Here is a 277887-nt window from a genome sequence, read left to right on the forward strand (position 1 = left end):
CTACTTCAGATTCAGCTCCCTGCTAATAGCTGGGGAAAGCAGAGGAGGATGACCCAAGTACATGGGCCCCTATCAACCACGTGGGAGACCCAGATGAAACTCCTGGTTTCTACCTTCCCAGCGCTGGCCATTGCAGTTATTTGGAGAATGAACTGGCAACTGGAAGATCAATTTTTCTCTCTCTGTAACTTTGACTTTTAAATAAATAAAAACATCTTTTTTCTTTAAATATTTATTTTATTTATTTGAAAGACAGGGTTACAGAGAGAGAGAGAGAGAGAGAGAGAGAGAGAGAGAGAGAGAGATCTTCTACCCACTGGTTCACTCCCCAAATGGTTATAACAGCCAGAGCTGAACCAGTTGGAAGCCAGTAGCCAGGAGCTTTTTCTGGGTCTCCCACGTGTGTGCAGAGGCCCAAAGGCTTGAACCATCCTCTGCTGCTTTCCCAGGCACATTAGCAGGGAGCTGGTTTGGAAGTGGAGCAGCCAGGACTCAAACATCCCATATGGGATGCCAGCACTGCATGTTGGGGCCTCAACTTGCTGTGCCATAGCACCGGCTCCATAAATTCATCATAAAAAGAAAAATACCCGTTCCTCTGCAGACAGAACACATGGCTGCAAGGACTGGTAGCCTCTTAGGACAGGTTGAAGCCATGGGTCCAGGGAAACCAACCTGGCACTTGTGAAGCTAATCTGGCTCAGTGTCCTGAACCAGCCTGACCATGGCAACTTCCAAAGGCAGACAGAGGGTTGTTACTCTGTGCGGACACCAGGAGGTCAAGATTGGCCTGAAAAATCGAAGGATAAAAACTGAAGATGAATGTGTGCAGAGTTCAGCTGCGAAAACATGGTTATATTTCTTTAACTCATCCTCTGCTCGGTATTTCTTTAAGCACCTGCATTCACACAGGGCTGGTGTCTATTGTTGCTGTTTGCTTGTATTCATTTGAGAGGCAGAGAGACAGAGAGACAAGAGAAAGATAGAGAGGGAGAGTTCCCATTTGTTGGCTCAAACTCCCAAATGCCTACAACAGCTGTGACCTGGCCGGGGCCAGGGCCAAAGCCAGGAACCAAGAGCATGATTCAGGTCAACCTCATGGATGGCAGAGACACAACTACTTGAGTCATCATTGCTGCCTCCTGGTGGGAAATTGGAATCAGGAGCCAAAGCCAGGGATCAGACCCAATGGGTGGCAGGGACCCAAGTACTTAGGCCATCCCAGGCACATCAGCAGGAAGCTGGATCGGAAACAGAGTATCCAGGACTTGAATCACCACTCCAACATGAGACACAGGTTATCCCCAGCAGCGGCTTAACCCATTATGCCACAACGCCTGCCCCTTACTTGGGTCTTAACCACTAGATCAAATGCCAGCCCTGTGACTACTTATTTATTATTATTATTAACAGATTTCTATCTTCTAGCACAAGGCCTTCTACAATGGCCTTTGTTTCAGTATTCCTCATTGCAAATGACACCTTGGAACACACTGCAAGTAGACAGGTTTGAGCTTCACCACTTGATGCTGCTGACCTTGCCTGATTGCATGGCCCTGGGCAAGTTATTTAACCTAGTTGGGACCCAGTTTTTCTCTCCTTAAGAGAGGAATAATAATAATAGCAACCTCACAGAATTGCTATAATGGTTGAAGTGAGCTGAGGCAAACACCGTGCTTGGCAAGTAGTTAATACTCCACGAATGGGAGCTATTTCTTATTCATTGTTATTTGTCCCTTTCCACTGGTATTATGATTGTAGCTACTTCTCTGGACTTCCATCTGTGCCATCTACCCAATGCACTACCAGCATTCAGCCCACAACAAGGTTATTTTCCATCACCTCACTTTTCTCTGCAAACCTCCTGCCCCTCCCTGCTTAGATTAAGACCAACCTTCAGTTTGTGGCCAACGTCAGGACTTTGGCTGTTACTTCAAAAGAAGCGAAGAGTCTCCGGGAAGTTTTGATCATAGAGGTTTGTAACCTGACTCTGTTTTTCAAGGATTACTCTGGCTGCTGACTTGAGAACAGACTGGAGGGGAAAGGGTAGAGGCTATGTCAGTTGTCCAGGCAAGGAAAGTGGCCGGGGGCTGGGTGGGCGAGCTAGCAGGGTTTCAGATGTACAGCTGCCCTCTGTACCTGCAGTTTCTGTATCTGTGGACTCAACCAATTGTGGATCAAAAATGTATTTTTAAAAAATTGCCTCTGTACTGAACACAGAGATATTATTTTCTTGTTATTATTTCCTAAGCAGTATATCATGACAACTATTTCCACAGCAGTTACATTGTATTGGGTTTGTATAAGTAATCTAGAGATGATTTAAAATGTATAAGAGGATGTGCACAGGTTATTTGCAAACACTATGCTATTTTGGATAAAGGGCTAAATATCTGCTGTTTTGGGGATCCACACATGTGGGGGGTGGGGTCAGGACTGTCCTGGGACCAATGCTGGTGGATAATGAGGGATGACAGAATTTCGACACACAGCCAACAGGATTTGCCAAGAGGATAGAAAGAGATGTGAGCGAAAGAGAATGAAGAGTTATATTAAGATTGTTGGTCATAGCAACTGGAAAGATGGAATTGGAACATAGTACATAATACCCAGAGGGGAAATTTTGAGAGATACATATTTCAGAGAAAAGATTGGTAGTTTCATTTTGGTAATTCTAGGCTTATGTGTCTGTTGGGCATCGAAACAGAGAACAAGCTCTCAGACCCCAACTATCCCCCTAGCCAGATGGGATTTCTGGTAGTTAATTCTTGGCTTTAGCCTTGCCCAGTGCTAACCTTTGTGGCCATCTGGGGAGTGAACCAGTGGATGGAAGATCTCTCTCTCTCTCTCTCTCTCTCTCTCTTTCCCTCTTTCTGTAACTGACTTTCAAATAAATAAATAAAATCTTTAAAAAACATGAGAGAGCTGACGTGGTGGCATAGCAGGTAAAGATGCCACCTTGCAGTGCCGGCATCTCATATGGGTGCCAGTTCGAGACCTGGCTACTCCACTTCTGATCCAACTCTCTTCTATGGCCTGGGAAAGCAGTAGAAGATGGCCCAAGTGCTTGGGCCCCTGTACTTGTGTAGGAGACCCAGAATAAGCTCCTGGCTCCTGGCTTCAGGTCGGCAAAGCTCCAGCCATTGTGGTCATCTGGAGAGTGAACCAGCAGATGGAAGACCTCTCTCTCTCTCTCTCTCTCTCTCTCTCTCTCTCTCTCTGCCTCTGCCTCTCTGTAACTCTGCCTTTCAAATAAACAGTTAAATAAAATCTTTAAAAAAAAATGAGAAGCTGCTGAGCATCAGGGTGGGGTAAATGCATTAGTGGATCAGTGTTCAGTAAAGAGGATGTCCCTTGTCTGCTTTGATAGCCAGCCTCCAAATGGCCCCCAATCCCTGCGTCCTGCTAACCTTGTGTAGGTCCTCCCCACGTGGTCTCAGGTTTAGTCCACATGGCCAGTGGAATACTTTAGAAGAAGGGGTAGGTTGCTTCTTCTTCTTCTTTTTTTTCTTTTAAGATTTATTTATGGGGCCAGTGTTGTGGCATAGTAGGTAAAGTCACTGCTTGCAGCGCCAACTTTCTATATGGGTGCCAGTTCGAGTACTATCTGCTCCACTTCCAGTTCAGCCCCCTGCTAACATGCCTGGGAAAGCAGCAGAAGATGGAGCAAGAGTTTGGGTACCTGCACTCACGTGGGAGACCTAGAAGAAGCTCCTGGCTACAGATTGGCCCAACTCTGGCTGTTGTAGCCATTTGAGGAGTGAATCAGTGGATGGAAGACCTCTCTTTCTCTCTGTCTCTTGCTGTCTCTCTGTAAAAAAAAAAAAAAAAAAAAAAAAAAAAAAAAAGAATCTTTTTTAAAAAGTGGGAAAAGGATTTATTTATTTATCTATTTGAAAGGCAGAGTTGCAGAGAGGGAGAGAGACACACAGATATTTTATTAACTAGTTCACTTCCCAAATGGCTATAACATCTGAGGCTGGGCCAGCCCCAAACTGGGAGCCAGAAACTCCATCCAGGTCTCCCATGTGGGTGCAGGAGCCTAAGCACTTGGGCCATCCTCTGCTGCTGCTTTCCCAGGTGCATTAGCTGGAATCTGGATCAGAAATGGAGCAGCCAGGACTTGAACTGGTGCTCATAGGAGACGCCAACGTCATAGGCAGCAGTTTAACCCCTTGCACCACAGCACTGGCCCCAGGGGGTGTATTAGTCCTTAGGATGAGCCATCCTGGGTCTCTTTCCTCAATCACTTACTCTCAGGGAAAGCCAGTTACCGTGTTGGGAGCAGCCCTACCTGCAAGTCGTCATGAAAAGCTGAGGTTTGCTGTCAAGGGCCATGGCTGAGCTTGGGATTGGGTCTTGCAGCCACAATCCAGTCTTCAGGTGCCAGCAACTCAGCGAACACTGACTGCATCTCGGGAGAGGCTCTGAGCCAGAGCCACCCAGCTAAACCGCTTCTTAAGTCCTAACCTAAGGAAACTCTGACTTAACACATGTTTACTGTCTGAAGCCACTAGGTTTGGGCGTTCATTTCTTAGGTGACAATAGGTAATTAACACACCTGCAAAGCCGAGGGAAAGGGGCACTCTAAGAGAATGTGAGCGCAGACTGCCACCTCATGCCCTGAGCAGACGTGAGCTCAGGCAGTGAACTTGCCTCTGCCCATGACTCCTAAAGTTCTTAGAGGAGAAAATCAAAAAGAGATCTGGGGTAGAGAGAGGGGTTGGCATTGGCACAGTCAATCGTGCCCCCTGGGTAAATTTGCCTAAGAGGGCTCCAGCCAAGCAAAGGGAACCCCAACAGCAAGGAGTCCCAATAGGGGCTGAGCAGAACCTCCCACCACAAGCAACCAATATCCAGACACAAGCCACACACAAGCAGCAGCTGTCCCTACCAGAAAGGGGCTAAGAGACATTACCCTTCTCTCTCTAGTCCATGCCAAACCCCAGCACCCAGGAATGAGACCCAGCAAAAGGAAGGGAGGCGCATCTCAGAGCCAATCCGGGACTCCTTCACTCAGCACCAGGCAGGTGCACACAAAGCCACCCACACTTCCCCTCCCCCCACTAACTGCAGCAATTGGAGGAAGGAAAGACTGACTGAAGCCCTGCCCTACCTCCAAGTCCCTGAAGCAGAAACTGGTCCCTAAGGCTGGAGAGGGTCGCCAGGGAGAGGGCACAGGTGATACAAACCAGAAATGGAGGCTGGCATTTGGCATGGTGGTTAAGATGCCACTTGGAATTCTTGCATCCCGTATCTGAGTGCCTGGGTTTGGGTCTTGGCTCCACTTCTGATTTCAGCTTTGATTAATGTGCACCCTGGGAGGCAGCAGGTGATGGCTCATGTGCTTGGGTCCCCGCACCCACACGGGAGACCCAAATGGAGTCCCTGGCTCCTGGCTTCAGCCTGGCCTAGTTTTTGTAGGTATCTGGGGAATGAAACAGCAGATGGAAGATCTCTCTGTCTCTCTCTCCCTCTCTTTGTCACTCTGCCATTCAAATAAATAAATATTAGAAAAGAGTAGAAATCTGTTCAGGATCACGTGGACACGGATTGAAATCCTGCTCAAGTCTGTCCTGACTCCAGACCTTCTAACCCTGTGTTGTGCTGCCCTTCCAAGGACTTGAGTTAAAGAAACAGAATCGTAGCCAGTTTACTGTAAAATCTCCATTCTGGGATCCTTAATGAGACGTGATTTTCATTGCTTTTCCATGCAAGATTTGTAATCAATTTCTGTTAGCTTTCCCTTTCCCCTCGCATGCTTAGGTATTGGATCCCTATAGCTTCAATAAGACATTTAGTATTAAAAGTCCAGTCAACCGTGGCTTAACAGGCTAATCCTCCACCTTGAGGCGCCGGCACACCAGGTTCTAGTCCCGGTCAGGGCACCAGATTCTGTCCCGGTTGCCCCTCTTCCAGGCCAGCTCTCTGCTGTGGCCCGGGAGTGCAGTGGAGGATGGCCCAAGTGCTTGGGCCCTGCACCCCATGGGAGACCAGGATAAGCACTTGGCTCCTGCCATCGGATCAGCGCGATGCGCCGGCCGCAGCGGCCATTGGAGGGTGAACCTACAGGCAAAGGAAGACCTTTCTCTCTGTCTGTCTCTCTCACTGTCCACTCTGCCTGTCTCAAAAAAAAAAAAAAAAAAAAAAAAAAGTCCAGTCAAATCCACTAAAAAAATTGCCATCTCATTTATTTTTAAAAATTTTGGACTTATTTTTATTTGAATAGTGGGGTCGGGGGGAGGTGCTACTTCCTACTGCATGAGCAGGAAGCTGGATGGGAAGAACAGCCAGGACTTGAACCCGCATTTGGATATGGGACACTGGTGCCACGAGCAGAGACCTATCCCACTGTGCCACAATCCCAGCCCCATGAAAGGGTTTCTTAACCTTTTCAAATCTCCATTTGGAAAGCGAGGTTGATAGTGGTATCCTGCCTGGCCCCGTGCAGGGCTGGAGTGAAGCTACACAGGTACAGTCGTTCTCAGTCTCCTGGGAGGAGTGGTCCCAGGACCCTCATGGACACCAAACTCTGGGTGCTCAAGTCCCTTGTATAAAGGTATGTAATTTGCATATAACCTACCCTCATTATGTCATGTACTTTAAATAACCTCTAGATTACTCAAAACATCTAACAATATAAATGTTGGGCTGGCCCTGTGGTGCAGTGGGTCAATGCCCTGGCCTGAAGCGCCGGCATTCCATATGGGCTCCAGTTCAAGTCCCGGCTGCTCTACTTCCTATCCAGCTCTCAGCTATGGCCTGGGAAAGCAGTAGAAGATGGCCCAAGTCCTTGGGCCCCTGCACCCACATGGGAGACCCAGAAGAAGCTCCTGGCTCCTGGCTTCAGATTGGTCCAGCTTTGGCTGTTGAAGCCATTTGGGGAGTGAACCAGCAGATGGAAGATTTCTTTCTCTTTCTGCCTCTCTGTAATTCTGCTCTTTTAGTAAATAAGTCTTAAAAAAAAAAAAAAAAAGATCCTACAGGAAGCTGGTGCCTAGGCAGGTATTTGGAATAAACCTGAGGAAATCCAGAACCTAGGAAATGAAGATCTCAAAGGTTGTCTCCATTTCTAGGTGAGGTTGGGACACAATCAGACCAGGGAACAGGAACACACCTCCTCGATACTTCCAAGGTGATTTATTGCCACACGCGGATTGTGCCAGGTACTGTGGGTGTGGGTGCCATCGACATAGAGAGCATTCCTACTCCCACCAGATCACGTGGGGGCATTCCAGAAAAATAGCCACTCACTATGCATGTGACCAAGTACTTCCCAAATGGTGGATCAATCCAGAGCTGTCGCTGAATTAACACCCATATTTTTGTTTTTAAAGAAATGAGCAGAAATTATATCAGGGTGTAATAGAGTCTCGGGCAGCAGAGCTGTTGTTCTGTATCTAAAGCCTCTGGCTCAGTGCTTCCTCCTCCTTTCAACCCCCCTCAGCAGTAGGGAGGTCTAGTTTCTTTTCTTTTTCTTTTTTTTTTCATTTTGACAGACAGTGAGAGGGAGAGACAGAGAGAAAGGTCTTCCTTCTGTTGGTTCACTACCCTCAATGGCTGCTATGGCTGGAGCTATGCCGATCTGAAGCCAGGAGCCAGGTGCTTCTTCCTGGTCTCCCATGCGGGTGCAGGGCCCAAGGACCTGGGCCATCTTCCACTGCCCTCCCGGGCCACAGCAGAGAGCTGGACTGGAAGAGGAGCAACCAGGACTAGAACCAGGCACCCATACGGGATGCCGGCGCCGTAGGCAGAGGATTAACCAAGTGAGCCATGGTGTTGGTGGAAGGTCCAATTTCACAAATGGGTCTGGAATTCTGAGCCCTCTGCTACGGACAACTATGACACGGATTTTGCCCTTGAGGGACCCTCAACCCAGTGGAAAACAGTCTCCAGCCCAGAGGTAGGTAGCGGAAACAGTGAAGAGGGCAGATGGCTGGTGGCAAAAATACTTCACAGAAAACACAATGGAGATGCACATTTTCTATTTTATACATTCTGTATTATACAAGCTTGTTGTGCCAAATATATGTAATTTAGCAATTCTGTCTTATTTTAAAGATTTTATTATTTATTTGAAAGGCAGAGTTACAGAGAGAGGGAGAGACAGAGAGAGATCTTCCATCCATTGTCTCACCCCCCAAATGACCACAACAGTCAGGCCTGGGCCAGGCTGAAGCCAGGAGTCTGGAGCTCCATCAGGGTCTCTCATGTATATGGCAGGGGCCCAAGTTATTAGGCCATCTTCTGGTGCTTTCCCAGGCACATTAGCTGAAAGCTGGAAGGGAAGCAGGGTAGGCAGAACTTGAAACAGCACTCAGAGATGGGATGCCAGCATTGGAGGTGGTGGCTTGACCCTCCGTACCACAACACTGCAACTGGCCTTAATTTAGCAATGTTAGAAGCCTAGTAAAATGTATCAAAACACATGAATGATTAGATGAATGAAATATAACGTGAAAATCCTAGCCTGAGAGAAGAAAACTCATATTTATTTATTTTAAATATTTATGTATTTATTCGAAAGGTAGAATCACACACAGAGAGAGGGAGAGACAAAAAGAAAAATCCCCAAATGCCTGCAATGGCCCGGGCTGGGCCAGGCTGAGGCCAGGAGCTCTGTCTGGATCTCCTGTGCGGGTGCAGGGGCCCAAATACTTGGGCCATCTTCTACTGCTTTTCCCAAGTTCATTAGCAGGGAACTGAAACAGAAGTGCAGCAGCCAGGACTCGACCTGGTACCCATACAGGATGCCGGTGTTGCAGGTAGTGGCTTAACCTGCTACGCCACAATGCCGGCCCAGAAAACTAATATTTATGGAGCAGTGCTTTCAACCGCTGGCTCATTTATCTCTTTTGATACAGCTGGAAAGGTCTCTTGATCTAGGTATTAAAAAAGGAGAAACCAAGGCCCTGTGAGGCAGAATGCTTTGCCCCGGTTCATTTTTTTTGACAGGCAGAGTGGATAGTGAGAGAGACAGAGAGACAGAGAGAAAGGTCCTCCTTTGCCGTTGGTTCACCCTCCAATGGCCGCTGCGGCCGGCGTATCGTGCTGATCCGAAGCCAGGAGCCAGGTGCTTATCCTGGTCTCCCATGGGGTGCAGGGCCCAAGGACTTGGGCCATCCTCCACTGCACTCCCGGGCCACAGCAGAGAGCTGGCCTGGAAGAGGGGCAACCGGGACAGAATCCGGCACCCCAACCGGGACTAGAACCTGGTGTGCCGGCGCCGCAAGGAGGAGGATTAGCCTGTTAAGCCATGGCGCCGGCCGCCCGGGTCATTTTTGCTAACAAGGGATAGGGCCTTTGACATTTCTGCTGTAGCCTTTTTCCATTTGCCAGCTCAGGAAAGGGTCAGAAAGCGAGGACAAGGGCTCCAAGCACATCTTTCATCAACCTTTGTAAATGCTCTGTATTTGCTATTTGGCTCTCCCTTGCTCTTCTTGACTGGTGAAGTTATCTCTTACATAAGGGTCTTTGTGATCATTATACACTGTATACACACATCATCAATGCATCACATGGTACCCCCACAGATATGTACAATTAAAATTATATTCTTTAGGGGCAGGTTAACCTGCTGCCTGCAATGCCGGCTGCCCCACTTAGGATGGCGCTCCAGGTGTTTGTCACAGCGGTTGAGAGCCTACTTGGGATCCCACATCCCATACCAGAGTGCCTGCTTTGAGTCTCTGCTCCGCTGTCCAGCATCCTGCTATCAGGAACCCTGGGTGGCAGCAGATGATGGCTCAAGGACTTAGGTCCCTGCCACCCATATGAGAGACCCAAATTGAGTTCTGGACTCCTGGCTTTAGGCTGGCCCAGCCTCAGCTGCTGCAGATGGTAGAGCAGTGAATCAGCAGATGGGAGATCCCTATCTGTCTCCCAGTCTCTCTGGCTCTCTGGCTCTGTGCCTTTCAAATAAAATGAAAAATTCAAAAGGGGGTCTTTGTATTTTTTGGGAAAGCTTGCTGTGGTAGCCTGCCTTGGGGACAGAGGGTGCTCAGCACACAGTGTGTGTGCATGTGTGTGTGCCTGTGCTGAATCCTGGGATCTGCCTGGCCCCTCTCAGACATGGTGCTCTCTGGGGCTCCTCCCCAGAGCCTGGTACCAGCAGGGACTTCCATGGCAAGGGAAGCCTTGCTATGAGGGGCTGTCGGATCATCAGATGCAGAGTCAGAAGCTTCCTCTCCCTGTATTCCTGACCTTTCCAGCCTGCTCCCCTCTGTGCCTCGCAGTCCCCTCCAAGCTCTTGCCACCCAGCTTCACTTCCCCCCAGGGCTCCTTTCCTCCCTCCCGGGGAGGCCCAAGGTTCTCCACGGGGTCTTGCTTAGCCCTAGGTGATCATCACTTCATCCTCTACCAAAGCGTGAAAGGGAAGGGAAAGAGAGCAGGGAGACTGTGGCTGCTGCAGGGTGGAGACACACTGGAGCCCAGGAAGTGGGCAAGTGTCCTCTAGAAGTCCTGGCCGCATCATTTCCATCGTCATTGTGGTCACTGTGTGTGTTCATTGAGTGCTTATCCTGGGCTGGCATTTATGAATTATTTACCATGCATCCTCTAGCACAACACCCAAAGAATGTCCCAGTGTCCAGGTCACATGGGCAGGCAGCGGCCAAGCCAGCTCCCCACCATGTACCTCCAGAGCTGCACCTTACACCCCCATGGTGGGTCCTCCTGCCTGCCTTCCAAATGCAGACGAACTCTCCTGGGGGCTGGTGCTATGGCATAGCTGGCATCCCATATGGGTACCGGTTTGAGTCCCAGCTGCTCCATTTCTGATCCAGCTCCCTGCTAGCGTACCTGGGAGGGCAGCAGAGGATGGCACAAGTGCTTGAGCCCCTGTACCCACGTGGGAGGCCTAAAAGAAGCTCCTGTTCTTGGCTTCAGATCGGCCCAGCTCTGGCTACTGCAGCCATCTGAGAAGTGAATCAACGGATGGAACAGCTCTTTCTCTCTCACGCTCCATCTCTCTCTCTCTGAATCTCTGACTTTCAAGTAAAAAACAAAACAAAACAAAACTCCCCTCACTGGTGCCACACCCCCTAGTATTCGACCCTCTCCCAGAGGCACATGATTTCCATTGGCCTGGACCCCTTAATCTGATTGATGTCTTTGTCTCCTCAACGAAGCCTGTGTCTCAGATAGGAGTCCTGACACCCTCTCGTCCCCACCTGCTAAGACAATGTGGGCTGGAAACTGAGTCAAGGCACCATCCAATGAACTCACCTGCCCCCTCAAAGGAGACAGGGTTTCCGCTTGCATGTTTTATTATTATTATTATCTGACAGGTAGAGTTTATAGACAGTGAGAGAGAGAGAGAGAGAGAGAGACAGAGAGAAAGGTCTTCCTTCTGTTGGTTCACCCCCAAATGGCCGCTACGGCTGGAGCTGCACTGATCTGAAGCCAGGAGCCAGGAGTCTCCTCCTGGTCTCCCATGCGGGTGCAGAGCCCAAGGACTTGGGCCATCCTCCAGTGCCCTCCCGGGCCATAAAAGAGAGCTGGACTGGAAGAGGAGCAACCAGGACTAGAACCAGGCACCCATGTGGGATGCCAATGCTGTAGGCAGAGGATTAACCTAGTGAGCCACGGCGCCGGCCCCCGCTTGCATGTTCGTTTCTGCCATTCCCATAGCCACACCTGCACCAGGGCTTCTGGACTCTGCTTGTTAACAGCTGCCCAGTCCCCGAGGTGTCCCCAGAACTCTGTGGGAGAGGTGCTTCATGTGGCAGGCATGGAAGGCAAGCAAAGGTTTGATCCCTTCACCAGGGATGCAAGCAGAGACCCAAGCTGGACCCCAGCCTGCACCCCTAGCGGCTCCTGACACGTCTCAAATTACATTGTCTCTCCCGGATTTGAATCCTCCCCCGCCTCCGCCTGCCCCCCAAGATGGCAGCCCTGGGAGAACAAAGGAGAATTTCACTTCTTTACTGAGCCTGCTCTGTTCATCTAATCATGATGTGATTAACTGAACTGTACCAGAGGCTGCTTTTTTTCTTTTTTTCCTATTAGACCCTCACCATTGTTCTCCCACTCAAAGCCCATTTTTCCTTCTGTTTGCTCCTTCTGCGTTGGGCTCGGTGTGTACCTACCGAGCTTCTGAGAGCAGACAGCATGAAAGGGGCAGGGTAAAAACAGCCAATTTGGTCAATAGTAGAATGGGAAAGTTTTGAAGTATGGAGGGGGGAAGGCACCCGGGCTGGAAGGAATGAGGCGGGCGGGGTGGAAGTCTTTCTAAGAGCCCGGCTTGCTGTGGGCCCATGCAAGTGGCGCTTCCTGGTTGGTGGAGACAGAGAGGGAACAGCTTGTTGGGGTTCTGTCTTGGCCAGTGCCTACCCCAAGGTTCCTGTTCTCTGAAGAACCTGGCCTGCAGGACACACGGTGGAATCTGGGTGGAGGCACCTCCTTGCAAGGGACTTCAGGCTGGCCCCGCTTCCAGAACCCTCAGCCTCTGCTAACTGCTTTCCCGAGTCAGGTCTCTCTGCAGCCACGCCTTCTCCTACAACACTCATTGTTTCCCTCTGTTCAGGCTCTTTCTGGCTGCTATTGATTGTTACTTTTATTGGTGCACAGTGCACCAAAGTAAAAATAAACAGAAGAACGGGTGCAGGGAGAGAGTGACGCCTATCTGTCCTGAGCTGGGAAAAGACGGCTCCAAGACCTAGGGGTCAGCCTCACCTCTCCGCAGCTATGGTAAGGAGGTCTGTCTGCTTCCCCCTCCAAGGGCGAGCAGCTGCACCCCCCCCCCCACGCTGAGCGCTTGGGGCACACTTCATAGCTGCTGACTGACACGGGGGCAGGACCGTCCAGGAAGCCAGGCCTGCCGCCCGGCGCATTTCCACACGCAGCTGCCCCAGCTGGCCAGTCGCTGAATCTGGTCCCGGGAAGGGCGGGCGGCAGCAGCTACTGCCGCTACACAGGCGGGATATCCCCAGAGCTGCCCTGTCCTGTCCCCACCAGCTCAGGCAGCTGTAGTACAGGTGCAGAGATGGGCTGAGACCACAATCCGGGCAGAACCGGACTTGTGCCTCCGAGGCTCGATGTCAGCATCTGTGAAATGAAAATAACCCTTATCCACCCCTTAGGGTTTACCTGTTTATTGCCGGTCACCGCTACGAGCCTAGAACGCGTGCCTGAGCTGTGGGAACGGCTCAGTATCTGCCTGCACCTAAATGGAGATGACCGGAGATAAGCCAAGGCCAAGGCCTGGCCCTTCTTTCTCCACAGTTCCCCAATTTGCAGGCTCCTCCCCGCCCCCCGGGCAGCCCCACTGGCCAATAGAAGCATGCGCTGGGGCGGGACGGGGCTGAGGGAGGGGGCTTTATTTCTGGTCTTGGCACAAGGTCAGCAAAAGCCCCCGGAGGGAGGGGGTCAGCAAAGACTCCAAGGGGTAGGCGGCAGTTTCGGCTGAGCCCTCCGGTTCCCTTTTTCTAAATCAGGAAATGCATTTTTCCCCCCACCCTCGCCGTGCCGGCGGAGAAAGGTCGCCGACCCCGGGCTGAGCTGCAGACCGCCGGGCATCTGGAAGCAGCCGAGCACGCGAGGCCCGGAGAGAAAGGCGGGGAAAGGCGCGGAAGGGCGTGGAGGCGGAGGGCGGGGCGCACGCCCGCCGGCGGCTCCCGCGCTCCCACGCCGCTCCACCTTAAGGGCCGGGACCCCCTTAAGGGCCGGCGCTCGGGGCGCGCGCGCGCGCTCTGGGGGCGGGCCCTCGCATGCAAATGAGGGGCGTGGGCCGGCGGGGCGGGGCGGGCGGGGCGCTGACCTGACGTCAGGCCCGCGGCCCGGGCAGTTGGCTCGGCGGCGGCGGAGCGGCAGGAGCGGCGGCGCCGAGCGGGGCCGCGCGGCGGGGCGCGGGGAGCGGCGGCGGAGGCAGAGCCGGAGCAACATGGCGCCGGTGGGCGGGGGCGGGCGCCCGGGCGGCGGGCCGGCCCGAGGGCGCCTCCTCCTGGCGGCGCTGGTGCTGCCGGTGCTGCTGTGGGCGCGGGGGGCCCGGGGCCAGGGCACCCCGCAGCGGGGCGCGATCCTGGGCATGAGGCTGGCGAGCTGCAACAAGTCGTGTGGGATGAACCCGGATGGCATCATCTTCGTGTCCGAGGGCAGCACGGTGAACCTGAGGCTGTACGGCCAGCGCCTGGGCGACATCTCCAGCAACCTGATCTCCTTCACCGAGGTGGACGACGCCGAGAGCGCCCACAACTCCACCAACTGCCTAGAGCTCACCAAGGACCTGGTCGTCCAAAAGCTGGTCAACTTGAGCCGCGAGAACACGTCCGGGATGCTGGTGGTGCTCACCAAGTTCCTCCGCCGGAGCGAGAACGTCAAGCTGTATGCGCTGTGCACCCGGGCCCGCGCCGACGAGCCCTGGGTCAAGTGGACGGACAAGGACTCGCTGCTCTTCATGGTGGAGGAGACTGGGAGGTTCCTGCCCCTCTGGCTGCACATCCTGCTGATTACGGTGCTGCTCGTGCTGTCGGGTATATTTTCGGGCCTCAACCTGGGGCTGATGGCCCTGGATCCCATGGAGTTGCGCATCGTGCAGAACTGTGGCACGGATAAGGAAAAGCGCTACGCACGCAAGATTCTGCCCATCCGGTGCAAGGGCAACTACCTGCTGTGCTCGCTGCTCCTGGGGAACGTCCTGGTCAACACGTCCCTCACCATCCTCCTAGACAACCTCATTGGGTCCGGCATCATGGCCGTGGCCTCCTCCACCATCGGCATCGTCATCTTTGGGGAGATCGTCCCTCAGGCCCTGTGCTCACGCCACGGGCTGGCCGTGGGTGCCAACACCATCGTGCTCACCAAGTTCTTCATGCTGCTCACCTTCCCGCTCAGTTTCCCCATCAGCAAGCTCCTGGACTTCTTTCTGGGCCAGGAGATACGCACCGTTTACAACCGGGAGAAGCTGATGGAGATGTTGAAGGTGACCGAGCCCTATAACGACCTCGTAAAAGAGGAGCTCAATATGATCCAGGGAGCCCTGGAGCTGCGGACCAAGACCGTGGAGGACATCATGACGCAGCTGCAGGACTGCTTCATGATCCGCAGCGACGCCATCCTGGACTTCAACACCATGTCCGAGATCATGGAGAGCGGCTACACCCGCATCCCCGTGTTCGAAGACGAGCAGTCCAACATCGTCGATATTCTCTACGTCAAGGACTTGGCCTTTGTGGACCCCGACGATTGCACCCCGCTGAAGACCATCACCCGCTTCTACAACCACCCGGTGCACTTTGTCTTCCACGACACCAAGCTGGATGCCATGCTGGAAGAGTTCAAGAAGGGTAAGCATGGACGTGGCGACCTCGGCCACGCTTCCGTGAGACGCCTCTTGTCTGGGATGCTTTGTGTCTGCTGGTCTTCATTCTCCGTGTCCCACTGCTTGTCATGTCTGTGCCCCTGAGGTGAACGGCACTGGGCCCGGTGCAAACAGTTCTTAAGTGTCGGCTGCCTGCCAGGTACTGGGCTTTCTGCTTTGGATGGATCAGAGCTGAATAAAGACACACTTGCTTGCTTGGAGGAGTAGAGTGAGGCCCCGGGGAGCTATTGGAGCAGAACAGAATAAGGCAAGTGCCTGAAAAGAGGCCAGCACCAGGGCGCTGGAGATTTAGAGTGTGGCGTGCAGTAGGGTGGGGAAGGCTTGGGGAACTGGAGAAACCATCACGGGGGGGGGGGGGGGGGGAGCGGAGAACGATGGAGAGGCTTGGTGCTGGAGGCAGAGAACTCAGATGGAGAAGCAGAGGGCGTGCTGGTGGCCCAGGTGGGCTGTTCCCACAGGCCGATCGATGATCAGATCCGAGTGATACCTGGGGGCGCGTGTGGACACTGAGTTTTTCCTGAGCCCGGAGCTATGGCAGGGGCATGACGTCACTGAGGTACCTGGCCCACAGAAGCTGAATTGGGAGGTCTCGAGTTGGCTCCCTGCTCGGAATGCCAAGTAACGCTTTCTGCTATTCAGCAGAAGCTCACAGATTAAGCTTGGGTTATTGTTCTGTCTTTCCCAGGCGCCAAACATAAGCTTGCCTGCTGTGTGTGTGGTGTGTTGGGAATCCTCAGCCGGCCCTGCATTGCCTGGTGTTTTTTTTTTTTTTTTTTTCTTGCATGGGTTCTTGGCCAGTTCTCAGGTAGCTAGAGAGGCTCTGGGAGAGTTTACTCACCAGCCTCAAAGCTCAAGGCACACACCCCTTTCCTTACTCGCAGCAACTTTCCTCCCACCCCTGCCACTCAGAAACCCTCGGAGTGGCCATAAACAAACCAGTTATGGAGTCAGAAACCCCTTGGCCCTAGGAAGTGGGAGGCAGAGAGGGAAGCGCTTTAGAAAAGAATGGGGGAGCTCATGGCAGACCTGGGGACTCGGCTTTTTGAAGGCCTGCCAAGCCTTCTGCCCCTGGGGTAGAGCTACTGGCCGAGGCCATCCATCAGGTGGGGCCTGGGGCTGGGAGCAGAGAGTGGCAGGCAGCTTGGAGCAGGCCAGGGAGGAAGGGGCCGGCTTGGCCAGGTTTGGTCTGAGAAGATGTTCAGGTCCAGGTGCAAGGGACAAGGCTAGGATGATGAGTTGGCACCCTCCGTTTTAAAGTTTCACAGGCTGACTCTCCACATCAGAGGTGAGGCCAAGGGGAGCCGGGTATGCGTGAATGGGAGACAGCCCCCACCCCTAAGGACTGGAGGGACACAGGTTCTGGGGGAGCTTTGTATGCACAGAATCTGTTTCTTCCAGGTATGGAGGGAGGCAGAGTGAGGGTCTGTGCCCCACCCCCAGTAGCCTCTGGGTTCCCGCTGTGGTCTTTGGGTCTTGCTGGTGACACACACAACCTATCTCCCCCTCGAGATCTGGATCCAGCCAGTAGGGATTGGCCTGGCCGGGCTTTCTAGCCCCTGATCAGCAAGGATAAAACCTCTTGTGTGGGAGTTTCCTGGGTCTTGGCAGGACCATCTCTGCGCTCTGACTGGTGAAGAAGTGCACTTTCATTATGCTGGGAAAATAGAGCTGACATCACCTGGGCTGGAGCACTGCTGGGCTGACCTCTCCAGATTCACAGTTTAGTCTCCTTAGCAGAGGCCTGGAGCCCGAGGCCTAGCACCCAGAGGAGGTGCTGGGAAGGTTTGGTAAAAGCTGGCACGGGTGTGATTGCCACCCCCAATGAGCAGGCCCTAGGGCCTCATGCTCTCACTTCCTGGTTGGGCGAGGGGTAGGGGGCTCAGCAAACCCAGCTTTGTCCATCGCCACCCTCCCCGGTGTGGCCTTTCTTGGAGCCTTCCATCTGGCATCTACTTCTTTACTTTGAGGCCACCCAGGGCATGGTAGAGCCCTCCTGTGCTTCTGCAGCTTAAAAGATTTTCTTTACATGTCTAGTGTTTGGGAGGCTTCTTTTTTAGCTAAGAAAAACAAGTGAGCAGGATCTGCAGCACAGCCAGTGTGGTTAGCACCCCCCAGAGCAGAGCCCAGCGTCCTCAGAGGGTCTCTCCTGGACCCTTCACCCTCTATCAGCTCCTTTGGGGTGTTTTCACCACCCAGTGCCAGGTGGAGAGATGGGTCTTCCGGAAGTGGCGAGCAGATGAATGACTGGGTGACTCTTTGGCAGGCCTCCGTGCTGTTTGTTCCTTGAGCACACTGGGACGCTCCCATCCCGGGGCCTTTGCCCTGGCTCTTCCCTCAGTTGGAATGTTCTACCCCAGAAGTCCGCAGGGCCCGCTTTCTTCCTTCCTTGTGTCCCTGGGAGCCTGGTCTTTGCAGCAAGGCCTTCCGTGTTGGGAACCACACCCCTGTCCCACCCTGAGCCTCCCTGGCTCCCTTACCCTGTGCTAGCTTTTCTGTCTCCTGGCACATGGCACTCTGTCACATTTGTGTGCCGGCTGCCTCCTCCCGCGAGAATGTAAGCTTCAAAGGGCAGGGCTCTTGTTTTGTTCTCCACCCAGCTCTAGGCCCTAGGGTGGTGGTGGTTGGAAAGTGAGACCTCCATAACACATCACTGAATGAGAAGATGAATGAAGGAATGACCTGCCTGCCTGGGGAGAGAATTAACCCTGTTCTAGAAGTGTTCCAGTTTTGAGCAGTGGACAAGGGATGCAGAGAAATGGATGTCCTGTAGTTAGTTATCAGGGGCCGGGTGTTTCCTGCTGCACCAGGAGAGACAGGAGGAGCTCTTGCCAAGGGCCCAGGAACCAAGTTTGAGGCCTTGACTGTGGTGCTTGGTTTGCCTTCCTTGTGCCTCAGTTTCTCTGCCAGTGATCTTTGGCCATCAGGAGTTTACCCAGCCGAACTCATTAAAGTGAGTCCTGAATCCCCTCCTTCCCTCTAGGGGCCAGGGCTGAGCTAACCCCGGAATTCAGGAACCCACCCTGCTGCTTCCGCCTCCTAGGCTGAGGCAGTTTGCATTAGCTGTTCAGGGAGGTGCGTGCCACACGCGAGACCATGTGAGCAGAGGTGCTGCCCGAAGGAGGCGGTGGAGTGGGCGAGCTATTCTAGCCCAGCAGGCTACTCAGAGGCTCCTGGGATTTGAACCTTGGCCCTTAAACCTCGCCTAGAACTGTTTGTATTACTGGGTGTTGTAGATGGGTTTGTCCAGAGCCTGGAATCCTAGAACAAAGGTGCCCCAGGTCACTGCTGGCCCCGTGTGCCTTTTGCCTCCTTTGCTGATGCTCTGCCGGCCCCTGAAACAAAGTCATGAATGAGTTCTCCCTGTGGAGGCTGTGGAATGTGGGCGCGCTGGCCCCTTGTGGCCCCTACCTCTCAGCTCTTGCCCTTGCCCTTCCCTCTGGGGGTATTCCTGCCCCTCCCAGGATGTCGGCTCATCTTTAGCCCTCTTATCGTTCCCCACCCACCTTATAACCCTCCAGACCACTGACTGCACAGAGGTGCTTGTAAACTCCACCCAGCTCAGTCCCCGACCCAGGAGGTGCCCATGAACTTGGTACTGCGAGGGAATGGGGTGTAACTTGTAGGGTGGGAAAAATCCTTGAAATATGTTCATTAAAAATCCCCCACCACCACCACATTTACATATGTGCCACATTGGATTTTTTTTTTTCTCCCCACTTAGTAGCTTTATTCCTGGGACAATTTTACAAAGTTGAGAAAAAAAAATACTGCCTGACTTTTGCCTTCCCTTTCGGTTCCTGCCATCTGATGCACCTTCGGAATTTAGCGCTGCCGCCTCACCCCCACCCGTCTGCCTGTGCATTCATTTGTTTGAACTTTTGGCAATTCATGTGTCAGACATTGTGCTGGCTTGGGGAATCAGAAATGGATAAAACAGCCTTTTTCCCACACCTCGCAGTCTAGCCAGGAGACAGACAGGTAAACAAAACTCACACAGCTCCCCGATAGGGTGCCACAGGGCTGAGGGAGGAGGGTCCAGCCCGGGAGATGCTCATGAAGTGAGGGTAGCAGCACTCCGGAATCATTCCAGAGATGGGCAGTCAGGGCCAGGAGGTAGTTGTGAGCGTCTGAGGTTTGCAGCTTGGGGTCTGGGTTGATGATGTTGTCATTTAACCACAGTAGGGAGAGCATGACCAAGAGGCCTTTTGGTGAGGATGGAGGGAAGGAGGTGGTGGTAATAGCAGTGCTGTCGTTTGCTGGGTGCCTTCTCGGTGCTCAGCACTGTGCAGGCCAGAGCTGCTCACACTTGAACGTGCACTCAGACCACCAAGGCTTTTTATTAAAAATGCAGATTGGCACTCAGTGGATCTGGAATGGGGCCAAAGAACCTGAATTTCGGACAAGCTGGCCCTGGACCAACCAGTTTGTAGAACATCTAAGCAAGTGTGCAGGTGCGAATGTCCACGTGGGTCTCAGCAGTGAGGGCACGGCGAGGCTGAAAGGTTTAGGAGTCAGGTGAGAACACGCAGAACGTGAGTAAGAAAGTGTCCAGGACGGTGCTGGGGAGTGACAGCTGCAAAAGCCTGGTGGAAGTGGCTCCTTCCAGGAGACAGAAAGGGGCTGGCATTGTGGCGCCGTGGGTCTCGGCCCCTCCGCTTCCAATGCAGCTCCCTGCTGATGCTCCTGGGAAGGCTGTGGAAGGTGGCCCAAGCACTTGAGCCCCTGCTGTCCACATGGGAGACCCAGATTGAGTTCTGGGCTCTTGGTTTTGGCCTGCCCCAGACCTGGCTGATGAGGCCTTTTGCAGAGTAAACCAGAGGATAGAAGATCTCTGGCTGTCTCTTTATCCTTCTGCCTTTCAAATAAATGAATACATTGTAAACAAACCCCCTGGGAGCATGGTATAGGAGAGCCTTCCTAGAGAAGGCAGGCCAAGCACATCTGTGGGATGGGACAGGAGAGCCACAAGGTGCTCAGGAGGCTTGGGCTAGCTTAACATCTGATCTCCATCAACTGCACTTGGAAACAGTCTCAAGTCGGTGGGTGATCTCAAGAAGCTGCCCAGGGGCAGGTATATCTGAGAGAGTGACAGGAGCTGCCTGCTCCTGGATGGTGCTCAGCACAGGGCAGAGGGCCCAGCGAGGGCAGCTTGACAGAGAGCCGGCCAGGCTCTTTCTCACTTTCCCTTTAGTGCAATGCTCCGTGGGCAGGGAGCTCGGGCACTGAGCAGGCTGGGCTGTGCCAGGCAGGGGCAGCTGCACCTCTTCTCCTGCCGGCACCACGCACGCAGCCCCTGGGCTGGTTCCCAGCAAGGAGCCAGAACCCACAGCAGTCTCACCAGTCTATTTAGGTGTCTCTTCCTAAAGCTCTGGTGTGAATTGGAAGGCGTGGCCTTGCAGGTAGGTCCTAATGAGAGCTTCTTGGATCGCACACACTGGCGGTTGCTTTTCAAGTCTTGTATTTTTAATTAGGAAACCCAGTTCCAGTGGTTTCCTGCATACCTCCGGTCAGCATGGGAAATACTGAACAGATGTTTAACCTTGAAAACTGACAGGTGCATGCGTGGGAAAGCAGCAACCCTGGGCTGTTCTACAGAAGTGGGTCAGGGAGGGGGAAGACGCTCCAGACGTCCATGAGGGGACACGTCAGCTGGATCACCAAGGGTATGACATGGCCTTTTCCCCTTCCGTCCCTCTTGTCCTGGGAGAACTTGCACAAGAAGAGCCCTTCTTGCCAGCGTCATGTAAAATTGGCTTCAACTCGTATTGGTTGCATCCTAGCTCTTCTGCAGGGGCTTCCAGGTACAAGGCGCTACGTGCCTCCTCTCTGCACGCCTGGCCCCACAGTGGTGCTGTTCGTTTGGACGAGCTGGGCTAATTGAACAGCCAGGGCATCTTCTTGGAGGGTGAAGCAGCATGGCCTCCGTGCAGGGTCTGGCCTTGTCTTCTTGAGGGCAGGGGTCAAGAGCGCATTTGTCACTCCCTAAATGTGGTTCCTGAAAGGTTGCATGGCCAGGGAGAGATTGTATGAAAAAGGAGAACAGGCCAGACGCTTGTGTCACTGTCTGCTGACTGGCTTCGGCAGAGGCTGCTTTCATCGTAGCCCACGGGGAAGGACAGGCTCCCTTGCATCACAGCAGCGGGGCTGGTTCTCTCCTAGCCCGCCTGTGGTTTTAGGGAGACTTTGAACTTCCTTGTGGAAGTTGCAGCAGGGCCCAAGATGACCCCAGGCTAAGAGGACGGGGGACAACCCTCTGGTGCTGTAGCTGCTGTTCCCTCCAGCCATTTCTCTTTTATTTTATTTTTTAAAATTTATTTGACAGAGTTAGACAGTGAGAGAGACAGAGAGAAAGGTCTTCCTTCCGCTGGTTCACCCCCCCAAATGGCCTCTACGGCCGATGCTGTGCTGATCCGAAGCCAGGAGCTAGGTGCTTCCTCCTGGTCTCCCATGCGGGTGCAGGGGCCCAAGCACTTAGGCTATCCTCCACTGCCCTCCCGGGCCACAGCAGAGAGCTGGACTGGAAGAGGAGCAACTGAGACTAGAACCCGGTGCCCGTATGGAATGCTGGCTCCACAGGTGGAGGATTAGCCAAGTGAGCCATGGTGCGGCCCCCTCTAGCCGTTTCTCTAAGCTCCTGGGTTTGTCATGGGGTGTGGCTGCCCTCCCATGGTGCCCCGCGGGGCCCCTCCATCCTGCCTGTCTTGTACCTGCATTTCCCTTCTCCTCACACTGAGTGTGCCAGGACATCTTGTGAGAAGCTTTGAGGTGGGACGGGAGCTGTGACATAGCGGGTAAAGCCGCCGCCTGCAGTGCTGGCATCCCATATGGGCTCTGTTTTGAGTCCCGGCTACTGCACTTCCAATCCAGCTCCCTGCTAATGGGCCTGTGAAAGCAACAGAAGATGGGGCTTGGGCCCCTGCACCCACATGGGGGACCCAAATGGAGTTCAGGCTCTTGGCTTTGGTCTGATCCAGCCCTAGCCATTGTGGCCATTTTGGGAGTGAACCAGCAGATGGAAGATCTCTTCTGTCTCTCCCTCTCTCTCTACAACTTCCTTTCAAATAAATAATAAATAAATCTTAAAAAAAAAATCTAAACAAATCCATGATGAGCCTGTGGCCCAGCAAGAACCATTTTTAATATTTTGATATGTTGTTGCAATTTCTTGAGAAATTCACTTTCACTGTTTTAGTGTTTTTTTTTTTTTTTTAAGATTTATTTATTTTATTTGAAAGGTAGAGTTACAGAGAGGCAGAGGCAGAGACAGAGGGGGGTGGGGTCTTCCATCTGCTGATTTACTCCCTGGATGGCCACAGTGGCCGGAGCTGTGCTGATCTGAAGCCAGGAGCTTCTTCCAGGTCTCCTACACGGGTACAGGGGCCCAAGGACTTGGGCCATCTTCTTCTTCTTCTTTTTTTTTTTGACAAGCAGAGTGGACAGTGAGAGAGAGAGATACAGAGAGAAATGTCCTCCTTTGCCGTTGGTTCACCCTCCAATGGCCGCCGCGGCTGGCGCGCTGTGGCCAGCGCACTGCACTAATCCGAAGCCAGGAGCTAGGTGCTTATCCTGGTCTCCCATGGGGTGCAGGGCCCAAGCACTTGGGCCATCCTCCACTGCACTCCCGGGCCATAGCAGAGAGCTGGCCTGGAAGAGGGGCAACCAGGACAGAATCCGGTGCCCCGACCGGAACTAGAACCCGGTGTGCCAGTGCCGCAAGGTAGAGGATTAGCCTGTTGAGCTGCGGCGCCAGCCGGGCCATCTTCTACTGCTTTCCCAGGCCATAGCAGAGAGCTGAATCAGAAGTGGAGCAGCCAGGACTTGAACTGGCGCTCATATGGGATGCTGACACTGCAGGTGGTGGCTTTATGCTGTGCCACATTGCGGGCCCCCACTGCTTTAGTTTTTAAAAGCTTATAACAAACAACAGGATATAAGCTATTTTCATTTCCCTGAGTCTCTTGAATGTGTTTTCACATGGAAAATTGCACATCATCTACATGCAATTTTGTGTCCTGTTTTTGGGATCATGGTTTAGATTGGTTTGTCCGATTTCTGCTCTGATGAGAAATGAAATCCTGTTTTATCTCCAGCGTCCTTGGGAGGAAATTCTGGGGGATTTGTATCTCGAACACCAGGATGAGATGGGTACTCTGTGTGGCTGTGCAGGAAGGCGAGCACAGAGGCTTTGCACAGCACCAGCCTGGCTTGCTAGTGGTTCAGCTTGGTGCTGCTGGAACATTCCCCAGACGTTAAGGTCAGAGTCACTTCATGCTGCAGGGCTGATTTATTGTGACCTGGGCAGGGTTCTGGCAAGACTGGTTTCCCCAGGCTCTTTGAAACACCTGGTCTCTGGCCAGCAGGCACCAGAGCATGACTTGGAAGGAGGACCCTTCCCCCACACTACACAGGCAAGCTCCTTTGCACACATGCCTCTCCCCCCACCCCCCAGACACAGGAGGCTCACAGACCCTGCGCTCACACTCCCCCAGTGCACATCTGCACAGGCACAGCCCCTCCCACACCCTCCCCCAGAGGCACAGGTCAGTCCCTCCCAGACACACCCACCCCAACACACCCATTGTGTGGGCACATGCTCCAGAGCCTCTAGTCCTGCTTTAGGCTAAAGTCCACAGCATATGATAGTCCTGTGAGTTAAAGGTAAGTTAAAAAGATGAGTATATGGTGTATGCAATGCAATATTTTTCGTGAAACGCTCAGAATAAGGGTTGGTTCTTGGGCTCAGAGGCATTTCCCTGTAAGTTGCTGGTGCTCCCCTTCAGACAGCTGTGTGTCCCTCCTAGGGCTGTGGGGAAGACGAAATGGGGCAGGCATGGAGAGTGTTAAGCTCCATGCCCAGCACTGTGTCATCATGCAGTAAATAATAGCTATTTTTAAAATTATCGTTGGGGCCAGGTTGTGGCACGGCAGGTTAAGCTGCCACCTGCAATGCCAGCATCCCATATCTGAGCACTGGTTCAAGTCCTGGATGCTCCACTTCTGATCCCTGCCAATGTGCCTGGGTAGAAGATGGCCCAAGTACTTGGGTCCCTGCCACCCACATGGGAGATCCAAACAGAGGTCTGGGCTCCAAGCTTTGGCCTGGCCCTGCCCTGGTCCATTGTGGTCATTTGGGAAGTAAACCAGCAGATGGAAAATCTCTCTGTCTCTGTTTCTGTCTCTGTCTCTCTGCCTTTCAAATAAATAAACATGTTTTAAAAAACTACTATTATCCAAAAGATGCCCCAGCTGATGTTGACGGCAGCCTGTGGCCACAGCAGCTGTCCATCTTGGCCCAGGCAGCAGGCTAACCCACTGACCAGTGTTGCCTTTTTCTGGACTATAAACTTGTAGAGCTCAAAAGAGCCCAGTATGGGGCCAGTGCTGGGGCTCACTTGGTTAATCCTCCGCCTTGCGGCACCAGCATCCCATATGGGTGCCGGGTTCTAGTCCTGGTTGCTCCTCTTCTAGTCCAGCTCTCTTTTATGGCCCGGGAGGGCAGTGGAGGATGGCCCGAGTGCTTGGACCCCTGCACCCATGTGGGAGACCAGGAAGAAGCACCTGGCTCCTGGCTTCAGATTGGTGCAGTGCACTGGCCATAGCGGCCATTTGGGGGGTGAACCAATGGAATGAAGACCTTTTTCTCTGTCTCTCTCTCTCACTGTCTATAACTCTACCTTGTCAAAAAAAAAAATAAAATAAAATAAAAAATAAAAAGGAGCCCAGTATGTAATTAGATACTAAGTCAGATCCATGTTATCAGCTATCCTATAATAAGGGTCACGGAAGCTAGAGCTTAAGGAAAAAAGGTGTGAAAGAGAAACTTAGAACTGAACAAATTCTCTCTCTCTTTTTTTTGTTTTCCCGCAAGTTGGAATAAGTTCAGTCCGCCATGCTGATTGCCAGCACGTTGGTGCTCCAGGTGTGCGAGTGTGATGGAGGGTGGCTGTGGCAGGGAAACCGCATTTGCACCTGCACTTGGGAGTGGCATTTCAGGATCACCAGCCCCTGCCCCCTCCCTGGTATCTGAGTCGGAAGGGAGGGAGGGAGGAGGCCATCACAAGAGGGGTGTCCAAGGGGATAGAGACTCACCCTGAGCCCCAGTCTCCCCCCAAATGCCCCAGAACCAGAGCACAAAATGCTTTACTTCAAGGTGTCGGAGGCCAGAAAGGTGAGGAAGAGCAGCAGCGTCCAGGCCTCTGTCCTCCCAGGGAGGAAGGGCTTCAATGGGGGAGACTAAAGAAGGAAGTGCACGTGGGAATGTTCACATTTCAGGGAATCTTGCTTAATCCTCCAAGTGCTGTGGATGAGCCGCTGGAAGCTGGGAATCATTGCCAGTGGCCTGACAGCTGTGTGGCAGCCTCAGGCTGCTTGCCTCCAGAGGTTTTTTTTTTTTTTTTTTTTTTTTTTTGACAGGCAGAGTTAGACAGTGAGAGAGAGAGTCAGAGAGAAAGATCCTCCTTCCGCTGGTTCACTCCCCAAATGGCTGCCACAGCCGGCACGCTGCACCGATCCGAAGCCAGGAGCCAGGTGCTTCCTCCTGGTCTCCCATGCAGGTGCAGGGCCCAAGCACTTGGGCCATCCTCCACTGCACTCCTGGGCCACAGCAGAGAGCTGAACTGGAAGAGGAGCAACCAGGACAGAACCGGCACCCCAACCGGGACTAGAACCCAGGGTGTTGGCGCTGCAGGCGGAGGATTAGCCTAGTGAACCGCGGTGCCGGCCTTTAAAAAAAATTTTTTTTTATTTTAAAGATTTATCTTATTTGAAAAGCAGAGAAAGAGGGAGTGATCTTGCATCAGCTGGTTCACTCCACAAATGGCTGCCATGGCTGGGGCTGGGCCTGGGGCCTGAAACGCCACCTGGGTCTCCCACATGGGTGGCAGGGCCCCAAGTACTTGGGCCATCATCCACTGCTTTCCCAGCAGGGAGCTGGATCAGAAGCAGATCCCGTAAGAGATGCTGATGATAGCTAAACCTGCTGTGCCGCTACACTGGCCCCAGAGGGTGGGTTCTTAACCACTTCACTGTAGACTGTAGCCATTAGTAGATGAGAGATTGGGAGATGCCACTAGCTCTAGGCTAGAGAGTCTTTTAGTTCTAGGTTTTCTCTCTCTCCCTCTCTCTCTCTCTTTTTTTTTTTTTTTAAACAGATTTATCTTATTTATTTGAAAGACAGAGTTACAGAGACAGGGAAAGAGATGAAAGTGGTTTAGAAATGGAGGAGCTGGAACTTGAACCAGTACTCGTATGGAATGCTGGTATCACAGGTGGCAGCTTCACCCGCTGTGCCACAACGCTGGCCCCTGGGTTTGTGTCTTGAGTAAACTTTTATTGAAGTATAATATAAATAGAGGAAAGTGCCCAAATCATTATGTGTACGAAACAAACATCCCTATGCAACCACCACGGAGCTCAGGCAGTAAGGCGCTAGCAATACCCTCGAAGTCCCACCATGTGCCTCCCGGTACACTGCCTTGTTCCTCAATCATCGTGGGTTAATTGCTTCTATTTCTGGACTTTTGTAAGTGAATCATACATGTATGTGTGTGTGTGTCCAGCTTCTTCACACTGAGGTTATGAACTTGATCCGTGTAGTGTTTTATTGTTGTGTTTTCTTTGAAATAGAAACAGAGTGACAGAGAGAGCTTTGATCTGCTGGTTCACTTCCCAGATGCCTGCAACAGCTTAGTTTGGGCCAGGGCAAAACCCGAAGCCCAGAACTGCATCAGGGTCTTCTTGCACGTGGATGGCAGAGAGCCAGGAACTTGACATGCGCTAGCAGGAAGCTGGATCAAAAGCAGAGGAGCTTGGACCCAGACCATGCACTCTGATACGGGATGTGGGCGTCCCAAGCGGCAACCTAACCGCAGTGCCCAGCACCTGCCGCTGTATTTGATTCTTTTTGCTCCTGTAGAGTGTTCTGTAGTATACGTGCACCGTGCTGATGTGTCTCTGGTTTGTGACTGTTACAAATGCTGGGCATGCCGCTTGGTGACTGTGTGGAGGCATTTCTGTTGGGACTGTTGTTGGACAGAGGACAGGTATAGGGGAGACAGTTTTCCAGAGTGCTTACGAGTTTTATCCATTTACACTCCTATCCCCACTCATGCTAATATTGTCAGGAATTCATTTTTGTGTTTTATTTTCGACATTCAGGTGGGTGAGGTTGAGCCTCATTGTGTTTTTAACTTAGATTTTCCTAGAGACTGGTGATATTGAGTACACTTTCTTAAAAAATATTTATTTATTTGAAAGGCAGTTACAGAGAGAGAAAGAGGAGAGAGAGAGAGAGAGAGAGAGAACCTTCCATCCCCATCCACTGCCTCACTTCCCAAATGGCTTTAAAGGCTGGGACCGGGCCACGTGGAAGCCAGAATCTGGGAACTCCATCCAGGCCTCCCACATGCATGGCAGGGGTCCAAGTACTTGGGCCATCTTCCATTACTTTCCCAGGCGCATTAGCAGGGAACTGGATCTGAAATGAAGCAGCTGGGACTGGAACCACAACCCATAGGGAAAGGTGCAGGCAGCTTAAGCTGCTGCCAGCCCAATACGGAACACATCTCATATGCTGGTTGTCCATTTGGATATTCTCTTTTGAGAAATGTTTGTTACTGTTGTCTATTTTACAAGGGGTTGTCTGCCTTCTTAATAACCTCTAACTTCTTTATATATTTTGTTTTTATGTGTATATGAACTCTTTTTTTTAAGCTTTTGTTTATTTATTTGAGAGGTAGAGTTGCAGACAGAGAAAGGGAGAGAGAAAAAGGTGGTCCATCCACTGGTTCACTCCCCAAATGGCCGCAAAGGCCAGAGCTAGATCAGTCCAAAGGCAGGAGCCAGGAGCTTCTTGGAGGTCTCCATCGAGAATGCAGGGACCCAAGCACATGAGCCATCTTCCACTGCTTTCCCAGGCCATAGCAGAGAGGTGGATGGGAAGTAGAGCAGCTGGGACATGAGCTGGTGCCTTTGTGGGATGCTGGCACTGCAGGCGGAGGCTTAGGCACTACACCACAGCACTGGCCCCTGTTTATGGAGTCTTTGTATTGCAAATCCATAGATTTCCTTCTATCTCTTTCTTTTTAGAATTTGGGTGTTTAAATAGCTTTTACTTTTTTAAATTGACAGATAAAATTGTATTTATAGTACACAGCATGATGGTTGGATGTATGTATACACTGTGGGATGGCTAAAATAAGCTAACATGCATTACCTCACATTCTTAGAATTTTTTCATGATGAGGACATTTAGAATCTATCTTAGCGATTTTCAAGTATACAATACATTGTTACCAACTTAGTCACTTTGTTGTACAATAGCTCCTTGAACTTGTTCCTGTTGTCTAACTGGAAGTTTGTGTACTTTGACCCAGAGCTCCCCAATCACACCCCCCTTTTCACTCTCTTAACAAACCCTTTGACGACTAGAAGTTCTTACAGAAGTCCAATCTACTGGTCTTTTCCTCTGTGGTTAATGGTACCTTTGATAGGCTGTTTAGAATTCTTTGCCTACACACAGATCCAAAAGCTAGTCCACTATGTTATTTTCTAGAAACTGTTTGTTTATCTTTTACGTTTAGATCTATAATCCTTCTGGAATCTTTTTTAAAAATGTATTTATTTGAGAGACAGACAGACAGAGGGTTCTTTCATTCACTGGTTCACTCCCCACATGGCTGCAACAGCTGGGGCTGTGCCGGGCCAGGCCCAAGCCAGAAGCCCAGAACTCCCTGGGTCTCCCACACGGGAGGGAGGGAGCCAAGTACCTGAGCCATCACCTGCCGCTTCCTAGATCTTGCCTTAACAGGAAGCTGCACCAGAAGCAGGAGGCACTGTGAAGGGGTGAGGGTGTCTCACAACGTGCCCACCCCTAGTTTTGTCTTTGATGTTAGAGGTTTTCCTTTTCCTTTCTTTTTTAGATTCGCTTATTTGAAAGTAAGAGTTGGGGGTAGGATGGGGTGGGGGGAGGGGGAAGGGTGGAGAGAGAAAGAGGTCTTCCATCTCCTGGTTCATTTCCCCAAATGTGTGCAATGGCCACGGCTGGGCCAGGGCTGAGCCAGGCTGAAGCCAGGAGTCAGGAGCTTCATCTGGGTCTCCCACGTGGGTGCAGGGCCCAAGCACTTGAGCCATCTTCCACTGGTTTTCGTAGGCCATTAGCAGGGAGCTGGATTGGAAGTAGAGCAACTGAGACACAAACTGGTGTCCATATGGGGTACCAGTGTTGCAGGTGGCGGCTTTACCCACTGAGCCACAATGCCGGTCCCCAGAAACATTTTTCTTATCTATTTAGTTATCCAAGGACTTGAGTACTACTTACTGAAAAGACTCCTTTCTCACTGACATGTTAAGTACTCACTGACATGGGGCTGGCTCTGGACTCTTCTGTTTCATTGGTCTTTTTGTTTTTTGGTTTTTTTACCTGTTCAATACCACGTGGACATAATTGTAGCAGCTTTATAGTAAGTTTTTAAAAAATTATTTATTTGAAAGCTGAGTTACAGAAAGGCAGAGGCAGAGAGAGAAAGAGAGTGAGAGAGAGAGAGGGAGAGAGGGGTCTTACATCCTCTGGCTCTCTCCCCAGATGGCTGTAACAGCCCCCAAAGGCTTAATATTACCAGCTATCAAAACTTACTATAGGGGGCCGGCGCCGTGGCTCAACAGGCTAATCCTCCGCCTTGCGGCGCCGGCACACCGGGTTCTAGTCCCGGTCGGGGCACCGATCCTGTCCCGGTTGCCCCTCTTCCAGGCCAGCTCTCTGCTGTGGCCAGGGAGTGCAGTGGAGGATGGCCCAAGTGTTTGGGCTCTGCACCCTAGGGGAGACCAGGATAAGCACCTGGCTCCTGCCATCGGAACAGCGCGGTGCGCCGGCCGCAGCGCGCTACCGCGGCGGCCATTGGAGGGTGAACCAACGGCAAAGGAAGACCTTTCTCTCTGTCTCTCTCTCACTGTCCACTCTGCCTGTCAAAAATTAAAAAAAAAAAAAAAAAAAAAAAAACTTACTATAGGGGCCTGCACTGTGGTGTAGCGGGTAAAGCTGCCACCTGCAGTGCCGACATCCCATTTAGGTGCCGGAGTCCTGGCTGCTCCATTTCCGATTGAGCTCTCTGCTGTGGCCTAGGAAAGCAGTAGAAAATGGCCCAAATCCTTGGGCCCTTGCACCCAAGTGGGAAACCAGAAGAAGCTCCTGACTACTGGCTTTGGATCAGCACAGCTCTGGCCATTACAGCCATCTGGGAAGTGAACCAGCGGATGAAAGATCTCTCTGTCTCTGTCTCTCTCTCTCTCTCTGCCTCTGCCTCTGCCTCTCTGTAACTCTGCCTTTCAAATAAATAAATAAATCTTAAAAAAAAAAAAGAATATTAAGCCTTTGTTTCTTCTTCAAAATTGTCTTGGCCATTCTTAGTCTCACCTGAGAATTACATGGACTTGTACTGAATCTACAAATCACCTTATCATTTAAAATTTTCTATTTATTATTTATTTGAAAAGCAGAGAGACAGATGGATAGATACCTTTTTTTTTTTTTTTTTTAAGATTTACTTATTTATTTGAAAGTCCAGAGATGCAGAGAGAAAGAACAGAGAGAAGGAGACGGAGACACAACAGAGAGAGGGTGAGATCTTCCATCTTCCATCTTCTCTCCAAATGGCCAAAGTGGCTGGGGCTGGGCCAGGCTAGAGCCAGGAGCTTCTTCTTGGTCTTCCACAAGGGTACAGGAGCCCAAGCACTTGGGCCATCTAATACTGCTTTCCCAGGCCATCAGCAGGGAGCTGGATTGGAAGTAGAGCAGCTGGGACTTGAACTGGCATCCATATGGGATGCCTGCCCTGCAGACAGCTGCCTAACTCCACCTCTACCCCAACTTGACAGTTTATAATAATTTTATAATAATGAACCTTCTAGCCTGCAAAGGTGGTTGCCTCTCCATTTGTTTATGTCCTCAAAATTCCTCTTAATAATATTTTATACTTTTTGTGTGTAGAAGTCTTAGATTTATTCCTAGATAATTGATGATCTAAAATGAGGCCTTTCAAATTTGATTTTCCAAATGTGTGCTACACATTGTTCCATTTCCACCCCAACTAGGGTGTACTGTAGTTCATTGCAGATGCCAGCAGCCCAGGGATAGCATCAGGTTAGAGGGCTCTGTCCAACGCAGGACTTCCCTTGCTCTAGATGCCAGCCTCAGTTGGGGTTCCCCTGTACTTGTGGCAGTAAGTTTGGGGGCCCCTTGGCCCACTTCCCTGGAACAACTCATACGGTTTAGTAAAGTGTTACACTTACAATTACAGTTGTATTTTGAAGGGTGGTGGGAGGGTCCCGGAGCAAGGCTCCTGCCCCAGGCCTGTGGCCCTTTTCAAAACAAGGCCTCATTACAGAAGCATGATCCATTATGTCATCCAGGGCCACCCCTCCCCGTAAGTGGGGCAGCTCCAACCCTCCACCCTCTCTGCCGGTGACTAGCCCTTGTTCTGCAACTGTCAGGAGCCCACCCTGAGCCGCTCATTAACATAACACAGATACTCCCAGCACTCAGAAAATTCCAAAGGTTTCCTAAGCTCTGTGCCAGGAACCATGGTCAAAGACCAAATACATTTTTTTAAAAAAGATTATTTGCTTTGAAACTCAGAGTTACAGAGAGTTCTTCTATCATTCCCCAGATGGCCACAATGGCCAGCACTGGGCCCAGTGGAAGCCAAGAACCAGGAGTGTCTTCTGGGTCTCCCATGTGGAGTGCAGGAGCCCAAGTAGTTGGGCCATCTTCTGCTGCATCCCAGGTTATTAGCAGGGAGCTGGATCGGAAGTGGAGCAGCCAGGACTTGAACTGGCGCCCACATGAGATACTGATGTCCCAAAGGCAGCAGCTTTACTCGTTACATTCTTTATTTATTTTATTTTATTTTATTTTATTTTATTTATTTATTTATTTTTTTTTGACAGGCAGAGTGGACAGTGAGAGAGAGAGAGACAGAGAGAAAGGTCTTCCTTTGCCGTTGGTTCACCCTCCAATGGCCGCCGCGGTTGGCGCGCTGTGGCCGGCGCACCGCGCTGATCCGATGGCAGGAGCCAGGTGCTTCTCCTGGTCTCCCATGGGGTGCAGGACCCAAGCACTTGGGCCATCCTCCACTGCACTCCCTGGCCACAGCAGAGAGCTGGCCTGGAAGAGGGGCAACCGGGACAGGATCGGTGCCCCGACCGGGACTAGAACCCGGTGTGCCGGCGCCGCAAGGCGGAGGATTAGCCTAGTGAGCCGCGGCGCCGGCCACATTCTTTATTTATTGTACAACACATGTGTAGAGAAATAGAATTAATTTTATATGTTGACCTTGCTATAAGTTCATTTTTTTTTAAGATTTTAGTTATTTGAAAGGCAGAGAGACAGAATTTTCCTGTACTGATTCACTCCCCAAATGGCTGCAACAGCTGGGGCTGCTCGGAAGTGGAGTGGCTATGACTTGAACCTGCGCCTGTATGGGTTGCCGGTGTTGCAGGCAGCTGCTTAACCCACTGTGCCAGGAGGCCAGCCCCATGATTACCTCTAATGTCTTATCTTAGATCCTTTTGAATTTCCTAAATATATAATTATGTTGCCTTTGAGTGATGGTAACTCTATTTATTTATTAACTTTATTCATTACTTACTGCTAAACCTAATCCTTTTTTTTTTTTTTTTTTTTTTTTTTTAGATTTATTTTATTTATTTGAAAGGCAGAGTTACAGACAGAAAGAGATTTTCCATTTGCTGGTTCATTCCCCAAATGGACACATCCTCCAGGACTGGGTCAGGCTGAAGCCAGGAGCCTGGAGCTCCATCTGGGTCTCCCACATGGGTGGCAGGGACCCAAGTCCCTGGGCCATCTTCTGCACGTTAGCAGGGAGCAGCCAGGTTTTGTACTGGTGTGTGATAAGGGATGCTGGGTGTCACAAGCGCCGTAACCCACTGCCGGCCCCAAACCTTCACATCTTTCATCTTCTTGTTTCATGGCCAGGACATCTGGGATCACGTTGACTAGTGATAGTGGGCATCCTGTCACCTTCCTCCTCCCGGGGAGAAGGCTTCAGAACTGAGTATTAGGAGGGCCAGTGCTGTGATGCAGTGGGTTAAGCCTGGCTGCAGCGCCAGCATCCTGTATGGGCACTGTTCCCATCGCTGCTGCTCCTCTTAAGATGTAGCTGCTTGTAATGGAAGATGGCCCAGGTCCCTAGGCCACCGCACCCACATGAGAGACCCAGAGGAAGCGCCTGGCTCCTGGCTTCTGCCTGGCCTAGCCCCAGTCGTTGCGGCCATTTGAGAAGTGAACCGGATCTCTCTGTCTCTCCTTCTCTCCCTGACTCTGCCTTTCAAATAAATAAATCTTAAAAAAAAAAAAAAAAAAAAAAAAAAAAGAATTGATCATTATGTGTGATTCTGCTCTTGTTTTTGTGTGGATTTCCTGTATCAGATCCATGGAGTTCTCTAAGAGTTTTTATAATGAATAGTAGTTGAGTTTTGTTTTTGGTTGTTTGTTTTTTTTTTTTTTTTTTTTTGACAGACAGAATTAGACAGTGAGAGAGAGAGAGACAGAGAGAAAGGTCTTCCTTTTCCGTTGGTTCATGCCCCAATGGCCTCTGCGGCTGGCGTGCTGCGGCCAGCGTACTGCGCCGATCCAAAGCCAGGAGCCAGGTGCTTCTCCTGGTCTCCCATGCGGGTGCAGGGCCCAAGCACTTGGGCCATCCTCCACTGCCTTCCCGGGCCACAGCAGAGAACTGAGCTGGAAGAGGAGCAGCCGGGACAGAACCAGCGCCCCAACTGGAACTAGAACCTGGAGTACCGGCGTCGCAGGTGGAAGATTAGCCTAGTGAGCCGCGGCGCTGGCCAGTAGTTGAGTTTTATCAAGTGCTTTTTTGGTTTGTTTCCGTTGACATAATTAAATGTTTTCTCTTCTTTATTCCGAAGTGCACTGATTTTCGTGTGCTAATTCAAACATGTATTGCATGGCTGGAGTAAAGTAACTCAATTGTGATGTTTTATCCTTTTTACTCACCACTGGGTTTAATTGTAGTTTTAGAATTTTGGCATCTACATTCATGAGAGAGAGATGGGCCTGTAATTGCTTTTCCTGCTATTATGAGAAACGGAAGAAAACATTATGAGATGGCATCAGGTTTTTTTTTTTTTAATGGCAGGAAAAATAATTGTTTCATAATTAAGTCTTTCCCGCCTTATAATTAATAGCCCTGTTTAGGTGAGCAAGTTTGAACATACCAAGTGCTATTCTCATCCTCTTCCTCCTCCCGCCTGTTCCTGCTTCTCTCTTGTGTCACAAGCACTGTTGCTGTAGCTTTTCTCCCTCTTCAAGTTTTGATATCAAGATCTGGAATGACTCCAATTAGTTAGTACACATTTGAAAACGGTATATGACTGCAAGGAGCTGATTGGGGTTCACCAAGGGAAAAAATAGCTTATTTAATCTTCCTGTTTTGTTTGTTTGTTTGTTTGTTTTTGTGAGTGTGTGGCTGGATTGGATTACTAGGCCAGTTTGTTGGAAAGCTAGTCCCAGACTAAATGTACCTTGATTTTAGCAGAGTCTTCAGCAGACTTTCTTTTTGAATCTTTATGACTAACCTGGCTCATTAATTATGGGCCGACTTATAGATTGATTTGACTGTAGACTAGTTAACTGGTTATACAAACAGGTCCATCCAATGAATGGGTGCCTCACGAGGCAGTAGTGAGCTGCCAAGGCCTGATGAGGAAGGGGCTCCTCCGGGGGGGGGGGTGGTGCTGGAGTGGGTTAGCCAGTCAGCTGGGAAGCATGCCTCCAGCTCTGATTCCAGAAGAGGCCAGGAGGCTCCTGAGAATAGAGGGCCATGTGGAAAGAGAGAAGCCGTTAGCTGGAGGGATTCAAGCCCACAGGAGGGCTGGTGGTGCTGGTGGGACACCCCCTCTGCACCTCCAGGCCATAACCCCTTTGGAAAGAGCCTGCAACCAGCTGCCAGGCTGCCAGCCAGCAATTGGGTGGGACACGCCACTCACTCCATATTCCACTTTGGCTCCCGCTGTGTCAAATCACTCAAGTTCTGTTGTCGTCTCCCACCTCTGACAGCCCTTGGTGGCTCTTATCTCTCAGTTCACACCAAGACCTTCTAACTGCCCTGGCTGTGTCCTGAAGGGCGCATTAGGGCTCAACTGACTCCTTAGATAACTCCAGAAACTTGAAAGAGCCTATCCTTTGACCCCAGTCTTAAGGACATGGCAATGTAGCCAAATAGATTCAGACGCCAGGGCTTCTGGGAGCAAAAAAAGAGGAGCAGGCATCATTTCAGAGCCAGAGGGGGTTGAGATTGGGTTCACATCTGTACCAGGAAATATTGTGAGGCCATTTGATTTTTAAAATATTTTTCAAGCCAGCGCTGTGGCTCACTAGGCTAATCCTCCGCCTGCGGTGCCGATACCCCAGGTTCTAGTCCCAGTTGGGGCACCGGATTCTGTCCTGGTTGCTCCTCTTCCAGTCCAGCTCTCTCCTGTGGCCCGGGAAGACAGTGGAGGATGGCCCAAGTGCTTGGGCCCTGTACCCGCATGGGAGACCAGGAGGAAGCACCTGGCTCGTGGCTTCTGGCTCCTGGCTTCTGATCGGCGCAGCATGCCGGCCGTGGCAGCCATTTGGGGAGTAAACCAACGGAGGGAAGACCTTTCTCTCTGTCTCTCTCTCTCTTTCTCACTGTCTAACTCTGCCTGTCAAAAAATATATATATATATTTTTCAGTGACTTGGGAAAATACAAAGAATGGAAAGTATTTTTTTAAAGATTTATTTATTTACTTGAAAGCGTTACACAGAGAGAGGAGAGACAGAAGAGAGAGAGAGAGAGAGGTCTTCCATCCACTGGTTCACAATGGAAAGTATTTTAAAAATAGAGTACAAATCTGTATGTGATGGTCCAATTCATGGTAGAAATATATACTGCGAAATTTTATCTGTATGCATTCATTTTAAGACACTAAAGGAAGTACTCAGTTAGCAGTAATTATCCTTGCAAGACAGGAATATAAACGATCTTAATTTCCTTCCACTTTTGTTACCAGTATCAGAAAAAAATGTAAAAATCAGTTACATGTACACAATAACATCATAATTGAAGAAATTAGCACGCTGGATAGTTGATGACATAAAGAAATATACATGTATTGCAAAAAAGTTTATGGAAAATTGGATTAAAATGTTTATTTTGGTGCAAGAAACAGTTGAAACCCATGCATAACTTTCTTTTAAATAATTTCCCACAAATTTTTTAAAAACCAGCCTATACTTGTATGGTTTTTTTTGGGTACGATAATACTATTTTTTAAAGTCCTCATAGAAATGCATATTGTAATATAAAATATTTACAGTAAAATTTACAGGTATTTGCAGATAAAATCTGAACTTTACTTCAAAATAAGCCCCTAGAGTGAGTGGGAGTAAAAGAGGAAACAAGATTGGCCGTGAGGATTCCTTAATTGTTTAAATTAGGCGAGGGTGTAATTATATTATTACCTCTACTTTCGTGTATGTGTGATATTTTCCGTATTGAAAGCTAGAACACTGAAGTACTAGCTAGAGGAAAATCAGGCGTGGAGATCTGTTCCCAGGGTGAGGGAGCAGTTTCAGGGTCCCCACCACCCGTTGTCAGCGGCTTCACCTGGGACACCCGGGTCAGGAGGAGCAGCTGTTTGGAACCTGAGTCCCAGCTGTGTGTCCCAGCTTGATCACTTGATCAGTGTGACCCTGGGCTTGAATTCTCTGAGTCCCAGCCCCCTTTACCCTCCCTTCCCACCTTTCCCAGACACATTAGCAGGGAGCTGGATCAGAAGCAGAGCAGCTGGGACTCAAACCTGGGCGTCACGATGGATGCAGGTGTTGCAAGCGGTACTTTAACCTGTGTGCCAAACTCTCGCCCCACCATTTTTTAAAAAATTGTATTTAAGGTGTACAAATTTCATGTATTTCATATATACAGATTTAGGAACATAGTGCTACTTCCCAGCCAAACCCCCCTCCTGCCCGTGCTTCAACCCTTCTTCCTCCTCCCTCTCCCATTCCCTTTTTTTTTTTTTTTTTTTTTTTGACAGGCAGAGTGGATAGTGAGAGAGAGAGAGAGAGAAAGAAAGGTCTTCCTTTTTGCCGTTGGTTCACCCTCCAATGGCTGCCGTGGCCGGCGCAGCGCGCTGATCCGATGGCAGGAGCCAGGTGCTTCTCTTGGTCTCCCATGGGGTGCAGGGCCCAAGCACTTGGGCCATCCTCCACTGCTCTCCCTGGCCACAGAAGAGCGCTGGCCTGGAAGAGGGGCAACCGGGACAGAATCCGGTGCCCCGACCGGGACTAGAACCCGGTGTGCCGGCGCCGCAAGGCGGAGGATTAGCCTAGTGAGCTGCGGCGCCGGCCTCCCATTCCCATTCTTAATTTTTAAAAAGATCTACTTTTGGCTGGCACCATGGCTCTCTTGGCTAATCCTCTGCCTGCGGCACCGGCATCCTGGGTTCTAGTCCTGGTTGGGGCGCCGGGTACTAGTCCCGGTGGCTCCTCTTCCAGTCCAGCTCTCTGCTGTGGCCCGGGAGGGCAGTGGAGGATGACCCAAGAGCTTGGGTCCCTGTACCCTCATGAGAGACCGGGAGGAAGTACCCGGCTCCTGGCTTTGGATCGGCGCAGCGCCGGCCGTAGTGGCCATTTGGGGGTGAACCATGGAAGGAAGACCTTTCTCTCTTTCTGTCTGTCTATAACTCTCTCTGTCCCTCTCTCACTGTCTAACTCTGCCTTGCAAAAAAAAAAAAAAAAAAAAATCTACTTTCAGTTAATGATCGTAAGATTAACCCTGCACTAAATAAATATATTGTTCAACAAATAGAAAAAAACACTGTTCCTCAACAGAAGAGACAAGGGCTACAAACAATCATTGAATCTGAAAATGTCCATTTCACTCTAATGCATTTCATGTTAGGTACTCTTTTAGTTACCCCAGATCAGGGAAAACATACGGTAACTGTCTTTTTGGGACTGGCTTATTTCACTAAGTATAATGGTTTCTAGTTGCATTCATTTTGTTGCAAAAGACAAGATTTCATTTTTTTTTTTTTTATCGCTGAGTAGTACTCCATAGTGTGTAGGTACCATAATTTCTTTGTCCAGTCATCAGTAGATGGGGCTCTGGGTCGGCTCCATATCTTAGCTGTTGTGAGTTGAGCGGCAGTGAACATGGGGGTACAGATAACTCTTTCACCTGGTGATTTCATTTTGCTTGGGTAAATTCCCAGAAGTGGGACTGCTGGGTCAAATGCCTACCAGACTATCCTAAAGGCACCTGTCCAAACTTTCACCCACGTGGTCTGTGCCTTGATCCATTAGTTTGTACCTCCATTCACTCACAAATTATATAGATGGACGATTTGCCAGTACACATGTTATGAAGCAAACAAAATTTTGTTGAAGGCAAGTTGTAATAAACATTATCTTCCTATTGCCTGTAGCCCATGCTCTGTCCTCACTTCAGGTGGGGTTCATCCCCTGTGAGTCTGTCCCGAGTGGCAGCCCTGACTCCACAGGTACTGTTCCCCCACGCCTTGCCTCGCTCGTGGCCTCTTTAATCTGCTGTTTCCTTGGTCTTGATGAGCCCCCATCTGATTCGCGAGGGCGCTCACCTGAGTCTGTGAAGCCGTGGGGGAGTACAGCACGCCTCCTCCGTGCTGCCTGCCAGCAAGCTGGAAAGTGAGCGAGTGGGTGCAGGCAGGGGACGGGGCATGCAGGCAGGTCAGGGCCCACGGCTCAGGCTGTGCACAAACCCAAAAGCTAAACTTACATATTTAGCTTGGAAAATGCGCGTGAACAGTCTGCTCTGACAAGTTCCTGTGAGTCGTGGCCGTGGGGCTGTGTGGCCTGGTCCAGGACGGCCCAGCAAGTGTTTTCACGACAGGTGGCTCCCTTGTGTGTTTGTGGCCAGTGGGTCACAGCATGCATCTCTTTCCCCCCTCCCTGAGGCTGGCATCTACCACTTCCTCTCTGTTTTTCCTGTTTTCCCTGAGTCTTGCCCTCTGTTGTCATTTCTTCTCTCCTAAAAACATCCCTAGCAGGGCCGGCGCTGTGGCACAGTGGGTTAAGCCACTGCCTGCAACACCAGCATTCCACAGGGCTCTGGTTGAGGCCCGGCTGCTCCACTTCCCATCCAGCTCCCAGCTAATGTGCCTGGGAAAGCAGCGGAAAATGGCCCGAGTGCCTGGGTCCCTGCCACCCCTTTGCAGGACCCAGAAGAAGCTCCTGGGTGCGGCTTGACCCCAGCTGTGGCTATTTGGGAAGTGAACCAGTGGATGGAAGATCTCTTCTTCTGTTTTCCTTGGTATCTCTGCGTTTCAAAGAAAATAAATCTTTAAAAACAAAAAGAGGTACCTAGTGACCCTGTGCCGTTTTCCTCGGTGCCGTTGATGAGCACCTCCTGTATCTTTGGCCTTGGGGGAGATGGTGAGGCTTGAATTGTGAACCAGCAAACATGACTTCTGCCGGAGAGAGCGCCAACCAGGACTCCTGCTGTGGAAAGGAATTTGGAGGTTTCTGTCCTCTTTGGCCCATTGACTTCACATCTATTGTGTATCATAATCTCCTGTGAGTCAAACGGTAGCCTTACAGGGATTTTTATTGCAGCTTTATCTGCAGTAAAAGAGAAAAGATTGGCAACAGTCTGTGCCATCTGCAGAAGGGAAGGGCTTAATCCATCCTGGCACCTCCCCTCTAACCAGGGAACAAGCCACAGGTGAGGCAGGTGGGCTCTGTGCTCCAGTGGGCGCACAAAGGAAGGCAGAGGGCTGGAGGGTGCATACTGCATTTCTTTCCTTTCAGTTTTCTTTATTATTTTAATGGAACAGTTACCCAGAGAAGGAGAGGGAAGGAGGGACAGAGAGAAAGGAGAGATGGAGGGAGGGAAGGAAGGAGAGAAGGAGGGAGGGAGGGAATGAGGGAGAGAGAGAGAGATTCTATGGTTCATTCCCCAGATGACCTTAAGAGCCAGCACCGGGCCAGGCCAAAGCCAGGAGCCAGGAGCTTCATCCGGGTCTCTCATGTGGGTGGCAGGGGCCCCAACACTTGAACCATCTGCTGCTTTCCCAGGCGCATTAGCAGGGAGCTGGATCCTGAGTGGAGCAGCCATGACTGGAACCAGAGCCCATGTGGGATGCTGGTGTGCAGGTGGCAATTTTACCCACTACACCACAACCCTGGCCTCATATTGTATTTCTTAAGGGAAAACTGAAAATAAATGTAGTACAACTGGCTCTCCACATCCATGTTTTCAGTGTGAACCAACTGCATGTAAAAATATTTTGGGGAAAAAAAAAGTCGCATTCAGCATGGGGCTTTTTCTCCTGGCATTAGTCCCTAAATAATACAACAATTAACACCTGCTTCCACTGCACTTAGATTGTGTTAGTGTTGTCAGTAATCAGGAAATGATCTAAAGTGTGCGAGAGCTTGGGTAGGTTCCATGCAAACACTATACTACTTTATGAAAGGGGCTTTAGAGCATCCATGGATTTTGGTACCTGCAGTGGGCACCCTGGAGCCAATCCCCACAGATAACCAGCACCAACCATGTATTTGGTGTAGAAACATTTTTTTTAAAGATTTATTTATTTATTTAAAAGAGTTACACAGAGAGAGCTTCCATCTGTAGGTTTACTTCCCAAATGGCCCACAAATAGCCAGAGCTGGACTGATCTGAAGTCAGGAGCTTCTTCTGGGTCTCCCACATGGGTGTGGGACCCAAGCACTTGGGCCACTGGAAGTCGTGCAGCCGGGACTTGAATTGGCACCTGTGTGGGATGCTGACACTGCAGTCAGTGCTTGACTCTCTGTGCCACCATGCTGGCCCCTGTTTTAGAAACTTTTAGTAAAGTATGAAATGATTAAGAAATGAAAGTCACTCTGATCCCATTACCCAAAATGTGAATATTTTGGTGTGTTCTGGCGTAAGCCAGCCACAAGCTGCATTGCTTTTTCCTTCCTTCTAAGATGAAAATAGCATTCTCTCATTTTGGTTATAAAAGTAAAATGGGCCAGTGCTGTGGCATAGTAGGTCAAGCCTCTGCCTGCCAGGCCGGCTCCCTCATGGGCGCCAGTTTGAGTCCTGGCTGTTCTACTTCCAATCCAGCTCCCTGCTGGTGGCCTGGGAAGGCAGTGGAGGATGGCCCAAGTCCTTGGGCCCCTACATCCACAGGGGAGACTCAGAAGAGGCTCCTGGCTCCTGGCTTTGGATTGGCTCAGCTCTGGCCGTTGCAGTCATTTACAGAATAAACCAGCGGTTGGAAGACCTCTCCCTCGTTCTGTAACCATGCTTCTCAAATAAAAAATAAGTAAGTCTTTAAAAAGAAAAAAGTAAAACATAGAACATATTGAATATACAATGCATTAAACAAAAGTAAAAAAAAAAACAGTAATTGCTCCTACTGTACTATTTTATAACTTTTTGCTACATACAAACTCTGAATCACCACCTCTTTAAATAAATTATGTCTGAGTCAGCCTTTTTAGTGACTGCAGTTTGGTGATAGGAATAACGTTGACCTTCTGGGCACACCTTCCATGCTGGCCTGGGTATTTCCTTTGTTCTGAAGATCACTTTCTTGGCCAGCGCCACAGCTCACTAGGCTAATCCTCCGCCTGCGACTTTCTTGGGGTGGAAGAAGTAGCCAAGTTCAAGGTCTTGTATGTTTTACATTTTGACACATAGTGTCAAATTCCTGAAGAAAAACTGGGCAGTTTTCCTCCCAGCACTGAGTTTACCACTGTAATCTTGGCAGGTATGATAGGTTAAAAAAAAAGTGATAGCTCTTTTTTTTTTTTTGACAGGCAGAGTTAGACAGTGAGAAAGAAAGAGAGAGACAGAGAGAAAGGTCTTCCTTCTGTTGGTTCACCCCTCAAACGGCCGCTACGGATGGTGCCGCGCCGATCCGAAGCCAGGAGCCAGGTGCTTCCTCTTGGTCTCCCATGCGGGTGCAAGGCCCAAACACTTGGACCATCCTCCACTGCCTTCCCGGGCCACAGCAGAGAGCAACCGGGACAGAACTGGCGCCCAACTGGGACTAGAACCCAGAGTACTGGCGCTGCAGGCAGAGGATTAGCCTAATGAGCCACGGCACCGGCCAGTGATAGTTCATTTTTTAAATTTTGTATTGTCTTGGTTTTAATTTGTATTTATTGTATTTGTGTTTGAAATTAGACTTTTTTTTTTTTCATTGACTGATAAAGGCTTGTATAAAACAATGATACAGGACCAGTTAGCAAACCTAGCTCCATAACCTTTCATGAAAAATCATCCCTTTTTCTCCTTTGATTTAAATTGCCAGGTTTGGGGCTGGCATTATGGGTTAGCTGTGTGTGTGATGCCGACATCCCATAATGGAGTGGTGGCTTTGGTTTCACTTCCGGTCCGTCTCCGTGCTGCTGCTCCTGGAAAGACAGCAGAGAACGACCCAAGTGTTTGGGCCCCTGCCACCCACGCATGTGGGAGGCCTGCATGGAATTCTGGGCTCCTAACTTTGGCCTGGCCCAACCCTGGCTGTTAGAGCCATTTAGGGAGTGAACAAAAATCTCTCTCAATCTCTCTTTCTTTTTCTCTGTTACTCTGCTTTTCACATAAAAATACATCTTAAAAAAAAAAAAATGCCAAGTTTATGGGGCAGGCATTTGGTCTAGAAATCAAAGTGCCCGTGGCTCAAATTGGAGGATCTGGGTTCGGGTTCTGCCTCCACTCCTGACTCCAGCTTGCTGTTAATGCAGACCGTAAGAGGCAGTGGTGATGGCTCCAGTCATTGAGTTTCTGCCTCCCATGTGGGAGACCTGGATTGCATCTCGGTCTCCCCTGTGGTGAGCCTTTGGGATGTGAAGCACTCTGTCATCTATAAACGCCACCCCTCTCCCCCACACACGCCATCCTCTTTGCCTCTCAAGTAAATAAATAAAATAGTGTTCTTAATTTGCTGGAGTTTATTTCTGATGCTTTGTATTATTTTCTACAATACCACACTATTTTATTTTTAATTAAAACATTATTTTCATTTTATTTGAAAGAGAGAGACAGAGATGAGAGAGAGATAGAGAGAGATCTTCTATCCTCTGCTTCACTCCCCAAATGCCTGCAATAGTTTGGGACCAGGCCACAGTGGAGCCAGGAGTCTGACACCCCATCTGGCTGTCCTGCCCGGGTGGCAGGGACATCACCTGCTGTCTCCTAGAGCGAGCCTTAGGAAGCTGGATCAGGAGCACAGTATTCAGGACTCAAACCAAGCACTCGAATGTGGGGTGCAGGGGCCCCAAGTGGCATCCTAATCGCTATGCCAAACACCTGCCCTCCCACACCACGCTATTTTAGTGCCTATACGTCTTATAATGAATATATTTTACTTTATATCAAAATCGAGGACAGAGCAGCGCCTGCCTGCCATGGAAGCAGTGATTTGTACAGTTGGGCCCATCTCCCTGCCAGCTCCAGGGATAGCTCTGTGACAACCAGAAGACCTTTGTGCAGACCCCCCCGGCACCCTGGCTTGAGCCTGGGTTGCTACTGTGCCCCTGCAGGCCCCTGGAGTTGCAGGCCACACAGGAGGTCTCCCCTGGGGTGTTCGGGCAGCTTCACCTTTGCCTCTTCCCAGGCTGGGAGGCCTAGGGTGTCCAGGGACCCAGCGATCTTGGGTATGGGCTGCCTGCTGGGCCTCCGCAGCCTCTGGTCTCCTGGCCGTTGCTTGGACTGACAGTCCTGACCGACAGCTGCTTCTCTGGGAGGCAGGGAGGACAGTGAGGCCTGCTTGGGACTGTGGATGAACCTGGCCGGACCTCCCCAAGGCTGGAAGGCCAGGCACTTGTCTGGCTGGCACCTCTCCTCCTCTGGCTCTGCCTTCTGGCCGGGCTGGGCTGCCGCTGCGCCTGCTGGTTGAGGTCAGCACTATTAATAACCAGCTTAATCCTGCCCAAGCCTGGGCAAAGGGAGGAGCAAGGAGGGGATTGCCAGGCAGTCAGGGGACCCACAATGTCTGCAGGTGCAGCCCAGGGCACAAGGCTATGGTGTGCAGCCAGCCAGGCCAGGCCCTCCCCCTAGGGAGAACCTGAGAGCTTGGGGTCATTCTTGGGAACATGGAATGTAAGAGACTGAACTTCCTGGGACAGCTAGTGGGGGAGGTATCAAGGACCCGTCTCCAATGGTGGGACCCCTTGTTTGAGCTGGGGTCCTTGGTGTCTTCCCTATGAGAAAGGCAGCTGAGCCAATGAGTGGGGCCTCTCACCGGTGCCCGTGTGCACTTGAAGCCCAGCATCTAGGAATGTTTCCTTATGGACTTTGAGAGACTAGAGATTGTTACCTTTTGTTTGCATGGGGGAAGGAGATCCTGGCAGTTTGCTAAAATGGGCATTGTGTAGGATGGGGGACTGGGCTTTCTGGTGCCCCTGGAGACCTTCTTTCTGTAGCCAGCTGAGGGTTCAGAGCACCTGCTGTGGCCGGAAGGTTGTGCGGGGGCAGCATGAGTGTAGTGACTGTCCAGCACAAGGCTCCCTGGGCTGTAGCCTGGTCAGTGGGAGATGGACGCTGGGCAGCTGATGCTGTGGGAGGAAGCGGGCTGGGGGCTAGGGCTGGGGATAGCCACATGTGAGCCAAGGTCAGAAGGAGAAGCGTTGCTCCAGAGGCCAAGGAGTGGGAGTGGCTGCCCATGGCCTCAAGCAGGTTGTGGGTCTGCTCATTGCCTGCCCTCTGATTGGTGACCTGGCAGGTGTGTGTGTGTGTGTGTGTGTGTGGTGGGGGTGTGACTGCCTGCCTGAGGGCTGCCTCTAGGGTGTCTGGAGGCCTCGCCTGCAATTCTCTAGCAGGTGGGGGAGTCCTAACTGGCTGTTCCCGGACAAAGGTTAGCAAGGGCGGGGTGGGCAGGCGGGCTACCGGGCGGGCGAGGCCCAGGGTAGTACCCAGTCGGAGGGGCCAGCGGGCTTCCATTGTAGGAGCACTTAAATTTGGGAAGGCTCAGGAACCTGAATTCCCAGAACAAGTAGTGCTAGGATTTTTGTTTAAAGTTACTTTATTTCTGATTATGAAATTAATAGTATTCGTTATGGAAATTTGGAATTATAAAGAAAAGTACAAAAAAGAAAACAAAAGCCATCCCGAATGTCCTATACTCTTAGACCAAACCATGAAATTGCAGTTTTTGGTCAAAAACTATCAAATATTGCAATTTCATGTGGCTTAACCAACGATGAAAATTTTGCTGTATTGACTTCATCATCCAGACTTTGAAAAATATGAGATTTTTCAGCTGCAGCTGTGTTATTTAAATGTTCATTTATCTCCCCAGCCACCCCCAAGAGATGGCTCATTACAATAGTTTCTTGTTAGAGTTCAGTTCCATATAATGAGAATCATTAAAGTAAACCTCAAGTTGATCTGCCTTTTTTTTTTTTTTTAAGATTTATTTATTTATTTGAGAGGCAGAGTTACAAATAGACAGAAGGTCTTTCATCCGCTGGCTCACTCCCCAGATGGCCACAGTGGCCAGAGCTGGGCCAATCGGAAGCCAGGAGCCAGGAGCTTCTTCTGGGTCTCCCACGTGGGTGCAGGGACCCAAGGACTTGGTCCATTTTCCACTGCTTTCCCAGGCCATAGCAGAGAGCTGGATCGGAAGTGGAGCAGCCAGGACTTGAACTGGCACCCATATGGGATGCCAGCCCTGCAGGCCGAAGCTTGACCTACTACGCCACAGCACCGGCCCCGATCCACTTATTTTAAATGATTCTTCAGGTAGCAGTGATTTCTGGGGTATAAAGTAGAGACTGCTCAGTTACTAAAACATCGAATGACTGTTTAGTCTGTATCCCTCTTCTCCTTCTGGTTCCACTGCTGAGTGGGTGTAGAGTAGTAAAGAGAGGTGGCCAGGCCCTCCCCCTCAGGCTGATCCCCTGCAAGGCCAGGGTGGAGCTGCCCTGAGCGTTGTGTTTGAAGTAAGGGACCAGGTGCCAGGGCTCGGCGTTAGAAGCTGGGGAGAGGGGTGACCGCTGAGGTCAGGAACGCAGGGAGGGCGTGTCTTGGACGCCCAGGGGAGGAAGGATTGTCAGGAGCAGGGAGGGCGTGACCCTGTGGTCAGCAGGCCATCTGAGAGTGAGGCCCTGTCATCCTGACAGGAGCATCTCTGGATGAGGATGAAAAGATGCCCCCTCTGGGCAAACAAATTAGAAAAAGGCAAACACAGCCCAGGGGACCTTGTCTGGCCCAGCAGAGGAGGAGCGACTGGCCCCTTAGGCAGGAACCCGGTGTGCAGCCCCAGCCAGCCAGCCATCAGCAGCGCCAGTGCCCGGGGCTCCTAGCAGGCCCAGCGAGGGTGAGGGTGCTGGCATCCGCAGTGCTCAGGGCTGCACGCCTACCCGGTGCCTGTCGCGCAGACGGCTGCCGCCAGAGGGCGCCCACGCGCAGCAGTGACTCCCGGGAACAAAGAGGCCTCAGAGGAGGCCTCTGGGCTGGAGTGGCACCAAGACCTTGCCCTGGGCTTCAGCTCATTTCGCCCACTTGAGGGATGTTTCTGCCCTTGAGAGAAGCTGCCAACCTTTCCTCGTGAGGCCAGCGCAACCCGTGACTGTTTACTGGTTGGGATTTGGTCTGAGCCTGTGGCATCCGAGCTTTCAGAGCGAGGGCAGGACAGTTAACTTCGGCAGAGGACGCGCCCCCATCGCCTGCACAGGGGGTCCTTGCCCACCCAAATGCTCTTGTCGCTTTCCTGTTGTCCCCCTTCGTTTTATTTCCTCAACTTGCTTTGCAGTTTTAAAAAAATTATAGAGACCAGGGTGGTGACACAGAGTTTAGGTGCCGCCTGTGACACGGGCATCCTATATGAGTGCTGGTTTGAGTCCCGGCTGCTCCACTTCCCATCCAGCTCCCTGCTAATGCACCTAGGAAAGCAGCAGAGGATGTCCCAAGTGCTTGGGCCCTTGCCACCCACGTGGGAGACCCAGAAGAAGCTCCTGGCTCCCGACTTTGGTCTGGCCCAGTCCCGGCCATTGGGGAGTGAACCAGCAGATGGAAGATTTCTCTCTCTGTATCCCCCCGCTCCCACCTTCCAAAATCATAAGTAAATCATAAGTAAAATATGCCCATCAGTAGAACAGTAGAGAAAGGATCTCAGGGCTCCTCCCACAAGCTCCACACCCTCCAAAGGGGCCTCTGTTGTCCAGGTGCGTCCGAGCACCCCACTTTGTTGCTGTGCAGGCCGTGCCTTTAGCCTGCTCGTCCAGCAAGAGCTGTCTTGGGATCTGTGGTTGGGCGGCTGGGTCCAGGTTCTTGCCTCTGACACGGGAAGGAATTCAAGGAGCAGCCACAGCAAGATACGGTGGAGGAGAGGGATTTGTTTGCCGAGAGAAAGCACACACTTGAGCACGCTCGACAGAGCTGTGCCCAGCAAGGGGTGAGGTTATCCCTTATGATCTGGAGGTACTGAGTCTTCATAGGGGGTGGGGTGTGAGTTCCACCCATTTTCTTGCCTCTTGGAAGTCTGGGAAGTGTCAGGTTGTCAGGTGCCCGGCGGGAGTGTCAGCCATGATAATTTTATTATAATGATATTATAATAGTGGCTGGGATTCCGTCAGCAGCTGTGTTGGTTATTTTCAGCCTTGGCTAGTCCACCCAAAAGGTAGGGTGGGCGGGGTTCTTGGTCCTCGTTGCCTTCTTGCCTGTATCAGTGTCTGCCGCATCTGGTCCATCAGCTGTATCGTGTCCTCCCCGGAGCAGCTGCGGCCCCCGTGTTGGGCTCATGCCCCGTGGCCACTGGGTTGGGGCCATTAAAAAGAATGTTGCAGCGATTCCCCATTGCTTTTGTGAAGGTGCCCTCTCTGGACGGGGAGCTCCTGGAACAGGAGTTTCCGAGTTCAAGGTTAGCAGCCCGTAATGTCGAGACATCCTGCCCAGCTGGCCTCCTGAAATGTTGTACCCTCTCACCTGACCACCAGCCGGAGTAAGTGGAAGGCCTGTTTGTCCCTCTTGGGGATGCCAAAGTGGGAAAAGCTGCCTTGCTTTCCTTTCTGTCCCGTTTGGTGACATAGTTTATCTGGCACATTTCCTAGGTCTCGGATCCTGGTAGCCCTGAGCACACTCCAGGGGCCCTGGGCTGACTGGCTGCTGCCCTGCCTGGGGACCCCAGCCGATCCCTCGGCACTTGTTGGCCTGGCTCTGTACGAGGGGACGTTTGATCGAAGCCAGCCATGGTTCTGTCCAGCAAGGCGCTAAAGCTGTTCTGACCACAACCGTAGTGGGAAGTGCTCATACATGCGTCAGTGACTCACAAAGCACCACCCTCCCTGCCGCATCACATGGGCTGTGCCGTGATCTTTTTTTTTTTTTAAAGATTTATTTATTTATTTATTTGTAAGGTAGAGTTACAGAGACAGAATCAGAAAAAAAGAGAGGTCTTCCATCCACGGCTTCACTCCCCAAATGGCCGCAACAGCCAGAGCTGGGCCAATCTGAAGCCAGGAGCCAGGTGTTTCTTCTGGGTCTCCCACGTGGGTGCAGGGGCCCAAGCACTTGGGCCATCTTCCACTGCTTTCCCAGGCCATAGCAGAGAGCTGGATTGGAAGTGGAGCAGCTGGGACTCGAACCTGCACCCATATGGGATGGGATGTCACTGCAGGCGGCGGCTTTACCCACTACACCACAGCGTCGGCCTCACAGTGATCATTTTTCACCTGACCCAGGAGCTCTTGCATTCTGGGTTTCCCCTTAGAGGCCCCTGGGAGTCGTAAGAGCCCATCCTGGAGCTGGGGGTTAGGAGGCACGGAGGTTCTGAGATCTTAAAGACCAGGAAAACATCCTCTCCCCCCCCGGGATTTGGACTGAGTTCTCCAGTCCCCAGAGAGGGGCCCCCACGGGTGGGTTGTGAAGGGGGATGGTAGGGGGAAGCCAGGTGCACACAGTTCCATACCCTTCCTGGTGCCCCCCCCCCTTTTGTCGCTCACTGGGGCTGTGGCATGAGAGCAGGGGGCACCCCGAAAAGGAGCCTGGAAGCACTGCCACCCAAGTGGCTTCTGTGGAGGGTCCCGCCCTGCCCCTGGCTCCGTACTTTCTCCTATGTTAGATTAGGTCAGGGGTGGCCTCTCTAATTATCGTCTCTGCCGACCTAATTGCAGTGGGCTAATTTGGTAATGGCTTTGGGAACTGGGAGCCTTTGCTTGGGGCGGTGTTGCAGCCCCTGGGTCCCAGCAAGGGAGCTTGCCAAGGACAGCCCCGCGAAGGAGCTTGAGCGTGGCCCCGAGGCCCTGTGGCCCTGTGCGAGTGGGCAGCATGGGACCCTCTGCATGCAGCTGTCCCGTCTGGTCAGTGTGGGTCTTTTCCTTGTCTGGGAGCCCCAGGAGCCCGTGCTGAGTGGCATCAGGCAGGGCCTTGCCAGTTTTAAACAAGTGCTCTTTAACGGATGCCTTTAAAAAGGAGCTTGGTTTTCCTCCTCATAAAAGCAGCATCTGTTTGCCACGGAAACGTCAGAAAATGCGGGAAAGGGGACGCACCCCGGCAGGCCTCCACCCCTGTGACTCACGACCGTCACGTGTCCATGTTTGGTGGAGAGAGTCTTATGCCTGGCGCCTGTGCTCCCGTTGTCCCCGCAGGGAAGTCCCACCTGGCCATTGTGCAGAAGGTGAACAACGAGGGGGAGGGGGACCCCTTCTACGAGGTCCTGGGCCTGGTCACCCTGGAGGACGTCATCGAGGAGATCATCAAGTCCGAGATCCTGGACGAGTCGGACATGTACAGTGAGTTCAGCCCTCTCCACGGGCCACAGCCCCCATCCTGCCTGGACCGGAAGCCTGGGGCTCCTGGGTGGAGAGGCCCGGCGAGCAGCGAGCATGTGGGAGCCGGGAGAGGAGGCTGCCCTGGTCCTCGGGCCGGAGCTGCTGGGGCGTGGGGTGGGGGGAGGGGCGGAGGGGGGTTCTAGTCAGTTCTGAGTTCCAGATTCTTTCCCTTGCAGCTGACAACCGGAGCCGGAAACGAGTGTCTGAGAAGAACAAGCGTGACTTCTCAGCCTTCAAGGATGCTGACAACGAACTCAAAGTGAAAATCTCGCCCCAGCTCCTCCTGGCCGCTCATCGCTTCCTGGCCACGGGTAGGAGCACAAAGAGGGCCATGTAGTGTTGGTGGAAGTGCAGGCACGGGGCGGGGGGGGGGGGGGGGGCTACAGGTGCCAGGACAGCGCCAGCCCCCTGGAAGGCACAGTGCACCTCCTCCTTCCTCCTTAGGGCTTACACTGCAGGCTTCCAGGGAGCAGCCAACTTAACTTTTTTGTTTTTTAAAAAATACTTATTGGGCCGGCGCCATGGCTCACTTGGCTAATCCTCCGCCTGCAGCGCCGGAATCCCATATGGGCACCAGGTTCTAGTCCCGGCTGCCCCTCTTCCAATCCAGCTTTCTGCTATGGCCCAGGAGGGCAGTGGAGGATGGCCCAAGTGCTTGGGCCCTGCACCTGCATGGGAGACCAGGAGGAAGCACCTGGCTCCTGGCTTCAGATCGGCGCAGCGCGCCGGCCACAGCAGCCATTTGTGAGGTGAACCAACGGAAGGAAGACCTTTCTCTCTGTCTTTCTGTCTCACTGTCTAACTCTGCCTGTCAAACAAACAAACAAACAAACAAAAAAACCCACAAAAACCAGAGAGAGGGGCTGGTGTTGTGGTGCAATGCGTTAAGTTGCTGCCTGCAATACTGGCATCCCGTGTGAGTGTCAGACTGAGTCCCAGCTGCTCCGCTTCCCATCCAGCTCCCTGCTGATGCACCTGGGAAAGCAACAGAAGATGGCCCAAGTGCCTGACCCCCTGCCAGCCATGTGGGAGACCTGGGTGGAGTTTCCAGCCCTGGCCATGGTAGCAGTTTGGGGAGTGAACCCAAAGATGGAAGACTTCTTTCTCTTTTTAACTGCTTTTCAAGTAAATAAATAAATCTTAAAAAAAAAAAAAAAAAAGTGAAACTAAAAAAAGCAAAGAGAGACAGCGGCAAAGAGCGAGAGACCTTCCAACCACTGGTTCTTTTTTTTTTTTTTTTTTGATAGGCAGAGTGGACAGTGAGAGAGAGAGACAGAGAGAAAGGTCTTCCTTTGCCCGTTGGTTCACCCTCCAATGGCCGCCGCGGCCGGCGCACCGCGCTGATCCAAAGGCAGAAGCCAGGTGCTTATCTGGTCTCCCATGGGGTGCAGGACCCAAGCACTTGGGCCATCCTCCACTGCACTCCCTGGCCACAGCAGAGAGCTGGACTGGAAGAGGGGCAACCGGGACAGAATCCGGCACCCCGACCGGGACTAGAACCCAGTATGCCTGCGCCGCAAGGCAGAGGATTAGCCTGTTGAGCCACGGCGCCGGCCAAACCACTGGTTCTTTAACAGCAAGACTGAAGTGAGGAGCCCAGAACTCCATCTGGGTATCTGACATGGATGGTAGGTACCCGGGTACTTGCAGGGTGTGTATTAGGAGGAGGCTGGACTCGAACCAGGCACTCCAGTATGGATGTGGGTGTCCCAAAGTGGAACTTAACTGCTGTGCCAAACATCTACCCCCAGAGTTACTTTTTTTTTAAAAAAAAGATTTATTTATTTTTTTTTATTTGAAAGTCAGAGTTACAGAGAAAGAGTGAGGTCTTTCATCTACTGGTTCACTCCCCAGTTGACCACAACGGCCGGAGCTGTGCCGATCTGAAGCCAGGAGCCAGGAGCTTCCTCCGGGTCTCCTGTCTGGGTGCAGGGGCCAAGCACTTGGGCCATCTTCTACTGCTTTCCCAGGCCATAGCAGAGAGATGGATCAGAAGAGGAGCAGCCGGGACTCAAACCAGGCCCATATGGGATGCTGACTCTTCAAGCCAGGGCATTAACCCACTGCGCCACAGCGCACGCACACACACACTCACACACACACACACACACCCGTGTTACTTTTGCAATAAGCCTGAAGTCCTTGAGAGGGCACCTTGGAGATCAGTAAGGAGAAGGGGGCCCTCCACTTGCTGGAACTTGCCTCTCGCCTGCCCACGTGGCTGAGGGGCCTGTGTTCCACCCTGGTCTCTCAGTTTCCTGCCTGCCCCCTGCCTGTGTGTGCTGGGCCCTGCAGGAACTGACCTCGAGACCAGTGACATTTCTGTTTTCTCACCCCTGGTTCAAAGCTCCCTTTGTCGCCCAGGACCTGAGTGACAGATTGGAGAAATACCTGCCTACTCCATCCCCTTCCACACAACCCACCCTCCTTCCCAACCCTCAGTTGGTAGCAGTGTGATAATTCTTTTTCCTTTATGTTTGCTACTACAATATTAATGTTGATAACAATAGTAATGGTTTTTTTAAAAATCTTACTGTTTTTCCTTTTTAATTTATTTATTTGAGAGGCAGTGTTAGAGAGAGAGAGAGAAAGAGACAGAGACAGAGAGAAAGGTCTTCCATCTGCTGGTTCACGCCCCTAAATGGCTGCAATGGCCAGAACTTGGCCAATCTGAAGCCAGGAGCCAGGATTTTCTTATAGGTCTCCCACTTGGGTGCAGGGGCCTAAGCATTTGAGCCATTTTCCTCTGCTTTCCCAGGCCATAGCAGAGAGCTGGATCGGAAGAGGAGCAGCCAAGACAGGGGCCAGTGCCCATATGGGATGCCGGCACTGCAGGCAGAGGCTTAGTCTACTATGCCAAGTGGCACTCTACACCAACCCCCCCCCCCCCTTTTTTTTTGTTTTTACTCAAAACACAGAGTGACAGAGAAAAATCTTTCATCTTCACTTCCCAAATGGCTACAATGGCTAGGGCTGGGCCAAGCTGAAACCAGGAGCCTGAAACTCCATCTGAGTCTCCCACATGAGTGGTAGGGACCAAGCACTTGGGCCACCTTCTGCTGTCTTACTAGGTCCGTTTATTAAGCAAGGAGCTGGATCAGAAACGGAGCAAACCTGCACTCTGATATGGGACGCCAGCATTCCCGGCAGCAGCTTAACCCTCTGTACCGAGTGCCAGTCTCCATAGTGACGATCCTGGTAATTCTAGGGACACTGATTAAGCACTTCCCACATGCCAGGAGTGTGTCTAAGTGCTTTATTTGTGTTGTCCCATTTGACCTCGCAAACCACCCAATGAGGTTTTATCCCCAGTTGATGTATGTGGAAACTGAGGCACAGGTTAAATAGTTAGCCCAAGGTCGTGTGCTCCTGGGACCAGAGCCACCATCCCGGCCAGCGCAGGCAGACGGAAGACTTGGGTCTAAGCAGTCAGCAGCCAGGCGTGCTCCCTTCCCAGAGAGGAGCAGAAGTGAGGGAGTACCTGAGCCAGCCAGGTACCAGCCTGGGCCTGGGCCTCGCTTGAAGTCCCCCCTCTCTCCTCCTCCAGAGGTCCCCCTGTTCAGCCCCTCTCTCATATCGGAGAAGATCCTGCTGCGGCTGCTCAAGTACCCAGACGTCATTCAGGAGCTCAAGTTTGACGAGCACAACAAGTACTACGTCCGCCACTACCTGTACACCCGAAATAAGCCCGCCGACTACTTCATCCTCATCCTGCAGGTGCGCGCCCTCCTCCTCGGACCACTCCCCACCCCACCTTCTGCTGCCCTGTAGCCTCTGCTCACCCCACAGTGCCCATCCTTGTCCCCGGGGCCGCCTCGCATCCACAGGGCAGAGCCCTGAGCGTGCCAGGACTCTGGGCCACCCCTGCCTCCTGCGGCTGGCTGCGCCACTCCTGCGCCTCACTGCCACACCGGTCTCATCCTTGTTTTTCTTCCCTGTGACCCTGACCTTGTGTTCTTCCAGGGGAAGGTGGAGGTGGAGGCAGGGAAGGAGAACATGAAGTTTGAGACGGGTGCCTTCTCCTACTATGGGACCATGGCCTTGACCTCGGTCCCCCCTGGTGAGTTATAGGGCTGGGCCTGCACCTCTCTCCTGCATCCCAGAACTGAGGTGGTTTAAGGTGTGGGAGTGAGGGTGGAGAGGGGGTGGGGTGTGTATTGGTGAGGGCCAGGCTGCCAGGGCCTAGAGGAGGTGGCCTGGAAGAGCAGGGTGACTTGCCCCTTTCAACGGGGTCCAGAGGCCCGAGTCACAGGGACGAGAAGGGAATTCTTAGTGAAGGCTGGGTAACCAAGGGGGGGTATCCTGAGAGGGTAAGGAGACCCGCTGTGGGGGGAGGGGGGAGGACTATGGGCAGGAAAGGACACATCAGGGAGCCTCAGAAAGTCACAGGCCTTTAGGTGGCTATTACATGAAATCAGAAGCGGCTCGTGGCCCGCTGTGAGAGAAGTGTAAGGAGACCAGAACGGACTGGCAGAGCCAGGCGGCCCCAGTGCCCCTGCTGCCTGTGACAGCAGATGGAGGTGAGGACTGGGGCGAGGCAATCTGGGGCACCCAGAGGGCCCATAGTTGGGAGCCAGGCCAGGGCCTGTTTACCAGGGTGGGTTACAGATGGTCTTAGCTTTTCCAGGGGCTTAGCCACTGCCTTTGGTTAAGGGTTGGTTCTGATGGAATAAAGGGACTTGGGGGCAAACAGGGGGAACAGGGTCCCTTCCAAGAGTGCTTATGGGAGATCTGGGGAAAGACACTGTGCTGTGTGATGAGGGTGGGAGCCCAGCAGGCAGGGCCCACATCCAACCCCACTCGCTCCTCACTCCTGTGCACCCTGACCTAGGGAGCCTGCTGCGGGGTGGACCAATGATACTCAGGCTGTGCTTGTGCGCAGGTGGCTGTGGCTCCTGGGGAACCTGTCCTTTGACACAAAGGAAACCATGTTGGGGGCCAGGACACCTGTGTGTAGTGACACTCAGCTCATCACACCCACTGCATCCTCTATGCCCCACCAGGATGAGCCAGGGTGGCACAGCTGCTGGGTGGGGGTGGATAAGGCACCACGTTGGAGTAGGGGTCCCTGCCTGGACACCTGAGGTCTGGGAAGGACTTGCCTGCCTGTCCCAGAATCTCCTGTCGTCATCCGCCTTGGGGAAGTCTTGTGTGGAAGGAGAGTGGTCATGTGCGGCTGCTAAGACACCACATCCCTGCTGCACAGCCTCGGAGATGTAGCCAGGGTTCCTGGCTCCATCCTTCTACCCTCAGCCCGCAGTTCTGACATGGGTGGCCGGGAGGGAGGGGAATGATTCTGGGCTCATTCCGGCATCCCTGCTGTCCTCTGTGTAGGGCAGAGCAGCCTTCCTGCCAGAGCTCCCCCCACTTCCCACGGTGCTCCCCTCTGCTGGTGGTACCGGGCTCCCATCAGCTCTGTCTCTCCATGCTGTTTCCTGTGGCTCCGGGTCCTGCCTCCTGACCCGGCCCTGGATACTGACCCTCCTCCTCTTTTGCTCCAGTGCCGTCAACCCAGGTCAGGTGTCCGCTTGGCAAGCGGAACTCCTTGCTCTCCTGGCTCTCAGGTAAATGTGGCATGGCTGGAGAGGTTCACACTGCCACCTGTCGCCTGGCTGCCCCGCAGCTGCACTAACTCCTCCTCTGGGCACACCTGGGGGCCAGCCTGCCTTGTACTGGCTCTGCCTGGCCTGGGGCCCAGTTGCTGGGTGGCTTTGTCCTTGTTCTCAAAGGGTCTCCCCAAAGGTCCTTAAGTCTCTGAGAAGATGCACGTGCAAACCCCTATAAACAGACACACAAACATACCCGCAGATGACAGGCCGGGAATAGAGGACTGCTCCCGGCCAGGCCAAGTGTGCACTCGCCAGCCTTGCCCACCGAGGGCAAGGGCAAGGGCAAGCCTGGAGGAGACCGGGCAGCTGCTCTGCACCCCTGCTGCAGGCCGCTCCCTGGCCTTGGCCGGATGACTTCTCACTCATCAGCTTCTTCTCGCACCTGCTTAGCCTTCCTCACAGCCTTGGCTTTCCGTTCTCTCGTTGTGTCTGTGTGCCCGGGAGAGGTGGCACAGGGCAGTTAGCAGCACAGTCTCAGTGTCAGGCCCCATTCAAACACCACCTCCACAGTCACAGCTAAATGACACCCGTTCATCCCCGGGCCTCACGTGGAAAGGAGGATGATCTGTGTACTGGTCTCCATAGAGCTGTCAGGGGCAGGAAGTGACAGGGTTGATATAAAGTGTTTACTTGGAGCTCCATTATTATTTCTGTTTTTTTTGTTTTGTTTTGTTTTGTTTTGTTTTTCTCTATTACAACTAAAATGTCCTATTCTAGCTGGAAAAGAATTTAGAAAAAGACCAATGCCATTTGCTCTTTCTGGACATGGTGCCAAACTGGACTGGGTGGACCCTGCCTGGTATCATGTTTTAAAACAGTCTTATTTATTTATTTAGTCAGAGTTTGAGGGATAGAGAGAGAGAGAGAGAGATATCTTCCATCCACTGGTTCACTCATCAGGTGGCCACAGTGGTGAGGGTTGAGTCAAGCAGAAGCCAGGAGCCAGGAGGTTCATCCATATCTCCCACATGGGTGCAGGGACCCAGGGACTTTGGGCCATCTTCCACAGGCCATAGCAGGGAGCTGAATTGGAAGTGGAGCAGCCGGGATTCGAACTGGCATGCATAATATTTGCCAGTGTCACAGGCGGCCGCTTTACCTGCTGTGCCACAGTGCTAGCTAGGTATCACACTTCTGATGGCTGTCCTAGGAGTTGGAGGGAGCAGTGTAGGGCCAAACTCACTCAGTGTGAGGCATGCTAGGATTCTCATGTGCGCTGAGGCCACATACTGTGGGCTGGTGCTGCTCTCACAGCAGATCCTGGCCTGGGCTGGGGAGCCCCATGTGGGTCAGGAACATTACAAGCTTCACAGACACCTTTTTTGTTTTAATTTCTATTTATTTGAATGAGAGAGAGCGCACGAGTGAGAGCACTCTCATCCAGTAGTTCACTCCCCAAATGCCTGCAACAGCCGGGCCTGGGCCAGGCCAAAGCCAGGAGCCTGGAACTCAACCTGAGTCTCCCATGTGGGTGATGGGGGGCCCAGCCACTTGAACCATGGCCTGCTGCCTCCCAGGGTACACATTAGCGGGAAGCTGGAATCTGAAGTAGAGTCAGGGGTTGAACCCCTGCACCCCGCTGTGGGATGTAGGTTTCCCAAGTGGCATCTTAACCACTGCCCCAAATGCCTGCCCCACATTATAGGCATCTTTGAGCTGTTTAGACCTCAGCAGCCCTAAAACCCCTCAATTATTTGTTTCCTACTTTTTATTTGTACAGCTGGATTTTTTTTCTTAATTGTTCCAAAGCCTGCCTTGCTATTCTGACCTTCTGTTTCAAAAATAAATAAAAGAGTGACTTAGAGGAAGTCGCACTCCCCTTCACACCCCGCCAGTGTGACCTCGGCTTTCCTTCCCTCTTCCCCACTTGCTGCTGTTCCACGGCTAGCCAGGGGGTTAAGCATGCATGTCTCGAATTCTGATGTCTTTACTTCACACAGGAACATAAACTAGTCAAATCCACACAGCGTTCACCGAGCAGGTGGGCCTCCCTTTATGAATTCTCTGCTTTATGCATAATCATGGGGGTCTTTATTATAGATAACATCTCCTTATGCCAAAAAATTTTTTTCTGTGTTTCTTTTTAAAGATTTATTTATTTATTTTAAAGGTATAGTGGCGGAGAGAGAGAGATTTTCCATCTGTAAGTTTATTTCCCAAATGCCTGCAACAGCCAGGTCTGGGCCAGGCAGAAGCCAAGAGCCAGGAACTCCACCTGAGTCTCCCACATGGGTGGCAAGGGCCCAAGCCTTGAACCATCATTTGCAGCCTCCAAGATGCATTAGCAGGAAGCCAGATTGGAAGTGGAGCACTCAGGACTTGAACCAGACACTTCAATATGAACATGGTGTCCCAAGTGACAGCTTAAGCTACCGTGCCACAACACCCACTCCTAAGATGATTTTCTTAGGCTACTCTTCCAAGAGATATAATTAACCTTGTCAAACTTCCTAGTTTTTGTGATATTGCTTTATTTTAACCATAAAAGCAATATAGCATATTTAGGAGATTGGGAAACTAAAACATCATTTCATTACTCAGAGGCATACCTTCTAGTATATTTATTTGTTTCCAGGATCTCTAGCTTTTTGCTTTTTTGAAAGAGTTACAGAGAGAGGGAGAGATAGAGAGATCTTGTACCACTGGTCACTCCCCTAATAGTCACAACAATAAAGGCTGGACTGGGCCAAAGCCAGGAACCCGGGACTCCACGCAGGTCTCCTATGTGGGTGGCAGAGGCCCAAGTGCTTGGGCCATCTTTCACTGCTTTCCCAGGCGCATTAGCAGGGAGCTGGCATGAAAGTGGAGGAGCTGGGACTCAAACTGGTGCTTAAATGAGATGGTGCTGTCATAGGCAGCAGCTTAGCCTGCTGGACCACAACACCAGCCACTAGGTCCTTTAGCTTTAATAGGTCATGTCACTAATTTGTATTGGTTTTAAATTCAGTTCCTGTTTCTGGGTGTCAATAAGCATTAACTAAAAACATTCTTGGGCTGGCACTATGGCACAGTGGGTTAAACTGCTGCCTACAACCCCAGCATCCTATTTTGGAGTGCCAGTTCAAGTCTTAGCTACGTGCTTCTGATCCAGCTCCCTGCTAATGTTCCTGGGAAAGCAGCAGCAGACGACCCAAGTACTTGGGCCCCTGCCACCCACATGGGAGATTCAGATGGAGTTCCTGGCTCCTTGCTCCAGCTTGGCCCAGTCTTGGCTTTTGCAGCCATCTAGGGAATGGATAGTGGGTGGAAGATTCTCTCTCTCTCTCTGATGCTCTGCCTTCCTAATAAATAAATAAATAAATAAATAAATCTTTTTTTAATTAAAGATAAACTTTCTTTTTTTGTTACCCTAGAAGTTTATCAAAGTCATTACTCAAGGTAGGAACTTGCACATGGTTCTCTAATGATCCCTTTACTTCTTGTTCCTGAAATATACTGTAATTTCCTACTCTTATAAATGAAAGTCAAGCTTTACTTAAGCACAGGAGAGACCATGACTCAATTCTTCCGTACTGTTGGAAACCCTATTGGTCATTGAGCCACAGTGTTCATGTTCACGCTCTTCAGTAGCCGTTTGTTAGAGCAGCTAACATAGCGGTAACTTAGTTAACTAAGCCGATGTGCTTGGTCCACTTTCTGGGTTTTAAACGCCTGCATGCCTTCACGATGAACTTTTCTGTGTATTTCAGTGTTTTCCGTGTTTTCATAACTACGCTAATGATGTGCAACGTGTACAGTTCCCTTTTCCCTTCCTCTTTTTCTTGAATTTTTGCTTACTTATTTGAGAGACAGAAAGATGGAGTCAGAGAGCTGCCATCTGCATGGGGGCCAGGTCTCCCACGTGGGGGGCCGAGATCCGGTTCCTCGAGCTGGTAGTGCTGCCTTCTAGGGTCTATTTCAGCAAGCAGCTATAGTGAGGACCAGAACTGGGAATGGAGCCCAGGCCCTCGACATGGGACTCCGGAGCCTTAACCACTAGGCTAGATGCCTGCCCCTCCTTCCTCTTTTGAGCTGGAGTCACCCCACCCTTCCCACGGAAGGAGGTCTGTGCTGCCCCTAGCGGCAGGAAGAGGCCATACCACCTTTACTCCAGGTGCGGCTTGCAAAGCCTGGAACTCAAAGGGCCTGTGGGTTCCTGTGGGAAGGAACAGCTGCTGGCTCTGTCTGCCAGGCCGTTTGAGGTGCGGACAGGCTTGGGTAGACTGAGATGCCGTTAGCCCTGAGCACTTCAGCATGTGTGTATTTAAAAGTGTACAGTTTATGTCACTTGCCATAGTAAGCTGGTAATGAAACAAAGGCCCCAGCTTGTCCACCACGGGAGGGTCATCATGGTGTCACCCCTGAGTGATGAGCTGTCGGAGAAATGGGGCATTTAGTAACTGTAAACTGTGTTCTGGTTTCTGTTTTCTGGTTGGTTTATTTGATTTGGCAGACTTTTTAGCACGTGTTACACACCACTGATAAACTAACTCTGGCTTTGACGAGGTCAGACCTCGTGTGGTTCTGTGTGTCCCTAAGAATTTTCCTGCACCTGGGCTTCCATCCATGACTGGGAGCGGACACCAGGATTCCTGGGCTGATGGCTCTGCTCTCCCCTACAGACCGCTCCCCGGCCCACCCCATGCCCCTTAGCCGCTCGGCATCTCTCAGTTACCCGGACCGCACAGATGTTGCGACCACAGCTACGACCCCCTTGGCGGGCAGCAGCAACCAGTTCGGTAGCTCCGTCCTGGGCCAGTACATCTCTGACTTCAGCGTGCGGGCGCTGATGGACCTGCAGTACATTAAGGTGAGTGCCTCCCAGGTCCTCCGTGCGGCCGCGTGTTTGCATCGCTCTGCTCCGGAACTGGCCACTTGCTGCCTTTCCCACTAAACCCACCCTGAGGGCCAGGCCCTGGGGGGCTTTGGCTTTTTGCTCTCGGTCCTCCTCTTTGCAAGGGTTTCCAGCGGCTCTGCCTAGGTGTGTCCTCTCTCGCCCAGGGCTGGCGCAGGGGTCTGCCTGTCAGCGCCCGCCCAGCATGGACTCACCCCGTCCTCCCGCAGATCACGAGGCAGCAGTACCAGAACGGGCTGCTGGCCTCGCGCATGGAGAACAGCCCTCAGTTCCCCATGGACGGGTGCACCACCTGCATGGACAGCCCTGCCGAGAAATGCGAGCTGCCCGTGGTAGACGAGACGACGACGCTCCTCAACGAGCGCAACTCCTTGCTGCACAAAGGCTCCCACGAGAGCGTCATCTGACAGGAGGGCCCGGGGCCCCCCGCCCACCCTGCGGGGGCCTCCCCAGTGGGCCTGCATCAAGAGAGGGAGCCTGTACAGCCAGAAGGGTAGACGGCCATGGCCCAGCCAGCTGAGCAGCCAGATGGCCCCTGCGTGGGCATTTGGCCTCTCTGGGGGCCTCCGACCAGCTCGGAGATGGCCGTGGCTACCTGGCCTGGACTGGTGGGACAATGGGCTGGCTACCTTGAGCAAAGGCAATTTTTTACTGAAAGAATTTCTAAATGGGACTTACTGCTCCTCTTTTTAAGTATCATTTTGGGAAGGGAAGACAGGGTTAAGGAACTTTATTTAAAAAAAAAATACAAACTTTTTTTTTTTCCGGAGGGGGAGGGTATCTCACCCCGGGAAGCAATAGCCATAATGTGCTCCCAGCCGTGACCTTCCAGCTTCTGTCCCTGACTCAGGAAGCCCACCCTCCCTTTCCTGCACCTGCTTCACCTCTGCCGCCGCCTCCAGCTGCAGAGGTGGGACCCCAGAGCCTGCTGGGGGCGAGTTGTCTCTCGGGAAGAAGGCGGCTGTCCCCAGGAAGCAGAGCACCATGTGGTGTTGACATCAGTGGTGTGGACATGTGCACTGAGGCTGGTCTGAAGTCGCCAAGGCCGAGGGCTGCTGGATAACTGTGATCAGGGACACGATTATCTAGCTACAGAGAAGAGCACACGTACTCCCATCAACCGCTGGACCCAGGAGCCTCCCCGGCGCTCCCGGTGAGTCGGGGCTCAGCCAAGGACTCTCCCCTGCCTCCCATCTGCCCTGGGGACAATGTCCTCCTGGTCCTGGGGCTGACTCAGAGCATCAGGTAGGGCCCCAGGCCTGTCTGATTGCTGCCCTGCCCTCACTCGTACCAAAGGTTGCCCCCTCCGTGGGGTTGGCATCTTCTACGTCGGACGTGACTTGTCAGGGTAACTCTGGCGTCTGTGTTGTTAGCAGCTAATCCCACCGCCACCTCACAAGGAGAGTCAAGGCTCAACTGTCGCCATGAAGCCCTTTCCGGAACTCCCTGTTTCTAATCCCCAAACCTCATTCCTCCTGGGGGTTGGGGACAAGAGGACATGGTGGAAGCCACTGAGCAAGTTCTAATTGCCCTTTCTTCTGCGGCTGCCCAAGGCTCACCTGACCTTGTTCACCCACCTTTGGAAACCCAGGAAAAGAGAGTTCTGCTAAAGGCATGCAACTGACGGCCCCCCTGTCCCGTGCCTGCGAGATCCTTGGGCAAAGTCACACGGGCCTGGGCTGCGGCCAGTGGTCCTGGACGGAACGCGCCATCCATGGGAAAGCCTTCTCGGCGCCTTTTCCCTGGGCTGACCTGACCCTGCCACAGAACTCCAGGCTTCCGCTGGGGAGGCTGTGGGACCAAGGGCTGTGACGGCCCTTCTGTCAGGTGGGACAGAAGCTGGGGCCTTGAGATCTAGGTAAAGGAGACCGCAGGCCTGCCGCCTGAGTGTTCACGCACTCCTGTCTGAGTCAACGGAGCCTTGTCACCCCCAGTGCTCTGCTTTCCAGGCGCCTGCCCCTGGCCAGTCTGCGTGCTTCCTCAGTCACAGAATTTACTCCTAAAAGCCTGAACGGTAGGTGGTGACACCCATGGGTTCTCATTCATCCATAAGGAAAAAAAGACATGGGACCTCTGGTCCCTGTTAGGGAAACCTCTTTGTTTTCTGCAGGAGCAGCTCGCTCCCGAGTCTTTATAAGAGCAGAGCCATGTTCCTGAGTGACCCGTGTGCAGGCACAGCAAAACGCATCGGCCCCACCCGAGTGGGTGTGCGTGCAGCAAAAGGAGCAGGTGTACGCACCTCCACAGCTACCTCTGTGCACACACAGTTTCTACCAACAGTTGGTCCTTCCCCCGTTCCTTCCCCGTCATAATCACTTCTTGCAGAGGGTCATAATTATTTCCAAATATTACTGGTCCGATGACTTCCTCCTCCCAGTGCAATTTTTCACTTCCTATTCCAACCTCTGGTTCTTGGGCTGAGCCATACCCTGGACCTGGCCCACCCTGCTTGTCTTCCTTGTTAGGGAGACCTTTGCAACTGGCATCCAAATGGGTAGGCAAGTCACAGCCACCGTAGCAAGTAACTCCTATTTATTTTGCGTAAGATTTTAATTTGTATATTTTTGTGATTTATTTTGGCATTGTTATGAGTTTGACTCTCGGGGAGTTTTGTTGTTATGACTCTTGTGTCTTTTGTCACAAAACAATGATAATATTTGCTAAACAATATATGGAATTTATTTTTGATTGGTAATAAAAGATGAAATATATATAAATCTCGGTGAGCTGCACCTGGCGTGTTTGAGTTGTGTCCGTGTTCCCTATCTGTCACAGAAGCAGAAGTGACTGTGGTTGGCTGTCATATAGGACAGGACAAGGGGCAGCAGAGTATCCTTAGGTCGTTTAGCAGGGAGAGGCTAGCAGAAATTACAAAATGTATCCATGGTTAAGGCTGTTGGCACAGGAATCCGGAGTGGGAGGTGCTGGTAGACATGCGCTCTTAAGTGTCCTGAGCCATGGTCACAGACCTGTGAACCAGCTGCCACAGGGTCTTAACCTGCAGCAGCTGGAGGCGCACCTGGGACGGGGCAGATCACCCCCCCCCCCCCTTTCCTGGGAGCAGAGGGGTGAACGGAGCTTGATCTGGAAGTATGATCGCGTCTTTATACGCTGCAGCGGCGCTACTCAGGGGCCGGTTGTGGTTTCAAAGTTGAGTTGTTCATCTCTTGGATGCCCTGAGTGACAGTCACTTCCCTGCACCCACCCCAAAGCCGCAGCTGTGCAGACCCCTCTTCCAGCAGTGTAGGGGCTGCTGGCTAATGGGAGCGATCAAGTATACTGAGGCCAGGGCTCCACAATCATGGCTTAACTTGAGCAGACAGACTGGGGGAGTCTGGAGAAAGGGAGGCACTTGGGTTAGTGACAAAAGGAAGAGGATATTCCAGAAGAAAGGAGGAACAATAGAAAATGTTGTGCGTAGGTGGGCTCCATCTGCTCCACACATCCAAGACCCCCTACGGGCCAGGTGCTTGGACTCATCAGTGAGTTCAGTGAGGAAGACCTCCTATGGAGACAGTCACACTGGGCCCTTTTGACTTGCTTCTCCTTTGCTTAGGACACTTCTGGGTGGAGTGAGGCTCACCCCCTATTTTACGTCTCTGTACAGATGTCACCTCCTTGTCGAAGGCTTCCCTGATTACCCTCATCCCAAACAGCATCTCCCCAACCCCTCTGTCTCCTTATCTTGCCCTGCTTTTCTCTATAGCACTTACTGCTGTATATTTAAAAAACAGACTTGTGGGGCATGCATTGTGGCACAGCCAGTTAAACTGTGGCTTGTGATATGCCAGCATACCATCTTTGAATCCCAGCCGCTCAGCTTCCTGCTAATGCGCCTGGGAAGGCTGCAGATAACGGCCCAAGAGCTTGGGTCCCTGCCACTCACATGGAAGACCAGGGTGGAGTTTCTGGCTCCTGGTTTTGGCCTGGCCCAGCCCCGGCTGTTGTGGGCATTTGGGGAGTGAACCCATGGATGCAAGAGACCTCTCTCTCATCTTTGTCCCTCTGCAGTGAGGGACCTTAAAGCCCGATGATGCTGTGGTTAAGCAGGGATGGGACAGAGAATGGCACGGAGCAAGGAACGAGCTGGTGAATGCCACCTGACGCAGTTTTGTTTGCCTCCTACTGGATGCTGCGTATCTCTGAGTAGTCACACTTTATTCGACCATTTATGTTTTCCAAGTCTCATCCAACTGTTCTGCCATGCAAAGGTTTTTTTTCCTCCAAGAATTAGAATTGGTGGTTTTCCAAGGGTACTTGATGCAAGGTGTCCTTCGCGTAGCAAATCTTCCCAGGCAGACTAATCAATTAATTCACAGGCTTTTATTGGGGTTGCGCTCCCGGGTGAGCAACAGAGCAGGGGCGGGGAAGTCTCGTGTCAGAGGTTGGGAGGGCTCCTTTTGTAGATTCAGGGCATGGGGATTAAAGGTTGAGGCAGGTCTGATCCTCATTGGTTGACCTTTAGGCACCCACGGGGACCTTGACAAGGACTTTTCTTCCCCGCAAGTACAGGTAGGAACTTTCCATTCCCGGAAGTATAGGCCTTCCTTCCATGCGGATCCCAAAGCTACCACTTGAGACTAAGGAAAAAGTACCTCAACAAAGGTGAGAGCCCTGTCTAACTCCTCTTTCCTCTGGAACTGTTCTTTGCTAATTAACGACTTTGCAGGCGCTTGACATGTTTGAAGCACATCCATCAGTTCTCTCTCAATGTAGGCCTTTTATCTTGACTTGGAGACAGAGAAATGAGAACTAAAGAAGCTCAATCCATTGAATAGGAATAAAAATTTCTAGTTAACTAAGCTTAATTTTTAAAAAAAATTTTGAAGTTAGTGTTTAAAATTTCTTTATCAAAGGAGGTGGGCACTGTGGCACATTGAGTTAGCTGCATCTTGGGACGCCCACTTCCCACGTTAAAGTGCCAGTTCCACTTCCAAACCAGCTCTGCTAATGCACCCAAGAGGGCAGCAGTTGAAGGTCCAAGCACTTGAGCCGTGCCACACACATGGAAGACTCGGATGGAGCTCCGGGTTCCTGGCTTTGGCCTTGCCCAGCCGTGGCTGTTGCAGGCATATGGGGAGTGAACCAGCAGATGGAAGATATCTTTCTCTGTCACTCTGCCTTTTGAATAAATAATAACTGAAAAAAAAAGGCAGATGATCACTTGGAAAGGCTCAGTGATGCCACCGTTACTCCTGTAAAATGCAAGAAAGGCCGACTGCTTGAAGACAAAGTGCCTTCGAGACTAGGGAACATGGAGGGAGATGCAGCTGTCCCAGTCTGCGTTTACGTGAGGAGACACTATGACTGTCATCTTGAGAGTTTTACACAAAATGTTTCCCCCTTGGTCAGACTCATTTTTGCACATTACTTTCCCCACAGATATGTTTCACTTGATTGTGATCACTCTGCATACTTTTTAATTTTTTTTTTTTTTGACAGGCAGAGTGGATAGTGAGAGAGAGAGACAGAGAGAAGGGTCTTCCTTTTTGCCGTTGGTTCACCCTCCAATGGCCGCTGCGGCCGGCGCATCTCGCTGACCCAAAGCCAGGAGCCAGGTGCTTCTCCTGGTCTCCCATGGGGTGCAGGGCCCAAGCACTTGGGCCATCCTCCACTGCACTCCCGGGCCATAGCAGAGAGCTGGCCTGGAAGAGGGGCAACCGGGATAGAATCCGGCACCCCAACCGGGACTAGAAACCGGTGTGCTGGCGCCGCAAGGCGGAGGATTAGCCTGTTAAGCCACGGCGCCAGCCAAATTTTTTTTAAACAATCTTTTTTTTAAAGTTATATGATTGGCAAAGACAGAGAAAGAATCTGCCATCCGCTGGTCCACTCCCTAAATGCTGGCAACAGCCAGGGCTGGGCCAGGAGGAGGCCAGACCTGGAAACTCAATGGGGATCGTGCCACGTGGGTGGCCAGGACCCAAATCCTGGAGCCTTCTGGCTGCCTCCGCAGGGTGCAGATGATCTGGAAGCTGGGATCGGGAGTGGAGCTGGGACTCAGGTCCAGACACTCACACAGAATGTGGTGTCCCGAGGGGCTTCTTAACTGCCATGCTAAACATTTTCCCCTATACTTCTTATAAACTGTCGTTTTCATGACAGAGCAAGTTGTCACGGGGGCCATCCGCCTAAAAAAAAAAAAAAAAAAAAACACAACGGAAAAGTGTAGAGAAGAAATAATACAACTAGCTCCAGGGGCCAGTCTGCATGTAGTTAGACTAGAGAGGTCGTGCATCACCCTACACTGCGGGGTCCTGAGGAGTTTCCCGGCCTCGGCCTGAGGGGCTGCCAGGAGCCGGGCAGGGAGTCCTGACAGCGCTGCGCCGCCCTGTGTGGCTACGGCGGCGGTGGCCGGGGCGTCCCGACGCCTCGGATCCCAGGGGTCTTCCTGGACTTCGCCTTTCTCCTGTCAGACACTAGTTACACCGAGTAGCTGTGAGGATCCCGAGAGGCTGGGATCCTGTGTGCACGTTTCCACCACAGGTCTCCCCGGCGGGAACGCGAGTTCCTTGAAGACAGGGCCTGTGTTGGCGTCCTGGGGCCTACAGCCGCAGCCCGGCGCAGTTAAGCATCGGCACAAGCACAGCCGCTGGTTCTGGCTCCCAGGGCCCGTTCCTAGGCAAACAGCACGCTGCCATTCGCTTCCACCTCCGTCGGCAGCCTCAGGTACGCCGGGACCCGTGGCTCAGGCGCCCCCGTCCCGTTCCCAGAGCACGGGCCCGCGGCTCCCGCGAGGCCTCGGGACGGGTCGGAGGCCCTGCCCGCCCCGCCACGCCCCAGCTCGCGGCTCCGCGTCCTCCGACAGCCGGCCACCCAGTGCCTCCGGAGCGGCGGCGGGGCTCGGTGGGGCGGAGAACCCCACGCCCCCGGCCCGCCCCGCGCCGCCGCTTGTTTACTCCCCGGCGCAGCCTAGTCCGACCCTAGGGCCCGCCCCCACCCGCCGCCTATTGGCCGAGGGGGCGCGAAGGCCGGTCATGATTGGGCCGCGGGAGGCGGAGGCCGCGGGGCGAGCGGGGTAGGCTGCGCGAGAGGCCGAGAGGGGGCAGCAGGCGATGGCGGCGGCGGGTCGGCTGGGCTGGTTGTTCGCCGCGCTCTGCCTGGGCAACGCCGCGGGGGAGGCGACGCCAGGTCTGCGAGTGCTGGGCTTCTGCCTGGAGGAGGACGGAGGAGCGGTGCGGGCCGCGCCGGAGGCCACCTTCCGCCTGAGCCTCTTCGGCTCCGGTTTCGCCAATAGCTCTTGGACCTGGGTGGCCCCGAAGGGGTCGGGCTGCCCCGAGAGTGGGTCGACCGCGGCGCCCGAGGCGGCGGCGGGGGCGGCCCCCACGGACGAGTGGCGCGCGCTGCTGTGCCTGCGCTCCGAGACCGTGCGCCCGCACTCGGCGCTGCTAGCCGTGCGCGTGGAGCCGGGCGGCGGGGCGGCCGAGGAGGCGGCGCCGCCCTGGGCGCTGGGCTTGGGGGCGGCCGGGCTGCTGGCGCTGGCGGCGCTGGCGCGGGGCCTGCAGCTGAGCGCGCTGGCGCTGGCGCCGGCCGAGGTGCAGGTGCTTCGCGAGAGCGGCTCGGAGGCGGAGCGTGCGGCGGCGCGGCGACTGGAGCCCGCGCGGCGCTGGGCCGGCTGCGCCCTGGGCGCGCTGCTGCTGCTGGCCAGCCTGGCGCAGGCGGCGCTGGCGGTGCTGCTGTACCGCGCGGCCGGCCAGCGCGCCGTGCCCGCCGTGCTGGGCTGCGCGGGGCTGGTGTTCCTGGTGGGCGAGGTGCTGCCGGCCGCCGTGAGCGGGCGCTGGGCGCTGGCGCTGGCGCCGCGCGCGCTCGGCCTCAGCCGCCTGGCGGTGCTGCTCACCTTGCCGGTGGCGCTGCCCGTGGGGCAGCTGCTGGAGTTGGCGGCGCGCCCCGGGCGGCTGCGCGAGCGCATTCTGGAGCTGGCGCGCGGCGGCGGCGACCCCTACAGCGACCTGAGCAAGGGCGTGCTGCGCTACCGGACGGTGGAGGACGTGCTCACGCCGCTCGAGGACTGCTTCATGCTGGACGCCAGCGCCGTGCTGGACTTCGGCGTCCTGGCCAGCATCATGCAGAGCGGCCACACGCGCATCCCCGTGTACGAGGAGGAGCGCTCCAACATCGTGGACATGCTCTACCTCAAGGACTTGGCCTTCGTGGACCCGGAAGACTGCACGCCTCTGAGCACCATCACGCGGTTCTACAACCACCCGCTGCACTTCGTCTTCAACGACACCAAGCTGGACGCCGTCCTGGAGGAGTTCAAGCGAGGTAACGGCTGGGGCACCGCAGAGGGGATGTCCGTGCCCGAGCTTGGCCCTGGGGAAGGAGAGGGGGCTCATGGGACCGTCGGGGGAAAAGGGAGAGGGCAGGGGGCCCTCTAAGGGCCGGTTTTAAGAGGGTGGTCGCGTTGCAGATGGGAATGACCTTTTAAAGTGTTTAAGGACCCCGCCATTCAGAGGGGACAGAGTGCCATGGAACGCAAACACCTCTCTCTCTCTCTCCCCACGGTGGCCCCCGTGTTGGGGACATACCTCTCACTGATTCTAAACCTCCGGGGTCTTCCCGGCTCCCAGGCCATTTCTGTTGTGCCTGGGGTCGGATGTAGCAGATTGAAACTCTTGGATAGACACTAAAAGGACGCGGAGAAGGTGGCTTGCAGATCCGGGCCTGGCTGCCCCTGTGGTGTCCCCAGGGCGTTGGTGGGGTCCCTGGCTGATGGCTGTTTTCCTGAGTGACAAGGGCATGACTCATCAGTACTCCTCCTTTCCTGCAGGTATGGAGAGAACTTTCTCTTTGATTTCATCAGAAGCAGCTTTGTGGATGCTGATTTAATCTCTCCTTCCCCTGACTTCCCCCCCCTTTTTTTTTAAACCTCCCCTCAGGGTCTCCCAGCTTCTCCTCTAGCTCCTATGCCACCCCTCCTTTCACCCTGGCTTTTCTGAGTGACTCCAAGGTTGAAGGTAAAACAGGCCCTCAGCGTGTGAAGTTGTGGGTCCCTCTGCAGCCGTCTGCATTGTCAGCTTTGGGGGCGCTACGTGCTTCTCTCACCTGAACTCCCGCAGGATTGGGGTGGAGGCACCCCATGCTGTGGACGGGCTGTTAGCACGTGAGCAGAGCCCTCCCACAGTCCTGGCAGGAATGACCATGGTCCTCCTGCACTGGGCACAGCCTCGGGCCAAACCCTGGTAGGTGCATTGCATGCCACATGTCCTTTAATTCCTGGACCCACAGCCGTGTCTGATCTGGCGGACTCTCTGGGGGCCCTGGCTCCTTCCCTTGAACGTGGCCATGCAGCCCTACTCTGGGTGGGGGCCCAGACACAGCGTGCTGGTGGTAAGTACTCTGTCTAGATCCCGAACAGTGGGCTCTCTTGAGGTGTGGTGGTCAGCAGTGTGGCCCTGGAGTCAGCCGAGTGCGTTCCATCCTGCCCGGCCTGCACTGTGCTCCTGGGCCCAGGGAAGGCCGTCTGCCTCTCTGGGCTCAGGGTCCTCAGTGGTTAGTGATAAGAGGGGTGAGTGAAAGGATCTGGGCGAGGAGACGCGGGGCACCTGGGCCTGGGTGCGCGTTGCTAGGAGCGTGATGATTGCTCCCGGCTGGTAGCTCTGCAGATGGGTAGTGTTCGCCTGCTTCTGGGGAACCAGTAGCAGAGGTCACCTTGCAAGTGCAGGCTTTGTCCCTTCTGCTCAGGGAGCTTGGGTAGAGGCCACAGCTGTGCCTTTGATGGCCTGAGCTGTCACGCTTCAAGGTGTCTTAAGTGCTCAGCTCACTCCAGTGCCTGGCGCCAGCTTCTGAGCAGTCACCCGGAGGGGATGTGGGGCAGTGGGCGTGAAAGGGTCGCCCTCCCCCTATCTGGAACTGAAGGGAGAAGCTTCAGGAGTTGGTCTTGGTGTTCAGGATGAGGTTTAGGCGGGCCGTTTTTCACTTTCCAGACCCTTAGGGTCAGGCTAGGTGAGCTTGGCTCAGGGCTGTTGTGCATCCCAACCAAAATGCCCATGGAGGCCGGGCGGGCGGGCTTGGGTTCGCGTGCATGACTTGCACTCGGTCACCGAGGTCTTCAATGAGCGGTGGCTGGTACGGAAACCAGGATGCAAGGATCCAGATGAGAGGTGATGAGAGCAGAGGGGCCGCAGCACTGTGCCCTGGAGGGGAGACTCGGGAGGCTGTGAGAGATGGGGTTGGGAAGATTCGGTGGTCACCCCAAAGTCTTGAGGATGAGCCCGGTTTCTGCCCACACGGGGGTGTTGCCCTTCCCAGAGGCAGGGTGGCGTACAAGTGAGCTTGTTTTGGGCATTGGCATTTGTGCCTGTGCAGTGTCCCAGGAAGCAAACTCCCAGCAGGCGGCTGCTCTTGAGACACAAGGGCAAGGCTGGGGCAGGAGGACCGGTCTGGACGGCGGGAGGGGAGCACTCGAGCAGAAGGGGTTGGACGGTCGGGTAGGGTCAGGAGGAGCTGCCCGGAAGAGGCGAGAGCGCTGAGGAAGGAATGGAGCCAGAGACGTGGCGTTTCCCGGAAGCGAAGGGCAGAGATCGGGGAAGGCGAGTGTGGTCGTGGAGGAGGCCGGCAGCCACGATGTGCATGACCTTTGCAGAGAAGCACCGGGGCAGTGAGTGGACAGGAAGACGCACACGCCCTGAAGTAGACAGGCCCCTGGCGAAGTGGGGGCCAGGGAGCAGGGACGAGCAGGAGGGGCCCCCGGCTCCTGAGCTTGAAGATGTGCTGGTGGGCAGGTTTCGGTGGAAATGTTGAGGAGGAAAGAATTGTTGCGGAGGGCGCCCACGATACAGGCTGCTCCCGCTCTGAGCAGCTCTGGGGAACCGAGCAGGTTTTCAGGCAGGCTGATGCCGGAGGGTTTGGGGATGGAAGGACTTTGTGCCTCAGTCAGAATGTTCCAGAAGCTGCGTGACAGTGCACTGACAAGCCTCCTCCTAGAGGTCGAATGGGGAGCCCTGTAGCCCCCTTGACTTCCTCTGTCGTGGGGACTGAGGCCGTCCTTGGGGCAGAATGGCCCCGCCTTTCCAGCGACTTCTGGAGTTTTCTGTGCGTGTCTAGTTTGGAGCAGCCCCGACAGGACCTTGTGTCTGCTCGTCGGTCCTAACCTCCTTACTCATTCTTCTGCCTACAAGCAAAGGGCATATCGCGGCCTCCGCGGCAAGTGAGGTTTTGAAAGTCAGTTTCCTTCTCTTCTCTCTGTCATGCTCTGAGGCGGAGGTGCCTGCAAACCTGCTGGAGCTGGAGGCCTTGGCATCTTAGCAGCTACTGTTCCGGACCCCATTCCTCTCTCTCCGGCCGAGCGCCATGTGTCGGGGCACTTTGTAGTCTGGGGAGAGGCGCCCCTCAGGCAGGGCGGACTGGAGATGGCATGTTGATTATCTTGTGCAAACTTCACAGGAAGCGGGAGTGCTTCCGAGCGGTGGGGAATGACTGGTGTTTTGTGTCAGGCCACTAACCCCTGCCTTCTGTGTCAACCCCAGTGAGAGTCTTCGAGGGCATTCGGCCACAGAGAGGATGGGGGTGGCAGGAGACTGTGTGGAGTTCCGGTTTGCTGTTTGAGAAGCCAGATGATTGCCACCGGCCTGGACACTGGGGAGGAACGTTGGTAGCGCCTGATTCTTCCGAGCCTCACGTTCACACAGTTCACTCAGAAGCCAAGGGGGAGGCGGGGGTTGCGGTACAGCTGCTGCTTGGGATGCACATATCCCATCGCAGGGCGCCTGGGATCCAGGCCCGCTTCATTTCCGGTCCAGCTTCTTGCCCTGAGAGGCAGCAGATGATGGCCTAAGTACCTGAGTCCCTGCCACTCCCGTGGGAGTGGATGGAGTTCCTGGCCCTCAGCTTCGGCCTGATCTAGCCCTGGCTGTTAAGGGCATTTGGGAAGTGAACCAGCTGATGGAAGATACCTCTCTTGTCTCTGTCACTCTGCCTAAGCATTTTTAATGAAACAAAAAAAGGAAAGGAAGAGAAAATAATTCAGCCCCAGCTGCACAATTGAAGGTCCTAGGAGTTAGGCAGTACAAAAGGGTCAGTCCTGCCGCGCCCAAGTAGCAGATGCACCCTTGAGCCTGCTGACCATGATTTAAACTATAGCGCTGTCACAGAGCTTTCTGGGTGCAGGAGCGGGTCACACCATCTACCTGCCCGTGGCTGTGTCCGCTGGCTCGAGCCATCAGATGAGTAAACATGAGTCCCCCACAGCGCCCTCTCTGTGTCTCCATCCTGCTTCCTCCAGGTGCCTTCTGGGCCCGTGCTGAGGGTTCATTGCGTGGCCTCTGTTCAGGGGCTCTTCTGGAGGCCCTGCTCTCTTCTGTTCATTGTTGGGTCATGCCAGTGTGACCTGCCACAGAGAAATGCGTGCCTGCTTCACAGGCGTTTGCAAGCAAGGAGCTTTCTCTGGGTAACTGCCACAGGGACCAGATTTCTGGAAGGAGGGGCTGAGGTGAGGCCACCCCCTGCCCTGAGACCGCCATTTAGAGCCTGGGCCTTGGTTCTGAGAATCCAGAGGCTGTCATGCCGTTGGCCCTCCTGGTCTGGGCTGGCCAGGGATGTGTTGTGTGGCAGGATGGCCCTGACCCCTGTAGAAATGGGGCCCCAGGCGGGGCGGGGGAGGTGTCTGGCAACCCCGGGCTCCTGCTCCAGTGCTCGTGGCTTAGCAGGACTCCGTGTTCTCCAGGGACTTCTCATTGAAAGGGGGACAGCTACTTCAGCTGGATTTCTCCCTTTAACGTTTTCTTAAACTTTTTTTTTTTTTTTTTTAAAGATTATTAGGCAGAGAGAGAGAGGTCTTCCATCCACTGATTCACTCCCCAAATGGCCGCAATGGCCGGAGCTGGGCTAATCAGGAGCCAGGAGCCTCCTCCTGGTCTCCCACACGGGTGCAGGAGCCCAAGGACTTGGGCCATCTTCTACTGCTCTCCTGGTCATAGCACAAAGCTGATTTGGAAGTGGGACAGCTGGAACTCAAGCTGGTGTCCATGTGGAATGCAGCTGGCTTACCTGCTACGCCACAGCACCAGTCCCTCTCCCTTTAATTTTTGTCCAAGGGTATTAGGATATCCTGAAGAATGATGGTTTATTTAATTAGGCCCACTATGTGTAAAGTATGATTTATACAGAGGCATGAACTTGATTTGTTGCTTTTCCAAAAAGGTTCTTTTGAGGGGGGTGGGAAGGCAGAGTTATATATATAGAGAGAGATCTTCCATCCACTTTTTCACTCGCCAGATAGCCAGAATGGCTGGGACTGGGCCAGGCCTAAGCCAGTAACCTGGAACACCATCCAGGTCTCTCACATGGGTGGCAGGGGCCCAAGCACTGGGGCCAGCCTCCTCTGCTGTCCCAGGTGCATTATCAAGGAGCCGGATTGGAGGTGGAGAAGCTGGGACTCCAACCAACGCCCACAGGGGATGCCCGTGTTGCAGGCGGCAGCTTCACTACCCCTGTGCCACAACGCTGGCTCCTCCATAAAGGTTCTTGAGGCAAGTGCCCCTCACATGTACAGTTGGGCCAGCTGTACCTCCAGCCTTTTCACTAATGACAGGGGTATAGTGGAGCTGGGTTGCTCACAGTCCCTGTCCCAAATCTGCACAGCCCTGCCCAGCCTACCCTGCTGCGGGCCAGGGAGTTGCTAGTCTGAATTGAGGATTCTGTGCTTATTTAAATGACAGATTCCAGAGACAGTACAAAAAGATGGTAAAGTACCTATTTTTAAAAAATTTTTACTTTTGAAAGACGTGGATACAAAGGAATCTCCTATCTACTGGTTCCCCTAGGAAATGCTCACAACAGCTGAGTTGTCAGGCCATAGCCAGGAGCCCAGGATTTGGTTGAAGCCTTCCATAAGTGAGTGGCAGGAAGCTAAGTACTTAGACCATTACCTGCTACCTCCCAGGATGTAGATTAGCAGGAATGTGGAATTCGGAGCAGATCTGGGACTTGGATCCAGGCATACTTTTTTTTTTTTTTTCCTAAGATTTTATTTATTTGAGTAGTAAAGTTACAGACAGTTCACTTCCCAAATGGCTGCAATGGCTGGAGCTGGGCCAGTCTGAAGCCAGGAGCTTCTTTGGGTCTCCCACGCAGGTGCAGGTGGGCCATCTTCCACTGTTTTTCCAGGCCATAGCAGAGAGCTGGATTGTAAGAGGAGCAGCCAAGACTAGAACCATCACCCATTTCACTTACTGACTTGAAAGGCAGAATTGCAGAGAGAGCTAAATCTTCCATCTGCTGGTTCACTTCCCAGTGGCTGCAACAGCTGGAGTTGGGCTTAACAGGATCCAGAAGCTTCCTCTAGGTCTCCCACCTGGGTGCAAGGGCCCAAGGACTTGGGCCATCTTCTACTGCTTTCCCAGGCCATAGCAGAGAGCTGGATTGGAAGTGGAGTAGCCAGGACTCAAACCAGCACCCATGTGGGATGCTGGCACTGTAGGCAGTAGCTTTACCCACGGTGCCACAGTGTCAGCCCTAAAGTTATTTTCACCTCTTTAGATTATTTTTTCTAAAGCAGCTACTCAAAGATGTTAAATTACATATATATGTGGTTTGCATCCCACTTCTTTAAGACAAGTCTGAAGTTTCATGAATGAAGAACACCTGATGTACACAATAAATTCCTGTAGTTTCCCTAGTATTCCCCAATACTCTGAGACCTGGGCCATTTTTAAGCTTCTGTTTCCTCACTAAACCCGGTTGGGAGCTAACAGAAGGACACGGGGGAAGAGAGAGAGTTCTGCTGCTGCTCTGGCTGTCCAGACTGGGCCCCAAATGGCTGCTTGCTCAGCTGCATCCCCTCCAGGACCACTGATGCCCTGCAGGGAGTGTACCCCGGTTCCACTGTCCCGGGGGGGGGGTGTGGTCTGTGCCCCCAGTAGCACATGTCTGCAGCCTGGTTGCTGTGCAGGGTGCTCATGTGTTCTTGACCGGGTGCATCCTTGTCTAAACCGCCTCTGGGGCTGAACCCCAGCTCTGCTCTGCCTGGGCAGCCTCATGCAGGTGAACGTGATCTCGGAGATTTCATTTTCCTCCTATGTAAAATGAGACGGACGCTCGTAAGTGTGTGAGAGTCTTAGTGAGGACCTAGGAAGAGTGCAGCCTAGTGCCCCGCACATTGTGAAAACACAGATGTTAGCGCCTGTCCTTTCGGTGCGCTTGTACTGGAGGGACCGGGAAAAAAAAGACCTCCAAGAAGTTGTTACATGAGTGTCCCCCCTCCACAGGGAAGTCCCACCTGGCCATCGTGCAGAGGGTGAACAACGAGGGGGAGGGGGACCCCTTCTACGAGGTCCTGGGCCTGGTCACCCTGGAGGACGTCATCGAGGAGATCATCAAGTCCGAGATCCTGGACGAATCGGAAGACTACCGTGAGTGGTGACCCCTGGCAGCTCCGTCTGCTGCTCCCTCGAGCCTCCTGGGATGCACTTATGTGTGTGTGTGTGTGTGTGTGAGTCTTGGTGGGTCTCCATGCTGCTGGAAACCACCGGATCCCCAGCCAGAGCTGTCATCAGGCCCCACTGTCCTCAGCTCTGCTGGGCCAGTGCCGCCCCTTGCAGCAGGGCTCACACCTGTGCCCCCATGCAAGTCCTGGCAGCCTCTCCCACCGGCGGCCTTGCAGTCCCCATGTGAAGTGCGCTGGGGACTTAGCAGTCCTGTGTGGTTCCTGTCCCCTGGAGGGCTCTGCCCTTCCTGACCTTCTCCACCCTTCTGCCTTTCTCCCTGCTTTGGTTTTTGCAGGTTGGTTTTGTATCACAGAGCGTCTCCCCAGAAAGCCTGTTCCTGCCGGAGGGGGTCTTCCCAGCGGGCGGTCCTGGGGCCCTTGATTGCCTCTGTTCCTGTAAGATGAGAGCTGGGCTCTGCAGGACAGACCCAGGGCCTGTCCTTGATGGCAGGACCCTCGCCTCAGCTCTCAGGACCCTGAGCCTCCCACCCATACGTGCTTGCAAAGCATACCACTTGGCCCAAGCGTCTGTCCCCAAACACAGCCCCTTTGCTTTGGTTCCTGAGATTGCCATAGGCACAGGGGCACCAGGTTAGCTGCTACCATTTTGCACCCCTTGTCCTCCAGTACACACCCCTCAGTGAGGGGGCTCAGTGGGCAAGAGGGCCCACTTTTAGTTTTATTTTCAGGATTTGTTTTAGTATGGATTTGAAAGAGGGACAGATTGGGGGTAGGGGGTTGTGGGGAGAGATCGTCCATCCGCTGGTCTACTCCTCAAATGGCCGGGACAGCCAAGGCTGTACCAGGCTGAAGCGAAGAGCCTGGAACTCCATCCACATGTCCTGTGTGACCAGACACCTGGGCCGTCTTCCACTGCTTTCCCAGGCCCATTAGCAGGGAACTGGATCGGGAGTGGAGCAGCCAGGACTTGAACTGGTGCTCACATGGGATGCTGGCATCACAGGCAGCAGCTTAACCCGATCTATCACAACACTGCCTCTGGCCTCTTTTTTTTTTTTTTAAGATTTAAGATTTGTTTATATATTTTAAAGACAGAGCTACAGAGAGGCAGAGGCAGAGAGAGAGAGGTCTTCCATCTGTTGGTTCACTCCCCAAAAGGCTGCAGTGGCCGGAGCTGAGCCCATCTGAAGCCAGGAGCCAGGAGCTTCTTTTGGGTCTCCCAGGCAGGTGCAGGGGCCCAAGGACTTGGGCCATCTTCTGCTGCCTTCTCAGGCCACAACAGAGAGCTGGATCAGAAGTGGAGCAGCCGGATCTCAAACTGGCGCCCATATGGGATGCTGGCACTGCAGGCAGCGGCTTTACCCGCTAAGCTACAGAGCCGGCCCCTGGCCCGTTCTTTATAAGCTGCTTTGCTCTCCTATCAGCGTTTTCTTCACCCAACTCCGAGGCAAAGAGTGGTCTTTTGTGTACTACTTTGGGATGTATTTTGAATGTGGGATACTGCCCTGCTCTGTCCCAGGACTAAGATCACTGTGTGTTAGCAATGGCATCAGGTGCTCACCCTCTGGGCTCTCTTCCCAAGCCTTGGGAAGAAGAGGTAACGGGGCTGCTTGGGTCCGTGTGTTGCTTGGAGGTGTTGGTGATGCCCATACTCACTGTCTTCTTACCTCCTCAGGGGAGACCCTGGCGAGGAAGAGGCCGGCTTCTCTGAGTGCCCCTCTCAAGCGGAAGGAGGAATTCTCCTTGTTCAAGGTGTCTGATGATGAATATAAAGTCAAAATCTCCCCTCAGCTGCTCCTGGCTACCCAGCGCTTCCTTTCCCGAGGTGAGGGGAAGGGAGGTTCTTGCCCCTGCTCTCACTCGCTGTCCAGTGCATCAGGACATGGCCTGGGGGGATGCTTGCTCTGCTCCCCGTTCCCAGGAAGCAGGACTGTGCTGCTGTCTGCAGCTGTGGCATGTCTGTCACCTGAGGGGTTCTTTTCTGCCAGGTGACTGAGAGCGAGACCAGGCTGAGGCCCCCAGGCAAGCCACAGGCAGGGAACCTCAGCCGGGCAGGTGTGGGGGGATGCCTGGCTCTCCTGTGTTGTGCTGTGGAGGCCACCCCGGAGAGCCGGGGGGCTGTGGGAGTCAGGTGTGGTCACACGGGCTGCCTTTCCCACTGTGGATCAGAGGTGGATGTGTTCAGCCCGCTGCGGGTCTCCGAGAAAGTCCTGCTGCACCTGCTGAAGCACCCCAGTGTCAACCAGGAAGTGCGGTTTGACGAGAGCAACCGCCTGGCTGCACACCACTACCTGTACCAGCGCAGCCGGCCGGTGGACTACTTCATTCTCATCCTGCAGGTAACGGGGCCCCGGGCCTGGCGCATCCGGGGTCCTCAGGGGAGGGTCTGCCCGCAGAGGTGGGAGCAGGGACATCCAGATACACTCCCCTCCCTGTGCTTTGCTCTGGTGGGAAGTACAACTGTCCACCTCTGTTCTCCCCCTGCCCCGCCTCCCTCCCAGGGCAGAGTTGAGGTGGAGATTGGGAAAGAGGGCCTGAAGTTCGAAAATGGGGCCTTCACCTACTATGGAGTGTCTGCCCTGACGGCGCCGTCCTCGGGTAAGTGTGGCCTCTGCCGGAGCTGGGGGCTGACCCACTGGCTCGCAGGGCCCGCAGCCATGCTTCCTGCAGGTGCTGCCCAGAGGGTGGGGTGGCATTTGTCCCTTGCTCACCCCATCCCTGCAGAACTGTCCCCAACGTACTCCCCCTACCCTGGGTCTTCCCCACACTCTCAAGGCTGATGTGTGGGGACAGTGCTTAGGGCTGTGCGTGGAGGGCTGCCCGCATCCCGCCTTGGCCTTACTGATTGTTCCTTTCAATAGTTCACCAGTCCCCGGTGTCCTCGCGCTCACCTGCCTGCCGTGACCTGCAGCCCGAGCCAGCTGATGGCACTCGCTCTTCTACGTATTGCCCTGACTACACCGTGAGGGCCCTATCTGATCTGCAGCTCATCAAGGTGACCGCCCGGGCTGCTCGTTGCTGGTGGTTTTATTTATTTACTTGAGAGACACAGAGTTCTCCGTCCACTGGTTTGCTCCCCAAATGCCCGCAGCAGCCAGGTCGAAGCCAAGAGCTGGAACTCAGTCCTGGTCTCTGGTGTGACAGGCAGGGACTCAGTTACTTGAGTCCTGTTGCCTCCCAAGGTGCACATTTGTAGGAAGTGGGAATTGGGAGCAAAGTTAGAATTTGAATCCAGGCAGTCTCAGTAACCACTAGGCCAAATGCCCACCCCAGCTTTGTTGTCCCTAGGAAGCCAGACCGACTGGTGACAAGTTTGTATGGGTGGAAAGCAAACCGATTCTGTCCCAGGCTGCTGAAGGCCCTGCACTCGGCCTGCAGGAGACCCCTAGACTGCTGTGGTCCAGGCCTCGGCCCCTGCCTCCCTCTGAGGGCTGACACGTTCCGCCTGACCGCCCTTCTCTGCTGTTCTCGGCTCTTATCCTTTCTCTCCCAGTGTGATTCTCCCCTCTAGGTCAGGCGCTTTGTGTGCGACCCCTTGTACCTCCTGCATCTTGATTTACAAATTGCATCGGCTGGGTGATGTGTTCTGTGCTCCAGGTTACACGGCTGCAGTACCTCAATGCACTCCTGGCTACCCGAGCCCAGAGCCTGCCACCGTCCCCTGAGAGCGCCAACCTCCAGGTCGTGCCGGGCAGCCAGACCAGGCTCCTCGTGGAGAAGACTGCTGCAGCCGGTAAGCCTCGGGGGCACGTCCTGTGGTCTAAGTACCCAGAGGGCTGTGCGCCGGCAGTCCTGGCGGCTCACACACACACACACACACACACACACACACGCGCACGCGCGCGCGCTCTCTGCCCTGCTTTGTCTGTTTTTCTCCCCAGCCCTGTCCCTTGTGTTGGACGACACTGAGCAGTAGACCAGTTGGCATTTGAAGTAAAACATGAAGTCCCCGTGTTCCCTTGAAGGCCTTTCAGGATGGGTTCTCCTAACTGGGGAACAGTTGGTGAATGGGAATAAGATCACATGCAGACTGTTCTGGTTAGGGTTAGGGTTAGGTCACTTGGGCAAGGAGAATCTGGTCACCAAGGGCCCGGCTCAAAGGTGGAGGCCCGCGGGCACATCAGAAACCAGAAGGGCCCCTGCTGAGGAGGGGACAGCACAGAGCGCTGTCCTGCTGGGGGCTCCGTGGTGGGCAGGAAGACCCGGCCCTCACTGTGAGAGGGCGTGGGATAGCCAGCCCCACAGGTGGAAGGAAGGCTCTGTCGTGTGGGCTGTGGGTTGGAGGGGTAAAAGGGGAGCCTTCCAGTTCTTATCCTGTAAGACAGTTGCGTCAGGATGCGCCGGGCCGGGTACCCTGCCTCCTCCCTCAACCCCACAGCCAGTGAGGAAGACGAGCCCTGCGGGGTGTGTGCCTCGCTGGTCTCACGTCCCCGGTCTCAGGTGGTGGTGGGCACGTCCATCCTGCAGATGAAGAGCAAGAGCCAGGGCGCAGGTGCCTGGAGAGCCCCTCAGAGAACAGACCCGGTCACCTGGGCCTGCGCCCGAGAATCCGACCACACGTTTATACCAGCAGGGTGCTTTCTGAGTTGGGAGGTGGCTTGCAGGAGTGATGGGCAGGAGGCCCTCCCCGTGCCGGGGCTGCGGCTCTGACTGCACGTGAGGCCTTGCTCCTCGGGGCCTCTGGAGGAAGGCAGCTTTCTGGGGCGCTGCGCCTTCCCGGGCTGCCGGGGTCCTGCCTCTACTCCCTGTGATGGGATCTTACTTTATGGAGTGTCCCCCATGTGGAAGCTCACGCCGTCGTGTTAGACTTGGATCTCAAAAGCCGAGAGAGGTTTTTGCCTTGCTAAATGTGAGCCTTTGGTTCTGGTTTTCCCCACGCTGAGTCCGTCTGTGCCCAAGGTGCACACCTTGTCCAGCAGTGGCCACGCAGCCTCTCTGTCTCCTTGATCGGACACCTCAGAACCTCCAAATCCTCTGTGCCCAAGCTGCTCGTCGGGCAGTCCTTGAGTCACTTAGGGCGGCTCCGTGGGGAGTCTGCTCTCTAACAGATTCTCCGCTATCTTGTAGACTTTATGTTGGTGACTCTCACCTACGTGCAGTCTGACATTTGCCCCCAGTGAGGCCTGCCTGTCTTTCTGCTCACTTCTTCCTGGGGTTGTCCCTGAGCACTGGGCACCTCCCTCCCCAGAAGAGCCTAGTGTCGACTTCCCTGGGGCACCACTCAGGGCAGGTGAGAACCAGTCTTTGGAAACTTGGGCTCTCGAACTTTAAATTGTCTGCAGCAGGGGCGGCAGGCTGGTGCGGGGCCCGGGTCCGGCAGCCACCCGTTGAAGGATTGTCTGTGGGTGCCTCTGAGTTAGAGTGGTGGCTAGAGAGTTCTCACAGACCTGCAGCATCTAGAAATGTCGGTGCTTTACCAAAGACGTTTCCTGGGTCCCCCATTTCAGGTTCTGAGTAAATCCTCCCTGTCAGTCACCTCAGGCACCTGGCTCCCCTGCGGTCCTCACGCCAGCACCTGGGCCCTCCCTGCTGCGGAGTCGGCGGCCCCGTGGCGCTGCCCTGGGCCGAGAGGCTTCACTGTTGGGCTCAACTGCTGTCTCCTCTTTCTTTCCCTCTGCTCTCTTCAGCCTTCCCAGTAGACCTTTCCCTCTTTGGCACATTTGGAAACTGCAGTTGATAAATGACTGTGGACTAGTGAGCATTTTTTTGTTTTAAGAAAACACCCAAGGTAAATATCTTTCCTTTCTCCTTTTGCTTTCCTTTCCTGGCCTGTTAGCTGCCGGCGGGGTCCCCGGCAGCTCTGTGCAGACTGGGGGCCGCTTTCCCCGGTGGGGTGGGGTGGGGTGGGGGTGTGACAGTCCCTCTTGCTGGGAGATGGGAGACCATGAAACACCTGCTCCATGTCCTGCCAGCACCGCACTCAGCTGTCCAGGGCAGGTGCTGTTGCCCAGCACAGCGGCCTGGACACCCTGGGGTCAGAAGCCCATGGCCCCTGCCTCCCTACGGCACTTACCCTAGGGTGATCTCCTCTCAGGAGGCTGAGGTAGGCAGTGGACGGAGCAAGCACTCCCAGCCCCGCCTTGCTGCCTCTTCAGGTGCCTTGCCTGCCCCTCCTGTTCTAAGAGGACTTGGCTTGTCTTGTGAGGCCCTGCTCCCCTTAGGAGCTGGCATACTGACTCCTCTTTCCCTCTCTCCTTCAGGGTCCAACCACAGCAGGCCCAGCGTCCCAGTGGAGGAGAGCCCTGGGCGGAACCCAGGAGTTTAACTGCTTGCCAGGCAGCCCCGAGCTGGGGAACGGACAAGCACATGGGAGCTGGCGGGAGCCGAGAAGTCCCCACCCCCTGCAGGCCACGTTGTAGATGGCCCTTACCGGTGTGGGTCCTGGGCCGCCGCAACCAGACGGCAGTGCCAGGAGCCGTCAGCACGCCCTGCTGTCCTGTAGGAGATGGGGGTCAGCTGGGGCGTAGCCCTCCGGGCCTGCTTCTGGAAGCAGTGAAAGGAGCAGCATCATCTCTAGTCCCCTCTCCCCGCTGGCTGTGGGGACAGCGCAGTGTGTCTATACCTCTCCGGGCGCAGCCGCGACGTGAGTGCACAGTCCCTGCCTTCTTGGCTGTGACCTGTCCTTTGCTGTTCATTTGCCAACCTTTCGCTGCTGGCAGCACTGTGAGCACCAGTGTTGACTGGGGGTGCAGACCCGCGGCCTTGTCCAGGCTGTACTTCCTGGCTTCCCTGAACAGTGCCATGTTGGAGTGCACACTCCCCAGCCTGTCCCGTGTGCACGAGCCCCACGAGTGTGTCCCTCTGGTCCTGCTCCCTCCTGTGGAGGTTCTCGGCCCGCTGGCAGAGGCTTGCCCGGCACAGCTCTGCTGCCTGCTTGCTGTGCCTAGTTGCCGTGAACGGTATTGTCAGTTTCTGTGTTTCCAGGAGAGAGCACGCACGGCAGGAAGGGGTCTTTATGCTGCATCGAATCCTTTCTTTAGCGGCTGGCAGGGGAGAGGAGCCACCTGGTGCACCTTTCTCAGGCCTCCTGGGAGCAGGGTGTGGCTGTGAGGTGCAGGGTGTTGGCGGAAAGGATCGTCCGAGTCGGGGCGTCCTTATCACCACTCTTGAAAGGAAAAAAAAGCTGCACGTTTTCCTTGTGTCTCTGAAACAAAAGTTCCTTGCACTTTTCTGTCTGAGAAGTGAGAGTAAGAAGGCGTTTTGTCATTTTCTTCTAATTTGCCTGTAATCGCTTCTCACAGTTGAGCTGTGTGGAAATGGGCGTCACAGACAGGAGTGTAGTCTGGGGAGGGAGGACGGCTTGTGGAGGCTTTCTCAAAGGAATTGGGGCCCTCATATGTGGACGAGAGGCCAAAAGAACAGTGGTATGTAGGCTTAGGAACTGCTGTCGGAACACACTCCAGGGGCAGGCCCTGGTGGGCACAGAACATCTCTGTGCAGAACAGCGGCTCGAAACCTTGGCTGCGTGTCAGGAGACCTGGCAGTTGGGAAGTGCTAGTACCTGCCCCCCCCGCCCCACCCCCTCCCAGCTTTGACTTGGAGTCTGGGCACCAGGGTTTTATGTTTGAGATGTTAGCATCTTACACAACTTGGGTACCTTAGTCAAAACTAAAAAGTTAACATTCGTGCGTTACTGTTAACCAAGCTACAGATTTTATGTGGAGTTTACTATTCCAGTAATGTTCTTTTTCTTGTTGGAGGGCCCAATCCAGGATACCAGGTTGCACTTAGTGATTTTGTTTTTTTTTTCCCTTGCAATAGTTACAGACCAATAGGAAGTTGCAAAGGTATAGGGCTCCTGCGCCCTTTCTTTAACACTGGACACTGGTGTGCTGTGGGTGCACAGCTCGCCATCATTTTGTCCCATGTGTAGATCTGTGTAACTGCCACCACAGCCAAGATACAGAACCATCTCCATCACCTCCAGGAGCCCCTCCCCCAGGCCACCCCAACCCCGTCCTCTTGGCAACCACTAATCTGTTCTTCATCTCTACAATTTTGTCATTTCAGGAATGTTGTATAAAAGGATTCATACAGTGTATAAGCACTTGGGATTTTTTTAATTCAGCATAATTCTCTGGAGATTCCTCCCAGGTTGTTGGCGTGTCGGTGGTGGTCCAGGGTGTAGTCATTGACTCCTGGAAGGACATCTGGGTTGTGTCCAGGTTTTGGTTGTTCCAGATTAAGCTGAAGTGAACATCCGTGGACGGGCTTTTGGGTAAAGCTTACTTTCTTTTCCTGGGAGAAGTGCAGTTGTTTGGTTGTTGTGTGTTGAGTTTTTTGAAAGAAACAGCTGAATGTTTTCAGAATGGCTGCTTCCTGGTACCGTAGGAGTCTGCTGGCGTCGCAGATTTTTCCCATTTTGCCGTCCTGGTAGGCATGTGCCTCCCGGCGGCTTTCTTGTGCATTTCCCTAATGCTAGTTATGCACATCTTTTCATGTCAGATGTCCATGTCTCCTGTCCATTTTCTAACTGGATTTTTTATTGTTTTAAGAGTTCTTTATATATTCTAAATGTTAGTCCTTTGTCAGACTTCTGGTTTGCAAATTTTCTCCCAGTTTGTAGTTTCATCCTCTTAACAGGGTCCTATGTGGATCAAAAGTTTCTAATTTTGATGAATCCCGTATTACCAATTTTTCTTTTATAGATCACGTTGCTATTAGTGTTGCATCTAAGAACTCTACCTAGTCTTAGCTCCTGAAGATTGTATTTTTTTTTCCTAAGAGCTATTTTATGTCTTATAGTTAAATTTACGATCCATTTTGAGTTAACTGATATTTAAGTTTTTCTTTTTTTAAAGATTTATTTATTTGAAAGTCAGAGTTATACAGAGAGCGGAAAGGCAGAGAGAGAGCTCTTCCATCCGATGGTTCACTCCCCAATTGGCCGCAACGGCCGGAGCTGCGCCAATCCAAAGCCAGGAAGCAGGAGCTTCTTCCAGGTCTCCTATGTGGGTGCAGGGGCCCAAGGACTTGGGCCATCTTCTACTGCTTTCCCAGGCCACAGCAGAGAGCTGGATCGGAAGAGGAGCAGCAGGGACTAGAACCAGCGCCCATATGGGATGCTAGTGCTGCAGGCCAGGGCGTTAACCCGCTGCGCTACAGTGCCGGCCCCTAAGTTTTTCTTTTTTTAAATATTTACTTATTTATTTGAAAGAGTTAGAGAGAGGCAGAGGGGCAGGGGAAGTTTTCAGTACACTGATACACTCCCCAAATGGCTGCAACAGCTGAAGCTGGGCGGACCTGAACCCAGGAGCCTCTTCTGGGACTTCCACATAGGTGCAGGGGCCCAAGCACTTGGGTCATCTTCCACTGCTTTCCCAGGCCATAGCAGAGAGCCAGCCAGATCGGACATGGAGCAGCCATACTTAAACTGGCACCCATATGGGATGTGGTGCTGTAGGTGATGGCTTTACCTGCTATGCCATAGTGCCCACCCCAGGTTAAGTTTTTCTTACAGCCTGTAGCTGTCCAGTTGGTCCAGCACCACTTGTTGAAGACAGTCCTCCCTCCATTGCTTTTGCACACTGGTCCAGGTCAGTAGGTGTGTCTGTGTGGCCTCTTCCTGTGTTGTTTAAGGTTTCACTGATCGGGGCGCCCCTTTACCAGTACAGTGCTGGTTGTTGTAGTTCTGTAATAAGTCCTGACTCCTCTTCCCATGTTAGTCTTTTCCAGAATTGTTTTAAAGTTTTTTCATGAGTGTTAGGATAACCTCTTCTACCTTTACAAAACTCACTGGCATTTTGATAGGAAGCGTGTTAAACTGTATTTATCAGTTTGGGGGAGAATTGATAACTGTGCTGTGTCTCCCCATTTCTTTATGTCCTTGATTTCATTGTAGTTTTTTTTTTTTTTTTTTTTTTTTTTTTTTTTTTTTGACAGGCAGAGTGGACAGTGAGAGAGAGAGACAGAGAGAAAGGTCTTCCTTTGCCGTTGGTTCACCCTCCAATGGCCACCGTGGCTGGCGCACTGCACTGCACTGATTCGAAGCCAGGAGCCAGGTGCTTCTCCTGGTCTCCCTTGCGGGTGCAGGGCCCAAGGACTTGGGCCATCCTCCACTGCCTTCCCGGGCCATAGCAGAGAGCTGGCCTGGAAGAGGGGCAACCGGGACAGAATCCGGCGCCCTCACTGGGACTAGAACCCAGTGTGCCAGCACCGCAAGGCAGAGAATTAGCCTATTGAGCCACGGTGCCGGCCAATTTTTCATTGTAGTTTTTGCCATATAGATCCTTTTGCTAATTTTAAGCTTAGGTGTTTCCTTCTTGGAGTCACTGTAAATGGTGCACGCTGTTCTGTGTCCCCATGTTCATTGTTATTGGGTAGATAGATTTTTCTGTTTGTCTTGTGTCCAGAGATCTTGCTGGACTCCCTTATTCTAGATGGGTGTGTTGTCTCTAGATCCCTTAAGATTGCCTCCACACAGACACGTCTGTCTGCTAACGCCAGCACCTGGGTCTGGCCTCTAGGACTTTCTCAGCCCCTCCTGGTCCCAGGAGTCGCTGAGGCTGACCGTTTCTCTGAGTGTGTCCATCAGGGAGCAGAGGTCCCTGAGCTGGGACCCACCATGCCACCCTACACTCAGCGGCCTCTCGGCTGTGAGGCCGTGGTTGCTAGGCCTGAGCCTTGCTGTTGAGAACAGAAAGCTTGCTCCCGGCCTAGAGAAGACAGGTAGACTGTGCTGGGTGATCGACCGCTTTAATGAACAGAAGATTCTGACTGGTAGAAAAAGGTGCAAAGTGTCCTCATTTCCTGGATGAGGACTTGTCTTTTCCGTGGTCTTGGATGTCTGTTTCGTTCGTGACCCCAGTGTGTGCACACTGGCTGTCACCACAGGGCATGAGCTGCCCATGGAAAGGTAGTGTTGCTTGTGCCATGGGGCACTGGTCAGCTTTTATGTAGTAATGTAGTAGCCTTGTTCTTGGCCTGAGAAGGGCACTGGCAGCAGACCGAAATAGCTGCCGCCAAAGGGGTGTCCGCTCAGGACCACACGAGGGAGGCTGTGCCTCCATCGGCCAGCCCTTCCCTCAGCCTGGGGTCTCAGTTGAGGACAGCTGTTCAGGATTCACTTTCTGGCACTTACAGACCCAGCCCCACCAGCGGTAGGCGCCAGTGAGACTTGACATACAGGACATTGGAATAGGACAGAGTGTGTGGGGTGAGGTCCTCCTTCTGCCCCCGTCAGCAGACGGCACGGGGGAGGTGTGCGCCTCGCTGCCCGGGCCTCGAAGGCGGGATGGGAGTGGTATGCAACTGCAGGGTCCAGGCTGGGGCTCCAGCTCCAGTCCAGGGGTGGGGCGGGCAAAAAGCCTCGAGCAAACTAGGGTTACGGGCCACCGCCCCAAGAGTTGGGTGGGCCACAGGCAACCCCCAGCACCCAGGCCCCTTACACCTACACCCCTACAAAAGAGCTGCCAGCAACAGTGCGGGAGGCAGTGGACAGAGGCCTTCAGACAGTGGGCGAAAGCTTTCCCCAGCGTCTCAGCTCTGGCTCCTCAGTCTTGGGACTTCTGGGGCAGCCTGGTGGGTCCTGGCCTGCTGTGGGCCCAGACCTGTGGGGCAGCGCTTCGAGAAGGCCAGAGCCCACCTCCAGAGGCCTGGAGACTGAGTGCAGAGCCATCCCAGACCCTGTCAGGGCTGCTGCTGACGGGCCTGGAGTTCTCTGGAGAAACCCTGCCCACGGGCATCGGCCAGCCGCGCCGTGCCTGGCACCTGTATGGCCTGCATCCGTCACCTCCTGTCCACCCTGGATAGCAGCTGCTGTCACAGGCAACTGAGCAAGGGCACAGCTCCTGGCCTGGGGGTTTGTGGACACCGAGGGCGTCGAGCAGCCAGCCCAGGGCCGTTCCCTTCTGCTGCACCCCGCCGGCCCTCCTCTGGCCCCGCTTTGCCGCCCTGTGGTCCTCTTTCCAGCCCGGCGTGGCGCAGCCCGACACGGAGAGGCCTGCTTGCCACCTGCTGGGCTCGGGGCTGCTCCTGGGGCCTGACAGCTGCCTGAGGAAGTGAAGCCCTGAGGGGGCTCGGGCCCAGGGCAGGAACCAGTTTGGGGGTGCAGGGGGCAGAAGCGCAGGAGGTGCAAGGGATGGAATGGTGGCTGAGTGACCCCACAGGTCTGTCGTCGTCAGCACCGGGTGCGGGGATGCCCGATGTGGGCCTGCAGTGCTTCCTGGATGCCCCGCTGCCAGTCTCGGGCCAGCTGCACCGGCGTCAGGGAGGCCTGGGGACGAGGACACAGGGTCACTGGGGTCTGCCCCCTGCTCTCAGGGGCTACTGGCCGTCTAGACCACAACACTGGCCTCGGCCCAGCTCCCACTCACCATGTTCTGCACGCCCAGCTTGGCTCCATAGAGCAGCAGCAGCTTCATGGCTTTGTAGCGGCCGTGCCGCACAGCCTCGTGCAGGGCTGTGTCGCCTTCCTGCAGAGAGAGTCACTTTGCTGTCGGCCACTGCTCAGAGAACTCGGGTCTGTGGGGCTGGTGCAGGGTGGACTGCACCTCTGGTCTGGCACAGGGTCAAGGTCCCTGGGTGGAGCTGCCCAGAGCACCTACCTTATCCTGGGCGTCGATGCGGGCTCCGCACTCGATGAGGTGCTCCAGGCAGTCCGAGTGCCCTGTGCGCACGGCGACGTGGAGGGGGGTGCTCCAGATCTGCAGTGGGGGGTCAGCGGTGGGTCTCGGTTGCCAGGGCCTCCTTCCCAAGGGGCTGTGCTTTCTCTTCATCAAGGGCACCTGCTGCCCTGCTCCTCCCAGCATGCCCCCGGAAGCTGGCACCCTGCCCCTCACCTTGTCCCGGGCGTTGATCTGGGCCCCCTGGTTAAGCAGCTGTTTGAGGATGTCCAGGTGTCCCCCACGGCAGGCCCAGAACACAGGGGTCCTGTCCAGCTGCACAACGAAAGCCACGAAGCACTGTGACCTGCAGGTAGGCGAGGCAGGGCGGCCACCCCGAGGAGGGGTCTTCCCCGTTCTCACCAAGTCCCGTGCGTCCACGGCAGCACCTGCCGCCAGCAGCTTGCTCACCAGCTGTCCGTGACCCTTCAGACAGGCCCAGTGCAAGGCAGTGCGGTGGAGCTGGGGGCAGACGTGGGCGATTAGGCAGAAGGAGCACAGCCCCGGGCCCCACCTGGTCCCAGCGGATTCCTGCCAGTGACACAGGGTGGAGGTCCTGCAGGCCCAGTGACCCCCACCGCACTACCTTGTCGTGGGCGTTGGGGTCGCCGCCGTCGGCCAGGTACTTGTCAATCAGGGCCTCCTGGTTCTCAGCAGCTGCCTTCAGGAACATCTCCAGGCCTACAGGCTCCAGCTGGGCCTGGGGCGGCTGCTGCATGAGTTCAAGGCCAAGGCCAAATCACTCCCAAGCCTGTGGGCACCCGTGGCCGCACAGCCCAGCCTGGTCCCCGAGCCGCTGACTGGACCCGCCCACAGTTGGCTGATAGAAACTCCAGTTTGTACAAATTCTCAGTCCTGCCCTCCCCGGAGACTGTGACAACAGGTGTCGAGAGAGTGCTGGGGATTGACGTGAGCGTGGTGAAGTCCTCTCCCGCACTGTGTCAGAGGGTGACCTCGTTTGGAAACGGTCAAGGTGAGGCCACGTGGACTGTTAAAGCGAGCCCCAGCCCGACATGACACACCCTCGGATGAAGGGCTCCTGTGGCACCGCAGGCCCAGGGACGTGAGGGGGGTGGAGCTGTGAGCACAGCAGAAAGAGGCAGGAGTGGGCTCTGAGCGCGTGCAGACGGGCGCCACCCTGTGAGGGCCTGCTCTGCGAGTCCGGCCTCGGAGGCCATCCCCCTGCACTGCCTGGGCTGTGGCCCTCTGTGAGGAAGCCCCCATGGCCACCCGCCACAGGAAACGCTTCCTCGGGCCTGCGTCCCGGCAGCCCCGAGTTGTCACTCACCTTAACCACGGGCTCAGGTTCCCTGGGGGGGACTCTGCGTCTCAGTCGCTTCTCTCTCCGTCTTTGAACCAAGTGTTCCAAGTCAGCCAGAGTCTCCAGATGGACTCTGGAGCTGTTAAATCTTTCAAGCTGAAAAGGTGCAGCGAATGGACGGAAGACGAGCAGGCCAGACGTCAGCCGGAGGTCAGAGCAGGGCAGGGCCCGTGGGACAGCCGCCCCACTCCCACCCAGCACTCACCTTCACCTTCTTCTCCTCTTCCAGTCTCAGCTTCTCCCGGGCCATGGCCTCCTGGGGCCCCAGCCTCCAGTCACAGGGCCAGCCTCCGGGGTCGGGGACGCCATGTCCGATTTCCAGCGCTTTCCTCCCAACTCCTTCTCCACTTACCTGCAGGAACAGGCAAAGGACAAGCAATCAGAAAACAGGGTTGTACAGTGCCAGGGAGACGGCTGGCGAGGGCTGTGGACGGGGTGAGTGTTGGGGACTGGAGAGGCTGCCTCCCATCTGCGGTGACGTCCTGGGGGATGAGTGACCTCTGCCTGCCCTGCTCTGTCAGCAGGACCCAGGGGTGAGGCGAGCCCACATCCATCCATACCGCTGGCTGGGGCCCAGGCACCCTTGAGCCAGATGACCGCTCAGCTTCCCTCCTGGGCTGCTGCCTTAGATTCCTACCGGATCACGCCATGCTGCCTGGCGGTACAAGCTCAGAGGGACCGAGACACACGCCCTGGGGGAATTCAACTCCGCTTGCTGGGAAACTGTCTCGTTAAACGGGCTCCAACCTGCACTTAACCTAAAGCAGCTGGGGCGATTCCGGGAGTTACTGGTCTCGTGCTTAGGAGCCAGCCCTCCCCCGAGAGCTGGGAGCACTGAGGACCAAGCCTGTGGGGAGAACAGGCTGGAACGATAGGATGACGGGGCTGGGGCTCCCAGCCAGGCAGAACCAGATTCCCTTCTAAAGCAACGCTGCTCAGGCCCCACTGTGGGCCTCCAGCACAGGACAGGGCCGCTGGTGGGTAATGTGACATCCTCTAGGTCCCCAACACTGACAAAGCCCAAAGCATCCCTGAGCAAGGATGCCCTTCTCCCCGCTCCCACCCAGGCAGCCAGGCCCTCCAGAGCAGTGGCCACCCCTGTGCTCCCGAAGTCTGCCGCCTCCCTTCCCTGTCACAATCCAGGGCGGGGCTCGGTGCACACCAGGACTCTCACGGCCACCACACCCAGCTTCTTCCCTGCCTGTCAGCAGCTCCTGCAGAACCAGGCACACAGCAGACAGGAGCTGCCCACCTCTTGGTGCCTCCGCCCTGACCCTCCGACCCCAGCGAGCAGCTGCCTGCCCACCACCCGATAGCCAGGGACCTGCCGGGGGGCGCCCCCTGTGCTCACCAACTGCTGAATGCTGATGAAGTCCATGGTCCCCCCGTTCTCCGCACCCCCAGTGAGAGCCTGGGCGCTGCCCTCTTATAGCTCGGCCTCCTCCTGGGGGTGGGTGGGGGCAGGGAAGGACAGATGACTCTGGGGTTCTGTCACATCGACCAAAATACCAGCCTGGGAAAGCAGCCCGCGAGGCGGAGACAGGCAGCCGCCGCCTCCCACACGCCCTCGCCTGCACCTCTGCCATACCCTGCTCCGCTCCAAGCCGCTGAGCCACGAGCCCGAGCTCAAGGGGACACCTTTCCCACCCCGCCGGGGAAGAGGCCAGTTTGGGCTTCCATGTTGTTGGAAGTCTGGCCGCCTGGGAAACTTCCAAGACCTGGCCCAGTGACCTTGGCACAAGCTGGCCAGAATCCTGCGGGGAAGAGCTGGCCTCTACATGACAACGCAAACAGCTCTGAGTGATCTCAACGCTGCCCCCATCCCGCCTGCCTCCCCTGCCAGCAGCCCAAGTTATGCTGTGCCAGCCACTGTTGGGGAGCGGGGCCCACAAGTGTCTCCCGTGCTCCCCGTGGGTCCCCACCAGACACCCCCAGCCATGAGCGCACCCTGCACAGGGAAGGGGGGCTGTGGTCGGCCCCGGGTCCCAGGATGTAGCAGGAACCATGGAACCAGCCCCAGAGCAGTCTGTCTCAGGCCACCGTAAGCAGAAGTCCTGGATCTCGGGCCCATCGCCCAGCGATGACCTTTGCGAGGAAACCTGAGAGCCTGTAAATAAGATTCCAGAGCCCAGTGCTGCGCGCCGCCATCGCCAGACAGCGGGGAGCGCCGGGGTCAGCAAGGGCCGAAGGCCAGCATCTCTGGCAGCGCGTCCAGGTGCTCACACAACAGAACTCGAGACCGTGAACAAACTAAGCTCTCGGGCTTCAGGGGATTTTTTTTTTCCCAGACAGGACTCTTTGGTTACAAGAGGAGAGAGTCACCCAGACTAGAACGAGGACAAGCAGACAAGAAAAAGACTTCATCCTGGGCGCCTCGGCCTCTGAGCACAGGGGCATTGCAATCCGCAGGCTCCACCCCAGACACTCAGCAAAAAAGCACTCGCCCTGCCGGGACTAGCTCTGATTTTAAAAAGTCTTCCTAATTAAAAACCCAAATGTAAACAGGAAGCCCACGGTCTCCCGGCCCAGGGGAAAGCCCGGGTGGGTGCCGTGAGAAGGCATGTGCTCCTGGCTCTCCTCCGCCGAGCTGCAGCTCCAGACGCATGCTTCGTTGGAAGAGGCCTCGCGCCCCGAGGGCCAGGCAGCACCGCCTCTGCTGGGGTCCAGGCTCTGCTCCCCACGCCGTCCCCCAGGCTGAGTGCCTACACGTGAACCTCCCTGCAGCCACGGGGGAGCACTTCGCCAAGGGGCTCCAGAAGCGCCAGATTCTTGGCTCTGCTCATTTAAATAGATGTGGCCAAACTGCCACCTACCGTGACTGTCCCAGTTTCCACGGCCAGACACCAACAGAGTTAAGTAACAGCATGAAAGAAGAAATTTGAAACGAATGGACATAAATGTACGTGTAAAACAGAGGCTCGATAAGCCGAATATAAACGGCTTTTCTGGGTCAAGAAAAGAAATCGGCTCGGGCGGGAAGCAGTATTCACCCCACTGTAACTCGCCCGCAGACTACAGCAGCAGCGCCCTCTGCCCGTCACAGGCCGGAAGGAGTGGGTTCTCACCCCGCCAGGACTGAGCGCGTCTGGAGCAGGAACTAAGCAATGCACTCGCCACGGAGCCCCCCTCCCCCAGTCCCCACGGTGGCCCGGGGGCGGGCCCCCTGTAACCACTCTCACCTCGGACCAGCCACCGGGGGACCGATGGAGCAGGGGCAGCTCTCGCCACGGGCGCCACACTTGTGTGCTTTGATTTTTGGTCGTTCATCTTGAGGTTTATCTTTGTGGGTGGAGGTAGGGATTTGACTTTATTTGTTTTTCCAAATGGATGGACGTTTCCACAGGACCTGATTCAGAACATGATCGCCTGTCTGGGCGCAGGCACTTTCCTCCCCACCAAACCTCCTCCCTCATGTCCACGGAGGCTAGGCGGGGCTCTTCTGGCTTCAGTTTCCCTCCACGCAGCATGCGGCAGGAGGGTGCCTCTCAGGCAGCCAGCAGGTCCCGCAGGTCGCTGTGGCTGGGCAGCAGGTCGCAGGCCAGCCGCGCCTTCCGGTCGCGGACTGCCTTCAGGGCCGGGCTGTGCTGCAGCAGCAGGGAGCAGATGTCCACGTGGCCCTTCTCTGCAGCCTGGGGACAGAGACACCCAGTCAGGCTCACCCCTGCCGGACCCTGCCCCTTCTTGCCCCTCAGAGAGATCCTGGGGAAGCGGCCCAAGGCTGGCCTGAGGCGGTTTCCTCGAACTCCTTTAGAAACCCAGCGACTTGCAAGGAGGCGGTGGAGGGCCCAGGGCCCTCTGGTGGGAGCCCGTCTTTCTTTCTTATGTCTCCACCCCGTGGCCACTGCTGGCTTGGGTCGGAGTCGCACAAACAGCAGGGCCATTCAGCCGTCATCTGCAGGGTGCTGGACACCATGGGCGCCACCAGACGAGCCCGGGTTCCCAGCTTTCTCTTCTCTGAGACACGGGATCCTCATTTGGGCATCACTTTCTGTAAGATTTATTTACTTATTTGAAAGGCAAAGCTAAGAGCGGGGGGAAGGGGGAGGCTAGCAATGGGCCAGGCCAAAGCCAGGAGCTTCTTCCAGGTCTTCCACACGGGTGCAGGGCCCAAGCACTGGGGCCATCTTCCACTGCTTTCCCAGGCCACAGCAGAGAGCTGGATTGGAAGTGGAGCAGCCGGGACTGGAACCGGCGCCCATATGGTGCCACAGCGCCGGCCCCTGGGCATCAATTCCTAAATGTCACTAAAGGTAACCAAGGTAAGCAACTGTGTAGCTTACCTTTCCCGATACCTCTCAGAGGTGGGAACTGCCACTACTGCCACCAGATAGACTGCAGCACACAGAAGCGAAGCAACTTGCCCAAGGGATGCGAAGTTGGCCCTGCTGACAGCTGGGCTCTGTACCTTCCCCGCACCTCCCAGCAAACTGATGGACTCCAGGGCCCTGCACAGGGCGAAAAGCAGCCCCAGCAGCCACCACAGTCTCTCTGGAGCCTGGACCTTCACCGCAGCAGGTCCTCCTGGTGAGCGCAGACCCAGCCGCGGCTTCTGTCTCACTGCCTAGTTCAAGCAGCGGTCTGCTGTGAGCAGGGTGAGATGCAGCCCAAAGAATTCCTCACGAAAAGCAAAATACCAGGGGCCACACTGTGGTGCAGCAGGTTAAGCTGCTGCCTGTGACGCCGGCATCCCATGTCGGAGTGCTGCTCCGAGTCCCAGCTGCTGCTCCTCCAATCCAGCTCCCTGCAAATGTGCTTGGGAAGGCAGAGGAAGACGGCCTAAGTGCTAGGGCCCCTGCATCCATGTGGAGACTCAGGTGGAGGAGATCTTGGCTCCTGGCTCTGGCCTGGCCCAGCCCTGGCCATTGCAGCAATTTGGGGAGTGAGCAACAGGGAGCGCTCTCTCTCTGTTTCTCCCTCTCTGTCACTCTGCCTTTTAAATAAATAGAATAAATCTTTAAAAAAAAAGTTTGCAAATAACTTATTTTAAAACCTAGCAAAGGGCCGGCGCTGTAGCTTAACAGGCTAATCCTCCGCCTTGCGGCGCCGGCACACCGGGTTCTAGTCCCGGTTGGGGCGCTGGATTCTATCCCGGTTGCCCCTCTTCCAGGCCAGCTCTCTGCTGTGGCCCGGGAAGGCAGTGGAGGATTGCCCAAGTCCTTGGGCCCTGCACCCCATGGGAGACCAGGAGAAGCACCTGGCTCCTGGCTTAAGATCAGTGCGGTGCGCCGGCCGCAGCGGCCATTGGAGGGTGAACCAATGTCAAAGGAAGACCTTTCCCTCTGTCTCTCTCTCTCACTATCCACTCTGCCTGTCCAAAAAAAAAAAAAAAAAAAAAAACCCAAAAACAAACAAACAAAAAACTAGCAAAGAAGAGTAACTTCCAGCCCTCACACATTTTCCTTGTCTACATGAGAGAACAGGGGGATGCGGTGCATCTAAAAAGCTGCACCCCCGTGGGTGACGCCAGCCAGGTGAACATGGAGCACCCTGCCTGTAGACACTCATCACGTGAACTGTGGTGATGAAACGTCTGAGCGACACCATTAAGACCTAAGCAGTCTGCCCAGCCAACTGGCAAGGATTAAGAAAAACCCGACACCCAGCTGTCTGTTCAGTACATACTCGTGGACCACCTGTGCCAGGGCTGCCACGGGGGTGAGATAAGGCCCAGCTGTCTCCAGGGAGAGCCAGGCGGCCAGTGGGGAAGCTCAGGGTCACAGCAGTCAGGCAACCTCGCGTCCAGGGAGCACACGGCTGGGCAGGTCTGGGGATCAAGGGGGTGGGGTTGGGAGGGAGGAAGGGAGGGTGTGCATGTGTTACAGTCCAGAAGGAAGCGTAAAGGGGGCCCACGAATAAAGGGATGGGACAGGCATCTGACGTGTGGCCCTGGGGAGACAGAGTAGTAAGTTAAGGAAGATCAGAAGGTCCTTGGGGTAAGGGACACATGGATAAGAACTCGGAATAAAACGAAGAGGGTGGTGGGAGCTGTCCCTAGAAGGGAACAGAAAGCCTCTGGAGGATTCCAAATGTGCATGATCAGAACCATTTTTTTTTTTAAAGATTTTATTTTTATTTGAGAGTTAGAGTTACAGACAGTGAGAGGGAGGGACAGAGAGAAAGGTCTTCCCTCTGTTAGTTCACTCCCCAAATGGCCGCAGTTGAGCCGATCCAAAGCCAGGAGCCAGCAGCTTCTTCCAGGTCTCCCACGTGGGTGCAGGGCCCAAGGACTTGGGCCATCCTCCACTGCTTTCCCAGGCCACAGCAGAGAGCTGGATTGAAAGAGGAGCAGCTGGGACTTGAACCTGCACCCATATGGGATGCCAGAGCCACAGGTGGAGGATTAACCTACTGCGCCACGGCGCCAGCCCCCAGCATCACTTTTTAAAATATATTTTCTGGGGCCGGCTCTGTGGTGTAGTGGGCTAGGCCTCAACCTGCAGTGCTGGCATCCCATACAGGTGCTGGTTCGTGTCCCAGCTGCTCCTCTTCCAATCCAGCTCTCTGCTGTGGCCTGGGAAAGCAGTGGAAGATGGCCCAAGTCCCTGGGCCCCTGCACACACGTGGGAGACCCAGAAGGAGCTCCTGGTTCCTGGCTGTGGATTGGCCCAGCTCCAGCTGTTACAGTCATTTGGGGAGTGAACTGGTGGATGGAAGACTACCTCTCTCTCTCTCTCCCTCTAAGTCTGTAACTCTGCTTCTCAAATAAATAAATCTTAAAAATGTATTTCCATTGTGGATGCCCTGGGAGGGCGCTCTCCCTGGCTCTGTCCAGGGGCTTTGCCTTGTGCTGTACAGCCCCTCCCCACAACACTGGAGATGACGCGGGCCTGGCGTCTGCGCCTGCAATTCCTGCAGCTTCCCCGAGTCCTGCGGGCGATGGCTGCAGAGAGGAGCCGTGCAGGAAACACGTCTAAGCAGGCTGGAGTCTCACGGTAGAGTGAGAGGCTTCAGAATCTCATCTCAGATTCACTGTCTCCCAGGGGAGCAGAGGAGCCACTCTGGGGCACAGGCTCCCTTGTCTAGCGGGGAGAACTGGTAAAGGATTCAAAAAATAAATAAAACAACTTGGGAACACAGCAGGTTTGAAAAATCTTGGGCACATTTGTAGATTCTGGGGATTCAAGAGTTTCCGAATAATTGAATGGTACAAATGTGAAAGCATTAGAAGCTAGATTATTTAAAAAGACCAATGTATTTTATTTCTGATATAAATGTTTGCAGTTCACCTAAGGAAACTAAAAATATTGATGTACCGTGAACTGATAAAAAGATGACTGTTCATTAAAAATATATATTTTTATTCACTTGTAAGGCAGAACAACAGAGACATGTGGATGGCAGGGCCCCAGTACCTGAGCCATGACCTGCGCCCAGGATGTATTTCAGCAGGAAGCCTGACTGGACACAGGTGAGACCCCAACCCAGGCACCCCAATACAGGATGCAGATACCCCAAGCGGCAGCTTAACCCACTGGGCCACAACACCCCGCCAGAGCCACTTGTTAAAATCATCGCCCTCTGGAGCTGGTGCTGGGGTGCAGTGCAGCGCCGGCATCCCATACAGGTGCCGGATTGCATCCTGGCTGCCCCACTTCCAATCCAGCTCCCTGCTCATGTGCAGCGGAGATGGCCCAAGTGCTTGGGCCCCTGCACCCGTGTGGAGGACCTGGATGAAGCTCCTGGCTTCTGCCTGGCCCAGCCCTGGCCATTGTGGCCACTTATGGAGTGACCCAGTAGATGGAGATCTCTCTCTCTCCCTCTCCGTAACTCTGTTTCCTATAAATAAATAAATCTTTTTAAAAAGTCATTGCTCTGGAAGAAATTCAAGGTGGCGACAAGGGAGGAATATACTGACATAGGTATGTCATAAATGCCCATAAACTACCTCTCAGAGGGTGAGGGGGCCTACCTTATGCAGACTGGTCATGCCGTCGTCATCCACCAGCCTCGGGTTGCAGCCGTGCGACAGCAGCAGCCGAGCGATCTCCGTGTGCCCACAGTAGCTGGCCCGGTGCAGCGCGGTGGCGCCCCCGTGGGTCTGGGCATCGCACTTAGCTCCACTCTCCAGCAGGAACTGGCACACGGCGTAGTGCCCGTTGCGACTGGCGTAGTGCTGCGGGGGGCGAGGTCAGACAGCGGACTCTGGGCGGGCTCGGGGCCTGCACACGCGCAGGGGCCAGCCCCAGCGGCCCTGTGGCCTGGGCGAGCTTCTTCACATCTAGATTCATCCTCCTCAACGGGGAAGACGGGGACACAAGCACTCCCACCTCCTGGAGTTGTTACGAGACAGAACTGAGCAGCTCCTAGAAAGCTGGGAGGCTCATTTGAAAACCCGGGTTCACAGGACAGTTACGAGAGCACTTTGCCAGAAGAGGGGGAGGCAGAGGCAGCTCCCCACCCCGAGCTAAAGCTTCCCCCCCACTCCCGTGTTCCTCCCAGCTCACCAGAGCAGTGTAGCCGGCCGCGTCAGGCTGACTGGGGTCCGTGGCCTTCTGGATGAAATACTTCACTCGGCCCAGGTCCCCGTGCAGGGCCGCCGCCCAGATGCCTGCAGAGTGAAGCACGGGCCTGCGTTACGGTGCCTGGCTGCCGATGCTCGGCACCTCCGTTACCCCTTGACTGCACTGTTCGCCCGTGAAATGGACAATATTTGTTCACTCAACAAATATTCATTGTGCCAAGGATTGCTCCAGGCGCTGGTGACCCAGCTGGGTTTGTCCAATCAGGCAGTCACAGAAATCCCCTCCTCCCACTTCTAACACTTCTATCTGCAATGTCTGAATACAGAGTCAAGGTCAAAAGCAAGAAAAGGGAAGCTACTGGGTGCCAGGAACAAAGTGAAAACCCCTGCCAAAGTGGTGAGCAGGCATTGAAGCTCAAGAGCCCAGAGCACAGGGCCACCACCCGCAGTGCCCGCATCCCATATGGGTGCCGGTTTGAGTCCTGGCTGCTCCACTTCCGATCCAGCTCTCTGCTATGGCCTGGGAAAGCAGTAGAAGATGGCCCAAGTCCTTGGGCCCCTGCCACCTGCATGGGAGATCCAATAGAAGCTCCTGGCTTCAGATCGGCGCAGCTCTGGCTGTTGTGGCCACCTGGGGAGTGAACCAGTGGATGGAAGACCTCTCTATCTGCCTCTGCCTTTCAAATAAATAAATAACAAATCTTTAAAAAAAAAAAAAACCCAAAGCATGCTGGGAAGAGGAAACACAGCTCAGGGGCCTTGGCAGGAACCCTGAGCATGGCTGGCGGTGAGAGCCACAGGCCACGGCAAGGCAGGGAGCCAGGGCGAGGCTCTGTGCAGAAAGCTGAGAGGCAACAAAGCACCACAGCACAAAGAACCGAGACTGCAGACTCTCCATTCTCCAGCCTGGCAGAGCAATGGGAAGCAGGTGCCGTGGCCACACAGTTCATTCACTCAGCAAGTATTTCCTGAATGGAGATTGAGCACCCCTACTTGAAAACACAAAATCTGAAACTTTCTGAGTGCTGACAGATCAAGTGGAAAATGCACGGTCATGGTCAAAATACCTGTACACAAAAACACAAAAAAATACTGTTGGGGCTGGTGCTGTGGCGCAGCGGGTTAAGCTGCTGTCTGCGACTCTGGCATCCCATCAGAAGGCTGGTTCGAATTCTAGCTGTTCTGCTTCTGATCCAACTCCCTGCTGATGCGCCCAGGAAGGCCACAGCAGATGGCCTAAATGGTTGGGCCCTTGCCACCCATGTGGGAGACCCAGATGGAAGTCCAGGCTCCTGGCTTCAGCTTGGCCTCGTCCTGGCCGTTGTGGCCATCTAGAGAGTGAACCAGCAAATGGGAAGATCTCTCACTCTAACTGCCTTTCAAATAAATGGTTAAAATGCTGCCTGGGACACCAACACCCTATATCAAAGTACCTGGGTGAGTTTGGGCTCCACTTGTGACTCCAGCTTCCTGCTAATGTACACTCTTGGAGGCAGGAGGTGATGGCTCAGGCACTTGGGTCCCTGCCACCCATGTGGGAGACCGGAATTGAATACCAGGTACCTAGTTTCAGCCTGACCCAGCCCCAGCTGTTATAGGCCTTTAGGGGGTAAGCCAGCAGATGGAAGAGCTCTTTCAGATAAATTGAAACACAAATCTAGTTTCCAACATGTAAAAAATTACACAATATTTTTATACACATGTTGCTATATATATAGACCGTGTATGAAACACACATGAATTTCTGTTTTGGGCACTATCCCCAAGATAGCACATCATGCATACACAAATATTCCAAAATCTGGAAAAAATCAGAGACATTTCTAGCCCCACACACTTAGGGTAAGGGAGACTCTACCTGTATTTACTATGTATCTGGCACTGTCCTAGGTAACAGGGATCAGCTGAGAATAAAAAAATTTTCCTGGGACCGGCACTGTGGTGTAGTAGGCTAAGCCTCCGCCTGCAGTGCAGGCATCCCATGTGGGCGCTGGTTTGAGTCCTGGCTGCTCCACTTCCGATCCAGCTTCCTGCAGATGTGCCTGGGAAAGCAGTGGAAGATGGCCCAAGTGAGTGGGTTCCCAACCCACATGGGAGACTCAGATGAAGCTCCTGGTGCCTGGCCCAGCCCTGGCCATTGAGGCCATCTGGGGAGTAAACCAGTGGATGGAAGACCTCTCTCTGTAACTCTGCCGGAAGGGAGGGAGACCTCTAGGGGTGGGTGTTGTGGTGCAGCAGGTTAAGCCTCTACACGGCTTACCCTCATCCCTTCATCTGAGCACTGGTTCAAGTCCTGGCTATTCTGTTTCCCATCCAGCTCCTTGCTAATGCACCTGGGAAAGCAGCAGAGGATGCCCAAGTACTTGGGTCCCTGCCACCCACATGGGAGACCTGGATGGAGTTCCTGGTCCTTGGCCTCAGGCTGGTCCAGCCCTGGTTGTTGCAGGCGTCTGGGGGAGTGAAACAGTTGAAGGAAGAGGTCTCTTTATCCTTCTCTCTCTGCCTTTCAAATTAATTACTTTTTAAAAGACCCCTTCTCCCTTAAAAGTATTTCTACAAGCCAGCCAAGGCAGGCTGAGACTCTCCCACAAAAGGGTACAGACACTACCTTGAAGAGCTCTAAGATGGGGCCGGCACTGTGGCATAGCAGGTAAAGCCTCTGCCTGCAATGCCGGCATCCCATATGGTTTTTTTTTTTTTTTTTTTAAGATTTATTTGAGGGCGCCGGTTTGAGTCCTGACTGCTCCACTTCCAATTCAGCTCTCTGCTATGGCCTGGGAAAGCAGTGGAAGATGGCCCAAGTCCTTGGGCCCCTGCACCCAGGTGGGAGACCTGGAAGAAGCTCCTGGCTCCTGGCTTCGGATGGGCAGAGCTCCAGCCGTTGTGGCCATCTGGGGAGTGAACAGTGGATGAAAGATTCTCTGTCTCCACCTCTCTCTGTAACTCTGTATTTCAAATACAGATTTATTTGAAACTCAGAGTTACACAGAGAGGAGAGGCAGAGAGAAACAGAGAGGTCTTCCATCCAATGGTTCACTCCCCAAATAGCCGCAACGGCTAGAGCTGCGCTGATCCGAAGCCAGGAGCCAGGTGCCTCCGCCGGGTCCCCCAGGCGAGTGCAGAGGCCCAAGGACCTAGGCCATCCTCCACCGATTTCCCAGGCCACAGCAGAGAGCTGGATCAGAAGTGGAGCAGCCAGGTCTCGAACAGGCGCCCATGTGGGATGCCAGCGCCCCAAGCCAGGGCGTCAACCTGCTGCACCACAGCGCTGGCCCTAGGCACTGGTTTGAGTCTCAGCTACTTCACTTTTTTTGACAGGCAGAGTTAGTGAGAGAGACAGAGAGAAAGGTCTTTCTTCCATTGGTTCACTCCCCAAATGGCCGCTACGACCGGCGCTGCGCCAATCTGAAGCCAGGAGCCAGGTGCTTCTCCTGGTCTCCCATGCAGGTGCAGGGCCCAAGCACTTGGGCCATCCTCCACTGCACTCCCGGGCCACAGCAGAGAGCTGGACTGGAAGAGGAGCAACCGGGACAGAACTGGCGCCCCAACCGGGACTAGAACCCAGGGTGCCAGCACCACAGGCAGAGGATTAGCCTAGTGAGCCACGGCGCCGGCCTTTTTTTTTTTTTTTTAAAGATTATTTATTTATTTATTTTGAGAGGTAGAGCTACAGACAGTGAGAGGGAGAGACAGAAAGAAAGGTTTTCCTTCCGCTGGTTTACCCCCCAAATGGCCGCAAGGTCAGGAGCTGCGCTGATCTGAAGCCAGGAGCCAGGTGCTTCTTCCTAGTCTCCATGCGGGTGCAGGGGCCCAAGCACTAGGGCCATCTTCTACTGCTTTTCCAGGCCATAACAGAGAGCTGGATTGGAAGAGGAGCAGCCAGGACTAGAACCAGCACCCATATGGGATGCCAGCACCGCAGGTGGAGGATTAACCAAGTGAGCCACGGCGCCAGCCCCACTTCTGATCCAGCTCTCTGCTATGGCCTGAGATAGCAGTAGAAGGCAGCCCAAATACTTGGGCCCCTACACCCATATGGGAGACCTGGAAGACACTCCTGGCTCCTGGCTTTGGATTGGCCCAACTCCAGCTATTGCAGCCATTTGGGGAGTAGACCAGCAGATGGAAGACCTTCCTTTCTCTACCTCTGCCTTACCTCTCTGTAGCTCTGCCTTTCAAATAAATAAATCAATCTTTAAAAAAAAAACCAAAAAACTGTGAGATGAAAAATTGCAAAGCATGAAATGATCCACTGCCATGGAGCCAGTCAGCAAAGACAAAGGAGAAATGCAGGCCGCAGACACCAGCTGTCACAGCACAATCTAAAAATGCGTTTAAAACAGCAATGTTTAATGTATTCACAGACACAAAGAGAATCCACAAACTGACATGTTGGGCAAAAACAGCCGCCAACGACAGGCAGATAGGAAACAGAAGGCAGTAAGTAAGCAAGGCAGCGCTTTGGCCTAACAGGTTGTGGTTTTTTTTTTTTTTGACAGGCAGAGTGGACAGTGAGACAGAGAAAGGTCTTCCTTTACCGTTGGTTCACCCTCCAATGGCCGCTGCAGCCGGCGCACCGCGCTGATCCGAAGCCAGGAGCCAGGTGCTTCTCCTGGTCTCCCATGCGGGTGCAGGGCCCAAGCACTTGGGCCATCCTCCATTGCACTCGCAGGTCACAGCAGCGAGCTGGACTGGAAGAGGGGCAACTGGGACAGAACCGGCGCCCCAACTGGGACAAGAACCTGGGGTGCCAGTGCCACAGGTGGAGGATTAGTGTAGTGAGCCGCGGCGCCAGCTGCCTAACAGTTCTGACACCTATAAGACGCCCACCTCCCACCTCCCAGTGCCTGGGTTGCGTCCTGGCTCCAGCTCCCCATTCCAGCTTCTGGCTGATAGAGACCCTGGGAGGAAGCGGTGATGGCTTCAGTAGCAGAATCCCTGCCACCCATATGGGAGACCCGGACTGAGTTCCCTTCCTGGACTTTGGCCTGGCCTGGTCCCAGCCATGGTGGGCATCTGGGGACTGAACCAGCAGATTCACTCTCTCAAATAACAAATTATAAAATTAAAAAGCCAAACCAGGGGCAGGCATTTGGGAGCGCGGTTAAGATGCCACCCTCCTATATGGAAACGCCTGGGGTCAGTTCCTGTCTCCACCTCTGATCTCAGCTTCCTGTTTAAGTCAGAGGGTCACTGTCACTTCCTATTGGGTTGCCAGCTCCTGGCTTTGGTTTGCCCCCACCCTGGGTGTTGTGGCTATTTAGAAAGTGAACTAGTGGATGGGACATCTGTCTGACTCTCTTTCTCTCTGCCTTTCAAATAAATGAAATGAATACATCTTTTAAAATTAAAAATAAAAAAAATTGAAATAAAACAACCGATAGATTGAACAGTATGGCAGACCCAGTTGAAGAGAGAGTTAGTGATCTGGAATTCACCTGGAATACAGCACAAAAGGATAAAGAGAAAAATACTACAGAGAGGGAGAGAAATGTGGAAGACCCAATGTACCAACACGTTTAATAAAAGTTCCAGAGGATGAGAGAGAGGGAGGGAAAGAAAAACTGGATACAGTGGGAGACAAAAATCACACAAACTCCCCAGGAGGGTTAACAAAAACAGGCCTCACATGATGGACTGACTGACTGACCATCACCAATAAAGAGAACACTTGAAAGTCACCACAAAGCAAGCAAGCTCCTGACCCATGGAAGGCCGTCCGTCCGTCCGTCCGTCTGCCCACAGCGGCAGGTGCGGGGAGACCCAGGAGAGACGCTTCCTTCCCGAGGACTGAGGGGGGACAACCGTCAGCCGGGGCTTCTGCACTGGGCCGAACTCTCACAAGGAACATAAAGCATCCCCACTGAAAAACCATTCCGCAAGAAAGAAAATGAACTCGGAAATACGACGTGAAGAAAAAAATCCACACTACAAAACACATGAGGAAACTTTAAATGATTTTTTAAGGGGCCGCTGACTGCAGTGCCGGCATCCCATATGGGCGCTGGTTCGAGTCCCGGCTGCTCCTCTTCTGATCCAGCTCTCTGCTACGGCCTGGGAAAGCAGTGGAGGATGGCCCAAGTCCTTGGAATGCTGCACCCATGTGGAGGCCCCGGAGGAAGCTCCAGGCTCCTGGCTTCAGATTGGCTCAGCTCTGTCCGTTGCGGCTATTTGGGGAGTGAACCAGCAGATGGAAGACTTCCCTGTCTCTCTCTGCCTCTCTGTAACTCTTTCAAATAAATTTTAAAAATCTAAAAAAAAATTTTTTTAAATAAGCAAACAAAATAATATCAAGTTGTGAAAATTGCTTTGATGAATGCAATGAAAGATGACAGATTAATCAGGGTGACCTGGAGGAGAAGGAACTACTATGGATAGGGATAGGTTCTTTTCTTTTTCTTTAAGATTTTATTTATTTATTTGAAAGGTGGAATTACAGAGGCGGGGGTGGGGGTGGGGCCTTCCATGCACTGGTTCACTCCCCAAATGGCCGCAATGGCCAGAGCTGGGTGAGTTGAAGCCAGGAGCCAGGAGCTTCTTCCAGGTCTCCCACGTGGGTGCAGGGGCCCAAACACTTGGGCCATCTTCTGATGCTTTCCCAGGCCACAGCAGAGAGCTGGATCAGAAGTGGAGCAGCCGGGACTCGAACCTACACCCATATGGGATGCTGGCGCTCTGCCCACTATGCCACAGCACCAGCCCCAGGGCTAGTTTTCCCCAACAGCAGCACAATCCACATTCTGGGGCAGATAACTCTCGGTTGTGGGGCACTGTCCTAGGCATTGCGGTGTGTATGCAGCACCTCCTGGTTTTGACAACCAAAAAAAAATTTTTTTTTAAAGCGTTCATGTAGCTTTTTTTAAAAAAAGATTTATTATTTATTTATTTATTTGAAAGGCAAGGTTACAGAGAGGCAGAGGCATAGAGAGAGGTCTTCCAACCATTGGTTCACTCCCCAGGTGGCCGCAACAGCCGGAGCTGCGCCATTCCAAAGACAGAAGCCAGGAGTTTCTTCTGGGTCTCCCACGCGGGTGCAGGGACCCAAACACTTGGACCATCTTCCACTGCTTTCCCAGGCACATTAGCAGGGAGCTGGATTGGAAGTGGAGCAGCTGGGACGTAAACGTGTGTCCACATGGAATGCTGGCACTGCAGGCAGTGGCTTTATCTGCTATGCCCACAGCTCTGAGCCCCCCAAAAAGTCTTTAGACAGTCAAGGTTTCTTACAGGGCAGGACCATCCCCAGCTGAGGATCTGAAGGCAAAGCATCAGGCAGATGCCAGCCTAATGGTTGTGGAAGTTCATTTTTTTTTTTTTTTCTATTTTATTTGAAAAGCAGAGAGACAGAGATCTTCCACCTGCAAGTTCACTCCCTAGCAACAGTCAGGGCTGGACCAAGCTGGGGCCAGGAGACCAGAACTCTGAGTCTCCCACTTGGGTGGCAGGGACCCAGGTTCCTCTGCCATCACCTGCTGCCTCCCAGGGTGTGCGTTAGCAGGAAGCTGCATCAGAACCCGAGCTGCGACTCAAAGCTGGGCACTCTGAAGCGGGCGGTGGGGCGCCCCAACCAGGGCACCCACGCCGGCCCCTGCAGAAAGTGCGCTCCTTGGGGGACAGGACAGCAAGCAGGAGGGCGTAACTCAAGAAGTCTCGCATAACTGAGACACCAAACCAAGTGTGGCCGATGGCCGATGACTGAGAAGGGAAAGGTTGGGAAATAAAAGGAGGGTAGAGACACAGTGGGCAGCGCTTAGGACCACAGAGCTCTAGCAGGCGGGGCTAAGGCTTTTGGGTTTATTCTAAAAGCAACGGGAACTGATCATGATCTGGTATTTTGCAAGGGTCTCTCCGGCTGCTGTGTGGGAGATGGAAGTGAAGAGGGGAAGCAGGGGGACTACCGCAGTCGGCCAGCAGGTGGCAGCAGGACACACGCAGGGAAGCGGGCAGGTGCCAGCGACGGCGGAATGCAGGAGCGCTCTCGCCACGGGAGCCTCTGCAAGGCGTCGTGACACAGCACGGTAAAAGGCACAGCGGCTCCAACTCGCAGAAGCGGGGCTCGGGCGGCCAGGCCTCCCCCCGTGCCTCCCCGGCGGCCCCACAGGCCCAGGGGTGCAGCCTAGCTGGCACGAAGGCTGCCGGCGGGCAGCTCTGTGCCTTCCCTAAAGCACGCACCGGGCCCACCCCAGCAGGCGCCCCCGGCCCCCAGGTGCAGAGTCTGCTCCCGCGCCCCGCTCTCTGACGCCCGAGCAAGCTCGGGGCTCCAGGCCCAGCCCCCCACCTCGGAAAAACTACAGAAGCCAATGGCTGTCTGCCCGCCTGCTCGCCAGGACGAGAGTTCCACGGCCGCGCTCGTACCGGCCCCAGGAGCCCCCTCCCCGCCCTCCCCGCCCTCGGCCCGCAGCCCTCGGGGTGCCGTTCGCAGCCTCCCCCTTCGGCTCGCGACCCTCAGGGTCCCCAAGGGCCGGGCTCCGGGCCTTCGGGGCCGCGCGACCGCCCGCCTCACCCCTCTCGAAGTCCATCTCCTCCAGCGTCTGCTGCACGCCGGGCACCGCGCTGGGCCGAGAGCAGCAGGGCCCGTCCACGCACGGTCGTGGAGCCGCCATTGCAGCTTCTGCGCCTGCAACCCAGGGGCCGGACGCCCGCTCGGCCTCCGCTGGCCAGAGTGACGGACGCAGCGCCCCTCCCGCCATCCCCGTATCTGGCCACTCACCGTGCGTCGTTGGCCTGAGTCCCGCCCCCTCGCCGGAGCCGGCCAATCCAGAGTCTTAGGCCTTAGCTCGAGGACGAATCGTGGTGGCGGGGCGGGACTTGCTGCGCCCCGGCGCCACCCGACAGCGCCACGCGAGGGCGTCCGAGACTAAGCGGAGGCTGAGGGCGGCGTCGTGGTGGTTCTGGGCCCTGGGAGTGGGGTCCCGCGGGGCGGGCTGGTGGGGCTTTGCCAGGATGTGGAGGCGAGGCGGCTAGGCCGGCCAGAGTTTTTATGTAACCTTCGGAGGCCTAGCGGGTCACCGCCCTTGTCCACCTGGGTTCCCCGGGCGAGCTGCACGATCCTTCACCCCCTTTCCCCACACCATTGTGGCCACGCAGTGACCTTTGAAAAAGCACTTTAATTAATTTATTTGAAAGGCGGGGAGCCAGGCAAAGGCAGATCTTCCATTGGCTGGTTCGCTCCCCAAATGTCCCCAACGGCCATGGGTCCGGAAGCCAAGTCTGGGTCTCTCCCGTGGGCAGCAGGGCTCCAGTTATTTGAACCGTCAAGTAATTACTGGCCTCTCAGGCTGCAGATTAGCAGGAAGCTAGAAGCGAAGCGAAGGAGGTCTTCAAACTCAGCCACACCTGTGGGATGCCGGCGTCCCAAGTGGCGTCTTAACCCCCGTGCCAAATGCCTGGTCCCCGTGACCTCTTCAAAGGCTCCCTGCCGGTGCACCGTGTTAATCCAGCAAGGGGCAGCTGGCCACAACTTGGCCTGCCAGTAGGAGTAGCCCCACAGAAGCCCCAAAGGCAAGGCCAGGGCCTAGGTTTGTGCCCCGCCCCTCTCCCCATCACCTCTTCCACCAGGGGCACCTGGTTTACCAGATGTCTTTACGTATCAACCTCATAGACTCACACCTGCGGACCCGGCACTGAAGTCGGTAGATGAGCACACACAGGGCAGCCCGTGCCAGCAAGCCTGGGTCAGAGGCTGTGACAGCCACGGGCGACCTCGTTTCCATGTCCTGGACATGGGCTGGACTCTGGCGTGTCTAAAGCCATCGGGAAGGAGTCCAGGCTGGGTCCTGTTGTTTCTCAGATCTTGGCCCCAGGCCTCTCCCTGGACACCCTGGGTGGCAGCAGCAGCTCCTTCCCGGAGGACGAAAGGCTGGATGGGATCTCTCTTCCCCTAAACTGCTCGGGCGCCCGATCCTCACGCCAGTGAGCATAACTATGTTCACCGCCTACCCGAGCTGAAAACTGCTTCTAGGAAGTGCCCTCCTTCGGCCCCCTCACTGCCCGGGGTTCTGGGAAGGCAGGCCCCTCCTCCTCCTCCTCTCCCAGTGCCTGGACTTCTCCCTTTGGCCCGAAGCCAAGGCTGGCTCCCAAGGGGCTACAGCCGTGGTCTGGTTCCCAGCCATGCTGCCACCACTGTGGGAAAACCCTGGAGGAGTCTGGGCCATCCTCCCTGCAGAGAGGGGCAGAGGCTGGCTGGAACCACAGAAGAGGCACCGCCCAGGGAGCGTGCGGGGGCCCAGGCCAGCCTGGCTCAACCCACACGGAGCCTTGCCTCTTGGTACCTGCAAGGCTTTGAGCTCACATGCCTTATCCCCCATTACTGTGAGAGCTTTATTTTCTCCATTTTATTTGTCAATATAAAAATACTCAAATATTTACAACAAATAAATACGTGGGACACAATAAGTTACACTGTTAGGGGCCCTCCCCCTAGGGCTGCGAGAGGATATGCCCACCTCGCCCCTACACAACCTTCCCCAGCCCTGGATGGGGGGAGGATGAATATAAAATACCACTGAACCCAGGCCAAGAGGGAGGCCCCGCCCACCCCTGCCCCCAAACACACAGGAGGCTCCATCTCCCTCCCCCCACCCTGAAAACATTCACAGCCCTGGGGGCGGGACCAGGCCCACCCCTCTCCCCCCAACGGAGCCCTGCACTCCCCCAAAGGGGTACCGCACCCTGCCCACCCCACCCCCATATGTACAGCACTGCCCCACGCTTGGGACAGGTGGGGGTAAGAGAGGCAACGCGATACGACCCCTTCCCCTTCATAGCTCCAGTGACTCACCAGGGAGACCCCAGGCCAAGGGAAGACTGAACAGAAACAGAAAGGCTACGCCACACGTGCACACACACACACACAAACACAAATACGCGCGCACACACACACACAACTTGAAACTTCTGCCTTGGAAGGTTTTGGCGGCTGGGGTCCCACATGTCCGTGATCCACAGAGAGGAGGAAGACGCCTCCCGCGAGGCCGGTGTCCTGGTGAGCCACACCACGTGGCAGTGCCCATGCTGAGCGGGTGCCCGTGCCATGTCCCTGAGGTAGCTGGTGCCTGTGCAAAGTAGGAGCTGCACCTCCCACGTGCCCCCCGCCACTGCGGTGGCGGGGCTCCCCTCATACTGATGACTCCTCGGGGTTGGAGTCGGGCAGGGGCTGGCGCTGCTGCAGTTTGCGTCTCAGTTCGTCGGCGAGTTCAGGCAGGGGGTGCCCAAGGCCTCCCCGGTCCTCCCCTCCCAGTTGTAAGCGCACGTAGCCGTTGGCGTTTGAGTTCCGCCCACCCCCCAGGTGAAGTCGCGTCGGAGAAGGCAGGGGCTGGCCGGGCATGCCAGGAGGAGGAGAGGGGGGCCCACCTCCAGGCTGGCACCGGGCGTGTCCAGGCACTATCTTGAGGGAGCCATCCGAGTAGTAGTAGCCAACCGGATCCCAAAGTTTCTCGTCGGTTTCAGGGCCGGGCCGGAAGGGGGCGCCGGTGGGCTCCTTGGGCAGCTCCAGAGGGTACACCAGGGTCCTCTCGGCGGCCTTGGCACCTTTCTCCAGCTCTTCCCGCAGCCGCCGGCGCAGTGACAAAACGAGGAGCAGGAGCACCAGACACACGGCTCCCAGGGCCACCACGGCCAGCCACACCAGCCCCAGGTTCTCCAAGGGGGCCCGGGCCTCCATGGTCACTGAGGGTCCCGCCATGACATCCACAAGGTAGCTTTCAGCAGCCAGCCGCGCCCCCTGCTCCTCCGAAAAGCAGCGGTAGGTGCCGGAGTGGTGGGGCTGGGCAGCCATCACCACCAGGGCCTGGAGTCGGGCATCCGAGAGGAAGAAGCCGGGCTGTTCGGCAGGCAGGTCCCGGCCCCTGAAGGTCCAGTGGGCGTGAGCCAGGTTGGAGGAGAGGCGGCAGGGCAGCACCAGGTCTGTGCCCGCCACCACGGTGATGTTCTTGGGAATGAGCCTGACTGCAGCGGCAGAGAGAGGAGAAAGGGCAGAGTTAGAGCAGGAAACCCAGGGCCGGGGGGAGAGGAGCGGGACCTCCAGCTCGGAGCCAGGGCCCGGGCCGATGGAAGGGGGCACAAAAAAGCCAGCTCACCTTTCTTACTGCCCCGCTGGCTACAGACGCCCGAGGTGTCCGAGGTATTCATCTGTTGCAACAGCAGGGATCTGCGGGGGAGCCGGGGACCCGTCAGCAGCCCGGCTCCACCCACCCCTCCTTCCTCTCCCTCCCGGGCCCCACAACGCCAGGAGCCCTCCTCACCCGGAGTGGGCGCCCACGGCCACGCAGCGGCTGGTGTTGGCATTCCAGGCACAGAAGGGGTCCCGGGCGAGGACACAGTCTGCACAGGAGCGGTACTTGGCGCAGTCTGCCAGGGGCACCTGAACCAGCTGGGAGCGGGACCCAGCAAAGAGCAGCTTCTGCAGGAGAAGAGGGGCTCAGGCCAGGCCAGCGCAGGGGGCACACGAGGACCAGAGGGTGCTACAGCGGGAGCGCTAAGACCCAAAGAATGCACAGAGGGAGGGCTTACTACAAGCCACACGCAACCCTAAGCACCTTACACACATGACCTTATTAGAAACAGGCGACAGAGCCAAGGCCGAGCAGCATAATCTCTCTCTCTCTCTCTCTCTCTCTCTCTCTCACACACACACACACACTCTCTCTCTCTCTCTCTCTCTGCAGGAAATACGTTTTTCCCAAGGCCAAGCAGCTCTCTCAGTAGCAGCAGCATTGCATAAGGTGTTTTGCTATGTTGCAAGGGTGACTGCCAATCTGCGTGTTTATTCAACCATGCGCTTTCTTTCTGCCATTATTCCATGTTCTAGGGAACAATTTTGAATCACAATGGCCGGTGAAAGGCAAACAAACCCACGATCATGTTGGAGGGGGGAATGTTGGGGAGGGCGGTGCTGCTGCAAACAAGCCAGGAAGGAGCCCTGCGCGAGGGCAAACTGAGAGCGCTTTAGGGAGTGCGGGCTCTGGAGCAGAGCCCACTGGGGACTGGTGGGGACTAGATGTCGTGTGGGTGCCACCAGCAGCTCGCAGCCTGGGAGGGGTCAGGTCTACGGGGCATGATAAGCGGAGCCTAAGGGGAACAGTGAGAGCAGCTACTGAGGCCTCCCAGGGAACTGGCTACGGTGGCCCCAGGCAGCGCAGATTCTGTTTGCTTCTAGAAATTCGCCCCAAGCTCAGCGCCCTGTGCTAGGCTGGCCAAGCACACAAGCCAGCCTGGGGAAGGCAGAGACCAGAGGAAGCAAGCCAGGAAGGGGGGAGGGGGCAGGGGACAGTGTGGGTGTGGCGTCTGATTCATTACCTTGCTCTGGGACAGCACCAGGCTCTCCACCGGCTCTTGGTCAAACACCTGCAGCTCCTCAATCATGTGGACCCAGGGCCCCAGGCTCACGGCTTTGAGCAGCCAGCCGTCTCCTAGGGAGGTGGGGCATGGAAGGGGTCCGTCAGAGGGCTGGAGGCCCCAGGACAGCCACATCTTCCTGCCCTGGGTGCACCCACGAGCTTACCTGTGCCAATGAACAGCACTATATAGGTGGTTCCATCCAGCCCCGTGACCCGGTCGGCCACCACATGTGTGAAGTTGGTGTTCTTCTTCACCAACAGGGGCCGGCCCCAGCGAGGGCGCACCTGCTCCTCCATCAGCGGGTGCTTCTTGATGAAGTTGAGGGTGTTGTCAGGCAGCTCCAGAGAACTGGTGTAGCCATGGCGTCGGTGCCAATTATTGATGCACTGCCCAGGGTAGGGATGTGGGGAGGAGAGCCGTCAGAGGGGTGGGAAGGGCACGGGGGCGAGGGATTGAGGGCAGGAACCCACCCCTGCCCCAAGGACTTACCGAGCCGGGCCGGGGGCTGGGGACTGGGTCAGTATAGCGGCCCCACTTCTGGGCTTCCTCCCGGTACTCCTTGTAGGGACCCTCGAACACCTGGTGGATGTCTGCCAGCTGGTACTCGCAGATTGCCGACAGGTCCATGTCGCCCCTGTCGCAGCGAAGACAGGGGCCGTAAGGGTCAGGCGTGGCAGCCAGCCCTGGCTCCAGGCACAGAGCAAGGAGACACAGGCAGGAGGACGCATTGGCCACTCTGAGGTGCCACCTGGGACACACCCGGCCCACCTCCCACAGGGAGCTTTGGAGAGGGACAGGTGCCCGAGTCCTCCCCCACCAGAGCCTGGTGCAGGCTCTCACACCCACTCCCCGCCTCTAACCCCTGCACCTGCTCCTCCCTCACCCCCCTAGACTCCGGGCCAACAACTCACCATCGTGCCCTAAAAACCCCAAAGAAGGTGGTGTTGTGCCAGGAGGCGCCCTGTAGGGTATGCGTAGCCTGCAGCTGGTTAAAGTAGAGCTGCCAGTCGGGCGCAGAACACACCAGCCGCGCCTTCACGAACGTCGTCCACTTCCTCTGCAGGGTCCGCGCTCCCCCCAGGTCGCTCTGGCAGGTGGCAAGGGGACAGAGCTGGTCAGCCCTGTGGGGGTGAGGGTGGGAGGGCGGCAGAGTGCCCCAGAGCCCCCACCGCGAGACTCGGTACCTTGCAGATGCGGGCCACGCGAGCCACCACCTGCTCGGCGTAGCAGTCGTACTCCACGGCCCGCTCTCTGAAGAAGAAGTAGATCTTGTCGTCGTCCCCCGTGAAGCTCCCCACGCTCTCAGGGATGTAGGCGGAGCCTACAAAGTGAGGCTCTGCGGGAAGTGGAGGGGGGTCGGTCAGCGGGGCGAGGCGCTGGGCCACCCCAGCCCCCGCCCCGCACTAGCGCCTCGGGGCTCACCGTTGAGCCAAGAGGCCAGGTACTCGGTCTTCATGGTGTGGTGAGGCCCCATGTTACGCAGGATAACAGGCTCCGTGCCCAGGAAGTTGTTGAGGGTGGCTGAGTAGAGCTCCCCGTCTGTGAGAGACACAGGGCCGGGCCGGCCACCAGTGAGGCATGTGTGGCTGCGCTCTGGCCAACGCGGCCCCGCAGTGGGAGCAGGTCCCGGGGACTGGGCCAGCCTGCATCAGGGGCAGCCACTCACCCACTAAGAGGCCAGTGTGGCCCTTGGCCGGGTCGTAAGGACACTTCCCCTTGCCGTCCTCCGGCTCTCTGCGCTCCAGAGTGAAGGTGAGCATGTCCTATGGGCAGGGAGGGGCATGAGGAGCCGCCCGGGGCGGGGCGGGGGCGGGGCACCCAGGGCAGGGGAGTAGCACTCACGATGTACGTGCACTTGGGCTGGAAGGCGTAGGTACCGCACACATACAGGTGGGACGCATTGTAGGGCTGCAGGAAGCGGATGAAGTTGAAGCACTCCGTCTGGGGGCAGAGGCATCAGTTAATTAGTGAGGGTCCCGAGGGCCCGCGAGGACCAAGGATGGACCGAGACCAGCACCGGCACGCCTTCCCCAGGCCCAGCACCCACCTGATTGCTCTTTCCTTTCTGGGAACACTCAATCTTCTTCTCAGCCGGGGCCTCCCAGGAGATCTGAGGACGGGGAGCACACATCAGTGGCAGCCCGAGCTAGGCATGTCCCCCGGAAAGCCTGCAGCAGCGATGCGGGGACACAGGCACAGTCCCCATCCTCCGGGAGCTTCGTCCGCTAGGGGACGGAAGTCCCCAACTGTCCCGTAAGAGCCATGGGAGAGAGTGAACTCGCTGGTCCTAAGGAGTGGGTGGGGTGGGAAGCCAAGCAAGACATCCCCGGTGGGGGGGCAGCTGGGCTGCGGGACAGCCGGAGCGAGCCAAGCCCCTCAGGTCCTGCCCTCTCCCCCCTACCCTGTGCACCTCCCGCTGCCCCACCTCTCACCACTCCTTGCAGCTCCAGAGCCTCCACGCTGAAGGCAAACAGGACCTCACGGGCCCCCACGTACAGGAGCCCGGTCTGCTCGGTCAGGGTCAGTGTCAGGAAGTCCTGGATGCCCGTCTGCGAGAAGCGCCGCACTACCGTGGCCAGCTCTGCGGGAGCGAGGATGGGGTGGGCGTGAGCAGGGCTGAGGCTGGGCAGGCCTCCCCGGGGCTCCAAGCACTCCCACAACATCTTCCTCTCTCCCTGCAGTCCCGGCTTCCCCACGTGCAAGCCACCCCCGGCAATAAAGGGCACGTGCTGAAGAGCCTCTGGCTATGCCGGCGCCCCCTGGGCCTCCCTGGCCATCCCCAGCCTGGGAGGCGGCAAATCCGGGCTGCTGAGGAGGAAGGAAGGCTATCTGAGCCACAGCTTCCGGCCAGAGGAAGCCATCAGACTGATGGCACTCGCTCCCGGGGTCAGTCGCACCTCTGGCCTCAGAGCTGGGCACGTGCCCCGCCCCTCGGCTTCCAAGGCTGCTTTTTTCTTTGCTCCGCTGCCCACGGCAGACGGCGGGGTCCAGCCAGGCCCTGGATGCCGAGCCGGCAGGGCAGGAGGTACGGAACAGCCGTGAGTGCTCCTTGTTTCAGGAAACCTTCACGCCAGCAGGGATCCAGACCCAGGCTGCCAGAGACACAAGCACAGCTGGCCACTGGGGTGGGCAGGAGAGCCATGGGGACCAGGAGGAAGTCAGGGCTCCGGAAACCAGAGCTGCCACTGACGCCCGGGGCCTGGGAAGCCCGGCTGCCACCGGGCACGCAGAGCACAGTGACGCTCAAGTATCACGTGGTTCAATGCTAGGCCCCAAAGAGCTGCGGATTCGTCCTCAGGATCCCCCAAACCAGCCCTAAGTCAACGGATACAGACACAGGCCAGCACGGGAGGGCATCATTAGTGCCAGAGCGGAGCCTCTGGGAGGTGAGCTCATCCCAGGTCCCCAGAGCACAGGGATGATACAAACACCTGACATCACCTCTTCACACAGGTGCGCGTGCACGGGGAGGGCTGTGGGCTTCCCGCTGTGGACCCCATGCAAGCAGGTACATGCACACGCACACCCCCATCCAGGGCCAGCAGAGGGCATGAGCACAGGAATGGTGGAGGATCTACCGGGGCTGATAAGGGGATTCTTGAGAGCAGAGGGCTGGGAAAGCTAGCAGGGGCGGGAGGGTATTTGGTTTACACCCGTCCTGGTTCAGTGTTCTCTGTGCGGGCTCCCGGCACCACTAGTGATGGGGAGAGCAATGCAGGATGGTCTCTGCCCCTTGCATTCTGGGCAGCCAGGTCTGGGGCGGGAGTTGGTGAGCTATGCCTAGCGCCACCAGCAAGTGTCAGAAGGAGGCGAATTCCAGGTCCTGACCTCAATGACCAGGTCTGGGCCTCTGGGCCACTCCCATTTCCTAGAAAGCTGTGCCACACACACCAGAACCTGGCATCCACGCTGGGGGCAGGGCCTTAGCAGCTTGCACCTGCTCCTGCCAAAAGCAGCCCTCTCCCACCCGCCACTGCTCCTGCGCCTGCGCCTCCCAAGTTCAGGCACTCACCCCCAGAAGGTACTGTCTTCCGGGGCACGAGGTTCCACCACACCTCAGCCCCAATGCCCAGGCCCCACAGCCCTGCTGCCAGCAGCCAGACGGCCCAGTGCGGGGCCATGACACACGCCCCGGCTCTAAGCTCCAGCTCCAGGCCAGCTGCCCTGCCGAGGGGAAAGACATGGTCAGAATGACAGGTAGAGAAAAACAAACCAGAACTGGCAGCACCAAGACACAGGGCAGGCCAAGCCAAGACACCTGATCAGGCCTCTCCACTAGTCCCTGGACCACCTCCGGTCCTCTGTATGGAGGGGGACCTAGCGCCTCACGCGGGGCGCAGCATCCCCAGCCCCACTTAGACCTGGGGGCAATAGGGTCTCCCAGGGAGGCAGGGGTGGGGCAAGCTGCTGGGGGCGTGGACAAACACCAAGAGGCCCTATTTGGCCTCCAGGCCCTCGCTCCCTCTTTAGCAAGAGGAAGTTGTTTGGAAAAATGGAAAGGGATCTCTCTCTCCACAGCCTAAAAGGCTTGAGAGTTCCTTAAAATAAACTCGGGCAGCAGGACCAGTATCCACCGCCGCTCCAGCGGCGTGAAGACCTAGTTCAGAGAGGCCAACCCCTCAGTGGGGCGGGGGGCATGTGGTGGGGCAGGCAGTGGGCAAAGCCTCCCACGAGCACTGGGTGCAGCAGGCTGCCTGCGTGCGGAGGTCCCAGCCCGGCCGGTGCCCTCCCCCAGCGCAGACAATAGCCCGGCAGAGCCCAAAACCCCGTTCCACATCAGCAGGGCCGGGAGCCGAAGGGGCCCAGCTTCCCGAGGCCCCTTTGTTGCCCAAGAGGGAGGCAGGAAGTGGGTGGAATGGGCGTGGAAATGACCCGGGCCTCATCCTGTTCCTCGCCTCTTAGGAGACACCAGCCCTAGGGCTGAGGGGTGGCGGGTCAGGAGCCAGCTCCGTTCTAATCAGCGATCTCCCCGCGGCGCTGGCCGGCGGGGCGGGGAGGGCCAGGGGGTGGGGAACACGAGGGGGTTCCTCTCGGATCGCGGGGGACACACCGCGCCACGGCCGGCGCCTGCGGCACTCCCCCGGGGTCTCACGAACCTTCCCAACTCCCGGACTGCGCCCCGGGGACCCCGGCCTGGGCAGGCCAACGGGACTGATTTCCACTGCTCCAGCCTTCCCGTGCCGGGGACACAGATGCAGAGGCTGGGGACCTGCTCACCCCAAAACAAAGGGTCCCCGACAAGACCCCCTTCCCGGGTCCCCCACCCCACCCCGAGTTCTCCCCTCCCCCCGCTCCGGGGATTTGAATGCAAACAAAGCGGCGCTGGGAGCGTGGCGGAGCCCGGCCTGCGGACGCCCCCTGTCGGCCCAGAACCCCAGCGCGGGAAGGGTGGGGGGCTGGGGCTGCGATCGCCCCCGACCTGCCCCTCCAGCGCACCTCCGACCCTGCCTCTGCCGCTTACCCCAGGCTCGGGCTGGATCCCGCGGCGCGCTCCTTCCAAGGACCCGCCCGCGCAGCGGCGCCCCCACCCCCAGCTCCTCCCAGGGCGGGGGAAACGGGTAGCCAGAGGCGGTAGGGGGTGGAAGGGTGCGGGGTCCAGGCGGCGCGCACCGCACCACTGCCCACCCCGTGGACGGCAGCGCTCTAGCCGGGGACAGGGTGGCCGACGGGGGCCGGGGGCCTGGCTTTCCGGGACGACCCACCTCCCCAGCGGAACGGGCGGGCGGGGGGCCGCGGCAGGGAAATTCGATCCCACAACATCGGCCTTGGTCCAAGCCCGCCCCAAACTTTCCGTCGGGGGTGGGGGAGCCGGGGGGCAATTCGGGAGCCTGGCGAGGATCCCGGCCGCCAGCCGAACGACACAAGGGGACCCCCCACTCCCCCGATCCCGCTTTCACCAACCGGCCACCCCCTCCGGCCCCCTGGGGGGCTGCGTGCACCACTCGCCCCGCTCCCGAGCTCGCTCCAGGCAGCCCGCGGCGCGCGCAGGGAGGTGCTCGGACGCACAGCTGTCTCCGCGCCCCCGGCCCCTGCCCGAGCAGGGGGACAAAGCGGCGGCCCCGGGGCCCCACGGCTCCAGCCCGGCGCAAGCCTGGCCTCACTCACCTCTTGCGCGCAGCTCAAATCCCTGGGCGCCGCCCTCGCGCTCTGCTCCGACCGCGGCCCAACCCTAGCCCGCGCGCGGCCGCCAGCCCTCCTCGTAGCCCCTCTGCCACCGCCCCGCCGTCCCCGCTCGGTCCGCGCGCAGAGCTCGGGCTACCCTCGCCACCGCGGCGGGCGCCGGCTCTTTCTCCACCACCGCCTGCGCTCTCCGACCCCTCCTCCCTGACGTCAGGCGGGGGGGACGAGCGCAGGCCGGGGGCGGGACGCGAAGGCCCGCCCTGGATGGGGCTGCCACCCGCCTGGTCGCCCGCCCTCGCCGGGGGGCTAGGACCCCAAGGGCCCGGCCGCTCCGTGCCCGGCAGTCGCCGTGTGCGCCTAGGCGCCCGGACGGGGGTGGGACGGGGAGGAACACCGGGCATTGCCACGGCGGCCGGGGAGGGGGGGGGATCGGACTCACCGGATCTTTCCCAAGTGTCCCCCGAAGACTTATGGTGGGGTTCAGAGTGGCGCTCCAGTGACAGGCATTAAACAGCAGAACCGGTTCGGGGCGAACGTGACTCCAAATTCTGCCTCTTTCCTGGGTCCCCCACGGCCCCACTGGCCCCTGCCCTCAGGCAACAATGGGCTTGGCCAGCCAGGAAGACCCCCCTCCCCCCAGTCGCCGGAGAGACACTCAACTACTTATTTCTTAGGTTCCAGGCAGAGCCTTCCCCCAGGAATTGACTCCTCCTGGTGGCACTGGAAGGCTGCGTAACAAGTGGCAGGAGCCCTGATGTTCAGATGAAAGCAACCACCTCCAGACCCGCCGCCTCGCCCCCAGCTGCTCTTCCAAGCAAGCGTCCTCCTCCCTGCCAGCTGGGCAGGTGGACAGAGGAACCTCAGGGCAGCCGCCCCAAGGGCACCTGGAGGCAGATGCCAGCCCCTGGCTCGGGCAGAAGGGGCTGGGGTGGGGGAGAGAGGGGAGCTTCCACTTTAAGCCAGGGTGCAGTCCTGGAGGGAAGGAACGCTTTAGTCCCCGGCAGCAGGTCTGGATTATAAATCAGTTGGACAGCAGCTTTTGTTCTGGGTTAAAACTTGGCATCTGAAAAGTGGAGACCAGAAGAGCAGTGGAGATAATTGAGAAAAGCGGCCAGTTTGGTTTCAGTAACAATTGAGTCTTTGCTGGTCACACATAAAGGCCCCTTCTCCTGTGCTGGCCAAAGCCACATTTCCCAGCTCCTTCCCAGTAGGGGAAAAAAAAAAAAAAAAAAAAAAAAAAAGCTGTGGCCTTGGAGATGCTGGAGATAGGGGCAAGCGGGTGAGCCTCACCACGGGGCAGGGCGGGACAGGCTCCCTGCTGCAGAGCCTGCCATGTGTCTCAACACCAGCACAGAACTTGACTCTGCAACCTGCCTCACGGACCTTCTTCTCCTTCCTCCCTCATGACCACCCCCTAGCGAGTTGTGATTGTGTGTCTCTGGTGTTATAGACAAAATGAGTCTCAAAAGGTGGAGTCATGGGTCCAAAGGCTCGTTATGTGCAAGCTGGCAGTGTCCGCCATCAGGGCTTGGAACTCCCAATTCTGTCTTCCCACGAAGTCACCAGATAGCCCAACAATGCTCCCGTTCCTGTTTTTCCCCACTTCCGACCCTCGGCCCCAGCCTCCAGGTGTGAAGGCTACCAGGCAGCAGAGACCTGAGCCCTCTGGCCCCGTGTCTCCAGGATGGCCCAGTGGAAAGTTTCGAAAGGCGATCTGGTTTCAGCAGCGGAGACTGCCTTCTTCCGTCCCTCGGTGGCAGGTGTTTGGGATCCCCGAAGCCAGGGATGGAGGCAGAGAGAAGCCTCCTCCAGCTCAGAGCCTGCAGGAGCCCCCGCCCCCCAGGTCTCCTCCAAGCTGAGGCTCCAGCCGCCCCCTTCTCCCCACCTCCATGCATTTCCTGCTGGGTTCTGTTCATTCCCAGCGCTGGCCCTTTTCCGTGGGTGGCTGGGCAGAAGATAAAGTTTCCTGTAGGACTGCTTGTTCATGATTCATACTTTTAATAAAAGCGCAAACTGGTAGAAAAATGAGTATTCCTGGGTCTTCCATTAAAAAAAAAAAAAAAAGATACCAAGGCCAGAAAAAAAAAGTGCCCGTGCAGTCTCTTTGGGGGTCTGTCTGGCATTCTGCCCACCAGCCTTGTGCCCCCACATACCTTCCTACTCGCCCCTTGTATTCAACTGCTTGTGGCCAATTTAGGGGAAGAGACGCGCTAAACGCCTCCTGGAGCTAAGATTCGAGATGGAGATTCACTGGCAGCTCAGGCCAGCCCCCCACCCCCACCCACACCCCCACCCTCAGGTGGCCCAGGAGTCCACCTAAAAAAAGCGAGTGCCCCCTGCCCCCTTCTTGTACATATTAGGCCTGGTGCCCAGCTCGGGAGCTGCCGCCTGCCTGCCCACCCGCTCTCCCAAGGCAGCTTTCTGGCAGGAGGGAGCCCAGGAGCACACTGGGGTCTCTGGTTAACACTCCCTGGGCCATTCCCATAGCAGCCAGGAGCTGCTGTCAGCCAGCGAGCGCACAGATGGGGAAGTGACAAGGCTTGGGCCAACCACCCTTCAGGGAGGGACCGTTCCGAGGGCCTGGGGACTGAGGTGAATGGGGACATAGGAAAAGGACTTCCTCTCCCTACTTCCTCTAAAGGGAGAGTTATCAAAGCTGTCCACCTGGGAAGCCTTTCCCTTCCCGGCCCCTCCCAGCCACCATCACCAAAAGGAAGCAGGAAAACATCGGTCACCACAGCCCCGGATGCTGCTTTTCCAGTGGCTTCCATCAGGATATCCCCCACTTTTTCCCAGGGGCTTGGGGATCTGGAAAGGTCGAAGACCTGCAGGGCAAGTGGTAAAGTTGCCAGCACCGCTGGGGACAGACTGGCCTTGTGAAGGCTAAATTTAAAGATTTTTAAATGTTCTATTATTTATTTAAAATAAAAAGAGAGACAGACACACAAAGAGAGAGCTTCCATCTGTTCCCCAAATGCTTGCAACAGCCTGGGCTGGGTCAGGCCAAATCCAGGAGCCTGAACTCAGTCCAGATCTCCCATGCGGATGGCAGGGACCTAAATACTGTGCCATCACCTGCTGCCTTCCAGGGTCAGAGCAGCAGGAAGCTGGGATCGGAAGTGGAGCCAGGCACTCCGCTATGGGACGCAGGTGTCTGAAGTGATGTCGTAATGGCTGTCCCAAACGCCTGCCCACCAGCCCAGTTTTTAGATGATCTGGTCAGCTCCCAGCCAGTCCCAGAGAGGGCCCATTACATGCTCCAGGGGACAGCGTGCACCCTTGGGTGACCTCCCACGGTGCACCTCTGCTCAGGTTTCAGCCAGGGCTGTGGAGCGCCCGAGCCGTCACCGACACCTCCTCTCCCCTCGGTGTCTGTTTCTCTCTTGGGGATGAGTGCGTTTCGGGAACAAGTAGCCAGGGCTGGGGAGCGGGGCTCCCCATGTCGGCCCTGACAGCCAGCTGGGTCCCTTCCTCAGCACCAGGTAGGGGCGGCATCGAGAACTGGAAACTCCCTGGTTCAGACACTCAGGACTGCCTCTCTGCCCTTGGCAGTGAGAACAAAGAAGGGAAATTTCAAAGGTGATTTCCAGGTTTCTGAGGATTGACTGTCAGGATGTGTGGCGGCACAGCAGGGGCATCCCTGAGGGTGGGTGAAGGTGGCTGGCTCCCCGGAGTCCCCTTACTTAGGGGGCGGGCGGCCTGAGGCCCACACAATGCTGCTGGGGCCTGCAGCGGGGTGGTGGGTTCCCAGCCAAGGACGCAGGCGATGCAGCCAGGAACAGAAACCAGAACTCTCCATCAAGTCGCCTGGGCATCCAAGTCTCCCTGGCCCTGAATGGGTTTCTTCCACCTCTCGTTTGGCAAAGGCTGCTGGGCAGAAAAGGTGGCCCGTGTGGTGCCCTGCGCTGCACCGGGCTTGTGCCCGGTGTTGTCTGAATAATAGATGCCCCCAGGCTCCCAGCACGCCGGTGACCCAGAGAAGGAACTGTGTCTGAACAGGCCCAGGGAGGGATGCGCTCTGCTGGGGGTCTGTGCAAGAAGCCCCTTGGCCCAAATAAAGTCCTTTGTTTTTGGAGCAGTCTCTCTCCTGGTCGGCCTGCTCCTTCCTAACCCCTGTGCACGAAGCACAGTGAAGGACAGAGACGCATGCGCAGAGCCAGCTGTGCGCAGCAGCCATCTAGGGCTGCGTTGAGAAGCGGGCCCAGGCCAATTTGGGGAGTGCATGGGGGGGGGGGGGATCGGCTGCCACTTCTGGCTCCCTCGCGTGCCTCCTGCAAAACTCCATCCCAACCGAGCAGACATCAGGACGGGGAGAGACTGGACACGGATTCCCAGGGTCAGAGGAGTGGGCAGGAAATGTGCATATCCAGTAGCCTCCTGGGGGACACAGGCCCACTCACTCCTCCAGCGGGGTTCAGGTCAAAGCTATCCAGTACCCTGGTAGGGCTCAGGACCCATGAAACTGATCCCAGGCAAAGCCGCGGGAAAGCAAAAGCAGGATCTGGAACTGTCTCTGGGCCCGCCCCCACCCCTGAGTCTGGGGAGTTGCTTTCAGGCCTCAACAATAAATCGAATTAAGCGTAATTACAGCCCTGATCCACCATCTCACTCAGTGCAGCCTCCCCAGCGGAGGCGGGACGTGGGGAGGGGTCCCACACTGGGTCCAAACAAATGTTCCTCATCCCTGCCCTCCCGGGACGGTTCTCTGGCCACAGGGTAAATGCTCCTCCCCTGAGACTTGCAAAGAGCCCACTGCTGCCGGAGGCGGGGCCTGGCCCAGTCACGTGACTGTCCGAGGTGCGAACCCGGCAGGGCAGGCGCAGAGGCTGCCGGGGGCCCTGGGGATAGGGATTGAAGGAAGTCCTCTACACCACTGATGCCGAAATCAGACTTTAATGTGCACAAAGAAACCTCACATTAGTGACAGAGAGAGGAAGGAAGGCGGGGAGGACGGAGGCCTGCCAGGACCCAGGAGGCCCCCGGGGAACCAGAGCTATGGAGACAAAAGCCTTGGGGAAGAGGAGCTGGGGGGAGGGGAGGCAGGAGAGCAGAGGGCCGGGCCAGGTGGGAAGAGGCCCACCCCTTGCTGAGTGGGGGGCAGAGGGCAGGAGCCGAGGCAGAGGCAGGCGCTTGCTCCCCCGCCCTTGACTCTGACCTCCGACCCCTGCCCCTTTACATGTCCTTCCAGGGACTGAAGTACTGGGCCTGTGGAAGGAGAAAAACAGGCTGTCCTGAGGCCGCCAGACCCTGCCCACCTCCCCCCTGCCAGGTGCTGCAAGCAACAATTCTGATGCTCAAGGCCCCCGGGCAAGGACGCGGCAAGTCCGCAGGCCACCTGGCCACAGTGCTCGGCCGGGGTCCCCTGTGCTCACAGCCCGACACCCAGGCGGCTGCCTTCCGGCTCTGCCAGGCCACCAGTCACTTTCCCTTGTCTTCGAGAACCACACGCTGCTTCCCAGCAGTGCGATCCCGTTCCTCGTTCCTCGGGGCGGGAGGGGGAGGCTTGCTCTCCAGCTTTCTCAGAGACTTGTGAAATCTGAGCCCCAAGCCACAGCCTGTGGCCAGTGTGTCAGCCCAAGTCAGAGGTTATGGAGGGAAGGACCAGGAGGGAGTCAGAGGAGAGGCAAGCTGAGAGCCAGGGAGCCCTGCAAGGCGGGGGGGGGTGGGGTGGGGGGTGGGGGTGGGGGGGCAGGGAATGGTTCTTGCAGCCCCAGCTGTCTCCACGAGGGAAAGAGCGCCCAGCCAGCCGAGCAGGTGCTGCGGCTTGTAGAGATGGAGGCCAGAGGTGGGGGGAGGGGGAGGGGGAGGACAGGGCAGGGCTTGGGGGTGAGGCTGGCTCTGGGCCCTAATTCTGACATTCCCAGGAGCGGCCTATGTGACGGCCTATTTCACCTCTCAGGGCCTCTGGTTAGTTTGCTCATCTGTACAATGGGCTTCTAACCATGGCCGCCTGGTGGCGGTTATGTGGGTTCACTCAATAGCTATGAGCTATACACACGGTGTTACCCTGAGGAGCCGACACCTGCGGGGTGGAGGGTGTTGCTCCAGAAATGGATGGATCAGGGCAGCCCGGCAGTGGTCCTCCTACCGGGGCAGGAGGCCAGTCCAGGGCCTGCAGGACAAACGGGCAAGGGTGGACAGCTGGGGTCTCTGGCACTCCTAGCCACAAACTGGCACGCCCAGCCTGGGCCTTCCCTTCTCTGGAACTGTTTCTCCAGGTCCCCTCACCCCACCCTGGGGCACTGGATTCCTGACAAGAACGATGAGAGTCCCCAGAGGCATCTCCTCCTTCCCCACCCTTTGCCCCCCGGCCAGGGGCTCAGCAGCTGCCGAGGGGGTGGACACATACTGCTGACACTGGTCAGCCCTGCCTGACCACTTCCCTCCCCTCCCAGGGCTGGGGGACCGGAGGGGGCACCACCTGGGGCTGGCAGTGGGCCAGCAGCTCCTGCCAACGGATGTAGGTCTGGGTGGCCAGGTCCTTGAGGTTGGTCCTGTGCATGGCCTGGGGGCTCTCCCGGATATGGGTGCTGATGTGGCGGTCCAACAGCATGCACAGCAGCTGCAGCTCCCCCTGCGGAGGCGGACGGAGCGCGTGGGCCGTGGGCGGGTGGCCAGCGCATCCGAAGGGCAGGGTGTGGGGGGAAAACAGGGGCAGAGGAAGGGAGCGACATGAGTGAGTGACAGCTGGGAAGTTGGGCAGGAAAGGAGGAGAGGGCTGGGGCAACCGAGGGGGGGCCTGGATCAGCACCCAGTGGGACACGGCGGGAGGGGAGAGGCCCTGGCTCCCCTCAGCACCCTCTTTCTTGCCTCCCACTCTCGGCCGCTCCTGACAGCCGGACGAGCTCCATCCTGCTGACCGCTCGCTGCTTGGTGGAAAAGACACAGCTGGGGGCCCCCAGCCCAGCCCAGCCTCCTGCGAGACTCACCCATTGGTCTGGAGTGATGTCCTGGCTGCTGACCACCACCCCGGCCAGGGTCAGCAGGCTGTGGCACAGGTAACAGACCTGGAGAGACAACGCAGGGAGACCTGCTTCCTAAGCCCCGGCTCTCCCTTCACCGGCATGCCCCGCACTCTGAGGGACCCAGCTCACCATGGAGCCAGCGGCAGGGCCCAGGGAGGCATCTTCCAGGGCGCTGGGTGAGCCGCTGCTCTGGGCCCCCTCACTCTGAGCTGACCCCACCCCCCAGGCAGCCCTCCCAGCTTTCCCTCTGATGAATGACTATCCTCACCCAGAGCACACACTGCCCCCAGCTTCTCCTGGGGCTGCAGCAGGGGAAACCCGCTGGGGAGGCACAGAGGCACCCATCCACTGTGACCTGGGCCCCGGCTCTGTTCCCTGAGGCACCACGTTTGTGCGTCCTCTGACCTGGGTATCACTCTCCCCTGTGACACCTCTGTGCAAACAGCAAAGAAGCACCCCGTCTGGGGGGGGGGGGGCAAAGCCCACAGGTGCACAGCTCCTGCTCTGCACCCCTCCTTTGTGAAATGCCACCTGCACACACCTGGCCGTGGCTCTGCCTGACAGATGACAACCTGTGCCTACATGCGGGGGCATGGAGGGAGGTGGTTTGGTTGGGCATTTGCACACCTTCCCCACCAAATGCACCCTCAGCCTTGCCAGGGAATGCTTTCAAAGGTGAACACAGGACAAGGGCCAGTTCCATCTGATTAGAGAGCAGCTTGGTCCCAGGAAACACTGGGACTCTGTTGGCACCTGTTCGATTATGGGACATTCAGCTACTATGTGGAAAAAAATGATATGGGGACCATGGCAAAGACAGAGGATGCTCCTAACAGGAGAGCGCCGGCTCCTGGCACCCCGCCCTTGCCCACAGCCCCCCGCCAGAGGTTCCTCCTGCCTTGTCCCCTTCAGACTCCTCAGGTCTCAGAGAAGACGGGTGGCAAGACTGGCAAATAGGCAGCTCTAAGTGTGAGCTGGGGCGGGCGGGGGGCGGGGGCAGGCTCGGGAGGGGGCCGGCTCTGGAGGGGGCCGGCAGCACTCCAGCTTGGTGATGATGGGGCTGCAGCCCAAAACCAGCCCAAGGCTCTGTGTGCAGACCACTCTGCCCTCTTAGCGCACCAGGCGGTGCCCAAGAAATGGCAGCAGCTCCTCTGGGCACACTCAGAGGCCGCCCCAGGACGGCGTAGAAGCGCTTCTGAGAGCATCTGCCTTGGCACGATGAACTTTTTTTTTTTTTTTTTTTAAGACTGACTTATTTATTTGAAATGCAGAGTTACAGAGAGGTAGAGGCAGAGAGAGAGAGAGAGGTCTTCCATCCACTGGTTCATTCCCCAAATGGCCGCAACAGCTGGAGCTGCACTGATTCGAAGCCAGGAGTCAGGAACTTCTTCCGGGTCTCCCATGTGGGTGCAGGGGCCCAAGCACTTGGCCTCCACTGCTTTTCCAGGCCAGAGCAGAGAGCTGGATAGGAAGTGGAGCAGCCGGGACTAGAACTGGCGCCCATATGGGATGCCAACACTGCAGGCGGTGGCTTTATCCCTTATGCCATAGCGCCAGCCCAGAACAAATACCATGATGCAAAAGCCAGAGGAAAGAGGCCATCTGGGTCCCCAGTAGCAACCACTGCCCTGCCCAGGACCGGGTCTGTTCAGCCCAACAGCTGGGCTGGCCGGACTGGGACACTCTCCTGCAGGCACAGGGAAGACCCGGGTGGGGAAAGCCAGGGTGCTGGGGCAGATGGGCTTGCTGGGGAGCTGCTCGCTGCCGGCATGGACTGTGCTCTAACCCTCGGGGCTCCTTGCCCTTGGCCTGGCCTTCCCTAGGGAGAGACCACAGCCCCGCGTGCCTTAACTAAGACACAGACAGCCACACACACGCGGTCATGTCAGAGGGCTGCTGCCTCCAGCAACCTCAGTTCCCCCGCAAACCAAAAGGAGAAAGGGTCCTTCTAGCTTTTTTTTCGGGGGTGGGGCGTGGTGGGTGTGCATGGGGAGGAGTGGGTGCAGCTCAGTGTTTGCTGAGAGGAAGTGACTAAGCTCACGCAGGCCTCAAAGGAACAGCAGGATTTGAGGCAAAGACGGCCCTGTGGGGGCGGGGGTGGGCAGATTACAACAACAGACAGGTCCTGAGGGTTGATGAGAGAAACAGAGGCAGGGCACGTAAGGACTGCCGGGCCAGGTAGCCAGCTGGGCTGGCGCAGGGACAGGGCTGGCTGCACAGAGTGGAGGGGGTGGTGCGCGCTGGGTTGGTGGGGGGATAACGGGGACCCTGGGGCAGCAGGAGACAGAGTCTGCGCCAGTGTGAAGAGTGGCTCCCTCGGGCAGAGGGCCTGTGCTACGTCCTTTCTCATCCCCGGACTTTTTCTTTAAGGTGATGTCTCTGCCCTGCGTGCTTTTACTCACACGACCACAATACAAGGAAAGCGTGTTTGTTTTCATTGTAACTACACATTGCCCACTCACTGCACCGAAGCACCAGGGCACTGAGGGTAAAGCACTTGAGTGAGCTGCCCGTGAGAGCAGCAAAGGAAAAGAATCCAGAGGCCATGGCATAGTGGGTAAAGCCGCCGCCTGCAGTGCTGGCATCCCATATTGGCGCCGGTTCGAGTCCCAGCTGTTCCACTTCTGATCCAGCTCTCTGCTGTGGCCTGGGAAAGCAGCAGAAGATGGCCCAAGTCCTTGGGCCCCTGCACCCACGTGGGAGACCCGGAAGAAGCTCCTGGCTTGGGATCGGCCCAGCTCTGTTTGTTGCGTCCATCTGGGGAGTGAACCAGTGTATGGAAGACCTCTCTCTCTGCCTCTCTATAACTCTGCCTTTCACATAAATAATAATAAAAACAAATTAAAAAAAAAAAAAACAAAGAAAAAGAATCCAAGCAAAGGCAACAGAACCCCAGGGGGTGTGGGGATGGCTGGGTGAGACAGCCTGGGGCCATCTGCAGAAGTGGGGAGACCCTGCACCTCTCAGACACCTGTCACGGGGAGGCACCCTCCCAGCACGGGGCAGGCCGCAGCCCAGTGGAGGGGTCTCGGCTATGGAACTTTTCTCCTTCTGGGAGGAGGCATGGCCAGAGCTGAGGAACGCTCTAGGAAGACTGGGCCATTCACCCCGGCAGTGGGGACTGGCTAAGCAACAGAGCCAGCACGTGAGCGGCTCTGGTTTCACAACTCGCTTCCTTTGCTGATTCCCATGATCGAATCTGCGGGGAAAATCCCAGGAAAACTATTGTGAACACCGTAGGGGGGGCAGAATAGAAAGTACGGGGTGCGCGTCCGGAAGAGCCATAGGGACCTCCTCATGGAAGCACTTTCTCCAGAGGGGAAAACCAGGCGGCCAGCCAGCCCTGGCCTGCAGGCTGCTGCCTTTCCCCTGGCACTCCAGGGTACTTGGAGGTGGACCCAAGTGAGGGGAGGCCCCTTTAGGAGTATTTTGACCCAGCTTAAAGGGACCAGGTTCCACCCGTGGCCAGAACTCATGACCTGGACAGCAGCAGAGCCAATGCCCTCCCTTGGGGGCACGTGGGGGGCTTGGCCCAAGCTGGACTCCCGTTTTTGCTTCTGAAAAAGGGTTTCCTAATTGGCACAAGACACACACAAACCGCCATCTCCTGTCACCTCCCACAGCCCCACGGTCTTGAAGGTGAGGAGCGGGTCTGAACTGATCCAGACGAAGCGCACAGTCAGGCCTGGCCCCTTCTGGACCCCCCCACCCCCAACCGGCGTGAAGGGCGGAGGAGCCAGCCATTAGCAGAAACCAGGGGCTCTGCCCCAGGAGTCTCTCCTGGAAACACTGGTGAAGGTTGGGAGACCCAGAGGGCGAGGAGTGTGGGGCAGGCAGGGCTGGGCGAGGGAGGGGCTGTCACTCCTCCTGGGGTGAACAGCCAGGTGCCAGCGCCACACACTCGCTGCTCCCTTCCTGGTCTGACCAATCCCTGAACTCTGGCAAGCCTGCTCCTGTCCTGGCTGGCACCGCAGAGACCCAGGCTGCAGCTTCCCTGTGTAGCGCAGGAAGGGGTGGCCGCTGGGCAGGTGCACGTAACGCGGTGACCCCTGCCCGCGTGCCTGCCCTGTCCATTTCCTCCACTGCTAGGAGCCTGAGGCAGTCCCTTCCAGGTCTCACTGTTGGAGGAAGTCAGTGTGGCTGCAGGGTGAGCCCCCTGTGGCTGGTGGCAGCTATACTTGTCCGGGCCTCAGGATCTTGTCTGCAGCCGGGTCCCTGACCAACCCAGACAGCCCAGCTCCTCCTGCGCAGGACATGAGTCGAGGCTGGGAAGTCCCGGTGGGAGATGGGACCCGGGAAACCTCAGTCAACATCGTGGGAAGATGCGGTCTGCAGACAAGGAGAAGGACGTGCCTGAACCCGGCACCGACAAGACAAGGCAGGGACAGCCTCTGTAGCCACTGCCAGCGAGGCCTGCAGCTCCTGTTGCCTGGGTCTCCCCAGAGTCTGGGGGTTATTCCCAGCAACCCCGTGCGGGCTGCCTCATTCCTGGCTCCCCGGCCTTAAATAGGGAGGAGTGACAGCAAGCAGCCCGCTTGGCCTTGTCACCCGCAGAGGGGGAGATGACCAATGACTCCCGGCTTCGTTTGCGCTGGTTTTGACCCCAGGAACCGCCAGCCAAGTGTTCCAGCTCAAGCGGGATCCATTCTCAGCACTTCTGACACAGAGCAGAGGGAAAATGGGTGGGCATTTCCCAGGAACTCCATACTTCAGAAAATTCCCCTCCAGCGATTGCCAAGGGAGCAGGCTGAGGCCCGGCGTATTTACGCTGAAGATGGGCAGAGAGGAGGGGAGAGGCTGTCCCTGGAAGCTACTCACACGTCACAGTTCCTCCTGCCACAGGTCACGACCAAGCCCTTCCCCTGGAGGCTGCCCAGGCACGGTGGGCACGGCAGACCCTGCAGGAGGACCCTAGGGGAGCAGCTTTGGGGCAGCTGCAGGCTGGGGGCAGGGGGAGAACAGAGGCTGCCAGGGAGGACGGATGCTGACCCAAAGGACGTGGCTCTCCCAACCGTGCTGCTGGCACCCAGGGGTTTACCCCACAGGTGTCTCTGGCTCTTGCTCAGGGAGTTGGCCCTGAATGCCTGCTGATGCCCAAACCCCTTGCCTGGGACAGGAAGGCCCCAGTACAGGCCTCCTTCGTTTTCACCTTTCCAGTGCAGCCCTGCCTGCTGACGGGTCCCGAGAGAGGATCTGTGCCCCACCTGCCAGCATCGCCACCCGTGGGTCCTCTCAGGGATTTAGACACAAACACAGGTAGATCGGCACTAGGGCAGGTGTTTGGCATGGCGGTTATGCCTGCCTGGGAAACCTTCATCCCATGTTGGAGTGCCTGGGTTCGAGTCCCTGCTCCACTTTCAAGTCCAACATCCTGCTCAGGTGCACCCTCGGAAGCAGTGGTGGCGGCTCAAGTACTTAGGTCCCTGTCATGTCCAGGGGAGACCTGGATTGAGTTGCAGGCTCCTGACTTTGGCCTTGCCCAGCCCTGGCTGTCACAGGCATTTGGGTAGTGAACCAGTGGATGGAACATCTCCTTCTGTTCCACTATCTGTCTCTGCCTTTGCAGTAGATAAAAAATAAAATAAGAAGAGCTCCAGAAGCCAACTAGTCTGGGACAGACTGAAGCTGTGCTGGCCTGCCTTGGGCCATTTCAGGCTCAAGGCTAGGTCTGGGTCATGGGACTGCCTTTCCCCTTTGTATTAAATGGAAGCCTCCAGCATCCGTTCACAGTGTCCTGACCCAGTGGGGCACAGAGAGGGCCCGGGGACCCTCCTTTACAGCCCACGTGGAAGCTGAGATTTGGGGAGGTCCCCTGCCATGCATGACATTGTGCCAAGTAAGGGCAGGTGTGGCCACACACAGGTGGCTACTCTCACGCCTCGTCCAGCCAAGCTTCCCATGTGTGCAAGGGAGCATGCGATGGGGGTGGGGAGGGCCTAAAGGGGACTGACGCTGGGGAGACAGCCAACCGCTGTGTATGCGGCAACCAGAGCCAGGGCTTCCTAGAGGCCTGGCAGAGGGCGGGGTGGGGGGGAGGCTGGAGTGCTTCCCGGGGGTGGGGGTGGGAGTCTTGTTAAGCTTCAGCCCCCAAGGGCATGGCCAGGTACTCTACCACAGGTGGAACAAACAACAACAATCATTAGCCATGAGTAATCCCAAGCTTGGCTACCTGCAGGCCCTGGGAGGGAGCCAGCGCTTGGCCAGTCAGTGCTTCCATCAGCACAGGCGAGCAGGGAGGCACACCCCACACCCCCTGCCTCCATCTGAACTCATCCTGGAGTATGGTGACTCCCACCACCGTCCCCAGGATGCCACTTCTCCCCAGGCCCGGCCAGCGCACTGCATGACCCACACCCTTGCCCATGCAGCTCCTCTTCCAAGGTTACAACCCCTGAGCATGGATTTGGCAGAAGAAGCAAGGGCTGTATTTGAAGTTCTGTTCTTAAAGGAAAGCTGACGTTGGAAGCGCCTCTGGCCAGGACAGGTCAGCAGTCATAATTCCTGGTGAGCAGGAAATGACAAGGACACAGGGAAAAGAGGCGGGTGACGTAACACTTCTTCCTAGTCTCAGGTCCCTAAAGACACTGGGCCAAGAGGCCAGAGAGCAGCCGTCACGGGCGGGGCCTGCTGGCTCTCCTTGGAGCTTGCTAGACTGGACACTCAGTTCTGTCAATGAAAGCGCTTGTTTGGGTGTGGGGGGTGGGTGGGTGGAGCAGGAAGGAGGCCAATTTAGGGTGATGGGAGACAGGCTGGCAGCATCTGGACAGGAACCGGACTTCCGGCTCAGCTGTAGGAATGGCCGCGGTGCGGAAAGTGGCTCTCGGGGCCCAGCTGGGTGCAGAGCGTGCGCCCTCTTCCCAGGCTGCCGGAGGAGTGCAGCGACCCAGCATGCATCCCTGCTCCCCTGCACCCCAAGCTTCCCAGACAGTGAGTTCAGAGATCTGAGAGCCCCTCACAGTGGGATTCCCTTTGAAAGCTCTATCCCAGACTTGTGATTGCGCACCCTCAGTGGCCCTGGCTCCTGCTCTCTGTACTGAGGACAAACAGGGAACGAGGCACCCACGGCACAGTGGCTTGGGGTGGGAAAGAGCTGGGGGCTGGGGCTTTTTTCTTCCTGTGCATGCACTGTGGGGGGTGACCGCTGAGTGCTCCCCCCATTCCTGCATCTGCTGTGGGACGAGCTGAGGGGCTGGGGGAAAGCTGGCTGGAGGGCTCCCACCCTTCCTCTCCAGCTTCCTGCTGCTGCTGCCGGTGATGGGAGGTGACAGGCGAGACTGGTGGGCTCTTCCTGCTTCTCCAGCTGGAACGAGCAACTTTTTATAAAAAAGATGTATTGGGGGCCGGTGCCATGGTGCAGTAGGTTAACCTTCTGCCTGTGGCACCAGTATCCCATATGGGCGCTGGTTCTAGTCCCGGATGCTCCTCTTCAGATCCAGCTCTCTGCTGTGGCCTGGGAAAGCAGTAGAAGATGGCCCAAGTCCTTGGGCCCCTGCACCCACGTGGGAGACCTGGAAGAAGCTCCTGGCTCCTGGCTTTGGATTGGCGCAGCTCTGGCCGTTGTGGCCACCTGGGGAGTGAACCAACAAATGGAAGACCTTTCTCTCTGTCTCTCTCTCTCACTGTCTGTAAGTATCTCTCAAATAAATAAATAAAATCTTTTAAAAAAGATTTATTTTTGAAAGGCAGAGATAGAGAGAGAGAGAGATGGGGGGGTGTCTTTCATCCACTGGTTCATTCCCCCAAATGGCTGTAATGGCTAGGGCTGGGCCAGGCCAAAGCCAGAAGCCAAGAGCTTCATCCAGGTCTCCCATGTGGGTGCAAGGGCCTGAGGACCTGGGCCATCTGCCACTGCTATCCCAGGCTCAATAGCAGGAAGCTGGGTCGGAACTGGAGCAGCCAGGACTGGAACGGGTGCCCATAACGGATGCTGGCACTGCAGAGAGAGGCTTAGCCTTCAATGTCACAGCACTGGCCCTGGGACTAGCATCTCTGACCTCAAGGGGACGTGGACTGGAAAACTCAGCTCTGCCAGTGACCCAGCGAGGGGCAGGATTCTGGGCACACGTGTGCGTACCTGGTGTGACAGGAGTGCTCAGGTGAGCACATGGCTTGTGTGAGTGACGGGAACCAGCCTGAGTGTTCATATGGCCACCTTCCCAGAGCAATGGCATCCTTAAAAACCAAGGCTTCCTCCATCCTCCTCATCTTGCTCCCTAAATTGTCTGCAGGAGCGTTGGCCCAGCTGAAGCTTGGAAATGCTGCCCTCCTTGTACCCCATGGGGACACCAGAGTAAGGCCAGTGCTCCTGGCTAAGAGCAGGAAAGACGGGACAGCCAGTTCCTGGGCTTCCAGCACCCTTCCCCATCCTCTGTGTGTCCCAACCTCCCACCTCCTACACTCAGGCCAGGTGGTTCCACGGTGGTGACTTCAGCCGACCCAATGGATGGACACGTGACCCCAGGCTAGCCAATCCCTGGATCCCGCCTGTCTTTGTGATTGGCTTAGAGATGGGCACATGACCCAGCAAAGCAATGGGCTCTGGGGAAGACCCTAGGGCAGCAGCTCTTTCTTTCCCTGTAGCTGGCGTTGCTAAGTTCTTCACAACACAAGCCAGGGAGTGGAGTGAGTGACCCTGAGCTCTCCTGACACAGTTCAGCCCCTGGACTGGGTGGAGCCTGATAAGCTGTCCCAGGACAGCCCAGGGTCTGCATTTCTGTCAACTGCAGAGGCCTGGCAGAGTCGGGGGAAGAAGGGACAGAAAGGGTAGACAGGCAGAGAGCAGTCGAGAAGGCTGGGGTCTGCCCGGCAACTGCTGCTCCAGTCTGAGGACAGTGTATGTGGGACCCTCCCCCACTTTCCTCAGTCCTCCGGAGGACTTAGGAAGCCCTGCCCCTAGCCCACTTGGGGCTGGCCCCCGCCTGGGAGGGAGAAGAGGGAGCGAGGCGGGCTGGGTGCAGGAGAGGTGGGGGAGGGGTTCCTCCTGGCAGGCTGCACCTGCTCAGGCTCAGGCATTTCAATGGCAGCCATGGGGACGTGGCTGAGAAGCTCTGGCCCGGCCGTCGCAGGTGACTCGGCTCAGGTGGGTGAAGCAATGTGTGCTTTGCTTTGAGGAAGCTGAGTGTAAGGGGCACAGGGATGGGGGTTTCTGGGAAAGACACGCATTGCCTGGGTTCAGAGTGTGGGACTGGAATATCAGGGCTAAAGCCGTGTGGATCAGGCAGGGCTCTGTGGATGGCAAAGTTTGAGCAAGGATCTATTTCTCCCTCGATCAGGATCGTAGGAAGACCGTTCACAGAATCATGCTGCTAGAGGCTCAGCTGGGGACCCCAGGAGGACTGGGCCCAGGTAGGGCAGGGCAAACAGCAGGCCCAGCTCCTGCCAAGGCCTCAAGCCAGCCGGGCTTGCACAAGCCTGCCCTCCCCGGCTCAGCTCTGTCACTTCGAGCCCAAGGCAGCTAGAATGCCTGGGAGCTCAGCAAAGCTGGCCTGGGCCACGGCCTTGCACGGCCTTGGCGTGTTCAGAGAAAACTGGCCGCTTCCCAGATCTGCAGAGGTCTCCCTGCTCCGTTTTGGGAGGGCTTCCTAGAGGCCGGCGCCCCCTCTTTGAGGTTTATGTCTGGAGATGTCCACTGCTCATCATGCTGGCAGAAGTCAGACACAGCCAACCACAGACTAGCTGGGGGAGGGACCACCTCCTTTCCCCTCCTCCAAGCCAGTCTGCTTCCTGGCAGCCCTCCTAATGGTGGCCTGGGCTCACCCTACGGGGTGCACGGTGAGGGGCAGGAGGGAAAGAACTGGCACTCGCAGGAGAGAAGGCAGACTGGTGGGGAGGGGGCCCCGGAGGCTCCAGGCTCTACTTGTCTTTCAGGGTGACACACAGGGCAAGGGGCCCGCGGGAACACCCGTCCCCTTGCTGGGTGAGAGTGCCAGCGAGAGAGGTCAGAAGCAAGGACAGCAGGGCCACAGGGCAGAGCAGCACCCTCCCTGCCCCACCCCTGCAGGGAGACAGGCCTCTCCCCCGTCACAACCTCCCATTAAGGCGGCTCTTGGCAGGGTCACCAGCCACAGGGACAGACAGCTGCAGTCTGCAGGAGCGGCAGCCAGTGCAAAAGCAGTAAAACTTGTTGGCCAACTCTCTCAACGCCAACGGCACACCGCGCGGACACACAGGAGGTACACACCACCACGTGCTTATGCACGCACATGCGGCCAGTGAACACCCTCGGCGGACAGCTGCACAGACACCCAGGGTGAGCTCCAAGGTGGCCGCACGGCTGTGTGCCCTTTATCCTGGCATTGCCCAACCCCCCGAAAAATCAACCCTTCACAGGTGTGCTTCTGTGACGGAAGAGCCACTTGAGGGCTCAGGAGCCCAGATCCCAGGGACTTTGATGATGTGCATGGAGGAAGTCTACTGGTGCCCGCCTATGGGTCCCATCACAGCCGCAGATCTAACTATCTAGGCAAAAACTTCCATGGTGCCCCAGAGATCCCGTTTCCATATACTGCCCCAAACTCTAAGGGGGAAAAATAATCCCATGGCTAGACAAGGCATCTGCATAGCAAAAGGCACGAGGCAAAGCAAGAAATAACAGGCCAGAGTGGCAAACGGGGCCAGGACGGGCAACGGCACGTTTAACTGGACCAAAATGTCAATAATTTCAATAAAGGTGAATGAACCGTGACCCCGGCCTTGGACAGAACACAGCTAGACAACATCTGGCCCCACAAGGCTTCTGTGAGTCAGCTAAAAGAAAAGCAAATGGCCCAGGAAACCTCTGGCTCTGGGTTGGAGGGCTGAGCTGGTAGCTCTGAGGAGACAGTGGCAAACTGAATCAGGTTACGCAATGTTTGTCTGCCTGGGGCCAGAAGGACGGTGTCCCCCAGTCCAAGCCTGGGAAGGCGCTGGCCTCTTGCAGAACTGGGACCCAGGGGCCAAAGGCAAGTTCTTGGAAGCCAAATCTCAGAGCATCAGACTCTCCTGTATGAAAACATCCTTCCCTCCCACAGCTCCTCTGCAAACAGTGCACCTGCCTCTCCCTGGGCTGGACCAGACCTCACGCATCACTCCCACCTACGCGTTCCTTCTTCTCCGGGACAGCCTAGCTACAAGCAAGCCAGCACAGGACGACCCCCTAGAACTGCCAAGGGCTCAGCACTTCAAAACGCTAACGCCATTATCATGGTTTTGTCTAAGAGGACGTACCATAGGCGCTCTTATGTTCCATACAGTCCTGGCCATGATTCAGTCAGTGACTTTGACCACGCTGAGGCAGAGCAGGAACCCACGCCTGCACTGCCTCCCCTCCTGCTCCCCGCCTCCCCCCTCCCCACCTCCCCACCCCCTCCAGGCAGTGTTGTGGCAAGAGCACGGTTGCTTCTTTTGTCAAAGTACTTGGAGGTTAGCTTTCCCAGGCGGGAGCCTCACTAGCTTATAATTAGAAACAATGTGCATGATTGGTTCTCTCATTATGTAGGTAACACTTCTGAAGGTGGGGGCCTCCGACAGAAGCCTAGGCCATAAACTCTTGCAGCCTCACGGGGAGACTGGTCAGGCGGCGTGCACAGGGAGGGAGGTTTCCAGAATGGGGGCCGGAGCGGATGGCCAGAACAGGGTGGAAGAAGACAGATTGGAGAGGGAAAGGAAGGCGGATACAATTCATTCATTCCTTCATTCATTCATCTAGCAGCAAAAATAGGATGCAATGGTGCGAGGCACCAGCTGTGCCCGTGGTCTCGCCGCATAGCTAGACAAGTAAGGGGAGCCAGTGAAGTCACATCACGTCCTGGGCACCAGGGAGCCGCTCTCGCAGCCACTTCCCAGAGGGAGGGCGGTGCCTGGACCAGGGCCTGGGGCGGGGAGAGGAGGTGGGGAGACAGGGGAGAGAAGCTGGGCAGAAGTGTTTATTTGCAGGGCTGGAGGAGGGCTGTGACCCGCAGTTTAGGGCAGGAAATCTCCCAGACAGGAGGGAGCAGGGCAGGGGGATGGGAGGCATCAAAAGGCAGATGGCCCCTGCCAGCAGCCCCAAGGCTTGGGAGAGTGGCCGCTTCCCCCAGGCCCTGGCCTCAGTTTCCTCACTGTACTCGGAGGGGAAAAAAAGGCCAAGACTTTGAGCTCCACGGATGAAAGGCTCAGCCACAGCCCAGACCACCGCTCCCGTAAAACAGCGCGGGCGACGCCGGCCGCTCTTTTTGGCTGGTGAGTAGGGCGATCCCCTCTTTGAAGATGAAACGTGTTCAGACCTAATGAGGAGTCCGGCGGCTGGGGCTGAGGTGGGAGCTGGGCCCAGGCACCTGTCCCACCTGGCTCCTCCCAGCCCAGGCCTTGTGTGTGTGTGTGTGTGTTGCACACTCTCTCCTCCCAACCGCCCACCTGCTCCTGCCCCCTCCTCTCCTTCCCTCCTCCGCCCTTGGCTGCAGCACTGCTCATTCAGAGGCAGAAGTGGAGGGGATCCAGCAGGTTCTAAGGTGGTAAGGGCACATTCTGAGATCCACCCCTCCTGTTCCCCAGGCCAGCATCCCCTACATCTTTGGGACACTCTGCTGGGACGTGCTGGCCTGCTGTGTTTCCGGTCAAAGGGGTCCTCATCTACCTGTGTGACAGGATAAAGGACACCCCCGCCTGCTCACTGCCCTTGAGCACCCCCCCGCCAGGCTGCTGACCAGACACATCCTGCCTCGGGGCAGGCTCAGGACCACACGGGGCCCAAGGGAAGTCTCCGGCCTGGCAAAGGCCACATGTCTGCCTGATGGGGTCGGGGGCATGCTCCAGGCTCAGCCAGACCAGACATGACCTCTCCGTTTCTCCCTCACTCGGCCCCTCCCTTGCATCCGGCTCACGCAGACCCCACCCTGGGGCCGGCCCAGCCTCCAGGACCAGCTCCTGTTTCCTGAGGGGTCCTTGGCAAGGGAGAAGGGCCTGTGGCAGCGGCGCACACTCTCCCGGGAGGAAGAAGCCAGGTAAGGGCCTAGTATTAGGCACATGTGAGAGATAACCTTGCCGACACATTCCGGAAGAAAAGTGTGTACCCTGGGACTATCACATCTTCCTAATGGGCCATGTGTGTTCATTAAGTAATTAATTCATTTATCTGATTTGCACAGTGATGCCCAAAGGTTGGGCTTCTGGATCGTCAGCATCCACCTTCCTAAATTAGGGAGATCTCTATCTGCACTGCTCTCCTTGGGTTTCTAGGGATAGAGGCCCTCACTGAGATGCACCCCCACACCCCCCACCACCCACCCCTGCTCTAAGATTCACCCCCAGGGGCCCACAGGCCTCCCGGTTCCAAACCCCACAACCTCCAGGCCCACAGGGGGTTCCTTGTTGCCCCTGATTTCCACCAATGCATGGCTTTCAAGGAAGCTGGGCAAGGTCTGGAAAGCCAATGAGGAAGCGATGGGGCGAAGCCAAGGACTTGGCCTCAGGAACAAGCACGGTGAAGGCCGACAGGGGGCCAGGCCCAGCTCTGTCCTACCAAACAGGATGGCGGCCTCTCGCCTCTACACATCCCTGCCCCTTTCCTCCTTTGCTGCTGCCATCCCCCACCCGGCCGCACACTACAGCACTGCAGCTCCTCCATCCCCTCTGCCCCCTGCTGCAGGACAGAGAGCCCCGCAGCTAACAGAGCCACGCCAGGCTGCAGAGGGTACCGCGAGGGCCAGGCGCGTGTTCCGCTTGCACGCCTGTGCACACGGCGTCCCCGGCGCCCGTGTGAGCAGCACGGTCAAGGGCACTAATGACAGGCCTTGGAGAGATGATGAGCACCTCCCTTCCACGGAGGGAGGCAGCCGCTGGTCTCTGTCCTGGCATGGCCCCAGGGCCCTGGGAGGGCCGGCAGCCGCTGGACCCGCGGGCTGTACAAGGCAGACAGCCCTGCCTTCCCTGCGGCTTGCGGGGGCGGTGCCAGGCAGGTGCTGGGTGCTCACCTTGTGGTCTAGCTCAGCACCGGTCGTTGGCTGTTGCTTCTGGCAGGGTGGCAAAGGATCCGAGCCCAGGTACTGCCCGAGGGATGACGGCCTCATGAGGCTCAGGAGCCGGCTGAGCAGCGACAGCTGGGGAGGACGGAGAAGGGAGGCTGTCAGTCACAGAGGTGCCCCGGGGTGCTCCAAGGACACATTGGCTGGTGGCAGCGGGTCAGAGACCCGGGGCCACGTCTCACCTGCGAGCTGCGTGGGACTGAGTGATCTCACCTGGAACACGGCCCACACACCTTGTCCCTGGGAGAGGAGGGTCACACCCAGTGCTGGGCACATCGTGAGCCCTCTACGAGGCCAGCCAGGCAATCTGCTGAGGCTTACGGTTGAATCCGCTTCCCTGAGGAACCGAGGGCCGAACAGCGGTCTCCTTTGGCACTGGCAAGGCGCAGCCCTCTCTCTGCACAGCCCCCTGTCTTCATACACGCCGAGGAGAGACCGTGCGCTGGGCCCTGCCTGTCCCTCGTGGAGAGCGAGGCCTGCGCTCATTGTCTGTCTGCTTTGCATGTTCCGTGGGTCCTCTCCCCTCTCCCTGCACCCTGCTCCTTCCTTCCAGAGAAAGCCGGAGGGGGAAAAAAAAAGCAAATCCAAACATCGGATCCTTTTACCCATAAAGAGCTTCTAACAAAAAGGGACCAGGACTTTCCCCAATATAAACACGACTTTCTTGCCCAACAAAATGACTAAACGTTGTGTACTATCACCCAACACCTGTGTTCGGTGTTCTCTGAGGGTCTCAAGAACTGTCCTTTTACGGCCGGACTGTTCACCTGGGGATTCCCCACCAAGTCCTGCGGATGTGTCACTTCATCGACTAGCTGGCCACTCCCTCCCCATTTAGCTTTGAAAGAACTGCCCACCCTCCCCAAACAGGCAGGCTCTGAGCCCCTGGACAGAGTCTGCAGCCAGCCCCTCCTTCAGGCCCAGCCCGTGCACCCCATCTGAGCAGCCTGGGGGACACTCCCAGCAAGGACTGCCCAGCTGCCCTGGAGCATGGCCGGGGCAGAGGCCGCAGGGTTCCTGGTCCCTGGTCCTTGTGAGGCCACATGCAACCCTTGGGGCAGCGGAGAATGCAAGATGTACCCTCTCCTTAGATCTAGCAGGTGCGGGTGGCTACGGGCCCCCTCCTGCAGGCCCAGCTCCCTGCTTGAGCCCAGCCCGAAGGCACACCTGGCTTCCTCCAGTGACTCACTGGCAGACACCTGCTCAGCACCTCGGCCGGCCTTAAGCTCAGACAGCCCGCAAGAACAGCTGGGCTGGAGCCTAGGAGTCAGGTGGGACTTGGCCCTTGAAAGGGGGCCAGGGCTTCTTGGCTTAGTGTCTGATCCCTTTCGAAGGGGAGAGGCAGGGGGAAGGAGAGGGAAGGTTCTGGTTGAAGAGAGGCACCATCTGGGGCTTCACCAAACCCGGAGCCGCGCCGCCTCGTTCAGGCTTCCCAAGTCTGGGGTTAGTTTCCAAAACAGCCCTGCTGGCTCAGAGCTCACAGCTGTGCAAGCACAGGGGCCCACCCTGCAGCCCACGCCCCCAGAGCGGCCCTCGGGGGCCAGCAGGCAGGCGAGCCTCACCGGGACAGGGACCTTCCCTGCTGCGGGAGCCCTGGGCGGGGCTGGCCAGGAGCAGCACCGACAGCCGCTTGCTTGCTGGCTTCTGTGTTTTTCCTTTCACTCCACGAAAACAGCTTCCTTGTGCGCAGCAAGCTGCCGCCCCTGCGAGCTGATTGCTAATTTTCTTTTGTTTTCAGCTCAGGCCGTTCCAGCCGGCTTCTCTCCTACAGGCAGGCCCCCTTCCGGCACGGCACAAGGGCTGGTTTGGGCCATGTGGGTTCCCAGCAGGATTGGGGAGGACCAGCGCTTTCCTTCCCCTCCACTCTCCATCCCCAAACACTGGGGTGCATTAGGGCAGACACACCTTGGGGCAAGAAGCAAATGATCACCCAGGAAGCTAGGACTGCAGAACATTATCGGATGCCTGGCAGGAGGAGGCAGAGTCTGGCTCCAGAGAGCCAGCTGTCCACACAGCCTGTTGCTCTTGCGCTTGAATCCTGGCAGGGGCTCCTGTGCGCACAGGGATGGTGGGCCCCGTGACTTATTGCTGTTCCCTGGAGCCTGTGCCCAGGCACTGCGAAGCCGCCCCCTCCTCCTTCACTCCCACCCACTTTTCAGGTAGGCCTGCTGGAGCCCTGCATCCAACACCCTGCAGTCAATGGGCAAGGGCAGGCCTCTGACCCCGAGGAGGCTCCCTGCCTCAGTTTCCCCAGCTGTAAAGTAGAAATCATCGCAGGAGCCCTCAGCGCCTAGGGCTGCTGTGAGGGGTAGGCAGGGAGGTTGTCTCCCAGGACCCAGCAGGGGCTGTGTGAGCGGGAGCTGCACTGTTGTAACAGGCAGAAGGGAGGAAGGGGCAGTGCACAGGCACAGCGGCATGAGAGACCCAGGGGCTGGCCTGGCCCCTGAGGAGGGCTGAGAACCGGCTGCAGGGGGCGGCGTGTGGCGATGCTGGGAAAGCAGATGTGCAGGCTGGATGGCGGCAGCTATGGGGGACAGAGTGGCTCTTTGAAGGCGAGCTTCGGGAAGTTCCGTCTTACAGGCCCAACTGGAAAGGGGAGTGCCTGCAGCCTGGAGACCAGGGAGAGGCCCGAGTGGCCCCGGGCTTGCAGTGGAGATGGGGAAGCGCCCGGCAAGGCCATGGGCAGGCCCCTGCTGGTCCGCCCCAGCTCTCAGCTGCCTCGCATCTCTGGCTCCCTCTCCTCTCTGCAGGACAAGCACCGACTCATCCTCAGAGCCCTGGCTCGGGGCACCACGGGGAGAAGCTGCCTTGGTGTCCCGGGGCACAGTTAGTCACAGCGGCCACAGCCAGCTGGCTCACCCCTCTCTCCTGAGGAAGTCTGGGTACTGTCTGCCCAGGGCCTGGCGGGGCCTGGGGCCGGGGGCCTGGGCTGCTTAGCTGGTGTCTGCTGTGGTGGAACAGCCCTAGGGGCCATGGAGCGCAAAGCTGCACTGCAGCTGGTTGGGCCCCTGTCCGGTGGCAAGACACCCAGCCCTTGGGAGCCACTGAGACCTCTGGGGCCATTTCCCCATGGGGAGGCCCTTGTCACTCTCCTCGGTCCCCTGCCCCTCTTCTCCTCAGCCCAGCCCCGCCTCCCTGAATGCCTCCCCTGGGTCTCCACTGGGAATGCACGCTCTCCACACTTCCCTCGCTCTCCCTGCACAGGCTCTGGCCAACACAACCCAAACCAACGCAAACCGCCAAGCCCTGAACTGGCCCTGCCCCTGAGCGACCCTCTGCCCGTCCAGTCTCTGCCGGCGACGCTCCTGGTGAATCTGTCCCCACCCTGCTTCCCCACCTCCAGCCCAGGACACTGTGCTCTGCTCTCCGTTGGGCTGGGAGACCCCTCTGGACAACGCCACTGCTATTCCCAGGCTGCTCTCTGGAGTCATGTGGACACCCCCCGCTGCATCTCTGCGGCCTGCGCCCCTCACAACACCGTTGGGCCTCTCTGCTCTCCCCTCTTCACAGGGTCACCTGTGAAGTGACCCTGATGCAGGTCACCTCCTCACTCAATCCCCACCCTCTGCCAAGGTCATGGCCTGGGGACACCCGGACATTGTCTGCTCATCCCTCGGGCAGGCACTGCCTCCCCAGGGTGCACCAGGCTCCGTGCTAGGTGTTGAGGGGCAGCCGGAGAGCAGGGACGCTGAACAAGAAGGAAGTACCAGGGTCAGCGCTATGGCTCAGTGGGTTAATCTCCACCTGCAGCGCCAGCATCCCATATGGGCACCAGTTCCAGTCCCAGCTGCTCCTCTTCCCATCCAGCTCTCTGCTATGGCCTGGGAAAGCAGTGGAAGATGGCCCCAAGTGCATGGGCCCCTGCACCCGTGTGGGAGACCTGGAAGAAGCTCCGGCCGTTGTGGCCATTTGGGGAGTGAACCAGCGGATGGAAGACCTCCCTCTCACTATCTGTAACCCTACCTCTCAAATAAATAAATAAAATACAATAAAAAGAAGGCAGAATCAGGAGGTGGATGCCCAGGGAATTTAAGACAGGGTGGCAGACAGAGCTGGGGCATATGGGGTTGGGAGGTCAGGAAGGCCTCCTGGAGGAGGTGACATTTCAGCTGGTGGGAGAAAGACAAGAAGTTCCAGCTGCGCCAAGTCCTGCCTTGGTCTCAGCCATACAGCCCAGCCTGGCCTGTGGATGTGCTGGAACATTCTGCCAGCAGTGAGGGCAGCCGTGGCCAGGCTCACCTGCTCACCTCCAGGGGCTGGCGCGGCAGCCTTCTGCCCAAGTACCTGGCTTCAGTTGGACCGAGGGCTTCTCCCAGGAGTCTCGCGAGATCTTTGGGGAGGTGAGAGTGCTCTCAACCTCCCTGGCCTCCAGCCTTGGGCTGGCAGTGACACTGCTGCTCCAGAGACCCCAAGCTGCACGAGGCTACAGTCAGAGCTCCCTAGCAAGCAGAAGAATGGGGAAGGAAGACGACTCCGATGGCCCTGCTGGCCCAGGGACAGCCAGCGCGGGCAACCTAGAGGTTTGAATTTAATAGTATTCTTTTTCATGGAGATTGTTTTCTCCCTGTAAAATGTTACATGGCCAGGGGCTGTGAGATGGCGAGCTAGGGTTCAACAGGCATGGGGTTTCAGTTTGGGAAGATGGAAGGCTTCTGGGGGCAGATGCCACCTTCCATCCACACACACGCACCAGGGGTGCACACCAGTGGGAACGTCCTTAATACCACTGACCTGAACACTCAGAAATCTGCACAGGAAATCAGTTAAAAGAGTGAAGCAAAAAAAAAAAAAAAAAAAAAAAAAAAAAAAAAAAAAAGGTGAAGTGATAAATTTTGCATTATGCATGTTTTACTACAGTTATAAAAAAAAATTACAGCAGAGGCCCCAGCTCCTGGCTCCAGCCTCAGCACCTTGTGTGTCGTTGTTGAAGGCAAGACCTTGAGTACAAAGCTCAAAGCCAGTCTGGCACTCCGGGCAGAGGCTCCCAAGTGGGAGGGAACGGCCTCAGGAGCCAGCAGGCCCTGGTGAGGGCAGTCTCTGACCCCAGGCCCTGCCCTGCTGAGGCACAGACTCACCTGGGTCTTCTCCTGCCAGAGAGTGAGCGCCTCGTGCTGGCCCAGCATCCGGGCGATGATCACGAGGCTGAGCTGGCTGCGGAGCTGCCTGGGAGGGAAGGAGTGAGAGCGCCTAAGTGGGGGGAGGGGGGAGCAAGCTGAGTGGGGGCTGGGCTGACGGCCGGGGGGTGGGGGGGGCCCTGCCTTGGACAGGGGACTGCGCTCTTCTTCCCAGCGGCACCCCCACCCCCCATGGTCACCCATTCCTAGCCACGGGGCCGTCCAGGCAAAGTTCAACATTCTTGCTTGTGTACTCTCAGGTTATGTGTCAGCGATGTATAGACAGACAGGGAAAACAGGCAGGGGGGGAAAACAGCCAAAGTGAAAAAGGTACACGTAGAGAGAAGGGGAGAACAGCGAAGAAGAAAAGCCCATTTTGCATCCCTGGGGCGTCCTCCCCTGCGGGGCTCCTCAGCTTTGAGCAGGTGGGACACCTGGCCTGGGGAGGCCACCCTTGGCGGTCTTCACCCAGCACCCAGTGACCTCTCCTTCCAGGAACCTCTCCCCTCACCCCACCCCAACCTGGGCTGCCGGGGTAGGCCCGGGGTGACCTAATCAGCTGCTGAGCGATGGCCTCAGGGCCTTGTTGAATTATCAAGAGTACGTGCTAAGGTCCAGGCAGGCAGGCAAACAGGGCCACTTACGCAGCTACCCCGCAGCTGCTGCGGCCATCCTGCCTTCCTGGTGTGAAAGCCCGGAAGAGGAAGTGCCAGGGAGGCCGGCAGCTGCAGGGGACAGAGCCAGGGCCCTGGGAACGTGCCACGGGCCCTGCACCATGTGGTGGGTGAGCCTGATTGAGCCAGAACAGCCCCTGCGGCTTCGGTCAGTTGGAACGGGCTTCCGTGTGCAGCCACCACGCTGCGCCACCCGGACCTAACACCTTCTCTTCAGGAATGTTGGGTCCTCAGACCCTAAGGTTAGGGCCTCCAACTGACATGGGTCCTTGAGCGACAGGGTGAGTGAAAAAAAGTAGAGAGGAGAGAAGTAGAGACCGGAGGATGGGGCCGTGGTGCCAGGGGGCTGGAGAGGGCTGATGTGGCCAGGGGACACGCAGCAGGATGAGCTCCGCCCCTGTCTGAGCTCCCAGGGCCACAGCCTCTGCATCCCAAGCCATGGTCTGTCTCCACCGCGGCGGTTGCAATCCCGGCACCCCCACCTGCTTGTTGACCCCCCATAGGAAACAGCTGGTGAGGACTCTGAGGCGGCCACAGCCCTTAATTCCTGAGAAAGGGAGCGCCAGGGAAGCACAGGAGAGGTGTGGAAGATGGAACACGATGGGAAGCACGTGGATTCAGCGACGCGGGGGGACACGCCCTCAGCTGACGACACTGCGCCCGCAGCCGTGGCCCTACCAGGATATCGTAAGGAACAGAGGGACCCGACACGGGGTGGGGGGGCACAGCAAGAGGCAGGAGGGGAGACCCGGGAAATGATGCTTCCCTGGGAAGGCCTTCAGGGCGGGAGGCGCTGAGCCCTGTCACCCCTGGCTGGCGCTGAAGCCTCCGCAGTTTTCCCCTGCGGGGCCACAGTGGATTCCCTGAAGTCCTGGTGAAGCCGAGCGACAGCGACGTAGGTTAGAGACCCGACATTGCGTCTCTTAAAACTGCTGTTCATTTTCTTAGGGAACAGTCAAGAAAGTCAGAGGAAGGGGCCCTTGAACTAAAAATAGAGAAAATGGGCCCGGCCCTGCGGCTTAGTCAGTTAAGTCGCTGCCTATGGCACCAGCATCCCATGTGGGCACCGGTTCGAGTCCCGGCTGCTCCACTTCTGGTCCAGCTCCCTGCTAATGTGCCTGGGAAAGCAGCGCAGGATGGCCTGAGCGCTTGGGCTCCTGCATCCATGTGGGAAAACCGGATGGAGCTCCGGGCTCCTGGCCTCAGCATGGCCCAACCCATGTTGTGGCCCTTTGGGGAGTGAACCAGTGGATGGAAGATCTTTATCTCCACCTCTCTCTCTCTCTGCCTTTTAAATAAACAAATCTTTATATATATATATATATATATATATATATATATATATATATATATAAAACAAACTAAAACCAGAGAAAGCAGAAAGGGGATACCCACCACGTACCAGGAGGGCTAAAGTGCAGAAGAGGCAATTGCCAGCGTCAGGGAAGGCGCAGGCAGTCACACCCCCCTGGTGGCAATGCCAGTGGACACACCTGCTCCCCAAAACTGAAGCCAGCCTACCCCATGATCCAGCAGTCCTCTCAGCACGCAGAAACAAGAACCAGAGACCCCATGGTGCTCACGAGGGCAGATTCACGGTGGGTAAGCAGACTGGGCCATGCGTGTCCAGCTCGGTCCCACAGGGGGTGACTGTGAATGCACCCCGAGCACCTCACAGGGACAACGTTCATGGAGCGCGGGGAGACACAAGGAATAGATGTGTGGGTTTTCACTTCTTTCATGCACAAGAACGGGCTTATCTCGGCTGCTGGGAGCCGGGAAACCCATGACCCTGGGCAGCGGGAGGAGGGCAGCTTTGGACATGTTTTCTCTCTCGGTCTGGGTGCTGGTTTTGTGTGAGCCCACGGAGCCCCACGCTGAGCGGTCTGTGCGCTGTTCTGTGTGTCACTTAGCAAAGCAACTCAGGGGGCTGTGACGTGGCATGGTGGGTTAAGCCACAGCCTGTGACGCTGGCATCCCATATGGGTGCCGGTTCGAGTCTCGGCCAATCTCCTTCCGATCCAGCTCCCTGCTGACGTGCCTGGGAAAGCAGCAGAAGATAGCCCAAGTGCTTGGGCCCCTGCCACCCACGCTCGTGGCTCTGGTCTGGCCCAGATCCAGACATTGTGGCCACTTGGGGAGTGAATCAGCACATGGAAGACTTCTCTCTGTCTCTCCCTTTTTTTTTTTTCCCAAAGAAACCTTTTTATTTAATGAATACAAATTTCATAAGTAAAACCAAACTGCCCCCTCTGAGGTTCGAACTCAGGACCTTCAGATTATGAGACTGACGCGCTGCCTACTGCGCTAAGGAGGCAGGTTCTCTGCTTCTCAGATAAATAAATGTTTAAAAAAAGAAAAGGAATGAAATTCAGTTGCAGAGGGAGGCAGATTTCTCAGATTGAGCAAATCAAAATATAGAATGTCTAGTTACAGTTGAATTGCAGACAAACTAAAACGTTTCTTTTTTCCTTCCTTTTTTTTTTTTAGGCCTAAGTTTGTCTCATGTGATATCTGCTCTCTGTAGCACATGACATCCTTCTGGTAGCCCTGAGAGTGACTGACCATCACCCCTTCCAGGTCTGGAAGATCTGGCATCAACCAGTGTGGGGCTTTCTCTCGGGCTGTTTCTCTGTTGCCCGGACTCCTTTCTACGCCTCCCACCCCCTCCACCTTCCCCAGAGCCCGGATTAGAGCCCCGAGCAGAGCCATGCCCATCTGCACTGAGTCAGGGGACAGCAAGCTGGAGCCCCTCATCCCTGCTGCCCCCTGGACCCACAGCACCCTCTCCAGACCTCTATGGGTGCAGGCTAGACCCCCCTCCTCCCCGAGAGCCCCACCCTGCGCATCTCTCCTCTGCCGCCTCCCCCTGCCTCACTGGCAGCCCGGACCTGCTTTCCAGCTGTTCCCCGGGAGCCCCTGCAGCAGCTGGGCCCTGACACAGTGGGAGGTAAATGGCCCCTCTGTGGCCACTGCTCTGCAGCCGGAGTCACAAGTCCTACATCTGGGCTTCATTAATCCCACACCCGAGGCCTGCCTTCGCAGGAGCGCCTTCGCCCGCCAACCTGGCGGGGAGGGAACTGGCAGGGCTGGGGGTGGCTCCAGAAGCGGAGAGGCGGGCCGGGTGGGTCAGGACAGGGCTGCAATCCAGAAAGGAAGAAAAGCTCCAGAAAAAGCAGCAAGGGGGTGAATAGAAGAAAAGAAACCCACATCTGAGAGCGGCACGCCCCACCCCCACCCCCACTCCCCCACCCCGCCGCCCGCCCACTGCCTTTCATCCTAGTGGCCCTGCCTGCCTTGTACACACAGTCCCTGCTTTCCCAGTGCCCTCCCCCCAACACACACACACCAGGGCAGGGGGCAGGCCCACTTTTTCAGTTTACAAATGGAGAGAAAGAAGACTCGCCCCCAAGCACCACCCAAACTGGGCAGGGCACAGGCAGAGGGGTGGGGGGTGGCCTAGGCTGGCCCTGGCTCTTCCTCCCCCCAGAGGTCGCCCTGCCCCCATCGGCAAGGCGTCCCCAGAACTCCAACCAGGCGGGGAGAGGAGGACGGAGAGGCCAGGCCGTTGAAGCCATCCCAGCCACTGTCATATAAGGCAACGGGCGCCAGTCCTGCACGCTCAGGCCAGGCCAGGCTGAGCCAGCCTCGTCTCCTCCCTTCCCCCCACGGAACTCGGTAAGACCAGGACACTGGATTAGCAGTCAGAGGAGCTGAAGGTGCTGGCAGACTTGAAGATGACTTTTCCAAACTCAGAGTAGAGCACGGGGCAGTGGAAAGCAGGCACTCTGCTTTGCCAGCCTCTGGCCAGCCGTGTAGCTCATGCAAAAGGGAGGCACCCTGCGGAAGCACCCAGGAAGGCTAAGGCACCAGTGGTGGGTGGGCCAGCGGGATGTCAGGGTGGTGGCACGGGAGCCCCTTGTCTTCATGGCCTCCAAAGGGAGCCAGACCCTGCCAAGGCTCAACGGCCCTAAAAGATAGTCTGGCATCTGGCCAAAGGTGTGAGCTGCCTTTTCCACGTCTCCAGGGCAGCTCGGGAAGCAAGGGCAATGGCTGTTCTGCCTGACACCCTCCCTCGGCATCCGCCGGGCCTGCGTCCCCGGGGCTGTCCCCAGCCGCCTCTCCGCTGTCAGGGATGTGTCATGCTACTCGTCCCCCGGACCTTCACTTGCAATCCTCTGTCCACCTTGCACATGACTGCCGGCAAACCAGGATCCAGGCTAGACACTGGTGAAACCTCCCCATGAGCACTAGCCTGTAGGGCCATTCCTGCACACATCACTCGCCCCACTTCCAGCACAGCGATACCATGGCCACTGACGCAGTTGGTGGTGCTCCACCTGGCCAAAAACAAAGGATACGTGTACAACCAACACATCAACGTGGTGGTCCCCTGAACGAAACGTGAGCCAAGGGAGCCAGACGGAGAATTCCGCGTGGTGTCATTTAGAGAAAATGCTCACGAAGAAGCAAAATGAACCTGTGCAATGGCGATGAGGAAGGGGTTCCCTTCGCAGAGTCTGGGAGGGGCCGAAGGGCGCCTTGGGGGACGTGTGACTCCTCTCACAGTCCAGCGCTTGTTCCAGGGATGCGCCCTTGCAAAATGCACTGAATGGCACATGCATTTTGTGTCCTTTTCTTCGGGGGGCGGGGGCCCTAGCACCATGGCGTAGTAGGTTAAGCCTCTGCCTGTTGTGGCCAGCATCCCATATGGGCACTGGTTTGTGTCCTGGCTGCTCCTCTTCTGATCCAGCTCTCAGCTATGGCCTGGGAAAGCAGTAGAAAATGATCCAAGTCTTTGGGCCCCTGCACCCATGTGGAAGACCTGGAAGAATCTCCAGGCTCCTGGCTTTGGATTGGCCAGGCTCTGGCCGTTGTGGTCATCTGGGGGAGTGAACCAGCAGGTGGAAGACCTTGCTCTCTGTATCTCCCTCTCTCTGTCACTCTGCTCTCAAATAAGTAAATTGTAAAACACACACACACACACACACAGGGCAGTCACAACCCAACTCCTATCTTCCTTCTCTCCCTATCTTCCCTGGAATTAGGATAAGATCATGGAAGTTTAGGTTTAGAAAAAGCCTTCAAGTCCCCTGGTCTAACGCCTGCATAGTCGCCCATTTAACTCCTGTTGCCACAGCCCTAGCAAATGTTCATCTCAGCAAAGGAAGCACAGAACGTGGCCCAGGTCATTTGTGGGACTAACTGAAGGACATTTTCCCTACGTTTGGTCCAAATCTGCTCTTCTGTGACTTCCGCCCAGAGCTCCCGCCTTCTGCACCTGGTGGCCTGCAGACCGGTTAGGCCCCTCTGTGCCCTTGAAGGCAGTGGCTGCGTTCCCACGGCCACCCCTTGTCCAGACGCAACAGCCGCACTTTTCCATCTTTCGCTGTCTTTTCGCCACTGTCCTATGGGTCCTGCCAAGGCCCTCGGGGGCTGCCAATAGCTCCCCTTTTCAAGGGAGCAGCTCAGAGCAGTGGCGGATGCTCATTTTCTTGGCAGCCCTAAGATGCGCGAAGCAGTTAACAGATTGGGCCCGAAATCTCTCTTCACACGTCTGCCGGCAGCCGCACTTCCCAGATCCTGTTCTTAATTGTGCAGCTGGGCCTCTGCTTCCGACTCAGCCCCTGCGACGGTCTGGGCAGATCTTCGGGGAGCTTCAGTCCGCTGTCAGTTGTATTCACGTCAACTGTGAATCTGACCATTGTTCCACTAATGACCTCATCCAAGATGCTGGCTGGTTGTGCCCTGGCCAACCTGTCAGGGAGTGCGGGCCCCCGGGTGGCCTCGGGGGCCTGCCCGGGGCGGACTCTGGCACCCGGCAGCACCCTTTGATGAGGAGCCTGGCTGATTCTCCCGTCACTCAGCATGCATTTCTTCATGCTGTCCCCACACAGGGTGACAGCCTCTACCGAGTGCTCTACCCAGCATGCTCCCCAACCCTCTGCAGAGCGCTACTCTGGTCCGTGTGGCAACAGAGAAATAGGCCTAGTCTGGCTCGATTTCTTAGGACTCTTACAAACCAGTTTCTAAGTATGTACTCAGAAACCAGCCCCTGGGGAAGGACGCCGAGGGGCAGGTCACCCCCATCTCCCAGGACCCTCCCTGCTCCAAAGGCACCCCAAGTGTACATCCATGGCCTGAAGTTCAGTCCGCACAGTGGGGTGCTGTCCTGCCATCGCCAACACTCCCTTAGGCTTCATGGATTTCAACATTTTTGGTACCAAAATAAACTGATCTTTTAATGCTATTTTCTATGAACTTTCTGAATTACCCCATGTTTGATTCCAGATGAATGATTAATTTCCATGACAAAGGCCCTAGAAACAAAATAGGAATTATGTAGCATTGTTCCTTCTTCAACTACGTAACATCTCACTGTCAGCCTCAAACTGTGCTCCTTCCTTCAAAAATTAACTACACAGGAGCTGGTGCTGTGGCGAAGTGGGTTAAGTTGCTGCCTGCGACACCGGCATCCCATATGGTCACCGGTTCGTGTCCCAGCTGCTCCACTTCCAATCCAGCTCCCTGCTAACGGCCTGGGAAAAGCAGCAGAAGATGGCCCAAGTGCTTGGGTCTCTGCACACACGTGGGAGCCCCAGAAAGAGCTCTGGGCTCCCAGCTTTGGTCTGGGTCAGGCTGGGTCGATGTGGCCATTTGGGGAGTGAACCAGCAGATGGAAGACCTCTCTCTGTGTCTCCCTCTCTCTTTTTTTTTTTAATTTATTTTTTGACAGGCAGAGTGGACAGTGAGAGAGAGAGAGAGAGAGAGAAAGGTCTTCCTTTGGCCGCTGGTTCAACCTCCGATGGCTGCCGCGGCCTGCACACTGTGGCTGGCGCACCACGCTGATCCAAAGGCAGGAGCCAGGTGCTTCTCCTGGTCTCCCATGGGGTGCAGGGCCCAAGCACTTGGGCCATCCTCCACTGCACTCCTGGGCCACAGCAGAGAGCTGGCCTGGAAGAGGGACAACCGGGACAGAATCCGGTGCCCCGACCAGGACTAGAACCCAGTGTGCCGGTGCCACTAGGCGGAGGATTAGCCTATTTAGCTGCGGTGCCGGCCCCATCTCTTTCTGCTTTGTTGACTCCTGCCCTCCAGAAGCAGCCAATGGGTGAGCATGTTCACTGAGCCCCAAGGACCCAGAGAGCAAAGCCACAGCTCCTGTCTTTCCTGCTCACAGCCCGGAGCTGGCACAGGGGCCAGTAGTCGGGGCCTATGTCGGGAGGATGCTGGGAAGAGGAACAGATTTGAAGTTTGGAGAGAAGGGCTGCTCGTGAGTCCGGGTGGCTGCAAAGTTCTGTGACGTGGTAGGTGCATGGGAGCCTGCAGGGAGCAGGGGGATGAGTGGGACTGGAAAAAGAGGCACAAGGCCCTTGCACACCAGGCATCACGCTGAGCGGCTTGCATTTCATTCGGAGGACAAAAGCAGGACAGGACCAGACACGCATTTGAAGGGGGGGTCACATCGCCCGACTGCTTGGGGGTGGATAAGACCAGGAAGAGCTGCGAGAAGATGGTCAGAAGCTCAGGGGTGCTGTACTAAGCCTGAACTGAGGCGGCGACAGTCGGGATGGAGGAACGCTGTGGGAGACGAGGAAGCTCCAGAGGACACAGCCTGTCTGTGGGACTCAGGCCCAGACGCCACTCGGGAGCCCAGGAAGACGGGGGTGTCAGTGCGTTCCACCTGTACAATCTCAAACACTTGCCCACGCTGATCCAGTGCTTAGCAAAAAAGTCTGGTCAACAGTACTGCTTCGGGAGCCACTGGCACGTGTGTGCAGGACACTGTGTCTCAGGCTGGCTTCCCCAGGAAACGGATTCTGAAATGGAGACCAGCTTGCAGGAAATTTATGCAGGAGGGCAGAGGGAGGGAGAGCACCCTGCGGCTCCTGAGCTCCCGCAGGTCTGGAGGAAGCAGGTCTGGGTTTCGGGAAAGCTGGGTTGCAGCAAACGCCTTAGCTGACCTCACAGGAGCTCTGGGGCTAGCCGGCTCCTTCAGAGACATCCTGGACAACAAGCAACAGGCAGCACGGGCTGCCCCCAAGGGAGGGACCCAGCCTCAGGTACGGTGACAGCGAAGGTGACAATTGGGGGAAGAATGCTCCTGGCAGCTGAGGAATGCCTTGGTCTCCAGGTAGGGGGGTCTGGGTGGAGCTCCCAGGACCCAGCACAGATGGCCCTGTGGCCCTGTGTCCAGCCACCAGAGAAGAGGGGCTAGGGGCAGAATTAGGAGGCAGACCAAGGCCTGGGCCCAACAGAGACAGCGAGAAGTCAGGAGAACGGATGGAGACAGACCGTCCATGAGCGAAGGGCATCAGCAGGTCACTGGTGATGGAGAGGTTTAAGTGGAATGCTTGGTGCCACATGAAGGCCTTGTGAGTCACTGGACACCTCCCACCCACTCGCCAGTGCGAGCCACGTGGCTGCCGCCACTCCTCACGCTTGTGGCCTGTGACCTGCTTTCCCCTTGCTGTCCTTCTCCCAGCACCAGCCATGGCACCTCAACAGTGACCTTGACCTGCCTCACCCTAATTGATTTGCAGCCCTTCGGAGGTCCCTAGGCCGATGGGACCTTGGCTGCCTCTTTCCAGAATGTTCTGGCCTTGTCCGCTCCGAGGGGCCGGAACGTCTATTTTCTCCCGTGAGAACTCCCTATGATGCTCCGAGCTCTGAAGAATCCCACAGGTGCCCAAGGGTGGGTAGGATTCAGACAAGGTGTGATGAGAATGAGGGTGGGGGCGTGAAGGAACTTGGAGCCGCAGCAGGAGCCAGCCGGAGGAAGGTGTGGCTGGAGACAGAACTGTAGAATTGTTCTAAGGTGGAAGACACACGAGCGTGTTGATTCGCTGTGCAGAAAGAGCCATCAGAGGATGAAAAGCTAACAGTATGGGAACAAGGAGAGATGACTGCAGAAGGTTCCGGAAGAGGCAAAATTGCTGGGGTCTAGTGTGGCCGGTTCGGTGGAGAGGAAGAAGGTGGGACTTGTGAGTGTGCCAGGTTTGCAGCGTGGTGGTGGCAGGGATGTGATTGGCTGGCAGTGCAGAGGCTGCGACCACGAAGGTGTGATGAGGCCTGCAATCTGCTGTGCGCCCAGGGAGGCCAACCAGGAACTCAGAGTGAGGCCAGCAGCCAGGGTGGGGACGATGGGTGGACTCCGTGTGGCCGTGCGGTTGCAAGGTGGGCGGATCTAAAGACCAAGCAGGAAGGGAGTGAACAGTGGAGCAAGTGCTCCAGGAACTGGTCAGGGCCTGGACGCAGCGGCAAGCTGGGAGAGCAGAGGGTGGGGCCCTGTGGTCCCAGGGCGACGGAAGGAAACAGGAGGGCTTTGGGGAGAGCTCTGGCGCACTTGCGAACCTCGCTGCTCTTGTCCCCAGCACGCAATGACCCCGGAGTGCGAAGGCTGCTTCGTCCCAACAGCTGCCGGAACTTCTACTTTATCAGCCAGTTCCTCCTTGGTGGCCAGACAGAACCTCCTCAGCTGGCTGCTGCAGACAGAAAACACGCTAAGGGGACAGTGGGGAGCTCCAGAATTCTCAGAAGGCAGAGAATAGGGACAGCAGACGCTGGGCAGCAGCAGTGATCCGGGTAAAGTCCCACCCAGGCCGAGTCTGCTGAGGGCTGCCGTCCCTGGCTCCTTCCCTCGGGAACATCCAACCAGTAGAGCGTGCTTCTAGCTCCCAAGAAGCGGAAAGAAAGGCCATCTGTCCCTAGCTTCTGCACAGAGCCAGGCACGGCCAGCAGCCTCCCCCAACACAGGAAGCGTTGTCCAAATTCTGGGCATGTCCCCAGACCACGCCCCAAGCCCCAGAGCAGTTCGATCACAGCAGCAGAGATAAGAAGAGAGTCCAGTTTTGGCCTTTACCACTGATTCTGCACGGGGCACCTGTGACATTATGGTCACCGTTCCAGGTGCTGGGGGACAGCCTGGAGGAGACGCTGACCTCACCCTCAGATCACTTATGCTCTTATGGGAGAGGCGCAGGTAACACAGGAGGAAAAGAAGGAAGAGGGGCAGGTGTTCCGCACCTTAGTTAACGTGCTGCTTGGGACTCCTGCATCCCCTGTCAGCGTGCCTGGGTTTGAGTCTGGCTCTGCTTCTGATCCCACCTTCCTGCTACTGCGCACCCTGGGAGGCAGCACTGATGGCTCCAGTGGTTGGGTCCCTGTTACCCCACGTGGGAGACCTGGACTGAGTTCTGGGCTCCCAGCTCTGGCCTGGCTCAGCCCTGGCTATTGCATTTTGGTTGGGAGATTCTCCTCTCTGCCTCTCAAATAACTAAAATCAATAAGTAGAAAATGTTAAAGAAAGAAAAGTGAGGTCCTGGAGAGCCCCAAGGTGGGGGCTGACGTGGAACACAAGGGCTTCTCCAAGGCAGTGACTTTGGACAGGGACCACCATGATGAGCAAGTGGGAGTCTCCTGCCAACATGGAAGGAGGGACATCGAGACACAGGTGCCTGGCACGTTCCAGATACACCTGCGGAAAGAGCAGTGGGCAGGGGGCCCCACGACGGGGGCCAAACAGGTTTTATTAAAAAACTCTAGGGGCCCGAGCTGTAGTGTAGCAAGTAAAGGCACCGCCTTCGGTGCTGTCATCCCATAAAGGTGCTGGTTCGAGTCCTGGCTGCTCCACTTCTGATTCAGCTCCCTGCTAATGCACCTGGGGAAGCAGCAGAGGATGCCCAACTGCTTGGGCCCCTGCACCCTCAGAGGAGACTCTGTCCCTCCCTCCCTCCCTGCAACTCTGCTACTCAAATAACTAAATAAATCTTAAAAAAAACCAAAAAACTCTATAGACTTCGTTCTAAAATGACACTAAACCTTGGAAAATTCTAGAGCAGAGAAGTGACTAGAATACTTGTGCTGGGTTCTGTTGTGAAGTGGTTCAGGTGTGATAATGATGTGGTTATGTTTAAAGAGGGCTACCCACTGAGACAAACTGGGGATACTCTGGGATTGGTTGAACAGGGAGCTGGGGCTGGGGGTGGGTGCGAGCCAAAGGAATCCCCATGCCTACAGTAGATGCCTGTGGGCTTGGTGGGGTTATGGACCCATTCTATTCTCTCTACTTTTGTATGTATTTTGAGACTTTCTGTAACAAAGCTTTAAAAATATTATGAAACACAAGTGACTCTGGCTAAGTGGACAGACAGGTTGTAGGGGGAGAGAAGAGAAACCGAGAGGCCAGTGCTGTGTGTGGGAAAGAGGAACGAGCCTGCGAAGACCTGTGCCACTGACATTCATTCATCTCCACACCCAGGGGTTCCCTTTCCTCCCTGAGAAGACTGGGATCACGGGGCCGGCCTTGTGGCACGGTGGGCTAGGCCATTGCCTGGAGTGCTGGCAGCCCACATGGGCACATGTTTGAGCCTCAGCTGCTCCACTTCTGATCCAGCTCCCTGTCTATGTGCTTGGGAAGGCAGCTCAAGATGGCCCAAGTCCTCGGGCCCCTGTCACCCACATGGGACACCTGGATGGAGTTCTGGGCTCCTGGCTTCAGCCTAGTCCAGCTGTGGCCATTATAGCCATTTGGGGAATGAACCGGAGGAGGAAAAATCTCTCTCTCTGGTATGTGTATGACTCTGCCTGCCAAATAAATAAGTAAATCTTAAAAAAAAATAAAATAAACATCATACTTTATACGTGGTTTTACAACCTTTTTTCATTTGGCATTATTTCCTCAACTTGCCCTTTCTTCTGTCATTTTAAAAACGTATTTACTTATCTGAAAGGCACAGAGAGAGAGAGAGAGAGAGAGAGCAATCCTTCCATCTACTGGTTCACTCCCTAAATGCCTGAAGCAGTCAGGGTTAAGGCATGCCAAAGCCAGGAGCCAGGAATTTCACCCTGATCTCTCCTGGGGGTAGCAGGAACGTAAGTACTTGGGCCACCACCTGCTGCCTCCCAGGTGCATTAGCAGTGAGCTGAGTTGGAAGTGTGGACTGGCCAGAACCCCAGCAGGCACTCCAATATGCGATGAGGGTGTCCCAAACAGCAGCTTAACCTGCTGCCCCACAACGCCCACTCTTATATTTTTAAAGATACATTTTATTTAATTGAAAGACTCAGAGAGAGAGAGAGAGAGAGAGAGGTTTTCCATCTGCTGGTTCATTCCCCAAATAGCTGCAACAGCCAAGACGGGGCCAGATCATAGCCAGGAGCCTGAAACTCCATCCAGCTTGGTCTCCCATGTGAGTGTAGGGGTCCCAGCACTTGGGCCATCTTCTGCTGCTTTCCCAGGCACATTAGCAGGGAGCTGGATCAGAAGTGGAGCAGCTGGGACTCAAACTGGCACCCATAAGGGAAGCCGGCACTGCAGGCGGCAGCTTAACCCACTGCACCATGACACCGGCCCCTGTCATTACTATGTGCTATAAAACAGCTCATAGTCCGGGTGGAACTTTATTTATGTTGGGGCACTGAGTTGTTCCTGATGTGTTGCTATTGTAAACCTCGCTCTGCCAAACATCCTCATCAATAAATCTTTGCTCACTCTCTGGTTCCTCCAGGTTAAACGGTTTGTGGAGGGGTTTGCACGTTTTAACATCACTTGCTGGATTTTGCCAAATTGCCCCCCAGAGGGCTGGCGCAGACATGCACAGGGTCAGCAGGGGAGCGCACGCCTGTTTCCTCACACCCTGCCAATGCTGGGCACCACTGTTCTTGCGGATCTATGCCAACCTGCCAGGCAAAAAGCTCAGTGTTGTGGTCTCGGCCAGTCTTGGGACCTGTGTTAGGGAGACTCTGTCCACTTCCCTATCCGACTGGGCAGTCTTCTTAAGCTGGCTTCACCTCCCCCTCGACTCTGAAGGCCGCATGGGGCAGCACGCACTGGATATTTAATAAGCAGGTGCAGATGGTGAAGAAGGCTGGGCCCCCCGGCCGGGGAACATCGACCTTCAGTGGAGCGTGGGCAGCCCGCGGCCTCCCCCTGCCCCTTGTGGGGCTCCTGCACATGGCAGCAGGCATTTGCTCAGGGTGCACACTGGAGACCCTGGACGGAAGCTGGGTCACACAGGCCCCTCCCAGTGGTTCCCCAGAGCTACTATAGTGGGGCCGCTGTCCCGAGGCAGACTTCCCTCCAAGAAAGTCCTCTTCCCGTCGGCCTCCTGTCGGGCGGTTGGCACCAGCATTTGCCTTCATTTCTCATAGTGAAGCTCAACTGTTCCTTGAATCTGCAGCGCACCCCGTGCAGCCCTGATCATCACGGCGGCGGAGCGGGAGGGAGTGCACGCACAGACGTCGGTGGGCGTGCTCGCTTTGTGCTTAACCAATCGAGTAGACTAAGAGTGCAACAGCCCCTTGTACAACAACCTGCCCTCCCTTCTTCCTGGGGTCAGTCTGGGCACTGAGCCCAGTGGGGCGGCCACCAGCGAGAGCAGAGCAAGGCAGCCAGAAGCTCCTCCAAGTCGGCACGGCAGGGAGTGTGGGGGTACGGCGCAAACTAAAGACCTACACCGAATACACCGAGGCTGTAAAAAAAGAATTAGAAGCTCTTTACAACCCAATCTGGAGCGACGGCCAAGGCATACCTTGTAGTGAGGAGTTCGCAGGGAAAACATGCGGATACTCGCACATGCGCACACAGAAGCCAGGGGCAGGCTAGGGGGCTCAGGGGGCAGGGATAGCGGCACATTTTCAATATCTGTTTCCTGGTGTCTTTTGAATTTGGGGCCATTTGAATGATTCTCTAAAGAAGGAACAGAATACGGTTTACAAGTATTCACTCCTCATCCTGATGAGTGCTTTGCCCTTCCCTGATGCTCTTGGCCCAGGGTGGACAGGTCTGTCTGGGAGCCAGGTGAAGGACGCTCCATTGTGTTTGCTCCTCGGCGGCAGAGGGGCACTTGCCACGGGTCCTGGAGCTACTGAGACCCTACAAAAGACACTGATTCCCGAAATGTGGCCGGCAGATGAATGAGTGAAGTCGTACATTTAAAATTTGAGAAAGGTAGCTTCAAATCTGTTGGGGAAAGGTGGGATTTTTTTTTTTTTAAGATTTATTCCTTTTTTTTTTTTTTTTTTGAAAGGCAGAGTGACAGAGAGACATGGAGAGAAAGAGAATCTTCCATCTGCTGGTTCAGTTCCTAAATGCCCGCAACAGCCAGATCTGGACCAGGCTGGAGTCAGGAGCCTAGAACTCCATCCTGGTACCACATGTGGGTTCAGGGACCCAAGTGTCCAGGCTATTTTCTGCTACCTCCCAGACACATAAGCAAGAAGATGGGTCAGAAGCAGAGGAGCCAAGACTGGATCCAGCAGTCTGATAAGGAATGAGATGTTGCAAGTGGTGGCTTAACCTGTTGCACCACAATGCTTGCCCTAGGATGAAGTAAGACAAGAAAAACTGGCGTTGGGTCCATTGGCTCTTTAAGAATGGAAAAAATGAAGTCAGATCCTTGTCTCATACCTAGAAAAAATGGGTTCCAGATAAGATTAGGAATGAAGTTATCTAAGTACTGAAAGCAAAGAGAACTATTTTTGAGGTCTTGGAGTGGAGAAGGCCTTCCTAGTCAAGACAGAAGATTCAGTTACACAAAACCCCAGTCAACCCTCTGTACTACTGCAAATCTAACCCTGTCCTACAATCTCAAATTTAGAGAAAATGGTTTTGAAAATATCCAGTTCAGGGGTGGGCATTTGGCACAGAGGTTAAGATGCTGTGTGGGACGCCTGGGACAAGCCCAAGGTGTTTGGACTTGGCTACGTGTTGGACTACCTAGGTTTGAGTCCCCGCTCCTCTGCTTCCGGTCCAGGTTCCTGCTAAGGTGCACTCTGGAAGACAGCAAGTGATGACTCAAGTACTTGAGCCCCTGTCACCCTTGCAGGAGAACTGGATTAAGAATTGGGCTCCACTGGCCCAAGTCCTTGGGCCCCTGCCCCTGCACCAGGAGGAAGCTCCTGGCTCCTGGTTTCAGATCAGCTCAGTTCCAGACATTGCAGCTATCTGGGTAGTGAGCCCGTGGATGGAGACCTCCCTACCACTTCTGCCTCTCTGTAATTCTGCCTTTCAAATAAATAAATAAATAAATAAACCTTAAAAAAAAAATACTTGAGCTCCTGGCTTTGGCTTGGTTCAGCTATAGTGGTTACAGACATTTGGAGAATGAACTAGCACATGGAAGATCTCTGTCTTTTTTTTTTTTTTTTTTTTTGACTTATTTATTTATTTGAAAGTCAGACTTAGAGAGAGAGAGAGAGAGAGAGAGAGAGAAAGAGATCTTCCATCTGCTGGTTTATTCCCCAGATGGCTATGTCAGCCAGGGCTGAGCCAGGCTGAGGTCAGGAGCCAAGAACTTCATCTGGGTCTCCCACGTGAGTGCAGGGGCCCAAACACCAGGGCCATCTTCCATTGCTTTTCCCAAGGCACATTAGTAGGGAGCTGGATCGAAAGTAGAGCCGCCAGACTCCAAATGACGCGGATGGCGGAATCGCAGGTGGCAGCTTTAGCTGCTACACCACAGCACTGGCCCGCTCTGTCTTTACATCTCTCTTTCTGTCTCTCTGCCTTTAAACAAAATGAAAATAAACAATTTAAAAAAATTCAGTTCAGTGAAAGATACCACACATAAAGATTTGAAAAGGACAATTTACAACCTTAGGGAAAAACTGTTTGCAGCATATACTTGTATAATAAACAAAACGTAAATCAATACAGTTAATGAGGAGATAAATTACCTGATATAAAAACGGGTAAGAAACACCAAAAGGTAATTTATAGTAAGGAAACACAAAAGGCCATTAAATATAGGGAAGATGTTCGATTTCACTGGCAACCAGGGGAATGAAAATCAGAACCACAGGAGGACACTTCCCACCCACCAGATTGGCTAAAACTACAAAACAAAACAAAACAAGGCTACGCGAGTTAATGAGGGTGTGGAGAAACAGGCATTTTCATAACCACTGGGGAATATTAACCTGGCTACGTTTTTAGAGGTGCAGTTTTAGGACCGCAGTATCACTTCAGGGAGCTTATCCTACGGAAACCTCACATCAATGTCCAAGGCCAACCCACACAAACGGTGGGTGAGCGTCAGGTGTCGGGGGACCAGCCCTGCGGCCACTGGGAACAGGTTTACTGTATAGCTATGGATACAGATACAGGGATGTGTGTAAGAGAGAGAGAGAGAGGGAGGAAGAGAGGAAAGTAACCACAAATGACGTGGCCTGCTTGAGTAAATGGGGAATGGAGGCAGATGACAGGGCCTTGGGGTCAGCCTAAGGTGTTTAGACTTAGTGGGGAGCAAAGCGAGACAAGAAGTGGTAATCTCAGTATCTGCAGACCAGACAGGGTTGGGGAGGGAGAGAAACAGAACACCTCTGCTGCCCAGCAGGTGAGGCCGCGAAGTGCAAGCAGGAGGGGCTGGAGAGGAGGTGACTGATGGCAAATGACCTGGACAAAGCACCCGCCAATGGAGCTGACGTAAGGATGGATTTAAGATTCAGAGTTCAGAAAGCTGAAAGGACAGCACTGAGTTCGGAAGGTAAAAGAGGCGGGGATGGAAAAACCCTTTAGGACTGCAGTTTCCAGCTTGGGCAATGGAGGGGATGCGGTGTTTGGGGAGGGCAGGGAGGCAGAGGCCAGCCTCTGCAGGTGCAACTGGAAGCAGCCAGGTGTCCAGGCTGAATGGAGATGGAGTCCTCTGAGGCACCCACAGGCTTTGGACAGAACTCCCAGAGCAAAAACTTCCTTCTGGGGCTGTGAAGAGGCCAAAAGCGCCCCCACGTTAGGGCTACAGGAGGACGCAGCATGACTGTACTTGACTTTCTCAGTCACTGTGCACTTCCCTGGCTGGGCCTTGGGGTGAGAGGAGGGATCAAACGCTAAGCCTGCTACAGGCGGCCTCCCGTGGCAGGGCCGCGGTGCAGGGTAATAGCCAAAGGCTTGGGTGGGGAGGGGAGAAAGGAACTGCAAATGGCTGGGCACAGAGAGCAGAGGGGATGGGAACTTCCTGCGGCCATGGAGATGGAGATGGAGAGCCAAGTCTAGCCAATGGGCCTTGTCTCCGGCTGGGCTGAGTTTGTTTGTATGTTCACCTTGCCCACCATTTGAAAAGCATTTGCAAAGTGCCAATCTTGTGCCAGGCACGGTTCTTCTGCACCTGGGGTGACCCCGACAAGTTACCTCCTCTGGTGGAGGTGACTCAGAGGAGTGAGGCAGTCATAAACGGGTGAAGAAATAGTAAGACGACTCCTGGCAGAGATAAATGCCGCACAGAAAATAATAAACGGAGGGTGTGGGAGGGGACGAGAGGAGGAGGACCAGCTGAAGTCTGGAGAAGAAAGCCACAGCAGAGCTTGGGTGGGGGGAGCCGAAGAATGGAGGGCGGGGCACTGCAGGCAGAGGCTAATTGCACAAGGCAATTGTTTTGCTAATAAGAACATGTTAGGAAAATTAGGCTTTTTTTTTTTTTTTCATTTGTAAAGAACTCATTAGTGAGTTGTATTTTTAGTTCTTCCTTCTGGGGCTTGGAAATCGAGTGGGGAGGTTTTGCTGGGGCTGGGGCTGGGCCTAAGTGTCTGAGAGTGGAGGCACACGGAAGCACCCACCTGCTCCTGGAGGTCACGTCCAGGAAGAACTGCACGAGTGCCAGCAGGTTGTGATGGTGGTCGGACACCCAGCTCAGGGCACAGCACAGCTGCTGCAGCTACACGGGGTGCACAGGTGAGCTGTGGAGGAAGCCCCTGCCCATGCCCGCCTGCCCCACGGCCTGTCCCATGGCCTGCCCCACGGCCTGCCCACAGCCTGCCCCACGGCCTGTCCCACGGCCTGTCCCACAACCTGCCCACAGAGGAGGCCAGGGACACAGCCAATGACCTCCACGCAGTGTTGCCCACCCCAGCCCTGTCTCCCTGTCCCCCTGGTGCTCTGGGGGGTGCCCTTGTTCCCTAGGGGCCGGCCTGCGTGATACCTTCCCTGGCCAGTCTTGGATGTTCTCCAGGAGCAAGAGCAGGAGCTGCTGGAGGTCAGTCTTGGGCAGCAGGCGCAGCCCCACGTCCAGGCCAGCACGGCACAGCTGCTCGATCAAGCCAAGAAGGTTCCCATCTGTGTAGGCCCCCGGCCGGGCAAGGGCGCACAGTGTCAGGATCTGGGGAACACAGGGAGAACTGAGTTATCCGCGGCCGTGTTTGGGGAGGGGTGGGGAGAGAGGGAGTCAGGTGTATGAGAGGGACGGCACCGTGGGCCCCTTGGGCTGCGCTAGGTAGGAGCCGAGAGCGTGAGAATTGAGCAGCGAGGCCACGGTCTGTGGGTTTGGCCCCTTGTGGGTCTGGAGGTGGTAGGTGCAGCCTGGGGAGTACGCTGGCGTGGTCTCGGCCCAGTGCTGGGCCTGTGATGGTGCTGAGCTCACCAGCTCCCTGCCACTCACTGGATCAGACTGCTGAACAGGTCTGCCCTATGCACCCAGATTGCTCCGGGGCACAGAAGGCCCCGACTCACCTTATAGATGTAGCTCAGGCTTATGTCCAAGGCCGCCTGCTGAGGGGAGTCCACCTGCCAGCCCAAGTCAGCCTCATTTTCAGTCACCCTGAGGTCAAGACAAAAGCAAAAACAACAGATGACTAGGAAATAAGAGGAGGGGGCACAGGGGAGGACAAAGAGAGAGAGGGAGACCTTCACTTGTCCCAGAACAGGGCTCATAGCAACCTGTTCCGCTGAGGACACTCCCACCTGTGCACTGGCCACCTACTAAGGTCTCACAGAACACCCCAAAGTGTAGTGGCTTAAAAACATTGTCAATTGTCTCACACAGCTGTTAGGGGTCAAGAATCCAGAGGCAGGGGCCTGTGTTGCTGCCACCTACAACGCTAGCACACCATACTGGAGTGCTGACTCAAGTCCTGGTCACTCTGCTTGATTCAGTTTCTTGCTAATGTGCCTGGGAAAGTAGCAGAAGGTGGCTCTGCCACCCACGTTGGAGACTGGGATGGAATCCCTGGCTCCTGGCTTTGGCCTGTCCAACCATGGCTGGTGCAGCCATTTGGGGAGTGATCCAGCAGATGGAAGAGTTCTCTCTTTCTCCCTCTCTTTGTCATTTTGCCTTTAAAATAAATAAATCTTAAAACAAAACAAAACAAAGCAAAACAAAAACTAGAGACAGCTTAGCTGAGTGGGTCTGGCCTAGGGTTTTTTGGGAATTGTCTTCGAGCTACTGGACACGGCTATAGTCAATCTGAGGCCTGGCTGGGCCGGGAGACCTGCCTCTGAGCTCACTCACATGGGCATTGAGTGTCAGGCCCCAGTTCCTTGGCACATGGGCCTTTCCAAACGGCTCTGGATATGGATGGCAGCTGGCCTCCCAAAGCTAGAGAACAGACCTCACAGCAGGGAGACCGAGGCAGAGCGACAGCATTTCATGGTCTAATCTCTGATGTTCCAACCCATCACCTCTGCTGACTTCTATTGGTTACACAGGCTAGCCTGACTTCAGGTGGGAGGGTATGGCCCCAGGAGATGGGGAATTTTTTTTCCTAAAGATTTACTTTATTTAACTGGAAGGCAGTTATGGGGGTGGGGGGATACATAGAAAGAGAGAGCTTCCATTCGCTGGTTCACTAGCCACAACAGCTGTGGGCTGGGCCAGGCTGAAGCCAGGAGCTTCTTCCAGGTCTTTCATGTGGGTGCAGGGGCCCAAGGACTTGGGCCATCTTCTGCTGCTTTCCTGGGAGCATTAGCAGGGAGCTGGATCAGAAGTAGAACAGCCGGGACTCGAACCGGTACAGCTGCCGGCACTGCAGGTGGTAGCACTGCACACTGGCTCCAGGAGGTGGGCATTAACAGGGGAGGGGAAGTATCCTGGGAAATGGCTCCCACACGCTGCCATTTAGGTGCAGTCTCCAGCCTCAGTTTTCCGGGACTTGGACACCAAAGAGTCACACCTCCAAGCTCCCCAGATGGTCTTCCTCCGAAGAGTTCTCTGTGTGTGTGTGTAATGATGGTGTCTATCCCTCTGCAGGCTGAGAAGTAAGTCCCGTGCGGCAAGTTTCTAAAGCCAGTCAGTAAGGCAAAAATCAGCATCCAAAACACCCTTGAAAACCCCCTCCAGGGTGGGTGCGAGCCGGGGCTAATGGGTTGTCTACTGACAAGCGCAGAAAGGCAAATTTCCCAAGTGATGGATTCAATCTGGCGAGGCACTGGCTGAAGCTGGAGGCCGGGAACATGTAAAGAAATCTCTTTAAAGATCTCAGACTTGCAGTGACAGGATGAGCACAGTCAGGGGAGGGAAGGAGCGGACGGCAGTCACACCTCCATTGCTGCAGTTTTGGGCACACGCTCACTGGCCAGAAGGCTGAGCTGGATCGCCCACCCTGAATGGTCCTCTCTCTGGCTAAATGCACCTTGCTGACTTCACATACGTGAAGTGAGTTTCTGGCAAGGCTCCCCTTTGCTGTCTCATCTGCTTCTCTACTCTTACGAACTAGTCTAGAGTTCCCGATCACAGAGGCTCTCAATAAATGAAAACGCTGATGATGACAACCACACTGTTGACAATGACAGGCTCGGGTGCAGCCGCCTAGGCCATGGCCATGCAAAGGGCTATTCCTGCCTCTGCAGGGAGAAAGCCTCTGTTCTTCTTCACTTCCTGGCTCTTGTGCTGCTTCTCAGAGGGGAAGGGGGAGAAAGTTGTCTTCTGGGCACCAGGGAAGCTGCAGCTAACAAACCAAAAGTGGTGGCAAGCAAGAGGCAGGAGGAGGATGGGGCTGGCTCAGCCCTTCTTTCAGATTTTGATTTTTCTGGCATTTATTAGGCCAGAGAATGGGTGAGGCTGGCCTTTGCGCATCTGGGGGAGGTCTGGTTCGTACCAGCCTGTGAGCCTGCACCGGCTTCACCAGCATGGGTGGGCATGTTTCCCGATTTCCCAAAGGGTGGAGTTGCTGCCGAGTTGACTTAGCGCATCTGCTGAGGAGACATGGGCTTCCAGACAGATCAGTGCTGCCAAAGGGAGGAGGAATGCAGGAAGTGTGAGCTGGTGATGCGTCTTCTCCAGGTTGGGGAGGGGAAGTGTGCCTGCTGGGAGAGCCAGCCTTCCTGGGTGGAGGGGGCAGGCGGCCGCCCAGGGAGCTGCTGACATCCCCTGGCCCACGTCCCCCCTGGGGACAGCAGGGAAACAGGCAACGAAATGGGGGTCATCTATTCCTTGTCCTTCTCAGGAATCACGCACCTGAGCCACTGGTGTCTGTGACTGCTATCCTGAGACACAGCACCAGCCAGCCTCTGGGACTCCACCACGCTCACGGCCCGTGAGAGGAGCACAGGAATTCGCAGCCTGTCAATCCCTGCTCCCCTCCTGGACTCAGCAGATTAAGAGCGAGCCCCCATCCCCAGTCCCAGCTTCTTGGCTCAGGGTTCCCAGTCTGCAGACTGGGGTCTCAGCTACACTTATTAAGTCACTCATCTTATGATCACTTGCACATCACTGCCCTGTACCTAGGTTTCTGTATTTGTTTTCCTCAAGTTGAACAACAGAATCAACTTTCTATCTGTACGGTGCTCTCACATTCTTGGAGGGAAGATGCCACCCTATAGCTGAGAGTCCTCTAAAGGCACCCAGTGGCCAGGTGCCCTGCCACGCTGGCTGTATGCTGGCACCAAACAGGGTACTTTCCCTTAGGCCTGTGCCACTCAACCAAACCACACCTGTCATCTCAGCTCTATACAGCAGCAAAGTCAACAAAGAGAATCAATGTTCCATCAATGGAAGGAGAGACAGGCAAATTTTACTGGTTCCAATTTCACTGTCCCAGGATGGCCGATCACCATCTGTCCCCATGCTTCATGGGTGCCATTTCTTTGTTTTTAAAGGTTTATATATTTATTTGAAAGGCAGAGTTATATATATACAGAGAGAGAGAGAATGAAAGAGAGAGATGGGGGTTGGGGGGAGACACAGAGACATAGAGAGATCTTCCATCTGCTGGTTCACAAACCCAGATGGCTACAATGGCCAGCGCTGGGCCAGTCTGAAGACAGAAGCTTCATCCGGGTCTCCTACATGGGTGCAGGGATCCAAACACTTGGACCATCTTCCACTGCTTTCCCCAGGCCATTAGTAGAGATGCTGGATTGGAAGTGGAGCAGCCAGGACACAAATCAGCACCCATATGGGATGCCAGCTTTACCCACTCTGCCGGCTTTACCACTATGCCATGCCATGACACTGCTCTGCCGGCTTTACCCACTATGCCACGCCACGACACTGGCCCCTGCACGGTGCCCTTTCAATGTATTAATTGTCATTCATTTATCTGCTTGGCTTGTGCACAGGGTTGCCTTTTCTTTTCTTTTTCTTTTTTCACTTCAAAGGCAGAGTTAGAGGGGGAGAGAGAGGTATCTTCCATCTACTGGTTCACTCCCCAGATGGCTGCAATGGCCGTAACTGAGCCGATCCGAAAACCAGGAGCCAGGAGTTCCTTCTGGGTCTCCCAGGCAGGTGCAGGGAGCCAAGGACTTAGGCCATTTTCTACTGCTTTCCCAGGCCATACCAGAGAGCTGGATCAGAAGTGGAGCAGCTGGGACTAGAACCAGTTTATGGCCCGGGAGGGCAGTGGAGGATGGCCCAAGTTCTTGGGCCCTGCACCTGCATAGGAGACCAGGAGAAGCACCTGGCTCCTGGCTTTGGATCAGCGCGATGCGCCGGCCGCAGCGGCCATTGGAGGGTGAACCAACGGCAAAAAGGAAGACCTTTGTCTCTGTCTCTCTCTCTCACTATCCACTCTGCCTGTCAAAAAAAAAAAAAAAAAAGAACCAGCGCCCATATGGGATGCAGGTGCCACAGGCAGCGGCTTTACCTGTTTTGTAACGGTGCTGGCCCCCAAGGCTGCATTTCTGAGCAGAACTCTTCAGCTGGGCTTTGTGATCAGGGAGCAGCCACGGCTACCAAGACCCTGCCCTGTGCTGCCTGGTAAGATTGGAGCCCCTGACAAACCTGATCTGTATTGTGGAGTGGGCACACACCCCCTCTAAGGGGGCCCCCTCTCTGCTGCTCTCCATTCAGGTTCACACCTTGGTCCCTCCTCCCCTGCCCTTTCATCCCCAGCCTCAGCACTGGGCAAGGAGCCTCTCTGTCTTCATTTCGGGGGGACTCCGGATGGTCCCCTTGGTCTGGCTGCATTAGGATGGTGCCTTTAGGAAATCTTGAAGCCCCTTTCCAGTGAGAGATTAGGAAAAACAGGGTAAAGCGGGATCTTTCTCGAAGTAAGAGAAGAGACAGCCAAGTTGTGAGGCCATGCATAGAGGCTTCTCAACCCCTGGTTTCCAGCTTTGGCCATGATGAGACTGAGGGTGCCCCCTCCATCCTGCCAAACGAGCCCTAGACTGGCACATCCCTGAAGACAGCAGAAAAGATATTTGCCTGCCGTGGAGTCAACTGGCTAGGGACAAACCTCTAAGTGTGGTCAAGAACAGGAGGCCTGGGCTGGCGCCGTGGTTCACTTGGTTAATCCTCTGCCTGCGGCGCCGGCATCCCATATGGGGCCAGGTTCTAGTCCCAGTTGCTCCTCTTCCAGTCCAGCTCTCTGCTGTGGCTCGGGAGGGCAGTGGAGGATGGCCTAAGTCCTTGGGCCCCTGCACCCGCATGGGAGACCAGGAAGAAGCACCTGGCTCCTGGCTTCAGATCAGCACAGCGCCAGCCATAGCGGCCATTGTGGGAGTGAACCAACGGAGGGAAGACCTTTCTCTCTGTCTCTCTCACTGTCTATAACTCTACCTGTCCAAAAAAAAAAAAAAAAAAAAAAAAGAACAGGAAGCCTGCCCACACAGCCAGGAAAGACATCCGCCCCTGGCCTTGGTGGAGGAGATGCCAGAACCTTCCTGAATCCTCTGGAGGAGTCGTCCTCCAACCTCATGATGCCCAGGGTTTCCCTAAGTGCAGCAGTAGCCAGTGGGCAGCCCAAGGAACCGTCGCGGGCTTCTCTTCCGTCACCCACCCAGGGGGTCTCCAGACTGCTCTTACAGGAGAGGAACAGCCCTTGCAGCCGTCAGCTGGATCCCCCCCCCCCCGAAGGGTCCAAGGGAAGGGGGCCTGTCTGGCAATGCAGCCATGTGGCGCTGGCAGCTCTCGGGCCCTGCCTGAGGACAGCAGGGCTCTGCTCCTCCAACACAGGGTTGAACTGCGCCTGGCAGAGCTGAAGTCTGCATGCTGGAGTTTGTGTGCCCCAGCACTTGCAATGAGCTGGTTAAAGGGCCCACTGCTCCCTGCTGCCTCCAGAGACAGCAGATTTTGCTGCTCGAAGGGCAGGAAGCAGTCACATCTTGGGGATAACAGGGCAGGGAGGGAGAGGGGGATTTTGCGGAGTGGAGTGTAGTCCGGGGGGTAACAGGCCCCCGTGCCACCTCCCACTTCCCAGGTGGACACGAGTGCTCTGGGGAGCAGTCAGAAGCGGCTCCTCTACATCCCATTCCTCTTTTAATTGCCAGCTCCCACCCCACCCAGCCGCCCCGACATGCAGTTGTTTTTCTGAAAAGCCTGGCTCTTCTCCATTCATCAGCGATGGTGGTGTGGCCAAAGCTCAGGGTTAGGACGAGGCAAGCAGCCTATTGCACCAGACCTGGAGCCCGAGCTGCAGGAGGCGGCAGGCTGGCACATGCGGGGGTATTTATAGCAGAGCCGGTGCGGTTTGGTTTGGCAGACAATTACTAAACACAGTAGTGGAACAGGTTCTCAGGGAAGCGCCGGGCTCTTCCTGCACAGGGCAAGGGAAAGATGTTGGGGGTAGGGCGGGGGGGGGGCCTCCATAACCGCCCATCCACGTCTCTAAACCTTCGGCTATATCTCAATCCAAAGAGCTTGGATGTGCAGTAATTTGTAGAACAAGATGATGCTATCTAACACGTTTATGACCGAGACCTAAGTCGCTGTGCACCTGACAATAGTGACTTGCGTACCAGCACTGCATGGCTCTGTCCCCCGCGGGCAGGGACAGCACATGGGAGAACTACACCGCTGTTCTCCACCACGGCCGGACCCAGCTCGGGCACTCGAGGAGCGCTCACCAAGTGCATAACTGAGCACCGTAGAAATTATGTAGCAAATGCAGCTCTGCTGCTCGCGAGCTGGTGTTAGGTGACGGGCTTGAGGAGAGACCACGGGGACTACAACGTGTCCAGGAGGATGCTAACCAGGCTGAGAAATCTGCACTCTGCCAGGGAGGAGGGGCAGAAACAGAGGCGGCAAGGCACATCCACCCCTGCATCTTCCTGCAGGTCCCAAGGCTGTGAGCACGGATGCTCACACGCCAATCACGGTGCGACATGAGCATTTCCAGGGAGGCGTGCGTGGCTGTTCTGTGGCTCTCTGCCACGCGGGCTGGAGCCCGAGTCTGGGAAGTGAGAGTTGGACCCCCGGGAGGAGGGGAGGTACTCACTGGTCACCGTGCCGGCAGGGCCCCAGCGGGTACAGCGCAGGGCAGTAGGCTCCCAGACTGTAGAACACCTCCATGACCTCCTGCAGCGATGGGTACCACAAGTACATTTCTTCATCTGTGAGGCCAGAGCAGGGCAGGGAGTTAGGGCAGAATGGGGAGGACAGGACGCACTGCTCCCAGGACAAACCCCTGCCCAAGGCCACTGTTTTGGCATTTGCTGGTACCCCCATAGGTGTTATCTGGAGGAATGAAGCAGCCGGCTGTTTTCAGATACTTGCTGGAGCTTCCAGTGCTTGGGGCCTTCTCTCTTTTTTTTTTTTTTTTAAAAGACTTATTTATTTGAAAGGCAGAGTTACAAACACACACACACAGAGGGGGAGAGAGAGAAAGAGAGAATCTTCCATTCGCTGGTTTACTCTCTAAGCTGGGCTGATCTGAAGCCAGGAGCCAGGAGCTTCTTCTGTGTCTCTCACATGGGTGTAGGGGCCCAAGGACTTGAGCCATCTTCTGCTACTTTCCCAGGCAAATCAGCAGGGAGATGGATTGGAAGTGGAGCAGCCCTGACTTGAACCGGTGCCTATATGGGATGCCGGCATTGCAGATGGCAGCTTTACCTGTTATCCCACAGCGCTGGCCCCAGGGCCTTCCCTTATTCTGTCGTCAAGGTATGGCTGCACTGAAGTACAAGGGTCCAAGGATAACCAGGCCCTTGACCATCCACAGTGGCCAGCAACCAGGCTGCCCATGGCTAAGCAGCATGAAGAGACCAGAAGCAAAAGTTCCAAAACTGTGCAACTCAGAAGATGCCGGCCTCAGCACTGCAGGGCCCTCTGCCACGAGGTGTGAGCCTGGGATGGCCTCGTCACCACGCCTGCTGCAGCATCCAGGTGCGCCCCCGACCTCCGTCCCTGCCAGGAGCACACCTGCTCCCCTCTGCAGCCTGGGACCACCCTCTCGGCAAGTGTGACTTACAGGTACCAGACTCCCTTGGCCAATTAAACAAATGTGAACGATAATCTGATGACATCAACTAAGAGGAAACACTGCACGACTCAGGGTGTCTTCACAACCAGGAGAGGAGGAAAAAAAAAAAAAAAAAAAACAATGTGGCTGAATGTCGCTTCCAAAAAGGGCTGCGACTACTTTACCCATTCCACCTGCTCTTCTGCAAAAGATGTCCCATTCCTTCATCAAAAGGTCCACCCCACAGCCTTTTGCCATACATATTATCTTATTTTTTTTTTAATCTATTATTTTTAAGTATTTGGGAGGTTGGTGTTGTTAAAGTGGCAGTGGGTTAAGCCGCTGCTTGTGACACAAGCATCCCACATGGCTGCCGGTTCAAGTCCCAGCTGCTCCACTTCTGATCCAGCTCCCTGCTAATGTGCCTGGGAAAGCAGAGAAGATGGCCCGAGTGCTTAGGACCCTGTGGGACCAGGTGGGAGACCCAGATGGAGTACTGGGCTGCCGGTTTCATCCTGAATCAGCTTTAGCCTTTGTGGCCATGTAGGAAGTGAACTGGCTGATGGAAGATCTCTCTGTCTCCCTCCCTGTAACCCTGCCTTTCAAATAAATAAATCTTCAAAAATTATTTGAAATGCAGAGAGAGAGAGAGAGAGAGAGAGAGAGAGAGAGAGAGAGAGAGATTCCCCAATGCCTGCAACAGCTGGGACTGAGCCAGGCCAAAGTCAGGAGTCTGGAAGTCAATCTGGGTCTCCCACGTGGATGACACAGACCCAAGTACTACAGCCATTACCCACGGCCACCCAGGGTGTGCATTAGCAGGAAGCTGGAATTGGAAGTGGTGTCAGGACTTGAACCCGGGCACTCCAACGTGAGATGTGGGTGTCACAAGCAGCAACTGCATCGCTGCACCAAACGCCCGCCCCTGGCCTTGTTCTCCCCTTTGCTGACTTATTGCTTCTAGTCTCTCACTCCTCATTAGGATGTAAATCCCACAGGGGCAGGGGCTATTATCTGTGTTGGTCAGCTCTGTGTGCGCCCAGTGCCCACGGGAGACGTTTGGCATGGAGGAAGCTCAATGAGTGAATGAATGAGCAAACGAGTGAGTGGCGAGACTCCAAAACAAAACCCGACCAAGCAGCGCCCTACGAGGAGGGAAGTGGAAAAACGCGGCCCGAGATGAGCTGGCGGTGACAAGAATGCAAATGTGGTCAAACGCTGAATTCGACAACGATGAGGGCAGCATCCGAATCAAGAACAGAAGCCAGGCTAGGCTCACGTTAGTGCAGGCTTGAGCCTCTGCCAATCTGGAGGGCGAGTGTTCCGTCCTCAGGGCCCACTCCAGTGCGCCCCACTGTGTGCAGGAACTAGCCAGCCAAGCATGGGAGATAAAAAGGGGACCAGTGGAGCCCTTGGCCTCAGGGAACTCAAGGGTCTGAGGAGGCAGAGGAGCCAGGGGGAAAGAAGCAGACGCGAAAGCGCTGGGCAAAAAGCAAAGCAAGCACAGGTGCACGGCTGCTCAGAGGAGGAGGGATTAGTTGGGGGCGGGGAGCAGGCAAGGCAAGGAACAAGTCACAGGTAATACGGAGGGAGGGGCATGCCTGGCAGAGGGACAGAAGTGACAAAGGCAGGGTGGCACAAGAGAGTGTGGCACTTCTGGAGACCAGAGGCAAGAACGAGGCATAGAGAAATGAAGGCTAGAGTGGGGGACTTCTGCAAAGACACCCCAGGACACACGCCTTTATAAGCCGACGGCGGGGAGGGCCGGCCGCAGTCCTGCGTGGCTGCAGTGCCAGGCCGGCAGGCAGAGGGTCTCTCAAAGGCCATCCAGGGCCATTTCTGTAGCAGGCATCGAGTATCTCTCTCTTTGGAAACGTATATGGGTCGGGACTCACCAACCAAGTAATTAGACTCTTGGAGGAGGAAAAACTTTCTTGTTTGTTTTTCTTCCCGCTCGGGCAACTTAACAAGCTAAGAGAGTGGTAATGATACCCCTCGCCTGCTTCACAAACGAGCTGGGGAGAATGGAGTGGGCAAAACGCAGTAAGATTCCACTCGCAGGGCAGCAGCGTTTGCCAGAGCTTTTGGGGCGCTGAGCACGTATGTGCACGCACGTGTGGGCGGGTGGGCGGACTTTCCAGGGAGGGGAAGAGAGCCAACCTAGGGCCAGGCCCCGGGGAGGCCCTGCTGACACACCCATGGGGGTCTGTGCCAGTCCACCCCTCAGTCTACACAGATACACCTTCTGCTGTCAAACCCTGCGACAGGCAGCGGAGCTGACCCAGCCAGCCTCAAACCCGGGGCCTGGCACCGTCCCCTTTCCCCTGCCCGTCTTCTACACGGTGATCACCCCACGGCATCGTGTGACCCAGGCGGCAGCTTCAGAGGAAGGGGCCTGGGACGCTTTGGGACATATCCGTCCCCATCGCCAGCCCTGGAAGTGGGTTATGTGATGACAGGGAAATGCCACCCTAGATTCCATAATTCATGCGGCCTCACTAGGCCACGTGCTCAGCCTTCCCTCCGTGCTGTGTGTCCCGGATGAGGGATTTCTGGAGAGCTGACCCAGAAGGGAACTCACGCACGTGGTGGTGGCCAGGCTCCATCTCCCCAGCTTGGTGTCTCCCTACGTGGAGTCACTTTAGGTGGCTCCCAGGGGAGCACCAGGGCACTGGGCCTTTTAAGATGCCGGTGCCAACAGCAGGGCTTGGCTAGAAGCAGGGGCTGGAGGCTCCCTTTAGGCTGCTCTTGGAGGGGGTGGAAGAAAAGTGGCAGGCCGACACGATGCGGACTTTTCCATCTGGGCCACGGAAGAAGTGACTGCTTCACTACCGCTCCTCTGGCACCATGAAAAGCACGCGCGTACACACAAAGGGACTTAAAAAATTTCATGGAAAATGGAAACCAAAGGTTAGTTTGGGGCCAGCGTTATGACACAGCAGGTGAAGCAGCTGCTTGTTGCCAGTATCCCATGTTGTAGTGTGGGTTTGAGTCCCAGCTGCTCTGCACCCAATCCATCTCCCTGCTAATGCACCTGGAAAAGCCTGGGAGATGGCACAAGTACTTGGGGCCCTGCCACCAATACGGGAGACCCAGATGGACTATCAGGCTCCTGGCATTGGCTCGGCCCAGCCCTGGCCGTTGCAGCCATTGTAAGTTGGGGGCCAGCATTGTAGCACAGCAGGTTAAGGTGTCACTTGTAATGCCAGCATCCCATACTGGAGTCTCGGCTGCTCTGCTTCTGAACCTGCTCCCTGCTCATGGGTCCAGGAAGGCAGTGGAAGATGGCCCAAGGACTTGGACCCCTGCCCATGGGGAAGACCAGGATGGAGTTCCTGACTTCTGGCTTTAGCCTGGCCCATACCTGGCTGGTGTGGCCACTAGGGGAGTAAACCTGCAGATGGAAGATCTCTCTCTCTGCTTCTCCCTCCTTCTCTATTGCTCTGCCATTCAAATAAGTAAATAACTCTTTAAAAATAAAAGAATAAAAGATAAGTCTATTTTGGTGCAAAAAAAGTTGAAATCCATGAATATGAGGACTCTTCACAAAGTTCATGGAAAAATGTGTGTTCCAGAAAGACTATGCATGGATTTCAACATTTTTTTTTTTCCGGAGGGGGGGGCATCAAAACAAGCTTATTCCTCAGCAAACTTTTTGAAAGAACTTCACATCCTAAGAACCTTCCAGGCAGCCCCAAGGCCTGGCTCCCATCCTCCTCCCTGGGCCTCCAACATTCCCCTCTGTTCCCATCTTGGGCTTTTCTTAGGCGTCCAACAGCTCAGCACGCATGCAGTAGCTCATGAGCCCCCGGGGCAGCGCTGGGCTGGGCTGGGAGGGCCACACAGCACCACCTGTCTGGGTCCTGATTATCTGACACCATCGCTGAGGCCCCAGGGTGCTGCAGGGAGAAGGAGGCACCATGAGCCTCAGTGAAGGGGACTGGGTTGTTGGTAACGGCAAGCAGGCTCCCCTGTAAGACAGTCCGTCCTCACCGGAGTGTTGCGGGAGGCTGGATCGCTGAGCGCTGCCTTTCCTTCCTGCTCCGCTCTAATTACTTAACTCCCCTCTGCACTCTTGCACTTACATTGAAACCTGCTCCAATATCCCTAGCTGTCCTCCATTAGCTTTAGCTGTAGTCGTTTGAAATGCTTATTCGCTCGGCAAATGTTAATTGAACACCAGACGCTGTTCCAACAGTGCTGGGAACCCAGCAGTGAACCAGACAGCCCTGCTCTGGAGGAGCTGAGCGCTTGGTAGGAAACCAGACGATGCGCACGTGACAAGGACATCTACAAGGAGCAGCGCCAGGCGGCCCGGCGGCTTGGAGGAAGAGCAGTCAGGGTGAGGATGGAGAGGACTCAAGTGACATGGGTGACAAGGGTGCAGGCGGAGGCGGAAGCTCAGAGAGAGCCGAGGCCAGGGCTCGCTTCAGGATGCTGAAGCAGGTGCAAAGCCCAGGGGTGGGGTCTGGGGCAGGGGGTAGGGTGGGCAAGGAGGCCAAAGGGAAGCAGCTGGTGTGGGGAGGAGGCAGCGTCATTATGAAAGGACTCCTGTACTGAGTGAAGACAGAATCTTGTACCAAGTCCACACTTGACTGCACACTTGGTGAGTCCAACCACAAGGTACGCACAGGACACTGCTGGACTGTCTCCCCGTACTGACCCTGCCTCTCCCCGCAGAGACCTGTGCACCCCAGGGCGGGGGTGGGGATGGGCGACTTGATAAATTCCGGCCCTCTCCTTCTTCCTGGGCTCTCTCCCCAGCAGCCCTTTGCAAGGCCTGTATCCAGGCTCTTTTGGAACTTTCTTTTCCTTCCTCTGTGTCCCATCATCAGCACCGCAGTGCCCTCACTGTCCTCTTAGTCCCTGCTCACCGGAGCCCAAGGCCCTCCTATGCCCCCCCCCCCACAACTGTACCCTTACCATAACTTTGCAGCCCAGGCTGCACCACCACCCCCTCCCCCACCTCTCTAGGCCCCTGGCCTGCTTATTCACAGGAGAGTGTGCACAGGGCAGGCGATGCCGTCCCCAGGCCACCTCTCCTCTCTCCTGCCCTCTGTAACTCACACCGCTGCCTCGTGTCACCTAACACCAGCCAGCATCCGAGGCCCCCGTGTGCACAACAGTCGCACTGTGCTACACCACAGGACCTCTCACAGCTGCTAGCATCAGGTTCAGCTGTAAATACAACAACAAAAAAAGACCAAAATCTAAGACAATAAAACAGGAAACTTCCCTGGGCTTACATTCAGTGACAACTGTATTTCTCTCTAATGACAAAGAAGCCCAGAGTTGGGTGGACGACAGCTGGTGCAGAGACCTGACTGTACCTCTAGGATGCTGGGTGCCTCTGTTTCTGCTCGGCCATTCCCAGCAGGTGTCTCTCAAGCTCAAGGTTACTCCTTGGTTCAGGAAGGCTGCTGGAGGCCCAGCTATTACATATCAAATTCAGGCATCCCTTTCTCTCTTTGCCACTTGAGGATACATTCCTTTCTTTAAAAAAAAATTAATCTATTTTATTTCAATGGCAGGGTGACTGAGAGTCAGAGAGAGAGAGAGAGAGAGAGAGAGAGAGAGAGAGAGAGAGGGAATGTGATAGCTTCCATCCATTGGTTCACTCTCCAAATGCCTACAACATCTGGGGTTGGGCAAGGCAGAAGCCAGGAGCCTGGAACTCCATCATGGGTGCAGGGGCCCAAGTACTCAGGCCATCCTTTGTCGTGTTCCCAGGTGCACTACAGGGAGTTGGATTGGAAGCAGAGCAGCCGGGACTAATGTGGGATGCTGTAGCTCTGTGCACTCTTTTATCTCTCTCTCTCTCTCTTTTAATGATTTATTTGAAAGGCAGAATTAGAGAAAAAGACAGAAAGAGAGTCTTCCATCTGCTGCTTGTTCACTCCCCAAATTGCCATAATGGCTGGGGCTGGGCCAGGTTGAAGCCAGGAGCTTCATTCGATCTCCCACATGGGTGCAGAGGCCCAAGCATTTGGGCCATCTTCCACTTCTATCCCAGGGAGCTGGATTGGAAGTGGAGCAGCCGGGACTCGAACCGGCATCCATATGAGATGCCAGCATTGCAGGCAGAGGTTTAACCAATGCCACAACGCTGCCTCCCTACCCTACCCCCTCCACCCATGCACTCTTGAGTTGTTTTTAAAAATGCAGAACTGTTTGAGTGTGACTCAGGAACATAGTGGCAAGCCACCCTCCCAAGTTTGAAAAGTAACAATTCAAGACTGATTTAGACTCAAAGAGTTTCCCAGTAATGACCCTGTCTGAATGCAGAGTCTAGCAAATTCTCTCATTCTGGATTCACTCATTGCTGGGGCTACAGCCACTCTGGAAGAAAGTCTGGCAGTGTCTTACAAAGCTAAACATACGCTAACAATTGTGCTTGTTGGTATCTACCCCCAGCGAATCAAAAACTGATACCCATACAAAAAGCTGCACAGGGATGTTTGTAGCAGCTTCATTCACAAATCGTCAAAAACTGAGAGCAACTGAGATGGCTTTCAGTAGGTGAACAAATAAATTATGGCACATCCATGTAATATCATGCAGCAGTGACAAACAAGCTGCCACGCCATGACAAGACATGGACAAAGGGCCAGGGTGTGGCGCAGTGGGTTAAGCTGGCACTTGCCACACCAGCAGCTCACACGGAAGTGCTGGACTCCTTTGCTTCCCACCCAGCTCCCTGCTGATGCACCTGGGAAAGCAGCAGAAGATGGCCCAACTGCTTGGGCCCCTGCACCCACAAGGGAGATCCGGATGGAGTTCCTGGCTTCTGGCTTTGGCCTGGCCAGACTTGGCTTTTGCAGCCATTTGTGGGGTGAACCAGCAGGTGGAAGATTTCTTTTGTTGTCTCCTCCCCCCCCCCCTCTCTATTGCTCTGCTTTTCAAATAAATAAGTCAATAAATCTTTTAAAAAAAATACAAGAGAATCACTCTTAAAACCAAAAACAGAAGCAAAAGAGGTCTCCCTTGGGGGCCGAGCCGACCCCAGCGGTGGGAGGGACAGCGGTGTCTGCCCTCCTCTGTGTCAGGGACCCAGCCGAGAACTTGACCCCGTGGTTCGCAGACTCCTCTGCACGCCAGAATCACTTGGGGAGGCCACCTGGGTCCACGCCTCGCAACCGTGTTTTAATCACTCACGGGTGTAGCCCGGGCTCCTGGAATTTAAAAAGAACTTCCAAGGGATTCTGATACACAGCCTGGTTTGGGTACCGCTGATGGAAGGAAAGCCGTGACCCTGGCTCCAGACGGGTGCACCGGGCAGATGATGAGAGTGGGCAGGAACCCAAGGCCAGCCTGGGCTCACTCTCACCCCCAAAGCTCGTGGCCTTACACCTGAGGCCAACTGCCCGTGGCCTGGCTGCTTGGTGGAAACACCTGGGGAGGACTTACGATGCCCACTCCCCCCGGGGCGCCTTGGGCTGATCTCCAAGGACAGGGCGTAGGCATCAGCTCTTCGAAGGCTCAGCCATGGCTGAAGACGGTCATGGCCAGACGCTGAGTCCCGGGGAGCCGCTGGCACCCTCTGACTGGGGTTGACAAGTCAAATATTAAGAAGCACTTGCCACGTTCAAGTCACTTAGATTGATTTTCCCTCCCGTTTTAAGGGTGGATTGAGTTAAAGAGCTAAGATAAGCCCCCGAGACTGCCTGGCTGCTCTCTGAGCCTCTGAGAGGTTTGAGGACTTGGCCACAGTCCCCAAAGCCTGGAGCTTCTTAGCCCCAGCGCACATGGGAATCACCCAGGGACTAAAAAACTTCCCTGGGGCCAGGTACTAGCGGCACGAAGCCACCTGTGCTCCCCAGCACCTGAAGAGCTGCACTCCAGGCTCCCCACTGATGGGGTCAGGGAACAGAGGGAAGTGCCAACTGAGCTGGGCAAAGCAGGCGTGCGTGTCCCCACGGGGCCAGTGGCGCCCACGCCCTGACCCCGGAAGTCCAGGCGGATATCAGAGCGGGGCAGACACAGGCAGCTCCACAGCCGACTGACCGCACAGAATCAGAGCCGCAGTCCGGGGGGCTGCTGACGTTCTGCGGCCAGTACTGCGCGCGTGTTCCACGTTCCTGAGAGCTGTCGACTCGTTCAATGAGTCACTCCCTGGGTCCTACTGTGTGCCTGGCTCACGGAGATGCCAGGAAGCCAACGGAAGCTAAAACTGAGAACAAAGCAGACACGGTCCCTGCACTCTGGAGCTCACAGCCCATTAGAAACCACACGTCAGCTGGGACAGGAAGTTATGCCAGGGAAGCGGGGTCATCCAGAGGAGAAGGTGGAGCTAAGAAGGCAAAACCCCAGCTAGGGTAGGGGAGAGCATCCCAGGCAGAGAGTGGCACATACAAAGGCCCTGTGGCAGGAGGAAAGATGGGAAGAACAGAAGGGCAGCGAGGGGTTGGTGTTGTGGTGCCCCAGGTTAAACCACAGCCTGAGATGCGAGCATCCCCTATCAGAGCACCAGTTCAAGTCCTGGCTGCCCTGCTTCCAACCCAGCTCCCTGCTAATGCACCTGGGAAAGCAGGAGAAAATGGCCCAAATACTTGGGCAACTTCTACCCACCTGGGAGACCTGGATGGAGTTCCCAGCTCCTGGTTTTGGTCTGACCATCGTGGCTATTTGGGGAGTGAACTGACAGATGGCATATTTCTGTCTTTACCTGTTTCTCTGCCACTCTGCCTTTCATATAAATAAATCTTAAAAAGGGGGGGGGGTGGGGCGTAAGAGCAGAGCACAGAGAGAATGAGACCAGGTGAGCTGGATGGCGGGTGGCTGACCACTGGGAGCCGGTGCATGATGAAAACAGTGTGCCGCTCAGGGGGCCAGCCCCTGGGTCAGCTGTAAAAATAACGGTATCTACTTGCTGGGTTGTTGTGTGATTAAATGAGATAGGTCTAGCCTGGGCTCAATGCCAGACACAAATCAATCTCTCCAGAAATACTAGCTCTTATTTTCTATTAAATTATTTTATCATCCTATCCAACAATAATATATTTTAAAAGCAAGGATCATTTTGAAGCTGAATTCTTATTATCATCAAATTCGAATGTGAGACTGTGAAGGGGCTGTGCCAAGCAAATGAGGGCCCCCAGGGAGCTGGGCCCAGGGGTCTCCTGGGTGGTCCTCCAAGTGTTTTCCCACCCATTTGGGTCTGTACAACCTTCTCAGAATAGCAGTGCAGGAATTAAGAGTAGAGCTGGGGCGGCACACCTGAATTCTAGCCCACCTCTCCAGGTCTGGGGACTAAGGTGAAGGGTGTGCTGCCCTATGAACTGAAGCACTGTATGTGTGTGGCCCAAGGGCAGCTGATCACAAACAGAGCCTCTGCTCCAGGGGGTTCCACAGCAGGGAGTGGCTGTTGTGACCCAGGATGGGGACACAGCAGGGCAGGTGAGGTGAGGATGCCTCCTGATAACAGTGAAGAGCAGACAGTGTCACTCAAATATATAGACTAAAGGATTTCTGGTTGCTCGGGAACCTCCTGAGGGGTGTGTATTCGGCACAGAGGCTTAACCATTACTTGGGAAGCCCACACACCAGGTTGGAGTGTCTGGTTCAAGTCCTGGCTACACTGCTGCCGATCCAGCTTCCTGCTGATGGACGCCCTGGGAGGCTGGTCCCTGCCATCCACGTAGGAGACCAGATGGAGCTCTGGGCTCCTGGCTTTGGCCTAGCCTAGTCCTGGCTGCTGCAGACATTTGGGACAGTGAACCAGTAGATGGAAGATCACTCAGTCTCTGTCTCTCCATCTCTGTCACTCTGCCTTTCAAATAAATAAACTAATTTTTAAAAAGTCGTTGACATAAAAAAATGAAACAATAAGAAAAATCAATGAAACCAAAAGCTGGCTCTTTGAAAAGATCAATATGTTTGATAAACTTCTAATCTGATTGACCAGAAAGACATAAAAAATTAGCAATACCAGAATAAGGGTCATCAACACTGACTCAGCAGGCATTAAAAAGACAATAAGAGGACAGTATAAAGTCTAAGCCAATAAATTTGACAACACAGATGAAACAGACACAAACTAAAAATACTTAAGAAGAAAGAGATAATCTAAATTAAATAATACAATAGGTAAATATAAATAAGCTCAGGGGCCGGGGTTGTGGCACAGTGGGGTAGGCTGCCACGTGCTATGGCAGCATTCTATACTGGAGTGCTGGTCTGAGTTCTAGCTGCTCTGCTTATGATCTGGCCTCCTGCTAATGTGTCCGGAAAGGCAGTGAATGATGGTACAAACACTTGGGCCTCTGCCATCCATGTGATGGACCAGGATGGGGTTCCTGGCTCCTGGCCTCAGCCTGGCCAAGCTCCAGCCATTGTGATTATTTGGGGGAGTGAACCAGCAGATGGAAGATCTCTCCCCCCGCTTTTCCCTATCTCTCTCCCTCTCTCTCCCTCCCTCTCTCTCCACCTTTCAAATAAATACATCTTTAAAAATAGAAATAAAGCTCTACTCTACTCTTAATTCCTGCATTGCTGCTCTGAAAGGTTGTGTAGACCCAAATGGGCGGGAAAACACTTGGAGGACCACCCAGGAGACCCCTGGGCCGGTTCCCTGGGGGCCTCATTTGCTTGGCACAGCCCCTTCACAGTCTCACATTCAAATTTGATGATAATAGGAATTCAGTTTCAAAACTGATACTTGCTTTTAAATACTTGCTTTTTAAAAATATTTGCTTTTTAAGTAAAGCCCTGGTCTGAAGCACTGGCGTCCCATATGGGCGCTGGTTCTAGTCCCGGCTGCTCCTCTTCTGATTCAGCTCTCTGCTATGGCCTGGGATAGCAGTGGAAGATGGTCCAAGTCCTTGGGCCCCTGCACCCATGTGGGAGACCTGGAAGAAGCTCCTGGCTCCTGGCTTCAGATTGGTGCAGCTCTGGCCGTTGTAGCCATTTGGGAGTGAACCAACAGATGGAAGACCTCTCTTTCTTTGTCTCTACCTCTCTGTAGCTCTTTCAAATAAATAAAATAACTCTTAAAAAAAGAAAAGAAATATAAATAAGCTTGTGTCTACTAAAGAAATCAGACTTATAGTTAAAAACCTTCCCACAAAGAAAACTCAAAACCTATCTGGCTTCTTTGGGTAATTTTACCAAAGGAAGAATTAATACAAAGAAGGAAGAATTAATACCAACTTTAAGGAAGACTTAATACAAATTCTATAAAAAAAATCTGCCAGAAAATTGAACAGGAGAGAATATTTCTCAACACAGCGGAGAAGTGAAGCCATGACCATGAGAGATCATCAGTCTTCAGGGAAACGCAATCTGAAACCACACACCTGTGAAAAGGGCTGACCACGCCAGGTGCTGGGGAGGGTGTGGAGCAACGAGAATGCTCCACACACTGCTAGCGGGAAATGGTGCAACCCCCTGCGGAAAGTCTGGCAGCTTCTTAAGCACACATTTACTGTCTGATCCAGTCATTCCACTCCTCCATGCTAAGCCAGGAGAAAGGAAAGCAGATGCCCACATAAGGATCTGTAGAAGTAAAGAGCAGCTTTAGCTTAAACAGCGCCCCCAACTGAAAACAGCAGAAACACCCACCAACAAGGAAACCGTGGACTGTGCACTTGAGGGAATACTACTCAGCCATGAAGAGGCATCACTTTACCAGCACATGCAACAGCATGGACACATTTCAAGATAATTATGCTGAGAGAAAGAGTACCTACTGCCTGATTCCATTTATGTAAAATTCTAGAAAATGCAAAATGCCAATTAACGCATACTGATTAAAAAGTGGATCAGTGGTTTCCTATGACATGAGAGGAGGGAGAGCTCAATTATGAAAGAGCATAAGAAAATTTTGGGGTGTGATGAAAATGTTTATTAGCTTGATTATGGTGACAATTTTATGGGTATAAATTGCACACTTTAAATATGTACAGGTTAATGCATGCCAATTATACCTCAATAAAAAGTACTGTATTTTTAAAGAAGGATGAGCTAGGATGTAAATGTGTTAATGTTAAACTGTTCAACACTTACATTGTTAGAGATCAACTGTTTTTAAAGTAGGATATCGGGGATGGCGCTGTGGCACAGTAGGTTAATCCTCCACCTGCAGTGCCAGCATCCTATATGGGCAGTGGTTCGAGTCCTGGCTGCTCCAATTCCTATCCAGCTCTCTGCTATGGCCTGGGAAAGCAGTAGAAGATGGCCCAAGTGCTTGGGCCCCTGCACCCATGTGGGAGACCCAGAGAAAGCTCCTGGCTCCTGGCTTTGGATCAGCCTAGCTCTGGCTGTTTGGGGAGTGGGCCAGTGGATGGAGGGATTTTCTCTCTGTCTCTCCCTCTCATTGTCTGTTACTCTACCTGTCTAATAAATAAATTAAAATATTTTTAAAAAATTTAAAAAATAAATAAAGTTGGATAAGCTAAAGCATAAATATAAGTGTTCATGTTTTCTTTTTGCACCCCAGTGACTTAGCCCATCTCCAAGGACCCCGGTGGCCCACAGAACCTGGCCTGACCTGCCTGTTGCAGGCTGTGGCCTTGCCACTGTACCCTGGAGGTGACTTCAGATGGATCCCAATGTGCCAGAAGAAATACAGTGTAAATGTCAGCATAAAAATATGTAGATAACATGCAGTTGTGCATTAATTTTGTCCCTGGAAGTAATCACAAGAACCTGTTACTAAAGAGTAATTAGGAGGTGGAAGTCACTTTAGGGAAGGAAGGCTTTCATTCCCATTGGTTCCCTTCTTTAGTGTGTGAATTGCTAAACTTGATACACAGGTGGACTATTTTATGAAGTAACAACAGGGGTTGTTACCTATTGTTACCTGTTGTGACCTCGGTGGTCAGATTACTGGCCATCTTAAACAGCTTCATGAATGTTATTGGGGGGGGGGAAGGCAGCAAAACAGGGAAGAATAAGAGAGAATGAGAGCAAACAATAATAGAAAACAAAGCGACCTGCAAACCTGGGGCAGGTCCCAGTGAGTTCCAGTGTCCCAGTGTCTAGAGACAAAGGAGAAGCGTGGTGACCAATGAGAAAGAACAAAACATCCAAAGACCCTGCCTAGGAAAATGAAAATAATTTGTGCTTAGAGTTGAACTTCTCGCCCACTGTCAAAACATCCAAAGAATGCACTGAGCAGGGTCATTCTATTTTGTTATATCCCCCTCCTCCTACACAAATATTACAGAGGCAGAGGGAGAATGGAATGGGAAGGTAAAAAAGGAACAACATTGTTTCCAGAGCTAATGGGAAAGAACCTACGCGTGTTTTGTTCCTTTTCTGAATTGTCTCAATCTTCTTGGTAGAGTTCCTTTTCTCAGAGCATTGCTTCCTACTCAGTAAAATTGGTGCCAGGTTAACGGCCAGTCCTTCACTGGCTCAGGCAAAACATGTTTGTTAAAGAAATATGAAGCCATTTCTTTCAAGCAATTAGGTTGCACAAGAATATGTTCTCTTTCAAAACCAAATTATACTTCACACACGGATAAAACTATGAGACCTAATAAATGAGGCCAGCGAGGATGTTGGATACAAGGTCAATATTAAAAAATCTCTATTGTATTTCTATACAATAGCAATGAACAGTCTGAAAAGGAAATTAAGGAAAGCACTTCCATTTATGATAGCATCAAAAAGATAAAATACTTGGGCATAAATTTAACCAAAGGAATGTAATACATGTACCAATGAAAACTACAACATTGTTGAAATAAATGAAAGCACCAAATAAATGGAAAGACATCCTATGTTCATGGATGGGAAGACTTAACGCTATTAAGATGATACTTGGGGGGCCGATGCTGTGGCACAGTGGGTTAAAGCCCTGGCCTGAAGCGCCGGCATCCCATATGGGCACCAGTTCTAATCCTAGCTGCTCCTCTTCTGATCCAGCTCTCTGCTATGGCCTGGGAAAGCAGCAGAAGATGGCCCAAGTCCTTGGGCCCCTGTACCCACATGGGATACCTGGAAGAAGTTCCTGGCTCCTGGCTTCGGATCTGTGTAACTCTGGCTGTCACAGCCAACTGGGGAGTGAATCAGCGGATGGAAGACTTCTCTCTCTCTCTCTCTCTGTCTTTGCCTCTCTCTGTAACTCTATATTTCAAATAAGTGAAATAAATCTTTGAAAAAAAAAAAAGATGATACTTGGGTTTGAATGTACCTCTCAAAGTTCTTATGTTGAAAACTTAACAAACCCAGTGCAGCACTGTTGGGAAGTGGAACCTGTAACAGGTGACTGGGTCATAAGGTCTCTGCCGTCATGAACAGATTAATGTCATCACCAAGGCAGTGAGTTAGTTATTGTAGGAGTGGGTTCCTCATAAAAGGATGAGTTCAACTCCCTTTCCACCCTTATTTTTAAGATTGATTTTTTATTATTTATTTGAATAGCAGTGAAAGAGAGAGAGAGAGAGAGAGAGAGAGAGACAGAGTGAGAGAGGGTGCATGAGTGAGATTTCTTCTCCATTGGTTCACTCCCCAAACTGCTGCAATGGCCATGGTTAGGAACCTGAGCTCTATCCAGGTCTCCCACTGGGTGGCAGGGTCCCAGTACGTGGGCCATCTTCTGCCACCTTCCCAGAAGCATTAGCAGGGAGCTGTAAAGCAAGTACAGTAGCTGGGAATTGAGCAAGTGCTCTGATTTGGGATGCTGGCATGGCAAGTGGTGGGGCCGCACTGCAACGCCAGTCCCTCCCTCCCTCCACATGGGCTTTCCCTCTCATTATGTGATGCCTTCCACCAGGTATGACACAGCAAGAAGGGGCTCCCCGGATGTGGCCCCCAATCTTAGACGTCCTAGCCTCTAAAACTATGAACCAAATAAACATCTATTGCTTATACATTACCCGGTTTGCGGTATTCTATTACACCAGACAAAATGGACTGAGACAGATGGCAATACCCAAAGTTACCTACAGATTCAACTAAAGCCACTAAAGCCTCAACCGTTATTTTGCAGAAATTGACAAGCTGATCCTAAAATTCATAAAGAAATTAGAGGGAAACAGAATAGCCAAAACCAGGTGTAAAAGGCTATAGCTGAAGGGTTCCAAATTTCGAAACTTGCTACAAACTATAGTCATGAATTTGAGAACAGGATTAAGGCCAGGTATATAAATCAATGGAATGAAACTGAGGTTTCAGAAATAAATCCTTACATTTACGATCAACTGATTCTCAGCAAAGGTGCTAAGACAATTCAATGGGGGAAAGAACAGCTGCTTCTTCTTCTTCTTCTTCTTCTTCTTCTTCTTCTTCTTCTTTTTTTTTTTTTTTTTGACAGGCAGAGTGGACAGTGAGAGAAAGAGACAGAGAGTAAGGTCTTCCTTGCCGTTGGTTCACCCTCCAATGGCCGCCGCGGCCAGCGCACTGCAGCTGGCGCACCACGCTGTTCCGATGGCAGGAGCCAGGTGCTTTTCCTGGTCTCCCATGGGGTGCAGGGCCCAAGGACTTGGGCCATCCTCCACTGCACTCCTGGGCCACAGCAGAGAGCTGGCCTGGAAGAGGGGCAACTGGGACAGAATCTGGAGCCCTGACCAGGACTAGAACCCTGGGTGCTGGCGCCGCAGGTGGAGGATTAGCCTAGTGAGCCGCTGCGCCGGCCCAAAGAATAGCTTCTTCAACAAACGTTGCCAAGATAATTGATATCCATCCATTTGCAAAAGAACGAAGCTGGTCCCTATCTCACACCATATATAAAAATGAACTCAAAACAGATCAAAGACCTAAATATATGAACTGTAACTATAAAACTTTTAGAAAAAAACATACATGAAAACTTCCAGAGGCCAGTATTACGGCACAGCAGGTTGCTGCTGCTTGCAACACTGGCATCCCACATTGGAGGACCTGTTTGAGTCCTAGCACGTTGCTTTCAATCCAGCTTCCTGCCAATGCACCTGGGAAAGCAGAGGGTGATGGCCTAAGTGCTTGGGTCCCTGCCACCCTTATGTGAAACCAGAATGGAGTTCCTGGCTCCTGGCTTTGGCCTGGCCCAGCCCCTGGCTATTGCAACAATTTGGGGAGTGAAGCAGTGATGGAAGACGTCTTTCTTGCTGTCTCTGCCTCTCTGTCACTCTGCCTTTCAAATAAATAGTCTTTAAAAAAACAACTTCCATGACCTTGTAGTAGAGAATTATATGTTTAAGTTTGTCACCAGAAACACAGGTCACAAAAGAAAAATAAATTTGGGGCCAGTGCTGTGGTGTAGTGGGCTAAGACTCCAGCTACAGTGCCAGCATCCCTATGAGCACTGGTTCGCGTCCTGGCTGCTCCTCTTCTGATCCAGCTCTCTGCTATGGCCTGGGAAAACAGAAGATGGCCCCAGTGCTCCCACGTGGGAGACCTGGAAGAAGCTCTTGGCTCCTGGCTTTGGATCAGCAAAGCTCTGGCCATTGCAGCCATTTGGGGAGTGAACCAGTGGATGGAAGGTCTCTCTCCCTGTTTCTCCCTCTCTCTGTAACTCTACCTCTCAAATAAATAAATATTTTAAAAAGAAAGAAAAATAAATTAATAAATTTGACTTCATCTAAATTAAAAATTTTCATGCATCAAATGATGACACTAACAAAAGAGTGAGACCATAACTCACAGAATGAGAGAAAATATTTACAAATCACATTGTCTGCTAAGAGGGTCTAGAATCCAGAATATATAAAGAAATTTTGCAACTCAACAACAACAACAAACACCAGACAACTCAATTAAAAAAAAAATGGACAAAGCATTTGAGTAGATGTTTCCCTAAGGAAAATATGCAAATGGCTAAACAAGCACACACAAAGATGATGGGTATGCCTCCTCATTAGGGAACTACAAGCCCAAAGCAAAATGAGATACCACTGACACCACTTCACACCCACTAGGACGGCTGCTGCCAAAAGGGTGGACACTGACAGACGCTGGTGAGGATGGGAAAAGCTGGAACCCTCCTACACGGCTGATGGGAAAGTAAAACAATGCAATCACTTTGGAAAACAGTTTGGCAGTTCCTCAAAAAGTTAAACACGAGCGTTCCACTGTGGTCCAGTGATTCTGTTCCTAAGTCCGTAGCTGAGAGGACTGAACACATAGCCCCACGCAAACACTTGTATGCCAGTATTCCTAATGCTATTGGGAAGAGCCAAAAAGTGCATACTATCCAAGCGTCCATCAACTGATGAGTGGATAAATAAAAAGTGGTGTATATATATAGAGCAGAATATTATTCGGCCACAAAAAGGAATAAAGTCTTGGTTTGTGCTGCACTATGTGTAAACCTTGAAGACATTCTGCTCAGAAAAGGAGCCAGGGAGGTGAGTAGTTAGCCTAGCGGTTAAGACGCCCGCCCCCCATACTGCAGTACCTGGGTTTGATACCCACCTCTGGCTCCTGACCTCAGCTTCCTGCTAAAGCAGGTCCCAGGAGACAGCCATGATGGCCCGAGCAATAGGGTTCCTGCCACCCACATGGGAGGCCTGAATTGAGTTCCTGGCTTCACTCTGGCCCAGCTCTAGCCATTGTGGGTGTTTGGAGAGTGAACCAGCAGCCAGCAACTCTATCTTTTTCTTTCTGCCTCTCAAGTAAATACTATTAAAAAAAAAAAGAAACCAGATACAAAAGGTTCCATACCGTATATATGGTCAGATAAATGGACAATTACATGGAATGTGCGAAATAGGCAAATCCACAGAGACAGATGGTCGACTGAGGATTGCCAGTGGCCGGCGGAGGGGGTGGGGGAAGGGACTGGGTATGAGGTTTCATTCTGGGGAGGTGAAAGTGTTCTGGAAGTATACAGTGGTGACACAACTGTGAACGTACTCAAAACTAAAAACCCTTCTGCCTTAGAAAGATGGATTGTGTGGAAGGCGAATTACAGCTGCAGACAACAAAAACTTCATCCTGGCCTTGCCCACCATTGCTGAAGCTTCACTGTGTCTGAAATGACAGCCCCGTCCTCCATGCCTGGCCCACACTTTCGGGTTCATCCCTTACTGTGCCCCTTCAGGAGGCCCTGCTCCTGCCATCTGCTTGTCTTTGCTGCCACTGCTCCCTGCTGCCCTTGCACCTCCACACACCCAAGTCCCACCTGCAAGGCTGAGAACCAGTGGGCTCTTAGCAAAAGCAGCTGCAGATGGGTTTACATGGGCGTTCTGTAGTTGTCTTACCTGAATTAGTTACCAAGAGGAGAGTCCGTATAAATATCCACATTTCAGCTGCTACCTCCAAGAGCCATGCCCCCCCCCCATTCTTCCCTGAATCCAGCTTCCTTCTGATCAAGCAATAGGGTTCCTGCCATCCACACCGGAGACCTGGATGGAGTTCCTGGCTCCTGAATTCAGATCGGCCCACCTCTGGCCATTGTGGGCATTTGGAGAAGGAACCCTGGTTTGTTCTAGAGTCTGCTCAGAGAAAGTGGGTCCCCTCCAGTGGAAGAACCATTTTACTTGTTCACCCTTGTAGAGACAGGTCTAAGAGCAGCTTTTGGGGTGCTCAGAGCCCTAAGGCAACAGAGATGGGCTCTGGCTATTTCAGCAGGAAACAGGTGTATTCTCGCCAGAATCCAGTTTACCATAAAAGTAACTGGGCTCAGGCTCCATGGCTACCCCACTGCATGGGCCCCGGGTGGAAGGCGAAGCCAGGTTGCCATCAGCAAGCGTTCCTACATGAGCATTTCTGGAACACATTCTAAAGAGATCCAGGATAAAGGGACGAGAACAGCCCGAGGTCCGGCATTTGGTATGATTTCTTTACCCATTTTAAATAAATGTTGGCTTTCATACTGAATTGTTCACATAATGAATTGGATGACTCATGTTCGAATTACAGGCAAAGGTTTTAAAGTAGCTATTGTGACTGTGCTCATTGTCACAAAGGAAAAAACACAGTCATTCCATGATACCTGAGGCCCTGCATAGCAAGGTCAGAGGGTGCTCACACTCCTGGTATAAGCATCATAGCAGGGACCAGCACTGTGGTGTAGTAGATTAAGCACCTGCCTGCGGCACCAGCATCCCTTATGGGCGCTAGTTCGAGTCCCGGCTGCTCCTTTTCTGATCCAGCTCTCTGCTATGGCCTGGGAAAGCAGCAGAAGATGGCCCAAGTCCTTGGGCCCCTGCACCCATGTAGAAGAAGCTCCTGGCTCCTGGCTTCAGATTGGCTCAGCTTAGCTCTGGCTGTTGAGGCCATCTGGGGAGTGAACCAGTGGATGGAAGACCCCTCTCTCTCTGTAACTCTGTTTCTCAAGTAAATAAATAAATCTTTAAAAAATAAAATAAATAAAATTTTAAAAATAGTATTTGTACATAACCTATAAGCATGTCCCCATCATTCATCTCTAGGGCACTTGTAACACCCAGTACAGTGTAAATATTACATAAATGGTTGCTGTTTTGCTTAGGGAATAATGGCCTCCAAAATTCTGAACATGATCAGTACAGATGCAAGTGTTTCTCTGAGTATTCTTTTTTTTAAGATTTATTTTATTTATTTGAAAAGCAGAGTTACAGAGAGAGAGAGAGAAAGAGACCTACAGACAGAGAGATCTTCCATCCTCTGGGTTACTCCCCAAATGGCCACAACTGCCAGGGCTGGGTCAAGCCAGAGCCAGGAGCTTCATCCAGGGCTCCCACATGGGTGCAGGGGCCCAGGGACTCGGGCATCCTCTGCTGCTTTCCCAGGCACATTAGCAGAGCTGAATCGGAAGTGGAGCAGCCGGGACTTGAACTGGCACCCACAAGGGATGCTGGCACTGCAGACGGTGGCTTGACTTGTATGCCAGAGCGCCAGCCCCTCTCTGAGTGTTTTTAATCCACAGTTGATGGAATCTGTGGATGCTGAACCCACGGGTATGGAGGGCTGACTGTATGCCCACGCTGCTCGAGCACAAAGGAAATCTCAGTAAAGAAGTGGAAACTATGGAAAGAAAAAAAGAACTAAATGGGAATTTGAAAACTAAAAATTCCAGTATTTGAAAGAAGGCTGGAAAAGCAAGCCTCTTGAGTTCTACCCTGGAGGGGTAAGTCCATGAGGCTTAACCCATTATGCCACTATGCCAACTCCTTTAAACTTTTCTTTAAAGACCTATTTCTAACAGTTTAATTTATCTATTTTTACTTTATTTGAAAGGTGGAGGGGGGCGGGGAGAGAAAAAGAGAGAGAGAGAGAGCGAGCGAGCACACTAGGCCAAGATGAAGCCAGGAGCCTGAAAGTCAATCCAGGTCTCTCATGTGGTGGCAGAGACCCAGGAACTTAAGCCACGACTGCTGTCTCCCAGGAAACAGGAAGGCAGGATCGGAAGTGAGGCCAGGACTTGAACCCGGGCGTCTGATATGGGATGTGGGCATCCCAAGAGGTGAGTTTAACCACTGTGCCAAACACCTGCCCCAGCGACTGAGTTTTAGTTCCAGCTTTCGGTAGTTTCTCTCCTGGCACCTGGCTGCTTAGTTCTTGACCAAGCCCCCTTTTTTATTAATTTTTTTTCAATTGTGGTAAAATAGATAAAAGATTTACCATCTTAACCACTGTGAAGTGTGCGAATCAGTGGTGTTAGGTACATTCATAATATCGTGCAGCCATCACCCCCGGCCATCTCCAGAACTTTCTCATCAGGGACAGGCGTGAGCCTAGCAGTTAGGACGCTGGTGCAAATGCCTGCTTCCCATACGGGCCCTGGGCTCAGTTCCCAGCTCTGGCTCCTGACTCCAGCTCCCTGCTATGCAGACCCTGGGAAGCAGCCGTGGTGGCTCAAGCAGGCAGGTCCCTACTCTGAGTTCCTGGCTCTCGGCCTCAGGCCAGCCTAGCCCTGCCCACGGCCGGCATCTGGGGAGTGAACCCGTGGATGGGAGCGCTCTTACTCTCTCTCTCTCTTCTCCTCCACCTCTCAAATTAAAAAGAATATATTAAAAATGTTTTCATCATTCTAAACTACTCTACACCTATTTGACCCCAAGTCCCCACTCAGCCCCTGACAACCATTTTTATCTCTGAAGCTGACTACACCGTGGACCACCCGGAAGTGGTTCACACAGTATTTGCCCTTTCGCTTCTTCCACTTAGCATGATGTCCTCAAGCTTCACCCGTGCTGTGGCACCTGTCGGAATTTTCTCGTGTTTAAGGGGAACGAAGTCCCACCATACATGAACACGACATTCATCTAGACAGCTGGGCTCCTCCCACCTCTCGCCTCCTGGGAATAACGCCACTCTGTCTGCAAGTGTCTGCGCAAGCCCCTGTCCTTCTGTGCCCCAGGCCTCTGATGTTTCCCCCGTTAGTCCAGATCCTGACCTTGGCGTGGACTCGTCTAGGACAGGTTCTATTCCCCTGGGCAGGCAAACAGAATGCCAGGCTGGCCTCTCAGGTCATGCCCACAGGAAACACCTGGAGTGAGGGGAGCCAGACCCGAACTGGCCAGGAGTGCCACGTCCCATGGAAGGCAAAGGAGGGACAACAACGTGGCAAGCAGCACAGGAGAGTGGGCTGTCCCCTGGGCGCCTGCGGGGGAGACACATACCACTGCACAGAGGAGAGGGGCAGCACAAGGGAGCCTCTGTTCCCCAAAAGGGCAGGCATGCCGCAGAGAAGGCCCCGGGGGCTCCAGAAGGCAGCCCAGGCAGCAGGGGCAGAGGTTACGCAAAGGGAGAGGATGCTGGGACTGGCGCTATATTCAGCAGCTCGGCGTGAGGGGCCCACAGGGGGACTGGCTGGGGGGAGTCTGGAATCCTCCAGTTTGACAGATAGCCCCCAGCTCAGCCAGCTCCTGAAGCTCACAGGGCTGGGGGTGCACATTGCACCCTGCAGCTATGCCTGTAGCCTTCAGAGCCCTGTGGTCTTGTGCCCTGGAGGGAGGGAGGGAGAGAGAGGTAGACTATAGCTTCGGTACAGGCGGGGCCTGGGCACCCAGGAATCCCTCTCACCCTGGACCACCAGCAGCTTTCAGATGGTTACGTGATATTTTTTGGTGCCAAAGTGTCTAAGTTTAGGTGCCAAGTGATGACAGCCTGGGAAGGGTGCAGTCGCTAAGAGGAAAATTAATGGCTCCCTGGAACTCTGACATCTTAAGGAGTAAAGATGAATTAAACACATCCCCCCAGACGACAGGGCCAAGGGACAGATTGGAGGCTCCCATTTCAGCCTGGACCACTGCTGCTCGAACAGCCGAGGGAGGCTGCCAGTGGTGGGGAGGGCGGTGAGCTTCAGGTGCTCCCCAGCGGTGCCGCCAACCCTGGCAGCTGGTCTGATTCTGTGGATGTGTTCCTGGAACCCTCCCAGGCATGCTCTGTCCCCCTCGAACCAGAGACTACCCCAATGTGAACCCAAATTTTTGGACTGCTCTGGGATCCGAGGAGACTGTGAGGTCAGCCTGGACTTGGCCACGGAGACCAGGATCTGAGGCCGGACCAAGGTGCCAATGAGCCTGCCAGCTCAGCTTTTTACTAATGCTGGAGCCAGGGCTGAAGATGGCTCTGATGTCGCCACCAGCCCCTCCCTCTGTACTGGGCTCTGGGGCACTGACAGACGTGTGTCGTATGGGGCCAAGGGCGCCAGTCTCCACCCTGCACCAGGTACTGACCAGACTGACGGAAAAGCCCATCCACACTCAGGTCCCAGAGGAGATCAAAGGCTCTTGAAGACGTTTCTGGAGGCCATGTCAGAAGCTAGGAGAAAAAAAAACAAAAAACAAAACAAAACCCAAAACAGGTGAGCAGGGTCGTTTCTGTGGCGCAAGGCAATGCCTTTCCATTACCCCGCATTAAATAAATCCCATTTCATCCTCACTAGGCCACGTAGGAGAAGGAGGATGTGGTTACTGCTGTCATCGTCCAGATGAGGAAACCATGCTGGGGGGGGGGGGGTGTCAAGCAACTCCCCTCGGGTCACGCAGCCCGTTAGTCGCTAACCCAGGAGTGAAAGCCAGGTCCGTGGGACTTAAAACTCCCTTCTCTGTCCACCTCCCTCTGGGAGGGTCTGGGGCCTTCTGGCTTTTCACTCCTTGCGGTCACTTCCATGTCCCTGCAGGGCGGGGGCCAGCGTAGAGGAGAGAAGGAGCTTGCAAGCACCGACCGGCCACAGTCAGCTGGGCAGGACCAGGTTGGCCCCGCTCTGGGAGCTTCAAATCATTTCCGGGTCAGTGTTTTACTTTCACAGTCATCTGAGACCACTGGCGTGGAAAATCCTGGTCCTGAGCGCAGATCCACAACCCCAAACAACTCCAGGCAACAGGGATCCTTATTGGAATGCTGCTGGAGTCAGTGTGTCCTGCACCGGGGATTTGGGATATGGAGAGGGTACGACACAAACAAGCGCCCAGCACCACCCACCCACAGTGCCACCTTGTCTGGGGACACACAGTCGGGGCCAGGCCTCGGGGCGGGGTTCCTGAGAGTGCTCACAGCGGTGGTGGGTGCTGTAGGGAACTCTCCCTTTCAGACACAGTGGCTTTGGAGTGCCCCAGGGCTGAATGCCACTCCTGGATCTGGCCCGAGAGCATAACCTCTCCAAGTGCAGCCTGTGTCTGGCGACAGGCTGATGCTGGGGTCCGAGGGCCTGGAGCCCTCACTTCAACTCAGGCTACCCAAAAGGGTCACCGGATTGCAGGGCCCCTCAGGACTGTCGGGGACCCCCTCCTGCTGCACAGCCCCTCCCTCTGCCGGATCTACTGCCCTCCCTGTCACAGCTGGGGCGCTCGCAGGGAAGCCACTGCCTCGGGGTCCATTCCTCTGTGACTTCTTGTAACTTCTACAGCCGAACACTCGACTCTCTAGAAGCTCACCGAGGACATACGCTACCTGCTCGTGCCCATCCTCCCTGGTGAGGCTCACCCGGAAGGTCCACACGAGGTGGACAAGCCCACGGAAGTCAAGAGCCCTGTGGCTGAAGCCTGTTCCCCAAGAGAACATGGACTGAAGCCTCTGGGGGGGGGGGCAGCAGGACCACGACCCCAGGGGAACTCAGCACCGCCTCTCTAAGAACGCAGTGGACTGAGCAGAGCTGGGAGGTCTGACTCGCCCGCCCCCAGCTCCCAGGATGGACCCCAGGTGTCCGTGTAGGCTCCTGCAGCCCCGCTCACCCAGCTGCCTTGACTGGACCAGGGGACCATTTAATCCTCTCAGGAAAACTATACTGTCCTTCCTGGGGACTCAGATTTGTGGACACAGCCTGGTCTTGCTTGGCCAGGGAGCCCCCCGGGGAGGAGAGAGAAGTGGAGGCTGGTCCAGCATCCTGATGCTTCCCCATCCTGGTTCCAGCTCCGCCCGAGAGCCAGCCACATCCCAGTCCTGGGATCCCCGGGACCGTTCCCACTCTGGTGTTAAGAATCCCCAGGAGGCTGCAGGGGGGCCCTTCATGGATTTCTGCCTCTTGCAGCCAGAGTCCTCACTAACCATATAAGCTTCTGAAGTGCACAGAGCATACTGCCCAGAGGTCTCCCAAAGCCAAGGGCATCCCTCTCGCCAACCTGGCTTCCGCCGTGGCAGGGGATGGGGCTTCTGCTTTTCCTCTCCACAGGGCGTGAACCGGGGCCTCCGTGCGCTGACAATGCCAGGCCCTGGGCCGAGCAGTGGCCAGGGCGGTCTGCGAGGGTTGCACACTTCTCTTGCACACGGGGCCATCGGAGGCATAGGGCAGATGTTAAGGAACACGCCCACAGGTGACCAAGCTTGCACTTTGTCTTGGGGGAGGCTCTGGGGTCCCAGGACCTCATGGAGACTGATCCCCCCCAAGAGGAAGGGCACTCCACGCCGTGTCAGGGTCACACAAGGCCCCTCTGTGGGCGCCCTCTCAGTTGGGCTCTTTGTGCCTCCCAATGCCCAATTGTGTGCTTCGTCATCTGCTGTGCAAGGAGCAGCGAGAAGCTGCCCTGGCTGGGGTGAGAATAATGGGCACACTGTTCCCTGTTCCTCCCCATCCACTCCCACCAGGCCGCGGGGGGAGAGGGGCACCAGAGCAAGGGCCACAGCAGGGCCCCAGGAGCCTGGGGTCTTTCTCCTCTGCAGCACGGAGGCGGCCCCAGGGCTGGGGGCTGGGGGTGGGGGAAGCAGAGGGAGCTGGAGGGCTCTGCCTGGAGTGTGGCCAGCCTGCCGAGGGGGAGGACTTCCTTGAACCCGCCCTGCACAGTGGCTCTGATTTACAGCTGGGGTCCAGGCTCCAACTGGCAGCAACAGGACGAGCTGGAACTTGTGGCCAGCCCATCCCCAGGGGCCCTGGGAGGGGGCCCAGGCCAGGCAGGCATCCTCATGCCAGGCATTCAGATCGGAGCAGTTGGTTCCTGCTGGGTTTTTACTGTCTCTGTCTCTCCAAAAGTTGCAAGCCCCAGGCAGGGTGGATGTTCCCCCAAGGCAGAATGTTCCAACGACACCCAGGAGGGGAGAGACTGCAGCTGCAGGCTCCTCTGGCCGACTAACGGCAGACAGGAAGCAAGCCCTCCGACCCACCAGCACCCTAGGCTTTAAATCTGTGGGCACCCCCCTGCCCCAGGGGGCTGCCTATCGGCTAGGGGACCTTGGTGGCCGGGGAAGAGATTTTTGACACAACAGGAGAACCTCGTTGGGCAAGCATGGATCTACACACTGAGGGGTTGGACTTCAAGTCCACTGGCAGCGCCAGGCCCCTCCGGAAAGCTAAGCCAGGCTTCTGGGTGGCACAGGCAACACCCGGAGAGCTGCACACCGAGCGGGAGGCAGAGGCCACACCTGGGTCCCGGTGAGGATTAACTCTCCATCAGCTTTCCTCCCTCCTCTGCTCTCAACCCCACACAAGGTTAATGCCCAGCCCCGCTCCTCCTGCCTGCAGGCTGGCCCCAGCTAGGAGGCTGCTGCACTCCCGCCACCTAGCGGCTGGTCTGGTCCTCACCTGGAACAGCCATTGCAGCAGGGGCACGGGGCAGCTGGTCCTGTGCAGGTAGATGTTGCTAAGGAGGCCGTCGTGCAGGAAGGAGAGCTGCTGGGCCTGTGAGGAGCTGAGGGACAGGGCAGCGAGGTTAAGGGAGGTCCATGGGACATGGTCACGTCTCAGCCACTCCAAGAGCTAACAGGCTTTTCCAGTCCTCAACATGAGGTGTTCTCATCAAACTTACCTGCTTGTTGCAAGGGCTTTCCATGGATATTCCTGGTTCCCACCCCCCAACCCTTTTTAGAAGATTTATGTTTTTGTTTGAAAGGCAGAGTTACAGAGAGTGAGAGCGACAATGAGAGAGATCGATCTTCCATCCGCTGGTTCACTCCCCAAATGGCTGCAATGGCCCAGGGCTGGGCCAGGTTGAAGCCAGGAGCCTGGAACTCCATCTGGGTCTCCCACATGGATGGCAGGAGGCCAAACACTCAGGTCATTTTCTGTTGCTTTCCTAGGACCATTAGCAGAGAGCTGCATCAGAAGTGGAGCTGCCAGGACTTGAACCAGAGCCCATATGAGATGACAGCATTGCAGGTGGCAGCTTAATCCATTGCCAGCCTCCCTCACAGTGGCTTTTTTTTTTAAAAGATGTATTTATTTGTTTGAAAGGCAGAGTTATAAAGAGGGAGGAAGAGAGAGAGAGAGAGAGTCTTCCATCCGCTGGTTCATTCCCCAGATGGCTACAACGGCCGGAGCTGGGCTGATCCAAAGCCAGGAGCCAGCAGCTTCCTCCAAGTCTCCCACCCGAGTGCAGGAGCCCAAGAACTTGGGCCATCTTCTACTGCTTTCCCAGGCCATAGCAGAGAGCTGGATCGGAAGCGGAGCAGCCAGGACTCAAACCAGTGCCCATATGGGATGCCGGCACTGCAGGCAACGGCTTTACCCACTGCGCCGCAGTGTTTTAAGTATACATCTGTGTGGCACACTTTGATGGAGAGGGAAACTGAGGCATTTACCAGGGGTGAGCAGAGCGTCTAGGTGCCTTGACTGCAGGCTCTGACCTGAGGGGCAGACAGGATTACCATTCAGCCGTGCTAATATCACGGTATCTGGTTACACAGAGAGTTTCTGTCTGTCATTGCTTTTTCCAACACAGAGAGGACACCTGAGAAGATGGGAAAATAACAGAAAATAATTTCCCAGGACTAGGAAATTCTGGGAAGGGAACAGTCAACAAGGATTCCGTAAAGGACTCTCAGAAACCGAGAGCAGCTGCTGTCCCCGAGTCAGAGGAATGGCGCTCGGGCTGACCATGGGCCCGTGACCTGTGGTGTCCATTCCAGCTGGCTGGGCAGTCAGACCGCCGGCCTGGGGAGAAGGCCTGCGTTAGGTGCAGCACTGCCTTTGCAGGACACCTTGGTCTATCCCAGGTCTCCATGAAATGAGTTGAAGTAGTCACGTGTATGTGTTTGAGACTCATTTTATTTATTTAAAAGGTAGAGTGACAGAAAGAGAGGGATACACAGAGAGAGCTTCCATACACTGGTTCACTCCCCAAATGGCCACAATGGCTGGGGCTGGGCCAGGCCAAACCAGGGGCTTGGAATTCCATTCTGGTCTCCATGTGGGTGACAGGGAGCCAAGTACTTGGGCCATCATCCACTGCCTTTCCAGGCACACTGCTAAGCAGGGAGCCGGATTGGAAGCAGAGCAGCCAGGACTGGAACCAGTACTTTGATAGGGGATGCCGGCGTCGCACGTAGCAGCTTAACATGCTGCACCACAACGCTGGCTCTGCTCGTGATGGGCACAGGGGCTCTGCAAGTCATTTTAGAGGGATTGGCTGGGCTTGGTCACCTTCCCAACTCCACCCAGATAGACTGTCTTTGGGGTGGATTTCTCCACTCTCTGTATGTTTTCTGTCTGTTAATATTTCTCTTTCTAGATAATGTCCCATTGAGAATTAATATGGAGTCCAGGAAATGAAAAAGTAATTTCAAGTTTGTTGTTTTTTCTTCTTTTTAAAAATATTTTATCACTCAAATTTTTTGATTAACGTAGAATACTTGCACATTTTTATTGGGCAGAGTGCAATATTTCAACACGTATACATAGCATAAATCCGTCATGGCAAGCAATGAGTTTTCCTACTTCTTTATCTTTTGTGTTTGGAGCCTACCAAGTCCTGTTCTTCATTTTAATGGCCAGATGCACACCAAGAACATTTCAGATAGATAGCATTTAACGTCCTGACCCTAGGTAGAAATTTCCTTGGTTAGTCCAACCTCTTCCTTTTTCCCCTCCTCCCCCACCCCTTCCTTGTCCTCCTCTCTTTTCTCCTTTTTAAAAAAAAGGACATAGGTCTTTAATCTGCCAGGAACAGAACGCTCCACAGCAAAGATCCCCCAAGCCAAGCTGCTGTCTCCTTGAGGATGCCCAGGCAATTTGCAAAGTGTGTGTGTTTTTTTTCCAAGTCATTTAAGTTCAGAGGAGAAAGCAGCTTTGTTCCTGGGCTTACGAAGTTTACCGCTGGAAAACAGACCCTGATGTGTACATCCAAACACGCGTGAGCCCCCGGGGCTGCTGGCACAGGCTACTCTGCCCCACGTGCCCGGTCACACGGATACTTTCGCGGGCTGACCCTGACAGGCAATGCCTTCAAGCACATGCACAATACCCAAGTAAACAAAGTCTGGAGGGCCTTGCAAATTGGCAGGACCCCAGCTGAGGCCATGTGTCGAGGAGGCTGGAGCTCCAGGGGCACTTAGGAGATGCTGGCGTGGTGCGGTGGGTGAGCGGGCGCTCTGCCAGTTTCCCAGTGGGGTGGTGGTACAAGCCCCCGTTGGCTCAGAGTAACACATTTGCAGCTGCTGCTCTGCGTGAGAGACGTCCTGGGGTTGCAACGTCTTCCTCCTGCTAAGCAGGCCTTGCAGAATGATCCGTCTGCCTCTGAGTCCACTGCTGCTGGGCTGGGTCTCAACTGTAAGATCTCGGGAGAAAGAGAGCGCCGGCAGACATAGTCCTGCTCTTCCTTGGAGCGAGCGCGAACGAACAGCTTTCAAGGAGCTCCATGGGCTGTCTCCGGTGCAGGCTGGGTCATGAGCTGGTGTGGTGCCCGCCCGCCTGGCACCAGGGGAGTGCTGCTTCCTTTCCGCGGAACCGCAGGAGCCTCCACCTGGTCACCATGGCACGCAGTAACCTTGGTAACCTCGGTAACCTCAAGTGTGCCATACTGTGCGGATCCTCTCCGCACAACACACTGCCCTGGCTGGGAGCACAGCAGGGGGGAAGGGAAGCGATGGGAGGAGCGAGCAGGGGAAGCTCAAATGCTGTGGGTGATTCAATCAGATGTTATCAGATTTACAAAATCCCGCGTCATGCTTCCACGTCAGGAAGGCCGTCCCTGGGCCCAAGCGGGTGCCTTCGTCCGTGCTTAGGCCAATGCTGAGGTCAGAAGTTATGCTGAGAATGCCAGAGGATTTTGGAGTGAGAAGTGGGGGTGGGGTGGGGGATAGCAGGTGCCACACAGGCCTGGCTGAGAGTGAGGCACACAGCTGTCACCCTCAAGGATCCCAGGGAAGGGAGGTTCCCACCCAGATCCCTTAGCCATGGCTGGAGATGAGAGGAGCACAGGGCGCAGCCACAGCCAGAGCCCTGCTAATCCCCAGCCGCGACAGCAATGACAGAGGGCGGATGTCTGCGTTCACCCCACCCCCACCCCGCCCCTGGCTGCCCACTGGAGCAGAAGGCGGGGAAGGAGGGAATCGGACCGGAAGGGAAACACACAAACAAGTCGGCTCAGAACTGGGGGAGCTCCAGCCTTCTCCCTGGCATTTCTGTCCCTGACGACGTCCAGGGAAGATTCTTCCAGCCTCTCCCTCCTCATCTACTTCACGGGCAGCAGTCCCAGAGGGCACAGTCTCTGCACACCTTGGGATCCCGAGTGATGGCAGAAGGATAAACACTAAGCGTAGTTATTTACATGGGCTCTGTTGCTGGCCCTCTGCCAAGTTACCCAAATCAAAGTTTCAATAAAATGCCTGCGTAGAACAGAAACAAACAATGGCTAAGGCTTCCCCTCCAGAGCCCCTGCTTTTTCTTTTCTTTCTTTCTTTTTTTTTTTTTTATAAAGACTTATTTATTTTATATGAAAGGCAGAGTCACAGAGAGGCAGAGGCAGAGACACATAAAGAGAGAGGTCCTCCATCCGCTGGTTCACTCCCCAGATGACTGCAATGGCTGGAGCTGCGCCAATCTGAAGCCAGGAGCCAGGAGCTTCTTCCAGGTCTTCCACGTGGGTGCAGGGGCCCTGAGACTTGGGCCATCCTCCACTGCTTTCCCAGGCCATAGCAGAGAGCTGGATTGGAAGTGGAGCAGCAGGGACTCGACTGGCACCCATATGGGATGCCGGCACTGCAGGCAGTGGCTTTATGCGCTATACCAAAGCACCGACCCCTGCTTTTTTTTTTTTTTTTCCTTTTTTTCTTTCTTTCTTTTCTTTTTTTTTTTTTTGGACAGGCAGAGTGGACAGTAAGAGACAGAGACAGAGAGAAAAGTTTGGTTCACCCCCCAAATGGTTGCTAAGGCTGGAGCACTGCACTGATCCAAAGCCAGGAGCCAGGTGCTTCCTCCTGGTCTCCCATGTGGGTGCAGGGCCCAAGCACTTGGGCCATCCTCCACTGCCTTCCCGGGCCACAGCAGAGAGCTGGACTGGAAGAGGAGCAACTGGGACAGAATCTGGCGCCCCAACCGGGACTAGAACCCCGGGGTGCCGGCGCCGCAGACGGAGGATTAGCCTAGTGAGCCGCGGTGCCTGCTGCTTTTTCTTTTTCTAAATTATTTTAAAATTTTTATTTGAAAGACACACAGAGACAGAGATCCTTCATCCATGGAGAGACAGACCCAGAAAGAGACAGAGCGAGATCTTCTATCTGCTGGTTCACTCTCCAAATGCCTGCAACAGCTAGGGCTGGGCCAGGCTGAAGCCAAGAGCCTAGAACTCTATCTGAGTCTCTCGCATGAGTGCCAAGGTTCCAGATCCTTGATCCATTGTCCGCTGCCTCCCAGAGTTCGTGTGAGCAGGGAGCTGGATGGAAAGCAGAGCCAGGATTCGCACCCAGGCACTCTGAAATGGAAGATGAGCCTCCAGGCAAAGCCTTCACCGCTATGCCAAATGCCAGCCTGCCCCTGCTTTTTCCCTTTCCTTTCTTTAAAGAGACGTAAGTACCACCTGGGCAAGAAGCCCAGGGACCCCAGCCACAGCCAAGGTCATCGCTGCCTCCTCTTGCTCTCTCTTCTTGGGGCTGAAGCCCTAGCCCAGTCGACACTCCACTCTAGACAAATACACTTCACCTGCGCTTCAACCTGGTCATCTTCCTCCAGGAAGGAGAGGGATTTGTGGCAAAACAGGAGCAGGGGCTGCAGGCCTCAGGGAGAAGCCGTGCACCAGCGCCATTGAGGCCGACAAAGCTCAGATCCCTCTGCCTCCTGCCTTTTCCTGCCTGCTGAAGCATCCATGCGGTAGGCCTGGCCCGGGCATCAGGCTCTGGGGGAGCGTGTAGTCCTCACAACCATGGTGGCAGGTGCATCCACAGGACAAACGTGTGCCTCGCCACTCCTGAAAGCGCCTCGGGGAGCTTGCGATGAACTGAGCAGGGCAGGCAATCTCCAGCCTTGCACAAGTTGGCTTCTGCCCTGAGCTGTGCGGTTTGTGGGTCTGGTCCTGACACACACTCTTCCACTCAGGAAGACTGGATTTCCTTTAAGGGCTGCTGTCGAGGGAGGAGGGAGGAGTTCAGCTCCTGGAATCAGCTGGTACCGGCTTCTGTCATCAAGGCCTTTGACTTCGGTCCCAGGGAACTGACCCGAGGTCACGCATCCTGCCTGGTGATGGATGAGAGGATGAGAGGGGGTCGTCCAGACCAACTCCAGTTGCACAGGATCCTGCATCCGTTCACGGGGAGGCCACTTGGACCCAGACGACAAGTCTGCGGGCACTTGATGTGCAACCCCAGACGAGGGGCTTGCGTGATCTGTGTCCACATTTCACAGTTGGTTCAGAGGAAGAGAATCTATTACAAGACAGGGTTCTAAAACGTGGAATTCCCTTCTTTGTTTTTTTTACTTTTTTTGACAGGCAGAGTAGACAGTGAGAGAGAGAGACAGAGAGAAAGGTCTTCCTTTGCCATTGGTTCACCCTCCAATGGCTGCTGCAGCTGGCGCACCGCGCTGATCCCAAGGCAGGAGCCAGGTGCTTCTCCTGGTCTCCCATGCAGGTGCAGGGCCCAAGCACTTGGGCCATCCTCCACTGCCTTCCCGGGCCACAGCAGAGAGCTGGCCTGGAAGAGGGGCAACCGGGACAGAATCCGGAGCCCCACTGGGACTAGAACCCAGTGTGCCGGCGCTGCAGGTGGAGGATTAGCCTAGTGAGCCATGGCACTGGCCGAAATTCCCTTCTAATAATAGAAATGATACGAAGGGGCTGGCATTGGGGGATAGCGGGTAAAGCTGCCTCCTGCAGTGCTGGTATGCCCTATGGCTGTACGTTTGAGTCCTGGCTGCTCCACTTCCAATCCAGCTCCCTGCTAATGCTCCTGGGAAAGCAGGGGAGGATGGCCCCAAGTCCTTGGGCCCCTGCAGCCACGTGGGAGACCTGGAAGGAGCTCCTGGTTCGTGGTTTCTGCCTAGCCAGTCCCGGCCATTGCAGCCATTTGGGGAGTGAACCTGCAAATGGAAGACCTCTCTCTCTCTCTCTCTCTCTCTCTCTCTGTTTCTCCTTCTCTCTGTCTTTCAAATAAATAAAATGTTTTTTTTTTTTAAGAAATGATACATGTTCATTGTAGGAAGAAATACAGAAGAAATGAGGAAAATAAAAAACCATCTGCTCAGAAAATGTTAACTTTTTGCATGGCAAGAATTGATTCAACTGCTTCTCCAGACATAATCAGGGCAGGCAGGTGCTGTGATGCAGTGGGTTAAACCAGTGCCTTCAATGCTGGCATCCCATGAGCGTCAGTCCTCTCCACTTCTAATTCAGCTCCCTGCTGATGCACCTGGGAAAGCAGAAGAAGATGGCCCAAGTGCCTGGGCCCCTGCCACCCACATGGGACAGACCAAGATGGAGTCCCTCACTCCTAGCTGCAGTCTGGTCCATCCCAAGCTGTTTCAGCCATTTGGAGAGTGAACCAGTAGATGGAAGATCTCTCTCTCCCCCTGTCTCTGTAACTCTTCCTTTCAAACAAATCTACGAGAGAGAGAGAGAGAGAGAGAGAGAGAGAGAGAGAGAGAGAGATGCAGTCACTCGGCTCCTCCCGCGGGGCCGTGTTTCTGGCTGAATTCCATGAGCTCGTAACTGAGAGACTACCATTGCCCCCACTCTTGTGCCGCGTGTCTGCACTTGAAATCCTGGACACAAACAGGAAGTGAAAGATGACCCAAGGTTAAATGGTGACCTCCAGGAAGTGGCCCTTACGCACTGCCCTGCAGGGGCACGGGAGGCTACGGGGGCACGGGCATTCTTCCAGCAAGTGGCCCGCAGCCTTCTCAAGACTGCAGTCTCAGGCGCTGGCATCACCTTCTCCCCTGTGCAGCTTGAGCATATCGGAGGGAGGAGGGGCTGAATTCCTGGCTCCAGGGAAGCTGGGCGGCCACCTGGCCCCACTTGGCAAGGCTGCTCTGATCCCAGGTCACCGCGCCACGGGCCATCTCATCTGTCAAACACATCCTGCCTGCCAGCCAGGCCTGCACAGAAAACCTGCTGTCGGCACAAACTCCGGGCCAAGGCAGCACAGGAAGACGCCTCCTTTCTCTGCTCTCCTCCGCTCCAATTCCTGCTGGCCCAGCCTCTGCCCCTCTCTTCTCCAGCTGCACTATCTTTTTCCTTCATTCTCTTTCGTTCCCCCTTTTCATCACCTCTTTTTAAAAATTCTTTTTATTTATCTGAAAACCAGAGAGACAAAAAGAGAAACAGAAACCGATGAGATTGCCCGTTTACTGACTGGTTCACTCCTCGGATGGCTACCACAGCCAGGGCTGAGCCTAAAGCTGGGAGCCTAGGATTCAGTCCAAGTCTCCCATATGGGTGTCAGAGACCCAAGGACTTGAGCCACCACCCACCGCCTTCCAGGTGTGCATTAGCAGGAAGATGGAATCAGGGGCGGAGCTGGGACTTGAATTCAGACACTTTATATGGGATATGGAAGTCCTTAGTGGCATCTTAACTGCTACACCAAATGTGGATCCCAACTGTTCTTTAAAAATAGTATGTATGGCCGGCACCGCAGCTCACTAGGCTAATCCTCCGCCTAGTGGCGCCGGCACCCGGGGTTCTAGTCCCGGTTGGGGCGGCGGATTCTGTCCCGGTTGCTCCTCTTCCAGGCCAGCTCTCTGCTGTGGCCCGGGAAGGCAGTGGAGGATGGCCCAAGTGCTTGGGCCCTGCATCTACATGGGAAACCAGGAGGAAGCACCTGGCTCCTGGCTTCGGATCAGCACAGCGCCTGCTGCAGTGGCCATTGGAGGGTGAACCAACGGCAAAGGAAGACCTTTCTCTCTGTCTCTCTCTCTCATTGTCTACCCTGCCTGTCAAAAAAAAAAAAAAAAAAAAAAAGTATGTATGTATGTATTGGAGAGGCAGAGAGAGACAGAGAACACGTCCATCTAATGGTCCAGTCCTCAAATGCCCAAAACAGCTGGACTGGACAAGGCTGAAGTTGGGAGCTGAGAACACAGCCCAGGTGAATCCCACTCCTTGAGCCATCACCGCTGCTTCCCAGGGTTCGCACTAGCAGGAAGCCGAAGTCAGGAGCAGGAGCTGGGTATCAAACCCGGGTGATTCTGATGTGGGATGCGGGCATCCTAACCACTAGGCCAAGTGCCCAGCCCGCATCATCTCTTTAATTACTGCCTTTTCAATACATCAATGTGAAGTTTTTCTGATGGTGATATCTCAGACAGAATGATCTCACATCACAGCTGGAAGTATATTCTAAACTTCTGGATACATATCTATGTATAAGAATATTCTCTATCACATTGTCCAAAAGATCTGGAAATAACATAGATGTCCAAAAAAAAGAGAATAATAAAATGCAGTAGAGCAGCAATGCAGTGTAGTAGTATTTCCTTCTTTTAAAGGTCTATTCACTTATTTGAAACACAGAGTTACAGAAGAGAGAGGGAGAGATACAGAGAGAGATCTTCCATCTGCTGGTTCACTCCCCAAATGGCTGCAATGGCCAGGGTTGGGCCAGGCCAAAGCCAAGAGCCTAGAACTTCACCTGGGTCTTCCATGTGGGTGGCAGGGGCCCAAGTGCTTGGCTATCTTTTACTGCTATCCTGGACACAACAGCAGGACACTGGATGGGAAGCGGAGCAGCCTTGAGTTGAACTGGTGTTGATAGGAGATGCCGGTGCCACAGGCTGCAGTTTAACCCACCTCACCACAACACTAGCCCCTGCACTAGTATTTCGCCTTTGGCATCACATTGTCTAACTGCAGTGTTTGGATCTGTTCAGATCCTGATGAAAACAACTTACAAAAAATATTTATAGGGGCCGGCGCTGTGGCACAGTGGGTTAAAGCCCGAGCCTGCAGTGCCGGCATCCCATGTGGGCGCCGGTTTGAGTCCCAGCTGCTCCTTGTCCAATCCAGCTCTCTGCTATGGCCTGGGAAAGCAGTGGAGGATGGCCCAAGTCCTTAGACCCCTGCACCCATGTGGGAGACCTGGAAGAAGCTCTTGGCTCTTGGCTTCAGATCAGCCCAGCTCTGGCTGTTGCAGTCATTTGGGGAGTGAACCAGCGGATGGAAGACCTCTCTCTAGCTCTATCTCTTTCTGTAACTCTGTCTTTCAAATAAACAAAATAATTCTAAAAAAATTTATAAAACAACAAAGGGAGTCTGAACACTGACCTATAAAATGATACTAAGAAATTAGGGGGTGGGCATCTGGAACAGCACTTAAAAGGCTGCCCGCATCCCACACTGGAATGCCTGGTTCAAGTCTTGGCTCTCCCACTTCTTTCTGATCCAGCTTCCTGCTAATGTGCCTCCTTGGAAGCAGGAGATGATGGCTCAACTATTTAGGTCCCTGCCTACCATTTGGGAGATCCAGATTTAGGTGGCATTGTGGCTTCAGCCTGGTCCAGCCCTGGCTGTTGGGGCATCTGTTTCTTTCTCTGTCTCTGCCTTTCAAATAAGTGCGAATAAATAAATTACTATTTTGGGGGCATAATAATGATATTAAAGTTACACTTAAAATAGAGTCCTAGGCTTTAGAGATGCAAACTGAAATATTTACAGATTAAGTTACGTGTTATCGGATTTGTTTAGGCGGTCTTAAGGAGATGATGTGGGAAGGGGTAGACAATGATAGGACTGGCTTTGAGTTGGTCCTTGTGGAAGGTAAGATATGGGTACACAGGGGTACATCCTACAGCTCACTCTGCCTTTAGATGTGCTTAGGATATGCCAGGAGAGAAACCTATAAAGGAAATGTGTCAAAACATTAAGAGTAATCTTTATATTAAAAAGTAGGATAGACTTAGAATGAATGGAATAAACATAAGGAAGCCAGGAAAGAGATGAGAACTTGTGTGTGTGTGTGGTTTAAAGATTCATTTATTTGTTTGAAAGGCAGCGTTACAGACAGAGAAAGAGAAAGGAGAGAGAGAGAGAGAGAGAGAATCTTCCATCCATTGGTTCACTCGGGGCTGGGCCAGGCTGAAGCCAGGAGCCAGGAGCCAGGAACTTTTTTCTTTTTCCTTTTTTTTTTTTTTTTCGACAGGCAGAGTGGACAGTGTGAGAGAGAGACAGAGAGAAAGGTCTTCCTTTGCCATTGGTTCACCCTCCAATGATTGCCGCGCCGGCAGGTGCACCATGCTGGTCTGAAGCCAGGAGCCATGTGCCTTCTCCTGGTCTCCCAAGGGGGTGCAGGGCCCAAGCACTTGGGCAATCCTCCACTGCCTTCCCGGGCCACAGCAGAGAGCTGGCCTGGAAGAGGGGCAACCAGGACAGAATCTGGTGCCCCGACTGGGACTAGAACCCGGTGTGCCGGCGCCGCAAGGTGGAGGATTAGCCTATTGAGCTGCGGCGCCGGCTTAAGAGGCAGGAACTTATTCCAGGTCTCCTAAATGGGTGCAGGGGTCCAAGCACTTGGGCCATCTTCTGCTGTTTTCCCAGGGAGCTAGATCGGAAGCAGAGCAGCTGGGACACGAATAGGTGCCCATATGGGATGCCGGCATCACAGGCAGTGGCTTAATCCACTATGCCACAATGCCGGGCCCCGACTCCTGTGTTTTAAGTCCTGATGTGGCCAAAGAGGCCATAGAAGCAGCCCCACCTTTGTGCTCCTCTCCAGGTGGGCTGAACTGGCCCTTTCTCCATCCCCTTGGCCTCCAACCCAGCAGGGCGCTAGTCTGGCCGGCTATTGCCCTGGATCCTGAAGATTCCTTCTCGTTCTTGTTCTTGGATACATTAGCTCATAATTGCAAGTATCAGATATTAACGTGGTAAATCTTTCAAAACTCATCCACCTACTCAGTGGTTACGTGATAATGTTCAGAATTTACTACTCCAGAAAAGTGGAACAGGGCAGCTGTCCTGGGGCTGGGGACGGACTCTTGCATTGTCATCATCACAGACTAAAGGCGAGCTGTGTCTCCAACAACTACAGCAACCCCCTTATCCGTGGGGAATGTGTTTCAAAGCCCCCAGTGGATGTTCAGAACAGCAGAGAGTGCCAATTCTATCATTTAATGCCTTTTCCAACTTAACTAAGTACTTATCATGCATTCTGGCCCTAATTTTGGCACTTTGAGTCGCGACTGCAAGAATAGCATCAATTTCTATTTCCTTCTTCACAATGTCACGGAAGATTCATTCCTCCATAGATCTCAGCAACTTCAACACACAATTTTTTCTTTCCTTTTTTTTTAACAAAAATTATTTATTTACTTGAAAGAGTTATAGAGGGTAGGGAGAGGCAAAGAGAGAGAGAGAGAGAGAGAGAGAGAGAGAGAGAGAGAGAAAGAGAGGGCTCTTCCATTCACTGGTTCACTCCTCAGATGGCTGCAATGGCTAGGGTTGAGCTAGGCTGAAGCCAGGAGCCAGGAGCTTCTTCCAGGTCTCCCACGTGGGTGCAGGAGCCCAAGCACTTAGGCCATTTTTTGCTACTTTCCAGTGCATTAGCAGGGAGCTGGATTGGAATTGGAGTAGCTGGGACATGAACCAGTGCCCCTGTGGGAGGCCAGTACCACAGGTGGCAGCTTTACCTGCTACGCCACAACGCTGGCCCCTTACTTTCCTTATTAAATCGAGAACTTTCACCTTTTCACTTAAAGGAAGCATTTATAGTTTTCCTTTGCCGTAGGTGAATTGCCAGCATCAGGATCCTCGTGCTTTGGGGTTCGTTAAGAAGTAAAACGAGGGTGACTTGAACACAGGCACTGCAATACCAGGGAGGTTGATCTGATAACCCAGACGGCTACGGAGTGACTGGCAGACGGTGATGGTTACAGTGTGAGTACAGTGGACAACAGGAGGAGCTTTGTCTGGGGCAGAATGGAGCAGCATGGCATGAGATTTTGATAGGGGACACGTCAGGGAGAGAGATTAATTTTAGGCTAACTCAGCCCACGGCAATTTCATCACACTACCCAGAATGGCCTGCCATTTAAAACTTACGAACTGCCTCATCCCATGAATTGCCCATTTAGTATTTTTGGATTGCGAGTGTTTGGCCTGTGGCTAACTGAAACTGCAGGAAACTAGGAAACCATGCATGGTGGGCGGCAGGGGGGCAGGGAGGACTACCACAGAGGGAAGTGACCATCACACACTCTGGGAGGCCCAGAGATAGGCCCCTGCGCTGATGGAGACCCACAGGACCAGTCTGACTCAGACTGTTCCAGGAAACCGCGGCACGGGGGACGAGAAAGCAACATGTACACACAAACGCACTGCTGGGTGTTTGCGATAATGTAGGATTTTTAAAGGATAGGCATTGAAATCATTAAACATTGTCAGCACGCACATGCAGCTATGGACACATTCCTAAAAGTTGACATGTGAAGATTGGCCAAAACATCACTTTGGATTTCCTAATTTAGGGTGGCCATTTTTAAAAAAAATAAATTTATTTTGGGGGACAGGCACTGTGGTGCAGCAGTTAAACCCCAACTTGAGACTCCCACGTCCCAAATCCGATGTGAGTGCCACCTCTGCCCCTGATCCACCTTCCTGCTAATGCTTAACACCCTGGTAGGAAACAGGTGATGGTTCCAGGACTTGGTTCCCTGCCGCTCACGTGAGAGGCCGGGACTGAGTTCCAGGCTCCCAGCTTCAGCCTGGCCTGGCCCTGGCATTTGGGGAGTGAACCAGCAGATGGAAGATCTTTGCTTGTCTGTCTGTCTGTTGCTCTGCCTTTCAAAAAAATAATTAAAAAAAAAATTATTTGAAAGGCAGAGTGACACAGAGAGATACAGATGACACATGGTCTATCTGCTGGCTCACTATCCAAATGCCCCAAACAGCCAAAGCCAGGAGCCAGAAACTTCACCCAGGTCTTCCACGTGGGTGGCAGGAAGGAAGCCATTAACTGCCACCCCCCAGGGTGTGCATTAGCAGGAAGCTGGCCTGGAAGCTGAATGTGGGTGGCCCAAGTAGTGGCTCCACCACTGCATCACAATGCCTGCCCCTGGGTGGCTCCCATCCCTGGGATCCATGAGGAAGGGGCCCTGACAACCAATGCTCCCTCCCCCCACCCGACCCCATGCACGCCCACCTGAGGAACAGCCCTTCCAGGTGGCTGTGTGGCTCCATTTGTGAGGAGTCCAGGGCACAGGGCAGAGGGTGCCGTCTAGGCAGAAACACGGTCTCTCCTGGATGTACCGATGGGATGGCCTGCAGCGACACGGAGAACTTCTCCACCAGCATCCTGGCAAAGCAAGGGGCAGGACAGTGGGGATCAGAGGAGCACCGGGGGCTGCAGCATGGAGGGGGCCCTAGGGAAAGCCAGGTGGAGTTGGGCACCCCTGCTCTGTGGTCTCCCTTGCAGGCCAGGGGGGACAGTGCCACTGGCTGATGGAGGAGGAGACCATGAGACGCAGGCTAAGGAGCCCCCTCTCTGCCACTCTGTCAGGGTGTCCAGTGCCTCCCTCAGGGCAGGAGTTGAGGGCCAGGAGATGTGGTTCCTGCCCAAGCCCCACCCACTGGCTCTGGCCAGGTCAGACTTTCACTGCATGCCTGTGATGCCAGGTGCTGAGGCTGAGTCAGGCACAGGCCACCCAGGAGAAGCAAGTAAACCACTGCAATGCCTCTGGCCAGTGACCGGCCACAAGATGGCTTACATGGTGCTTTGATGGGTAGGGGACAGAAGTGCTAAGGTGCATCCAGGCTCACGGAAGTCATCCTGAGTGAGGGGAGCAGGCGCTGGCCTAGGGGGCAGCATGGGCAGAACCACGAGGCAGTGGGAGGGTCTCAGGTGCAGGTGCGGGAGCCTGGATGCTCCTTGCGGGAGCCTGGATGCTCCTTCTGGGAGCCTGGATGCTCCTTCTGGGCCAGCAGGCCTCTAGCTCCAGCCATCATGAGGACACCCAGGCGGCCTGCTGGAATTCAGATCCTCGGGCCCTGTCCTGCCCGAGTCTGATGGAGCAGCACTGAACCGGGCCCACAGATGGGGGAGGAGCAAGGAGCTCCTTCAGAGAGGGGACCGTTGGGACTTCACGTCCTACCGAAATGGGGGTAGAAAAAAGGGAGGCAGTTGAGACGATGTCTGAGAATGAGCTAAGTCCCTACATGATATAGGACTGGCGTGGACGGCTGACCACAGCACACGCGTGGGAGAAAATGACAAGAATCTGTGTGCGCCCGTGTGTCTGTACCTAAACGGCAATCCCTTATCCACATAGGATACGTTCTAAGACCCTCGGTGGGTGCCCGAAGCCACAGACAGAACCAAACCCTATCATTGAGCGCCTTTTCCATTTCATCCAAGCACTTAAGCATTGCGGCTGTACCTCTTGCAGTTTGAGGTGTGTCAGCAAAACTAGCATGAGCTCCCTCTCTTCCCTCACAATTTCACAGCCAGATCTGCTCTTCCGCGGAGCTTCGCAATTGCACTATACAGTAATTTTTCCTTCGCTGTTAAAGTCGAGAGCTTTCTTTCTTTCTTTTTCTTTCTATTCCCTGAAAAGAAGCACTTTAAGGCTTCTCTTTAGCATCGAGAATCCTGCACTTGGGGCTGTGATTAAGCAAAATAAGGGTTACTTTAGCACAAGCACGGAGATATCCTGACAGCGGATCTGATAACCAACGGGGCACCAAGTGACTAATGGGTGGGGGGAGTGTGTACAGCCCAGAAATGCTGCTCAAACGGATGCTCCATGTCCCTGGTGGGATGCGCTGGGGCAGTGAGTGAGCTCATCACGCTACTCGGCAGGGCGACACCCACCTTAAAAAGTGCAAACTGCTCATTTCTGGGCTTCCCGTCATATTCTTGGACAGGGCTAGCTGTGGGCGAGTGAAGCCTCAGAAAACAAAACCATCGATGGGGAGGAGTGCTGTATACACAGGCACACACTCAAACATAAGAGGCACGTACCATACTCCACACACATAGGATACACTCAACTAAGATCTAGGGTCATCCCAAAGGAAACAATTAGGGGAGGGGAGAAGCAGAAGAGGCATTTCCTGTTTCCTTCATAAGGCTGCTCTGCTTGGTATTGTAGCAACAGGACACACGTAGCAATAATGACAACAAAATAAACACTACAGACACTGTGCCCTCCTGTCTCACCAGGAGACAGCCCAGATCAAGGTCCCCAGCAGGGTCCATGGGCTGAGGAGACCAGGAGAGCAGCAGCCTGGTCCCCATCAGAACTGGGCCACAACCAGCCGAGCCTGTGGCCAGCAGGCCAGCCAGGTTGGCTAGGTGAAATCGGCCTTGCTGTTTGTCCAGGTGACCCAAGGTGAGGCCCTACCCACAGCACAGGGCCATCGTCAGGATGAAATGGCACCATGAATGAGAACAATGATGGAAATCCAGGGAAATTCTGATCCTGTAGGCTTTTAGAAGCAGTCTCGGCAAACCACCCCACAAAATCATTTTCTGTTTTGTTCGTGTCTTCGCTGTTAGAGGTACACGAGTATCTACTGCTTCCTACGCTGCGTTCACAGTTAAGAGGACATGAATGGGTTATTAAAAGTCTCTAAGACACAGACTCAGCTGTGAAGGAAGGCATTCCGGCCCTGTCCCCCAAACCATCGCTCAAAGAGACTTTTGTGATAGTAACGATAACGCCTGTGCACTAGCAGGAGTTCTAGATGACTCGTACAAGTCTAATTGAACATTTCCTGTGCATGGAGGATGACGCTGTCATTCAGACATTCACCCCCACCCCCACCCCCACCCCACACATCACAGTCTTTTGACTTTAAGAAAGGAGAAAACTTAGGATGGCGCCCGTTCGAGATGCAAGGCAGTTCTGGGTATGGGCAGACGCTCTGCTGTGGATGGCCAGGGGTCCCTTCTGTGAGTGGTTATGACACTCACAGGCCGCCCTGTCTGCCAGAGGATGGGTAGCCCCCGCCCTCCGCCTCGCCCCTTCCTGACCTGCACCCCTTCCCTGCCCACCCCCACCCCACACCTCACTTCCTCAGCCCCATTCAGGCATGGAAGTGGCTGTGGCCTTGGTGTATCAGTGAGGCTTTTTTTTTTTTTTCAAAAGGCTGAACAATCCCAGCAAAAACGATTCCACATCAAAACCACCACCTCAAAGCAGCCGCCGTCAAAGAGGCTTTCTTGAAGCACCCCTGGAAAAACATCACGTGCCCAGAAAACGATCAGTGATTTCATTCAGCTGCACAGGCGAGGGATTGCAAAACACCCAACCCTGGCATCCAGAATCCTGGATGTACATGGTAGAAAGGTGAAGAGTGAGAATTACTAGTCGTGCTTGGGGATTTTTAAAAGGTTTAATTCCAAGGCTTTGTATCCAGTGAGTGGAGAACCCGGGAACTGAGAGATCGGTCACACCGGGTGCCACCGAGGCACTCTGGCTCGGGGAGGCCCAGTGGCCCTCGGCTTTCTGATTCCACTCAGCCTTCGTGTTCCACCACAGCCGGTAGACTCTTCCTGACACAGCCCGCAGGAACCAGCACCTGCCCTCTGGGATCTGCCTGTGACTCTGCCCTAACTTTCCCCTGGGTCTCCGGGCAGCGTGGGAGGAGCCCTCTCTCTGGCTGTCTGGGATGACTGCTTCAACCCAAACACATCCCCAGATCTCCACAGTGAAGACTGCGACCAGTCTGGAGGCGGGGATCGCCCCAGGTTGGGTCAGGCTGACCGTAGCCTGTGGGCTGGCTGCTGCCCATCAGCGCCTGCATCTGCAGACGCGGCCCTCCTGCGACACGGCTGCACCCACTGACCTGTCATCTGTGGGGGCTTTTGCGCAGCCGCGGCACAGCTGAGTCACCGCCACAGACGCTGCCCGGCCCTTGGAGCCTAAAATATTTACTCTCAAAAACTCGACAGGAAAAGTCTGTTGACCATTGTGGTAAACAGAAGGAGATTAGAAAAATAAGAGAAAAACGCCTACGGCCAGCCGAGGCACTGCACGTGGGCATCTCTGGGCTACTCTAACAAGACTCACAGTGTAAAGCATTGGGGGACCCTAACGGCACGGGTCCCGAGGAAGGGTAGAGTTGTCACTTCCTAAGTTGTCACTCAGGAAAGTGGACACAGCTGCTAACTCAGAGTATATGTCAGTGTTTCACCCACCCTAGCCTGGACCTCTCCTAAAGACAACAAACCTTCAAAAAATCCACGGAGGGGGGCCAGCCTTGTGGCACAGTGGGTTAAGCCGCCACTTACAAGGTCAGCATGAGAGTGCTGGTGTGAGATCCAGCTGCTCAGCTTCCAATCCAGCTCCCTGGGAAGGCAACAGAAGATGGGTACTTGGGTTCCGGCTACCCATGTTAGAGACCTGGGTTTGCCCTGGCCTAACCCTGGCTGTAGCTGGCATTTGGGGAGTGAACCAGCAGATGAAAGATGTGTCTCTCTTCTCTGTTTCTCCCTCTCCCTCTCTGTTGCTCTGCTTTTCAAATACATGTATACATACATACATACATGTATACATACATACATGTATACATACATACATACATACAAAATTCTATAAAAGTTCACGGAAATGAAAAGATAAGTTTATCTTGGTGCAAAACATTTTGAAAGCCAATTATATAAGGGGTCTTCAAGAAGGTCATAGGAAATATTCAGTATGAAAAAAATGATGTGTGGATTTCAAAATTTTTTATACCAAAATAAACTTATCTTGTAATTGTATTTTTCCACAGACTTTTTGAGGGCCCCTCATACATGCGGGCTTAGAAAGCAAGGCCTGGACAGCAGACCATCCAGGGCATGTGGCTGAGGCCAGCTCATCTCCAGTGACCCACCCAGGGCCTCTTGGGAACGTACTTCCTGGAGTTCGTCCTTGCCTGTGGCATGCCCATTAGCACGCAAACATGGGACTACTTCCTCCATGAAAGAGACAGGAAGAAAGGAAAGACAACACAGCAACCAACAAACCCTGATCCCACTTCCGCCTCCAGTCACTGCCCATTTTTCTCTTCTCCCCTGTCCTCCCACAGTCAAGGCCACGGTGATCTCGACTTTTTATTTCTTTATTATTGTCTTTTTAATTTGCAAGGCAGAGAGACAGATGGGGGAGACAGAGCAAGAGAGTGAGCCAACTTTCACTTGCTGGTTCACTCCCCAAATGGTGGTGGTAGGGGAAGGGGGTCCCTGAAGCCAGGAGCTGGGAACTCAGTTCAGGTCTCCCCTGTGGGTGACAGTAACCTGAATACTTGGGAGGATCTCCGTTGTCAGAAAGCTGGTGCCAGGAGCTGGAGCCGGGAATCAAACCCAGGTACTCTGATGTGGGATGCCAGTGTCGTAACTGCTAGGCTAACTGACCGCCCTGATCTCCGTGGTTTCTGACCCTCAAGCTGCCCAGCATTCTGCTCTCTGGTTTTCCTCTGCTTCCTCTTCAGATGCCATGGCCCTGCACCCCGGAACCCCTCCTCTGTTGTGGCTCCTCAAGTGACCTCGTTCTGTTTCACAGCTTTGTCATTTATACACAGGGACTCCCACGCTCACCTTGCTGCAGGCCAGATGCCAACCCTGAAAGACTGAGTGAGAGAGAAAATGTGGGGGAGAGGGGTGGAGAGAATCTTCCATCCTCTGATTCACTCCTCAAATGTGTTAGGAAGTTAGAATTCAGCCTATGTGTGTCGGAAGGGCCTAAGGAAACTGACACCTATAGCAGCCCTGCAAATGCATTTCAAATTCCTGCCCAGACCCTGAGAACCTGCCAGGTGGTCCCCCTTCCCCCACGGGAAAACTCCCTGGCCTGATAAACACCCTAGAGGAGCCCCTTGGCCCTGCACCAGCAAGACTCCCCCTGTCTGATAACAAACTTGGGAAGGAATTTCCTAATTTACGCTCAACAAACCCTTTGTCCTGGAGAAGGGGGAGGGGGTAAGGAGACTCCCTTAGAAACCGGGAGTCTAAACAAAGATGGCGCTCTCCTCTCTGATGTATTCTCTCCATTTAACTATGTGACCTTGCTTTCCCCAGTCTGAGTGACTGGGTGCTCTCTCCCTCTCCGTCCCTTCCGTTCTGACGGATGCTCTGTCCCCAGTAAAACCTTGTTACTTTGTTCTCTGTCTCACGCCTGAATTCTTTCTTGCACGAAGACAAGGATCCCATGACTTCTCTCCGGTCACACAAGTACTTAGGTCCCTGCACCCACATGGGAGACACGGATGAAGCTCCTGGCTCCTGGCTTCAGCCTCGCCTAGCCAGGATGTTGTGGCCATTTGGGGAGTGAACCAGTGGATGAACAATCTCTCTGTCTCTCCCTCTCTCTAACCCTTTCAACTAAACCTAAAAAAATGGAAGGAAGGAAGGAAAGAAGGGAAGAAGGGAAGAAGAAAAGAAAGACCCTCATCCCCAGTGTGATGGCGTTACTTTCAGGTGGGGCCTTTGAGAGGCGACTAGATCAGGAGGGTGGTGCCCACATGAGTGGGATTAGTGGGATTATAAAAGAAACACAGAGAGTTCTCCCGATTCCTTCCTGCCGCTTGAAGACTTAACACAAAGCCGACAGTGTGCAGCCTGGAGGTGGGCTCTCCCCGGAGCCCATCCACGCTGGCTGACACCCTAATCTCAGACTGCCAGCCTCCTCAACAGTGAGAGAGGTTTTAGTGGCGCATCAGCCTGCCTGGTCTGTGACGCTGTAATAACAGCCCGAAAGGACCGAGACAGATGGAAAACGTACCCTGAAGGTAGATTCAATTGTGGTCCCCGGGCATCGCTGCGTCTCCGTGGAGCAGATCAATCCAGCCCTCCTACCAGCCAATGGCCCAATTAAATCAGGGCCGGCAGAGCCCCAGATGACAGCACTCTAAGAGCTACCTTATTCTTCCCAGACAGGGGAAGATGAAAATGTCACGTGCCTGTAATTTTCCCTTAAAAGGCAGTTTTCTGCTAGACTGTGGGTTTGTGTATTTCCCCAAGAGATCCGGGCAGATAATTGGGGCAGAGCAAGTTGTTTTATGATCTCTGTGTTCTCAAAGGTCCACACTAGACTGTGATGCACAGTGGGTGCTCGGCTATTTCCTGAATGGATGAATGGATGTGGCAGCCTTAGTCCTCACAAGCGGTACACAGATGGCTGGAGAAAACCGTTGAGAGCCGAGGGTGGGTTGGCACTTAAGCCCCTGACCTCCAGAGGTGACTGCCTAGCCCCTGGCCCTCACCTGTGCTCGGGTGTGAGCGGCACTTGATCTTCATTGAGATCCAAGGAGTCAAGATCCAGACAGTTCTGCAGGAGCAGCTTCTCTCGCTCCTGTTCCAGGGCCTGTTCCCTGCAGGGAGAAGACAACCAAAGCCAGTGTCAGTGCTGCCCCGGACGTCCAGCCTTGTCTCTGGGCTGCAGGCCCCACCCCGCCAGGAACATGACCAGGCCTAGGGACCAGAAGGCTGTGCAGCTGGGGCCTCTGTGCACCAAGGCTCTCGAGTTTGGGTTTGGGGGTGGCGGCTGCACTGTGTGAACAGTACCACCTCGGATGAGCAGGAAGGCCCAAAGGAAGGCGTTTTGGCTCAAGTGTGCGCTTATCTGTGCACTTCATGCTGGCATTCCAATGCTAACGTACACCTAGGCCTGGGCATGGTTCTTCTGCTCTCCCTGGCGCCTAGCTGCACGATGGGGGGCATCCAGGGCCCTTGGCTCCTGGGTGTCCCTGACTCCTGGCCTGACTCTGCCGCCACAAAGGGCAGCCCTCCAGCCCCTGCTCATTCCTGGACTCTCCCTACCTTTTACCCTTAGGCCTTTCGTTTTCTCCTACCAGCTGGGTACCTCATTCCCTTTTCAACCAGCACCCACCGAGGCCCTGTGCACCCGCCATTGTCTTGCCAGAGCTCTGACCTCCTGACCCACAAACCCAGAGAGGAGACCAATGCACCCTTCGGCTTTCCTGTCCCGGCTCCCACAGCTGTTGAGGGAGCCTGGGAGCTTCCCCAGCCCCTGTGCGCCCCTCCAGGTGCTCACCCTGGCTGCGCCCTCAGGCCCTCAGCTCTCAGATACCTGCTCTCCAGCCCAGGAGCTCCAATCCCAACTGTATGACTTCCAGCGGAGAGTGAGCAGGCTCGGATACCGCATCCAACTCTGCATCCCTCTTCCCCACACAGCCTCCAGCATCCCGGCCACCCAGGCCACCAGCCCCAGCCCCATCCTTCTCCTCTCAGGGGCCTCCTGGGTATGGGCCCCTTCCCAGCCCCACTTTAGTGCTGTTACCCTCTCACCCCTCCCATCCGATTCTGCAAAGGCAGTGTGTGCCCTTTCTTAAACATGTGGGAAAACATGCTGCTTAAAACTCTCATATCTGGCCTGCTGTCCTGACTCACAGCACTGAGCATTCTCATCCTGGGCAGCCAGGAGCAGCAGCAGGTCCTGACCCAGCCATCTTTACAGGAGCCGTCAACCCCCCCCCCACCACCCCCCCAGGAAAACACCTTATCCTGCAAGGCCCAAGGGCAAGCATATCTCTGGGAAGCGAGCTCCACTATTCTGGGCCCCTCGTGGCAACCTCACAGCATGGCGAAGACCGGAATCATTGTGTTGCATTTCTAGATGGGCAGGGGCTGCCCTTTCAGCTGCATGTAGCCCTTGCCTGAAGAAGGGCCCGCACACAGTGCTTAGAGACTGAATGTTTGCAGTTGCACGCTGAAGTCCTAGCCCTCAGTGTAGCTGCACTTGGAGTAGGAAGGTGATTAAGGTTAAGTGAAGTCACAGTGTGTGGGCCTTGATCTGATAGCATCAGCGTCCTTATAAAACGAGACTCCAGAGGACGCAGCAAGAAGGCAGCCGACTGCTGGCTGCTGTTTCTCTCCACCAGGACCTGAATGGGCCAGAACCTTCATCTTGGACTTCCAGTCTCTAGAGCTGTGACAAACAACTATTATGTCAGCCAGGAGTGTGTGGTGTTCTGAGCTAAGACAGAGCAAGCACCTCCCAAGGCCAGGTGCACTGGCCAGGCGTGACGGCTTCCTGCTTGCTTTCCTCCAACATTTCCCAGTATCCACAGCCCAGGGATGCACACAGACACGGTCTCTTCCCTGATCTACAATCTAGGTGGGAGAGAATATACTCAGGTGCAGGAGCTGAACAGCAACAGTCTTGGGCTACACGGCCCAGAGGAGCTCTGCATGGAGGAGATGAGATGACTCTGGGGTGGGCAGAGGGCCAGGGATGGACAAAGGCAGAAATCAACTAATTGGCCCACACATATGTTTACCTCTCTCCTGTGGGCAAGAACATGGGGCTGGGCAACCCTGGAAGACAGATGAGTGAGCATCTGTCCTGGCAGGTGCAGCGAGGCGAGAACTCAAAGTGCTCCACAGCAGCCCTGTGCCCTCCCTACCTTAACTTCTGCACATGTCACGTCCCCAGAATGACCCAGACACACAAGCAGCTGTCCCCAGACACGTCACAGGGCGAGGTGCCTACTGTGTACCGCAGGAATCTGGTGCTGTCACCCCACACAGCCCCTTGATGCAAGTCGGCCCCATCGCCAGGTGTCTTAACTGCACAGAGCAACAGCTACTCTTTCACCACCGCCTGCGCCTCCCTGAGGGATTGCCAATTCTGATCACACACGGCTTCTGCCCTCGGCGCTGCCTTCCCAAGCTGCTATGGGCAGAGAGGAGTTAGCTAGAAGCTCCTTTAGAAACCGACTCCTACGTGCTGTGCTGTTCTAGCAGGGAGAGGCAGGTGTGAAACAGATAAAGTGCTGGGGGAAAAGGAACAAAGCCCGCTCCAGTGCGTGGTCAGGACCAGGCACCGGAAGTGCTGGAAGTCTCTTGTCCATCCAGCATAACACTCACGGCCATGGTCAAGTCGTATACCTTGGCCCCAAAGCTGCCTACTTTTCCATTTCCCTCTAACAGAACACCCCCAAACTGGCATGAATTGGGCAGAACAGTATCTAGGTGGAGAGAGGACCTGGAATGAGGGATTCCTAAGTGGTGGGGGTCTGGGAGCCTTCTGCCTTGGAGATGCCACCCTTGGACCTGGCTACCAGCCCATGTGGTTATTCATCAGATGACACGGGCACGCTGGGCCTGGGTGGGGGAGGCTGCTTTATTCCGCAGGAGTTCACTGGGGGTCCTGAAATCGCTGCCATGTCCACAGAAGCAAGTGCCATGATGGGTCTTCTCCCACACTCACCTCTTCTCCTGCAGCAGGTAATCCAAGCTGTTGATATACTTCTCTGAGCCCCCAGGGGTGAGCTAGAGACAGGACACGAGAACGGGGAAGAAAGAAGACGGGGGTGGGGGGTGGGGGTGGGAAATAATTAGTCTAAATTCTTTTTTAAAAATATTTTTGAAGTATTCATTCTTTTTAAAATTAGTAAAGCAATTTGAGAGGTAGAGAGAAACACAGAGGGTTCTCTCGCTTGCTGGTTTATTCCCCTAATACCCATAATGGCCTGGGCTGGGACAGGACAAAGCAGGGAGCCAGGAACTCAATCCAGGTTTCCCATGTGGGCGGCAGAGACTCAACTAACCTGAGCCATTACCCACCATCTCCTGGGCATGTGTTAGCAGGAAGCTGGAATCAGGAGTGGAGCTAGGATTCGAATCCAGGCACTCTGATAAGGGATGCAGTACGGGATGTGGGCGTTTTAACCTGAGTTTTAACTGCCAGGTCAACCGCCTGCCCTTATTTTACTTTTTCTGAATAGGCCATACTCTCTCACAATTAAAAAAATCAAAAACCAGGGCTGGCACTGTGGCGCAGTAGGTAAATCCTCCGCCTGCGGCGCCAGCATCCCACATGGGTGCCAGTTCTAATCCTGGCTGCTCCTCTTCCAATCCAGCTCTCTACTGTGGCCTGGGAAAGCAGTGGAGGATGGCCCAGGTGCTTGGGCCCTTGCACCCACGTGGGAGACTGAGAAGAAACACCTGGCTCCTGGCTTTGGATCGACGCAGCTCTGGCTGTTGTGGCCATTTGGAGAGTGAACCAATGGAAAGAAGTCCTTTCTCTCTGTCTCTCCCTCTCGCTGTCTTAAACTCGACCTCTCAAATAAATAAATAAAATCTTAAAAAAAAATCAAAACCACAAATGTATACAATGAAACCTCTTCATCTCCCTCCCCAGAGGTGACCCGTCTTTGGGTGCCTTCAGAGATAGACAAGCAAACAGTAACGTATCATAGATCCTTCCCCAACACAAGCAATAGCATACTACACACACTATCCTGCACTTTGCTCTGCTTAATTAACAACACAATAATGAGGCCAGCATTGTGGCACAGTGGCTTAAGCTGTCACCCGCAATACCAGCATCCCCTAGCGGGGCATCAGTTCAAGTCCCGGCTGCTCTGTTTTCGATCCAGCTCCCTATTAATGCACCTGGGAAGGCAGCAGAGCATGGCCCAAGTGCTCAGGCCCCTGCCAAACTCGTGGGAGACCCTGGCTTCAGTCTGGTGCAGATCTAACAGTTCTGGGCATTTGGGGAGTAAACCAATGGATGAAAGATCTTTCTCTGTCTCTCCCTCTCTCTGTGTCATTCTGCCTTTCAAATAAATAAATGAATAGATCTTAAAAAAAAAAAAAAACCATGAGTTCTTCAAAAGTTCATGAAAAACACATACCATGGAAAAACTATGCACAGATTTAAAAAAACCTTTTGTGCCAAAATAAACTTATCTTTTAATTCCATTTCCCATGAACTTTTATTTTTATTTATTTTTATTTGTTTGATAGGTAGAGTTAAAGACAGAGATAGGTAGAGAGAGAGAGAGAGAGAGAGAGAGAGAGAGAGAGGCAGGCCTTCTATCCACTGGTTCACTTCCCAAATGTTCACAACAGCCAGAGCTGGGCTGATCCAGAACCAGGAGCCAGGTCTCCCCTGTGGATGCAAGGGTCCAAGGACTTGGGTCATCTTCCACTGTTTTCCCAGGCTGTAGCAGAGGGCTGGATCAGAAGAGGAGCAGCCAGGACTTGAACCTATGCCCATATGGGATGCCAGTGCCACAGAGGTTTAACCTACTAAGCCACAGTGCTGGCCCCTCCCACAAACTTCTTACAGTACCCTCATATGTCTTGTGATCCTGTATGACATCAATGCCAATGTGATTCTGTGTGTATATGGTATTCTGATATATGGCTAGAACATAGTTTCTGTTATTAGTTTCCTAGTGATGGACATTTAGGTTATCAACAACCTCGGTCTATTTCAAATCATGAAAGCCCTATTTGTAGAATAACTGTCCTAGATCTGTCAACCCATCAGTGTCCCCAGTCTAGTTAGCACCAGTTGTTGACTCGCAATTTGAAGTTCATTGCGTAGGGATCCTCATCCACACGCCCAGAGTCAGCCCGAGCCTCTGTGCCAGAACCCAATGGCACCAAGGCTCCTCCTTGTTCTGGGGCCATGATCCCAACTTCAGCCATGCGAGCCTTGAGGCGTCCCACACAGCAGTGACATCAAATTTGGTCTCAACTCCCACTCATGTGTTAGCAGGGGTCAGAAGCAGAAACAAAGGGGTCTTAGGGTTGTGCCCTCAGCCTGAAGGCTCTAAGAGCTGAGAGAGCAGCAAAAAAGAGGTAACCTGGGGGCGACCGGGAAGGGGTTGCCAAAGAGGAGGCCAAGGCACGGCCGCTGGCTTACCGGGGTGTGGTCATCCTCCTGTGCTGCCACAGCCGGCTGGCCTGGGCCTGTCATGTCCCAGAACCTCTGCAGTGAGGCTGTGTTCCCCTTTGCGTCCGGGCCCAGGCGATCCTGCTTCAACTCTCTGTCCAGACTCTGCAATTCTCGCGGGCCTGCCGCACCCAGCTGCCTCTGCGCAGCGTCCTCCCTGCCAGCCTGCACCGCCCTCGGGTTCAGGAACTCTATGGGTGGCGGGCTCCAGTCGGTGGGGAACATGTCCATGGGCGCCTGCATCTTGAGCTTCTTGGGCCGTGTCGGGGTTGGAGGGGCAGTGGGGCTGCAGAGCCGCCGGGTGCGGCGGAGGAGCCCCTGCTGCAAGGCGTGGTCCAGGACACCCCGCTTCAGGCTGGGTAAGAGGATGGGCGTGCTGGTGGCTGCCCGGATCCCTGCGGACAGGACAGAGTGCGTGATGCCCCTGCCCGCCTGTCACCATCCCAGACTTGGAGCCACGCTGGGTGAAGAGAGGGACAACCTGGGGAGGGAGCAACTTAGGACTGCTGCGGGCGGGATGCGTGGCAAATCCCTCAGCCGCGGGTTTGTGGTTATGAGCGGGCTCTGTCTGTAGGGCTGGGGGACACCCACCTTCGTCCTGAGGCAGGGCTGCCACAGTCTTCTGGGGCCTGGCCATTTGTGCACTGTGGGCCGTCTGTCCTGGAAGGAAAAGTAAAGGTTCTGAACCCCCACGCTTCCCAGGGAGGAGGGCCTGGGCCTGCAGGTGCCCTGGAGGGATTCCTGGTCCACTCCCAGGACTAAGCATCCTGGTACTACAAGGTCATGTTGCTGAGGCAAAGACAGCATCCTCTGACATCTTATTTCAGATGTGATGGGCAAGTGTAAGGACAGCAAGACGTACAAAACTCTAGATAAGACCCAAACTCGTACAACTCGGCAGAGATACTGAGTTATGAGTGATGACCCATACATCCTGCTTGCATGCCCTCTCTGGCTATTTGCTCACGAGGGCTGGGGCAGGGCTGCCTGGTCCCGCCATTTCCCAAGTACTAGCAGATCTGCATGTGGTAGGAAGGCATCAATGCATTTCTGCTGAAGGAATGAGTGATACAAAGACCTCAAGGGGCTGGCGTTGTGGCAAAGCAGGTTAAGCTGCTGCCTGCAAAGCCTGCAACCCGCGTGGGTGCCAGTTTGTGTCCCGACTGCTCCACTTCCAATCCAGCTCCTTGCTAATGGCCTGTGAAGGCCCAAGTGTTTGGATCCTTTCCATTCATGTGGGAAAATTGGATGGAGCTCCTGGTTCCTGGCTTTGGCCTGCCCAGCCATAGCCACTGTAGCCATTTGGGGAGTGAGCCACTGGATGGACTTTATCTCTCTCTCTCTGTCTCTGTCTCTCTCTCTGTCACTTTCACTCTGACTTTCAAATAAATAAATACATGTTTAAAAAAAGATAGAGAGACTCAAGGCTGGTCCAACAAGCCTCCTCAAGTTTATGGGGCTGCCCGTGCCCAGTCATGTACACAGACATCTCCCACTGATAAGGCCCTGGTTCAGACAAACTGCAACACAGATGAAAGCTTAATATTGAAAGAAAGGCTAGAGTTTTACCAACCAGGGCCAGCATTGTGGCACAGCCGGCTCAGCTGCTTCTTGCGACACCTGCAACCCATATCAGAGGGCCAGTTCCAAGTCCTGGCTACTTTGGACATATATTTTTTTTTGTAAGGATTTCTTTTTTTTTTTTTTTTAATTTTTTTTTTGACAGGCAGAGTGGACAGTGAGAGAGAGAGAGACAGAGAGAAAGGTCTTCCTTTGCCGTTGGTTCACCCTCTAATGGCCGCCGCGGTAGCGCGCTATGGCCGGCGCACCGCGCTGTTCCGATGGCAGGAGCCAGGTGCTTATCCTGGTCTCCCATGGGGTGCAGAGCCCAAACACTTGGGCCATCCTCCACTGCACTCCCTGGCCACAGCAGAGAGCTGGCCTGGAAGAGGGGCAACCGGGACAGGATCGGTGCCCCGACCGGGACTAGAACCCGGTGTGCCAGCGCCGCAAGGCGGAGGATTAGCCTGTTGAGCCACGGCGCCGGCCAGGATTTCTTTTTTTTTTTTAATTGTTAAATTATTTTTACTTAGTTGAAAGACAGAGTTACACAGAGAGAGGGATATCCAGAGAGAGATTTTCCATCCGCTGGTTCACTCCCCAGATTGGTACAACAGCTGCAGCTGGGCCAGGCCAGGCCGAAGCCAGAAGCCAGGAGCTTCATCCAGTTCACCCACATGGGTACAGGAGCCCAAACACTTGGCCCATCTTCTGCTGCTTTCTTAGGCATATTAGCAGGGAGCTGGATTGGAAGTGGAACAGCCAGAACTAGAAGTAGAACCAGTGGCCATATGGGATGCCGGTGTTCCAGGCAGCCGCTTAACCTGCTACCCCATGACACTGGGCCCTACTTTGCACTTCTGATCCAGCTTCCTGGCTCAGGTATTTGGGTTCCTGCCCACACGTGGAAGATCTGGATAGAGCTCCTGGCTCCTGGTTTCAGCCTGGCCCAGCAGCCCTGGCTATTGTGGGCATTTGGAGAGTGAACCAACAGATGAAAAACATCTCTCTCTCTCTCTCTAAATCTATCTTTCAAATAAAATAAACAAATATTTTTTTTAAAAAGTATAATGTTTGGGGCTGGTGCCACAGTGCAGTAGGTTAATCCTCCATATGTGGCACCAGCATCCCATATGGGCGCCGGTTCGAGTCCCAGCTGCTCCACTTCCAGTCCAGCTCTCTGCTATAGCCTGGGAAAGCAGTAGAGGATGGCCCAAGTCCTTGGGCCCCTGCACCCATGTGGGAGACCCAGAAGAAGCTCCAGGCTCCTGGTTTTGGATTGGCGCAGTGCTAGGCATAGCGGCCATTTGGGGAGTGAACCAACGGAAGGAAGATCTCTCTGTCTCTCCCTCTTACTGTCTGTAACTCTATCTCTCAAATAAAATAAATCAATCTTTAAAAAATATAGTGATCAAAGGAAATGAGTTTGTAAAACCAGGCACTACTCAATAAGGGCTCAAACTCAACAAAAGTGAAAGAAATTCAAATCAATATGACTATGATGTATTACTCAGTAGTAATGAAATCATGGAGTCAGCGCTCTGGCGCAGTTGGTTAAGCCTCTGCCTGTGGTGCAGACATCCCATGTGGGCACCGGTTTGAGCCTTGGCTGCTAAACTTCCAGTTCAGCTCTCTGCTAATGCTCCTGGGAAAGCAGCAGAAGATGGTCCGAGTGCTTAGGACCCTGTTCCCACATAGGAGACCTGAAAGAAGCTTCTGATTGTTGGCTTCGGATTGGTCCAGCTCCAGGCCATTGTGGACATCTGAGGAGTGAACCAACATATGGAAGACTGCTCGCTCGCTCTCTGTCTGTAACTCTGCCTCTCAAATAGATAAATATTTTTTAAAAATCATAAAAATTAAGAATTTATAACAACAAATGTTGACAAAGTGGTAAGAAAATATATTACTGCTAGCACCTGCAACAGTTATTCTATTTAGGGGGAACCTCCTCCATATGATAACTGCAGGGACAGCGTTTGGCCTAGCAGCTAAGAGGCCCGTGTGCCATTCCAAGGTGTCTGATTTGATTCCCAGATCCCAGCTCCAGCCTCCTGCCGATGCAGACCTTGGGAGGCAGTGCTGACGGCTCCAGTGACTGGGCCTCTGACACCCACGTGGGAGACGTGGGTTGAACTGAGCTCCTGGCTCTGGCCTCAGACTTTGGAGGCATTTGGGGAATGAACTGATGGAAGGGAGTTCTGCCTGTTTGTCTGTCTCTTGAAATAAAAATAATAGTGACAATAAAAAACACCTGGGGCAGGCAGTGGCACCACCGCTTTAGTTGCTGCTTGGGTGCCCACATCTCTAGTTCAAGCCCTGGTTCCTCTGCTTCTGATCCAATTTCCTGCCAATGCACATGTGGGAAGCAGCAGATGTTGGCTCAAGTACTGGAGTCTCTGCCACCCTTATCAGAAACTCAGATGGAGTTCTGGGCTCTTGACTTATCCTGGCTCAGCCTCAGCTCTTTTTTTTTTAAGATTTTATTTATTTGACAGGTAGAGTTACAGACAGTGAGAGAGACAGAGAGAAAAGTCTTCCTTCCATTGGTTCACTCCCCAAATGGCTGTTATGGCCAGCGCTGTGCCAATCCGAAGCCAGGAGCCAGGTGCTTCCTCCTGGTCTCCCATGCAGGTGCAGGGGCCCAAGCACTTGGGCCATCCTCCACTGCCTTCCCGGGCCAAAGCAGAGAGCTGGACTGGAAGAGGAGCAACTGGGACTAGAACCCGGCGACCATATGGGATGCCGGCGCCACAGACCAAGTGAACCACAGCGCCGGCCCCTCAGCCCCAGCTCCTGCACGCATTTGGGGAGTGAAACAATGGATGAGATCTCTCTCTCTCTCCACCCCCACCTTCCTTCCTCTCTCTTTCTCTCTTTCAAATAAAATGAACATAATTAAAAGAGGGGAGGGAACCCTGCTAAAATGTACACTCAAAGGAGTAACAGCAACAAAAATCTGGCGCAGGGAACCTCAAAAGTCTGTTGTTCCACAAATGCAGACATCAAGCTGGCAAAACTGTCAGAACCGAGGGCTGGCACTGTGGCGTAGTGGGTAAAGCTGCTGCCTGCAGTGCCAGCACCCTGTACGGGCGCTGGTTTGAGTCCTAGCTGCTCTACTTCGGATTCAGCTCTCTGCTAATGTGCTTGGGAAAGCAGTAGAAGACGGCCCAAGTGCTCCTGGCTCTTGGCTTCAGATTGGCTGAGCTCTGGTCGTTGTGACCATCTGGGGTTGAACCAGCAGATAGAAGATATTTTTCTCTCTCTCTCTCTGTAACTCTGCCTTTCAAATAAATAAATAAATATGTTTTAAAAATTACTATGAGATAAAAGACACTTTATTAATGTAGACACTATATTAATGTAATTTAACTGTAACTTTATCAAGAAGTTATTAAAATTATGTTAGCCAAAGGATACAAATTTCAGTTAGGAGGAATAAGTTAAAGAGATCTATTATTATACAACACAATGATTCCAGTTAATAATAGCAAACAGTATTCTTGAAAATTGTTAAGGCTGGATTTGAAGTGTTCTCACCAGAAACTAGTAAGTATGTAAAGTGACACATGTTCATTAGCTCAGTTTAGCCATTCCATGACATATACACGTTTTAAGACAACACCTTATACACTATAAAGTATACAATATTTACTTATCCATTTGTAGCACAATTGATTACTTTCTAAAAGAAGCTATAACAATTATAAATATATATGCACCTAAAAACAGAATCCCAGACAATGTGAAGTAACTGACAGAACTGAAATAGACAGCTATAAATAAGCTGCAGGCTTTCATATGCTGCTTTTGATCATCAAACAACCATACAGAAAAGCGAAAGGAAACAGGATTGAAACAACTCTGTGAGCATCAGATATGAACAAAACACCTTCCGACAGCAGAACGTTCGCACATCCTTCTCAAGCCCGTATGGACTGTGCTTCAGGGTGGGTTATACGATGTACCACAAAACAGCTCTCAATCAATTCAGAGAGGTTCCAACCATACGAAGTACCTTCTGACCACCACAGAAACCTCTAGGTGTATAAGCTGGGAGAACTGATAACTAATGTAAACAAAAAACGTGTACCCAAATATCTACAGTAGCATTATTCTCAATAGCCAAAAAGTGAGGACAGGCCAAATGGCCATCGGTTTGTGAAATGGATAAACATAATGTGGTCTATGCATACAAAGGCATACTACCCAGCCGTAAAAAGGGGTGAAGTCCTATTACATGCTACAGCACACATGAGCCTTGAAAACATTCTAAACCAAGGACTCCAGTGCCCACAGACTACATATTGTATAGTTCCATTCTTTTATTTTTTAATATGAGTCTCTTTCCAGATTTTTAATCATATATTTTCTTTTTCTAGTATTTATTTTTAGTTTTTAAGGTTCCATTATTATGACATGTCCAGAGTAGGCAAACCAAGAGACAAAAAAGAAAGCATATTAGGGACTGGTGTTGTGGCACAGCGGGTAATCCACCACCTGCGATGCCAGCATCCCGTATAGGAGCTGGTTCAAGTCCTGGGTGCTCCACTTCCAATCCAGTTGCTGACTGCACAGGTTAAGTAGAAGATGGCCCAAGTGCTTGGGCCCCTGCCACCCACATGGGAGACGAAAGAAGCTCCTGGCTCCTGGCTTTGCCTGGCTTAGCCCTGGCTGTTGTGACCACATTAGGGGTGAACCAGCAGATGGAAAACCTCTCTCTCTGTCTCTTCCTCTCTCTGTAACTCTTTCAAATAAATAAATAAATATTTAAAAACAAAAAAAGAAAGCAGGTGAGTAAGTGCTTAACGCGGGGCTGGTGCCATGGCTCACTTCGCTAATCCTCTGCCTGCAGCGCTGGCGTCCCATATGGGTGCTGGGTTCTAGTCCCGGTTGCTCCTCTTCCAGTCTAGCTCTCTGCTGTGGCCCGGGAAGGCAGTGGAGGATGCCCAAGTGCTTGGGCACCTGCATCCGTGTGGGAAACTAGGAGGAAGCACCTGGCTCCTGGCTTCAGATCGGCATAGCTCCCGCCGTAGCGGCCATTTGGGGGAGTGAACCAACAGAAAGAAGACCTTTCTCTCTGTCTCTCTCTCACTGTCTAACTCTATCTGTCAAATTAAAAAAAAAGTGCTTAACGCAGGGAGAAAGAAGGAAAGATGGGGAGTGACAGCTAAGGGGCAAAGGTGTCTATTTGGGGGCTGATGAAAACTTTTTTTTTAAAAGATTTATTTATTTATTTGAAAGGCAGAGTTACAGAGGGGTAGAGAAAGAGAGACAGACAGAGAGAAAGGTCTTCCATCCGCTGGTTCACTCCCCAAATGGTTGCAGCGTCTGGAGTTGTGCCAATCTGAAGCCAGGAGCCAGGAGCTTCCTTCGGGTCATCCATGCAGGTGCAGGGACCCAAGCACTTGGGCCATCTTCTACTGCTTTTCCAGACCATAGCAGAGAGCTGGATCCGAAGTGGAGCAGCTGGGACTCGAACCAGCCCCCATATGGAATACCGGCACTGCAGGTGGTGGCTTTACCTGCTATGTCACAGTGCCAGCCCCTGGTGATGAGAACTTCCTTAAATTGGGGTAAAGACAGCATGAGTCTTTGGACTGTACACTTTAAACGGGTGAATAGTATGACGTGTGAATTCTATTGCACTAAGACTGTTTTTAAAAAAAAGTACAAGGTAAACAAATTTAAAGATCGTTGCTGATGACGAAGTTGGACCTCCTAGGCAAACAAAGGAGTACAGTGACAGGAAGCTGGAAAAGATGCTAAAAGTGGCTCACACTGTAGCTGTTGATCAAAAGGCAGGAAGGAAAAACAAAGAATAAGAAATAAAACTAGATCCTTCAAAAAAAAAAAAAAGATGATGTAATGGATTGCGCCTTTTGAGAAATGATGGGGAGGGGAAGAATTAAAATTGTTCTTTAAAAACACTTTTATTTGGGGGATCTTAAAGTACCAAATGAGCCTGGAACATTTGCCAAAGGCAAGAAAACCAACCAAACCAACCAAACATGTTAGCATTCAGAGGTCCATAAAGGGGATGATTGTTCGCCACAGTGGTTCCGATGCTGCTTGGGATACCTGTACCCTGTATCAGAGTGCCTGGGTTCGAGTCCTGGATCCACTTCTGATTCCAATTTCCTGGTAATATATGCCCTGGGCGGTGGGATGGGGATAGGGTAGCAGGTCATGGCTCATGTAGTTTGGCTCCTGACACCCATGTAAGAGACCTAGATTGATTTCTGGGCTCCTGGCCCCGACCTGGTCCACCACTGGCTGTTTTGACATTCAGAGAGTGAATCAGTGGCTGGAAGCTCTCTGTGTCTGTCTCTCCGCATTTCAGTTAAATACATAAAAATTTTAAGAAAGAAGTCCATAGAGATGATAAAATAGAAAAAGCAGCAGCAACTAACAACGTACCATGAACGAATTCCACGCAGCAGAAGCTGCATGGGGGGGAGGGGGGGGAGGGCAGGGTACTCTCTCCTTTTTAAATTGGTTGCTTTTCTGGGCACAAGTGCTTTCTGTGTCATCCCGACAATGCAGAGCCCACTAAGTTTAGGAAACATAATACCAGCCTTTGTTCCACGCTGGAGCTGACGGTTTTTTGCTGTTCCAGTTTTGGCTGCTCCTCGAGATCCCAAAGCCCAGCACGCCCTGGTTTCTGCAAGTTCAGCAGTTCACTGCTGGGCTGGGAGGGGTGCAGAATGGCCGGGGTGGGGGCACTTTTTAAAGTCGGGGAGCAAAAATGCAATCGAGGACTCAGTTTCTCAGCACCACCCCCCCATCCTCAGAACGTCTGTCTGTCTTTTCCTCTCTGATAAGTTAGTTCTCTTTTCTCTTTCTCCCTCTCTTTCTCAGTTATGTAGTTCAAGTTGATGGCTGAAGGTCACTCAGTTCTAATTCCCTCCAGCCACTTGAGTGTCCACAGGAAGTCTTATACTCCAGTGCCCAGCCCAAGGCCTGGCTCACAATGGATTCTCACAAGATTGGGTGGTGGAGGCTATTGTAGATCAAGATGCAATATTTTTTAAACACTTCTGTTAGGTGTGTATCAGGTTAATGAACTTGAAATTAAAGTACAACACACAGACAGAAAAGCAGCAGAGTTAGAATACAGCTCAAGAACTTTGTACACAGTGAACACACCCAGGTAAACATGACCCAGGGGGAACAAACAACAACAAACCAGTAACACCCTATCAGCACCCCTGAGTCTTCCTTGTGCTCCCTCTGAATCAGAACTCCCCAAAACTTGGATCTCAATGCTGTAGTTTGTTTTGTCTGCTTTTTAAATATTGCATATATGCAATTTAGAAGCGTGGATTGCTTTTGTGTGTGGCCTTCTTCGTCAATGTTATGTTTGTATTTGTTTTCTTTATTAAAAAAAAAAAAAAGAGTTATTTGAAAGGCAAAGTGGGCCAGCGCCATGGCTCACTTGGCTAATCTTCCGCCTGCGGCACCAGCACCCCGGGTTCTAGTCCCGGTTGGGGTGCCGGATTCTGTCCCAGTTGCTTCTCTTCCAGGCCAGCTCTCTGTTGTGGTCCGGGAAGGCAGTGGAGGATGGCCCAAGTGCTTGGGCCCTGCACCCGCATAGGAGACCAGGAGCGCACTGGCCACAGCGGCCATTTGAGGGGTGAACCAATGGAACCTTTCTCTCTCTCTCTCACTGTCTAACTCTGCCTGTCCAAAAAAAAAAAAAAAAGGGCAAAGTGACACACACATACCACACATACACACACAGAGACAGAGTAAAGAGGAAGACAGAGAGAGAATCTTCCATCTGCTGGTTTACACCCCAAATGCCCACAACAGCAGGGCTAGGCCAGGCTGAAGCCAGGGGCCAGGAACTCCATCCAGGCCTCCTACGTGGGTAGCAGGCACCCAAGTACTTGGGCCATCACACACTGTCTCCAGGCACATTAGCAGGAAGCAAGGAGTGGTCAGGACATGGGCCAGTCACTTAATCTAGGATGCAGGTGTCCCGAGGGTGTCTTCACGTGCGGCACCACAATGCCTGCCCTCGGAAGTGCTCATCTTTCTCTGCTGTACAGGATTTTATTGTACGAATAACAACTTAGTAGTCCTACTGATGATGGACACCTTCAATGTTTCCAGTTTTTTATTATGAATGTTTCAATGGACAGTGTATACCTAGACTTGCCTTTTATGCTCACACACACACACTCTTCTGTTGGGAGAGGACCTAGGTGTCAAACTTGTAGGTCACAGGGAATACATATATCAACTTACAGTAGATGAGGCCAAGTAGATTCTAAGTGGTACAGTGAATTCACTCTCTCACCAGTCAGACAGTAGAGTTTTCCTTGTTCCATCTTTGCCAGCAGGTGAGATTGTGTTTCTAAATTGCTTATTATTCCAGCAGGTATAGTGTAACTTCTCCTTCTAATTTCAAGTTTGCATTGTCCTGATTGTAATGAGGTAGAGCACCTTTTCATAGGATGGCATCTACCTAGGTCTCTTCTTTTGCAAAGTGCTCTGCTCACATCTGCCCATTTGCCTATGGAGTTGCCCCTTCTGATCTTTGGTGATCTGTGGGCATTCTTTTTATGTTCCCAAAATGGCCTTCCATCAATTATAGATGCTGCAAAGATTTTTTTCTCTTGCTGAATGCCTTGTTTCTCACTCTCGTAATGGTTCAGTGTTCTGATAAACAGAAGTTAACTTTTTTAAAAAAAAAAAGATTTATTTATCTGAAAGGCACAGTTACAGTGAGAGAGAGAGAGAGAAGGCAGACACACACACACACACACACAGAATATCTTCCATCCACTGGCTCACTCCCCAAATGGCCTCAATGGCCAGGGTTGGGCCAAACTGAAGCCAGAAGCCAGGAGCTTCTTCCAGGTCTCCCATATGGGTGCAGGAGTCCAAACATGTGGGCGATCCTCTACTGCTTTCTCATCACATTAGCAGGGAGCTGGACTGGAAATGGAGCAGCCAGGACGCAAACAGGCACCCATATGGGATGCCGGCATCCCAGGTGGTAGTACTACCTGCTGTGCCACAACCCAGCGCCAAGAAGCTCTTACCTTTAATGTATTCCAATTTATCAACATGTTCTCCTGTGGTTAATGCTTTCTGTGCCCTGGTGAAGGAATCTTCACTATCCCAAGGTCATGAACATTATCACATGTCACCTTTGAGAATTTTTATTATTTTATATCTTACCTTTAGAGATAAGAATATAATGCACCCAGGATATATTTTCAGGTACAACTTAGCTTAAGTGTTCAGCCTGATGAATTTTTACATATACGTGTGTATGTAAAGCACACACACATACACACACACACGGTAACCACCACCCCATCAAGACACAGAACATGTTTTACATTGTTGAAGATTCTTTCACACCTTCTGTAGTCAATAACCCCCAAAGGTAATACTACTCAGCTTCTATCACTAACAATTATCTTGCTTGTACTTGAACTTCACATACTTTTTATACTTCTTTGTGTTTGATTATTTCAAATCATGCATGGGGGAGAGTCAACCAGATGTCTGCATGTAGCAACAGCAGTCCATTACTTTTCACGTTCATATACTACGTCATCCTAGGAATACACCGCGATGCCTGTATCCATTCTCCTGTTGATGGTTGTTTGGAATGTTCCTTGTCACAGGAGCATTAGTAATACACCTGCTCTTAATATCGTGTACATGTCTTTTGAAGGACATTATTCATTTCTGTTGGACATCTACCAGGACACACAAGATTTTCATGTAACCACACTATAAAAACTATTCAGATTTGTCAAGCTATCTTTGCCAAATACCCACAACGAATTTTTTCTGTTCCCACATTCATTATTTTTATTGGAAAAAAAATGGTGGTGAAATTCTTTTCTGTTCTATTTTGTTAAATTTGGGAGTAATTTCAGACTTACTAAAAGTTACAAAAATAATAGAAAGAGGGGCTGGCATTGTTGCGCAGTGGGTGGCCGTACCACTTCTCATCCAGCTCCCTGCTAAGGTGCCTGGGAAAGCAGTGGAACATGACCCAAGTGCTTGGGCCCCAGTTGCCCACATGGGCAACTTGGATAGAGTTCCAGGCTCTTGGCTTCCCCCTGGACTAGCCCTGGCTGTTGTGGCCATTTGGAAAGCAAACCAGCAGATGGAAGATCTCTCTCTGTCCCCCCTCTCTAACTCTGCCTTTCAAATAAATAAATAAATGTTATTTAAAAAAAAAAAAGAATGCCCAGATGCCCTTCATCCAAATTTTCCAAATGTTAATATTTTACTATGTTTACTTTATAATTATTTCTCTGTGTCGTGTGTGTGTGTGTGTGTGTATGAATGCATTATTTTGACACTGTTGAGTGCTGGTGATTTTTGTTTTTGTTTTGTTTTGTTTTTGGCAAGTTCTATCAGTTTGGGTTTGTGTGTTGCTTCTTCATGATTGGATTCAGGTTACATATTTTGTACAGGAATACCAAGCTATGTCCTCAGCTTTGTCATATCAGAGCTCACGATGTCATCTTGTCCTATCACTGTTATTACTAACTTTAATTACTTGGCTAAGGTGGGATCTGCCAGGTTTCTCTGTTATAATATTGCTATTTATCCCTTTGTAATTAATTGGTATCCCATAGGAAAATGCTTTGAGATTGTACAAACATATTGTGTCTTATTATATTTTCATTTCCTAGTTTTAGCATCCACTGATGATTCTTGCCTGAAACAATTTTTACTGTAGGAATTGAAGACTAGTGTTCATTTTTTGAAAAATGTGCTTGAAAGGTAGAGAGAGAGAGAGAGAGAGATCTATCATCCACTGTTTAATTCCCCAAATATCTACAACAGCCAGGGCTGGACCAGGCCGAAGCCAGGAGCCAAGAACTCAATCCAGATCTCTCACACAGGTGGCAGGGACCCAACTACTTGAGCCATCACTGCTGTCCCAGGGTGTGCATCAGCAGGAAGCTGGAATCAGGAGCAGAGTCAGGACTCAAACACAGGCATTCTGATAAGGGACTTGGGTGTCCCAAGCAGTACCCTAACTGCTGTGCCAAAGGCTCACTCCTTATTTGTCTTTAATAGATTCAAAATTTAACACACACACACACACACACCTTAGATAATCAGTACTTTCAACAAAACCAAACTGAAATGTGAAAACCCTGGGACATTTACCACAAAACCAACCTCAAAGTCACCTTCAAAGGTGAAAGGAATGCTCTGCTGGCACACTGGTGGGTGGCAGGGCAATGGCCATGGCCGCATTCCCAGGCAAAGTGAACCTGCGTCCTTGGAGCCTGGGAGTCAGCTTGCAAAAAAGAGAAGTAACCCTCTCCTGAAAGCCTCCCCTAGCGGCAGGCTGTGAAGGGATGCTTTGCATGCTCAAACATCTAATTCTAGAAGGAGTAAAGGAGGTCAGCCAGGGTGAGGGAGTGGGAGCAGGGGTCAAGCCCAGGAGATCCCGAGGTGGTCCTCCCTCGGGATCCGACTCATGCCTTCCCTGGAGACAGGGAGGAAGGTGAACTTTGGCCTTGTATTTCCAGGAGATTCTCAGTTTTCTGACTGTCCCCAGGCTGGGGACCTGCCTACCTGTTGAAATACCAAGCCTGGCACAGACAACATGCTGCAACAAGTGGAATTCCACGTTCCTGCAGTGTCTGGAGCCAAGCCACCAAATGGGCTCATTTACAAGGGGCTTCCAATCTGTAAGCGCACTGAGTCCCAGGAGCTCCTTTAGCAAGCCAAGTGTTTGAAACGAGAAGGATGGGAGTTGGAAAGAAAGAAAGAAAGGTCTCCACGTCAGCTCACAAAACCAGCAGCTCAGAGGATTGGGGCCTTGAACAGAACCTTGACCCAAAACGTGATTCCTATGAGATGGAGATTCCAGCTCAGGCACCAGGAAGACACCTTATCTCAGACTGTCCAACACAGCTCTGCTGTACAAACTCCAAATTAGCATCTCTCAGGAGTCAGGCACCGTGCTGAGCATGGGAAAGCCATGGTTGAGGCACTTCTGGTCTCTTCTCTGAAGGTGGTTATAGCACTGAGAGGTTTCTGCCATGGGACAGAGCCAGGGATGGCCAAGAACTCAGCAGGTGCTGGAGCCTGGATCTCAGTGGAGTCAGGTACATTCAGGCTGGCTGGTTATGCGGCCGTGGGTCATGGATGCCTGCTTAGTGGGTGACTAAGTCTGCCTGCCACAAAGCATGTTTCAGTCAAAGGGACTCATCCGCCAGTGCGTGTGTGGCATTCCAATTTTACTTGGAAAGGAGACACATCTGCCAGCTACTTCTTCCCTGTCATCTATCACCCAGGTACCTGTTGTTTCCACGCCTTGCCAAACGCTCTCACATTCCGTGAAAACACAAGAGCCTTTTAAAGAGGAAGAAATAAGCAATAGCAGTACCATCTGATAAATGGTCCTCTTTTTTCCCCCATCTCCAGCTCTGAAACGTACAGTCCCTGGACCACGGCCACAGTGGACTGCCCTGCTTCATCAGTGCTAGGATGCTGCTACTTTTAGGGCCACCATGACTTTCTGTGCCACAAAGAAAGCCAAGAGGCTGCCAAGTGAAATGATGGCACAAGGAAAGACACCATGGATTGCGGGCCCCAGCCCAATTTCGGAGCTGTGAAAATGTGAACCAACATGCCTCCTGGAATGGGTGACAAATGATATTTCTGCTTAGTCTGACGTGCTGCACGTGCTGTACGGTAGGTGCCATGCCAGGAATACAGCAGGAGACAAAGGCCCCCTCCAGTCAAACAGGAAGGCAGATTTCACATCTAAATTCTGCTTTCCCTTTCTCCCCGTCTCCCCCAAGCCATCCACACTCCAACCACTCGATTAAGGACTGCAATTATCTTAGAGCCTCCACGCCCCCCCCCCCAAACTGGCTCCACTCCAATGTGGTTCCATCTGCCTAATGCATCCCTTGGCCTGGGGAGGGGGCGCCTCCCCAAATCCCACAAACCCAAGCCCACAACCTCTACCAGACAGCCTCCCTCCCCCACTCTCCCATGTAGCCTCAGTGTGATTTCAACAGTGTCACCTTACTTTTTTGTGCCCCCCTTCCCCCATCCCAGCTACAATAAAAATAAAACAGTCTGTCTTAAACTACAGCTATGAGATCAAATAATTATGGAATCCAAAATACTTTGAGTCCTGATGTCCAAAAACCCAAGATTAATTTAGAATAGCACAAGTGCCCTGTTTTTATAATTATCACTTTGTCAAGATGTCTTATTCCTTTTTTTTTTTTTTTGACAGGTAGAATTACAGACAGTGAGAGAGACAGAGAGAAAGGTCTTCCTTCCATTGGTTCACTCCCCAAATGGCCGTCACTGCCGGCGCTACGCCGATCCGAAGCCAGGAGCCAGGTGCTTCCTCCTGGTCTCCCATGCAGGTGCAGGGCCCAAGCACTTGGGCCATCCTCCACTGCCTTCCCAGGCCACAGCAGAGAGCTGGACTGGAATAGGAGCAACCGGAACTAGAACACGGCGCCCATATGGGATGTTGGCGCCGCAGGCGGAGGATTAACTAAGTGAGCCACGGCGCCAGCCCAAGGTGTCTTATTCCTAACATCATATTTTATATCTATTCTTTTAAACAAATCTTTAACAGCCTCGGAATGCTAGCGAGGGCACAGGCTCTGGTCAGCAGGGGCTCAGCTCGCAATCTGAAGGGTGGAAGGAGATGAGTTTTAGCCAGAAAGTCAAATGGGAAATTCTTGAGTGTCGTGAACTCCACATTCACCACATGGGGCAGGGGCTGGGGACGGAACACCTTCCTGGAACGACAAACAGCAGCTCCCTTTGTGGTCCGGGGAGGGAACACTAAAACACTAAAACACAAAAGGCCTCTGAAGACCACCCCGACAAAGCGAGCCATGCCTTGGGCACACGGAGGGGAGGGCCTCGCCCGGTGCTCGGGAAAGGGCCAGGCTCAAAGTCGAAAACACGGGTGCGAGCAGCGCACCAAGGAACCTATAAAAGCCTACAGGGATAGCCAGGCCACGAGGCTCGGGACAGACACGAGCCGCAGCTGGGCCGTTTACTCCCTGCGTGGCTCTCCACGCGCCCCTCCGGCGCCCAGCCTCCGTCTGCTCACCTGTCACCAGGGGCTGGTGTCCTACCACCCGAGCTGCGGTCAACGCCAGCACCCAGGGGCCTCCAACCCAGACGCCAGCACCCAGGGGCCTCCAACCCAGACGGCGGGACGGGCCGGGGTCGGGAGGCCCGGGAGGCCGGCCTCGGAGCAGGATGCCAGCCCGCGGGGGGAAGGCAGCCGCAGCAGCCCCCCGAGGGGCTGGGGGCAGAAGGGACGGCGGCCACAGGCTCCCCTACCTCAGACGGCCAGGCCTCCCTGCGCTGGCAACGTTGCACACGAGCAGGCAACAGGCAAGAAGAGAAGTTCCAGGCTCGGGGCCCAGGGCCCGCGCGCAGGACGCGTCCGGAGACGCCAAGGTCGCTCACTTGCGCGTTCACGGGACGCACGCGGCGGCGCACCGGGTCGCGCGCGCATCCATAGCTTACTTTGTCTGGGCCGGTGCTGGGCGTGGGCCCACAGTGGGGACTGATGCGTTCCCTTTTACAGGTGGGGACACTGAGGCATACTTGCGCAAGGGCACATGGCTAGCAGGGGGTGGCGTCAAGATTTGAACTCACAGCCGACGGGGTGGCCCTTCAGGTCCTTCCAGAGCTGAGACACGGCTGGTGTGCATGCTGAGAGCCACCATCGCCATTATTCCTCCCATTGTGCCGTGGGCACGCATCCCTCCATGTGGGATACGGGCGCTTCCACTCACGCTCCCCAAGCTTGGTGTGGAGCTGGGACACCGACACGTGTTGTCCCATACCTTCTCCTCTCTGGGCCCCAAGGAAAACCCACGCCGTGCGCTCCTGAGGAGCTAATGAACGATCCGCGCTCTGGTTCTGCAGGCCAGGGCGCGACAAAGCGCAGCTGGGCTGGCAGTGTCCGGGTGCAGCCGCCCTGGTGAGCTGGCAGCGGCTTCCCCGCGAAGGTGAGTTTGTACTTGGTTTGATGAATTCCTGCAGGAGTTTCGGCCCATTAATTTGTCTGACTTGCAGTTGTCAAAAGGAATATTGAAGAGAGAGAGACAGGTTCCCCCTCGGAAGCTTCACTGTGAACTCCCGCCATTTTCACATGTTTTAAACGTATACAGGAAGGTCCATTTTAATAAGCACCATTGCGAAATTTAATATAAAGAGACAGAGTCAGCCCTAGGCAAAGTCGAGAATAATAACCTACATAAGAATTACCTTTTTTTTTTTTTTTTTAACTGTACAAATTGCTTCCAGAAGCGGTAGCTTGTTTGATCCGCACAGCTGACTGGGGGGTGGGATGACTTGTCTCCCTTTTCAGAGGGAGAGTCCGAGGCTTGGCCGCCACCTGCCTGCTGTGGGACCCCACACTGGTTTAGGAGAGCCCAGAGTCCAAGTCCAGGGCCCTCGGCGCTACAGACCTGCCTTTCCCCTCATCTGAGGTTTTGCCCTCGCTTGAGGAGTTCATCGCCCTCATTTCTTTGTCTTTGTTCAGGTTCTGTGTCCTTGAGACCCTCTACGTTCTTCCCAGAGGATCCTGGAAGGAGCAGAAACGGAAGTTCTGTAAATGGGGCTGGTTTAGGCAGCTCAACCATTCAGTAGTCGGCCCTGCAGTGCTTGGTCATTCCCAGCGCTGGAGCTGCCCCACCCCCGACCTGTCCTCCTTCAAGTCCTGCCCTGGGGAGCTACTTGCTCTGGCGTGTGCCCACTCCTGGTGAGCTGATCTCTTAACCAAGCTAAAAAGATATCTTTCCAAGAGCCCTAATAGTGATCCTGGGACTGACTGCCAGGGAGACACTTGCTTGGGCAGGTTGGCCTTTGCCCCTTACTCAATCACCCCATCTAAGTGGCGGCTTATTCTCCCAAAGGTCAGCCTGGAGCAACACTTTCAACTGTTCTGTTCTTTTATAGCCTGGCGTCATGTAATGATCATTTATTGATCATCCAGTGTGTGCTGCATACCCTGTGTACGTTGTAATTTCATCCTGGTAATAACCCTACAGAAGGGAAATTGGAGTTTCGGAGAAACTGAGTTGTTCAAGTTGCACAGCCCTAGGTGCAGGGCCTTTTGAACTTGTGTTTCTCTGACTCCAGGGCTTATGTCTTTCTTTCCGCATCCTGATATCAAAATGACTATTAGAAGATAGAAAGCCACTAATCCTCCGCCTGCGGCGCCGGCATACCGGGTTCTAGTCCCGGTTGGGGCGCCGGATTCTGTCCCGGTTGCTCCTCTTCCAGGCCAGCTCTCTGCTATGGCCTGGGAAGGCAGTGGAGGATGGCCCAAGTGCTTGGGCCCTGCAACCCACGGGAGACCAGGAGAAGCACCTGGCTCCTGCCTTCAGATCAGCACGGTGTGCTGGCCGCAGCGGCCATTGGAGGGTGAACCAAAGGCAAAGGAAGACCTTTCTCTCTGTCTCTCTTTCTCGCTGTCCACTCTACCTGTCAAAAAAAAAAAAAAGGAAAAAATGGAAAAAAAAGAAGATAGAAAGCCACAACCACAAAGAGGAGGAAGAGTCACGTTTTGTTTGGAAGACTTATTGTGATTATTGTGAATGAACGTTAAATCTGAGTGAGCTTCAAAGAGGCAAGAAAAGCAGGGAGTGGGACACAAGGAGCTATGCTTCTCCCTACAGTGTAGACTCTCTAAGGTAGAAGGAAAGGAAACTTCTTTCTCTTATTTTCAGATCCAAAAGAAATTTCTCATGTAAGATCTTAATAATATTTATGTGACAAAAATGAAGTTTTGAGGTGTGGGCATTTGGCCTAGCAGTTAGGATGTCTGCCTCCCACATCAAAGTTCCTGCTACTTCAATTTCCAGTTCCAGATCCTCACTCCATCTCCCTGCTAATGCAGATCCAGGGAGACAGTGGTGGTGGCTAAAGTGCTTGGGTACCTGCCACCCACGTGGGAGACCCAGAATGAGTTCCTAGCTTCCACCTTTGACCTCATTCAGGGTCTGTTGCAGATATCTGGGGAGTGAACAAGAAGATGGGAGCATTCTTCTCTCTCTTTAATTTTTTTATACTTAATTTAATTGAAAGAGAGAGAAATCCATCTTCCCTCTACTGACTCACTCCCCAAGTGCCCACAACAGATAGGGCTGGGAAGATGGAAGCCAGGAGGCTGGAACTGCATGTGGATCTTCCATTTGGATAGCAAGTACCCACATGCCTGCTGCAGAAAGCTGGAAGTGGGAACAGAGTCAGGACTTGAACCCTGGTACTCTGATATAGGATGCAAGCTGCACTTAACCACTGTGCTAAATGCCCACCCCTCTTTGTCTCTGCATCCCAAACAAATAAGTATTTTAACAAATAAAGTTTTAGGGGCTGGTGCTATAGCGCAAGTGGGTTAACCTGCTGCCAATAGCACCAACGACCCATATAGACACCTGTTTTTTTTTTTTAAGATTATTTATTTATTTGAAAGGCAGAGTGACGGAAAGAGATGGAGTGTCAGACAGAGAGAGAGAGAGACAGAGAGAGAGAGACAGAGACAGAGATCTTCCATTCACTGTTTCATTCCCTGGATAACCACAATGGCCAGGGCTGGAACAAGCCAAAGCCAGGAGCCTAAAACTTCATTCGGGTCTCCCATGTGAGTGGCAGGGGCCCAAGCACTTGGGCCATCTTCAGCTGCTTTCCCAGGTGCATTAGCAGGGAACTGGATCAGAAGTGGGGCAGCTGGGACTCAAACCAATGCTCATATGGGATGCCAGCGTCACAGGAGGCAGCTTAGCCTGCTATGCCACATTGCTGGTCCCTGATTTTTTAAAAATTGAGATAAAATTAATCTACCATACAAGTTATCCTTTTAAAGTGTGCAGTGCAGTGGTTTTTAGTAAATGCACAAGGTTTTACTGTCATTACCATCAGGTGATATCAGAGTCTTCTCAGAAAAGAAACCCAGTACCCATTAGCAGTTGCTCCTCATTCCTCCTGTCCCTCGGCCGCTGAAAACCACTGATTGACTCTCTGGCTCTTTACTTTTGTGCTGAATATTTCATATAAGTGGAATCATATCACCTGTGGTCTTTTGTGTCTGGCTTCCCCCATTAAGTACCATGTTTTCAAGGCTCATCCGTGGTGTGGCAGATAGCCCCAATTCTTGCATTTTTATGGCTGAATAATATTCCATGATGGGGCTGGTGCTGTGGCACAGCACGTTAATGCCCTGTCCTGGAGCTCCAGCATCCCATATGGGTGCTGGTTCAAAACCTGGCTGCTGCATTTCCGATCCAGCTCTCTGCTATGGCCTGGGAAAGCAGTAGAAGATGGCCCAAGTCCTTGGGCCCCTGCACCCACGTGGGAGACTGGAAGAAGCTCCTGGCTTTGGATCAGCCTAGCTCCAGCTGTTGTAGCCATTTGGTGAGTGAACCAGAGGACAGAAGATCTCTCTGTCTCTGTCTCTCTGTGTGTGTGTGTATGTGTGTAACTCTGCCTTTCAAAATAAATATAACAAAAAAGTATTCCATTGTTCAGAAAAACAAAAGTCATCCGCTGATGAACATTTGGGGTTTCCTACTGTTCAGCTACACTGTCAGCACTGGTGTACAAGTTTCTGTGTGAAGACATTTTTACCCCTCTCTGCTATCTGCGTAGGAGCTGAATGGAACAATGGCAGTGGGGGACCCACCAACAAGCCAGGAAGAAGAGCAAAGAGGAGAGGCTAGAGCACCGAGGTGGGGTCAAAGGAGGAGGTGGTCAAAGAGGGGAGGTGGCTAGGAGAGTGAGATTGTAAACAGAGGCTGGGGTTTGGCCAGGAGGAAGGTAACGGTGACATGAGTGACAGAATTTTGGGGGCCCGGGGGGATGGCTCAGAAGACGACAGGGTGAGAGCACTTGTGAGCAGTTGATGAAGAGGTCGAGACAAGAAGGGATCCTCCAGGTAATCTGGAAGTGAATGGGAGGAGAAGACGGATGGTGGCAGAGCAAGGTGCACACTGAGGAGAGACTCGGGACTCAGTGCTATGGTGTGAATGCGGGTCATTCTCCACAGGCTCATCCAAACTTGGTTCCCAGCGTGACTCTGTAAGGAGGTGGTGTATCTGGTGCTGTAGCGTAGCGGGTAAAGCTGCCGCCTGCAGTGCCGGCATCCCAGATGGGCACTGGTTCGAGACCCGGCTGCTCCACTTCCGATCCAGCTCTCTGCTATGGCCTGGGAAAGCAGTGGAAGATGGCCCAAGTCCTTGGGCCCATGTTGGGGACCTGCAGGAAGCTCCTGGCTCCTGGCTTTGGATCAGCCCAGCTCCAGCCATTGCGGCCATTTGGTGAGAAAGACAGAATCTCTCTCTCTTTCGCCCTCTCTCTTTCTCTCTGTAACTCTCCTTTCAAATAAATAAATAAATAAATAAATCTTTTTTTTTTAAATGAAAGAATAAGTTATTGTCCCAGACAGAGAATCTTGCTGGTTAGTCCCTGTGTGTTTTTCTGCTTCCACCCTCTGTCCTGCTGCTGCTCTCTGTGGCTGGGGGTTTATCCTCCACGCTTCCCATCAAGGGACTCCCTTGGCCTCTGATTGCCAACTGCGCAGGATGGTCAGAGCGTCCCGCGGTGGCTGTCCCTGGTCCTCACTGTCCTTTATAGCTGTCAGCCCTAGCTACACCTCCACAACCAGCCCATCATGTGGCTCAAGGGGGCCCTGACTGACTTAGGAAGCAGGCAGAGATAGGAGGCGGAAGAGGGGGTAAGTGGAGACCAGGGGTGGGGGGGAGGAAGGGAAAGAAAGGAGTGGGTGTTGAGAGGGAGAGGAATGTTAGGATTCACCAGCTGGCTCCCAGGGAAGGATAAATGGGGCCCTGCAGAACAGCGGAAGTCTCTGGGTGAGAGAGGGGTCTTGGGAGCAGTGGGTGCAGTTTCCCGCATGAATGGCCTGTGCTGCCCCATTGTTTCACCAGACTCTTTCTGATTCTTAAAATAAAGTGCTTTAAATAAGCAGTCTCTTCAGACCCCTCTGAGCCTCAGCTACAGCCTGGCCCCAGGCTGGCAGCAGTTCCAAGTGACCCATTTTGGATTTGCACCATCTGCATAAAAATGCTGGGTTCCCTCTCGCCTCCCAGCGCCCAGCAGCCCTGCAGAGGCTTGGCTACCTTGTCTGGCCCTCCTCAGGCTTCCTGGGGGGCCCTGGGTCCTGGACAGTCCTGGGCTGATGGGATCCCAGCCAGCCTAGGAGCCGCACTCCCCTGCTGCCTTCCCACTCTGTAATTAAAAACTGGTCCAGCACACACCTTCCTAAGTGCTCAGGGCCTCTGTGGCCCAGCAGAGCTCAGAGTTGCATCTTTGGTAACAGAAACGCAGACTAAATCCCTTTTTTGATCCCATTACTCCAAGCTTGTGTGTGCATGGACTCTGCCCAGCTCCTTCCCGATTTTTAAAGCATTATATTTCTTTTCATTCTATTTGAAAGGCAGAGAGACAGATAGCAAGAGATCTTCCTTCTGCTGGTTCACTCCCTAAATGCCTGCAACAACCAGGGCTGGGCCAGGTCAAAGCCAGGAGGCTGGTTTCTCATAAAGGTGGCAGGGACCTCAGTACTTAAAGTGATCACTTGCTGCCTCCCAGGGTATGCATTAGCAGGACGCTGAAATCAGAAGCAGAGGAGCCAGGAGTGGACCAGTCTCTCAGATAAGGAATTCAGGGGTTCCAAGCAGCTAATTAACCACTATGTCTAATGCCTGCCTCCCCTTCCTGTTTCTTGCATTAGATTCAAGGCAGAAATCACATTTTACTTGTCCTTGAAAAGTGACCAGTCTTGGCTTACGGAAAAGACTCCATATTATATTCCTCATATTCAAAGAGTCCTTGCAAATCAATAAAATAAACAGTTTCTCCAAATAAGAATGTGACTAGTCAATTTAAAAATGCTGATTTGGGGGGTTGGCATTGTGGCACAGCAGATAAAGCAGCTGCCAGCAATGTCAGCACCCCATATGGGTGTCAGTTCTTATCCTGGCTGCTCCATTTCCTATCCAGCTCCCTGCAAATGCATCTGGGAAAGCAGCAGAGGATGGCCCCAGCGTTGGGGCCCCTGCGCTCATGTGAGAGATCAGGAAGAAGCTCCTGGCTCTTGGCTTTGGTCTGGTCTAGCCCAGGCCTTTGCAGCCATGTGGGGAGAAACCAGAGGAAGGAAGATCGCTTTCTCTCTGTCTTTCCCCCTCTCCCTGAAGAGAGAAAGTAACTCTGAAAGGAACTTTTAAATAAATAAATAAATCTTTTAAAGATGCTTATTTTAAATAATTCATTCATATAATCAAAACAAAGACTGAAAACAGTGTATGAGGAATGCAGTGACACCCTGTGCACAGGCCCGAGTCCCTCCACCACCACCCCGATGCTTACACAGAGTTAAGAACTTGTGGACTTACGATTTCCTATGGTAAATAGAAGCCAGTGTGAATACAGTGAAGATGGCGCCGGTTCAAGTACTGGCTGCTCCATTTCTGATCCAGCTCTCTGCTATGGCCTGGGAAAACAGTAGAAAATGGCCCAAATTCTTGGCCCCTGCACCTGCATGGGAGACCTGGAAGGAGCTCTTGGCTCCTGGCTTTGGATCAGCTCAGCTCTGGCCATTGTGGTCATTTGGGGAGTGAACCAGCAGATGGAAGACCTCTCTCTCTCTCTCTCTCTCTTTTTCTCTCTGTAAATCTTTCAAATAAATAAAAATAAATCTTAAAAAAAAAATGTGTTGGGCATTGCCCTAAGGGCTTTGCAATTATCTCATTTAGTTCTCACAATGCCCTGAGAGGTAGGTGCTATGCCTGACTAAAATACTTTTAAGTTTATTTTTATTTATTTGTAAGGCAACACACACAAACAGACATAGAGGAGAGAGAGATTTTTTTTAAAGATTTTTTTATTTATTTGAAAATCAGAGTTACACAGAGAAGAGGCAGACAGAGAGAGAGGTCTTCCATCTGATGGTTCACTCCCCAATTGGCTGCAATGGCCGGAGCTGAGCTGATCTGAAGCCAGGAGCCAGGAGCTTCTTCCGGGTCTCCCATGTGGGTGCAGGGGCCCAAGGACTTGGGCCATCTTCTACTGCTTTCTCAGGCCATAGCAGAGAGCTGGATTGGAAGTGGAGCAGCCGGGTCTCGAACAGGCACCCATATGGGATGCCAGTGCTCCAGGCCAGGGCGTTAACCCACTGTGCCACAGTGCTGGCTCTGGAGATATTTTCTATCTGTTGCTTCCCAAATGCCTGCAACAGCCAGGGCTGGGCTAGGCCAAGCCAAGAGTCAGGAATTCAATCCAGGTCTCCTATGTGGATGGCAGGTGCCAAGTACCTGAACCATCACCTGCTGCTACCAGGTGCGCATTAGCAGGAAGCTAGAATCAGAAGTGCAACTGGGACTCGAACTCAGGCACTCTGATATGGGATGCATGTGTCCCAGGTGGTAGCTCTCTCTCTCTTTTAAAGATGTATTTATTTATTTGGAAGTCAGATTACAGAGACAGAGAGAGATCTTCCATATGCTGGTTCACTCCCCAGATAGTTGCATTAGCCAGGAGCCCGGAGCTTCATCCAAGTCTCCCACATGGGTAGCAGGGGCCTAGATACTCAGGTCATCTTCTGATGCTTCTCCCAGGCCATTAGCAGGGAGCTGGATCAGAAGCAGAGCAGCAGGGACTTGAACTGGTACCCAAAAGGGGTGCTGGTGTCACAGGCAGTGGCTTTACCTTCTACACCACAATGCTGGTCCCCCAAGTGGTATCTTAGCCACTACATCAAATATCTACCCCTATTTTCGCTTTTATTTGAAATTGTCAGGGGGAGACAGAGAAATCTGCTGGTTCTCCCTTCAAATGCCTGCCATAGCCAGGGCTGGGCCAGACCCAAGCAAAGAGCTGGGAACTCGATTCCTGTCTCCCATGTTGGTGGCAGGGACTCAACTACTTGAGGCATCCCTGCTGCCTCCCAGGGTGCACATTAAGAGGAAGCTGGAATCGGAAGCAGAGCTGGGACTTGAACCCCGGTACTCTGATAAAGCACGTGGGTGTTTCAAGCAGCATTTAAACTGCTGCACCAAATGCCTGCCCCACGATGCCCATTTTAAAGAAAATGAAAATAAAGCAGAAAGAGGTGAAGTAGTTTGCCTGAACGGCTGAGACCAGCATTTCACATTCCCAAGGAAATGCAAATCGTCAAAAGGCATCTGCAAAGATAGCTCAGCTCCCTTAGATGTCATTGTGTGGGCAGGCAAACTTGAGTAAGACAGGGTAACTCCCAGCTTTGGAGACAAGGACTGACACTTGCGTGCCCTACTGGTGAAAACAGGAATTGCTCCAGACTTTTAGGAAGTCTGGAAGAACCTATTCGGGTGTTTCACACAGACACACCTCTTGACTCAATTCCTAGAAACCAAAGCTCCAAATTATTTATAAAGCTGTATAGAAATGTGCACTGCATCATTGTTTGAGGGGCAAAAAACAAGAAACCATCTGAATGTTCATCAAGGGGAACAGCTAGATAAATTACAGCCCACTCATAGTAGGCAATATTTTGCAGCAATTACAGAAAGTAAGCTAGACTTATATGTGTTGATCTGGGCAGATGTCCACAAGATACTTTGTGAAATGAAAAAAAATTACCAATAACTTCTAAAGTGGTCAAAGAAAAAAAATACATTTTACCAAATTTGTATATTTTCATTTATTATTTTGGCAGGCAGAGAGATAGAGACAGATAGATAGAGAAAGATTTCATCTGCTAATTCACTCCCCAAATGCCTACAACAGCCAGGGCTGGATCCAGCTGAAGTCAGGAGGCTGGAATTCAATCTGGGTCTCTCAGGGGTGGCAGGGACTCAAGTACTTGGGCCATCACCTGCTGCCTCCCAGTTCGCACATTAGCAGGACACTAGAATCAGAACTGGAAGTAGGACTTGAACTCAGGCACTCTGATATAGGATGCAGGGCATCGCAGGCTGCATGTTAACCACAAATGCCTACCTGGCTATGTTTGTGTAATTTTAGGAAACTTCCTATATAGGTGTGTTTCTTTGAATATGTTACGCAGGTATAGAGCAGTATGTTCAAGCAAGTGTGATTTGGTGCCCCAGGGGGACAAAATGACTAATGACATTTTCAGTTGTCAAACACGAATGGGATGCCTGCTAAACCCTAAAACACAGACTGGGCAGCCTCTCCCCTCCCCTCTACAAGCATCGGTCACGCTGAGGTTGACAAACCGGTGCAGAGAAGATCAACACCAAATTCTCAACTTTTTCCTTACTGTGTCTGTGTTCACTTAGTATAATAAGCATTTATTTTTGCAACTAAAATTAGCCTGTAAAGGCAAAAAAAAAATTCATTTAGGCAAAGCCAATGATGGAGCAGGAGTGGCCAACTGCTCCCCCAGGAAACCTCAGGGGCAGGGGTGTGAGTGAGGGTGGCAGGCGCTGGAGGCAGCAGGGGAGGATGAGGATCTGACTGTAGAGCTCACCCGCACAATCCGAATAGTCCCAAGGAGAAGTGGAGGTGTCCTGCACTGGACAAGGCTCACTATGTGTGAAACAAGCCTCCATTCAATTCCTAACTTACAGCTTGGAGTAAACCTTCTGTGTCAGGCAGCAGGGACTCCTAACACATCAGAGCTGACTTTCACACCGGCCTGCTCAGGAGCAGGTTAGTAGGTGCTCCCCACAAAAGCTTTTTGTGGTTAAAACAGGAAAAGTCCAGCTTAAGAAACTGCGAAGCAGAGTGCTGTGCTGCAGAGCCTTCAACATGTTGATTTGCACGTGCAGAGGGTGGTCCTCACAGCAGGACTTTCCTATCTTGGCCAATTCCTTTTTTCTGACAGCACATCTTTTCTTTTTTTTTGACAGGCAGAGTGGACAGTGAGAGAGAGAGAGACAGAGAGAAAGGTCTTCCTTTGCCGTTGGTTCACCCTCCAATGGCCGCTGCGGCTGATGCACCGCACTGATCCGAAGCCAGGAGCCAGGTGCTTCCTCCTGGTCTCCCATGCGGGTGCAGGGCCCAAGCACTTGGGCCATCCTCCACTGCACTCCCTGGACACAGCAGAGAGCTGGCCTGGAAGAGGGGCAACCGGGATAGAATCCGGCGCCCCAACCGGGACTAGAACCCGGTGTGCTGGCGCCGCTAGGCAGAGGATTAGCCTAGTGAGCCGCGGCACCGGCCATGACAGCACATCTTGAGCCTTGGATTCCATGGAGTACTTTGGAAAACAGTATCCTCATCTGATCATCATTTTACTGATTAGGACAAGGTGGCCAAAAAGAGAAAACAAAACAAAACAAAACCGGACTGAGCTGCCTGGTAGGGCCAGCTGTTTTCCAGACCAATGATTTTTTTTCTCACCAAACACTAAGCCACAGGTACAAATCACTGATAGATCCTTGGGGGCCATTCCTTGGTTTTAAATAACCTCCCTTCTGTGTAATGTGGGGGAGTTGCAGTGAATGTAAGGAGAAGGGTGTAACACTCAAAGCAAAACCCACCTTTGAAGAGGACCAAGTCACGTTTGGTCTCAGGATAGAGACCATTTTTTTTTTCTTGGTGGAAAGGGCACCCAGGAAGACCACATGAGCTCCCCTGAACGAGGAGGTCCTTTTGAGTATCATAACCCGAATGGGACCTCCACTCTCCAACGTGCCTCAAATTGCCCTAAAAACCGATCCTGTATACTCCGTCCAAGTACTAAACATGCTATTATATGCCAGGCCTCTGCAAGATACATAACTCCACGATGATGCGGTATCATTTCCACTCTAAAGGGATTTACCATCCGGTAGGGAACCGCAGACTTGCTAACACTTGATGTGAACCAAGTGGCGAGGAGTCGACAGGGAGGAAAGTGTTTCCAAGGCTCTCCATGCCCCCCCCTAAGAAACCTACGCGCCTCAGCCTGAAGGTAAACGGGGAGCTACCGGAGGATGTTGTCGGTTTTAAACAGAACTCTGGCCACACAGTACTTCCGCGACTCCACTTCCCATTGTCACCTTCCCTTCCTGCTCCTCCTCCCCTCATCTTTTCCTTAGTAATAACCCGCGGAAGGGTCACTTCCTCACCGCATCATCAAGGGCCTTGGTCCTGGGAGCGGCCGCCTCTGGCTCTAGCCTCCTGCTCATCACCAGGGGCGCTCAAGCCGGGGGCTCAGCACCCTCCATGGTACACCTGTGTAAGTAATTGGCACTAAGGCAAGTCTCCTGACAGACGCTGACAAAGACTTCCGTCCGCAGCCTCCTCAGTGACCCAACCATCAGGTAAGACGCACAGCAACTCCCATTCGGCTGGGTCACTGAGTTGCCCAAACCCCAGGGTTACCAAAAACCAAACCTAAAGACCCACCATTGACGGGGCCCGAACCCGCGCCTATGCAGTGCTGGGCATGCGCAATCTCGCTCACGAAACCGTCACGTGGACTCGGGAGCTGGTAGGAAGCGGAAGACTACCAGGGGGCGAAAGAAGCCCGCCCCCGGAAGTCCCGCCTATCTCTAGAGCTTGTTCCCGGAAGTGGCGCTGTTTGTCGCGGGCGTGATGGCTTCAAGGTTACTTCGCGGAGCTGGAGCGCTGGCTGCTCAGGCCCTGAGGGCCCGCGGACCCAATGGGGCGGCTGCCGTGCGCTCCATGGCTTCTGGAGGTACTCGGCCCGGCGGCGCAAGGGGCCGGGGTCGTTGCTCTCCCAGGGTGGCTGGGGCTGGGGTAGGGAAGCGGGTCGGGCTGTGCAGCCCCTCTGGGCCCCAGTGGCCGCCTCACGGCCCCGAGTGCGTCAGGCTCTGCGGGCGTCGCCCTGTCATTTCGGGCTTCCGCTGCTGCCGCCCACCGAGCTGACCCCGCAGAGTAAGACTCCTCGGCAGAGGTGCCGGATGACCTTGGAGGGCAGGGATGGAGCGGGTCCGGGCTGCCCTTCAAACCCGCGCCCACTCTGAGCCGAATGGACTCTGGTTAACCAGCTTTTAGAAAAATGTCGGTTTTGGTGGTTGGGGGTGTGGAGGGAGCAAAGCTTCCGCTGGTGCTGGTCTTTTGGGGATCGTCCTTAGAGGATCCTGGGTATCTGCAGCCTTTAGGAGCCCGTGAGCCCAGTAAAACGTAGACAGAAGCTTGTGTGCGGCGTTTTCCGTCTTGATCATTTGCAGCGTGCGTTTTCCTGTCTGGATCGCTAAAGGACATAATGCACGTGTCTTCCTTTAGGTGGTGTCCCGACCGATGAGGAACAGGCCACTGGGCTGGAGAGGGAGGTCATGATGGCCGCGCGGAAGGGACTGGTGAGGAGAGGCTCCCTTCTGTGTCTTCCGTGGTGCTCATGGTCTGGGATGGAATCGGGGGAGTCGCCGTCCTCTCTGGCTGCATTTGATCCACGCAGCCTGGCTTGTGGGAGCAGGCCTCAGCTCCGGGAGGGTGGAAGTCTTAAGGCATAGTGGAGTAATTTTTTTTTTTTTTTTTTCCCCAGGACCCATACAATATACTACCCCCAAAGGCAGCTTCAGGCACCAAGGAGGACCCTAATTTAGTCCCTTCCATAACCAACAAGCGAATAGTGGGCTGCATCTGTAAGTCCCTGACACATTTTCTTAACTATTTATGTAGAATATTCTGTTTGGGATGGCTTTAAGCTGCTTCACATCGTGTGTGTGTGTGTGTGTGTGCAACTCTATGAATGTAAAGAGGATGTGTGTGTAACTAAGTTGTTCCCAGAGTCCTGGCTCTCACTCAGTAGGTCATCCTTACTGGAAAGAGGCATGGAACAAGCAGCAAGACTTGGCTCGCTGGAAATGCATGATGAAGATGGAATTTTCATTCACAAATCTTGGGCAATGTTTTAGGCACCAGGGTTGCATACCAGAGTGGACCCATTTAGAAGTCCGTGTAGGCAAGGATATTGCTAGAACTTACAATGACCTTGATGTAAGGTCGGTATATGTACAGGTAGATGCAGGGCCTCAGTTTCTTCATCTGGAGAGTGGGGAGGAGAGTTTGAACTGATGTCCTCGGATGTCAGCCACAGTTTTATTTCTGTCTCCGAGGTGTCTGGGTGAAAAAGGTCAATGTTGAAAGTCTCTCTTAGACCGGATGACTTTCAAACTCCTTTTGTCCTTTCAGGTGAAGAGGACAACAGTGCTGTCATCTGGTTCTGGCTGCACAAAGGCGAGACCCAGCGATGCCCTAACTGTGGAACCCATTATAAGCTGGTGCCTCACCAGTTGGCCCACTGAGCCCCTGCGCTAACTTAATCAGAATGTGCTGTGAAGTTTCTTCTTCCCAATAAAGATTAGCCATTGTATTGGCTCTTCCTCCCATAGGTGACTGGCTTTACTTCTTTGTTTTTCTTTTTCTTTTTTTTTTAAAGATTTATTTATTTCTTTGAAAGGCAGAGTTAAAGAGAGGCAGAGAGGGGTCTTCCACCTGCTGGTTCACTCCCCAGATGGCCACAACGGCCAGTGCTGTGCTGATCCGAAGCCAGGAGCTTCTTCCAGGTCTCCCATGTGGGAGACCCCAAGGATTTGGGCCATCTTCTGCTTTCCCAGGCCACAGCAGAGAGCTGGATAGGAAATGGAGCAGCCAGGAGTTGAACTGGTACCCAAATGGGATGCCGGCACTGCAGGCGGTGGCTTTACCTGCTATGCCACAGTGCTGGCTCCCTTTTTATATTTTTGGGTGGGGATTCTTATATTGGGAATAGCTCTCCGATAATACTAGCTTGCTACTCCAAGTCTACAACCAGTGTGCACTGCTTAGAGTAAGTAGATGAACAACCCAGAATGCAGTGCCTGGGAGCACCTAGTACAGGGGAAAAGACAGGCTGTGGAGTCAGGCTCCACCGGTGACTGTCACTGTGGGCACGCCTTTGAGGGTTGGTTACATCTACAGAAAAATAGATGTCTTGTGAGGTGCTGAAATTACATAAGAGCCTAGCGACTAGTTCTGTAACTATGACTTTCTAAAGAATGGATAAATCTTTAAAGGAAAATAAAGGGAATCAAGATTGGAATAATCTGAACTCTAGATACTTGATATCTAAGCATTTTAAAAGAATTTTTAGTTGTGCTTTTGGAGTAAGTTTTCCTATGTTTCAGAGGTACTTATGGAAATAAAAGTTGAGGAGGGGAGAAACACAGGATCAGTCCAGCCACTGTATATTTTGAGATACCTTGGCCAAGTTCGCGAATTTTTTTCATGTAAAATTGAATATCTTTACATTTTGTGTTTAGCCAGAGGTGGCCTCAGTTGATATCTCTGTAACATTGGTTCAACCTAGATTTTTCAGTTTGAACTCAGGATAAGAGAGCCCAAGAGAAAGGCCCTTTCTCCCTGTCTTGTTTTACCTGGTCTTGAAGAGGTAGGAGAGCTACTGCTTCCATCCCTTGCCTTCAGTCATTGCCTGTCCAGAAAATGCCCAGGCATTGGTCTGCCCCTCCAGGCCCCTCCCTCAAACCCCATAGAGTCTTTTATTAAAAGTCCCAGTAACTTCTGTGAAGACTGGTCTGGTACTGCTGCCAAGACCCCACCTGGCTTCCTGCAGGTCCTTTCCTTTTCCTGGGCCCCCTTTCACTCCACACTGCTTGGGGTATCTTTTTTACTCCTCACATCATTAGTACAGATTGTCTTCTCCTTCCTTTACCACCAAGTCCTTGCTTCATCTCCCTCCCCCCCCTTTTTTAAAATTTTAACCAGCTCACTCCTGTAGAAAAAAAATCTCCACTACATTTCTAGACTGTGGTAGGCAGAATGATACCCAAAGATGTCCTCCACATCCTTTTCTCCAGAGTCTCATGGAATTAAGGTTGTTCATCAGCCAACCCCAAATGGGAATATCCTGGGTTATCCACATGGGTCCAGTAAGCACAAGGAAGGCAGAGTCAGTAGCAGTGTTGCTGGCTTTGAAAAGGGAGGAGCAGGCCGCAAAACAGAATATACATAGCTTGTCAAAAGCTGGCAAAGGCAAGAAAGTGATTCTTTCCTGGAGTTCCCAGAAAGAAATGGATCCCTGGTGGCATTTTGAATTCAGCCTGGAGAGTGCTATGTTGGACTTAGAACTATAATGCATTTGTGGGTTTTTAGTTTCTTGTTAAGTTTTACTTGAGGGACAGACTGAGATTTTTCCATGTGCTGGTTCACGTCCCAGAAATCTGCAATCGCTGGGTCTCAGAACTCAGTTTGGGGCTGGCGCCGTGGCTCAGTAGGCTAATCCTCTTCCTGCGGTGCTGGCATACCAGGTTCTAGTCCCGGTTGGGGCGCCAGATTCTGTCCCGGTTGCCCCTCTTCCAGGCCAGCTCTCTGCTGTGGCCCAGGAGTGCAGCGGAGGATGGCCCAAGTGCTTGGGCCCTGCACCGCATGGGAGACCAGGAGGAAGCACCTGGCTCCTGGCTTCGGATCAGTGCAGTGCACCCGCCGCAGCAGCCATTGGAGGGTGAACCAACGGAAAAGGAAAACCACTGCCCTCCTGGGCCACAGCAGAGAACTGGACCAGAAGTGGAGCAACTGGGACTAGAACCCAATGACATGGGATGCCGGCACCGCAGGTGGAGGATTAACCAAGTGAGCCGTGGCGCCGACCTCTAGTATATTTCTTACAAAGACATTCAGGTGGGGCTGGCGTTGTGGCAGGGGTTAAGCTGCCACCTGTGATACCAGCATATCTTGTGGGTACTGGCTCCTGTCACAGCTGATTCACTTCTCATCCAACTCCCTGCTAATGTGCCTGGGAAAGCAGCAGAAGATGGAGGCCTGGGTGGGGTCCCAGGCTTCTGGCTACAGCCTGGCTCAGTCTCAGTTGTTATGGCCATTTGGGGAGTGAACCAGTGGATGGAAGATCTTTTTTCTGTCTCTCTTCCTGTCTCTGTCTCTCTGCTTTTCAGATAAATAATTAGAAAAAAGACATTCTCTTAACAACCACAATATGACCATCAAAACCAGGAAAATACAATGTGCATATATATATAAAGATTTATTTTTTGAGAGGCAGAGTTACAGAGAGAGAATCCAAATCAGGATCCAGGAGCTTCTTCAGGGTTTCCCACACAGGTGCAGGGGCCCAAGCACTTGGGCCATCTTCTACCACTTTTCTAGGCACGTTAGCAGGGAGCTGGATTGGAAGTGGAACAGCAGGGACTTGAACCAGCACCCATAAGGGATGCTGGTGCTGCAGGCGGAGGCTTAACCTGTGCCACAGCGCTGGCTCCGAATGTGCGTATTTTCTACCATCGACTTCTCCATTCAAGTTTGGCTAAATGTTCCATAAGTGCCTTTCGTAGCTGAAGGATCCAGTTCAGAATCACGCATTGTCTTTAGCTGTCACATCTGGAACAGTTCCTGTCTTTCACTCTCTCGACTTTGACACTGAGAATGACTTCCTGATTCCAGTTGCCTGTCTCGGGCAGGAATGCCATCCAGGTGCTGCACCCTTCTCGGGAGGCACCTGATGCTGGTTTGTCCTGCTGATGAGGTGCATTTTGGTCACTTGACGCTAATACCTGCCAGGCTTCTGTAGTTGCTCTCTGATTACTAATAAGTATTTTATGGAATAACACCTTGAGATGTCAATACCCTGTTGCTCCATTAAGTTTTTAAGTTATTAATTTATATCTTTATGGAGTCATGCTTTCTTGTATTTATGTGAAAGGCAGAGTGACAGAGAGTGAAAGACGTGGCCAGGGCTGGGCCAGGTTGAAGCCAGGAGTCAGGAACCCCATCCAGGTCTCTCGTGGGTAACAGGGACCCGAGCACTTGGGCATCATCCATTGCTTTCCAAGGTGCATTAGCAGGAAGCTGAATTGGAAATGTGAAGTAGCTGGGACTTGAAATAGTGCTCCGACATGGTATGCTGGCATTCTAAGTGGTGGTTTTAACCTGCTGCTCCACAATGTCAGCCTCTCAATGGCTTATAATCTGTGACTATCATTATTTACTTTTTATTTATTTATTTATTAAAGATTCATTTATTTATTTGAAAGGCAGAGTGACAGAAAGAGAGAGAAAGGTCTTCCATCCACTGGTTCACTCCCCAGATGGCTGCAATGGCTGATCCCAATCCAGGAGCTCCTTCCTGGTTTCCCACGCGGGTGCAGGGGCCCAAGGACTTGGGCCATCTTCTGCTGCTTTCCCAGGCCATAGCAGGGAGCTGGATCAGAAGTGGAGCAGTCAGGACTCAAACCAGCGCCCATATGGGATGCCAGCACTGCAGACCAGGGCTTTAACCTGCTGTGCCCCAGTGCCGGCCCATACTTTTTATTTTTTGATGTTTAATTTGTTCTAAATTTGGCCAATGGGAACCTCTTCAAGCTGGTTTCTGTGATTTTTTTTTTTTTTTTTTTAATTTATTTCAGAAAGCTAGAGACAGAGATCTTCCATCTGCTGGGTTACTTCCCAGTTGCCCACAACAAGGACAGGGCAGAGCCAGGCCAAAGGCAGGATCTGGGGATACAATCCAGGTCTCCCACGTGGGTGGCAGGGACTCAAGCATGCGAGCCATCACCAGTGCCTCCCAGGGTGTGCATCATAAGTGGAGCCAGACTTCGAACCCGGACACTGGTATAGGAAGCCAGAGTCCTGACCTGCCTCTCTTGTGGCCTGGACATCTCTTTCTTTGAGCACTCATTTTCTGGCACAGAATGTTCTAGGCTCATCTTCCAGGCTGTAAAAAACCCATGAGGTAGGTGCTATTATTATCACCCCCTATTAGAGTAGGGCAAACAAGGAATGCGCAGCATCACACAGCCGTTTGTGGTGGCAGAACTGTGGGTCCAGACCATTTAGCTCTGAGTCTGAGCTCTCTTGTCCCTCATTTTTTAAATTTTGCAATTACTTCTGACTTACAGAAAAATTCCTAAAGTATTACAGACATTCCTTAATGTGAACATCTGACATTACCACAGTACAGTTCTTGAAGCCGGGCAGTTAACATCGGTGTAGTGCTACTAACAGATCAGCAAGGATTTCACACTTTCCTGGGCAGGTCCCCTTCCACGCAGTGCCTCACGTCGCACACAGGTGTCATACCTCTTCGGTCTTTATCTTCATGACCTGCCACTTCTGAACAAGAGAACTGGTCTGTTTGGGTTTGCCAACTACAAGAGGATCCAAGGATACACAGGTGGAACTGGGCCCCTTTCAGTGTGTCAAGAGACTGGAGATGTAAACTTTGATCCTTTGGTAAAAGTGGTGTCTACTAAGTTTCTCCTCCATAAAGTTACTGTTTTTCCTTCTGTAATTCTAAGCGCCTCATGGAAAGAGCTTTGAGACAATCAAGTATCATTTCTGCCAATTTTTGCATTCATTCAAAATTAGCTTAGGGCTGAGTGTTTGACATAGCAGTTAGGTGCTGCTTGGGACACCTGTATCCCATATGGGTTTGTCTGGGTTCAAGTCTTGGTTCTGCTCCCGAATCCGGTCTCCTGCTAATGCACACCCTCGGAGACACCAGGCGAGGGTCCAAGTACTTGGGTCCCTGCCACTCATGTGGGAGATCCAGGTGGCATTACCAGCTCCTGGCTTCAGCCTGGCCCAGCCCCTGCTGTCTGGAAATTTACGGAATGAACTATTCCTAGCCCCGGCTGTGGTGGGCATGTGGGGAGTGAGCCAGTGGATGGAAGAGTGCCTGCTTCTGTCTCTGCCTTTCAAATGAATAAAAAAAATTAAATTATTTTTAAAATAATTTATTTTTAACTGATAAAATTATACACATTTATGGGATACCATATGATGTTTCAATACATGTATACATTGTGTAATATCCAATCAGGGTAAACATACCTATCTCCTCAAACATTTACCATTTCTTTATGGTGAAAACATTCAAAATCTTCTAGTTTATTTTTTAGAAAAATATACAGTATATCACTATAACAAATTATTACTGTAACATTATTACTGTGGTGTTTGCCCAGTGGTAAGTTACTAGGTCAAAGACTCCTTCTACATGAATTGGAATTCTGCTGTCCCTCCTTGCACATCGGTATGGACTCACAGGTTATCCATGGCTTACAATCCATTACAGACCTCCTTCAGGTTGGTTCCTGTGTCCTTTAGACAGGCTCCCCCAACTCCCCGGCCCCCCTTTTGTTAGTGCTGCCTTGCTTTGTGGCACCATGGTATTCCAGACTCATCTTGTGCTTTCCTGCCCCAGGGAAATGAGGGATGGGATTTTAGAACCAAGGTCTGGACGCTATGTGCTGTGAGGGGGTGTCACTGCTTCCAGGCCCTCCCAGCAAGCAGGGCCAGGAAATGCCTGTTCCTGAGCCTGGCACTCACACAGATGTGCGTGTTTCAGTGTCTACACATACGTTACAGCCATGAGTTCACACCTCCCCTGATTCCAATCCAGCACCTCCAGCACTTCCCTTCCTCATCCACAGCTTTTCTGCTCTAACAGAGAGGAACCTGGCCTGAGCCCTTTACCCATTTATCCCTGCAGGAAGAGGGTGTGGGGAGAATGCTGCCTTGGGATTTTGAAGGTCATTGCTGTGTGAGGGTAGGCAGTGAGCAAAGCAGCACCTGACGACCGGTGAAGGGACAGATGGCCTGGGGCCTGCATCAGTTGTGAATAATGTGTGGATCGTGGACAGGACGTTGCCAACATCTCATCAATTATTTTCCACCAGGCAGAGGACAACTGCCTGACATTTTGGAACAGGAAGTGGTAAGATTCTCTGAACTTTAGATTTGAGAGCAAATGGATTAGTTGGGAGGGAAAACAGAGCTGGGTGGCAGTGACCATAGTAGAAAGGAAAGGGCAGGTGGGAAGGCAGCACAGAACCATAAATGTGGCAATGGGCACAATAGGGGTGAGGGAAGGAGCCGGCAGGAGGCACGGGACAGGGCTCCAGGCCTGGGTGGTGGGGAAGAGAAGTCGGCAGGAAGAGCTGTCCGTGTCCACTCTGCTTGGCTGCACAGTGAGCACACAGCCAGGCCTGATTCAGTGCTGGCTCGCTCCTACCTGCTCGCCCTGCTTCTGCACCCTCCCTCAGCCTCCACCAGCCTCAGCTGCCTTCAGCACATGGCCCTGGTCACCAGCCTACTGTGGCTGGCTGCCTGTCACCTGGGACACAACTAAGAATCCTCTCATGGGTCAACCTACCTTTTCGGTTTATCTCAGCTATAAACTGGGTCTCTGCCCCAGTGGCCCCAGGCATCTCCTTGAGCCTTAAGCTTTACCTTTAAGGTAAAACCTTCCAGGCCCTTGCCAGTCCACCTGCCCCAAGTGGGTCACCTGCCTGACCTCTTGCTTCCTACAACTCCGTACTGCACTGGTCCATCTGCCTGGCTCCCCTAACCTGTGCCACTCGTTGGGGTGACATATCCTGCAGGCACATGGCAGGTGCTCAGATTCTTAATAATGCATAGGCCTTCTCCAGCCTCACTTCCCACAGCTCCCTCTGCTCTTTGCCTCTTCCTGGAGATTCCAGCTCCTCTCCCTCATTCCCCACCCCATCAGGACATGTCTGAACCGCGGAACCTACATCACTGCCTGTATCCATCACCTTGGCCCCAACAGAGTGGGCATGCACAGGCACTCACTCAGATTGGGTGAGGACGCGGCTGCAGAGGCTCTGTCCAGGGCCAAGGCTGTCCCTGGGGGACTGTAGCAAGCAGGTAACGAGGCTGGGGAATTCTGCTCCTGGGTGACAGCGGCCCTGCCAACCACCTTCTCTCACAGTCCCCGGGGACGGCTGAGCCAACAACAGTACAAAGAACCACAAGAAAACAGCCACACATGGGCCTTGTCCATAATTCTCACTATAATGATTTACAAAAAAGTGTTTTTTTTCAGGCAACTGTGATAAATTATTGTACATTATCTGGAACAGGAGGTGGGGTCCAGGCCACATGGAAGTGAAGCCCTCCTTCCCTGAGGAGGTGACAGAAGGAAATGGCCCCCTCCCCCTTGGACCTGACTCCGGATTAAGTGGCTTCCCCTTCAAAGAATGAAGACCATGAACCCGTTCCCACCCAGGTACGAGGGGTAGAGGACAGGGGGCAGCACGTCAATGAAGTGCTTTGACAGGACAGTGCGACAGGCCCCGCTGCTGGGGCTGCCTGGGGCTCCCATGGGCTGACCCTGGCACACTCTCTCACTGCGGATGGCACTGCCTGGTGCTTGCCCTGTGCCAGGGCATTTGCCCAGGAAGAAGGAAAGATGGAGTGAAAAGGTTAGGGTTGCCCTGTTGGGTCAGGAAGAGGGGGTGGCATCTCACTGCACCTGCTGGAGCTGCTGGCTGCTTCTCCACCCCATGCTCCAGGCGTCCAGGCACTCTGGCTCTGGTGGGAGCGTGTCAGAGAAAATGGAGTGCTTGGCTGTCTGGCCTTGGAGCTCAGGGAAGCACCCCAAGAGTTGGAACAAGGAACCTCAGGCTTAACAGGCCCTGTGAAGGGAGACACCCAGACCAACCCAATGCTGGGCTCCCCAATTCCTATGTTCCAATGAAGACTGCTATCCATGCAGCTAACATTACCGTGCGTGTGTGTGTGTGTGTGTGTAGGAGAGGGCTGCACAGAGCACAGCTGCACCACCTTCCCAGGTCCTGGACATGCAGGGGTCCCTAAGCCTAGATATGAGCCCCGGCCTAAAGGGGCTGAGGGCTCTGGCACGCTTTCCTCCCACTCTCCCCACATGCTCCATCTTCCCAGGGTGCTAGAACGTTTTGCGGTGAATAGCACGGGAGCCATCCTCTTCATACTCCTTTTTGGATACCCACATCTTCTTAAATGTGTCCAGCGAGGCCAGGATGGAGCCCCTGTGGGGACGGAGGGCAGCATTCCTGTGGACCTGTGGGCTGGGCCAGCTGCCCTCCCTGGGTGCTCAGAGCCCCGTTCCCTTACCGGGCAGGGAAGTCCACCCACCAACCACAGGAGAGGTGTCCAGGGCCAACAGCCTCCTCCCGAGCCCTCCCCTTGAGCCCCGCCTCACCCGATCCACGTGGAGTACAGCCGTTCCTGAGGGGCTGAGATCTGGAGGGAGCGAGCGGCCATGTAACTGCCCAGGCCCCACACAGCGGCCACCCCCCAGCCCAGGGCCTGAAGCCAGGCAGCAGGGGCATCAGCTGGAAGGAGTGGGGCTGGTGCAGGTGGAGGTGGGGGGGGTGTGCAGGCAGCAGGAGCCCTTCCCCCCCAGCTCAAGGCTGCCCAGCTCCCCCATGCCCCAGAGGGACCCTCTGCAGTCTACCTTGATCTTGACGTCCTTTGGGGCAAGCTTCTTCACCTCACTGAGTAATCGGTCGCCGAAGCCTGTGAACACAAGGCTGGCTGAGCTGAGAGCCACCTCCGAGCTCCCCGCCCCCTCCCCTGCAGCTGCCACCGCCTCTCTTCTCAGTTCTGTAGGGTCCAGGGCAGGGCCAGCCGTCCCGAGGCCCAGCGGCCTGGGTGCAGGCAGGCCCAGCTTCCTCAGAGACATGATGTGAGGGGGAACCCCGGTCACTCCGCGCCTGGCCTCTACGCTCTTCCCCACCCAACAGTCCCCGAGGAAACCCTAGACCTCGAGTGGAAAGCTCTAGACACAGATGTTAGCCTTAAACAAACAAGAGCAGCTCACTGAGTACCACCCAAGAGGCCAAGAGGAAAAGGGCCATGCCCCCAGCGTCAGGGCGTGGGATGCAGCCTCTGAGGGCCTGGCTGCCCCTTGGCCTCCGGTCTAACCCCAGTACCTTTGAAAAGCGTTGAGCCGCCCGAGAGCACAATGTTGGCGAACAGCGTCCGGCGAAGGTCCAGGTCGGACTTGTGGATGGCGAAGGCCAGCACCTCGTGGAGCCCCTCGCTCTCGTCCCCCACCAGGTCTGGCTGGAACAGCAGCTCGGGGGCCCGGAACCGCGCAGGTCCCACCTTTGGAGCACAGGACCGTGGCAGACGGGCTCTGGAGAAGCCAGCCCCCTCCGCCTGCAGCCCGGGCTTGGCCACTTACGTCGAGCGTGCTGCCGTCCGGCAAGGTGTACTGCACCTTCTCTGTCTCCAGAGCCTCGTCCTTCTGTGGGTTGATGGACAGGTAGCAGGCTCGCTGCGGGGAGGGGGCGGGACACAGCCCTCAGAGAGCTGTAGTCGGGACTCCCACAGCCAGGGGCTCCGCCTCACGCCTCGCCCTCCCCCTGCCCCCCTCGCCTCTCGGCACCTCTTTGATGGTCCGGACAACCTCAAACTCAGCCGAGGTGTGGAAGTCGGCTCCCTCCTTGCGGAGCAGCAGTCGGAGATAGCGGGAGACGTCCCGGCCGGCGATGTCCACCCGCATGATGGAGTGCGGCATGGCGAAGCCCTCATAGATGGGCACGGCGTGAGTGACCCCGTCCCCTGAGTCCAAGACCACTCCCGTCGTGCGTCCTGTGGCGTACCTGTCACCGGGTCAGCATCCCCTCGCCTCAGCCACCGAGCCACAGGGACCCCTCCCCCCTGGAACACCCACATGATCCAGTCTGAAAGGGACATGCAAGCAGGAGGCTGGCCGCTGGGAGCACTCACAGACTGAGCACGGCCTGCATGGAGATGAACAGGGCCGGCACGTTGAAGGTCTCAAAGAACACCTCCGCTGCCTTCTCCCGGTTCTTACTGGGGTTCAGCGGGGCCTCTGTGAGGAGGACAGGATGCTACGAGAGACGTGAGAGTCATGGGCATGTGCAGACCACATGCTAGGCCCAGGAGGATCTTTCTGGACAACTGCCCCCACCCCCAACTGTGAGCACAGGTAGTTCAGCCCGTCGGGCAGCCACTGGCTGTGCACATGTGCACAGACGCACAAAACAAGAGGGAGAGAGGAAAGGTGGCAGCCCCCAGCAGGAAGGAGGGCAGGCGGGGGAGCCCAGGCCGGCCTGGGAGCCTGGCGGGAGCAGGGGCCGGCCGCGCACCTCCTCGGAGAAGGTCTGCAGCTGGTCCTTGGAGTACACGTACTGCCAGATGCGCTCCATGTCGTTCCAGTCCCGCACCACGCCGTGCTCCATGGGGTAGCGGATGGCCAACAGCCCCCGGTGCTCCTGCGGGAGAAGGAGGGGTCCCACGCTGAACAGCTGTTTTCTGGCCTCCCCTGCTCTGAACTGAGCCGCCCCTCCCCAGTGGGTGTCCCCTGCTCTGAGCTGGCGCCTCAACGTGGATGAGCTTATGTGTCCAGCAGTGTCCTGGGCTCCTCCCCACGCTCCCCAGGCCTCTTCGCTGCTCTCTGCTTGCACACTGCCCAGCTCCCGCCTCTTGCACTCCAGCTACCGCTCTGGGCAACACAGCCCCTCCTGCAGGTCACCTGGGCCCAGGGCTCCTCGGGGAGTGCAGCCCTAACTTCAGAGCCCGCTCTCCCTCTTCCGCCAGCCCCCAAGGCTGCAATAGCCTGTGTAGACCCAGTGCCTCCACTAGGGGCGCCCCTTCCTGTGGAGCACCACGTGGCTTCTCAGCGGCAGCTCCTACTGAGCCCACCTTCTGTGAGCCCCACATGGTGGCCCTCTGGCCTTCGGTGCCTACACACTTGCCCAAGCTTGGCCTGCTCTTCTCCCCACTGGTTGCTAATGAGAGCACCTGATCTGCCCATCAGCTCCCAGGCAGGTCACCGAGCCAGAAGGCTAGCACCTCACAGCTGGAGCGGGGAGGTGGCCAGGCGGGCAGCAGCGGGGGCCTGAGAACAGATGCCGCTCCCGAGCAGCCAACACACCTGTGAAGGAAGACCCCACGCCCACCCGGGGGCGGGCAGGCTCCACGGCGTTACCTCTGCTTTTGGTCCGATGAAGAGGTCACCCTCCAGGGCTCCAGCCATCACCCGCATGTGCTTAGGCCGCCCCACACTGCAAGGACAGAGAAAAGTCAGCCATGTGTGAGAGGGGGCAGAGATGAGCTCCAGTTTTTCCCACACCAAAGCACCAGGACGTGGCCATGGGGCCCAGGCTGGCAGCTGGGTCTCTGGGATGTGGAACTCGCAGGGGGACAGGAAGTGCAGGGTCAGAAGCAATGGGCATCCCTCCCAGAGCAGGCCGAGCTCCTGAGCCTGTCACGAGTTGCCCAGGCCTGGCAGAGGGTCAGCCTTCTCTGGCCACAATGACTCAGCCCACGATCTTGACCCCAGGGGCAGGGCTACCATCAACATCCCTGCACCCCAGGGAGCAGGCGCAGCCCCTCTCTCCCTCAGCTCAGAGTGTCCCTTCCCGCTGCTAGGGCCTCCAGACAGAGGTGCAGTCCTTGGTAACTGGCTTGATTCGTTGAGCCACGTTTCAAAACGTGACCCAGGTCCCCAACACACCAGCAGTGATCTCTCATCACCTCCTCGGAAAGTGCCCAGAGCAAAGCCGAGGCTCTCTGGGGTGCTCCAAGCTGCACTGTGCCCAGACCAGCCCGAGATTCTTGGCCCAGTCAGCCATGTGGGGGCCCCTCCGCTGGCTTGCCTGCAGGCCAGTAACGTCAAAGCCTCAAGGAGTTGAGAGGAGGCACTGCCAAGGAACCTTTCCTGGTGGGCTAGCGTGGCCCCGCACAGGCCGTCTCTGGCTTGTACCTCCTGCTTATTCCTGCCTCCAGCAGTGCCACACGGCACAGACTGCCCTTGACCGAAACAAAACCTTTCCTAGAGTGCTGTGTGCGTCTGCGCGCTCTGCCCCAGGTTCAGGTCTCCCTGTGGACAGCTCTCCTTTTATTGTTGTTGCTGCTGCCACTCCCAGCCCCAGGGGAGCGCTGGCTGCTTCTCCTCCTCCCTGGCTGCAGAGGTGAAGACCAGCGACTCCAAAGAGCAAGGGGGATCCCGGGGCACTGGTCCTTTCAGAGTTCCCGGCATTGTCGACCTCATAGCTGTGTCTTCCTCAAAGATGGGGGCCAGCGTTCTCCCCGGAGCAAACCAAGCGGCAGGGCTGCTGCCCGAGCAACACTTACTAGTTTGGGAAACAGTATTTAGGAATCTGGTCTCCAGCAAAGCCAGCCTTGATCACCCCCGAACCCTGCAAAGGAAAACAACATTTAGCTCCTGATGAAGCACGGTGCGCAGCAGAGAGAGCTGGATGCCCCACCGAGGGCTGGGGAGGAAGCCAGAGATCCTGCTGAGAGACCAAGATCACTTCCAAGTATACTTCTGGGTGTGCCTGGTGACTGAGGTCGCGGGTAGGGGGTGCTGCTACTGGCATCCAGTGGGCAAGGATGCACAGGACACCCCCATATTAACAATCACCCAACCCAGGCGGCCAACAGTACAGACTGAGAAGCTGTGAGACATACATTCCTCCCCATACTCTAGGGATGGCTCCAGGAGGGAGGAATCCAGGGGACAAGTGCCAAGAGTCGGCCAGAAGCAGCCCCCAACAGCCTTCCCCCACCCCAGTTAACATGGACCATCAAAAGGCCTGCCAGTGAGCCCACTGGGTGCATGGGACAACTGGCGTCTTTCTCCACTCCCCTTCCCACCAGTCTCCATCCCAAGCGCACACACATCTCCAGGTTCCGGGTGCGGGGGTTCCTGGGTTAGCTTGCGTGCATAACTTGCCCACCTACAAGGGAAGCCGTCTGGGGGTTCCTGCAGCCTGCTGGAGACTTGCTCTGACAGCACACCCCCTATGCAGGCCAGCCTCCAGTTAAACATCCCCTATGGGACTCAGGTGAGCCCACAGGGGTTCTCCAAAAGACTGCCATGGGGACCCCACCAGGGTCAAGGGGGAGGGGAGCATTCAGATCCCAGAAAACAGAGGAGTGGATAATTTTTGCAAACTCCAAGGCCCATACACCAGAGTAAAAACCCAGCTACGGGTGGATCCATAGTCCCCAGCCCTTATCTTCCCTCCTGGGGCAGCTAAAAGCAAAGCTCCTGTACTGAGGGCCAAGGCATCTTTCCTCCGAGGCTTCCAAACAACTGCCTCCAATTGCTTCTACGTCCTGGGAAGAGGCCCCGGAATTTCTGCTCGACACCGAGGATCACAGGAGCCGAAGGGCCAACCAGTGGTGGCGGATATGTGGCTGGGTGAAAGTAACCTGTATTTTTTTTTTTTTTTTTGCCCCACGGTGCAGTCCCCTTGGGAAGCGCTGTTGTGCAGATCACCTGGGGAGCCACCTCCCAAAGAGGCTAGCGGTGTGCCACAGGGCAGAGGCACCACCTCCATCAGGCAGCCAGCGCCAGGGCCGCACGATGGGCACAAGGGCTGGGGTCGCAGCCTGCCCACTGACTCTCCTCTCAACCGAGGAGGGTCCGTGTCCCGCCCGAGCTTAACGCACAGGTGCACCGGCCGCCCGGAGGTCACCCAGGATCTGCCGCACTTTTCCGCTCTGCCGTAGGAAAGATCGGGGCAGGGGCTCCGCGGCGCCAGCAGAGAGGCTGCCCCAAGGCCAAGGCTACAGGGCCAGGCGGGCGCGAGGCCCTGGGGCAAACCGAGCGGCCAGGCAGGGGCGGCTGGCGGCGCTCGGAGGGCTAGCGGGGATGCGCGGGGGTCCCTCCCCGCGCCGCCGCGTGCGCCCCCGGGGGCGGCACACCCGCCCTCCCCCCGGCTGCCGGGCCTCTCACGTTATCGATGACCACGGGCTGGTTGGCGATGATGTCGTAGGACTCCATGTCCGGGCCTGGCCGGCCCTGCCCAGCAGGCGGGCCGCAGGAGGGACCGGCGGGCGGGCTGACGGGGACCGCGGCGGCTCCCACAGCGGAGCCGCGCTCCTCCCACCCCAGCGCGCAGCCTACGCGAGCCCGCCGGGGCTGGCTGGAGGGCGGGCCCTGCGGCCAATCATCGCTCCCACCTGGCCCGATTGACGGCGGGCGCTCCGGCCCGCCTGCGAGGGAAGGGGCGGGGCCTCCTTGGGCTGACTAGCCAATTGGAGCTGTCCGGAAGAACGGCAGGGGCGTTGCCAAGATAGGCTGCGCCGCGACGAGGGTGACGTCATGGCTCGGTTCTTAAAGGGGAAGCGGGGCGCTGGGCGGGTCCGTGGGCGGGGCCAGGGGCCACAGACCGGAGTGGAGGGGCGGCGAGTGCGACTTGTCCGAGAGGACAGGACGAAGGTACCTCAGCGCCTTGGACCTCGCTCCTTCGTGACCACGCGGTCCCCCAGGATGCTGGCTGAATCTGGGTATTGCATCCAAAGCACTTCTTTATTAACCACGGAGAAGAGCCCTTTTCCTTGTAACAATTACAGTTGTGTGATAATTTGATATTGTCCTCTGTGCCTGCGGAACATCTCTGCTTACTTTACCTTGGATTAAGTCCTTGCAACATAGTTGTAGCGGAGTCTTCGAAAAATTAATTTTTAACAATATTTACAGAACTATGACAGAACTTCATTTTATTTAATTTTTTTTTTTGACAGGCAGAGTTAGTGAGAGAGACAGAGAGAAAGGTCTTCCTTCCGTTGGTTCACCCCCAAAATGGTCGCTACGGCATTTTATTTATCTTTTAAAAAATACTTATTTAAGGGGCCAACACTGTGGCGTGTTGGGAAAAGCCACTGCCTGTGGCGCCAGCATCCCATATGGGTGCCGGTTCGAGTCTGGGCTGTTCCACTTCTGATCCAGCTCTCTGCTATGGCCTGGGAAAGGAGTAGAGGATGGCCCAAGTCCTTGGGCCCCTGCACCCATGTGGGAGACCTGGAGGAGGCTCCTGGCTTCAGATCAGTTAAGATCCTCTGTTGTGGCCATCTGGGGAGTGAACCAGTGGTTGGAAGACCTCTCTCTCTCTCTCTCTCTGGCTCTACTCTCTCTGTAACTCTGTCTTTCAAATAAATAAAATAAAATCTTTTAAAAAAAAAAGTCTTTTTAATGTGGGGAAGGAACCATTGCTAAATGTGAATGAATTCATTGTTACCAGGTGAAATTTTATATTGACTTGTTTTACCTTGAACATGCATATGTTTACTTTTTTTAAAAAAAGATGTATTTTATTTATTTGAAAGGCAAAGTTTACAGAGAGGACTTCCATCTGCTGGTTCACTCCCCAAATGGCCACAAGGCCAGAGCTGGGCTGGTCAAAAGCCAGGAGATTCTTCTGGATCTCCCACATGGGTACAGGGGCCCAAGCACTTGGGCCATCTTCTACTGCTTTCCCAGGCACATTAGCAGAGAGCTGGATGGGAAATGGAGCAGCCGGGATTCAAAGCAGTACCCTTGTGGGATGCCGGCATCACAGGCAATGGCTTTACCCAAGAAGTAACAATGCTGGCTCCTATATATTATATTTTAAATGGAATTTTTAAAAAACGAGAGCAAAATGTTCTGCATGCCACTTACCAAGCAGTGCTGCTGCATGTGAGGAAACTCCCTGAACACTGGGCACAGGGCAGTGGCTGGGCTGGGGAGTCACAAGGGCTTGCGTTGGAGGAAGGGCCCAGCTGTACGCTGTCGGAGCAAACGGAGCAAACGGAGCTCCAGAGCACGAGGGCAGCCTTGTCAATTATCCTGAGGTAACGGTGAAAAGGAAGACTTCAGAAACTTAGCTTTGGCCAGCACCTTGGCTCACGAGGCTAATCCTCTGCCTGTGGCGCCAGCACTCTAGGTTCTAGTCCCGGTTGGGGTGCCGGATTCTGTCCCGGTTGCTCCTCTTCCAGGCCAGCTCTCTGCTGTGGCCCCGGAGGGCAGTGGAGGATGGGCCAAGTGCTTGGGTCCTGTACCTCATGGGAGACCAGGAGAAGCACCTGGCTCCTGGCTTCGGATTGGCGCGGGGCGCCAGCTGTAGCAGCCATTTGGGGGGTGAACCAACGGAAGGAAGACCTTTCTCTCTGTCTCTCTCTTTCTGTTTAACTCTGCCTGTCAAAAGAAAAAGAAAGAAACTTAGCTTTACAGGGAACAAGAAACAGCAAAAAGGAGAGAATGAGGAACAAAGGCAGGAAGGTGGGTGAGTCAGTGGTGGCGTGAGAAAGAGCCCCCAGCCCCACAGGGCCAGACGTGGCCTCCCCGCCCCTCCTCCCATCCTCTCAGCACCCTCTTGTGCTACCTGCACTTGGGTTCCCTTGACGCTCAATTTCTGTAACTACTGCCCACGCTCCCCTTACTCATAAAGGCAAAATGGACCCACGGGCCAATGTAGACATGGAGAAGCCATAGGGTGGGGTCTGTGGAAACTTCCAAAGTTTCCAGTGATGGCAATTTCCCAAAGACAGATCTCAAAAACAAGACAGAGCCGGCGCCGCAGCTCACTAGTCCGCCTGCGGCGCCGGCACACTGGGTTCTAGTCCCGGTTGGGGCGCCAGATTCTGTCCCAGTTGCTCCTCTTCCAGTCCAGCTCTCTGCTGTGGCCCGGGAGTGCAGTGCAGGATGGCCCAAATGCTTGGGCCCTGCACCTGCATGGGAGACCAGGAGGAAGCATCTGGCTCCTGGCTTCAGATCAGCGCGGGATCAGGCTAGGGCTTTAACCCGCTGTGCCACAGCACTGGCCCCAACCCAGAAGTTTTATTGCGTGCCTTCGAAATCCCTTCCTCTCCTCCTAGTTCCACCTTTCATCCTGTTGGAACTCAACTGGACGTGAATCCAGCCATCTTGGATGTAACCACCATCTTGCCCTCTAAGTTTCCCTGGAGGTCATTCTAATCCATATGGGGTAAAGAAAGCCATCAAGGTAAACCACTGGGCTTATCTTGCCAGCTGGACCCTGGAATGTCTCTTGTCTGATGCCTGGAATGTTAATATTTCTTGAGAAAGTCCAGATGCATTTAGGTTAGTCACAGGCCAGCTTTGTCTATAAGAGCCCTGCATCTTGCAGCCACTGGAGACCACTGTTCTGCCTGTAGATCCCCCTAATCCCAGTAGATTACAGCTGGTGTGGTTTTGGATGTGTCCTAGGCAGCTGATTCTTATATGCTGGGTTTTCACAAACACAAGCCAGCACAGCCAGCTTTCTGTGCTATGGATTAGCTGTCATTTTCTAGCGCTGGATGTAGATGGACCCCTGTCCTGTGCACTTTGTTTTATTTCTTTCACTCGTCACAGTTATTTTGATTGCTGCATATCATTGCGCAATATTTTTATTACTTTTGATTGCTTAGTAATGTTCACTCTACAGTCCTCCGCTCTACCAGCTGAGCTATCGAAGGGTGCACGATTGCTTAGTAATGTTTCATTATATGGCTGTGCCAGAACTTGTCTATTTCACCTTTTGTGGATATTTGGGTTGTTCCCAATTTTTGCTTATTGCACTGGCTTCAAATTATTTATTTTTTTGACAGGCAGAGTTAGTGTGAGAGAGAGAGAGACAGAGAGAAAGGTCTTCCTTCTGTTGGTTCACCCCCCAAATGACTGCTACAGCCGGTGCTGCACCGATCTGAAGCCAGGAGCCAGGTGCTTCCTCCTGGTCTCCCATGTGGGTGCAGGGCCCAAGATGGCTCCAAATTATTTCAATATTTTTTGTTTAAAAGAATGTACTTTAGGCCGGCGCCGTGGCTTAACAGGCTAATCCTCCGCCTTGCGGCGCCGGCACACCAGGTTCTAGTCCCGGTTGGGGCGCTGGATTCTATCCCGGTTGCCCCTCTTCCAGGCCAGCTCTCTGCTATGGCCCGGGAAGGCAGTGGAGGATGGCCCAAGTCCTTGGGTCCTGCACCCGCATGGGAGACCAGGAGAAGCACCTGGCTCCTGGCTTCGGATCAGCGAGATGCGCCGGCCGCAGCGGCCATTGGAGGGTGAACCAATGGCAAAAAGGAAGACCTTTCTCTCTGTCTTTCTCTCTCACTATCCACTCTGCCTGTCAAAAAAATAAAAATAAAAATTTAAAAAAAATGTACTTTCTTCACTGAATTACCTTGACACCTTTGCTAGTTAATTGATCTTACATGTATGAATTTATTTCAGGACTTTCTATTTTTTAAAGATTTATTTATTTATCTGAAAGAGAGACAGAGAGAGGAAAGGAGACACACAGAAAGGAAGAGAGAGAGAGAGAGAGAGGGAGAGAGAGAGAGAGATTTCCATTGGCTGGTTCACCCCCCAGATGGCCACAATGGCCAGAGCTGCACCGATCCGAAGCCAAGAGCCAGGAGCTTCTTCTGGGTCTCCCATGTGGGTGCAGGGGCCCAAGGACTTGGACCATCTTCTACTGCTTTCTCAGGCTATAGCAGAGATCAGAAGTGGAGCAGCTGGGTCTCAAACTGGTGCCCATATGGGATGCCTACGCTGCAGGTGAGGGCTTAGATCACTACAGCACCAGTCCCCCCAAGTAACAACACTTAATGTGGCATCTTGATTAATCATACAGTTTTTCTGGTTACTCTAGCTACATCCAGTTATCTTAAGATGATTGGGTTGAGTTTTTGTCCCTCACTTCTGAAGAGTTCTGGTTAATATTTTACCACTGTGGGGCCAGCACTATGGTGTAATAGGTTAAGCCTCCACCTGTGGTGCTGGCATCCTGTACAGGCATCAGTTCGAGTCCTGGCTGCTCTGCTTCTGATCTGGCTTCCTGCTAATGTGCCTGGGTAGAGCAATGGACCCCTGCACCCATGTGGGAGACCCAGAAGAAACTCCAGGCTTCAGATCTGCCCAGCTCTGTCTGTTTCGGCCACTTGGGGAGTGAACCAGCAGATGGAAGATCTCTCTCTCTCTCTAACTCTGCCTCTCAAATATATGAATAAAATCTTAAATATATATCTTGCCACTGTGTCGTCCCCTTCTGTCCCTGTCCATGGACACGCCCCTCCCCCTCCCCCTGCAGATAGCCCCGCCCCTGCCCCGCCCTCTGGGTGTGACCTCACAGACCACAGGGTTCTACTGTATCCTGGAGTCAAGGCTATTGAGTGGGAGGACTCTTCAGGAGTTCATTTTCTCCTTGATAGCGGACAGACCTCAGCGAAGATGAGCAGAGCTCTGATCCTCTGTGTTTTCCTCTTGGTTTTCTGGCAAGAAACCAAGCCTCACCCTATCAACCTGATCGAAGGTACTGTCACAGTGCGTCTGTGTGGCAGCGAGTGATTCTGGGAGCCTACGGGGGGGCTGGTGTGGTGGCCCAGGCGTTCTCCCTGCCTGCCATCTTACCTCCCAACACTTGCCATTAGGGATTTAGTGCTTGGAAGAAGGGAGTAACCTCAAAAGTTTTCCAAATTTTGAAGCTTACTCAAAGTTCAGAGCTCCATGGGATCGTAGCATATGTGTGCATTTTAACTTTTGATTATAAAAGTTCTCTAAATATTTTGTTTATTTATTTGAAAGGCAGAGTGATGAGGTTGGGTGGGGAGAGACAGAGTGTTAGAAGAAGGGGCACAGAGGGCTGGCGCCGAGGCTCACTTGGTTAATCCTCCGCCTGCGGTGCTGTCATCCCATATGGGCACTGGGTTCTAGTCCTGGTTGCTCCTCTTCCAGTCCAGTTCTCTGCTGTGGCCCGGGAGTGCAGTGGAGGATGGTCCCTGCACCTGCATGGGAGACCAGGAAGAAGCAACTGGCTCCTGGCTTTGGATTGGCACAGCGCCAGCTGTGGCGGCCATTTTGGGGGTGAACCAACGGAAAAAGGAAGACCTTTCTCTCTGTCTCTCTCACTTTCTAACTCTGTCAAATAAAAAAAAGAAAAAGGGGCACAGATTGATGCCTCCTCACAGGGGGCACCAAATGTAAGGAAAAGAACAGAGAGGAGACAGACTGAATTTACTCAAAGAAAATAAACTCGCAGAGGTCAACCAACTGCCATTGTGTACACAGACCCAACACTGGCAAAGGCCCAGACCCCAGCAGGCCTGGCTATTTTGTATCTTAGGTGGGTTAGGGGTGGGGATGGGGGGCAGTAGGCACAGATGAGCTTCTCCATACTGATTCTCCAAGCTTGGCCCACTGGCTTCCAAACCTGGGGGAGAATACAGGGGGTGAGACTGAACTGGTCTCTTGAAAGAAGGCAGGGGTAACAAGAACCTAGAATGGCTGAGAGGCGTATGTCCTTGTTCCATCACAGGGAGAGAAAGATCTTTCATGTGCTGGTTCGCTCCCCACAGGCTGCAACAGCCAGGACTGGGCCAAGCCAAAGTCAGCAGCCTGGACTCCCATCTGGATTTCCTCCATGGGTGCAAGGGACCCAAGCACTTGGGCCATCTTCTGCTGCTTTCCTAGGCACATCTCACACCATTTTAAATTTTCTTTAAAAAAGATTTTCTTATTTGAAAGGCAGAGCTAGAGAGAGAGAGAGAGAGAGGGAGAGACACAGAGAGATCTTCTATCTGCTGTTGCACTTCGCAGATGGCAAAAATGACCATGGCTGGGTCAGATGGAAACAAGGAGCCAGGAGCTTCTTCCAGGTCTTCCCCTTGGATGCAGGGGCCCAAACTCTTGGCCATTAGTAAGGAGCTGGCTTTATTTGCTACTCCGTGACGCCAGTCCTACACATCACTTTTTAAATAGCAGCTTTATGGAGATAAAATTCACATACCATAAAATTTACCCTTTTGAAAGTATGTAATTCAGTGATTTCTAGTATACTCACTAAGTTGTGAATCATCATTATCTAGGTATTTTATTTTAAAGATTTATTATTTATTTGAAAATCAGTTACAGAGAGAGAGAGAAAGACAGAAAGAGAGAGGTCTTCCATTTGCTGGTTCATTCCCCATATGGCTGCAATGGTGAGAGCTGGGCCAGGCTGAACCCAAGAGCTTCTTCCAGGTCTCCCACATGGGTGCAGGGACCCAAGCACTTGGGCCATCCTTCATTGCTTTCTCAAGCTGTTAACAGGGAGCTGGATTGGAAGTAGAGCAGCTGGGACTTAAGTAAGCAGTCATACGGGATGCTGGTGGTGCAGGCAGTGACTTTATCTGCTACACCACAATACCAGTCCCTTTATTTTATTTTTAAAAAATATTTATTTATCTGAAAGGCAGAGTTACAGAGGAAAAAGAGAGGCAGACAGACAGAGCGATCTTTCATTGATTGGTTCATGCCCCAGTTGGCTGAACAGCTAGGGCTGGGCCAGGCTGAAGCCAGGAACCTGGAACTCCACCTGGGTCTCCCACATGGGTGCAGGGGCCCAAGTACTTGGACCATCTCCCTCTGCTTTCCCAGGCACATTAGCAGGGAACTGGATTGGAAGTGGAGCAGCTGGGACTTGAACAGGCACTCATATGGGATGCTAGTGGTGCAGGTGGGGCTTAACCCACTGCACCACAACTCTGGTGCCCTAATTTTAATTTTTTTCAGATTTATTATTTATTTGAAAGGCAGAGTTACAGAGAGAGAGAAAGAGAGAGAGAGAGAGAGAGAGAGAGGAAGAGACAGAGAGAGAAAGAGATCTTCCATCTGCTGGTTTATTCCCCAAATGGCCACAATGGTGTGGTCTGGGCCAGGCCAAAACACCATCTGGGCCTCCTACATGGGTGGCAGGGCCATCTTCTGCTGCTTTCCCAGGTGCATCAGCAGGAAGCTGGATTGGAAGTGGAGCAGCTGGGACTCTAACCAGCACCCATATAGGATGCCAGTGTTACAGGCGGGGACTTAACCCACTGTGCCACAGAGCCGGCCCCCATTATCTAGCTCTAGAACTCTTTCATCACCCCAGAAAGTAGCCATGTGCCTGCAGTAGCTGCTCCCCATTCTGCTTTCCCCTGGCTGCTTTGACTTGCTGTGTTTCCAGGACTCATCTCTGTGGTAGCCTGCGTGAGAACTTCATGCCCTGTAAGGCTGAGTACTGTCCCATTGTGTGGACAGACTATATTCATTTTCTCTCTCTCTCTTTTTTGACAGGCAGAGTTAGACAGTGAGAGAGAAAGAGAGAAAGGTCTTCCTTCTGTTGGTTCACCCCCCAAATGGCTGCTACGGCCGGCGCTGCGCTGATCCAAAGCCAGGAGCCAGGTGCTTCCTCCTGGTCTCCCATGCGGGTGCAGGGGCCCAAGCACTTGGGCCATCCTCCACTGCCCTCCCGGGCCACAGCAGAGCGCTGGACTGGAAGAGGAGCAACCGGGACAGAATCTGGCGCCCCGACTGGGACTAGAACCTGGAGTACCGGCTCCACAGGCGGAGGATTAGCCTAGTGAGCTGTGGTGCCGGCCCATTTTGTCTCTTACATGTGCATGGGCATTTGGGTTGTTTTTACCATTTGGATATTATGAAAACTCCTGTTATAAAAAGTGACGTGGATCTCCTTCCTCGCTGTTTAGTCACCTCCTGCTTTTAGAACCACTTTTGCTATTTTACTAAACTTAACTGGCTGACCACACTCCTTGCAGTTCTCTGTGTTAAGTCACTGGGTCTGTAAAAGCCGAAGCAGCAAACACAGCCCTCATGCTGGAGGAAACTCCAGGGCTGTTCTCCAGCATTAAGCGCGCCAACATCGCCAAGGGAATCAGAGGCACCTGCGTGGAGGCCAGGGCGCCAGCGTGCCGTGAGCGGGGGCTCAGACGTCTTATGCAGGAGCTACGTCACTTTAAATGGTGACACTATCCATCATGGGATAGCAGAGAAAGGGGAGGAACTGAGCACTCTTGTGAGAACTTTAAAACCCAAAAGGTTGGCCGGCACCACGGCTCACTAGGCTAATCCTCCGCCTGCAGCACCGGCACCCCGGGTTCTACTAGTTCTGGTCCCAGTTGCTCCTCTTCCAGTCCAGCTCTCTGCTGTGGCCCGGGAGGGCAGTGGAGGATGGCCCAAGTGCTTGGGCCCTGCACCCGCATGGGAGACCAGGAGAAGCACCTGGCTCCTGGCTTCGGATCAGCGCGGTGCGCCGGCTGTAGTGGCCATTTGGGGGGTGAACCAACGGAGAAAAAAAGACCTTTCTCTCTGTCTCTCTCTCACTAACTCTGCCTGTCAGAAGAGAAAAAAAAAAAAAGGGGTGTTTATGATCTTTTACTCATGAGCTTACTGGATGCATCATGCTGGCATTGTATCAATTCTTTTTTTTTTTTTTTTTAAGATTTATTTATTTATTTGAAAGACAGAGTTACAGAGAGGCAGGGGCAGAGAGGGAGAGAGAGAGAAAGGGTCTTCCATCTGCTGGTTCACTCCCCAGATGACCGCAATGGCTGGGGCTGCGCCGATCCAAAGCCAGGAGCCAGGAGCTTCTTCCGGGTCTCCCACGCAGGTGCAGGGGCCCAAGGACTGTGTTAAGATAGAGAAGGCATTGAACGTGTGTGTGTGTGTCTTCAGGCACCCACGGGGGTCATGCCGGGTGACTAAGGGGGACCCCCGTCCAGGCAGACCCAGGGAGCACTTTCATCACAGCTGAATTTACTTTCTCCACAGGCCCGACCAATAAATTTTCCTCAAGCATTAAAAATGAGGATGAAGGTTTGGCTAAAGTATTTGGTAAGTAGTCCTGCTCATCCCTGGTCGTTTCCAAGGGGACCTGTTCCTGCTGCTTGGGTAGCAAAGCGAGCGCTTTGTTTTCAGGCTAGACGCTGCTGCTCTGAACGTCAAAGTCCCTAGAGATTAAGCCAAGCCCAGGGGAGAAACCCCGGGAGAGGCCCTGCTCCTCACAGCGGCCGCCGAGGTTCCTCCATCCGGGAGCCCCTTGCAGCCGCAGGAGGAGTGCCCCACAGACCAGCTACATCCACCTGCCCTTACAGAGGGCAGGGCCCTGCGGTCTTGCTGGACCTTGGGGGGGCTCTCAGCCCCGGCTGAGTGTGAGCCTGTCCTGGGGAGATTGTTACAAAGAGGCGTCCCGCCCTGCCCCGGCCATCGGATTCTGCGCCGTGGGGATGTTTGCGTGGTGGATGCTAGAGCTCTTCGGGTGCCTCCAGGCTGGGGCTGACTGATGTACTGGAAGTCTCTCATTTAACTCTAACAACTAAGGCCAGGCCCAGGCCGTCGCCTTCAGCAGAGGCCTGAGGCTGAGGCGGGAGAGAGAGCTTCTGGGAGAGCGAGCACTGCTGCTTCCCCCTGGGCTGGCACTGTTGGATCAGAGGTGCCTGGCCACCCTGCCTGCAGGAGGGGACACTTCTCCACACGTGGCGGACTCTTTGTCACAGGAGCTGTCCCAGGTCAGGAGCTCTGGGTTTGCCCTGCTTCCACCAGCGCTCCCAAAGAGGCCTCAGCTGGTCGGCACTGCCCGCTGACTGACTGGCAGGTGGCCAGCCCTGATGGATGAGTGGATGCAGGTTGCTCCCGCAGGTGCACCAGCTGTGTGTTCAGCAAGTGCTGTCTAGGAGCCAGAGGGCTGTTCTGTGGTGGCCCCAGCGTCACAGCCCCTCATGTGTCGGAGGGGAGTGAGCGCCTCTGGAGATGGGAGTCTGGGCCAGGGTTTGGGAGGATCCTGTCATTACCCACCAAGGACCTACCAACCTGCCAGTGCTGTGGCACAGGCAGGCACTGATCCACTCAGCAGCTTCCATCTGGGTGGCGTTTCAGGAACTGGTAGGTCCAAACACGATCATCACAGGGCAGGGGAGGTGAGAACTTGCTGTTTACTCCTGGTGAAGTTGACGGTGATTTTTCCCGTGTCTATTGAAAGCACCTGTTCCGTGTAGTGGGCAAACCCTCACCCGGGGCCAACAGCCTTGAAAATGGACTTGGAATATGGATGATGTGAATGCTAATCCTGTGGCTTAGCAAAATAAAGCCAGAGGGGAAATAAAACTCTGTTTCCTGGAGAAAGCTTTAGATGGGAAGAGAACTTAATATGAGGA

At 54.2% G+C, this 277887-nt stretch overlaps 7 protein-coding genes, 1 long non-coding RNA gene and 2 other non-coding genes across 13 annotated transcripts in view; 5 read left to right on the forward strand and 5 right to left on the reverse strand.

Annotated features, from left to right (window-relative positions):
* Positions 1-13882: 13882 nt before the first annotated feature.
* Positions 13883-63262, forward strand: CNNM4 (cyclin and CBS domain divalent metal cation transport mediator 4). The gene is made up of 7 exons (XM_062209917.1): positions 13883-15284; positions 49940-50083; positions 50299-50433; positions 53670-53839; positions 54086-54182; positions 60333-60520; positions 60775-63262. The coding sequence occupies exons 1-7, from the start codon at positions 13883-13885 to the stop codon at positions 60970-60972; spliced, it is 2334 nt and encodes a 777-aa protein (XP_062065901.1). The 3' UTR covers positions 60973-63262.
* Positions 63263-67615: 4353 nt separating this feature from the next.
* On the forward strand, positions 67616-83144 carry CNNM3 (cyclin and CBS domain divalent metal cation transport mediator 3). The gene is made up of 8 exons (XM_062209919.1): positions 67616-68830; positions 75772-75915; positions 77626-77775; positions 78120-78289; positions 78452-78548; positions 78812-78945; positions 79548-79683; positions 82151-83144. The coding sequence occupies exons 1-8, from the start codon at positions 67621-67623 to the stop codon at positions 82213-82215; spliced, it is 2106 nt and encodes a 701-aa protein (XP_062065903.1). The 5' UTR covers positions 67616-67620; the 3' UTR covers positions 82216-83144.
* Positions 83145-86629: 3485 nt separating this feature from the next.
* On the reverse strand, positions 86630-106981 carry ANKRD23 (ankyrin repeat domain 23). Of its 3 annotated transcripts, XM_062209920.1 has the most exons (11): positions 93053-93348; positions 91821-91980; positions 91225-91317; positions 90079-90225; positions 89841-89969; positions 89139-89264; positions 88916-89014; positions 88730-88828; positions 88496-88594; positions 88265-88363; positions 86630-88164 (listed from the first exon to the last, which is right to left on the reverse strand). In XM_062209920.1, exons 3-11 carry the CDS (start codon positions 91249-91251, stop codon positions 88069-88071), a joined length of 921 nt encoding a protein of 306 aa, XP_062065904.1. In that variant the 5' UTR covers positions 91252-91317; positions 91821-91980; positions 93053-93348; the 3' UTR covers positions 86630-88068. The 3 variants fall into 3 exon arrangements, 2 of the variants coding, with proteins under 2 accessions (XP_062065904.1, XP_062065905.1); XM_062209921.1 differs by lacking the exon at positions 91821-91980; XR_009867834.1 differs by lacking the exons at positions 86630-88164; positions 88265-88363; positions 88496-88594; ... (3 more) ...; positions 89841-89969; positions 90079-90225 and adding exons at positions 97783-97986; positions 98318-98421; positions 106838-106981 and having other exon boundaries at positions 91241-91317; positions 93053-93502.
* Positions 96601-96783, forward strand: LOC133773080 (small nucleolar RNA SNORA73 family). Its single transcript, XR_009867866.1, has one exon. It is a non-coding gene; the product is annotated as a small nucleolar RNA SNORA73 family (small nucleolar RNA).
* A 2044-nt stretch (positions 106982-109025) lies between the features above and the next one.
* On the reverse strand, positions 109026-117845 carry SEMA4C (semaphorin 4C). 2 transcript variants are annotated; one of them, XM_062209922.1, is made up of 15 exons: positions 117778-117845; positions 115685-115836; positions 114105-114253; positions 113720-113782; positions 113515-113613; positions 113339-113435; positions 113095-113211; positions 112857-113008; positions 112584-112759; positions 112162-112306; positions 111836-112058; positions 111631-111743; positions 110577-110734; positions 110412-110482; positions 109026-110280 (listed from the first exon to the last, which is right to left on the reverse strand). In XM_062209922.1, exons 2-15 carry the CDS (start codon positions 115791-115793, stop codon positions 109451-109453), a joined length of 2502 nt encoding a protein of 833 aa, XP_062065906.1. In that variant the 5' UTR covers positions 115794-115836; positions 117778-117845; the 3' UTR covers positions 109026-109450. The 2 variants fall into 2 exon arrangements, with proteins under 2 accessions (XP_062065906.1, XP_062065907.1); XM_062209923.1 differs by lacking the exon at positions 117778-117845 and having other exon boundaries at positions 115685-115927.
* A 5119-nt stretch (positions 117846-122964) lies between these two features.
* FAM178B (family with sequence similarity 178 member B) lies at positions 122965-223149 on the reverse strand. The gene is made up of 15 exons (XM_062208880.1): positions 222877-223149; positions 220429-220490; positions 217460-217567; positions 210417-210569; positions 196660-196765; positions 193382-193466; positions 169890-170004; positions 162967-163054; positions 162440-162616; positions 162078-162175; positions 143812-143899; positions 138686-138811; positions 124722-124799; positions 124214-124366; positions 122965-122997 (listed from the first exon to the last, which is right to left on the reverse strand). Exons 1-15 carry the CDS (start codon positions 223147-223149, stop codon positions 122965-122967), a joined length of 1743 nt encoding a protein of 580 aa, XP_062064864.1.
* Positions 146769-146841, reverse strand: TRNAM-CAU (transfer RNA methionine (anticodon CAU)). Its single transcript has one exon. It is a non-coding gene; the product is annotated as a tRNA-Met (tRNA).
* Positions 223150-250966: 27817 nt separating the features above from the next.
* On the forward strand, positions 250967-252767 carry LOC133772247 (cytochrome c oxidase subunit 5B, mitochondrial). The gene is made up of 4 exons (XM_062208761.1): positions 250967-251110; positions 251662-251735; positions 251921-252020; positions 252571-252767. Exons 1-4 carry the CDS (start codon positions 251008-251010, stop codon positions 252681-252683), a joined length of 390 nt encoding a protein of 129 aa, XP_062064745.1. The 5' UTR covers positions 250967-251007; the 3' UTR covers positions 252684-252767.
* Positions 252768-258144: 5377 nt separating this feature from the next.
* On the reverse strand, positions 258145-267024 carry ACTR1B (actin related protein 1B). The gene is made up of 11 exons (XM_062209924.1): positions 266894-267024; positions 265282-265346; positions 264134-264209; positions 263292-263417; positions 262909-263033; positions 262565-262781; positions 262361-262453; positions 262107-262281; positions 261629-261690; positions 261374-261414; positions 258145-261200 (listed from the first exon to the last, which is right to left on the reverse strand). The coding sequence occupies exons 1-11, from the start codon at positions 266939-266941 to the stop codon at positions 261098-261100; spliced, it is 1131 nt and encodes a 376-aa protein (XP_062065908.1). The 5' UTR covers positions 266942-267024; the 3' UTR covers positions 258145-261097.
* A 348-nt stretch (positions 267025-267372) lies between these two features.
* The window catches only part of LOC133772887 (uncharacterized), a 12960-nt gene continuing 2445 nt past the window's right edge, over positions 267373-277887 (forward strand). The window contains exons 1-2 of the long non-coding RNA XR_009867835.1: positions 267373-267447; positions 276506-276568. This is a non-coding gene — a long non-coding RNA (uncharacterized LOC133772887). The remainder of the gene's footprint in view (positions 267448-276505; positions 276569-277887) is intronic.

This window comes from Lepus europaeus, chromosome 13 (assembly GCF_033115175.1).
Source record: "Lepus europaeus isolate LE1 chromosome 13, mLepTim1.pri, whole genome shotgun sequence".
In the NCBI taxonomy this organism is placed as follows: domain Eukaryota; kingdom Metazoa; phylum Chordata; class Mammalia; order Lagomorpha; family Leporidae; genus Lepus; species Lepus europaeus.

What these genes read in the sequence shown, in the direction of transcription:
- CNNM4 (XM_062209917.1), top strand. Translation starts at nt 13,883, where the DNA reads ATGGCGCCGGTGGGCGGGGGCGGGCGCCCGGGCGGCGGGCCGGCCCGA. An exon ending in GGACGAGTCGGACATGTACA is followed by an intron (nt 50,084 to 50,298) that starts GTGAGTTCAGCC and finishes TTTCCCTTGCAG; the next exon opens with CTGACAACCGGAGCCGGAAA. An exon ending in CTTGACCTCGGTCCCCCCTG is followed by an intron (nt 54,183 to 60,332) that starts GTGAGTTATAGG and finishes TCTCCCCTACAG; the next exon opens with ACCGCTCCCCGGCCCACCCC.
- CNNM3 (XM_062209919.1), top strand. Translation starts at nt 67,621, where the DNA reads ATGGCGGCGGCGGGTCGGCTGGGCTGGTTGTTCGCCGCGCTCTGCCTG. An exon ending in CCAGCGCTTCCTTTCCCGAG is followed by an intron (nt 77,776 to 78,119) that starts GTGAGGGGAAGG and finishes ACTGTGGATCAG; the next exon opens with AGGTGGATGTGTTCAGCCCG. An exon ending in GGAGAAGACTGCTGCAGCCG is followed by an intron (nt 79,684 to 82,150) that starts GTAAGCCTCGGG and finishes TCTCTCCTTCAG; the next exon opens with GGTCCAACCACAGCAGGCCC.
- ANKRD23 (XM_062209921.1), bottom strand. Translation starts at nt 91,251, where the DNA reads ATGGACTTCATCAGCATTCAGCAGTTG. An exon ending in AACCTGAGCCCGTGGTTAAG is followed by an intron (nt 89,265 to 89,840) that starts GTGAGTGACAAC and finishes GAACTCATGCAG; the next exon opens with CAGCCGCCCCAGGCCCAGCT. An exon ending in GCATCGACGCCCAGGATAAG is followed by an intron (nt 88,364 to 88,495) that starts GTAGGTGCTCTG and finishes CTCTCTCTGCAG; the next exon opens with GAAGGCGACACAGCCCTGCA.
- SEMA4C (XM_062209922.1), bottom strand. Translation starts at nt 115,793, where the DNA reads ATGGCCCCGCACTGGGCCGTCTGGCTGCTGGCAGCAGGGCTGTGGGGC. An exon ending in GAAGACAGTACCTTCTGGGG is followed by an intron (nt 114,254 to 115,684) that starts GTGAGTGCCTGA and finishes TCGCTCCCGCAG; the next exon opens with AGCTGGCCACGGTAGTGCGG. An exon ending in CCAGCCCCCGGCCCGGCTCG is followed by an intron (nt 112,059 to 112,161) that starts GTAAGTCCTTGG and finishes TACCCTGGGCAG; the next exon opens with TGCATCAATAATTGGCACCG.
- FAM178B (XM_062208880.1), bottom strand. Translation starts at nt 223,149, where the DNA reads ATGCAGGCGCCCATGGACATGTTCCCCACCGACTGGAGCCCGCCACCC. An exon ending in CTGGAAGGGCTGTTCCTCAG is followed by an intron (nt 196,766 to 210,416) that starts GTGGGCGTGCAT and finishes CCTGTCCCTCAG; the next exon opens with CTCCTCACAGGCCCAGCAGC. An exon ending in ACATCACTCCAGACCAATGG is followed by an intron (nt 124,367 to 124,721) that starts GTGAGTCTCGCA and finishes CCGCCTCCGCAG; the next exon opens with GGGGAGCTGCAGCTGCTGTG.
- LOC133772247 (XM_062208761.1), top strand. Translation starts at nt 251,008, where the DNA reads ATGGCTTCAAGGTTACTTCGCGGAGCTGGAGCGCTGGCTGCTCAGGCC. An exon ending in TGGCCGCGCGGAAGGGACTG is followed by an intron (nt 251,736 to 251,920) that starts GTGAGGAGAGGC and finishes TTTTTTCCCCAG; the next exon opens with GACCCATACAATATACTACC. An exon ending in GCGAATAGTGGGCTGCATCT is followed by an intron (nt 252,021 to 252,570) that starts GTAAGTCCCTGA and finishes TTGTCCTTTCAG; the next exon opens with GTGAAGAGGACAACAGTGCT.
- ACTR1B (XM_062209924.1), bottom strand. Translation starts at nt 266,941, where the DNA reads ATGGAGTCCTACGACATCATCGCCAACCAGCCCGTGGTCATCGATAAC. An exon ending in TGCAGACCTTCTCCGAGGAG is followed by an intron (nt 263,034 to 263,291) that starts GTGCGCGGCCGG and finishes CGTCTCTCGTAG; the next exon opens with CATCCTGTCCTCCTCACAGA. An exon ending in CAAAGGACGTCAAGATCAAG is followed by an intron (nt 261,415 to 261,628) that starts GTAGACTGCAGA and finishes CGCTCCCTCCAG; the next exon opens with ATCTCAGCCCCTCAGGAACG.